At 46.8% G+C, this 288,358-nt stretch overlaps 7 protein-coding genes and 2 pseudogenes across 19 annotated transcripts in view; 7 read left to right on the top strand and 2 right to left on the bottom strand.

Moving 5' to 3' along the window:
* Positions 1–14,180: 14,180 nt before the first annotated feature.
* Positions 14,181–15,300, top strand: LOC149370568 (gamma-interferon-inducible lysosomal thiol reductase-like). Its single transcript, XM_089562260.1, has one exon. It carries the CDS (start codon positions 14,268–14,270, stop codon positions 14,988–14,990), a length of 723 nt encoding a protein of 240 aa, XP_089418386.1. The 5' UTR covers positions 14,181–14,267; the 3' UTR covers positions 14,991–15,300.
* A 1,863-nt stretch (positions 15,301–17,163) lies between these two features.
* LOC149370567 (gamma-interferon-inducible lysosomal thiol reductase-like) lies at positions 17,164–18,421 on the top strand. The gene has a single exon (XM_089562268.1). The coding sequence runs from the start codon at positions 17,605–17,607 to the stop codon at positions 18,310–18,312; it is 708 nt and encodes a 235-aa protein (XP_089418394.1). The 5' UTR covers positions 17,164–17,604; the 3' UTR covers positions 18,313–18,421.
* Positions 18,422–27,971: 9,550 nt separating this feature from the next.
* On the top strand, positions 27,972–28,999 carry LOC149370566 (gamma-interferon-inducible lysosomal thiol reductase-like). The gene has a single exon (XM_089583708.1). It carries the CDS (start codon positions 28,099–28,101, stop codon positions 28,768–28,770), a length of 672 nt encoding a protein of 223 aa, XP_089439834.1. The 5' UTR covers positions 27,972–28,098; the 3' UTR covers positions 28,771–28,999.
* Positions 29,000–38,805: 9,806 nt separating this feature from the next.
* Positions 38,806–39,756, top strand: LOC149370565 (gamma-interferon-inducible lysosomal thiol reductase-like). Its single transcript, XM_089583695.1, has one exon. It carries the CDS (start codon positions 38,879–38,881, stop codon positions 39,548–39,550), a length of 672 nt encoding a protein of 223 aa, XP_089439821.1. The 5' UTR covers positions 38,806–38,878; the 3' UTR covers positions 39,551–39,756.
* Positions 39,757–57,618: 17,862 nt separating this feature from the next.
* LOC149370564 (gamma-interferon-inducible lysosomal thiol reductase-like) lies at positions 57,619–59,686 on the top strand. The gene has a single exon (XM_089583686.1). It carries the CDS (start codon positions 57,676–57,678, stop codon positions 58,363–58,365), a length of 690 nt encoding a protein of 229 aa, XP_089439812.1. The 5' UTR covers positions 57,619–57,675; the 3' UTR covers positions 58,366–59,686.
* Positions 59,687–87,459: 27,773 nt separating this feature from the next.
* On the top strand, positions 87,460–230,271 carry LOC149370562 (solute carrier family 45 member 3-like). Of its 12 annotated transcripts, none has more exons than XM_089562195.1 (9): positions 87,460–87,564; positions 207,530–207,692; positions 209,204–209,443; positions 213,701–213,859; positions 215,585–215,828; positions 216,856–217,148; positions 225,337–225,445; positions 226,552–226,775; positions 228,579–230,271. In XM_089562195.1, exons 1-9 carry the CDS (start codon positions 87,536–87,538, stop codon positions 228,801–228,803), a joined length of 1,686 nt encoding a protein of 561 aa, XP_089418321.1. In that variant the 5' UTR covers positions 87,460–87,535; the 3' UTR covers positions 228,804–230,271. The 12 variants fall into 12 exon arrangements, with proteins under 12 accessions (XP_089418321.1, XP_089418326.1, XP_089418354.1 ...); XM_089562200.1 differs by having other exon boundaries at positions 87,543–87,564; positions 207,533–207,692; XM_089562228.1 differs by lacking the exon at positions 87,460–87,564 and adding an exon at positions 118,379–118,902 and having other exon boundaries at positions 207,533–207,692.
* LOC149370563 (U1 spliceosomal RNA) lies at positions 170,069–170,221 on the top strand (annotated as a pseudogene).
* Positions 230,272–235,655: 5,384 nt separating the features above from the next.
* Positions 235,656–260,037, bottom strand: LOC149370561 (uncharacterized). Its single transcript, XM_089562173.1, has 7 exons — positions 259,904–260,037; positions 255,278–255,399; positions 249,558–249,753; positions 245,301–245,462; positions 242,191–242,300; positions 236,185–236,407; positions 235,656–235,679 (listed from the first exon to the last, which is right to left on the bottom strand). Exons 1-7 carry the CDS (start codon positions 260,000–260,002, stop codon positions 235,656–235,658), a joined length of 936 nt encoding a protein of 311 aa, XP_089418299.1. The 5' UTR covers positions 260,003–260,037.
* A 5,814-nt stretch (positions 260,038–265,851) lies between these two features.
* The window catches only part of LOC149370559 (prestin-like), a 78,580-nt pseudogene continuing 56,073 nt past the window's right edge, over positions 265,852–288,358 (bottom strand). The window contains exons 8-19 of the transcript XR_016289930.1: positions 285,734–285,816; positions 282,526–282,679; positions 279,501–279,614; positions 278,106–278,183; positions 274,645–274,740; positions 273,779–273,885; positions 272,318–272,387; positions 271,895–272,004; positions 270,538–270,604; positions 268,009–268,182; positions 267,082–267,136; positions 265,852–266,039 (exon numbers count right to left, since the gene is read on the bottom strand). The product of XR_016289930.1 is annotated as a prestin-like (transcript). The remainder of the gene's footprint in view (positions 266,040–267,081; positions 267,137–268,008; positions 268,183–270,537; positions 270,605–271,894; positions 272,005–272,317; positions 272,388–273,778; positions 273,886–274,644; positions 274,741–278,105; positions 278,184–279,500; positions 279,615–282,525; positions 282,680–285,733; positions 285,817–288,358) is intronic.

The raw sequence follows: 288,358 nt of genomic DNA, 5'->3' as shown, positions 1-288,358 counted from the left end.
TTCAGCCGGATTGTACAGCTTCAGCCGGATTGTACAGCAAGGCGGACTATACACCTGATCCTAATAGATCATTAAACGGTTATTAACAACAATTAGACATGTACTTTTTTATTTTTGCTTTTAAAGAGCCAGGTTATTCAACGAAATTGATGGCCGTAAATCTCGAAAGTCAGCTGCGTTTCCAAGTTTTCTTAATCGGCAAAGTGTTTCGAAAGATTAACGGCAAAAATACCCACTTGAAAGCGCATTGATCTAGATTTCCCGTAATGCATTTTAATAAATTGGCGCGCTTACACATCTTAAGCATCAAATACAGGTGCAGTTGGTGTATTTGATGGTGTAGAAGAAGTTGTTGGATGTGGCAACATCATGCACCGTTAGGCCATTTTTGTACTTATGTAATGCGAAAAAGCCAACTCAAACAACTTTTAAATGCGTATTTTTGACGTTCCATATTTCAAAGCACATTTCCCATTCGGAAATTTAAAACCATCTCCCCTTCAATGTTGACAGGCGTCAATTTAGCAATAAAGCCGTGCCCCTTGAAATTAAATGTAAAAAGTTTATTAGTGGATTTAAGTTAATTTAGCTTCGAATCATTAATCCATGTGACGCGATAATCTCCGCCTTCCTGTACAATCCAGCTCAACAAACCGCACCGACATATCTCTTAGATTTTTTAACTAACCCTTGTAAATATTGAAAGAAAAACTCTATGTTGAAGGGTGAATAAACTCCATAAAACCAACATTTTCCTTTCTAAAATCATTTAGCAAAACATGCCGTTGTTCTCGAGAGCAGAGAACGCAGAGAAATGCCGAACTTATTCATTTGGGCGAATTAACTTCATTCCCCTCGAAACCCCCCATCCTTCAAAGAGTTTCTGAGACAGCAGACGACCGTCCGTGACATGTTCGCAAACAATGGCTCATCGCTGTCCTCATCCGAATTGTCCTCTAATAGGGAGATCGTGGAGTGCATGTCAGGCGACCATCATTATTTCTTTGGGTGCCGCTCATAATGAATAGTTTTAGAATGTTATTTGGAGAGATGAGAGCAAGACTACAGGCAAGTGATGCCTGAAAATAAGCCACAGACTGCACTCGTTAGTGGTTGCATACACACAAGGCATTGACCGCCACTGCACTACAGTTGCCCCTAAATTGAGGCGCCTACATTACCGCGTCGGCCTTTTTGAACTTGCGGCAGCTTACGTGCACTTTCAACACAATTCTAGCTAAGAGAAGGCAATAAGCTTGAAAGCAGCCACATAGGACACCGCCGGTGAACTGCTGGAGGCTTGTAGGAGCGCGGACAAATTTTAGTAACCTTTAGATTGCATGTCGTTTAGGGACTTACGCATGTACTTAGGAATGTCGCTTAAAAATCTGATGACGGGAAGAAAATGTTGCTACTTCTGGAAAAATGATACAGACATTGCTGAGGCCTATCTGATGCTGGAAGCGCCTCAGAACCTTTTCGACTTTTTAGTAGCGCTGTGAGGAGAGTGGATGGCAATTTTTCGAACACTCATCTATAAGCTCAGCACTTATTCCCAAAACATTGTACGAATACGATGTCGTGCCTTCTCTCTCAATTCTGGACGTGTGACCTGCGATTTCGCTCTTTTACGATTCTGCTTCCCTTTAAGCTGTGAAGTTATGTTTATATAACTCTAAATTCGATAATGAATAAACCTCATTTCGTAGCTCTGCGTAAGCACATGTCAAATGCGTTTTCCAACGCGTCTTCTTTTCTTGCACATGCCGGTAACCATTTCAAAAATAACATACCGTGGGGGCTGCGCTGATGTATGACACCCTTAGCGAGTTTAAAGCTCAGCACCGCCAGCGAGGAAAGGTGCCAAAGTGTCAGCACTGAGGCAATTATATGGAAAGACCCGCCAGCAGCAATGCAATGCTATTTTGCACAAAATACGCCTTTGTTGAATTCTGTTATATTTCACTAAAGGCTATTAGCAATACTTAGAAAGACAATTTTTTCAGGTGGAATTTCAAGCTGGGGTGGCATCCTGAACAAAACGATAAGCATACTGGAAAGTGTCAGGATGTTCGTACGGTGGTATCGCCACAGGAGGTAGAGGTTGGTAGGGAGGACCAGGACGGCTGGGAAGTTACCGAATGAGTGGTTGTTAAACAACCTTTTGGTCGAAAGATTTAACTGCATCGCAGTTAAGAAGATTCTTACAGTGATCATGCATTGGAGGGTGGTCCTGGAGGAGTTCTTGGTGCAGGAGGAGGTGGTCTACGAGAAAGTAACGGTGTGATATCTGCTTGGCATGGAGCTAGAGAACAATGTCAGTGATTCAGTAAACAGGCTGACAATTTTCTTGCGGGGGTTTGGCTTTCAAAGGAGGAGGCTGGTAAGGGGGACCAGGAGGCCTAGAAAGACAAGAGAGAGTGTGAAGTGATCATAGAAGAAAAGGCTTGATGCCATGACCTCGACTACATCCTCCAGAAGATGAGGTACCCTTACAGTGGTCTCGCCTCCTGAGGGGTCCGGGTGGAGGCCGTTGACGAAGAGAAGGTGGCCTACGAAGTTTATGTACCAATTAAAAGGTGCATTGAAGTTGTAGCTAGGGATTCGTTATGCAGAAAGTGTTCGTGACAACAACTGCTCTTATGGTGGTGGGGGCAGGTAGGCAGAAGGGGGCTGGAATGGAGGGCGGCTGGACCTGTAAATGGGGTTAGGATTCGAAACTATTTGCTACCAAACAGTTCAGCCAGCTGGACAAAACCGTGGAGGTTCAGAATTATCTTGAAACTGAGAAAATTAAAGCGCTTTAAGACAAGTCTCAGGCATCCATAACAATAATTGAGTGCTTCTGGAGTAAAGAAACTCTGCCTTATAGACAAATGTGTTCGTGCTTATTTCCATGAGATAGCCGTTCGCGGCACTACTAGAGCTTGCAAAATTTTGCAACGGTAATGTCTTCATTAATAATAATTAAAAAAATAGCTCAGCCGCAGCAGTCGATCGGTGGTTATGGGGATCGGCTGCTGTCTCGAAAGGCGCAGCTTCGAACCTGGCCGGGGCGGTCGCATTTCGATGGAGGCGAAATTCTAGCGAGCCTTGTACTATGCTATGTCAATGCACGTTAAAAAAATGAGCCGACGCTGAAGCAGCGATCGAATATCGAGTGTTAACATACCTAACATCGGTAGCCGGTTTGCATCCCTGCCGCGAGTTAGCTTCTAACTTGACTAGTAAATTCATGGTTCACGACATCGTATGCCACCACCTAACACTCTCCGACAAACTATTGAGCCGCAATGCTCAAATAGATATGTTCATATAGAGGTTCATATAGATTCGTAAAGAGGTGGAACTGGTGGTACATAGGCCGCCGGTTTGAATCCCTGCCGCGAGCTAGGCTCTAACTTTACTTGCAACTTGGAGGGTGATGTATTGCACCGGCGAATCAGCAGGTTGACACATCTGCGCTTGATCGGTCTACCTTGACACCAATGCTATAGACGCATGGTTTATTCTTGAGTGGAGCTGCTTACCGTTGATATTTTCCTGTCACAATCTGAGCAGTGCTACGTCCTCTTTCCCTTCTCTTTTATCTACTCTGCAAAGTGAGAGAGAGAGAGACTCTTTAATAAAGTACAGAGAATTTCGCCGCCGGCGTTTAAAAATCGCTGGCATGCTACTCTGGCTAGTGAGGGGAATTTGGGAGATAAAGACAGAAGAAGAGCGGTGTAGAAGTGAGATAAGACCATTAAATACCAATGGCATATATGTTCGCACAGTCACCTCTTACACTTTTGTACTGTCGTCGTTTCCCTACAAATATTCCTTCTACGGAGTGATATATGAACTTTTCGTATTGTACAGGCGAAAAAAATAACATTCATCCTAAAACGCTGAGCATGCGGCACTAGATCAAATTCCTCGTAATAAGGATGAGCGTTATGTGGAATAAGTTTTAACGTTCAAACCAATTTAGACTGCGTTCTTGTTACAGGGGCCTGTCATGGTATTTTTTATTACGAAACGGTTCAGTGCTGTCATGCGAAGAAATATCACGTGCTTTCTACATATCTGCTTTTTACTCGGCACACACGCGCGGCATCATATCTCTGTTTCCGCTAAAAACACTTTAGTGGTATCACACTGCTTACTCTGGGAGGCGTGGAGCACCAAGACGCGTACACACACGATAACAGGTCAAGCGTCACTTACTGAAGTGAAAGCCAAGCTTAAATGTAATCAGCAGCAGGCCGGTCGACTCCATTTTAGATCAAGGCCTCTCCTACTGTCTCCGATTTACTACATCTCTCCCCGAAAGCTGAAACTTGACGCCTGCAAATCTTTTTCCCACCTCACTTCAAAGAACCGTTCGCACCAAATACTACCTTTCCAATTTCTTCTCGTCCGTTTTATCACCCAACATAACAGCAGTTATATGTTCTTCGAAATGCGTGCCCACCCTACGTGTATTTCGTCCATTTTTGTTTGGCCTTGGAGGTAATCAGCTCTTGTTTATTACCTAGCCCATAGCCGTTGTTTTTCGCATCTGAAATTTGCATGCAGTGCTTTTTCATCTAGTCATATTGTCCTACTGCAACTCTTTTCAAGCTTTTCCTTTAGTAGCGAATATTCAGCTTTAGAGTGATGCCTAACTGGACGCACTGGGTCAGATTTTTTTTTTTCGGTGGTTATTGCTAGCGCTTAGCGAAAGCTAGCAATGTTCTATTGCCAATTTTTCTACCAAAAGCTGGTTGCGCCACCATCTTGGGGTATTGCACGCATAAAATTAGGAAAAATCGGCTGGGGTACAACACGGCGGTACCTAGCTTACAGCGCGGAAGCTCGATGGGCCTCTTGTTCTTCTTCGGTTTATGCTTAAATCTTAGCATGTTTCCCCGCTATATCCTTCGCCAACGCGCCCTGTCGACGTTCTTAATCATAAGAATGATCAGGTTCATTCAACCATCTACGATAGACAGCCGAAGCACTGGTTCCAGCGGGCGACTCTTCCATGGCTATCCGCGAACGTCAAGGAACGCTTCGCACTCTTTATTATCTTATCAGATGAACGGCGAGTCATGTGGCTCAGCGCAATTTCGAGGTGAGCGTAGAATCACGACCGCCACGTGTAGCAAGTCTCCTTGCCGTCGACCGCCACCAACTGTACCAGCATTTCTGGGACAAAACTGTGCAGTTGTTGTGCACCTCAAGACAGCGTCAACAACAGCAGCTGCTGGCTTCATAAGCTGCGATCGGTCGGGCGTTAGCGACAGTTCGGCAGCGGTGCACCTAGGACACCTATCAAAATATATCTGGTCTCGCTGGTGAGCGGAGCGCACGGCATACGGCCAAACGTGTGCACAGCTGATGTGCGACACCCCTTGTGTCTGTATGTCCTGCTTTGAATTCCTTCAAATTTAAAATGACAAAGGATTCGTAGAGTAACAAGAATGCCGCTTAGGAGTATTCTTGTAGTAAGCTGTAAGAAGACCTCACAGCCAATAGGTTAGCACTGCAGGAGCAATGAATTAAAGGCGCTCGGCAACCTAAAAACAGTGGAGGAGGAAATTCGAGATTTCGTCCAGCAAAACATGCACAGTAAAAGTCAGAGTGATCAACTTGTTTTCGAAAGCTTCAAGAGCTGGCACAATATCAGCGTTGTAATAACTTCTAAGTGAAAGGCGTCCTTCTGGAAGGTGAACCTATGGATGCCTTAAAGAAAATCGGGCATTTTGCAGCAGAAGAGGTTAACAATTGCACACAGTTTTAACTTTCAGGCACGATGAGTTCAACACAACTGATCGTTTTTTTTAGAGAGAAGCAATAAGAACGTCTTGCTCCCCAAGGCAAAAAAGAGTAAATTAGACACAAAAATGATTGGTTTTCATTACTCTCAGCCCGTGTTCGTTAATGAACACGTAACAAGGCTCGCCAGACAGCTTCCTGGAACCGCCCTCAAGAAAAAGAAAGAGGTTAATTGGAAATTGATCTGGACGAATGGTGGAAAAGTATTTGGGAGACGAATTCGGACATCTCCAGTTCTGCGATTTTTTTTTTCAGACGACGACCTCGTTAGCATCACTTAAACCACCTCTGTTGCTCAGAACTAGCAAAAACAAAACAGAAGAAAGTGGCTAGACACGTAGCCATGATTAATCCTGCATCATAGGTATTTTTTAAGACTGCATCTGCTTACGCGCAGCTTCAAAGCAAACACAATAAATGACTCCATCTATCTCGAACTATTCCAGTTCAGCTTGATGCCATACTTATTTCAGACATTTGGCGAAGAGGCAGTGAAAATCCACCGCAATTTGAAAACTAAATGTATGGTCTTGCCGGAAATTCGGGGCGTGGTGAAGGGTGTCGCTGTCTATGTCCAAAGGCGTTCGCTGCATGACGTGGTTCCTTAATTTCCTTGATCAGCTAAAACATTATTGGCTGACAGGTAGCTTCGATTCGGCCAACGTTTCAATGATATGCTCACCGCCGTGAGCAAATGAAAAAAAAATGTTTCTTTTGCCGAAGATATATTACACTGGTTATGCAACAGGCGATAAGATCGTGACAAAAAGGGAGGTGGATATGAACATGTTGACGGACAATATGAATTCTAGAACTGTTGGCGATATAGTGAATCCTTGCACATGTGCTAATCTTGTTTGCTGCAGCACAAACGTGGATCCGCCGCTCGCTTCATCTCGTATATTATCTGCTTATTTCAATGATCATCTCCTTATTTTTTGATGCCGCACATTCACGAAAAACAAAATCAGCAACCCTGTCTCTTCATATCGCTACGTATCTAATGATGCACTCAAGAAGTTTCGCTGTCTGATAGAGCACACCAATTGGGAATTTGTTTTCACTGAATGCCATTCAAACATCGCGCAGTCTTTTTGTCAAAAAATGAAACACTGCAACAATAAAGCATTTTTCTTGATTGCCAGGAACTCTTGCTACAAAATAAAATAAGGTACCTGCGTAGGCGCAGCACACCTAGATCAGATAAAACGCAAACATAGATTGTACACTTCCTTTTAAGCCGACTCGGTGGCTCAGTGGCTATGGTGCTCGGCTGCTGACCCGAAAGACGCGGGTTCGATCCCGGCCGCGGCGGTTGAATTTCTTTGGAGGAGAAATTCTAGAGGCCCGTGTACTGTGCGATGTCAGTGCACGTTAAAGAACCCCAGGTGGTCGAAATTTCCGGAGCCCTCCACTACGGCGTCTCTCATAGCCTTAGTCGCTTTGGGACGTTAAACCCCATAACCCAAACCAAACTTCTTTTTAAAAACGTGTGAGGTCGATAAGCTTTTCGAATTCAAAATATTGCAGCCTGCCTAATAAAGAAATTAAGCAAGAGAAGTTATACTACTAAGAAAAGTTATTCAGACGCATTTCCAACAACTTCAGGAAAATTTGGCAAAAGATCAGAAACCTTACGCACTGCAGCTGTCATAGTGGGGTTACCTATGTTTCCTTGTCACAAAGAATCCTTATTGGCGATGAAGCGGCCGACATATTGAATAACCATTTCATGCACAGCGGAACATATAGTCCTCCTTGCCAACATTGACAAGCACATGCTTTAACGAAACCTGCTATATTTAGCTTTGTTTTATGGTGGTTTAATGTCCCAGAGTGGCTTAGGCTGAGGAATACCGTAGTGAAGGGCTCCGGAAATTTCGAACACCTGGGTTTTTTTTTAACGAGCACTGACATCGCACAGTACACTGGCCCCTAGAATTTCGCCTCCATGAAAATTCGACCACCGCGACGGCCACGATTAAACCCGCGTCTTTCGGGTCAGCAGCCGAGCGCCATAACCACTGAGCCTCCGCGGCAGCTGACACCTGCTGTACTGAACTCATTAACAATGCCGCTAACTACACCCACTGAATAAGGAACTTATAGCAAATCTTATACCACTGCAGCTGCTATATATATTCAATTCCTATAAAATATATCAAAGAGCTATCTCTGCAGCTCTAGCCCATACTGTTAATAGTACGCTTCAGACTGGGGTTTTCAGATGGTCTCAAAATAGCAGGATTGTGCCCAATTGATTCGAGTGGGAACGAGCATTCACCCAATGAGTTCCGTACTACATCAGCGCTCTCCATGTAAATCAAAAGTTTTTGAAGGTATCATAAACATAAGAGTTAAAGGTTTTACATCGAAACATAACAGAATCAATGAGGCAGAGTATAGATTCCAAAAAGGCGTCAACTAAACAGGCATTGTAGAATATTAAAAATGAAATAATAAGTGTGGAACATCTGTATACAATAGGAATATTTTTGGATCCACAAACGGGCTTTGATTTGTGGACCATGATATATTTTAGTTTCGCTTTATGACTACGGTATACGAGGTGTTACATTAGACCGAATGAGAAATTATTCAACTAGTAAATCCCAATATGTTAAATAAATAACACATCTTTGGCAATTTCAAAAATTTCTTTTGTCATCCAGCAAAGATCAATTCCTGGACCAATATTGTTCAATGTGCACATTTTTTATTTCTATTTTATTTTTATTCACCATTCTGTAAGCCCTTTGGCGCTGTTAGAGGGTGGTTAAAAAAAAACAAAAAAGGCACCTTATACAGGATGAAAGTACATGGTACCGAAGAAATGCGCATTTGAACAAGGAGCACAATTTCAGTTTTCGCCGCCACTGGCCAATCTCGCAGTACAAGCGTAATGATCAAATAGGAGAAAAACATTACAGATCTCTGAGGCTTGCAAAGGTGTATGATGGTTACGTGTTCGATCAATATTGAAACATGTAAGTTTTCTTTAAAAACCACTAGTGCACTTTAATCACACGAGGATGACAAAAAAAGGCAACCTAAATGTTGGAAGTGAAACAAAACCTGCGATTGGCGTTGCAACAGGCGGTCAGTTGAGTTTCGGTATATATGTGGGTGCTTCGCTGCAATGCATTCTGCGTGCCCGCATGGTTTCGTTTTGCGCCTCGACACACAAAGGTGGATAATCACAAGAACCCCTAGTGTCTTTCTAATAAAACTTGTTGCTGGGTGAGTTCGTGCATAGTTTCTTGAAAAAGTTAGCGCAACACAAAAACAATCACGAGAAAGAAAGACAGGACTACTCGCCTCTATAAGTGCTCCTGGGACGAATTTCGCGCAATGGCACGCAACTATGACAAGGAAAAAGAGCTATGTATAGCCAATGTTAAACGCGCCTCCACGATAGCAAACGCACTGCTCGGCGCGTTCGTATTGCCAACGTACGAAGCCGCTGGGCTGTATAACCAGCCCTACGAGAACTATTACTATAGAATTTAAATATGCCCGCACGTACCAGCCACTACACATCAGTCGTGAAGGTGGCGCGGCGGTGACAGCGACACTGCTGACTGCTCATAGCAAGGACTATATTGCCAGGCCCACCGCCTCAGTCCTCAAAACCATCGCACACTGTGTGGGGTTGAAATCACTCAATGCAGGTCGCAGTTCTTTGCAAGAACTTCGCTGTCGAAATCGGTGACGAGATCCATCGTGACGTTGGTGCAAATGTAAACGAAGCGACGACGGCTGATAGAGGCCTTCAACGTCCGGCCGGCAATAGTTATCATTTCGGTTGCCGCTAGGCGGGAACGAAGCGCTCGCTGCCATCAATCACGGACTCCCCGTTTCCGTTCCTGCCACTTTACGTCGCTCTTGTGCTATTTCGTCGTGAGAGAGTCCCGAGTTGTAATCGCAGCAGCCGCTAAAAGCTTTTCGACTACGAATCAAATTTCTTAGCAATAATTCACCTTTCGCTGCCGGGCAAGCAGCAACAAAGCCGCAATATGCCGCACTATCGAATTTTACTAACAAAACAAATAGATGTCATTGTCCTCAGTGCAGCGTTGCCGCATTGGAAAGTGGCGGCGATACCACAACCTCCTAAATTTTTCACCAGAGCTCACCAGAAGCTAAAATTAAGCTAAAAAAAACAAGAATCAACCTTCGTCGAACACTCATTTTATTAATAACGTAGAACCATTTCGTTCAGCCTTTAATCACCACTTTTAGCGTCATAGATGTCTGAAAGGAACCTGCGTAGCCTATCGTCTGTGATGATAAATTTCACGCAGCACATCTCTCTGGAGGCCTACGTTGTGCGAATTCGTAAATGGCATCCAAAGTTTTCAGTGACATCTTGTCCAGTACTTCGTCTTCACACACGTGTCTTGGCTGAAGAACCGCTCTACCACCGCATTTGACACTGGGCTCGAAAGAGAGGCCAGTGCATAAAATGGCAGTTCATTGTACGGTTTTTCACCCGTGGTGTTCTCATATCTGAAAATACCGGCCCGGAATGTTTCCGAATCCTCTGGGAGTTTGCCGTCAAATACGTGCTCCTCCCTACAAAGATGCATCACAGTTCTCCTGTATTGCATTTCAATGAGGTGCAGGTTTTCTTACATCAGGTGATGAACTGGAAGTTGAAAAACAGAAAGCCGTGCAGTTTGGGACAGGTCTCGCGAAGGATGAAGTGGACTCATGCCTTGATATATTGCTTGATTTGCAGGAAGACACTTTTCCACTTCCTTTAACAAGTCATCGAGGGAATCTTGATAGTGTTGTTTCAACCAGTGCACGGCAGCTTCGATAAGGTTGGACTCTTGGTGCTTGTAACGGAGGAGTTCGCTGTGAAACTGAGCTCCGAAGTCAGTCATACCCAAAGAAAGATCATGCCCTTGCCTGTTGAGTATTCTGGACTTCAGCGTTCGGTGAAGAAGGACAAGCTCTTTAAACATCTTGTCTGGGTCAATGCCCACGGATTGAAAGAATGCATTTATCTTTTCGAACTCTTGGACGACGGGAGACAGAAATATGAAAAAAAGGAAGTTCACAACATCACAGGGCACGTCGTGGATCAATCATGCTTTGTGACTGACTTCTTTCTTGGCTAACTGAAAGTATGCCTTCACCTCGTTCCAGTTTTCAAGAAATCTCTTGATCACATGTCCTCGAACAAGCCATCGTGTGACAGATAACTTCAAAAATATCGTGTGGCAAGTCTTTACACTTTTCTCATCCACTTCTTGTTCTTTCATTTCTTCAAAAAGTTCCTTGTAAGCATGGCATCGAAGGGTACTGTTTGAAAACCATTTTGGAATTCCGGTTAGTAGGTAGCCGAGAATAGAAAGCAAGGTTTCAAATGCGCTTTGAACACAGAGGGCTAAGGAATGGCAGACACACTTATTCAGTATGCAATTAGGAGATTTTTCCATGATTCGTGACCACACACTGTTGTTTTCCCCAGCCATTACAGCTGCTCCATCATAGGTAATTCCGACACAGTCCGCAATGCACATCCCATACTCAACAAAGAACCTTCGATAATATGAAAAATTGCCTCACCAGTAGCCTGTACAACTGGATAAAGCCCCAGGAGACGGTTACAATTTTGCCGGATTTCTCGCTGAAATATCGTGCGGACATTGCGAACAGCTTCTCAACCGCGACGTCCGTGGTCTCAACCAGCATCAGAGAGAACTTTTTGCCTTTGATGTCAGCCTTTACTTCGTCTTTAAGTGAAGAATACAAGACGGAGTTAATCAAAGCTGTGCATTTTGTGCGGTGAAGACGCAGGTGCTCAAGAGTACTCCCTTTGTCATTTTATTTTATCACTTCCCCTAAATGGTCAATCGCCTAGGTAGGGCAGTGGCAGCAAGTCGCAAGAGCTAACGCCAACTCTGCACGTTTCAGATCATCTAACAGGTCCGGCTGCTTCTTTCGTAAATTCAGCGCCTTCGAACCTGATGCAGGCTTCACAACTGCTTTGTGCTGTGCACCCTGTGCATGTTTGGTTAGTGTGCCGCGGTGTGTGCATGGATTTTCGGCATAACTTGCAGAACGGAAGCTTGGTACCTTGTGATGTTACACTGGTCAGCCATGGGAATTCTTGGTTCCAGGATTCGAGGTACCTCCTGTTGGCGTCATAGAACATTTGGGGGTCTTTTCACTCTCTTGGTACTTTCTGCATCGTCCTGGTCCTCCGAAGTCGTCAATTTTCTTTGAAGGTTGCTTTGCTTGTTCATCGCGAAGCGGTTCAGCCTGGAAAAAGGAGGATATTCGGGGCAAGCGCTAAAAATAGGTCAACATAAGCAAATAAATGCCAAATCTGCCAAATCGCGATGAGGTGAGCTTGAGATGTTCCGTGCGGATGATAGGTAACAGGTTTCACGGAGGCTGAACGTCGCTGATTACAACGTGACGGACAGTGACGTAGGTGACAGCGCGAACGGATGAGAAAACCAGTTGTGGTAAGCCCCTCCCTCCAACGCCGTTTCTCCTCCTCTCTCGCTTTCAATTGTTTTCCTCACTCTTCCTTGGGTGCCTCGATGTGTGTGTGTGTGTGGGGGGGGGGGGGGTTCCTATGAAATATTCTGGGTAGTTCTGGGGTCCAAAATACTGGTCCAAAATTATGTTCTCCGGTGAGTGGCTTCTGAAAACGCAGTTGTAGTAATCCTTTCAAGAGCGAGGCAAGTGCGAGTTGTAGTCTCAAGAGCGAGGCAAGTGCTGCACGCAAAAAACAAACCAGCACAAAGGAAGTGGCAGGCGAGGGGACCTCGCCAGCCACACCGACTGAATCGCACAAGAGCGCCCCATCCTAGGAAACGATGAAATAAGTGAAAATTTCAGCAAATTCTTGGAGCTCGCGGGCAGATCGCTGAAAGTGCATTAGACTGAGGCTACCACACTCAGGCGGCAGAGTGTTACCCGCGCGCCTTTTAGGCTTGCGAAACCTGGACCTCCTGCGGACGAGCAGTGCCGGTAGGTGGTGATCTCGGCAGAGTGCGTTTCCCCAGATATCAGCAGTTTTTGTCTGGTGTAGTTCTTCACCTACTTTGATATCAGAAGGTCTAAAATTTCAGCAGATTTTTGAAATCTGGTGGCGAATTTCACCAGATGGCAACGTTGCCTCAGTGTCCCTTTAAGGTAGCTCCCAGCTATTACGCCAACATTTTTATACTTACTCGAGTGGTCATGTACGGCAACTCGGCTGTAAATTACCTGAGAGATATCCCCCAAGAGACAATTGCATTCTTTACAGCTAGCCCTTGGTAGCGAAAACTGAAATAGAGGTTAGTACTCTCCTCCCTCAGCGACTCTGATAGACCATATCTTAAGCAATTTCGGTACCTCACCATAGATTCGATACCTCATTTCGATACCGATTTCGATACCTCACCTAGCCATTAATAACTAGAGGGAAAAACAACCGCAAATCTTTACCGAAAAAGCAATTACCTGTTTTCCTCATTGCGTCACGGAACGTTTTTGAACCCATGGTGCACGATTCTTTTTCAGTCGAGGCGGGCTCTTTCCCTCCTCGGAGCATTGTTGCAATAAATATGCGCTCCACATATTGTGACGAAGACGAAGCTGGCAGTGGCCCGGGACGGAGCGCTCGCGCTAGGCCAGCGGCCATTAAATCATCTCATAGCCATGGTTCACCACGTCTCATTCTTCGGCTGGCCGCCACGTTACATTTGGTGGAGGTGCTGGGGTCCCTTCATCGCCATCCTGGTCACGGAGCTTCGGCGTCCTGGGCCTGCCGTGGACCCGGATGCTTCGTGGACCGGGACTCATTCTCTCATCGTTCTCATCGTGGCGGCCAGCACTGCACCATCTTGTATATACTGTTCAACCCTCCACTCAAGACCATCGCCATTTCGCCGTCTGTTCGTCACCGATCGGGACGATCGCTCGGAGGCCCCGGGTACTGTGACGAAGACGAAGCTGGCAGTGGCGCGGGACGGAGCGCTCGCGCTAGGCCAGCGGCCATTAAATCATCTCATAGCCATGGTTCACCACGTCTCATTCTTCGGCTGGCCGCCACGTTACATTATCATCAAACCAAATGGACAGTGTGATCACCTGATGCTTGATAAGTAATTTTTACTTATATTTCAAGTTATCTCGGACCAAAGTAATTAATTCAGTGACTTAATTCGTTGCCTATGAATTCTTAAAGGGGTTCCATCCTGGCATCCCCCTTCCCAGAAAAACGCTGGAGTTTTCGTTTTTAACGGTTGTCTCACGTGCTAACCTTCGTGATAAGGGCAGCAACTGCCGGACGGATGACAGGAAGCAGCTGATTACATCGAAGGTCTTCGCAGCCGTATCTCCCACCATTGTTACCCTGTCTGATACAGGTCTCCTTATAGAGAACAAGTGCTTCGTGGCAAAAGCAGGCATTTCACGCTCTGCGCGAGAACTACTCTTCTCAAGAGTACGAGCGTATGTCCAGCCCCACGAAGCTCATCGCGACAGCCGTAGCCAGAGAAGTGAACCCTGTGCAGAGCATGGCGCACTCCAGCTTTCTTCGAGACTGTCTTCTCGTTTCTACCCTGGTCTTCGCAGCTCAGGCGTCCCAAACGAAGTCTGTAAATATCACCCTCTACTACGAAGGACTCTGCGGCGGCTGTCATGCCTTCATTCTGGACCAGCTGCACCCCACGTACGGCAAGCTCGAGCAGTATATCAATTTGGACCTTCTGCCCTTCGGAAATGCCGACATGAAGGACGTCAACGGGACGGTTGTCTTCAATTGCCAACACGGACCGGATGAGTGCTATATCAACGAAGTGCAGACGTGTGCAGTGAAGTATGTTCATCCCACAAGGAAACTCCTGGATTTTGTCGCCTGTATGTTGAGCCACAACGATCCGAAGAAGGCTGGGGAGCCCTGCGCGCAGAAAGTGGGCACTGACTGGGGTGTCCTGAACCGCTGCAGCACTGGACCCGAAGGCACGGAGCTTCTCTACGAGATGGGCTTAAGAACGCGCGGTCACCAGCCGCCTATCGAGTATGTACCGTGGATTGAAGTCAATGGAATGCACAATAGCACAATTCAGGAAATGGCGCAGGTTGACCTCTTCGGCTTCGCTTGCGAGCTCCTGGAGCCCGAAACACCAAGGATTTGCAAGAAGCCGAGCCCCTATTATTGCTTTTCGGGACAGTGAGTCCTTCGAAAACAACGGCGTTGAAAGCATCATCGTACTGCCATTGCTATTTTATAAATATTTAATTTCGACACATGCATTCAAGTGCTTCAGGTCTCCAGGGACGATGTAAAAATAGCTGTAACTCTTTTGCGCATTTTAGTGCCGCCACTAAATACGTAGAACAGTGGTGCGTTTTCTTTTACTACATACATCAACCAGTGAGAAACACCGGAATATTTTCTCACTTTTCTTTGCATCGGCTGAAATTCGTCTTGTTCAAACCGGCACCCTACACTTTCAGAGAAATAAATAACGCTGTCATAATTGATGTTGTTTTTTTCATTTACTTATGGAATCGGGTCACTTCCGTTTGCACATATTACCTAAGAAATGCACCGCGTCGCAGCATTTCCTTAAATTCGATCCAGATTTTCACACTGTTTCAGTCGAGAACATCCAGTTCTGCACAAAAGGTTTGAGCAGAGGAACGATACTATTGTATGACGCCGTCGTAGCAACACAGTCGTTGAGAGAAAGGAATTACGTTGAATCGATGAAGAGCGTGGCACACGCAGTGTAAAACTTTGAAAGTGGTTAAATATTTCTATCATCGAGTGTTTAATTCAGCCACCTCCTAATATTGTAGGCTCTTCAAATTACATATCTTCCATCCCAAGAACAATCGCAAAAATAGCGCCAGAATGAGGGCTTGCGATTTCCCTGTACTTTTTTCTCGTAGCGTAACTGTTAAATCTAACAGGCTCTTACCGCGGTCTACCGCAACTATGACCATAAATACGATGTAGCCCAGATACGAGCATTTTAGAACACGATGCAGTTAAGAAAAGAAACCTTCAGTTCCTGCGCGAAAGAAGGTGTAGTGTGGCGTTCAGATGTTATCAAAGACGCAAATAGACAAATGCTATTTGTGTGTTAGAAAAGCAAAGAAACATGGAAGTCACATTCTGTGATTTATAGCCACTCTAAAGCTCTTCTCTACAGCTTATAAGGCATCCCGCACTCAAATTTAAATATCGATATAAGAAATCTAGTAGAGACTCTTGACAAGGCTCGTAAGAAATTTCAATCAAATCTTCCATGGTGTGCGAATGATTTCCCGTTGAGTAAATAGATCGCAGAATTTTTCTTTCGAAAACTGTATTGCATACATAGAGCAGGCCGCCGAACTGATATGAAAAATAACGTGTTGTTCGATAAGCTCCGTCCAAAGGCAGTGACTAGATTTACTGAGAAAGCAGCATGAGCGCCATCAGGCGAAACTGCAGGCGATTGTCTCTGGATGGCCGCCGAGCGACACCTCCAGCGCCCGCAGGAGCCGAGATAGAGACGCCCCCTCTCCATCCGCCAACGGAATGCGAGAGGTAAAATCTGCACCAGCGGCTGCAATAACTCCCCCAAGCGAGCGGCGAGTGTAGGGCCCCGGGATCACTAAGAGACCGCACGTTAAAAAGCAGTATGAGATCACAAACGAACAAAAAGCCATCCAAAGTAAAGCGAAGAGCAAATGCAGCAAATGGCAAGCTTACGATCATTACTGAGCCATGAAGCCTAGCCAAAGCAAAGCGAAATGGACTACAGCAAATTTCAAGCAATGAGATGCGCCAAAAGGGAAAAGCATGACGCAGAAAAGTCCTATACGGAATCATTCTAAAACCGCATTTTGCTTACGCGATTCATCGCATCAGACCATCTCAACGCCACTCATTCTTTTTTTCTGTAATAATTCTCTGCTATCATGCTTATTCGACTGAAGTGAATTTTTCTTACAAAATGCTGAATCTGCAACCGGCCCGCCATAAAAAACACTTAAGCTAGTTGCCGGTATTCCTCCCCCCCCCCCCCCTTATTACTCACACTATCCGTGTTTCGTGTACAAAACTCTGCCTTGCGTCTACTTTCTCTGCAGGATACGCTAGTTCAGTGTCTTCGTGGAGCAGTGCCGCGACTTGCCGCAGCTTGTTTGCAGTGACTGAGGCTCCACAGCATATTGTAAAAAACTTTACCGAATTTGTGGACGCAATTTTAGTTGAATTACTTGCTTCATCAATTATTGCGAGATAAATAAAGGGCTCAGCTCTGATTTCGGGAACAGGGGAGGGCTAGGCGCTTAAACCTTCTCAGACTTTTCAGACCTTTCTGGTATCATTGTATCTTTTTGTGAATACATTTTGCGGCAGAAGCCTGTCTTCTCACCATCGTTTAAGGGTTGAAGAGAATGGGAGAAATTCGTACCCTGCAATAAAGATCCTGTAGTCCCGAACTACAGAGGTCAAACAGCAAGACCTGGAGGGCACTAAAGGCCAGGTTCGTGCGATTTGATAATTCCGCAGCGCGTAGGACGCCTTATCAGGATCAGAGTCGTTCGATGGCTGTCGAAGCACGTGAGACGAAGTTATCTGAAAGCAGCGCGTGACGCCGAAACGTTCGAACGTGGGTGCGCTTTCTTTCAGATAACATTCGTTTCGCAAAACGCCGCTAGTAGATAGTGTTGTCGCTCAGGAGTGCTCAAATACTCTCCAAGCCTCATCAACTACAAGGATTGTGGAAGAACACACTCTTACGCTTTAGCTTGCACGACGCGGCAGTAAGCGTACAACGGTCAAAAACAGTTATGACACCCACCGGTTTCTTTCGAGGAAGATGTCTGGCTTTAAGCTTCTTAGTCGTTGCGACCCAACTGTGGTTCCCAGCTGCAGCGACTTCCATTAACCTCACTCTCTATTATGAAGGACTGTGCCCTGACTGCCACGAATTTATTCTCAATCAGCTATGGCCAACATACGCGAAGCTCGAAGAGTACCTCCAGCTGGATCTTCTACCATTCGGCAACGCTGATATGAAGGTCTCCAACGGCACTATTACCTTCCAATGTCAGCACGGTCCTGATGAGTGTTACATCAATGAAGTGCAGACGTGCGCCGTCAAGTATGTGCACCCTACGAGGAAGCTCCTGGACTTCGTTGCCTGTATGCTTCGGCAGGACGATCCCACCAAAGCAGGCGAGCCCTGCGCACAGAAGGTCGGTACCGACTGGCCGGTCCTCGACAGGTGCAGCACGGGACCAGAAGGAACGCAGCTTCTGTATGAGATGGGCAAGAGGACGCGGGGACACAAGCCTCCCATCGAGTACGTGCCCTACGTTGAAATCAACGGCTTCCATAATGAAACTATGCAAGACGAGGTGCAGAGGGACTTACTCCACTTCGTTTGTGAGCTACTCGAACCCGAGCCACCTCGAGTGTGCAAAAGATCTTCTGGTGGGCGCTGTTTTGCAAGTCATGTTCCCCATCGCGCTTTCAACCAAGCGTATTTTCAGTAGCACTGCTAATGTTCAAATGCAATATACTTTCAAAGTGCAAAAGACGCGTGTTTTCCATGCGGCCACAACTAAAAGTTATGCAATATTACAATAAATTGGTGTTTTGCTACTTGTGCATCTGATTCTCTGCTTTCCGAGGTGGTATGAATAGGCACAATGGAGTCTCTGAATGCAGAACAGGCCGTGAGCTGTATAATGTCAGTGTACGTCAGAACCTCAGGCAATATAGCTCACCATCTTTTCAGAGCGATATTATGTACTAAGCGCAAATTAAATGCATTCTATGTCAGATCTCGTCAAAAACAACAAGTGTTTGAAATTATTACATGCTAAAGACCGTAGTCTGCACGGGATACATTATGCACCGCTCAATTCCGACTGCAAAATATACTAGATTATTCGCACCCGCTGCTTATTCTGCAGACGCCTAACGTGGAATAAACGCATAAAATTTACGTAGACATCCAAAAAAATGAAAATTGGTTTTGAGGAAAAGAAATGATGCAGTAACTGTCTCACACACCTCGGTGGACAGCACAACCGCGCCGTAAGGGGAGGGGTAAAGGAAGCACTGGAAGAAAAATGCAAGAATGAGGTGCCGTAGTGGAGGGCTTCGGATTAATTTTGACCACCTCGGTATATTTAGCGTGCACTGACAACGCCCAGCATACGGGCGCCTTTTACGTTTCGCCTCCATCGAAACGCGGCCGCCGCGTGAGGGACTCATTACCAAAGCACAAAGCAAGCATTTCAATGTCAAATTATCGGTTTCACTTTGCAAATGTCACGACCACCAGCACTGTTTTGTTTCAGTGCATCAGTCACGATCAGTGCATCGGGGTCTCGGAGAAAAAGAAAGGTCCAACGCTTCCAAATCGACTAAAAGCTTCTCAGCGTCTTCACCCTTACTTCACTTTTCCTGCCAAGGGAACAAGTCTGCGACGCCCACTTCCCATATAGCCGAGGCTACATGCATGTGTTCTCGAAGCCAGGCGCATATATCAGCCACGTGCATTATTTCTGACGTAAGGACAGTACTTAGGCGCGTTATCAGTCCAACTTGCGATAGCAGCTCTGACGGTAAGCACGTGTTGAAGTCAGCAGCAGCATATCAAAGAAAGCGAAGTGCAAGAATCACCGTCCGAAATTGGATGGCAGTGAAAATCGCACTGTAAATGCAATTGTATGTTGGAACAGTTTGAAAATGGATATACTGTATGGCCCTCGAAGCGTGAAAAATTTCAGAAGCGTGTTAACTGGGCACTGTATTCCGGAAAACGCGGTAAACCGGAGTCCTCTCCTGCGGCGTCTCTCCGAAGCCCCAGCAGTAATTTCGAGCTCTAAACATACCCACACACCATCCAAACATAAAGAAAGCGCTAACAAGCAGCAATCCTATTGACCATTTTACAGCTGGAGTAAGCCGCATTTCACGCGACATGTTGGTTATTTAAACTTGTTTGCGCCAGTGTGCAATGCAATAAATTGTTTCTTTTTGGAATATGGCCAGCCCGGTTAACATACAGATGCTCCATCTGCTTTACCGGGTCTCTACGATGCCTTGGATAGAAGTGCTCACATTAGGCCAGTCACAATACTTTGTACAGTGACGTAATTGTTCTATATGCTTACGTGGAAAAAAAGACCTCTGTTGATGTGGCTCTCATTTCTCTGAGAAATTTATTTTTAAACAATGGATAATTTTAAACCTCCTCAGCAGCACGTCATGTATATCAACCGTCAGCGAAAGTCTTCCATGCGCGCCGTGGCATTACTTCAAACCGGTCAACATGCGCATTCGTATACAGGCCAAGAGGTGACAAGGCCCCTACCATGTAAAACGCATTTCTTCTTCTCCTTTAATTCAAGCGTCCTTCGAAGAAATAGCAGCCATTGGTGCTGTAGTCAACCGGTCTGTTGCTCATTAGAGACCTCTAGCGTAGGGCGCACCGCAACAGCTACCACCTACCGCGTTCGGTCTGCCATCATGGCACATGTGCAGATTACCATGAGAGCGCAAAATGTCGCCGCATGCTGGCCAGCTCTGTGCGCACCTGCCGCGCCGGTGCCCCGTGCGCATGCGCACTCTCGGCAAGCGGTCCTCAATTACCAGTGGTGTTACGCGCTGTGTTAAATGTCTCTGTTAAATACTAATCTTGCTCTCATTCCGAACGAAAACCATGCGTTCTTCCACAACTCACCCTAAATGATGAAGCGATAAAGTGAAACTACTGGAGGCACAGTGCTGCTAAGGATTCATCATTATCAGCCCATTCATGTTCATCGGAGCGCAGGGGCATCTCTTACTGATTGCTAGTCATTCCTGTCCTGTCTATTCATTTCTCTCTCCGTTCTATCCCGTGCCGTCTCCGGCCATCTAATTAATGCAAACTTTCTAGCCTCCTCTGTACATATGGCCCTCTGACGCTCCGTGCTGTTTTCCTTCTCTTGGAATCCACTCCGTTAGAATAATGGACCGTCGCTCTTGTTCATTTCCCCTTAATTTCCGTTACGATAATAATAACTGGCGTTTGTTCCCTAACCCAATCTTATCTCTGCATGTCTCTTTATGGCCTATCAGTCGTTATTGTTTTCATGCATATTGGCGCTCTCCCAAGTTCAATTTATGCCCTACTCAATCGGTTCTTACAGGATTACTGGCTAATTTTTTGTTTGCCTTTGTTATACTCTAGTAATCTGCCACTTTATGTTTATAAATCGGGTATCAAGAGAAAGGGAGGTTGTCGAGCTGGCAGAAAGTCGGAGGAGTGAGGACAGGAAATTTGATAGAGAAGGAAGACCACAGCCAGTGGAATATAAAGAGTAGTCGCGTGCTCATAGCCTGCTACTCTGTACAAGTAACTCTAATAATGAACTTAATCGACTGCAGGCTGTGCCAGTTGGCTTTTCATTTAGCTTTCTGCTATACCACACCACAAACACAAGATGTCGTGACCAAATGCTATGTAGCGTATGCTCCTTTCATTTGAACATTTTTCATGCTGCGTCCCGAAGACAATCTAAAGTTAGCAGTCTTAGGAGTTTATCATCAGCGCTCGCTTTGAGCCTAGTATGTTCGTTTGTGGCCACACCGGAACCGGTAGACTGTCCTTTTGGCACACAATTAGGAGGTGGCGCACAGTGCACGGTTGCTTTTGTGGCAGGCGTTGTGTGCAACGACATGATAGGATACGCAGAGGGGTGCTCAACAAAGAGCTAAAAAACAAAGCATCATCACATAGTGACAAAGACTCGAATTCCATTAGGACACTAAGACATCGATCGCTTGCACACAACAGGCAATCTAAAGCAAATTACCCACGAACACGCAGTCTTATACACAAGTATTGTATCAAGAGCTCCTCCGCACAGTCCTGTAACTGCTATGCTGCACAGAAACTGTTGACTCGACTGCACGTCCTCTCTGTAAGTGAGCTACGTTGCCCGTAAAGAGGATCACCAAAGCGCGACACCTTCGGCCACAATTTCGTCAGAGCATTAAGGCCCCACAATTATGGCTGTTTTAATATTCTCAGACATTGACACCCATTCTTCTTTACTTCCCTGCCTTTCCCTGTGCAACACAGCTCCTAAATAACTTGCTTCGTTCGTAGACGAAACACCGTGCGAAGGATGAGGGGAGCGGCACAATCACAACTATTTCTAAAAGGCAAAAAAGTTAGCCGTGTCTTTCGAAAAAAGAAAAGGTGGTAGTGTTATGCTGCTAATCAAAAGCACTTCTGACTGCGATGTGGTCAGCTCGGTGTCAATAGTTTGAGCTGACTACGAAACTCTGGCAATAAAAAGCACATTTACTATTTTTTCGATCGTATACAGGCCCTCTGGAGGAAATATGGGAAATATTCTTTTGTTTCACGACCCACATTTAGGTTGGATTATTGGCAATAACTAAAAGTTTATTCAAGGTGGCGATTAAAACATAGACTCTTGAGCCCTTCATGCCGTCGAGACCAATTTTGTAACTTATTAACAGCACATGCATGTACGAACCTTATCACGGCTCCAACGCGCACCCAGTTGAATACGTCAACGCTGCTTGACATTTTTATTACGCACTGTAAAAACACAACGCTTTGCTCCGGTAATTTTGCTTTACACTTGAGTGATCACTTGCCAGTTTGCTTAGAGCTTAGAGGGCGTCCACTCCAGTTAAAAGATCCAGAGGCTCATCTAGCCACATTTAGAGATATAAATAGTTAAACAATGGACCTTCTTTCTAGTTTCCTATCTAAAACTGATTGGAAGGAAGTATACTGTTCCAAAGATGCTGACGAGCCATACGGCCATCTCATAGAAAAAAATAAAGCATACTACAAAGATGTTTTCCGTGCGTGACTAAAATAGGAACGTAATTAGGGCGTATGCCTTGGGTTACTTTCGAATGTCTCAGGACATTTGATGAAAAATAACTCTCCTTAAGCGCCTTTTAAAGACCAGGAATTCGGAAGACCTTAAATCATTCAAGAAATAAAAAATAAAACGAAGAAACCTTTGCGTAGAAGTAAGCGCCATTGCTTCGAAAACCTGCTAAACAAGGACATATCCAAGCGATCTGACATTATCTGGAGGCGACTGATTTCTCTTTTAAACCGCAATTCAACCCATGGCAACTGTGCAGAGAAGTTGACTACCAGTGAACAAGTCCTTACCGGTCAGCAGCTCGCTGAAGCCTTTAATGATCTTTCTGCCCCAGTGGCGTGCGGTAAGCATGGCGCCCTACTGCATAAGCTATTTGAAGAACAGAACACGAGAAAGCGCAATTTTGTTTCCAGTGACTGTGCCTGAAGTCAAAGAAGTGTTCTTGTCTTTGGAACTCAGTAAGTGCGCTGATGTGGATGACTTGCGGATCCAACCAATTAAGCATGCCATTGATATCTTAGCGCCTTTGTTAGCACATGCTGTGAACTTAATCTTTTCGACAGGGCTTCTTACTTTTAAAGGACGCCATAAAAACAATACGACAAATTACAGGACAATGTCAACCTTACCAGTTTTTTGTAACGGAATTGGAAAATTGATGCACGAAAGAATTATCCGCTTTCTTGCAAAGCACCACATATTAAAAAGAATCGTTCAACAGAGACAGTGCGACTAAAAGAAGAAGAAATTATGTTGGACTCTTTTTAAAGTGACTACTACACACTAGGATTATTTGTGGACTTCTCAATGGCCTTTGATCAAATTAATAACACTACTCTTACACTACTAACGCTTTGCAGATCAATGTTAATATCCCCAACAACTATTCCAAATCGACCAGAAACTGACAACTGCGTTAATACTCCATCGAAGTATTCAAGGAAATCCTTTGTTTTGCCCGAAGGAGGTCTATATACAACAATAATAACGGTATCTCTGCAAGCTGCTGTCAGTATTTCAAAATCATTGGTCATAACAAAAAAGTCATAACACAGCGCGGATCAACCTCAAAAATTTTGGAAGGTCTACAAAGAAGTCACCAATATGACACCTGAATTCACTTGTCTCTCGGAGTTAAACACGCAGGGTGAAACACTGTGTGGTGTTGAACTTTGTGAAAGATTTAATAGACATTTTTTGACAGTTGCAATAGACCAGATGTGGGATAGATCAGATTTAGATCCAGACACTTACATTAATACTTGTACACAAGGCACGCTTTTTTTACACCCTACTGATGAAGGCGAGATCAAACGAGTTATTGATTCTTTAAAGAGCAATAGTGCTCCAGGTCCTGACGATATTAAGGTACTGCCAATCAAGTCAGTAGCCTCAACTCTAGCCTCCCCGCTTGCACATTTATACAATAGTATCCTGCGCAGTGGACTTTTTCCAGATGAGTTTAAAATCGCACGGCTAACAGTGATACATAAAGGCGGCTCAAAAGACGATCTTAACAACTACCGCCCCATATCGCTATTAAGTGTTTTTGCGAAAATATTGGAATGCCTTATACATAAACGACTTGCTGCATATGCAACTGCTTTTCATTTAATCTCTCCCAAACAGTTTGGCTTCTGCAAAAATAAGTCGACTGAAACAGCACTAATTCAGATTAAAGAGAAGATAATCGAGAATATCGAACAAAAGCTTTTTACAGTTGGCATCGTCCTCGACTTAAGGAAAGCGTTTGATTCCGTAAACCATCGCATACTAATCGAAAAACTAAATGCTTATGGAATTCGGGGACATGCCAATAACTTAATTCAAAGCTACTTAAGTAATCGAAAACAGTTCGTTAAACTGGGTGATTATGTGTCCGAATTGAGAACTATAAATAAGGGTGTACCACAAGGGTCAATCTTAGGTCCGCTTCTCTTTTTGTTCTATATTAATGATATTGAAAATATTCCTTTCACTCAAGACATACTCTTGTATGCTGATGATACAAATGCTTTCTTTCCGGATCAAAATTGAAAGAGATAGAAGAAGCAGCCAACACTTGGCTATGTAACTTATCGAACTGGCTTATTAGCAATGATTTGCAGTTAAACATCAAGAAAACAAAATATATCCTATTCAGAGCAAGAAACACACCTATTGACTACGAAATTAATCTCACCTTCCACACTGAAAGTTTGCAGCAAACAAAAACCATTAAATTCCTCGGTGTCCACTTTGAAGAGTTTCTGAGCTGGAATGAACATGTAAATCATTTGAAATTAAAAATGTCGAAATTAGTTGGAGCATTATGGAGGGTGAAGAACCTGATTCCAACTAGGTACAGATTAAATACATATTATGCAATCATCCAATCTCACTTAACTTACTGTCTTTGGATTTGGGGGAAAACAACTAGAGGTAACTTGCAAATGTTAACAATCACGCAAAAGAAAGCCATTAGGGCTCTGGAAAGCTTAAATTATAATGAGAGCACAAGGCCTTTTTTCAAGAAATATGGGATTTTTTATCTTGAACAGCTCTATTTATACAAACTTGCACTCTACATATACGCCCAAAGGAAACAAAATTCCCACAGCTTTGATAATACATATCTCATGAAAAATGACAGCTTTTGCTTCAGGAAAATAAATTACATATTACCACGTTTACGAACAAATTATGGATTACAAAGTATGAAATACCTTATTCCCAACGCTTTAAACGAGAACGCGGTGTTAGCTGAAGCTATTAATTATCCTTCTATTAATACATTGAAAAGATTTTTGCGCGAAATTTTCATTGTGTGGTTGTAGTTGGGTTCACGGTTTTTGTGAATTTCTATAATGTGTACTTTCTTTTCGAGTGACTGCTTTTGAATGGAATGGACTGTATTTGATTTATGTTTATCATACTCATTTGTTTTACATTATTGATTATAAGTGTCTCTCCTGATGGATTCTGTATTTTTCTGATGGTTTCTGCACAAGGTTTTGATAAAACAGTTTTTATTTTGTTTAAATGTTGGCACGAGTGTTGTGCACAATTTCAAATATCATGCTAAATTGTTTTCGCTCAAAGTGCTTTGTTCGTTTTTCTTCGTTAGTTTATGATTTGTTTATTAGGAGTGCATCGCTACCAACTTTGTTGTGGGGTCAGGGGACCCAGCCAGGTACAGGTATTGTACCTTTTGTCCCCGGCCCTTAGTTTTCTGTACTGAGAACTAAAATGTTAATAAACTCAAACTCAAACAATTAAGCTAGAACATTACGGATTTCGAGGTAGATTCTTGAATCGTTTGCAGAGTTACTTAAATAATCAACCACAGCAAGTACAAATAAATAGTTACATATCTAATTTCACACATCTCCGGAGTGGCGTTCTTCAAGGCACTATTCTCGGACCACTGTTATTCAACATCTACGTCAACGGCACAGTAGAAATTAATTATGGCACTTCTTTTAGCACATATGCCGACGACACAAGTTTTTTCTTTCCAGGACCTAGTTCGACTAAGTTGGAATCTAAACCCAATTGTGTACTTATATTGTTACCAAATTGGAATATGATAAACTTTTTTATTATAAATGTCTCTAAAACCAAAGCAGTTGTATTCCACTCCAAAAATAGTCAATAAACGTAAACTTCATTCTTAGCTAGCTCGACCTACCGTAGAAATGGTGTCCGGCGGAAAAAAGTCTCTGTGTTCTTTTCGAACAAAACATGTCGTAAAACGCTCACGTTAAGACGACCTGCTCCAAATCATCTCGTAGTGGTGGGATATTATTACGCCCTCGATTCCTTTTGCCCCAATAGAAAAAGCTAATGCTTTATTACAGTCTCTGTTTTTCTAGAATAAGATATTGTTACTTAGTTTGGGGCACTACTACTGCTACCAACCTAGATAAAACACACAAATTACATAAGAAAGCAGTGCGCATCATTTCAAACACGGTTTACGACGCACACACCAAGCCCATTCTTGAAAAACTTAATATCACCCCGTTAACAAATCCCTACATTTCAGTGCTTGCGTCATGCTGCCAGACCTCAATGAAAAATACCGACCCTTACCTCAAAGAACTTACAGCTATGAAATTACGGTACAATGTCTCTAAGACAAGAAACACAAGACAATGGCAGTTACCACACACACGAAAAAATTACGGTCGCCACAAGCTACGATGCACCTTACCGTGTGTATTAAACTTCTGAACATTTTGCTAATTTCCAAAAATGTACTCTCTGCTCTTTATGACCCCTCGGTGATTCTGATTTACACGTATATTGTCGCTTTTTTCTCAAGTTTCCAATGTTGTAACATTCCTTAGTATCGCCCTTACATTGTACCCAGCTTTTCAACTTTTATTTTGCCTTATTTGATTTCCATTGTAATTCTTTTCTTCATGTTAATGCACTTGTACTTAGTTTTGTTTTTGCTGCCAAGTGTTTTTTTTATTTATTTTTTCTTGTTGTTATGCAACCTGCCAGCCTCTTTTATCATATCGGCTCTGCGTCGCTCTGCGACCTGTCAACGGGGTGCAGGCCCTTTTCCAGCCTTTTTAGGCTTTTGACTTGCCCTCCTCCCCCCCTCCCCCCCCCCCTGCGCTTTAACATCACATCAGTGCAGTGGACGTTGATGCTGATATAAACTTGACTTTGACTTTAAGCTAAAACGTTCCAGTGCTCCATCAACTTGTAATGAGGCGGCACACAGATGCTTTCCTGAAAAGGTTAGTCAGTGATAAGTAGTGCGAATAACGGTGTCTTTCCTATTGCTTGGGACACAAGTACTTATGCTTCTATAACAGAGGCATGACAAACATGTTTAAACTCAATTTAAACTGCTTCCTGCAAGGTTGATTTCACGCTAAAGCCCAACGCGCTCATTACGCCTGGGCGCCGCGTCGCTTGCCATGACGCAGTAACTACAGCAGCGCTTATCAAGAAGCATCTTGATTACAACCTCTTGCGTATAACCGAATGGGATACAGCAGGGGAGATGTTATACCTAGAATACCACATGCTACGGCTGCTCCGCCACGTGTTTTTCACAATTTCTGTCTGCCCGGTCCTGCCTTATCCACTTTTCCAAGAGCCTAATCGCACGTGGCCCTTCTGAAGTATCTTGGCACCGGATGTACACAGTACAACCTCGTGATAGCGGGTGGGCGGCATTGCTGATTTCAATAGGCCGCCGGGCCTCGTGATAATTTTCTTGGCCTCTTCCCATGTGTACGCTGTCTTCATAATCGCGCTAGCTTGCCCGCGCTGCTGATAATTTACATCTCGCCACGCCAACGGTTCGGCTGCCATTTTGGGTAGAGTGTGTAAGAAGTGGGAGAGAGCAGCACGACACATTTCAGTGCACGGTACCAAGCCTACAAAACAGCTGCCTCAAACGACATGAAGGCTGTAGGATACCTTCGGGCGAGTACCCTTCTATTTAGTGCGTTCGTAATAGCGCCCCGTATATGGCTCGCAACTTCTGATTCTCCTATCAACCTCACCCTTTACTATGAAGGCCTATGTCCCGACAGCCACGACTTTTTTCTTGACCAGCTGTGGCCAACATACGGGAAGCTTGAGGAGTATCTCCATGTTGATCTTGTACCGTTCGGAAAGGCACAGATGAATGTGGTAAACGGCACCGTTACCTTCAAGTGCCAACACGGCCCTCTAGAGTGCTACGTCAATGAAGTGCAGACGTGCGCCGTCAAGTACGTTCACCCAACCAGAAAGCTCCTGGACTTCGTCGCTTGCATGTTTCGCCAGGATGATCCGCCAACAGCTGGCCAGCTCTGTGCGGAGAAGGTGGGTATCTATTGGCCAGTCCTACACAAATGCAGCACAGGACCAGAAGGGACGCAGCTTCTGTACGAGATGGGCAAGAGAACGCGCGCACTCAAGCCTCCCATGGAGTCTGTGCCCTACGTGCAAGTCAACGGAGTCCACAACGACACCACGGAGAGCATGGTGGAGCACGACCTATTTCACTTTGCCTGCAAGCTTCTGCAACCACAGCCTCCCCGAGTGTGCAGCAAAGAACCCAGGAGAGTCCAATGCTTTCCAAACTAGACCGTTCATTCTGTTCACAACTGAGATCTGCTTAGTAACACTTCGTCGTCCTTTCGATACAGGTGTCTTCTATATGAGTTGTGAAATTGTTATAATATGAAAGTAAACCCTGCGTTGCCCAATTATTTTTCATGTTCTAAGTGGCACTTCTCTTTCATTACTTTTGGGGGAGATATTTAGTTTTTAGAATGCATTTGGCGAAATAAACGTCTCTGCTCCCGCAAGTCTACTTTCCTCTGGCTAAAAGTCTCCATGTCATGCACGACGCTTTCTTCTAGTTCAATTTTATTCGTGGCTTGGCGAAGCAATGTGCACGGTCGTTCGAACGCCCGTGTCAGGAACCAAGAAGCAAGATGAAACCACGTACTTACTGAATTTTGCAAAGCTAGATAGCTTACTATTCCTCAGCTGGTCCAGAGCTTTCAGTTAAAGTACCTATTGACCCCTTTCGCTTCGTGATAGGAATGGTGGGTACCCCTTCTAGCCTGAAACACTTTGCAACACCTCGGCGTCTTTCGTTCGTGCCTTAAAGCCCTCGATATACCTGGTGTCCCCGCTAACTTGAGCCGAGGGTTAAGAAATTAAATATTTGAGACAGGCCAGTGATACCAGTTGCTTATCGGTGGCAGCCATGTTGCGCACCGCAGTCAGTTAATTAACAGAATGATTGATTTAATTATCTAAATTAATAAATATTGACTTTAGAAAATGGATTGGATTTCCAAAGTTGTAGAACGCCTTCAGAAACCCCATTCCATCATTTACGATAAGGAAACCCTCGCGTGTGTCTTTTTTACACACTCCAAAGAAAGCCCGCAAAATGCCAACAAAACCACGTGACTAACACATTCGCGCGCCAGGATCGTGCTGCTGTGAAGAGTGGTTTGAGCAAACGAAATCAGTTGCAGCCTTGACTCGACGGTCCCGTAGAAGAGGCAGGCGGACATGTAGCAGGTGGTTTCACATTTCCGTCAGCCAGTTAACTCGCGTGACATTGCAAGTTGCAGAGAGCGCGCCGCGCTTCTGCGATGCGGCATAGTCCCAATCTGACAAGACACTGAGATGGCGAGTTCGCGTTGTAACTGAGAAGCAAAACAGATACAACGTATACGTTTTTCTCGGGAGGTTCTGGCGGCAGTGTTCTCGCTTCCTAAACAGGGTTTTGAATGCTTGAAGCAGTGGTCACTCAAAGTTTGTAGAGTGCTTTTGTGATGCCAGTTACATGTGAGATGGAAGCTTTGGTGTAGTGACTTCCAGCATTTCAGACATGCCGCTTATGAATTAAGAGAACGCAGTCATGGTTCTGGCTCTAGGAGCATCTCATAGGAACAGAAGGCGCGCTGCAGACCTGACACAACAATGTGTGCTGCCAGTCAGAAGTGTGCTGTCAATCAGAACGCTGCTGGGTCAGCCCCGTGGAAATATGGTTGCGCCCAAAAGGCAAATGTGAAAAATTATACATAACATTAGAGAAGCAGAACGCCACCTCACGAAGAAGAAGAGAACGATAAAGGGTGAAATCTTCCCCCTCTTTCATTAGTATGACGGCACTTGAACCATCCTCTTTCTCAGTCCACGTGCAGGGTGACGTAACAGACACAAAGGCTAACCAGCAGTGCAGGGTAGCAAAAAAGGATGATCGGCTGGAGCTGCTGTGTCTAGCTAGCAATGACAGCATACAGGAGACCTTGCATTGTGCCTTTTTTATCGTAACAACGTAAGACCTTGCGGACCCGCTATTTATTTGAGGGAACTTGAAACCTGACCGAATACAAGCAACTTGGCGGCGGCAGTAATTTGGTCGATGTAATAAAAAAGTGCTATTCTCTTATTGAATGGCTGAAACAGGTGTCGCCACGCAAGGACAGGGCTAACTTTAAAGACGTGACGTCCGTTTTAATGTTAAAGTCGTATTATTCCGGCTCTGACGCACTACGTCAACGTACCATAGAGTGCGAGAACTGCAAGCTGGGTGGCTCAATTTATAAGGAACCGCGGTGGCTCAGTGGTTATGGCGCTCGGCTGCTAGCCCGAAAGACGCGGGTTCAATCCCGGACGCGGCGGCCGAATTGCGATTGAGGCGCAATTCTAGAGGCCCGTGTACCGTGCGATGTCAGTGCACGTTAAAGAACACCAGGTAGTCGAAATTTCCCGAGCCCTTCACTACGGCGTCCCTCATAGCCTGAGTCGCTTTGGGACGTTAAACCCCAATAAACCAACCAACCAACCTCTGTTCCCTCTTTGTCGTTTGTGCTCCGAATGTCCGTCAAAATGTGCCACACATATATAGGCACCATGCTGACACCGCTATAAAATGGCCAGATTTCCTCGTCTATGCTTGGCTGAAAACTCCAAAAATAGCTCCGAAACAGTGCAAGAGCAGTGACGGAGGTCTACCTACAGTCCTCCCTATTCTCGGCTGCTCGGCGCGAGCATTTGTTTGGTTTTTATTTGCTTTCGTTTGCATTCCTTTTCAAAGGGCAAGCACTGCGCCGCTTGCCCATAGTAGTAGTGGGTTATTGGAAGAAAAATAGAAAAAGGAAGTAAAGGATGCTGCCGGCCGTGGTAACTGCTATTATCCTAAGCACCGCAGCTGCGGCTGCCGGAAATGAAACGGACAGGGAGAGGACAGCGAGGACAATGGGCAGCGACTGCGAGAAAGGACAGGGTAGAGCTATGAGCAGTGTTTAAAAAATACAATAGCTGAACAAGCTCGAGCCGCTCGCCTGCAAGAAGTCCAGGCACTGTCCGAAACAAAACCGCTCGTGACCGTGCACTGACCATATTTACACAACATAAATATATACTGTACATATACAAAGCCGCGCGGACTTAGCGTCCTGTCCCTAAATAATCGCTTTTGTGGCACATTGCACAACCGGCGGGGGTAGGGTGTCAGGCCGCATATCGTCCGAAGAAGCCCACACGGTGTTCTCTAAAAGAAGACACACGCAAACCTTTCCCATCCTAGCCAAAGTTAAACCAATAAAACCGCCAAAGTACATTATATGGGTCCCATACCACTCCTGCCATCAGGGAAACACGGCTTCCCGCAGCCATGCCCGAGGATCGTCGACCGGGCAGTGGACAACCCGCACCTGCGAACGGCGAGGAAGCGCATGGTCGCATATCAGGATATCGTACTCCATTGCCGGAATTAAAAGTTAAAATACCCTTCCCCCAGCATAAATACCTAATCAAATCGGAGCAAGTTGCCTCATGTACCCCAATCCAACAATTTTAAAGGTAATCTAAATTTCATACAGTGCGAGTGGAATAAGGGCTTACACCCTCACGGACTCCAACCCTCAAGCTAAAATCAGTGGGAGCTGCGCTGCTCAGATCGGATCCGGGGGCACAACCCCAAAGAGTGAGCTGGGCCCTAGAGGTCACACTCAAGCATGGACTTCCCGCCACCTGAAGCCGTCGTGAGGACCCACGCAAAGTATGTCAAGATGACACCTAAACCATCCCCTAGTTTTCTTTTTGACAATACTGCTTTACCCGCACGAGAACACACAGCGTGCAATCACGCGCGCCCTACGTGGCCAGTGATTTCTCTGCGCACCAAACTAGGGTAGGTGTGCCCACCTGCTTCTTTTTCTCAAGGCAGCCCCTTAATTCTTAACGCATTCGTTTTCAACAAGATGAGGAATTTTTTTCATCTTTGTCATGAGCCGTAAACTTTACTTATTTTACGCAACACATCAATGGAAATAAAAATGAAAAATTAATTATGTCTATAGTTCTCCTCTACCCTAAAAGCCCCCTAGACACACCCCCTCCCCCAGCTCCTGGGAAAGCTCCAGTACCTGGCGATGTGCAAGCGCGTAGTCAAGCTGGCCTTCTTGATGAATGCACAGGGGCTCATTAATGTTGTATGTTCTATCAATGATGCGCACCCTGCTACAGAGGCGCCGTAAACTGTCTGGGGGATGCAAAGTGCTTTGTACACCGCGAGCATTTCGTGAGCCGGGTTTGCAAAAGCGACACAGCGCAGTAGCATATGCTGGAAGGCCTCCATTGCACCGCAATCACTGAACTTGTCGCCGAGCGAAAGCCTGTGGCTCACCTGTCTTACCCCGGGCCACACGCAGCCGACGGGCATTAGAAGGATCGTCGCGCGCTGGAGACGCGGCAGTGAGAGCGCGCCGACAACGGAGATGCGCTCTCCTCACGTGGCACGTGGGTCCAGGTGTTTGACGGAGGTGATCGTTGTTCACCACACGGACATGCTCGAGGGCCAGCGGAACGTTGCTAGTAGAAGACTGCTGTGTGGCGGTGGCGAGATTGTCGGCCTTCGCCGCCGCGGTGGCTGAGTGGTTATGGTGCTCGGCTACTGACCCGAAAGGCGCGAGCTCGATCCCGGCCGCGGCAGTCGAATTTCGATGGAGGCGAAATCATAGAGGCGCGTGTACTATGCGGTGTCAGAGCACGTTAAAGATCTCCAGGTGGTCGAAATTTCCGGAGCCCTTCACTACGGTGTCCCGCATAGCCATAGTTGCTTTGGAACGTTAAACCACCATAAACCGAACCACCTCCTCGACCTCCTCGTTACCGCCTGAGCTGCAGCAACCGGGCGCCTAGTGCACACGAATACTACACCAGTGCTCTGCGAAGAGCACAATCTCGAAATCTCGTACTAGCGGTTCTAGGCTGCGCCACGCTCCGTGTTGGCATTTCTTTTCACCGTGATAGTATCTTTGTTTCACAGTCAAATGATACCTTCAAGCCACTCGCGGTGCACACCGTGTCATTATTTTAGCGTGTGCTTTACAAGCTGACTTGATGGCGCAAGCATAATGTCGATAGATATGCAGCCGTGATAAATCGCATGCACGGACCTTGCTTCGTTGGGAAATTTATTTCGATGGAGGTGAGGCCCCGTTCAAGATCCACAAATGTCTCGATAGATGGTGCATATCGAGTCTACATTCTTTTTGGTTCTTTAAATCCAACAAATGACTTCTAAGAATTTATTCTTCAGATGCTTTGACACGACGCCAGCCATGGCGAGGAGCAGTACTGGCAACGTACCAAGCTTGCAGCTGTACAGCTGTAGAGCCGCCCGCAAATCTGGCGCAAATCCTCTACCACGTGACTAGGACCTTTAGCACAAGGTACACCGCGAACGGCTTTCGGTACGCGGCGTCGTTGCACGCAGCCGACGCGCCTAGCCGCGTCTCCGCCGCCATAACAACGCTGCGTATGCGCAGGGGCAAGGGTGGTCAGGAACAGGAAGCACGAACACAAAATGTCTAACGGCAAGCACACAAGGCTAAACAAGAAAGGACATCAATGCCATCATTGCCATCCAAGAATACGGGGCCAGAGCTACAACAAGCATAACAGGCTACGAGATTTATGACGGAGACGGTTCCGGCAAAGCCGTCACCATAGTACATAAGTCAATTACGGCAATCTGCAAGGCCAAGATAACGGATACGAACGTACACCACACTGTACTAGAAATTGTACCTAAAGAACCAGCGGATGACAGCGCTTTCATCATAAACGTGTACAGCCCCCCAAAACAAAAGAACCCCAGAATACACGAACTGTTCAAAAAAGCCAGCGATACGGCAGGCCAAAACCGACTGTTGATCCTAGGAGACTTTAATGCAGCAAACCCCAGTTGGGGGTACCAAATACTTAATGCCAAATGTAAAACCATAGCAGAAAGCCCAGAAAAATATTGCATGGAGCTAGCTAACGACCCCACAACTACGACGAGGATAAGAAACAGAATCTGCAAAGACACCGCGCCTGACCTAGCCTTCTCAAAAAATAACGGGAATATCCAATGGGAAAATACAATGGATACCTTAAGGAGCGATCACTTCATCCTTAACTTAAAAATAGCCGCAGGAGGAATGAAGAGATGCCTAGGTACTACCAAAATAACAGACTGCAAAGCCTTCAGAAACCACAGCGACGAAACAATAAAACCGATAACCAACATAGAAGAGTAGTGCACGGAGCTTACGAAGGTCAGACAAATATACACGAAGATGATCGTTCACACGGAACAACACCCAAACGTAGACAGCCACATTCTCCACCTATGGGAAGCGCGTAGAAGCCTTATCAGGAGATGGAGGCAGCAAAAACAAAACAGGAAACTCAAGCTGAAGATCGCAGAACTAACAAAGAAGGCATCAGAGCACACAGACAACATCGCCATGCAAAACTGCCAACAGTTCACGGAAACACTTAGAGGAACACTAGGCATGGGCCGAACTTGGAATATACTAAGATCTTTGATAGACCAACAAAAACCAAAACGGAAAGCGGCAAGTCCATGAAAACTCTAATCCACACCTTTCCTGGAACGGAAGACCAACTAACAAAGGCTCTGAGGGAGAATTGCTACGGCACAACCACGCACCCAAAGCAAGATCAAGAATACACCGGCGAAGACAACCCCGAGATGGATAGGCCAATCACCGCGGAAGAAGTAAGGGCAGCCATAGGGGAAGCAAAAATGAATACGGCAGCCGGAAAGGACAGAATAAACAACGCTACCATTAGAAACATGGGAGACACGGCCATTGCCGAGCTTACGAAGTACCTAAACGCTATCTGGGAAAAAGGGTCCGTACCGGCGGAATGGAAACATGAAGAGGTAATTATGAAACCCAAGCCGGGCAAAAGACCCCAAATAGAAAACCTAGGACCAATCTCCCTAACCTAGAAACATGCAGAGTTAATTATGATACCCAAGCCGGGCAAAAGACCCGAAATAGAAAACCTAAGACCAATCTCCCTAACCTGGAAACATGCAGAGTTAATTATGATACCCAAGCCGGGCAAAAGACCCCAAATAGAAAACCTAACACCAACCTCCCTAACCTGGAAACATGCAGAGTTAATTATGATACCCAAGCCGGGCAAAAGACCCCAAATAGGAAACCTAGGACCAATCTCCCTAACCTGGAAACATGCAGAGTTAATTATGATACCCAAGCCGGGCAAAAGACCCGAAATAGAAAACCTAAGACCAATCTCCCTAACCTCCTGTCTAGGGAAGATATACGAGAGAGTGATTAATGAAAGGGTCACAAACTACATGAAGGACAAGGGATATTACCCTGATGCCATGTTTGGCTTCAGTTTTGGCTTCATGTTTGGCGTCCACGCAAGACGTACTCCCAGAATTAAAGGAAGATGTCCTCACTGAAATGCCAAGAAGCGGCGAACACATGGTGCTAGCGCTCAACATAAAGGGAGCCTTCGATAACGTCGGACATGAAGCCATCATTGAAGGTTTCAAGAACATAAACTGTGGAAACAGGGCCTTCCGTTACGTCAAAGCCTTTTTGACGGAACGAACGGCCACGATAGGCATCGGAAATACAAGATCGGAGAGCTTCATGGTGCCAAACAAGGGTACCCCGCAAGGCTCAGTAATATCACCGCTACTATTCAGCATAGCGATGATAGGACTCATGAAAGTACTTGACGAAATAGAAAACATCAGCTCAGCAATGTATGCAGATGACATAACAATATGGATAACCACAGACTCCCCAGCAGCTAAAGAAGTGCGGCTACAAAGAGCGATCGACCATACTGAACAATCGCCAGGGCCAGAGGATTATCGTGCTCAGCAGAAAAATCAGAATACGTGAGAATCCAAAAAAGGCACACGAAAATACGACTCCCAAATCTCCCTGACACACGGAAACGAGGCAATACCTGAGAAAACGGAAGTCAGGGTACTTGGAATGTGGCTGCAAAACACAGGACGATGTAGCAAAACCATCGCCTCTATCAAAAATACTACAGACCAAGTCGCTAGAATCGTCCGAAGAGTCAGCAGTAAAAAGAAGGGGATGAGAGAACAGGACACCCTAAGACACACAGACAGCCTCGTCACGAGCGGGGTAACGCACAGCCTCCCCAACCACGAACTAAACAAGCAAGAGACTACAAATCGACACCATACTACGCAAAGCGTACAAAAAAGCGCTCAAACTTCCAATGTCCACACCAACTGAAAAACTAATGGCACTGGGAGTATGGAACACCTTCGACAAACTACGAGAACCGTAACGTAGTGCGCAATTAGACAGACTCGCTCAAACCAGAAGGAGAAGACACCTACTGAAGAAATTACAGCTACCTCTAGGCACACAAATAAAAACAAGGAACAAATTAATAAAGAAGACAGAAGCAACATCCGGGTAAGACTCATACCCCCACACATGGACCCCAGTATGCATCATGAAAGATGACAAGCCAGAGTCCGAGCACTCAGCAGCGAACTCAGCGACAATCCCGGCGTAGTCTACACGGACGCAGCAAAGTACCGATACCAACGCAAAACGATCGCCGTTATAACAGACGAAGGAGGGAAAGAAATAACCAGCGCAGCGATAAACAGCCCAAACACAGAAGCAGCCGAAGAAGCTGCCGTTGCGCTGACAATATCGCACGGCAACGCAACAGGACAACACCTCACTATAGTGACGGACTCCAAACAAGCATGCAGAAACTACGCAAGAGGCAGGATCGACAGCATCGCCAATCATATTCTACACACGACGAGAAGACATAAAAGCACTGAACATAGTATAGTGTGGGTTCGCGGACATGAGGGGATGAGGGGCAACGTGTCAGCAGACGAATTAGCTGGAGGGTGCGTCAACCGAGCAGACTCAACAATTTGCATCACGGGCACCTCTTACCCAGTTACCCTCACGTACTCACATATACTCGATCATTACAGGGGTCAGCGGAAACGCTACCCTGCCCCACACAAAAGGCTTCTCAAAGAGGAGGCGGTTGACTGGCGCAGACTACAAACCGGTGCCTACCCGCACCTGCACAAACTACACAAGATTTTCCCTACACAATATGCACACGAATGTCCGTGGTGTCAGGGTAAACCTACACTAGAGCATGTCACATGGACCTGCCCTAAGGCAGACTTAGAGCCAAGAATAAAAAACCCGAGTGTGATGCAGTGGGAGCACCTGCTGGCCAGCGAGGACGAGGAAGCTCAACGATTTCTCGTACGCCGAGCCACAATGGCAGCAGACAAGTGCGGCATCCTGGACCAAGGATCGACCACAGCGCCCAGAGACCCGTAAGGGTCAAGAACACTTTAAATTTATCAACAATAAAGTTTTTTCCATCCAACCAGGGGGGTCTCCCTAATGAGAGCCTGCCAAGAAAGGGAGCGCGCGTGGTGGAAACAAAACATGGGAGGGAGCGCGTGGCAATAACCTTGAAGCCTACCCATAACCGTAAAAAGAAACTAAATCCCCCCCCCCCCCCCGCCACCCCTTTTGCGTGATCACACCACTCGATAGCGTGCGTTGATATCTGTAACCGCTGCGAGTGCGCATGCGTGCAAATGCGGGGAAACTGTCTGCAGATGTCCGCGCCTATGGCAGCACAGACACGGGCACTAAAACGTATCTGCACAAAAACATTAGGGACTGACATAGAGAGCGAAAAATAGACATAGGCGACGATTTAATGACCACTTGGTTTGCGAAGGCTGGCGGCGTGACGTCACGCTCACTCATGAGCTTTTTTCCTCGAAGAGAGCCTGGCATTTGGTCGTGTTCCCAGCGTTCTATCAGCTTGTCATGCGGCATGGCAGTTACGCCAGGGCTCCGCGTTACCCACCTTGTGACAGTAATAACAGCACTGCAACCGGCTACAGTCCCTTGCATATAAGTGATTTGGTTAAGCCGTGGAATTACAAGAAGTATAGCACCACGTGCTACGGCTGTCGGCCTTAACAACATTTATCTGCCCTGTTCTACCTTATCCGCTTGTGCCAAGAATGTAATCGCACGTGGCCCTTGAAAAGTATTTTGGCACCGCATGTACAGAGTACAACCTCGTGATAGTGGGTAGGCTCCATTCTTCACTGCAGTAGCTCCCCAGCCCTCGTGATAATTATCTTCGCTTCTCACCAAGTGTGCGCTGCTTTCAGGATCGCAGCCAATCGCCTTGCCTTCTGATAATTTACATCACCCCGCCCCAACGGCTCGACCACCATTCTAGTTAGAGTGTCTAGAGAGTGGAAGAGAGTAGCAAGACACATTTCAGTGCACGGTACCAAGCCTACAGGACAGCTTCCTGAAACAACATGGGGGCTGTCGGATACCTTCGGGCGAGTACCCTTCTCTTCAGCGCGCTCGTAATAGCGCCCCAACTATGGCCTACAACTTACGCTGCTTCTGTCAACCTTACCGTCTACTATGAAGGCCTATGTCCCGACTGCCATGACATTTTTCTTGACCAGCTGTGGCCAACATACGGGAAGCTCGAAGAGCATCTCCATGTTGATCTTGTTCCGTTCGGAAAGGCTCACGTGCATGTGGTAAACGGCACCGTTACGTTCAAATGCCAGCACGGTCCTGGAGAGTGCTACGTCAATGAGGTGCAGACGTGCGCTGTCAAGTACGTTCACCCGACCAGAAAGCTCCTAGACTTCGTCGCCTGCATGTTCCGCCAGGAAGATCCGACCACAGCTGGCCAGCTATGTGCGGAGAAGGTGGGAACCTACTGGCCAGTTCTAGACAAATGCAGCCGTGGGCCTGAAGGCAAGCAGCTTCTGTACGAGATGGGCAAGAGGACGGGCGCACTCAAGCCTCCTATGGAGTCGGTGCCCTACGTGCAAGTCAACGGAGTCCACAACGACACCACGGAGAGCTTGGTGGAGCATGACATGTTTCACTTCGTCTGCAAACTTCTGCAACCACAGCCTCCCCGTGTGTGCAGCAAGAAACGCAATAGTGTCCGATGCTTCCCAAACTAGTCAGTTCATTCGACTCACAGTTGAGTTCTATTTAGGAACAATTCACCATCCTTTCGATGCAGATCCCTGCTATATATCTTGCGAAATTATAATCTCAAAGCAAAACATGCGTTTCTCAACTCTATTGTAGTTTTAAGTGGTAGGACTTCCTTATGACTTCAGAGAACAAATGTTTAACAAAATGTATCTTGCGATATAAATGCTTCTGCTCCACCACTCTTTTTCTGTGATTCATAATTGTCATGCGGTTGAACAATTCCCTCTTGTGCTTTGCTGTTATTAGTGACCAGATGAAGCAAGGTCCGTGCCACGAACCAACAGGCAAGATGAAGCCACGTACTTGCTCATTCGTGCAAAGCTAGCGATCTTATTATTCTCACGCTGATCTACAGAACTCTAGTCAGGGCACCTTTTGAAGCGTTTTGCTTCATGATGCGTTCTATCATAAGACACTTCAAAATACCTCGGTTTCTTTTGTCTCTACCTGGAAGTCCGAGATATAATTTTTAACCTAATCTACCTGCACTGAAAGTATACCAATTTTAATATTTGCCTAAGGTGTAAAGATCACAAGTACACTCTGCGGGGAAGATTTGTTAATCTTTCTCTTAAGTCCATCGTGTACTCGACTTCAATGGTGACAACCACGCACCAGCTGGTGTTCTGGGCTAGCCCGTTGTACGGAACTGCTGCTGCTGGCTTTGTTTACAGCAACGACGGTTTCCGCTGACCTCTTATACCCTTGTTAAACGGTCGGCGTTAACCGAGATTGAGATAACCAGTGTTTGCTAAACGTGGTTGCTGCTGTTTACAGGGCAGAATCAACCATGGTTGGTGCAAATCATGCTTGGCAAGCTCGTTTTCTCCTCTCAAACCAGATGTAACCGTGAAAATTGCGGTGTCTGTGCCACAAACGTGAAGCATCCATGGATCGAGTGGAAGAATTTTCTGGTCACATGATTCGAGCATGGCTCTTCCCACCGCCTATAAGAAGAGAAGCTGCAGGCATTATGTGCGTGCATGCAGAACGCAGACAGTCACTGGGCGATAGCTGCGGAGCTTAATTCTAGCCTGGAGAACATGCACAAAAATATCGCTGAGTAAAATTATTATCCCTTATGCATGTAACAACGCTATTTTTGTCTGCGAGCCTGCAGTCGGGAGGCTGCGTGGCGGCAAGCATGTTCATATTTGGCGTCCGCTATACTGTCGCTGCAGCGCTACATAGTGCGCGTTTTATGCCTAGGTTTCCTGCAGTATTGCAAAGAAGATAGTACCGAGGCCACAGTTAAAAAGAGGAATTTCTTATTTGTTTTTCATTTCACCCGGAACGTTGGCCCTGTTCACGCCTACGGCATTTATGATGGGTTTCTTGCATTAGTAGCATTCTATCAAGCGCCGCGTTTGCGTTGTAAACAGGGCGTGTATTTATGTACCCATTATATCCACTTCCTGATTTTCCGCAATGAAAACCCGCGTTTTAAATTTTAAGATACTCGTTAGAGATCCCTATTGTAGCTTTTTTTTTTCCTTGGAATATCACTCGCATGGCGCGTGCCAGCTGTGGTTGTGCTGGAATGATTTGAGTCTACTAAGAAAATATCCTCGCCAACTCAAGGATCTCCACTGAAATGGCGATGCTTATTGCTTGCTTACATCTGCAGTATGATAGATGTTTCATTTCATTCAAGAAAGTTCAACGTAACGACATCATGCGTTCTTGTTGATATAGCTGGTCATTCTGCTGAAACCTGCACAAACTTTTTGGGTCACTGTCATTGAACGACGACTTCTCGATGGAAAAAAATGGAGCGGTAAGATCCGATGTATTACGCTGCCACAAAAACCAGCCGTTAAATAGCAATTATTACGCCCAATGTTTAACTAACATAGATTAGAAATTTAGATATTGGTTTTAAAAGTAAGTTCAAAAAATAATCCAATAATTTCCCTCCCATAGCTCAAATCGCAGTCAATATTCTAGCTTCGAGTTCTTCCTTCAGCCTCCACAATCCGGCTCCACACGCAAGCGCAAATTAAGACAAGATTCAAGTATTCTGCGCACTTCCTTGGAGGAATCTTGGTAAGATGCTGAACGTAAGCTGAGAATTCCTCCCGAATGTGCTCCTATCAGCACCCATTCTCCTGGTAACTTTTCTCGTTGATGCGATATGGAACTACTTGATCTAAATAATTCGAGTTCCTTACTACCTTCTCTACCTTGCTGTCATAAGAGGTTTTTTCCGGACTGTCTAATTTGCTGAAAAAATAATTTCAAAACAAAAGAGCAGCGAAGAAGATTTGCATTTCATTAAACTTTGATTCAAGCTGTACTGTTTTACCTGTTGATATCTTCAATCTTGCATTGAAATTTATCCTTTAGGTTATCCAGGTAGGCTTATCTTTTAAGGTATCCGGAAGGCCATGTCATCAACAAAACGTAATTAACTGAACTGCTTCTCATTAGCTCTTCTATCTCTACTTCTCTCCAATCCAACCACTTAAGGCTTCTTGTAGATATGTACCGAAACACACGCCTGATACATCATGTCTTCGCATCTGAAAGTGTTGCTTTGTATTTTTTCAGTTTTGCTGTCGAGTTCTATGATTGCTGTGCAGATCTGGTGGTTGTTTGTTGGGGTTGTGCTGCCATGTGTGTCACATGAGTAGGGTGATGACAACGAAACATCGCGGGTTGACGGGGGCGGATTTTACGACGTCGCGAAAGCAATGGGCATACACTCATCAGTGTATCTATATGGCCTTCATGACATCGCAGAAACCCCCACCCCACTCCGTCAACCCACGATGTCGCATTGTTAGCACCCTACTCAAGTGACGCACACGGTGGCGCACCTGCGATGACCCATTGTACGTATATTGTGACTCTTGTGACCCATTGTGACTCATAAGGCGTGACACCATTTGCTTGAGCAGTGGATCTAGGCCGAAAGGAAGTTTAAAAAGCCCGTCTCCTACTCCCGCATAGTCAACTCTGAATAAGTTTCCGAGTTGGCAGCCAAACGCCGGTTCTCTCGTGAGCCTTTGGTTGGAGTGTCCTTTTTTCTCTCTCCTTCCGTAACGATCCTTCCGGCGTTTTCATGCCTCCATTTGCGCCCATCCCCTATAACAGGTTTATTCCTTCCTACTGCTAGTCGTAACTGAGCCTCAAGACTAGGCGCTTTCTGAATTCCCAGCCACGTGCAGGGGCATTCATTCGGCTCTTCATTGCTTGCCACACGAGTAGAACGGCAGTCCTTGCTTCGTTGTCACTTTAGTTTGGTTGATTAGTTTGGTTTATTGGGGTTTAACACCCCAAAGCGACTCAGGCTATGAGGAACGCCGTAGTGAAGGCCTCCGGAAATTTCGATCACCTTGAGTTCTTTAACGTGCACTGACGTCGCACAGTACACAGGCGTCTAGAATTTCGCCTCCAAAGAAATTCGACCGCTGCGGCCAGGATCGCACGCGCGTCTTTAAAGGGCAACTGCAGCACTTTTTTGAGAATTTCGCGATAGTCAAAGATTCAAATCAAATTCATATCAGGCTGTAGGTAAAGCATGCGAAGTGTTTTTGCACTAGCATTTAAAATAGTGTCGGAATAGAAGATTAAATTTTGCGCTTCTCCTTAATGCCCCGAAGGAGTCGAGGAAAACTCAGCGTGACGTCATGGAAGGTATGATTGCAAATTACCGCTGTCGTCAGCCACACCCCGCCCTGGCGCGTTAGACGCTGCCAAACAACTGTCGGCAGGGTTCGCCTTCGGTGGCGTTAGTTTTTTTCCTTCAGAGCAGACGTTTATGTGTTGGAAATGTACCGATACCTTCGATGACGTCATTATGCGCCCCTCACTTGGTGTTGTGCGCTGCGGAGAAGCTTGAAGGTCGTCGGGATTTTGATCAGCAATTACTTTACTATTTCAAGTGCTAGCCCAATAAGACTTCGCATGCTTGACCTGCAAGTTTCGCACATTCGACCCTATTAAGCTCGTTGATTTCTAAAACCTATGCAGCTTCCCTTTAAGGACAGCAGCCGAGTGCCACAACCACTGAGCCACTATGGCGACGATTGTGTGACGCCATTAATGAGAATCGTTCCGCGTAGGTGAACAACGGGGTCTCCGAGGTTGACAGTCTGTGTTAATCTGCATCGCGAAGCTAGTATCATTGTCGCAGATGTAAGGTGCAGCCTGCTGCTATCTCTGCTTCTCAAAACTTTTAGAGTTTCACTGTTTTTTTCAACGGGGTATGCGGCAGCTGAAATTGTCAATTCGGTCAAATATTCTGTATCGGATTTTTTTTGGTTTATGGGGTTTAACGTCCCAAAGCGACTAAGGCTATGAGAGATGGATTTTTTTTTTTTTTCATCCCCCCGCCTACTTAGTCTCGTGATGAAATAGCATGGTAAGGTGCGCTCTATTAATGTAGAAAATATGCTTTTTTATGTCCGGTCTCGGAAAGTTTTCCACAAATCGTGATTCTAACGGCCCCGGCAAATCGCGGACTCCGTGACTTCCTTACAAGGGAGTACCGCTGTCTCGGTATCAGTGTAAAGAGGAGAGACGAGAGCCTCCTATGCACGCAGAGCAACCTTCCTCGAAGCAAAAATACAAGCGAAGGAGACAATCAAAAACCGGCTAAAGTAGCACTGCGGTTGGCTGCATCAGTCCCCAGGTTCCCGAGTGATGGGCTCGTTTTTCTGGTCCAGGTTTCAGCGTGTGCTACAGGAAAGCATGACAAGATAATATCTTGAAACAGTTCTTTTCGCTTAGCGGGTTCCCGGCGCGCTTATTAGTTGCTTCGTAGCAGCGATCTGCAACGCAGTAGCGCAGCGCATCGCAGCAGCCGTGACTTTTCTTGATGCGCTGTGCCACACATCACCCAGCGCCGCGAAGAATTTCCAGACTCCCCGCACGTTCGGAAAACAATGAAGCAAGGAACAAAATAACGATCAGTCTTCGTGGCAGCCGGTTTTTCATCGGCCTGGTTAGTGCTAAAGATCCATGTGCACGATCGGTTCTTGGCGCGGTGGCGAAGCTTTTTCACGACGCATCAAATACCGCGCCGCACCGCCAGCATATATGGACGGTCCCGCATCCGAATTCCCTGCAAGTGATTGTAACGCTCCACAGGACACGTTAAATACTGTACCGTGCGGCCACCACGCGCAGATGTGTCCATGACAGAGCCATATGGCCTCCATAATTGGAAAATCCGTCAGCGTGCCTCCTGATCGAAGAATGCGCCTTAGCACAAGTAGTTGTTATGTTTGTGCCAGATGTAAGAAAAGTAGCATTGCATCGATGCTGCTATTTACTTTAGGACCGTCGCCCCTGTGTCCGCAAGCAAAAAAGGATTACAGCGCCTGAGAATGGCCAACCAGTGGCAAGATGTCGGAATAAAGAAAGCTCGCACAGGGTCGAACCTCGAAGTATACATATCCTTGGTCGCCAACAACTGTCTGTCTAGCGAATGTTTGACATCTCACTTTGCTTTCGCTACAGGTCTAGCAAAACAATCTTTAAGGTTGATTTTCTCAGCCTTCACTTTTCCTTCCGTTGTCCTCCCTCATTCCTTCGCCATTTCTTAACGAATGAATGACGGTAGAATATTACTTTCCCCGCATAAGTACAACACAATAAAAGGCATAATAAAACTGTCAGTTTATTCATATATATGGCAGCAATCGTTCTTGAAAATAATTTTCGTAAAAGCAGCGCCATTAAATATCTACGGTAAAGTTTAATTTTAATTCTTTAATACCTGGGAATTTAAAGGCAGACCTGATAGCTTTATTCAATTTTATTTAATTTTAATTGCAGCCTCTTTCTTGTAGCTACTTTTATATCATTTCGGGCATCTCTCTGCGTCCATGATGGTGCTGGGACGGGCTATGAGCAGTTTTTATGCTATCTGAACAACGCAACGAGAGGTATGCGAAAAGAGGACACAGATCCCGTCTTTGCGCCGTTCTGATAGTGTTCAACCACCTCGGCCAGCTTCCGCTTTGGCCGCAGTTCTTACCTTCGTGCCTGACTTCATTTTGTTTCATTGAGTCTTCGAATTATCCAACGTCTTCTCCGCTCTCTAGACGGGCACCGTTGCGGCGCTGGCATCGTATTACCCTATAGCGAGCACCTACAGCACCACCAGGAAAGGGGAGCTCTCCCCGCGCCAAAATAATCTGACAAGCAGCGCTATCGGGGCGTTATTGAGAGAGGCAACAGCGCACTGCAACGGGGCGTCAAGCCAGTAACGAAAGAGGATGTAAATAAAGCCTTAGCAGCAATGCAAAACAGGAAAGCTGCTTGTGAAGGCCAGTTAACAGCATACCTGTTCAATGAAGGTGGAGAGATTGCGCTAGAAAATCTAGACACCCTGTATATGCAATGCCCTGTCACCTCAAGCATACCGGAAGCTTGGAATAACGCTACCATCATCTTAATCCATAAGAAAGGAAACATGAAGGACTTGAAAAATTACATATCCATCAACTTGCTCTGAGTTGCCTACAAGGTATTTACTAAGGTTATTGCCGATACAGACCGGAAAACCAGACTTGATTCAACCAAATGATCAGCAGGCTTTAGTTAAGGCTACTCGACAATACACTATATTCACATCATGAATCAAGCGATCGAGAAGTGCGAAGAACCTAATCAACTCCTATATAAAGCCCTCATAGATTACGAGAAAGCATTTGACTCAATCGAAACCTCAGTAGTCATGCAGGCATTGAGGAATCAAGGTGCAGATGAGCCTTATGTAGAAATATTAGAAGATATCTATCAGGGCTGCGCAGCCACCATAGTCCTGCATAAAGCCAGCAATAAAATTCAATTCAAGAAGCCTATCAGGCAGGGAGACACGTTCTCGCCAGTGCTATTCACTACCAGCCTACAGGAAGTATTCAGAGGCCTGGTTTGGGAATGGCTGAGGATACCAGGTAATGAGGAGTACCTGAGTAATCTGCGATTCACTGATGAAACTGCCTTGCTAAGTTACTCAGCAAATGAACTGCAAAGCACGATCATTTAGTTAGACAAGAAGAGCAGAACGGTTGGTCTAAAGATGAATGTACACAAACCGAAAGTAAAATTCAACAATCTCTAAAAGGAAGAGAGCTTACCTTTGATAACTAGGCGCTGGAAGTGATACGGGCACATACATCTACTTAGGGAAGGCAGTGGCCGCAGATCCGGGTCACGTGAGTGAAATAATTCGAAGCATAAAAATATTTTGGAGCGCATTGGCACGTTCTGTCAAATAATAAATAACAGTTTACCCATATCCGTCAAGAAAAAAGTACATAAAAGCTCTACTAACCGGTACTTACCTGTAACGCAGAAACGTGGAGGCTAACGAAAGGGGTTCAGCTTAAATTGAAGACAACACAGCGAGCTATGGAACGACAAATGACATCTGTAGCGTTAAGGGATTACACCGCAAATATTTAAAAATGACCTTGCCTGCTTACGTGCGGAAATGCGAAAGCATCTCGTGTTCTCTTTGCCTCCTCTGTTACTTAGTAATGTGAGTAAACATTTTTAATTTATTTGTTTATTCTTATTTTATTTTTCTTGTATTTTTTTTATTTTGCTATTCAATTATGCATATTTTTATTATTTTTTACTTTATTCAGTCATTTGGTCACTTAACCGGGTTCAATCCCGGCCGCGGCGGCTAGAATTTCTTTGGAGGAGAAATTCTAGAGGCCCGTGTGCTGTGCGATGTTAGTGCACGTTAAAGAACCCCAGGTGGTCGAAATTTCCGGAGCCCTCCACTACGGCGTCTCTCATAGCCTTAGTCGCTTTGGGACGTTAAACCCCACAAAAAACAAAACAAAAACAAAACTTTCCTTTCTCTCATTATTAATCATTCCAAACCATAATTACACTGTTGCTGGATGATTGGCAGTCCATGAGGACACACTTTGTCCACAGCCCGTGGTGACACATCTTGTCCACTAGGTGGAAGCCCCTAGTCTGGGACCCCAGTGGCGGTGGCCGCCGCCCGGACGCTCCCGACTAAGGCTTGTCTAAGGCTTGTTGGGCCTGTAAGTCGTGGCAGCCGAGCAGGATCGCCTCACGTCCACCCGGGTTGGGTTGGGGATGGGGGGAATAGCCACTGGGGTCCCAAATTGGGGACCTCCACCTAGTGCTTGTAAGGATCGGTCCCTTACGGGCTCATCCAAGTATGCCTTCCTTTCCCTTCTTAATAAATGTTTTCACCACCACCACCCACATCCTGTCCGCGCCACTTATGACGCAAGAAATGCTTTCACGTTAAAATCATAGTTGTGAGGCTAGTGTTTTCACGCCGTTCTGCGTACCTTGGTTGTCGGTGCGCCGTTTGTTCATGAAAATTAATATTGGTTTTGAGGAAAGGAAATGAAGCAGTAACTGTCTCACATAACTCGGTGGACGCCGGAACCGCTTCGTAAGGGAAGGGATAAAGGATGAACTGAAGGAAGAAAGAGAGAAAGAGGTGCCGTAGTGGGGTATTCGGAATAATTTTCACCAATTGGGCATCATTAACGTGCACTAATATGGCACAGCACACGGGTGCCTTTTTAGGTTTCACCTCCATCGAAACGCGGCCGCCGCGGTCGGGTTCGAACCCGGGTACTCCAGCTCATTAGTCGAGCGCTTTATCCACTGTTTGTCCAAAGAGTTACCGCTTGTCCATCCAAATGTGCAAAAAGTTACAGGCATCATGCTGTCATGCCTATAAAATGGCTACTTATTCTCACCGAAAACTCTTTAGCCAAACCTGCCTTTATAAAAATGGTCTATAGACAGTCTATCGACTTCTTGTAAAATGGCAGTTTGGGCGAGTTGGTTAAGCATCTTGTAATAAAAACAGCGCAAGGACACAGGACGAGAACGTAGAGTAGACACACACGGCGCCGTGTGTGTCTACTCTACGTTCTCGTCCTGTGTCCTTGCGCTGTTTTTATTACAAGATATCGACTTCTTATTGACTCTATTGACTTCCTATAGATATTACTTCTGTCTATTCATAGTCTATATACTGTCTGTAGACAAAAGTCTACTAAAAGTGTATGGCCATAAATCTATAGATTGTCTATAGACTGTCCATGACATTTCTATTGTCTATAGATGGTTCTCTAGGATTTGTCTATAGACAGTCTCTAGTCTTTATAGACAGATGTCTATAGACACTCTATAGACAGTCTAAAACTTTTTTAATAAGGTGGAAGGGTGAAAGACGTGGTGAAGCCGCCACGTCTTAGCAGCAAATCGGAAAAATGTAGCTTAGCTTACCGTTCCTTGCCCATCGTTAACCTTACCTGTATGCCCCAAGACCGCGAGCTGCCCACGCAGGCGTCCCGCAGCCGATTGAGAGAAACGCTGCAAGTAAGTCATATCGTCTTGCACACATAGCGTGCATCCGCGCTCTCATCGATCCAATACAAACACGCCCAGAAACCCAACGCCACTTACATATGGCCTTGCATAACTTTACAGGAACGCCAACACAGCTAGTGCACACGCTCAGGGATCGATACCTGTGCACCACTAAGCCCCCCCCCCCCCCCCCCCCCCCCCGGCGGTGTACTCATATGCAGGCGAAGAGAACGCGGAGCTGGACACCCCGTTCCAGTTCCACGACCTCCGGGCGGCCTTAAGCAAGATGAAGCGGGGCACTGCACCCGGGCGCGACAAGGTTAAGGTCATGCTCTTGGCCAACCTCCCGACGCAGCATATGCCGCGCTCCGCAAATACATCAATAGGATTTGGGCCGGAGAGACTCCTCTCCCTCTCGATTGGAAATCGGCTCTTATGACCGTCATCCCGAAGGCCGGCAAACCTATTGATGTGGAGAACCTCAACCCCATCTCCCTCACCTCTTTTGTCGGCAAGCTGATGGAGGTGCGTGACAGACTCTCCGATTTTCTTTAAGTACAGCACATATTCTCGGACACCATGTTCGGTTTTCGCCCTCACAAGTCAGCACAGGATAAACTTCTCCAGCTCCACCACAACATCTTAGATGCTGTCGAATGTCCCCACAACGACAAGGCGATCATGGCCTTGGATCTTAAAGGCGCATTCGACAACGTCAAACACGAAGTAAGCCTGGACCACCTCAGTAACACCAACTGTGGCCACAAAACATTCCATTATATAAGACAATTTTTTACAGACCGTCAAGCCTATATACGTATGCAAGATGCGGTACACCGGCCATACACCAACGGCTCGAGGGGAACACCTCAAGGCGCGGTCCAGTCTCCCCTGCTCTTCAATTGGGCAATACTTCATCTTCCCTCCAAATTGTCTTCTTTGCCCGGGATACATCACGCTCTTCATGCGGATGACATTACAATCTGGGCCACGCAAGGAAACTTGGGCCACATGGAATCCTGCCTGCAAGCTGCGGCAACCCTAGTAGACGACTACGTGGCCTACTGCGGATTCCAGTGCGCCCCAGCTAAATCAGAAATTGTGCACGTACGTCCCTCCCCTCGGGACACAACTCCGCTTCGCATCAGTCTCCCCTCGGGACCGATCTGGGAGGCCAAGAAGAACCGCGTCCTTGCCCTCTTTATACACCACCAACGCAGGGTCGACACCATCCTAGCCAAACTTCGAATGGTGGAAGACCAGGTGGGGCGCATGGTCCGCCGGGTTTCCAACAAGCGGGGTGGATTAAGAAGCAAGGAAGCCCTGCGTCTTGCCCACGATTTCGTAACGAGTAGATTCCTCTACTCAACCTCCTACTTGCACCTGCGCAAACACAATGATGACCAACTGGAGGTAATCCACCGGAAATTCATCAAGCGGGCTCTCGAACTCCCGTTCGCCGCGTCCAACCAGAGTTTTCTGGCCTTCGACGTGGTGAACACATTCCAGGAGCTTCGAGAAGCCCACTCAGTCAACCAATACACGCGTCTTGCACAGACCACGTCCGGTCGGCGCCACTTGGACCGACTACACATCAAACACGACTACCACACTGAGGAAAGAGAGAGAGTGCCAGAACTCTGGAAACGTGCCCTCCAGGTCCGACACCTTCCCCGCAACATATCCAGAGAAGACCATAGCGGTCGTCGCCAGGCGCGCGCGGAAGCGTTGGCGCGATACTATGGTAACCAAGAACATGTGTATTACGTAGACGTTGCCGGCCCACACCACGGGGGGTGGTACACGGCCGCAGTCGTACACAACACATACACAATTAACGGGCTCACTTTCAAAGCCTACAGCGCAACACACGCGGAGGAGATTGCCATTGTGTGGCTCTCACTGATCCCAAGTTAACACACATCATCACCGACTCGCGAGGGGCCTGTCGGAACTATGAGCTGGACTGGGCTCCCCCGCTTGTCTGGCGCATTCTGCAATATAGCTGCCGATGCGAAGATCCAACTTTACGTAACCTGATTTGGGCCCCCGGTCACCCGGGACTCCAAGGAAACAAACAGGCCGATCAGGCCGCCCGCGCACTCTCTCCCCGGGCTATCTCCCTGTCCTTGGAAGCCTACTCCAAGTCAGACAATCTAGCCCTTACATACAAACACATCACCGATTACAACAAGGAACAGCACTGGCGCTACCCGGCGTCTTGTAAAGAACTGGATCGCGCTGACGAGCACGTCCTCATCAAAATTCTCGCTAACACTGTACTGTGCCCGGCAGTGCATAAACATTTCAACACATCCTTTGACGTCACGTGCCAGTTCTGTGGGGAGGTGGCTTACACCTTCCACATGGTTTGAGCGTGTCAATGAAACCTATCTATCCCCCCAACCCCACCAGAGAGGAGTGGGAGGCGGCCCTACTCGACTGTCAGGACCTAAAGACCCAAAAGGCCTTGGTTCAACGGACGCGAGGGGCGTTGCTTGACAATGGGGCCCTGGAATAGCGGCTCCACCTAGTATGCTGAGGGGAAAGGGCCAATAGGGCCCTACCCCAATCCCCTCTCTTTCAAAAATTTAATAGACGATAAATGTCTTTCACCACCACCACCATAGCGTAAGTAGATAGCGTCTTACTGCATGCGTTCTCCGAAGGCATTTATTTAAAATCGTATTGTGAATGCATCATATTGCGCTTTAGTCTTTTTTACGAAGTCTCATTACTGCCGCTTTCTTGTAGCATCTTTTTCGTTTTTTCTAACGGCCGTAGCTGTTGAATCAGTACCTATTAATGTTCTGGGTAAAGGTGGCATCCACCGTACATCAGCAGGAAATGAAAAGGAAAAACCAGCCTCAACCTATCGTGACTGCGTCGAACGCAGGTCAGTGGGTGCAGATAATGGAATTTCGCAGTGCGGCATTGCGTGTCATTGATATATAAGTAATTTTCGTGTTAAGCGAACCCCTTTTTCGGCGAAAGCATAAAAGGTGTAAACTATGCATCTTACTATATTTTTTCACATTCCAGCTCCTTTAGAACTAAGTACGCCTTGACGAACCTGTGTGCATGCGGGGTACAATGACCAGTCTCATGCTGTGAATCGAGCCAATGCTCTGTCGTAGTGTTACTGTTGATTGATGGTTTTGATAAATAAATGAGCGCATTATAATTTGCTTACAAATCCTCATGCATCTCGAGAAAGCACGATTTTAAGGCCCGTATGTTTGCTGAGCTAGTGACTTGTCGGCAACTCCAGCAACGCCTTGCCTATGGCACGCCTCTCTGTTCACTAGGCTAGTGGACCTGAATAGTTGCAGCAGGTCCTTCTGTAAAGTTAATAACAAAGGCAAAGAATGTGTGGAGCGCTTAGATACGGAATCCGTCGGGCGGTGTTCAGCGTACTGCCTTATTTCCGCAAGAAACAAGGGCACAAAACTAGATACACAAGGCGACAACAACAACAGTACAAGCAATATATTGGCGGCGCTGTGCAAAGTGTAGCTAGATCTCTTGTTCAAATTGAGCAGCGTTATCAACAACTATAGGATCAACAAGGACGACAAACATGGGCGACCAGCATTATTTGTGTGGAATATGCCTTCTCACTTCGACCTTTCCTGTTTGTTACTTTGAGCGTATCGATGGACAATCCGGAAACAAACACTTCAGAAATTAGTCACCGCTGTTTTTGTCCGCCATGTGGTCTCGTTCTTCCGCTATAGGCATTCCCACTCCGCCGCCACGTACACAGTCTGCCTGATAACGGCATTCAGCAAATATCGGAGAGACTGCATTAACTGTTAAGAGAACGACGACAAATGCCTTGGCGCCAGATAAGAGGACCCAAAATTCAGCGTTCTCTTGTTCCCACCTTTCCGACTAAATTGAGCTGTTGTTGCCATGAAGCCTTATCAGTTGGTCGCGGTACGGCGGTGTCAATTAAGTGGAATATCTTAATGCTCCGAAATAGCGCCAGAAGCCGTCATATAGTTCGCGTGGCTACTGCAGTCTTCAAACTACAGGGTTGCAATGTGGTGTGCACACAGAGAAACGTGAGGCGACTGTGGAGCTTGTCACCATTAATTCAGACTTAATAGGTTATATTAGTAGTTGCATACTCTTGAGTTAAAGGACCGCGTAGTGCTGCCGAATCCTTCGACAGCCTCTTGTGAACAGCGTCTACGTCAAAATCGTTCTTCGCAAGTGCGGCCGACAAATATAAACGTGTGGAAGGGCGTTATCCTTGAGCATTACGGGCGAAATACTACAGTGGACGTCCACTTACTTGAAAGCAGGGCATATTGTTTGCCCTCAGATAGTACGTTTGCAAATTGAACAGCCTACGCACCAACATTTCCCTCACAGCGCAGTTTAGGCATCTGCCCTAAGTGACAAAGGTGATAAGCTTCTCCTTTCCCGACAACCAATTATAGCCGACCGTATACGTATGTCGCTGCAAACTATTTCGTCGAAACGCGAAATAGCCGAAAATTTAAGCTACCCACAAAGGTCGAAACTGGCAGTCCACGCAATGAGTTAATTATTTATCCTTCTCAGCGATTAGTCGAATGCAAAATTTTCATTGATTTTTAGCCCTTTCGACCCTGCGTTTTTTTGTTTTGGTGGCAGATTTTTTTCTCTCTATGTTTTTACATCCCATAAGGCCCCATAATCACGCAGTAAAAATTTACAGCGCATGGTGCAAGTAATAATTGATTTAGAGTTATGGCGTCAAGATCCGTGATCGGGTAGAGCGGTAGAAAAAAGGAATAAAAACGCAAGGTCATGCGTTTATTTATCTTCTGGTTGCTGTTCGCCGGCGTCCGCATTGTCGTTTCCAGCCTCGATCCCAACATTCACTTTCTACGATAGCAAACATGTCCGTTTTCCAGTTCATCAAAAAGCTAATTTTAATATTTCGTCTATTTGTCGCGAGGAATATTCATGTCAGCAGTGCAACAAACTCATCAGTATACATGCATCATCAAAAAGACTGGCTGAACTTCTGCTAGATTACCTATCTTCCCTCAATGGCCACCGCTCGCAACCGTTGAGCGCTGGCGGTGTCAAAATCAAACATGTCAAAAACGTATTGCAGCGCAGCCCCTACGCGCTCTATAAAATTTGTGACGCGACTATGACCTTGGATAGCTTTTTAACAAAACATTTAAAAATCTGAGCTGGAAAGATGGAATGCTTAGTGAGATATAAGAATACAAATTTGCTATACCTCGGCTTCCTTATCGCATGCGTATACCGTGCTGCTGCTTCTTCCTCAGACCGCACAGCTCAACCTAAATGCATGAACAGGGATGCCGATAGCAACATGGACACCGGAGGAACTACACTATTAAAAATTAATAGTATTTTCATCTGTCACCAAGGTGCGAGTGGAATATTTGTGCTGTGGTGTCAGTTGACGCAACTAGAGCCGCAAGGGCTAATGTAATGTGAACAGCGTCAGCGCGTGTCTTTTGGAGCGAGTATCATCATCATTTCTCCCAGAAGTTCAGAAGTCCTCCCTGCTCGGATGCCAGCGTTCTTTGAAGTTTTCCTTTTTCCGGCGTGAGAACGAAAATTGGAGCGGACACTTAAGCTCTGCCTTAAGGCTATGACGCGATATAGCTGAGGTTAATGTCCATATATGCGATATTAGTCATTCTCTACTATCACATTAAGAGATCTCTGGGATTTTTCATACAACTCAAGGCGTAGTGGTTCAACGGTTAGGCGATGCGCCATTGGCAGGTGCTGCCCCGGTGGGACTTGTGTGACACAGGTTGCTCCTACCAAGCAACCTCTCGTGAGCGATAATTAATTTAACTGCCACCTCCTACGGTGATCAGTTTGCCCACAATCTAGTGGGCACGTTGTAATGGCCCCACAAGGACACGCGGCTTAGATCTCCCACTTAGGCTGCTTCTCAGGGGATTTTTCGATCGCAACGCCAACGACGGCGACGCCAGATTTTCGGATCAACCTGAGTCTTGGCGCTATCACGTCAACATACGAATTCTTTTGCTAACCGGTTAGTTGGCCACGGGAGATTAGGAAGAATTTCGTTCAGGTAAATAGATCGTACCCCCCCCCCCCCCACACACACACAACGTTATATCACTCAAGAACTTCCTGTTTCCAGCGGTTGTGTATCCCTGGACTGATAGTCAATGCGGGAAGACTTTCTGCGGAATGAAGACAAGAGAAAAAACTCAGCGCCTCTGCGAGGGTGGTGCCCTCTGGATGTGTAGGCGACAGGCGGCAGCGGTGCGGCGCCATCTGTTGGAGCGCCGCTGAAGCGGTTGCTAGGCAACGGCGACTCAAGGTCTTTTGGTAGCCGCACCGCCACGAGCATACGCGACGAGCCGAACTGGGCTCCAGTAGTGTTGCTTTCGCAACAAAATTGTAATCTATCTCGCCCGTCGAGAGTGCGCGTATGCATGAAATGCATTGCAGGAAAGGCGCCATAAAATCTAAGACGCCATATACATAGTAGTCACACTAGGGCATCAGCCAGGTCCTTTGGCTACTGGACGGGCTGCTGACTTCACCCGCTTGCATTCTTGGACCCGGGCAGCGTGAATGGCCTTCATGGCTGATTTCGAGGTTTGAAGTGCCGCTTCACTTAGCCGCTTCTTTTTCAGCTGAACAAAGCACCGTTGGCACTGGCATTTCCAAGCACGAAACTCGCCTTGGTGGCTCTGTGGTTATGGTGCTCGGCTGCTGACCCGAAAGACGCGCGTTCAACCCCGGCCGCGGCGGCTTAATTTCGATGGAGTCGAAATTCTAGACGCCCGTGTACTGTGGGGTGTCAATGTACGTTAAAGAGCCCCAGGCGGCCGAAATTTCCGGAGCCCTTCACTACGGCGTCCATCATACCCTGAGTCGCTTTGGGACGTTAAACCTCAATAAACCAAATTAAAGAATGGGAGATGACGAAGACGAATAATTAAATCAGTGACTCGAAGAAAAACCAGTTTCAATGCGTAGCGCGTGAGGCTGAGGAAATTGCCCTTCTATTCTATGCGGTTTCCTTAAGGAAGTCGCTGACACTTTCCACTTGATCATTGTGCATTCTTGTTTGCGTTAACTATAAAGCCTCTCCAGAACGCAGATGACTCGCGTTCTGGACGAGTCTATTATCCGTATACCGTTGTGCCGACAGCCTAACCAGGGGTTTCTTGGCACAAGAGTTTAAAGCGAGTTAAGGGATCGTGTATTCAATGTTCCCCAAACATTTTTTTTTTAATTCCAAGGTAGATTTTGCCTGTCAAGGCACGGCTTCACGCTAAGATATCTGTGCCAGGATCGGGCAATTCCTGCCTGTATGATCAGCCACTGATCATTGGTTATCGTTTTATTCTCCGGTTATTGCTTTATTCTCTGCACCTGTGCTATTTATCCCCGAACCACATTCACAGAGTTATTCTTAACAAGTATACAGGTTATATACACCTTATGAGGGGCTAAGAACACCATTTTTACGTCCTACCTTCTGGCTACATTTTTCGAATTGTGTGAGAATCTATGCATGTATGGTAACACAACCGGTCTTTCGGCGTCTCAGTGGATCGCCCCGGTCTGATCCCACCGGTCTCCGTGAAACGGTTTCAACATCTTTAACAATTTATCGCACGCTCTTGCAATAACATGGATGGGAAATCCTGCATTTGTTAGCCTTAAAATCTGCTCTTTAAAACTAGTCGTAATGTTGTGAAAGCATGACTTCATAAATGCTAAGTCCATACTAGGCAATGCAATGATATCTTTCACTTGCTTGGAATGGTTCGAACGTAGTCAAGTAGCGGCTTAACACTTCTGGGTGAATATAGCCAACGCACATGGCGCGTGCATAGCATCAAGGTAAGGTCCAGAAACCGCAGCTCTTTTTGTGGGGCATTAGCTCTGAGGTAACTTGTTCTTTAAACAAAGGGCAAATGTCCTGTGAATGTTTCTGATGAAGCTTTATAGCTTTCCTTTCTAATCCTAAGGCTACGCTTGGGTAGATATCAATGAGTAATTGCTCCCTTATTACTAACCTTCATGTTTTACCACTGATGCCGTTAGGCCTCTAAATACTGAGATTATACATTACACGTAAATTGTTTATGTTGTAATTTTTTTTTCTCCCCTAGTGGCGGCAACAGTTGCTCTATTTTATATACTTATCGATAGAAGAAGATGCGCCGAATCTTACCTCATTTTCATTGCTTGCTTAAGTAATTCTAGTGCTGGGTCACAGCTGTGTCGGATGGATTACCTGCGTATGGTCTGTTTTTGCATTGAAATGAAATTATTGTTTTCTGTGCGCGTAATCGGAATGTACGATTGATTGTAGAATATTGTGAGTATGCATAAGGTGTTCCGGTCACAGTATGCTCTTTTACAGGCATGCATCAACAGCAGCCTCTCCCTTATACAAGCGCCATAGCGCTAAAGTGGCACTGGATTTTATGACATGCAGAAAAGAAAATAGGATTAGAACAACAGATAGGGAGGAACATAGATTTTCAGCCTGTAGCGGAGAAAGATAAATGGTTTCATGCGTTTTTTCTCAAGGGAGAAGGCTCCATCTTATCCAAACAAGACAGCCTGTCAACGTATCCGCCTTCCGCATCAGCACAGATAGCAAGCGTCTATATCAGCCAAGCTGAACAAAGCTTTTCAGACCATCCGTCAGCACTCAGAACGTGCGGTCACCAAGTTCGCGTTCGTGCCCTGCAGGGTTCTCAACACAGCAGAAATGCAGTCCTTGCGCCTCTTGGTCATCGCTTCAGCCGTATTCCTCGCTTGTGCTTTCTCTCCGTCCAAGCCTCTCAATGGGTCAACAGGAGAAGAAGGAGCTCGTGTCAAAATAACGCTTTTTTACGAAGGCCTCTGCGAGGGTTGTCACAGTTTCATCCTGAAGCAGCTCCGTCCCGCTTACGACAGACTGGAAGACTACATTACCCTCGACCTCTTGCCGTTCGGCAATGCCCACATGAAAGTTGTCAACGGCACCGTCATTTTCACGTGTCAGCACGGCCCCGAAGAATGCTACGTCAACGAAGTCCAGACGTGCGCAGTTAAGTACGTCCACCCTACCAGGCTGCTACTGCATTTCATCGCCTGCATGCTTTCGAGCGAAGACCCCACCACGGCAGGCCAGCCTTGCGCGCGGAAAGTGGGCACCGACTGGCCAGTGCTGGACAAGTGCAGCCAGGGACCCGAGGGCAAGCAGCTTCTTTATGAGATGGGCAAGAGGACGCGCGGACATCAGCCGACCATCGAATACGTGCCGTGGGTTGAATTCAATGGCGTTCACAACGCGACGTTGGAAGTATTGGCCAGGAACGACCTCTTCGGCGTAGTGTGCGACCTGCTTAAGCCAGAGAAGCCCTACGTGTGCAAAATTGCTGAACGTGAGCCTGGATATTGCTTCGCAAGATATTGAATGTGTACGCAGTTGGAATTATACAGCTTTCTTTCATTTGAAGAGGACGATTATCTTTGTATACGTATATAGAGCTTGACTAGACGACGTTGCAGCTGAACAATAATATGTATATCGCCTTTAAGCCAGTGAGGTAACCGGGACGTTGAAGATCTGTATCAGGCTATTAACTTCGGTTGTTAAGCTAGACATGTGTTTTCTTTTATTTTTTATAGTAGGCGAAGTCATATCGAGCCTACCTGTAGAAGTGAGGTCTAATCGGCTAGTTAAAGATTGTTATAAACGCGGAAGACGCAATTACGCATCTTTGACGCACTTCGCCCGTCCTAACAAATTGTCACAATAAGAGTGTTTGATATTAAAGTGACGTCCTCGGAGTTATGACCATAGACAGAGGTAGACAATCACAGCAGAGAAGCGCAATCGCGGATCGCGTATACTGAGGCTTTTTATCACGCGTAACTTCAGTAACATGGCGGGAATCACCAACCTGAGTGTTTGTATTTTTTGTGCTTGTCTTCATGTACAATAAATCACTTACCTCTCGGATGGTACCGCAAATCTTGTACAGCAATGCTAACCGTTGTTTGGAATACGAATTTGCGCACTCAACTTAGCGAATGAATCACAGAGAAGCATAACTACACTATTTATCTGATTAGGCGAGGCGTCTCAGTTTATCTAGGATGGCGCATAAGAAGAGGAAGCCTTCCGTGATTAATTTGAGGAGAACATTGGCCGTGCTTTCAATTGGACGTTTTCGGCGTTGTTTAGCGACGGCGATCACATGCTGCATTTTTGTCTTTCTTTTGTAAGATTCCTTTCTTTCCAATTGTCAGCGAACTCAACTGAATATCCTTCCAAAATGGCGGCGATGTTTCCGTCAAAGCTGAAGCGAGTTTCTATCCAATAGGCGCTTATGAACCACAAAATATTCCTTAACGACCCAAGCTGCACTCGAACCCACGTCGGCGCTAATCCAGTAGCTTGCTCGACTGACACCTTAGGTCACTCGGCCTATGCAGGAGGGATGAATAGAAGGTGTGTAACAGTTATTTCCACGCATTGACACCCTTTGCTAGCGACTAGATGGGAAGACTGGATTGCGTTACAAAGGCCCCGCCATACGGTAAAGTGTACGTCGCCGTACTGACAGCACGTGGTGATGCTAACTGCAACAAGTGGTGACTCACACGGACGCAATACAAAAGGGAAGGATGTAGGTCATTATCATCGCCATTAGTTTCCCTTCGAGGATTGCACGATCATACTATTCCACGTGCTCCGCGGCACTAGTGCTACGCCTCTTAATGGGTCCTGATTATTCAAGAAAAACGTTAAAAAAAAACAGAAGGCACGTGAAACAAGAAAAGCCTTTTTGGAAGGGTTTTCTTGTTTCACGTGCCTTCTGTTTTTTTAACGTTTTTAGTGTATTTTCGTTTTTTATCAACCTGTCGGATCCCGTCCATCATGTTTCTTTGGCCCTATGCACCACGTGTCATTCATTTTAATGTTCTTCCGTCACTTTTACCGTTTTTAGCTACTTCGTGTTTTTAGTGTTTCTGTCTTTTATCGCTTTTATGACCCTTTACATCATTCTGATGTTTGCTGCAGCTGATGGATGGTGTGACGCTTTGACGGTGTGCCTATATATTACATTTTGTTTCAATAAAAGGATCAGATGTCAGTGGCGCGTTGCCTTGCCCACCTTTCTTGTGAATGTCTCGTATTTGGCGCTAACGTTTGTACGTAGAACTATGCGCCGATTAGCCCAGCAACAAGTGTTACTTCAATACCTTTACATTGCGCGTCCGACGTGCCTTCAACCACAGCCATAATTTAAGCTCCGCTACTAAATGGGCCGGGGTGCGGGGCGGGGTGGATGTTATTAACCTGCTCGAGACGTCATTATGCTCCGTCAAAAGTTTCGACAAAAATAATAACAGAGGTGACTGAAACCGTCGTTGTTTCGAATATCCCACGGCGCAAGGTAAGTTAACGTTTGTTGTTACAGAACAGCTTACAGAAAAGCGTAGCCTCTGCTCAAAAAAAGATGCCCAGGCTTAGCTTGGTTAAGCCAAGAATGCGCTGCATATTGCGCGGTCTTTTTGCGCGAGGTATTGCTTGGCGGCACTCGATTTTCTCAGCAGCTTTTCCTCCGTGATGGACGGACGGACGGACGGACGGACGGACGGACGGATGGACGGACGGACGGATGGACGGATGGATGGATGGATGGATGGATGGATGGATGGATGGATGGATGGATGGATGGATGGATGGATGGATGGATGGATGGGTGGGTGGGTGGGTGGGTGGGTGGGTGGGTGGGTGGGTGGATGGATGGATGGATGGATGGATGGATAGATGGGTGGGTGGGTGGGTGGGTGGGTGGGTGGGTGGATGGATGGATGGATGGATGGATGGATGGATGGATGGATGGATGGGTGGGTGGGTGGGTGGGTGGGTGGGTGGATGGATGGGTGGGTGGGTGGGTGGGTGGGTGGGTGGGTGGGTGGGTGGGTGGGTGGGTGGGTGGGTGGGTGGGTGGGTGGGTGGGTGGGTGGATGGGTGGATGGATGGATGGATGGATGGATGGATGGATGGATGGACGGACGGACGGACGGACGGACGGACGGACGGACGGACGGATGGGTGGGTGGACGGATGGACGGATGGGTGGATGGGTGGATGGGTGGATGGGTGGATGGATGGATGGGTGGATGGGTGGATGGGTGGATGGGTGGGTGGGTGGATGGATGGATGGATGGATGGATGGATGGATGGATGGATGGATGGATGGATGGATGGATGGATGGATGGATGGATGGATGGATGGATGGATGGATGGATGGATGGATGGATAGGAGCGCCCCCTTTCAAACGGGGCGGTGGCAACCGCCACCATGCTCAGCCGTTTTTTTTTTCCTTCTTTTTTCTCCTGTTTTTTTTTCTTGTTTTTTTTCTTCTTTTTCTTCTTTTTTTTCCCTGTTTACTGTGTTTGCAATTCCCACCAAGAATCACCATCATCTTTACCTACGGAGCGCCGCCCGCTCGCTTCCTTTTCTACACTCCGCGCAGCTCTTCCTCCTTGTGACAGGGTTGACCCCCCCTCCGTTCCGACACGACGCCAGGATGGCGCGGTCAGCCGCTTCCAGGGAAAGTCGCTGACCGGGTTCACTCCACACAGCTCTTCCCTGGAATCTTCGTGACAGGCTTATTAACACCCACCGTAGGAATCGTCGACGGCCATCTTATGCGCGATGTGTCCATGTCTCTCCGTGGCGACCTGACGCCAGGATGGCGCGGTCAGCAGCTTCCAGGGAGTCAGTGACCGGGTTCGTGCGGGCACCGGTGTACGCGCACGAATCGTCACACCAGCAATGGCAGTTTTGGTTGAGTAGATTGCTCTACTACATGTAGGACTACAGAGGCGAAATCACGAATAAGATTCCGAAAAAATTGGCAGTGGTTTAGCTCTGGTTAAACCCGGTAAATTGCGTTAGCAATGGAAACCTCGGTAATCTGCTACTGCTATTTTTCGAGTCTGCGCGCGTTCTTCTGGCGATTCTTCGGCGCGTTGCCTTCGCCTGGTAGCACTGCGGCGTTCCTGAGGAGTCAGGTGTTGAGATTCATCGGTGACCGATGACGTGGAACCACTCTACGAGGTGGAACTTTGTCGCCGAGCTGAATCGTTAGCACGATGCTTTGCAAGACGTTCTTCACGCTGTTCTGGCGTCTCTTGTGCACGTTGGCGCTTTCTCGCTTCATCCTGTCGCTGCCACTTCTCCTTAGAGGACTGCATAGCAAAGCATTTACGCAAAGGTAAGCCCGCATTTATAGACGCTTAACTGCGCGGGAGCATGGGCGCCGCCATATTTGGTCACGTGATCATTCCGCCACGCTGCCAGTGTCCACAAAACGCCATCACCCGTTCGGCTGTACCCTTGCTCATCGGTAAATTGATTTTTGAGGAAAGGAAATGTATCTGTCTTGCATGTCTCGATGGCCATCTGAACCTCGCCGCAACGGGAAGGGAGGAAGATTGGAGTGAACGAAGACACCGTATTCACTAGACGCGCCTTTGTTCACTCCACACCATCGAGCTGGCATGGCGGAGTGGTTAGCGTGCTCGTCTCGCACTTCGGAGACCCTGATTTGATTCTCCAACTCGAACAATTTCCTACTCGGTGTTATTTATGTGGTCTGATAGAAATTAGGCTAATTACAGCTGGGTTGTTTAAGCCTAAATTGACGTTTGTACACAAGCTGCGCAGCAGCGTTTCGCACTGCGCGCCAATGCCGCTAACGCCGGCTTCGAAGGCCAAAGTGGCGGACTTCCTAGTGGCGCCATCTGTCGTAGACAGAGCAAACTGCTCTCGCCGCTTCCGCGCGGCGTGCCGACGGCGCTGTCATCTGGTGGAGCGCGGCTGAAGCAACGGCGCGCCACCTGCTCACCGCAGCGGCTGTTCAAGGTCATCCGTCCCTACCGACCGGGGCTAAGCGACGGGGCGAAACCTACAGTAGTATTGCTAACGCAATAAAAGAGGCGGGCCCTGGCTACGGTGACAGTTCTGCGGCAGTTCCATCACTGACGTTAATACGTATCGCATGTGACGGTCGACCACCCTCACGCTCAACCCAGCACAAAAACCTGGCGATGACATGGCAACCCATTCTTCAGGAGCACACACCATTCGCGTTTTATTGCGAAAGCAATAATATGCTCATGAACGGCCTTTCGCGTAGCAGCGGCCGGTAGCTAGGTTTGACCTTTAGAATGACCACTTACGTCATACCAGGGTGAGAGATGGGCTACCAAGTGGAGTCGTCGCGCAGCGGCGGCCGTTAGCCACGCGTGACATTTAGGATGACCTCTGACGTAATGCCATGCCTAGTGACGTCATAGTGTGACGTCATACCAGGCTGACAAATAGATTACCAAGTCGAGTCGTCGCGCAGCGGCGGCCGGTAGCCACGCGTGACCTGTAGAAGTGGCGCACTGCGTTCGTTATTTAGACGCGGCGCGCCGCGTTCCTTCCATTAGAGGCGCTGCACTAGCTTTCGAAACCTACCAGGCTTAACCAAAGCTAAGCCCCCGCCAATTTTTGTCTGACTGCTCATTCAGTTCATTTATGTTCCGTCTTTTTAAAGGTGGCAGCACTGTCACCTGTAACCGCAGCTATGTACGACCATTTCTATATTAATTTCTGTCAGATCGGCTGCTGGCGGTGGCAAAAGGACAAGATGAACTCAAAGCGTATTTTGACCACACAGAAATACCGCGTTTTGTTACCACGAAGACACTGTAATATTTCCTTCGAAAGTAATATACGCCGAAAAAAAAAACTAAAACTGCCTTCTGAAATAAACACCGAAAAACGACCTCCGAACTTGAGAAATTAAGACAGCTCCAACCCATAGTTTACATGCGTTATGTTTACTCTACCAACTGTATGGCGTTATTGAAAATATACTTGTACTTCTTCCTTGGACCACATGAGGTCTGCCGTATTACGTAAATAAATACATAGGCAGGCTATAAAACATATCTGAGAAGTACTTGTAGGTGGACGTGTTGGTGCATATTCATGAAAGGCATGGTGGGGAAAAAATACAAACATGGACTTATTATTCTTTACGGTCTATTTTTGTATTGTACTTTACTAACAATCTCAAGTCGTATGGCATAAATATGTATATAAGTGTATTTCATTTTTGCACGTAAAAGAACCCCAGGTGGTCGAAATTTCCAGAGCCCTTCACTACGGGGTTCCTCATAGCCTGAGTTGCTTTGGGACGTTAAACCCCAATAAACCAAACCAAACCATTAACTTATTTATTGTACTTTAGGGGTCCGTACTGGGGCATTAGATGAGGGGTTTCGTATCCTTGCGCACCATCTGATTAAAACATGTTTTTTTTTTTGCGGAAGCAACACTACGCGAGATGTAACCGATTTCGCGGAGGCCCGGAGAGCCCCAACTGCGCATGCGCGAGGAGCGAGCGTGAGACAGTTACTGCGTAATTTCCTTTCCTCAAACATAATTTTCATTTTCTTCATTATGGCCCCTCTTCTTTCACGCCCACTTCCTCCCTTCCTCTACAAACGGATGACGGGCGTCTACCAAGATATGTGAGACAATTATTGTGTAATTACCTTTCCTCAAATGCAATTTTCATTTCTTTCATTACGGCCCGTCTTTCTCTTCCTTCTTTGACTCCGACTTCCTCTCTTCCTGTACGATGCCGTTGAGGTGTCCACCGATATGACAGAGAAATTACTGCGCCATTTCCTTTCCTCAAAAAGCGTTGCAAGGCATCGCGCAGAAGGGGTGGTGGTGTTCCATGGACTCCCTGTAGTAGTGTAAAACTTTGTTCCGCAAAATTGGACGGGGTTTAGGGGTTGGGGTCTTGAGCAGCAGGTGGTGTTCCTAGGTACAGGATCCCATTGGTTCTTGCTGCCTCCTCGGCCCGCTCAACCAGCGCAAGCTGATCTTGCGAGTCGGAGCTGGACAGAAGCTCCTCCCACTGCTCGACTGACGGGTTTGTAACTTTGGGCTCTATCGGGCTCGCCCGACAGCCCCATGTGGAGTGGTAGAGGATGGCTATCTCTCCGCACCACACGCATTCTGGAGTGTATTGCGTAGGCCAAATCTTACTGTATATGTAGCGACTTGGGTATGAGTTTGGACTCCCTGGCAGCGCTACAACACGCCGTCACATTTCACTCCTAAAGGCGAAGCTTAAGCGTCATTAATTAGCAGTTAATTAGTACTTATGCATTAATTAGTAATTTGTCATTGATTAGTAATTGGTACTTAATTATGTGTGAAGTCATCCAGTGGTGACGTCACCAGTGCCACAGAGGCAGTCAAAGTGGTACGGAAAACGCTTTCGCCTCTACGCACTTTAGACAGTCAAAGTGCCCCCTGAGATGCCGCCGCCGCTGCGATTTGGTTTGGTTTACTGGGGTTTAACGTTCCGAAGCAACTCAGGCTATGAGGGACGCCCTACTGAACGGCTCGGGAAATTTAGACTACATGGGGCTCTTTAACGTGCACTGACATCACACAGTACACGGGCCTCTACAATTTCGCCTTCATCGAAATTCGGCCGCCGCGGCCGGGTTCGAGCCCGCATCTTTCGAGCCAGCAGCAGAGCGCAGTAATCACTGAGCCACCGCGGCTTGCCGCGCCGTTGCTTCCGCAATTCTACTCGGGATGGCCATTGGTCAAACCACCGCCAATTTTTGCCTCTTTTTGTGCTTTGTATTAGCATGAGTTAGACATTTATTTTATAACATATTATTTTCCTCTGTTATATGCGCGGAAATGTTCGGCTCACTATGAAAGGCAGCGATAAAGAGCTAGGCCTGCTTCAGAACTATACTCTTTGTAGCAAAGGTATTTATCAAGAATGGATCTCTTGCCTTTGCGCTGCTTTATAACCTCGAAAATCTCAGAAATGAAACCTCTGGCTTTAAGGAAGAGGAGGATTTTAAACACCAAAAAATGGCTACAAATTGATGTTTTGAAAATAGTTATATCCAGCTGTATGCTTCGCTTTTTATGGTGTGCCTAAAATTTATTCGTGAAATCGATGGAGAAGGGCTCTAAAAAGAACATTTCATAAACCTCAGCACCTCAGCATTGCGGGGAAACATTCATGCAATAGAGGCCTTTCTCCGTTAGTTTTCTGCCCTAATCCTCAGCTTGAGGAGCATGTTTCTTCGCTACTATTTTGTGCATTTGGACAGATTTCATTTTGTTGCACAGCTAGGACAATAGTGCAGGTCCAGACATTCTTTTTTTCTCATGTTTGTGGACTTTAAATTTCTTGAAGAAAATTTTCTCACGCTCCAGATACGTGAACGGACCACTTCATCGCAAAAATTCAAGACCAAAGTTTTAGCTTTCCGAAAAAGAACCTTTCTAAGAATGGCCTGCACCGCAATAGCACCGCAATGACTTTGGAAGCAGCCTTCTGCCACATTTTCTTAAGTGTGCTCCCTTCAAAAGATTATAAGGAAAAATATTATTAGAAAACAATTTTCTGGAGGTATAGCAGACAAATGTTTTGAGAGTAGGCGTTAAATTCTTTATATTGTTCTCTCGTAATGCAAATATCTCTAGAAATGTGAATATCAACTAAATATCTCTGTAATAGCATGTAAATATCTGTAAAAATCAAAACATTTTTGGTAAATGCCGCGTCTCCCCTTAAGCATCCGTCTACTCTGCGGACGACGAGCTCGAAAGGGAAGCTGAGCAAGGTGCACTACCTCTAATGTCAGTAGCGACGGAGTATCTATCCTGCTTAAAGCAAATACCGATGTTGTCAAAGATGCCGCATTTCGTTCTATTAGGTATTGAGAGAAAACTAAGCATTAGGCAGAATACAACTTTTTTTTTCTCGGCATCAGTGTGTGAAGTCTACACATTAAATTTCCTGCTGAATGTAGCAAGCGACATATTTCTGATTCTCCAGCACACCTTTTTCTCACCCACCCCCACCCAAGTTCGCGCACTTGTGACCGTCGATGTCCGCAAGGCCTTCGACGGTATGTGCCATGAACACATCCTTTCTCGACTCACTTCCGTGACCTGTGGCTCCTGCATGTACTCATATCCATTGATTCCTCTCTAACCGAGTGGCTCGCTTTCGAGTAGACATCCATCTCACCCGTGGCACTCCTCAAGGTGCTGTTCTCTCTCATGACCTTTTCAATCTCGCTATGGCCCCTGTCGCCTTCCAGTTAGCTGAAATTCCTTTCCCGCACCACATATTTTACGCCAACGACATCACTCTCCGGTGTTCATCTGGCTCTCCCGGTCACGTACAGGACACCCTGCAACGTGGCCTAGATCTCATCGACTCCTTTCTCACCACCGCTGGCCTCTCTCCTGCTCCAAGATATCCGAGCTTCTCCTTCTCAACCACTCCTCAAACCAGCGCTCGCACAACAACTTCGTCTCTCTCCAACCTTCTGGCTCTTTAATTCCTGTCGTCACCCAGTGCAGAGTTCTTGGCTTCCCACTGCATGCGGCCAAGAACGTGCAAGCACTCCATTACGCTGTCACTACCTGCCACTTGGTAACTCACCTGCGGCACGGGGTCACTCGGCGCTCAGGTCTCCACGAGGATCATGTGCGCCGAGTCGTCCACGCGCTGACCCTCAACAAGGTCTTGTACTTCAAACTACGTCTCCTTCACTCAGACTCAACGCTCTGGAGACTGCCCCTGTAGCCCTCTACAGGGCAGCTTTCAACCTCCCTATCATTAGCTCTACCGCTAGGCTCTTTGCCCCAGGCATCTTCCATATTCTCTGTTCCCTTCTAACTCTCCAGCATGACTCACAGCTTGCCTGCCTTTCCCTTAGCCGTCAGGGTCAGTGGCTATTGACTCAAGCAGATATCTCGCCCTTTCCAATCTCCCCGTTTACCTCTTCTATTCCCACCCCGCCTGCCAATCTTCGTATCCTTCCCTTTCCAACCAACATGTCCACGTCCTGCACGTCGGCCGTCGTAATGGGGCCGCGAAGCACCATTTGATACACTCTTTGATACCGAGGGCGTAGCCTACACGGATGCCTCTTTCATGGCTCCTCGAGGTTCCTGCGACTACGCCCTGTACCATTCCGACCACCCCGCACCTGAAACCCACAACAGCGGGCCGTACCCACGCCCTCCGGACGCATTGTCCCTCGAGGTCCTGGCCATTGCAGAAGCCCTCTCTCCTTTTCCTAGTAGTGTCTCTGCCAATGTCAAGGGAAGATATGGATGGGGCAAAGATGGAAAGTCAAAGCAGTCGATCAGTCGAAGCAGTGCAGATCTCTTATACATGCCAGGACATTGAACATCGCCACCTAGTATGGCGAATTAAATCAGAATGAAAGTGAAGGCAAGAAGCACATCGTGCAACCGACATCACGGCGGGCGGCAGCCATCAAAGCTGGACCTTAGAGAACATCTGCAGGTAAAGCAAGAACAGGTCAGCACTTGTTTACCTACTCCCTTTCTAGAAACTCTGGCTTTCCGTGCTGCAGCTGTATAGACTCATTGGCATTTTCTCCCCCCAAAAAAAGTCCTAGGGTTTTAGTGTAGTTGAACCGAGTAGACGTGCGAAAGTATGTGTTCAGCGTGGTTGACTCATCGTTTTGCTTTGCTGGGTCGTCGGCACGTCTGGGGACGATTAGACTCACCTTAATCTCTAGTCGCGGTTCAGCCGACTTGATCTCTTCGCACCGCAGATGGAAGTCGATGAGGACGATGATGTGCAATGCACAGCGCGAGAGCGTGTTACAGTTTAGCACGAAATGTGATCGGCTGCATCGATAGCATAGTGCTTTCGTGCAGTGGCCAGCGAAGCTTATCTGCAAATCCAGACGCGGCCAAGGTCACATTCAATGTCAACCTTCACACAAACTCGGTGAGCCGGTTAGACCTCGCGAAGTAGTGCTTTCGCGCAAGAAAACAACATTAACAAGTGTCGTGGCAAAATTAAAGCTACGTTTCTGTGCGCCGCACGTCGATAAAGGCAGGGAGTTCTGAAATAATGCTCCTAAAGCGGCTATTACTGAAAAGATGGCTCCCTTTTAGCCAACGTTGTTTTCACTGTCAGCAGCTATCCGCGCTGCTGCCCAAATGACTGTACCCTCAAGAGCTTCGAATATCAGTCTACCTTCCCAAAAACTGTTTAATTAACAACCATTACCGGAGAAGGTTTCCTATTTTTCCTTGTTTCTTTCGCCGAAGTGATGACAGTGGAGACTGGGCCCTCTAATGGCACCTCCCTAAGCGACTTCTCCTTCGAGCATGAGAAAAGAGAAACGTTCCTTGACGATCTTTCAAAATCACCATTTCCTACACAAATGCCTGATTACATACTGTGGTTCCACGCCACATGGTTTCTTCGTTTCAGTCATTCTGTGAATAGCCACCTTTACTACTAAACGAATCATTATGCCGTGAGCAAAAAACAACCGGCGGAGGAAAAAGAAAATAGTAATGCAGCTTTCTTTCTACCTGACCATAACTTTACGTATGCGCTGTCCCGCCACCTCCGCTTGTTAAGCGCGTGAAGTGAATAAAGCTTTCCACTTAAGTCATTTTCTCTAGCCTGTGCCGAAAAGAAGCAGCTACACACAAAACAAACAAAACGAGAGGAGATTGGTACGTACGTTCATCGACCAGCAGCTGATGATCGGAAAGCTTTACTGATACAGTTTTGATATACAGGGTGTTTCACCAAAAACTTTAACAATATTTAAAAATAGGCTTTACCAGTTAGAAGAGCGCTTTCTTCGGTATAGCACTGTCAGCGGCGAAGTACATCACAACGCAGCTAACACGACCTGACTGGAAGGCTCGTTAACTAATACTGAATAAACTTTTTAACTATTACTATTAGGCCCTCGAGTCACAGAGAGGCGGTAGCCCACCGTAGTTAATATCTGTTTGACTTTTTAGTACTTGGAAAACGCAGTTACGCTCCGCGCTATGGCCCGACAAATGTTGACTATTTCTCCAAGTTTCTAGCACTGGAGAGGTTGCTTTGCCTGCAAGCTTCTCGAAATCACATGTATTTTGGCGCGATGTAGCAAAATTTATTGGGCCCCACCTCCAAGGGTAACAGCATTTTCGAAATTCTAAAAACTGATATCCATATTAATAGCGGTAGACTACACGCCTCTCAATAATTAAAAAATTTAACTGTAATATATAGTTAAAAAGTTAACTATTTGATATTAGCCAGCCTGCTAGTTAGCCCATCTTAGCTGTATTCTGATGTACCACAAGGCCGACAATACTTCGCCGAAAAAAGAGCTGTTCTAACTGAAAAAGATTATATTTAAAAAATGTGTAAAGTCTTTGGTGAAATACTCTGACACTCGTGTGCGTGTGTATGTGTGCGTGAGTGCGTGTGTGTGTGTGTGTGTGTGTGTGCGTGCGTGTGCGTGTGTGTGTGTGTGTGTGTGTGTTTGAAGGTTTGAAGGTTTATTAAAACGAAATACAAATGAGTTGTAAGATTCATAAAAAAGTTAGTAAAGTGGGAGGTCCCAAAGTGAAAACTGTCGGGGGACCTCCCATCAGGAATACATAAGTAAAGTGCATAAGTTTGGCAGAGGAGCTGGAATAAAAGTATACAATCAAGTTAAAACCTATTAGTGTAATTTGCGGCAATGAATAAGTTATACAATAGTTATCGGGCATAATTTAACAAAAAGGCATAAAATAGCAAAACATAAGAGCAATAGAAAGAACACAAAAAGACATCAGATAACAATGGGCATTGAATAAATGCAGATATAAAACACAGGCGGAGAAAGAAAGAAGAAAAAAAAAGAGGTTCCAGATGATTAACAATATGACCGTTTGCTGTCAGAGTGGGGAACAGAAAATAAGATGCAGGCAACCTTAAGCCTGGCATGAAGCTGAATGGGTTGATAGGAGATGTTTTTTTAGTAAAGTGTAGAAAGCGGGTTGCGAACGTGCGGATTTGATTGCTAGTGGTAATGAATTCCAGGTTTTGATGGCGGAGAAAAAAGCAGTTTGTTTTCCATAATTTGTGTTCACTTTTGGTAGAAGCATATTGTTTTGTTCAGAGAATCTAGTGTTATTGCTATTAGAAAGGAAAGATGCGGAAAAACAGAGAAGTTGATTGTTATTATTGCGAGCGCGGTAGATTAGAAGACCTAACCTAAGATTAAGGAGGCATTTCAATGGCAGAATGTTTAGGTCAGAGTAAAAAGGTGAAGCAGTGGCTGTGTATGGGCTGAAAGATAAAATTCGAAGCGCTTGATTTTGAAGATGAGAAATACATGACATATGGCATGAATAGGTATTACCCCATGATGATAGGCAATAATTAAGGTGACTGTTAATGAAAGCATAGTACAGGGATAAGAGAACATGACGTTGAAAGAAAAGTCTAGTTTTTATTAACACCCTTATTCCAAATGAAATTTCTTTACTGATAGATTTGGTGTGTAGATGAAATTTTAGATGACAGTCAAGCGTGATGCCGAGAAATGTAACGGATTCGGAGGCAGTGATAATATGATGTCCCAGATAAATGGCTGGGCTCGGGATGACATGCTTTTGATGAGAGCGGAATATCATGAAAGTGGTTTTTGTAGGATTAAGTTGTAGTAAGTTATTTTCACACCATAAAACAATATTCTGTAAGTCCATGTTTAATTTGTTTATTAGGCTTGTGAAATTGCTATCCTGAGTGAATAATGTCGTATCATCGTAATGTGCGTGCATGAGTGCGTGCGTGTGCGTGTGTGCGTGTGCGTGTGCGCGTGCGCGTGCGCGCGTGTGTGCGTGTGTGTGTGTGTGTGTGTGTGCGTGCGTGTGTGTGTGTGTGTGTGTGTGTGTGTGTGTGTGTGTGTGTGTGTGTGTGTGTGTGTGTGTGTGTGTGTGTGTGTGTGTGTGTGTGTGTGTGTGTGTGTGTGTGTGTGTGTGTGTGTGTGTGTGTGTGTGTGTGTGTGTGTGTGTGTGTGTGTGTGTGTGTGTGTGTGTGTGTGTCAACATGACGCTGTATACATATTACTTAAAAACAAATCCTTAATAAGGCTCACTTAGAGGAGACGTGGCAAAGAAAAGGAAAGATAAGATTTCTTCGGATAAGATTTCCGGGGACTGGAATGGGAACAGTTGGGGATAAGAGTTAATGGAGAATACCTGAGTAATTTGCGATTCGCTGATGACATTGCCTTGCTAAGCCACTCAGGACAAGAACTGCAAAGCATGATCAATCAGTTAGACAGGCAGAGCATAACGGTGGGGCTAAGAATTAACATGCAGAAAACCAAAGTAATGTTCAGCAGCCTAGCAAGGGAACAGCAGTTCGCCATTGGTAGCGAGGTGCTGCAAGTAGTAAGAGAATATGTCTACTTAGGGCAGGTAGTGACCGCAGATCCGGATCATGAGAGGGAAATAACTAGAAGAATAAGAATGGGGTGGAGCGCATATGACAGGTTCTCTCAGATCATGAATGGTAGCTTACCAATATCCCTGAAGAGTATACAACAGCTGTATCCTACCAGTACTCACCTATGGGGCAGAAACGTGGAGGCTAACAAAGAGGGTTCAGCTTAAGTTAAGAACAACGCAGCGAGCTATGGAAAGGAAAATGATAGGTGTAACGTTAAGAGATCGAAAGCGGGCGGAATGGGTGAGGGAACAAACGCGGGTTAATGACATCCTAGATGAAATCAAGAGGAAGAAGTGGGCTTGGGCAGGGCATGTAATGCGAAGGCAAGATAACCGCTGGTCCTTAAGGGTAACGGAGTGGATTCCAAGAGAAAGCAAACGTAGCAGGGGACGGCAGAAAGTTAGGTGGGCGGATGAGATTAAGAAGTTTGCGGGGATACAGTGGCGGCAACTGACAAAGGACAGGGTTAATTGGAGAGACATGGGAGAAGCCTTTGCCCTGCAGTGGGTGTAGTCAGGCTGATTATGATGATGATGATGAAGATTTCTTAGCGGGTAGCAGTCTTCTTAGATTTGGGATTTGTTTTTGTTTCTAGTTTGAGTCTTCGGCACCATCCTATTTGCTATACATTTAAAAACCACCAGAAATAGAGCGAGTAACGCGAATAAGTGTGTTTCCGTGTCACTCTCCTGCCTTCCATATTTCTTTGCGCTGTTTTCCTCATTCAAGATGCACGAACTAGCCAAACAGCAAGCTTTAATACAGAAAAACTCTCTCTGCTTTGCCAAGATGAGGGTTTTCTCCCCTTTAGTAGCCTTCTTTCTGAAGCCGGTGTACTGCGTGCTTACCACTGTTTAATGTAAGCGGCTAAATATGACCACAGGCACGCGCAATTACTTGAAAATAGGCGGCCACATAATTGTGAAGCCAAAATTAATCCTTTATTTACTACGTATTTGCTGATAGAATAAGGGCAACTTTAGTTTTCCGTGACCCAACGGTCTATGCTGGATTTCGTGAAGGGTACTCGCAATATATCATGTTCACACCACCAGTCAGGTGTTAGAGAAACATGCAGAATAAAACTAACCCTCCATATGAGCATTTGACTCAATGGAAAGGTCAGCAGTTATCCAGGCATTGCGTAACCACGGTTTTGGAGAGGCGTGTGCTAAGCTACTGGGAAATATCAAGACAGCACAGTGCTCCACGTGGAGAGTGAAAAACTTCCAATCAAGCAGGGGGGTAGACATGGAGAGAGGATCTCTCCACTAATGTTCACTGCGCGTGAAGTATTCAGAAGTTTGGATTGTGAAGAGTTTAGGATAAAAGATTCTTGATCACCCTTTAGAAACTGCAGAGCATGATTGAGAGCCTAGACAAGCAAAGCAGAATGGTGGGTCTATATACTGACACGAAAACAACTGAATGTTGAAGAGCCTGGGTAGGGAATAATTTACAATATGCAACGTAGCAGGGAGTTGGTAAGGAATCTAGCTAGGGCAGATAGTAATCGTTGACCCGGCACACCATAGCGAATAAACTGGGTGAATAATAATTGGCTGCAGTGCATTTGTCACAGGCGATTCATAGAAACAGAAGAAAATACACAACTGTTGTACCTTGCCAGTACTCACCTGTGAGGCGAAAAGCTTGAGGTCACCGAAAAGGCTTGAAATTAGCCTAAGCGCACCGCAGTTAAACAAAAATAATAGGTGTAATGTTAAGACACAAGAATAGAACAAGTGATAGAGAATGATATGCTACTCGAAATCAAGAATGAGAAATGGGCATGGGTAGATAGCCGATCAGCCCTTGGAGTAACGGAATGGGTTCGAAGGGAAGTCAAGCGTAGCGGGGGTGGGCAGATGAGATCAGGAAGTTTGCAGGGATAAGAGATCCGCAGCTGCCACAGGCCACGGATAATTGGTTGGATACGGGAGAGAGATTTGTTCTGGAGTGGGTGTAATTAGGCGGATGGTGACGATGATAAAATTAACGTTTTATTCAAACTTGATTTAAATATTTGTAGCATTCTTGTTACCAACAATCTAATATTATTTCAAAACGGTTTGCTGTGTTCAAAGCGAAGCGTATGAACACAATGCATAAGGAACAGGTGGGGCTGTGCTAAACTCACAGACGCGTTTCATGCTCCGGTGACTGTGTCAGGCACTTCATGACGGAGCCACATATGCGCTCACCGCGAACAGCCGATCATAAAAACTTCTCTGTTTGGCGCTTTTTGTTTTGTTCTCGCAAGAACTACCCGAAAATGTGTACCGTAATTTCAAATGCGGGGTTAACATCTTCTTCTTAGATTTATATTGCAAAACTACACGCATCAACTTGTCATCGTAGCCAAGCAAGATGTTACAGCACCTGTGACAAGTCAGCGTCCTGTTGTGGCGACCAAACGCGATCAGCAGGGCAGCTTTCCTCATCGCACTGAACTGTGACACCGGTCATTTAGGTACCTGCCAACATACAGCTCGGCCATGTATTTTCCTACTTTAACCGATAAACGCCGATGAATAAAGACCGCATGGAATCGGTCAAAACGGAAAAGCACCTCTTTCTTGGTACGTTGAGCCTAGGGGACGACTGTTTCCACCGCGAAGCTTCTCCACCCCTTCCCGTATCAAGGCTCGTAAATGCTGAGGAGGCACTGAGAGCAGAAACGCCGATACTTTAAATCCACGTCGACAAGAACATCGCCGCAAGCATTCGTATCCTCCTTCAACCGATCTCAGCACCCCTCCCCCAAAACATTGTCTTCGGCCCCTCCCGAAATAATATCTGGCTACGTGCCTGGCTCCATCAAAGAAAAGAAAAAGGAGCACCAGTGTACAGCTTCTGCGCACAGGAGACTCGGCTGACTCGGTAGACGCCATGTTTACGAATGGGTGCTCACCACATCACAGCAGGCCTCCGCACTGCTGTGTTTCCTACGGGCTTTTTCTGCTAACTTAACCACTAAATGAAAAGCCCACTGTTTCTAAAAGACACCTTCCTGAACTGACTTTTTAATTTAATTAGTACAATTATTGTTTGATAATGGTCACAACCCCGCTGAAATATTACAGGGGCTATTTGTTGTCTTCCTTGACCCTCATTGGACGAGAGAGCTCTAATCATTATAGTGCTGCAGACGGCTTGTGAGATTAAATACAAGTGCGTGTAAATTGATTCGATTCTACGAAAGATTTTCATGATTAGCAGTGAATTTTACTGGTCGATGCGCTGAAGCATTTAATTTTTATCTTCGGCGAAGAATGCTCGGATTCTACTGAGCTCAGGGGCAACGAGATTAGCCGTCTCGGCACACTGTACTAGACCACAGCTCTCACACAGCCGTCGGAACTACGGCCCAAGCTCGACGCTCTCTCGCATTCATTAGGCCTAACATAAAAAAAGCCTCTCCCATGATGGCGATGATTTTCTGTCACATTATCGGCGATGTCGCAAAGCATCAACAGCCAATTCTGCCTTTCCTTAAGAGCACTGGTGCCTTAATAATTAGTAGCCAAACGGTCAAAGCAATTGTCTGAACTCCGAAGCATTCGCAAAAAATACTGATAGCCTTTCTATACGACACATCTGCCTCGTTGAACGAGGTTACGAAGACGCTCCAGTCGGAGAAGAACCTCGCAGACGAGAAGTGGCCTCTCATTCTTGTGAAACTTGTAGCCTTGGTAAAGAAGTAGAATCGGACGTCGCCAGGAGGCCATTGAAGCGTGGACATTGAAGCATGGTAGATGAGTACTTAAAGCGGCTGCGAAACACTGCTGGAAGGGATGCCGGCTATACTTCGGGTGAATTCTTTGTCACACAGCAAAGCAACGGGTGTTATTGATTGAAGAAATTTCAAAATACAAGCAAATGAAATTCTGCCCTCAACTCGGTTTTGGCGAGGCTTCCCATTCCCCTTTCGCTCTCCTAATGACGGCAATGCGAGAGGACCAATCAAAACAGCCTATCTGAGCACGTCGCGGAAGTTTGCACATCATTGCTGCCTGTTCGCTGTAACCAATTAGTGCCAAGGCTGGCAGCGTCGTTGCCATGGTTACAACCATGTGGGCGCCTAGATGCCCCAGCGATGCTTCATCGTCACGTCGATGGTGCAGAACGGAACATTGATCAATGGCCTTCCCTGACTTATCCAAACTCGAGCGCGAGATACTTTTTAGGATAGGGCGTGCCACTACAGCCCTCGCGTACCATGCCTTGCCGCTGCGCGCTGATGACGGGAACGTGGCGCCATCTGGCGGCCGCGCCCGGTGATCCTCCTCAAGCTGCCGATGTGCACTGGTAAATGTGAAACGAATGTCTTTCTCCTTTGGGTCCTCCTTGGGACCGAAACGAACGCTTGTAGAATGCAATGGCTCGATCAGGCCTATTCCACCATGCCTTTCTCAGATACATATTTCATAGATGTGTACAAAGAGGTACAAAGTCCTTCGACGCAGAGCGATAGCCAGAGCCTCTGGTGATGTTTTTTTTTGCTTCCTTTGAAGTGTTTTTCCTTAAAGCAAATGTGTTGGTTTTGTTGATCTAATACAAAACCTAAAAACATGGCAAAACGAATAATTATTTATTAACAGTTTGCAGTATATTTACTGTTTGTCCAATGATCTAGCTCCCGCCCGGTGATGTCACATCCATTGCTGAAAACAACCACTGTGTGGTGACCCCATCAGCGACATGAATTTATTTTTTCGAGCTAATTAAAATATTAAAAACCGGAATATACGCAGTACGACCAATGCTAATAGCATCCCTATAACTCATTCTATGCAGCCAACACGCAAAACAATGCACTGAGAATGTGTTTCGTGGCCCCTTTAAGAATGTGGCTAGCACAATTTTCAGGACACTCTACAGGTGGCTCAGCGGTGTACGGAGACGCCTTAGAGGGTCGGGATACTCCACGAAGCCGGGAGGAGACATATTTTCTTGTTGTACCCGCCTTAAGTGCTGCCGCGCGCGGGAAGCAAACAAGCCGTCCGCCTTGCGCCTATTTGTCCCGCCGCGACCGGATGCGGATGTTGTCTTTTGCGGCGTTCTGGAATGGTCGGTTCCTACCACAGCTTCGCAGGTGACAATGCCCGTTCGTTGGCGCGTGTCATTCTGAAGTGAGGCGCTCAGGCAGCCGACACAAGGGAGACACGCCTCGTCTGAGAGGCTGTGCTCGCCGGCCGACTGTGCATGCGAGGCTCCCCGAGGGTTTTCATTAACGACAAGGTGAGAAGGCAGTGCGCCTCCAAGACGAGTTTTCGACGAACTTGTGTTATATCACTTACAATCACTTAGGGAATTTTTAGATAAGCTGCATGATGTTTTATTGTCTACATGAATTATATGCCAGTGTTTTATTTTTTGTATAAGTGGTGAACGCTTTATGTACCGAATTTTTGTGCCCGTTTCAGTGTTTGTGCTTTTGCTATTTTTTATACCTCATTATCCACTCCTGTTATAGCCCGTGATCTGGGCTGACAGTATAAATAAATGAAATAAAATGGAATATAATGTTTGTCTTTTATAAGTCTGCAAATATGCCCAAGCGTGGGAAAGCGAGGGGTTTTGCGAAGCTAGTGAAGGGTGAAATTACTTGCGACGTATTTGATGGACAACAATTACCTTCTTTTAGAAATCTTTGAATTGCCCGCCGCGGTGGCTCAGTGGTTATGGTGCTCGGCTGCTGACCCGAAAGATGCGGGTTCGACCCCGGCCGCGGCGGTCGAATTTCGATGGAGGCGAAATGCTAGAGACCCGTGTACTGTGTGATACCAGTGCACGTTAAAGAACCCCAGGTGGTCGAAATTTCTGGAGCCCTTCACTACGGCGTCCCTCAAAGCCGAAGTTGCTTTGAGAGGTTAAATTCCACAAACCAAATCTTTGATTTGCTGTGCTGACCTTTCCCCAAGATTTGATTGAATGAGCGTGGGGAATTTACCTAATTGGTTGTTGTCCCTATTAAGGGCGGAGACGAATGAATTAAAATAGGCTGTTTAGAAGAACCAGTAGCAGGCTTCGTCTGGTCTTTCTGCGAGGCAGATATCTTTATATAGTTTTCGTCTTTTTGTCCTTCCGTTTTGTTTTATGGGTTTTCTTTTAAGTGTAAACCAACAGTTGACTCTCTCACAGTTAACCTCCAGTAATGTGATCGAGCAAGTTCGAACCTCTAATACGTTCAGCACCCTTTTACGGCCACCTAAATTCTTTCCCTCTCAACAACATAAAAAAAACGGAAGGAAAGGATCATAACTACCATGTTTGTAAAGTGTGAGAATTTTTTTCATCGATAATCACTACTTTTTTCGCATTTCCAGGCACAATTCACCGACAGACACCTATTCCCACAAAGGAAATGGCCCCGCCGCTGTGGCTCAGTGGTTATGGTGCTCGGCTGCTGACCCGAAAGACGCGGGTTCGATCCCGGCCGCGACGGCAGGATTTCGATGGAGGCGAAATTCTAGAGGCCCGTGTATTATGCGATGTCAGTGCGCGTTAAAGAACCCGATGTGGTCTAAATTTCCGGAGCTCTTTACTACGGCGTCTCTCATACCCTAAGTCGCTTTGGGACTTTATACCACAATAAACCCAACCAAACCAAACCACAAAGGAAATGAAAACGGAAAAACATACGCCTATTTCTCCCAGGAATAAGCGCCAGAAACAATACTTCCTACTTCCAGCACATTGCTGCAGGTCAAGCTCATTGCCTTTCCTGCCATGAAATGCTCTTTCTCTCTCTCTACCCGCATCCCTCTCTCTTCCCCATTCCCTTCAGTGTAGGCTAGAAGGGAAAAGCACGTGATGCTGTCACCGAAGAGAGAGGAATCGCATCGGCTAAACGCGCGCACTCAGGCGGCGCAATTTCGGCAGAAAAAGGCAGGCACGAACTTTCCGGCTTTCATGGGTTGTCACTTGACGGAAAACAAAGCATAAGAGTGGACGAATGGAGATAGCAGATGCGCTCCTAAAACTCACTTCAACACCGCACTCATGTCAATACAGGCGACAGACTAAACAAATGTATGCAGCATCGACTGGCCCAACCAAGTAGACTACATAGGTTCTCACTGTTTAAAGATATGACAGGGCTCTTTGAACTCTGATATTCCGCGTCCGCAAGCTGAAATAATGGTTGCATTTATATGTTCGTCGTCAGGAGGTAGGTGCAAACAAGTCACAAATTATTAATGCGAAAGCGTTTGTAGGCTAAGTCAGTGGGGTCATGTGACCAAAACGTGTCAGCCGCAGTTGTGACGTTCTCAGGAGAGGTAGCATCAGACGGATGGTTGTGATCGAAAGAGGACGGTGTGAGGATGCTGCGCTTAACAAAAAAATATATGTCGACAGGATGATTAATCAATTAATTATAGCAGCAAAAGTCCAAAAAACGTCGATGTAGTGATAGGGACTGGAAAACAGCAGTGGACGTCAAAATACTAGAAAAATAGTTAAAAGTGAGAAAATAATCTTTGAAATGAATTAAAATGTATTTGATGAGTGATAATTATTCGAACAAAAAGTTTCATTGACATAGATTATTTCATGAACTATCAGCAAAAACCATTGCATGGTTGAATAGCCTGGACGGGGATATAGTAAGTGGACAGGAAAGCAACCATGGCGCCAGATTTGAAAAACCAAAATGGTTCATTGAGATAAACGAATGTGTAGTGTAATCAGAGTAAATCAATCAATCTTTAATTAAAGCATAATACAATTACGCTAATTCAGTAGCTAAATTAGTTGACAAACAAAAATAAAATGATAAAGAGAGGCAAAAAGAGGCGACGAGTTCCGACGAGGTGTCGATGCTTTCGCATTCTCCCAATGCTGGTCGCCGCAGTGATCTCTAATCTTTTTTTTCTTTTAGCCGCCATGGCACTCGTAACTTTAGTAATAAACCTATATCAATGATTGATCTGTATTTAACAAAGGCAGTACATCTGCAGGAAATATTTCTCGGCTGGTTTTTTTGTTTATTCTTACAGGCAGGTTGTAAGCTCTCTATCCCCCTCCCCACCCCCGCCTATCACACTCCCAACAAATCCCCTGGAGGCGAATCCAGACCCGAACTCTTCCTACCCCTCATATTCTATCCTACTTCCGCCATGTTTCTCTACAGTGCACTCTCTGCGGAGAACCGCACGCCACCCTGGACCACATCCTCTTCGGCTGCCCTGCCGATCCTCCCCCGCAGGGACAGCCCGCCATCGGTACATGGGAGGAATGGGAGGCCCTCCTTGCGTCGCAGGACCCGGACACGCAACTTCGCTGTGTGAACCGAGGTGCCAGTTCCATGGCCCTACGTGGCCTGGACAAATGCGCGTAATGTGAGGGCAGTGCGGTGGCCCTGAGACCTTGCACGGTCCAAACTCGCTTGCGTAATTAAAGTTTTCCATCCATCCATCCATGTAAGCTCTCGCATACAGCAAGACAGCAATCGCTGTGTAGTTTCTCGCTTAGATGGCTATTCTTGACAGGCTCAAATGAGTTTGCGCCAAGGTGCAGTAGGTGCTGAGGATTTTTTATCGACAAATATCCTGCGGGGCCCGGGTTCAAATACTGTAAGGAGGTGTGGGGTTTATAACCTAAAGAATTAACGAAGGAAAAAAGAGAAAGGAAGAAAGAAAGAAAGAAAGAAAGAAAGAAGGAAAGAAAGCAAAAGAAGGAAAGAAAGAGAAAAAGAAAGAGAAAAAGAAGGAAACAGCAAAAGAAAGGAAGAAAGAAAGAGTAAGAAAGGGGAGAGAGCAAGAGAAATAGAGAGAAAGGGGGAGAGAAAGGAAGAAAAAAGAAAGAAATGAAGAAAGAGTAAGAAAGGAAGGGGAGAGAGAGAAATGGGGAGAGAAAGGAAGGAGGGAAGAAAGAAAGAAAGGAAAAAGGAAAGAAAGAGTAAGAAAGAAGAGAGAGAAAGAGAGAGAGAAAGGGGGAGAGAAAGGAAGAAAAAAGAAAGAAATGAAGAAAGAGTAAGAAAGGAAGGGGAGAGAGAAAGGGGGAGAGAGAAATGGGGAGAGAAAGGAAGAAAGAAAGAAAGAAAGAAAGGAAAAAGGAAAGAAAGAGTAAGAAAGAAAGGAAGAAAGAGTAAGAAAGAAAGGAGAGGGAGAAAGGGGGAGAGAAAGGAAGAAAGAAAGAAATGAAGAAAGAGTAAGAACGGAAGGGGAGAGAGAAAGGGAGAGAGATAAATGGGGAGAGAAAGGAAGAAAGAAAGAAAGAAAGAAAGGACAAAGGAAAGAAAGAGTAAGAAAGAAAGGAAGAAAGAGTAAGAAAGAAAGGAGAGAGAGAAAGAGATAGAGAGGGAGAAAGGGGGAGAGAAAGGAAGAAAAAAGAAAGAAATGAAGAAAGAGTAAGAAAGGAAGGGGATAGACAAAGGGAGAGAGAGAAATTGGGAGAGAAAGGAAGGAAGGAAGAAAGAAAGAAAGGAAGAAAGAAGGAAAGGAAGAAAGAAAGAAAGAAAGGAAAAGGGAAAGAAATAGTAAGAAAGGGGGTTGAGAAAGAGAGAGAGAGAAAGGGGGAGAGAAAGGAAGAAGAAATAAATCAAGAAAGAGTAAGAAAGGAAGGGGAGAGAGAAAGGGAGAGAGAGAAATGGGGAGAGAAAGGAAGGAAGAAAGAAAGAAAGGAAAAAGGAAAGAAAGAGTAAGGAAGAAAGGAAGAAAGAGTAAGGAAGAAAGGAGAGAGAGAAAGAGATAGAGACGGAGAAAGGGGGAGAGAAAGGAAGAAAGAAAGAAAGAAAGAAATGAAGAAAGAGTAAGAAAGGAAGGGGAGAGAGAAAGGGAGAGAGAGAAATGGGGAGAGAAAGGAAAGAAAGAAAGAAAGGACAAAGGAAAGAAAGAGTAAGAAAGAAAAGAAGAAAGAGTAAGAAAGAAAGGAGAGAGAAAAAGAGATTGAGAGGGAGAAAGGGGGAAAGGAAGGAAGAAAGAAAGGAAGAAGGGAAGAAAAAAAAAGGAAAGAAAGGAAGAAAGAAGGAAGGAAAGAAAGAAGGAAACAAGGAAAGAAAGAATGAAAGAAAGAAAGAAAGAAGGAAAGAATGAAAGGAAGAAAGAAAGAAAGAAAGAAAGAAAGAAAGAAAGAAAGAAAGAGAGAAAGAAAGAAAGAAAGAAAGAAAGAAAGAAAGAAAGAAAGAAAGAAAGAACTGGGTTTGATCAAAAACTGATTCTCTTTACACAAAAGTGCTTCAGCCCCGCCGCGGTGGCTCTGGTTACGGCGCTCGGGACCCGAAAGACGCGGGTTCGATCCCGGCCGCGGCGGCTGAATTTCGATGAAGGCGAAATTCTAGAGGCCCGTGTGCTGTGCGATGTCAGTGCACGTTAAAGAACCCCAGGTGGTCGAAATTTCCGGAGACCTTCACTACGGCGTCCCTCATAGCCTGAGTTGCTTCGGGACGTTAAACTCCAATAAAACCAAACCAAACAAAAGTGCTTGAGACGGCTCACTTACACACGTGTCAAGCCCAAGTTTTGGAAGCGGCACATATCCGCAAACTTGGGCTTGACACGTTGCTAAGTGAGCAGTCTGAAGCACTTTTGTATAAAGAGACCCAGTTTTTGATCAACCTGTGACGCAAGTGATATCACGCTTTTCTGCGCAGTTTTCGTGGTTATTTCGACCACCTTTGGCGTGAGACCATCTTGGTTTCTTCTTTTTTTCTTTTGTGATGCGCAGGTACCCAACTTTTGCTGCTACGGGTCTTTTCTAATAAACCTTAGTTGCAAGTCTGCCGCTCGTCCTGCGCGGTTCTCGTCTTCGTCCTGTTTGAAGTCGCGGTTTTTCCCTACATGGAATACAGAAAAGGCGTTACCTCGGAACCCAACCGTGACAACGTCAGGAAGAATAGCGAGAACAACGATTAGGTTAGCCACTGATGCGTAAAAGTGAATTTTCCTTTTATTCGGTGATCGGCAGTGCTGTGTCGCGAAGTGCCTGTGCAGCTTCTTCGCATAAAGAATTTTCGTTAAAAGTTGGAAGTGTTGTCGCCATGGATGCCGGAAAAGGGGGGATGCGCTGGGAGCCCTTTCATATGCGCTGCATGCAGAAATGGGCAGAAGTCGATCGGCGGTCGCATGTGTCGCGTGGTCTTGTAATGTCTGAGTATCATTTACTTCTATAGGGGAGCCAAATAAAGGAGAGTCCTCTCTCCACGTTCGCCGGGAGCAGACGTTTGGTCTTGCCTCTCCATTGAGCACGGGAGGAACGGTGTCGGTTGGCGTTATAGGAACCACGCGTAAGCGTTGCTGCGACTACAACAATAATTCTGGGCTTTCAACTTGCCTCAACCAAAATTTGACATTAGGGACAGCTTTGTAATAAGGGAGTAATTACTCATTGACGTCCACCCGAGTGCAGCCATACGGCTACAAAGGAAAGCTATACAGCTTTCTCAGAAACTTCGTAGTTAAAGAAAAATTCGTCCTGGTCCGGGGTTCGAACCCAGGACCACCGCTTCACCGGAGCAGTCGCTCTACCAAATTGAGCTAACCAGGTCCTTGTTAGCTCAATTTGATAGAGCGACTGCTCTGGTGAAGCGGTGGTCCTGGGTTCGAACCCCGGACCAGGACGAATTTTTCTTTAACTACGAAGTTTCTGAGAAAGCTGTATAGCTTTCCTTTGTAGCCGTATGGCTGCACTCGGGTGGACGTCAATGAGTAATTACTCCCTTATTACAAATCTACTCCACCTTGGGGGATTCCCCTAAACATTTGGTCAACACTGTTCCCACTTCGAGTTATTGATCAATTCGCTCTCGCCCTACCATAAGCTTGCCGTCCTGGTTAGCTCAATTTGGTAGAGCGACTGCTCCGGTGAAGCGGTGGCCCTGGGTTCGAACCCCGGACCAGGACGAATTTTTCTTTAACTACGAAGTTTCTGAGAAAGCTGTATAGCTTTCCTTTGTAGCCGTATGGCTGCACTCGGGTGGACGTCAATGAGTAATTACTCCCTTATTACAAATCTACTCCACCTTGGGGGAATCCCCTAAACATTTGTTCAATAGGGACAGCTTTGCATTTAGATGAGCAGGATCTGCATCGATCTTCCGCTGCATCTCTGTTGTGCGATATTTTTTCCTTGCTTCTTTCAACCAGCGCTTGGAAATATGCTGCTATGACCAGCATAATCTGCACGTCTGCCGTTACCTCGATGATTGTCCTGTGACGTTAAAGCTCTCTTTCTCCACCTTTCCTTTCATTAAATTGCTTTCTCTCTGTCTCTCTTAAACCTCCCTTCTAGATCTAGCGTGGCTGATGTACCAAGTAGTATACTTGGTACCTCGAATTATGAAAATAACGGAATGAGCTTCACGCTGAATTGCCATAACACAACACCTATAATTTCGTAGATATCCATTTGGAGTTCTCGATAGTACCTGCTATTCGACATTGGAAAACCAGTTCCTACCGTATGCCGGCGCAAATTCAAAACTAGCTAAAAGGGCGGCCGTTCACTTTCTTTGCCTTCCTGCTTTTTTATAGTCTTGAGCGCTAAATTGAGTAACTGCACTCGGCTGGTTATCGGTGCGAAGCAACTGGCAGTGTTTGCTAAAGTCTGCGAATAGCGATGAATAATATCAAACACCAAAGGGTATCGAAGTGCGAAAGACAGTTTGCGTTATGCCGCATGTAAACCATTCGTCGCACGGCATGGAGAATGTCGCAGTAAGGTAATGCGTCCGACTGATGTTATTAGCGCCACTAACCTCTCAAAAATGCGTCCGGTGATGACCAAATATTTAAAAGGTGAAGAGTGTACTTCAAGCCAAAGCTGCAAACATACGGACATTGCCTCGGAGGTCACCTGTAAGGACGGATATCGGCCAAACTTGCCGATGCTTCAGAAAAAGGGCTACAGCACCTCCACTCACAGATCTTATCCCCTTTTCATCCTCGACTACCTCCTTACGAGGCAACCAGTCTCAGATTTAAAACATCCTTGTTTGCCCAGTAACTCGAGGCGAAATTCGGCAAGATAATGCGAGAAGTGCAAGAAGTGTGTGTCAGACTGCAAAACTGCGCGCTTTGTTTTTCTGGTATTTGATTTCCAACCCTTTAACCGTCGTGTAGCCAGTCAATGGTAGCGCGCTAATCAAACACCGTCAATCATAATTTCCTCTGAAGGAATAGCGTTTCCAGCGTGTGTCACTTTGCACCACCATTTATTAGTCGTGTTCGACGCTGGAGCGTATCGCCTTCGCGTTTACTATTGTTATTTGTTTCCATCCTTCACTGCCATTTATTTTAACTTCGTACTCAATTTTTTCGCACCATCAATTCCCTTTACAGTTCTTACATTTCCCCTTCCTTGGTACCCAGAGTTTCTGAATTTTTCACCCTCACAATTACTCCGGTTTCTTCTTGCTTACTTCCGTTTTTTATTCTGTGAATTTTGCTTCTCGCGTCCGTATACCTCTTTCCAGTACCCCTATTTTGCTTTCTCAACCCTACCTCCCTCCTAAGACTTATTTTGTTTTTAGCTTCTTGCCGTTTAGGTTTCTTTTTAGACGCTTCTCATGCTCTCGTCTCGGCGTGAATCGGCGCGGACATTCATGTTTAGTTCGAGGTTTCGCTCCTCCGCGGCTTCTTTAGCCACGCCTTCTTCACCGTCAGAACATGACATATTTGGGCTTTTTTTTGTTGATTTTTACATTTGTTCGAGCGCTATCACGATTGTGTGGGTGAGCACTGATTAAAATTGGGGCTGTGCTGTTAGATAGCCATATGTCAGGTTTGATTGCAGAGCTTATAAAAAGGATGCTTTTTAACTTTTCGAATAACGCTGGAATTCTACGCTGTTTTTTTTTTCTTTTCGCGTCGCTCTGTCCCTCTTCTTTTGGAGCAGTGTTAAAATGAGTGTTATATGTCGTCGTGTGGAAACAGATCGCTAAGCTTCAGTCAGCTGCTCCACTTGTTTCACTTGTTCGTCCCTGTCCGTTTTTGTCTGAGCTCCCGAGACAAACCGCTTGATTCGTTTTCTCTGCCTGATAAAACATACCTAGGTATCTCTCTTTCGTTTTTGGTACAAAAAGGGCACGCCACCATGGCGCGCTTTTTAGGAGGTGCCTTTTACTGTTGATATGATTCTTTTCACGCTGATCGCACCACGATAGTTGAGAGACGGCAGTGCTCAAGAGAGGCCATGCGTCAGTATGCATTAGACGATGCAAAAGAAGTCGTCGAAAGCAAAGCGGTATCAGTGCTGCCTTTCAGATCCGGGTTTTTTTAGCGTACGTGTGGGCACTTGCTAATTGCCTGCCTAATCCTCTACCCAGGCAAAATAGAACAAAAAAGCGAACCATGCAGAATCGATTCCCCAAAGACCGAAGTAAAGTGAAGAGACCAGCGCACGAGACGCAGTCTTCCAGTCAAGCAGCCTACACACGGAAATTATATAAGGCCTGCGTAACAAAGTATTCCCAAGGTCACGCGCCCGCAATCGCAGAAGGAAAGCCACACTTTGCGCGCTGTAGTTACGCTCAAGACGACGTCGCCTTCCTCCGCGATCCCGAGAAAAGAAGTGCGTGGCGTAAAATTCACTTTGCCGCGACGAGCGCGGACCGTCCGATTTCCTCGTTAGGAAAACCCGCTCCGGTCTGACCACGAAGTCCTGCGTGGTATTCTCGCTGCCTGCTTCAGAATACATCATGAGTATCGGCCTAGAGCTCAAAGCACGGCAGATGATCCTAAATGACGTCATTGCTGATTTGCGCTCGCTACTGCCCCCAGGCACATTGCGTTTCCACACTCGCCTCGGCCTGTGTAGGAAGCGAGCGACGCGGTCACGCTAACCAGCTGGGAATGCCCTAAGTTCTGTGACGGCACGCGCTTTCAATCAGCACTGATAGCGGCCCTGCGGCGCAAAAGGGCCGAGCAGGCGCCGTTTTCCGGGAGAGGAGACCTGGCACGTGACTTAACGGCGTCACGTGGTTTTGAGTACAGAGCAGGTAGGAAACAAAGCAACAAAGAAGCGAAAGAAGAGATTCTTGATGAGAGGCGGGGGCATCTGCTGTCGAAACATCAACAACACGTGAGCAGTGTGCGAATGGGCAGTACGCCTGTCCACAGACGGACAAAAGGTTGCGGGACGACGTGATGGACCCAATGCCGCCTCGCGGGCGCTCCGAGCCACGGCTCTAGTGTACATGTATCGTTACACTTGAAGTGCTCGCGTTAATTGCTCCGAGTTACATGAACTGATAATTGCAGACATCGCGGCACGGATTACGATGGCGACACCGACCGCTTGCGAGGAAAGGTGAGTGGTGGCACAGCCTCGACTGGGGTGAAAGGCTAGGTAGCTATATGCTTAGTTTCGTTTTCTCGAGCTTAACTTGGAGGCGCAAATTTGTGGCCTTGGGTGATACACGATGCACGAGGGGAGGGTGCAATATCTTGAGCGAATACTATCCTAGCCACTGCGCCGCGCATCACTTTTCGCACTATATCTTTCTTGTGAAAGCGGCCTTCTGGTTCGAACGAGATCAGAGGGATCAAATCGTTCCTCTCCTCACTAAAAATTCCAAGGAACCAAAGATTTGTGTGACTGTGTTTTTTCGGCAAGAAGGCGCAGGCCGAATACATGTATTTCTCTCGGACAACACCTTACTTTATTTTTTACAGGTAATCAACATCAGTACCTTCTTATATCTAACATGTATGGCAACTGTTGTCACTTAACTCCTAATGACCGCGAAATATTTGATAGAAATACCTCGGCATAACGTCTGTTACGTTGCAGAAACAAAGGTGTTGTCGATGTGATAAGCAGTTTTGTGAGCTAATAAATCATTACAAAGGAAGGAGGAATAAACGATCTTTTTACGATCTTTCAATACTATAAACACACCGTTGTGCCTTAAAATAGTAAACTGCCTCGTTAGGTAATAGCAGTATGCATTGAGGCACTCTGGCTGTAAGCGAAATGATTATACGTTTTTATATGCTCTGACTCTGCCTGTTCCATGGAGTTAATCGGCGGAAGCCTGTCTTTAATAGTTAATTAAGTTTACCTCACTCTTACCACGAAACGAATCAGTTACGTGCTACGAAATCTCGCTGAGTCGTGCTACGATATGCTCCGATTTTCAAACTGGTTTCTGTACTTATAACACACTCGCTGCAAAAGCTGTGTCAGCTGTCACTCAATAAGCGGTGAATTGCAAAGCCCTGTGGGTGACCCATATGCCTGCTGTAGTCGGATTTCAATTTCATAGTTCGACTTCGAAATAGAAGATAACTAATTCACAATCTTTAACATGCTGCATCCAATATAAGGGAGGCCAACCAGAGTGGAGGTCGCCTGACCTTATGCGTGCTCGACGCTCTGCCTCTAAAAAAATTATGGGCCAGATGTCCCTGTCTTAGCGCGACTACGGCGCAGAAATCTTGAGTTGCTCTGATGTTAAGCTACCACCACTCTTTTCATCCTGCTAATGAACTGCACCCGCTGAGAACGGGACGCGCGCTAACACCATGGGACGTTTACTTTTTAAGCCACCTAGTAAAATGTATTCGACGGAAGAGGGTAACTCGCAAACACGATTGTTTGTTGCCCTGATGCGATGCACGCTATACGCGACTAGAGAAAAAAAATCGTCCTTTTTAGCGTATATAGGACCTTTAAGCTCCAACTTAGGGCTATGACGCGATAGCGTACTGGGTTAAGTTCCGTATACCCAGAAGGTTTAGGTATGTGGGAGTTTAACGTCCCAAAGCGACTCAGGCTATGAGGGACGCCGTAGTGGAGGGCTCCGGAAATTTCGACCACCCTGTGGTTCTTTAAGGTGCAATGACATCGCACAGCACACGAGCCTCTCAAATTTCGCTTGCATCGAAATTCGACCGCCGCGGCCGGGATCGACCATATACCCAGAAGGACATTGTCTACCTTACATTCAGAAATCCTTAAATATCCGCATACTACTCCTGACGCAGTGGTGCAGCGGTTAAGCGATGCACCACTGCCCTGCGATGGTAGGTGCTGCCACCGGTGGAGTTTGTGCTCCCCAGGTTGTTCTTCCCGAGCGCCCAGCAGCGGTGGGCAGTTTCCTCACGATCCGATGGGGAGGTTGTGATGATGCCGCGAAATCACATGACCTGGATGGCCCACCTGCCTTCAAGGCTGCTCTCTGGGCACTGCCTGTCAGCCTCATGCTAGTGCTCTTTCGCTCATAACGCCAACGCCGGATTTTCTGGGCAACGGTGCCTTTAACGCTATGGCGTGAAAAAGAAAAATCACGACCGAGTTTTGGATAATTTCTATCCATACTGAAAAAATGTGCGCAGAAAAAAAACGAGGACAAAGCAAGACGAGACAAGGACGAGCGCTAACTCACAACTGAAGATTTATTCCGAAACAGAAGCACATATAAATAGGAAAAACAAAACGAAACAAAACATACCAATCTGACATCAAGAACATCACATGTCACCCCCTGTGTACCCCAGTGATTTTTCCAAAAACCGGAACTCCCTATCAGAGAAGCGGACAGAAGTCTGGCTGATGTACTTATCTCCGCTGATACGCTCTTCTAAGTATAATTTCTATCGCTTGAAGGAGCTGTAACCTCGAAGGAGCTGTAACCTATCTAACGGAACCTCGGTACTGTAAGATCATCCACGCAGGAACTTTGGACCCGCATACAAATAAAGCAACTTCCTGAGTTTCCCACATGCCTTAAAGGTTAGCAGCGACAGCTATGACTACACTTCAGCCCTCTCCCTCCTCGTCTATTGGGGCACATATCAATAGCGCACTTCAACGCAAGCATGTGTGCGACGAGAGCTGCATACCCAAGCGCCGTGGACATTGCTGCAATGACGTCATGCATTCTGTGTAGCAATGAGTGGAAGCACGCATTCCGGTGTGACCCACTTCTCGGCCCGGAGAGAGTGAAGGATGATAGCAGGACCTGGGTAACCTGATGATTCCATTTCGATTCTATTCACATTTTTCTTCATCGTTGGTTGAGTAGCCTACGCGTCCCTGTTTTCGCGCGGATCAGCCATTTGGTGTCAACAAAATAGGGTAAATAGCTTAGATAAAGAAGTGTATTTGTGGGAGCAGCAGCAAGCAGCGCCTTTTTAGCTCCCTATCGTATGTTACCAGCATGTACTACACAATATGGCCAAAATAATTAAGCGAAATGGTGTTTTAACAATACATTAAAAACTGTTTTGTACGCTTTCACTGTTATCTTATTTGTATTCAGCTTCAGGCTTCACCAATTACGTTCACACGCATCAATCCGCATCATAGCGCGAAACGAGATTAGGCCAGTTTCCAGAAACCATGGCCTTGCTTAGATATGAATGCTAGTCCAACCCGTATTAAGAATACGTAATTCGACCGTAACTGACCTGTTGACCCCGTGCGATTATCATGGCAATTCCTACTCAATGAACTGAACTAAAATGAAAATATGTTATTGCGTTGTGAGTACAGTGTAAGAGGCAGAGCGTGATTTGTCACCACGGGTGGTCGCCAGCACAGGTGATTGAGGAGCTGTCGCGTTGCGACTTATGTAACGTGATGACGCAAAGCTTCGAGGAGGCAACGTTTGCATGCCTGGGGTAGTCGGCCGTTCATAGCCGAACCACTGCCAACAAAAAGAGCACAAAAAAAAAGTGGTGCGTTTGTGTATTGTCTATGTACGTCGTGGTCACGGATCGCGACGCGCTACAATTTAGCTTTTAGCGAGCCTGTTTATGGCTGATGGAAGCGAAACGGCCGGAAAATGTCGTGTGTAGGCTTCGTTTCCTTAATGTGCATGGACGCATGCGGTTGGATGCCTGTCGAAATGGACACTGCGCAGTTTTTCTCTCCTTCTTTTGGCGTCTCTGAATTCCCCACCACCACTTCATTGCGTGCGACAGCAAACGTGTCCGGGCCTCGCTTGTTCTATGTTATTCCTCTCCCTTTCCCTCATTTCCCGCGCACGAGCGTTCAGCAGTCCACGCGACACGCTCACTTAGGTCCACTCCTACAAGGCCGCGAACTTCGCATCATTCTCCACCATCCTACTTGGCAAAAAAAGAAAGCAGCGATTATATAAGCCTAGAAAAGAAGCGCCAGCTCGCACTCGATAATGATTACGCACAGAGATGCAGTATGCGCGGAGTCCTTTCTCCCCCCCCCCCCCCCTCCTCGAGCCTTCTTCTACTGGTCACGCTAGGCTGTACGGACGCCCAGTGACAGCGGACACAGACATGACCTTCCCGGCAACCGGCTCTCTGTTTGTTTTTGGAAGGTTAGCACGTGGCGCAAAGTACGGGCTATGTGCACGGGCTGGTCATGTGGTCATGCTACCGTGACGTGCAACAAACAGCTTCACGGAGGCCCAGGAAACCCTTACATCGCATGGGAGCAGCAGCAGACGCAACAAAATGACAGAATTCACGAATAATACTATAGTCCTTTAATTGAAGGACTATGATAATACTGAAGTAGACGTCAACAATCTAAATCAACCTACATGCATAATATAAAGCAAGAAACCTATAAAAGATTTGTCAGTAATCGAATCAAAAGAACAGTTCAGCAACATCACAATGGTTTCTAAAGACTTGAATAGTAAAATTTAAAAAAAACATTCGTAGATCTGAACGCAAAACAATGGACGGAGTTCATTAGTAAAGCCTCTTTCAAATTCTGTTCGACTGAGATGTGGCTCGTAGTTGCGTGTGCAAAAAATACATAGTTATGAGCACCGCCTATCTTGCTGCTTGCTGCCATGTCTTGTTTTTGTTTCTTCCGTCCATTGCCCTCAGGTAACATCCGAAAATAACGTTGTTCAACTTTTTTTTTCGCTCGCTCTTACACTCATTCTCTGAAATTTTCAACGCGTGCTGCCGGGTTCTATAAAATGGCCTCTTACAGCGTCCAACCAGTGGAAGTATGGGCTTTCAACGTCTCTGCAATAGTCCAAAGGAACAGGTGTGTCCGCGCTTCTAGACAAGCTACAGAAAGGTGCATAATGACGTCCGCGCGGACGCTAGCATTGTACACTTGTTCCGAACAGATGCGCGTTAAATTTCCTGTAGAAACGAACAACTCCGTAGGTTCCTAAATCGCTCGCATTTAACAGGACACTGTTACTGACGTGAACTCTTCCTGCCAGGAAGGTGTAGCGTAACAAACTTAGCAGACCCACCATGTACTAAAGTAGTGTTCTGGGTGCATCTGTCCCTGTAGATTTTCATGAAGTGTGAGGAAAACATGACCGCCTGAAGGGCAAAGACACGGTACTACAATCTATTTTATTCCAAAACTTGCGCATTCACTTTGTCGACACGCGTGCAATGTTCTCTGCACTGCGACTCAACAACAAAAAGCCAAGTGATTCAAGCTGCGTCATCAAGCTTTTCATGTCCTCTTTCACTTGAAGAGAAGCATATAGTTTAGTAGATACGGTGTTATTGATTTTTCATTCTCGCTGGCATCTCTCAGAAATGTTTTGGTACGAAAACCCTAAAGCTCAAACGCTTGAGGAAATGCTGCCAGAAATAATCGAATGATGACTCAAGGACGTCATCTGCTTGCCGAAAAAGTCTTTTCGATATGCGATGTTCGTTGTCGCTAAGCGCATTTCAGCATTTAAAGCGCCTGCCAGCGGCCTCGGAAAATCAGTTAGCACACTAGAGCATCAAGGAAACTATCCCTGCACAAATAATGAGCCGCGCCACCGGGAATCCCCCTCGCCAGCATTGTGAGGAGAGGTGATTCCAGTAGGTTAAAAACGACTTAACAGGAACGCGCAGGATCACAAGGCTCGCTGGTGCGGGGAACTGCTAAGAAATGGAAAAAATCAGAAGTGTGCGCATTGAACGCACGTTCATTAAGGCTGGTTTTTTTTTCTGCGTTTCTTTCACGTTTCCTGCAGCCCTGCCCCAGCTTATTTTTCTCATGAAGGACCCTTTCATACCTAAGCCAGAATGTGAGATCAGTGCTGTACGTGTAAAACAGGTGGTTTGGTGTTCGGGGTTTAACGTCCCAAAGCGACTAAGGCTATGAGAGACGCCGTAGTGGAGGGCTCCGGAAATTTCGACCACCTGGGGTTCCTTAACGTGCACTGACATCGCACAGCACACGGGCCTCTAGAATTTCTCCTCCAAAGAAATTCAACCGCCGCGGCCGGGATCGAACCCGCGTCTTTCGGGTCAGCAGCCGAGCGCCATAACCAATGAGCCACCGCGGCGGCTCAACGTGTAAAACAACGCATTAAAATGCACTACCACTTTCGGGTTACTCACTGCCTTCCCTAGGACAGTTTCGCTGCTTATAACTGGCGAAAACTACACACCAATATTCTGTGAATCTCAGGCTGTCTTTTTCTCCTTATGGGTATTTAACGTCCAAAGCAACTCAGGCTATCAGGGATGCCGTAGTGAAGGGCTCCGGAAATTTCGACCACCTGGAGTTCTTCAACGTGCGCGTAAGTCATCTCGACCACCTCAAAACCCAAAGGACTCTATACTTGCAAAGCGGGGGAGGCGTTGGTCATGCACATTTGTCGGTCATTCTTTTTTAGCGCTTATAGACGCATAAATGCTTCGAACGTTCTTCAACAGTTCTTCAAATGTAATTCTCTGCGTAAACTTTCGCTTGCTGCTCAGTACACCACCTGTGCATTTTTTCCTTTTACTCCACATCAGTTAGCGCTGTTCTTCCTGTCTTGAAAAGTGATTTCAGTTCTGTCATTTGAGAATACAGCTGTAGCTTCATGAGCTACTGGTGCTGAAAGTACAAGTCAACACATCCTTGCACCCTTTTGCAGAGCAAGACCATTGCACCTTTGCACCTTTAAAGGTGCATGGGTGTTCTAAAGGTGTGAATGTGTGCATTGCACCTTTTTAAAAAAACAGCAAAAAATGAGAGTGTGAAAAAGGGTGCGCTGTGCACTGCTGCACCCTAAGGGTGCAGCACTGCAGTGTAAAATTTCGCCTTCATCGAAATTCGATCGCCGCGGCCGGGATCGGACCCGCGTCTTTCGGGTCACCAGCCGAGGGCCATAACCAATGAGCCACCGCAGCGGGGCTGAATATCAGGCTGTAGGATTACTCTCTGCCCTCTTCACAAAACGATTTCTGCGTCTGTTGACAGCTCGTAGTAACCAAAAATGCTCATTTTCGTTTTGTTTCTCAATGACCAAACCAGGTGCTCAACCCCTCCAGCCCTCTTTCGTGGAACAACCTGAGAATTTTTTTTTTACCCTACATCCCTGTTATTCGCTTCAGAGCCGTGCACAATAGCGAGCGTTTTCCTACCTTTGTTACCGAGATCCCGGGACAGCGCCCAGCAAATGCCGCTAATCCTAGCGGCGTGTAGCGCTTCTTTGGTAACAACTTTTCACTATCTTTCTTAATAAAGTCATGGATAATATCAACGTGCTTTATTTTTAATGCTCAAAGCATGCGACTCGTGGTGCCAGCTAAGGGAACTCGAAGCGCTTGGCTTAAATTCCTGCTCATAACACAGTAACGTTCCAATCGTCGGTCACATTCCTAATGCCAGAACGAATGCACCGGAACCTTTCCTTACTGTTTATTTAAGCGCTACGAGCAATGTGGCTTGTTTTTTTTTTTTGTTTTAACTGCACTGAGTTGATAATATAGCAAGTCTCGACATAAGGAAGTTGATGAAATCAGGTTTGAGCTAATAGCAGTGCAACTGACTGAGTGCCATAGCTGGTTCCTGGTAAAATAACTAAGAATCAAGTATAAACAAAACTATCAGCACGTCAGCTGCATGTACCATTCAGCCGGGCTCTACGCACCTCCTAAGTCAGATTATGTTTAGAAACAGTCAGAAAATGTGTCAGTTCAATGCCTTTAGGGGAAACCATTATATAAGAGAAACGTTTCAGGAAAAAAAATAGAAGAGACTCATAAGCTCCGCTGTGAGAGTATGAAGTGCTACTATTAATGCGCTAATGCCTATTTATACAGAGCTGGTCATTCGCTACATGAACAACTGCTGGCGTCGTGGTGCAGCGGTTAAGCGATGCGCCACTGCCCCGCGATGGTAGGTGCTGCCACCGGTGGGGCTTGTACAAACCAGGTTATTCTTCTCATGGCCTCCGAGATCACCCGTCTACTCATATTCTCAGAGCCCTCGCTCTTCCAATGCAACCTCTAGCGACAAATCGTTAATTTAATTGCCTCCTGACGCGATGGTCAGTTGGCTCAAAACTCGGTGTGCAGGTTGGGATGACGCCACAAGGTCGCGTTACTTAGGTGGCCCACCGAGTTTGCCTCTTCGGGGATTTTTCGCTTGCAACGCCGACGGAATCGGATTTTTTTCAGAAGGGGAGCCTTGACGCTTTCAAACAGAATTCCCCTGCCTTGGCCAGGAGAAATTCTCCCTCAAAGACGAAGTTCCTGTGGAAGCCGTATAGGTGTTCTTTGTAGCCGTTTGCATGGTGGTCGCTAATGAGTAATTATTCCCTTATTGGCTCTGAAAGTTAGTATTCGCAAGCGTACCCATCCTCAATGCTGAGACAACTTTACTTGTTCCGTGTTCCCGGTAGACGGCAGACCTAATAAATCATAATTGATCTCTGCGCGTGCGAACGAAATCACATCTTCAGCAGCTTTTTGTGATGGTGATGAGAATCGCTGAGTTAGAATGATTCTGGGTGCTACGCCTAAAATCGAATGCTTACTTGGAACTTGCGAAAGTTGTCTGACGAGGCGAAAGAAGAGGCCAACTTATATTCAAGTAGCTGGTATAGCACCTAAGTGCTCATCACAGCCTTCTGGATAATCCTCGCCAATAAGCATCAGATGACGCTTCCAGTGGACTCGCTATATTTTTCTGGTAGTTTATCAGTAATGTCCGTGAACGACTCGCTGAAGCAACTGTACATTCACAGTCTTTGTACATTGTACGCTCACAGTCTGCACGGCAAGGCCGAGGAATAGTTCAAGAAACTCGTTTCAGATAATTTCTTCGGGAACAGGCAGCTCTCTGTCGACTTCTCGTTTCTGAGACGACGTTCGCACGACATCCCGTTTGAATTATAGACAAAATAACGTTGTTCGTCTGTTTCAAGAGGGTTGGTTTCATTGTCCTCCTGATATACCAACACTGAAACTGACACAAAAGCTGCTAAGGTGTTTTCTCTCTCACAAACACAAACTGCTCATGTGCCACACAAGTAGACATGCTATTTTCACTCTTGGTCATTTTTAACTCATGCGTTGTAAGTGCAGTCGCCGTGGTTGCTTTCTGTGCTAATGTAGCTGAGCATGGAAGCGTCCGGGCCCACTTTGAGACCGCCATATGAAGCAGTCGCATTTTACTTCCTTAAAGAGCATGTCTGATGATGATGATGACCTCTGACTCACGCTCCTCCCTGCCATATATGAATGATGATGAAATGATTTATGAAGGTGGAGAGGACATAAAGAGAGCGAGAGGGGTCTTCACTTAGAAAAATAAAATGCCAACCTCCTCCAAATCTCTGCACTAAAGTCGAGGGTTTGTGGATAATGGGGGCAACAGAAAAGTGCAGAAAGAAATTGTGCAAGCAAATGTAATCATAGAAAGGCACTATACGAGTCATGCGGGAGAGAAAAAGGGTTTCAGGATTTCTTCACAGGGGTAATTTTGTTACTTTCCTTTCGTTTTGCTTTCTTTTCGCCGGCAAACATTGCTGCCTTCGTCACCGCGGAACAACGACCAATGACAGAAGGCCCTCTGTCATTGGTCTCTGCTTCACGATGACGAAGGATGTTACGTAGAGCGTTACGGACGACGTCAATGAGAGAGGAAGAAATAATAGGAAAGGAAAGCCAAACGAAGGTTAGATTCTACTGTCTAGCTGTGAATACCAATGCACTGCACATTGGATGCAAAACGTTCAAGTAACGGCGCTGCTGGTAAGTGCATGGCAAGGGACCCGATATGAATTTCACTGTCAACGCCATTCTTGCAATGGCCTTCATTTCAAAGTTGCAACATGCCCGCTCTTATATCTTAGCGGTGCATTCCAGCAAAATGGGCTCCACATTTCTAACTGCATTTTTCTCATGCTCCCACACTGGAGGCTAAAATGTCCATGTCATCTCTGCCTAGAAGCAATACTCACGCCACAAATGCCAATCCGCCTAGCGGGACTGCTAAACTCTAGATGGACGCGGTATCAATGACGTCACAATTCCACGTCGCAAGCGCGGGCCAGAACTGGCGCGCTCTTGAAAACATTAAGGAATATAGGCCTATACGTAAAAATATGCCATATAAACAAGGGACACGACATAATTGAGTTGTGAGATGCGCTTCCACCGATTTCTGCGTTATTATCAATTTCGCTTCAGTTTTCCTATAGTAAACGATGCTGGCGTTCCTTTGTGTTGACTGCATTCCCTATTTTATCTGCACTTCTCCCACTCCCTGTTGCAAATGGCACAACAACCCATGCGCATGCCCCACCTGAAGCTAGTGTACTGAAGGCAATGCTGATGCTCTGTCAATCGTAAGTGAACGCTCGCTCGCCTGCTCTCCTAAACCAAACGCGCCTAATTCTAAAAGCATGAACTTTCTCCTCTTACTCTGTATTCATCGCCTGTTCCTCCTTTCTCTTTCGCTCGTTATCTCACTCTTTCCTTATTTGCATGACCAGGGGGAGAATGCTTCTCGATTTCTGGAAGGCACTGAATATGCTTGAAACGACGGTCACTTCAAGCCTCGAGCGTGTGATGATAATGGATTTTTTCATGGTGGAAGGGAAGCCGCACAGAAAGAGTGCCATACATAACATAACAGTTCTGAATGGCTGTATCAAATATACTTTGTGGATGTATTTATCAACTCTCAACAAAAGCCTATGAGGTGCGTTCTGTTTACTAAATACTGATTACTATTTATATGAAGCCTTAGGCGAGCGGAATGAAGAAGGGCACGAAAATGGAAAGACAACGAGAAGATACGTGTTGATGGACTCATCGATTTTCCCGAGGTTCATTAATGCATAAACCTCGTGCGGCCGGAGTCATGGATGAATCCACCTCAAGCAGAGCGTGGAAACGTGATGTCGCAACGCACCAAGTGCCTGAAGCCGCTTGTGCCCCATCGAACGGACGGCCACGACCTCGTGGCTTCAGCAGTAGGCATTGTCAGCTGCATCATCCACAGCCCCACGCCACAGTTGCCGCCAGGTTGCAATGCCAGTGCCGTTCTATGGGCTGAACCCACATAACAAACAACCACAGAGTGCCGGACATGGTTCGCGCAAAGGTGACGCCGAGCCTGGACGCCTAGTTTTCTGAAACTGGGCGTACTGTGCTCTCTTTCGCAACACGAGCCGCACGCAATAAAAACAAAATAAAAAGAAACAAGCATTGTAATGACCCTCAAGCGCGCTAAATGATCACGCATGACAACGGAAATCCCCGAGTGGTTGCTACGGCAATGTCGCCTATCATGGGACTGTCTGGACCGCGTTACATAGTTCACGCTAGACTCGTGACGTCGTGTCAGTATTTGTTATGTCACCTAGCTAACATTGCTAGCTGGAGTAGTATCGTCACAGAACCTAGATTAAATGTGCAGTCTTGGTCAATTAAGGTCAAAGGCTTTCCGCTTCAGCCGCACAACAGAGCCAGTACGGCACTATTAAAGACCGAATGACCTTGAAATGCTAGCAGAAGGTTTTTTCTTGCCGCATAGAAGCTTCCTGCTTGGCTTGTGCTTTGAATGATCCGCTACATGAAGCATACTAGGAACATTCATTTCGCTGCAGCTGAACGCTGTGGCCTTAAGTCTTTTCACCAAGACTGTACATATGAGCCAACATCTGGCACGTGCGGCGCGCCTTCATTTTCAGAGACACTCCACCAGAAAACTTGCAGTGCTTGAAAGCACGAACTGATGGGACGCGCAGTGCTTGTGCGCGTCTAGCTCAAGCCAACAGAAGGGCATAGCAGCAGCGTTCGCGTGGGAGGAAATAAACAACGCCGAGGAGAAAAACAGACCACGAGAAAGGACCTTCAGGAACGAACAGAGATCGCATTTGGACCGAAACGTACACAGATAGAGCCACAACGAATGCACAGAAACAAAAAGTCAAGGTGAAGGTCGGGCGAGGCGTGGACATTCACTGTCCAAGCGGCGCTTCTCTACCAGGAAATCGACGCAGTGGGGCCCAGATGCGGCAGTCGCATGCACGCTTTCTCTCCCCTTCCAGGTACCCCGCGCATCAAGCCGTCATGGGAGCGCCCCTTCGACCATCAGCGGGGCCATTACAGAGCGGGACCTCGCCTCTATTCCGCGAATTTCAGGGCCGCTGAGGCTGCGCCCAGCTCGCCCTCGTGTACTCACGGGCTCATAAGATTGCCCGTACGTACCGACTCATCGCAAGAGGCACTCACTTCGGCGTGCCCCAGCCATCTAACTGCAGCCCGCATGCACCAGCGAACAACTTGCAAGCATCGTTCGTTTCTGCGTTTCGTAATCAGGACTTGACCTGTCACGAGCTTGTACAGCTCCATCTTTGCCTGTAAAGTAAAAGAACTGTTCTGAAAGAAAAATGGGGGCAGTCGAGAATCGAACCCCTGACCCTTGTGTGTTGCGAGTTAAATACGCTGCCGCTATGGGCCACGCAGGCAAGTTCGTACGGCTTGATAGATTGTATCTTGTTAGGTTAAAGCGTGGCTTTATATGTATGCCGTCTGGTCTTTCACATAACCATCGTGAAAGAGAAAAGAGTGCTCGTGTCGGCGTGTGCAATAGGGGCGCTGTCGCGCCATACGCTTACAGGCGGAATTTTAGAGTCCCTCCAATTTTTAGGGGCCTTTAGAATGATTCACTTCACTGCCCCGTGTTGTCCTACGGCCATTGTGAAGTGAATGCCAGTAACAAAATAATATTACGCGTCACCTTTCTAAACTAAGGCACCGTTTTCTGCGCGTCCCTTGCTTCAGGTGATGCATGGAAACGCATTCTTGTCTTGACTCGAACAGTGAGTGACAGTGCACACGAAACCGCCACCAGAAAAGATGGATGCGCAGGTCCTACATTTCTACTCCGTATTACGGAGAAAAGCCTCGCTGTTTTTATCCGTGCGATGACAAGATGTACTGTAAACAATTATCCGTTCTATATATGGAAGTGCACTCCAGAAGAAAATGAGACGGCCAAGCGTGCATGACTGCGACTATTAGTCGCCGAAACCTCTCTGTGGGCCGTGAATAGGCTGTTTCACGTCTTCTGACTGCATCAGGAAAAATTAAATCCGGCCCCTTCACTGAGGGCCCAAATAAAAAGGTTTGAGAAATTTCACTGTGCTCCGCAATTGTGTTGCTTGAGCAGAGAAAAAGTACAGCCTTGACTGCTGATAGTCGGACCGTGTGAAGCCGCCGCAAGGCAAGTCACGTGTATACTCAAGGCGAGCAAGGGGGCAAGAGGGGGGGGGGGGGGGGGGGGGGCGGGAGGAGAGAGACGAAGGCCCCAAAAGGAGGTTAAACCAGGCTCTCGAAAACACCACCTGTCGGAAACGGGCGTCCTGAATTGTTCATAAATGTGGTCAAGTTCTGCAAATTCTTATCACGCCCACATTCAACAGACAAAAAAAAAAGCGTGTTCCCTTTCTTCCTTGCCACCAAAACTTCTCTACGCAGCACAGTGTTTCCTTTTTCGGGCGCACGCGAATGCACCTTACATCACCGCTATGACCGTCCTACGAGGGTCAAAGTCACTCGCATCAGAGTGGACGCGTTAAAATTTCTACTGCCAGACCAGGCGATGTTTGTATTCGTCAGCGAAACAGACTTCTCGGTGGTACAGGTACCGGTACACGCTACACGGATGATCTTTCCGACGCACCGAGTCACTGCATTCGTGGCCGTGACATTTATCGTGTCTGCAGGCATCGCCAGGTCCAACGGAGTTTCTTGCCAGCAGCACTCCGCCATGCATCTCCCCCTGTCGTCACAACTCAGCCGCTTGCGCTACTAGTCGCTGGCGACGATATGAGCACCCTTCGCTGAATAGTGAGAGGTTCAGTACTGGAAATTATACGTTGCCCGAAATCCGTAATGCGCTGCCATTATCATAACATGAACATGGCCATGTGATCAAAGCTCCCAACGCACGAACTTGTTCACGAACTGTTCAGTCGTGTTCGCGGACTTTAAACACAGATATGTAAAGCCTAGCTCATAAGTGCTGCTGCTAGACCCTGTTTAGGGATTTCTTTGAATGCTATTTACCAAACCATCGGTGTTTTTATTTGGTCCAGCTGAAGCCCATCTGCTTTTTAAGCCAGAAGCCAATGTGGCAAACAATAACCCAGGTTGTGATGAATAAAAAGAAAGAGAACGGCAACATATCCGCTGAGGAAGAAACATAACCGTCATACTGCTGTTGCTGTATGCCGCTGCTGTATGCCTTTCAAGCGATTTCCCAACTTTTTGGCTGTCGAAACTGCGGCGGCTGGAGCAAGAAAGCATTCCACGTTTGAAAAGACGTCAAAGGCGGCAGCATTCTAGAGCGAGGAATTTTTACGAGCCTTCGAAGAATGAGCTGTTTTGTGCTCCCAGCAGCTCTCTCGAAATCTGAGTTGGCGAGAAGAGGAAACAGCTAGTCATCTTAGGGGGAACAGCGCAACAAAGGCGGGACACACAGAAGACAGCGCTTGTCTTCTGTGTGCCCCGCCTTTGTTGCGCTGTTCGCCCTAAGATGAATACTTATGAACTCGCCCAAATTTCAGTTTTGCTCAAACAGCTAGTCCTCACTTGTGTTCCGCAAGCATGGCTACTCGATTGAGAAAATTCCTTTTTTTCGGTGGACGTCCTGGAGGCGTTGTGTGGCACAATGCAACTGTCGAAATGAGACTGCATGCATCGCATAAATGGATGTTTCGGTTTTCCAAGCAGGGCACTGAATGAATCCTAAATGAAGACATGTATTAATGCCCCGCTGTAGGACCACCAGTGTTCCTGAATTATGACCTGGCCTCTGTGAGGCAGCATGCAGAAAATAATGCCTCGGCGCTTTCTAGTTGCCACAGATGGGCTGGTAAGGCGCTCAAGGAAGGCAGAAACAAGTGTTTTCTGACAAGGTGCGGTCGCTAAGAATACTTGGTGCAATTGTTCTTAGTAAAAATCCCTTCTGCGGCTCTACCTAGCTAAATATGTTTGTTCGGGAGGAAAAGTCGGATTTGCTGCTGAGAAAATTAGATCTAAGAACTAGACTTTTTGTGCAACCACATAATTCGAACTCCTGACGTGAAGACTTCAAAAGACTCAGTGATCACCCTTTGAAAGTAAATAGTGGTGTAACCTAGCCTCAGGGATCCGTGCGGAAACTGTCATGGCGTCCGCGCACACTGCTTGCAAGAACAGCAGGTAGTGGCGCTACCTCTCTTTCAATTTCTGCCCTTTTGAAGACTATATCAAAGTGGCATTTCAGTTTAAGTCAGCTCTTTTTGATTAAAACACGCTAATCTATTGATGCGCGCGAACTGCAATCCGTCCTCAATATCCCTTGAATGTCCCACTACGACACAGCGATATCCGTGAATAGTGGCTCGGCCTCAGTTCGGCACTGCCTCTGCGCTATGTAAGTGCAACCAATGCACTCTGAAGGTGCGCCAGTGAGGCATAAACAAACACCTGGAGGTCCGGTGCCGTCCGGTCATCCCGCAATATGACTCAGTCATTCAACAGGAGGAACGCTAGAGCGCCTCCACACTAGCAACACATGCCTACAGCGACGGCAAGCCTCACTATTAAGGTACAACGCTGTACTGGAACAGCGCTGACGCTGAGAATCGGACGTTGCTATAAGTCCAGCAAGCCGTCTTTAGCCGAAGCCCCATTGGAGACTGGTCGGGAATCCGTCGCCATGGTTATGACCGGTTTTCTTTTTCATGAAATGAACAGGAGTAGCGGCTAAGGAGAATTATTACTGCAGACTAGTACAGATCAGTAGTACAACTACTGATACAATTTTTCAACCTGCCTAAATAGGCAAAATGCCTCGGTTTTAAAACTTCAGAGGGTTTGAAGCAGCCAGAAATGGGGAAGTTTTTTTTTTAATTCTTTCTTTATTTATTCTCAGAAACAGTACACAAACTGTTGTTTGGACCCATAGCCTTTACGGCTAGTGAGGGGTCCAAATACAAAACAAGTACAATATTACTGCAGACCGTGTAAAATAAAAAAACTGCAAGATTAACACGCACAATTGAATTCATTCCTACATTTCCATGGAAATTAAATAGTGTTTTAAAGATGCCGAAAAGTTATTTTTTTCTTTAACTTCATTCGGGATTTCATTCCACACATGGGCTCCGCTGTATTCTAGGAGTCTCCGGCCGTACATATTGTAACAAGGTGGTAAATTAAATAGATTGTTGGTTGCAGCTCTTGTTTGTTTCATTGGTAATCTAAATAAACTAAGGGGCAGGGGGTTGTTATATTTTATTACATTGTTTACTATTTCAGCTATCTTCAGTTTATATGTCATTGATAGGGGTAAGATACGAAGCTGCTGAAAGAGTGGCCTGCTGGGGTATGTATTATTTGAATAAGTTATCATACGAATAGCTCGTTTTTGAAGGCGAGAAACAGGATCTAGGTATGTTTTATATGTACCACCCCATGCTTCCAGGCAATAAGATAATTGACTGTGCACAAAGGCGAAATACAGAATGCGTAGAATTGGAAGATCAAAGCAGTCCCTGGCCTTTAGTAAAACATGACAACCATAGGCTAATTTGGAGCAAATATTATTAATTTGTTCTTTCCAGTGCATATCAGACGTGAACAGGACACCAAGATACTTGTATTGAGGCACCCTCAGCAGAGTCATGTTGTCGATAGTTAGAGATATATGTTCGTAGTTCATGTTCTTCCTGCGCGAGTGAAACACGGTGTACTTTATTTTCTCAGTGTTATGGGTTAGCCTATTACTTTTAAACCACTGCGAAACTTCACTAAGCTCTTCATTAATTATACATTTAAGTGCCTCTAAATTTTCCCCTGTAGAAAGTAATGCAGTGTCATCGGCATATATTACAGCTTTCGAATATTTCAGCATTGATGGAAGGTCATTAATATACAGGGAAAAGAATAGCGGCCCAAGCACGGAGCCCTGAGGCACACCTAGATTAATGCTTTGTGGTAGTGAGGCTAAATTGTTCACGACAACATATTGTTTCCGTCCTGTAAAATAGCTTCTAATTAGATCACAAATTTGCCCTCTTAAACCGTAGGTTTCCAATTTCTGTTGTAGTATTGTGTGATCAACCGTATCGAAAGCTTTTGATATGTCTAAATATACTACTATGGCCAGCTTATTATTATGCAGTGCAGAGTTTATAAGTTGTGAAAGCGGTAAAGCGGTAGTTCTAATAAACATAACAAAAATGAGTTTAGACGGCACATGTGAGCGGATAAACACAGAGATATAGGGGATGCCTTCGGGTTAAAGGCTGGATTCCCGGGGATGTGAGCGTTCATGGGGACGCCACTGAGCGGGTTGAGGACAGGAGGTTACGAAATTTTTTGGATGGGGTGACGCGTTATTCATTAGTTGGAGGGGCATTCCTTCTACTGTAGACGTAAACTGCCAGGGATTGATCATGATGAGACTGATGAAAGTTCTTCAACGTGGATACTTTTCTTATATAGGTCCGCGCGAAGTGCGAAATGATGGCACAGCAGTAGCGTTTGATTCGATACACCCGTCTGTATCAGCGCTGTCGCATTAGCTGCTTACAATGTGTGACGAAACTGGAGCTTCATAATCGTTCTAGTTGCAGTTTCATTTACCAATCTACAACTCTATCGTCGCAATAATATTTGGCCTATCTACAGCTGTCCATGATTTCATAAGTAAGAATCAGTAAAAGATGGTAAAGACTTAACGTATAGTTAAACCGAGTAGACGTGCTAAGGCGTGTGTTTAGCCTGATTGGCTCACGGTTTTGCTTTGCTGAGTCATCGGCACGTCTGGCGACGGCATTAGACTCAGGTTAAGCTCTGAGCGAGGCTAAGCTGATCTGATCTGTTCGCGCAAAAGATGTAAGTTGATGAAGACGACGATATGCATGCACATCTCGAAAATGTGTTGCAGTTTAATACGAGGCGTGATCGCTCTTTGTTCCGTGAGCAGTGCGCACTGGTACGGCGAGTAAATGCTGCCCTGGAAGAGCCGCTTAGCCGGCTCCCCTATCTAGATGCATGTGTGTGCCTCCCAGAATTTTGATGTTTCGGAAGGTGCAGACGTGCACGGGTATGGTGGGCTCTAATTACATAGACTGGCGTTTTATGGCTTAAGCATACTCAGATTTTCCTTTTCGGCGTTAGTTTCATGCAATAAAGAAAAAAAAATTGCAGCGATAGCACAGTGCTCTCGAAGCTGTTCCGTTCGCGCCGCCGCGGTTTCGAACGATAGTTGCGACAATATTCATTCATTCATTCATTCATTCATTCATTCATTCATTCATTCATTCATTCATTCATTCATTCATTCATTCATTCATTCATTCATTCATTCATTCATTCATTCATTCATTCATTTAAGGTCAAGGCTTCAGCGATGGCCCGGTTTTGCAGCTTCGGTCGTGAAGTATAGGTTCCGTTATAGACTTCGAGTCCGCTCTTCCACCTCAGGGGAACAGTAGACATAGACAGTTATGTATCTGCGCTAAACCCAACTTCCGTGAATGTTCAGATGCCGGCACCTTGTGCATATACAAAAATGGCCAGGAATCTGTAAACGTATGGAGGGTTATCACGAAAAATGCCGTTGGGGCTTCTACACAACCTTGATGGTCGTTGTGCTCAGAAGTCTCCATTGAAATCATTGATCTCCAGCTCGTGACTCACGTGCTAGATAGACCGTACAGAGATGCACATTTTTTGGCACAGCATGATGTATCTTCGGTGCACACGGTGCACGTGGTGACAGCGCACCTTCAAAAAACCCTGGCGTGATGACGCTGGCTTGATCGCCCAAAAGCGCTGACATGAACGTCATTAAAAACTACTGCGGCAATTCAAAAAGCCACTTTGTTAAAAGTTGGCGCTCTACAACTCCCTACCACGGCGCATGTCTACCGTCGTTGACGTTGGCGGCAGATTCACCCGCTACTGAACGGCCCGCACGCACCCAATACTTGTCCAAACCTTCACTCCTTTTTAGTTGTTTTATCGCTTCAGCCAACATGCAGCGCGTAATTAAAATGCCTGGCGAAAACATTTTTTATTGTTTCCCTCAGATGCATTCAAAGTGCTGAAATATTTTTTTTCATAGTAACGAAGAATATTATAGCAGAATGTTATATTAACGAAGAATATAATATTTTATAGTGACGAAGAAGAAGCAACCTATCATGGAAAACGCACATTGAACACATTACTAATAATGCTAACCGAACACTTGGTTTTCTTCGCCGTAATTTTTCCCTCGCTCCTGTGTCCCTAAAGTTACTTCTATATAAGTCTATTTGCCGCCCAAAACTAGAGTGTGTCGGTTCTGTATGGGACCCCCACACCAAAGCACTCATACAAGCCCTCGAATCCATCCAAAATCGCCCTTCTGGCATTATACTTTCTAATTACTCACGTACAGCCAGTGTAACGTTTATGAAGAACATAATGAATCGTCCTGATCATTCGTTATGCCGTCGCGTTTCTCGTTCATGTCTTTTTCAGCAAATACATTTCACCAGTGAATACCTAAAACAGTCGCTTTTTTTCTTATCCTTACGTGCTTTTTGTACCGTATCGACCACCGTTTCAAAGTTGGCGTCCCAAGCTGCAGGACTCATCTTTATTCCGATTCATTTGTTCCAAAGACTAACACGAACTGGAACCACCTTCCCGCCTCCGTCGTGTCCATCACTGCACCCGACGCCTTCAAGTCCCCTATGTAGAATCACCTTAATTAACCTGGCTATTACATATGTATTTTTGTTAGTCATCCACTCCTCTCTGTAACACCGGTCGGCCCTGATCGTAAATAAATGAAATGGAGTGGATTATTTCTTACGATCCTGATTATTAATGCATGAACAAGGCCGAGTTTTTTAGAAGCATCCCTTTTCGATGACATACCTGTTGTACTCTTTTTCGTTGTATTTCGTCTTAGCGCTGTTTTTACCAAGATACCAATATGTCTTTAACGGCCTCCGGCAACAAACAAATGAGCTGCGGTCTTTCTCCTCGCTTTAGATATAGGGGGTGGCCTTTTAATAGCTGTTGCAAACTTCATTGAGCACTACCTGTAAAGTAGGCACCCCATTAACGTTACCGTGTTCTTGAACATATTATTTCGTTCTGGATTAGCTTCTCGTTTAGCTGCCAGGGAAACTTTTAACAGCATATTGCTTTTCGTATACGTGAAATAATTGTTTCTGGTGATTTTGTATGTGGGCAGAGCTTCACAGCAGACGTCAATTGTATCCGGCTTAGGTAGAAAGGGGTCTTCATTTTTTCGCTTCCTTTCCGAGCGGCCCCATCGGAGTGCTTCTGGCGCGAGGCAACCTGTTGCAGATTCCTGTTGCGCAACCGCGGCACGTTTCATAATCACCTAATCAAACATTATATTGATAACACCTAGCACGTTTTCTTCTTTGCCCGAGTCATGCCTTTTTTTTTGTCACACCCTGTTTATCAGCCCATTTGCCTTCCTGTGTATTTGCTCAAGTTCTGTTTTTCCCGTTACTATTATGTCTTAATTACATTCTAATTTTTTTTGATCGAATGTTTTTCCGCATGTATTTTGTACAGTCGTGATAATTTGTAATCAGCTTTTAGAACGTAACAGTGTTTGTTTCTACGCATTTTTGTTTTTTCTAGCTACTGTTGTACATATTTATTGCTCCCCCCTTACACAGTGCCTCCCTGGAGGCCTGTGAGGTATCTGTAAATAAATAAATAAAAATGTCGACTCGTCAAGAGGCGAAGATCCGCCTCCGCTTGCTGTCGTCGGCACCAGGGACCACGTGACTCACAGTGACCAGCACATGTGCTTCCTGGAATAATATTTCTGTTGCTAGTCTACAGTTGTCCACGCGGTTCTTTCCGCCTGTCTCCAAATTTGCTCTGCGCAACGTTCCGCCATCTCTGAAGAATGAGCTGACAGCAATGGTGGTGGAAAACGTTTATTTGCTCTAATCTACAATATTTTTTGTGACTTCTGATGGAGTCTTCCATCCTCTCTTCAGGGTCGGTTCCCCTAGTCCATGGCTCCGCTGAGGGTAGCTGCCCTGCGTGCACGCCCTACTAGTCCTTGTTGGACTTTCAGGATGTCGCTGAAAAGCATCCTCTCCCACTCTTCCGCACTCGAGTTTTCTATTACGGCTAGCTCGTCTATTTTTTGGCAAGCCCACGTGGTATGGTATAGGGTTGGTTTGTCTCCACACCACGGGCACTCGCTCTTTTGCTGCGTGGGGTAGATTTTACTGAGCATGTTTAGGCACGGGAATGTTCCCGTTTGTAACTGTCGCCATGCTACAGCGTCTTCTCTATTGAGTTGTTTGTCTGGGGGCGGGTATTTTCTTTGGATCCCTCTGTAGTAGTGAAGAATGTCTGTAAGCGTTAGCGGAAACCAGCAAAACTATTAAGGCGAGTCGGAACAGAAGAAAGAAATCTAGACACATTATAAGGTGTTTCAGCGCTACGATTAGGTTCCTGTGTCTGATGGCGTGAGATTCGGACCAAGTACACAATTTGGGGGGCGCTGGGAATGGAAGCGAAAAAATGAAGGCCTTTTCCTCTCTCACCCGCATACAATTAAAGACTGTAGGGAAGCTCCGTCCACATTAAGAATCGCCACACACAATTCCTTCAGGAGAGAAAAGCAGTCTGTTAAACCTTTTCTTCACACCTAAACAGAAGCTAGTCCAGAACGAAATAACTAATAAAGCGATAACTGTAATGAGTGATGCCTGATGTAGGGAGAATGGGTTGAAACTTTTTTCTCTTCATTAATGCATTTCGTTAACCCTAATTACCATACAGGATATTACTAGTTCTTTAATTCGTACCTTTATTACCTGGCACATACGCCTTAGCGCACAGTTTATGCTACCACATATAAGCTACAAGATATAAAGCCCCGCTTTAACCAAACCATACCAACGTGTGGCGTCGCGGGTTCGATTCCCATCTCATCAACTGCAAAGAGCTCCTGTTAATCGGCCATGTGATGCGGTCTCGTAACGTCGAGCAACAAGCCGATCACTCAGCGCCCAGCCATGTTATCGCCCAACTACCACCTACCTCGTGATTTTTCGCTGTCCACGCCGACGCCGCATTTTCTGCAGAATGGGGACTTGAACGCTATCGCGCCAAAAACACCATCGAGGCGAAGCAAACAACCATTTATCGGAAACGAGAACCGAATGCAGAGGTGCGACCCCACAAAGCACATTTAGCGGCCATGATGGCTGAGTGGTTAACGCGTCCCACTACCGAGTGGGGAGACACAAGTCCTATTGCCACCGTTGGGCCACTTTCAGTGGAGGAGAACAATGACAATGCGCAATGACAATGACAATGCATGTTAAAGAACCCCAGGCGGTCTAAATTATCTGGAGCTCTCCACTACAACGTCCCTAATAACCTGAGTCGCTTTGGGACGTTAAAATAAACCAAGCCAGTCCTGTAAAAATACATGTATTTAACTCAGATTATGATACTGAGATGAGCGGCCACTCAGTTGAACGCGAAATCAACGACGGGCTGCAGTGAGTGAAGTGCGCTTTCCCTCAGTGCCGGCACAGGGCACTCGGGCGCCGTATGCATGCAGCGAATTAGTTGCACTTCACAACAAAGGAAGCAAGGTGCTAACCAGCGCTGTAGCAGACGACACGAAGCCCCGCCTCCAGCACCACTTCGCTTGTATGCGCGGCCGCGACGGATGCGCTGGCGCTGCGCAGAGCGCGTCCGCGCTGAGTCGTGTCCGCACTTAGTTTACGAATCAGTACTTTATCAGGCCGCTAGCGTTAAGCGCATGTCCCCGCCTATATATCTTACACCGTGGACAAGGCCTCCCGCCTGTGAAGCTCATCCCTTGTCTATCCATGTCCTGCCGATGTTGTGCGAATATTTTACTCAACATGCAGAACCCACTCGCCTAGCAACACACTTCGAATGGTTAGTTAACTAACAGGACTTTAAAAGCTGAAAGCAAGTTTCGATAGCTAATTAAATTATCTATACGGAATAACCTCTAGATGTCATAAAGCAGGGAAACTGTAAATTCTGATGCCTGCGCTGCATCTTTTCAATCTTCCTTTTCCAAGAAAGCGCCCACATGCGAGGGGATTTGGTACTCAATAGGAAACCATAGGGATCCCCGGCGATATTAAGATTTAAGCCCTTGTACCTCCCGAATACGAGGCGGACGCTCTTCTACGGAATCGTCGCTTCCATGTCACGAGTTTGCTTTGTGGGAGCAACGGATAAGCCCAACTCCTGGTAGAGTATCTCGAGACAAATTATTTCTGTCTTTGTTCGTCAACAATGCACCGACAAACCGAAATTAAGCTTCCACGAAGTGAGGCCGACGTTTGAAAAGGAAATAGCTGTGGCCGAACAATATCGAGCCGAAGGCCGGTTCTTTAAGCAATGGGAAGGCTGACATGGTAATGCAAACGTCACGGGAGTGAAAACAAAAACACTATTAGCCCGAAGAGCTATATGTCGGTAACGATAGTTCACCTAATTAAGCCTGAGGGTCAAAGACAGACACGCTGATCGATTTTGTTCGCTGGAGAAGAAATTTTAATTCGTGATCAAAACGGGCAAGGCGAAGATTCCCACACAAGACCTGGGATTTGCTGGAGTTTGCGATAATGCAAGTTTTCCTAACGATCGCTTGACAGCATGTGAGAAGCAGCTTTCGCCGCATTTGCGCTAAGAAAAAATAATAGCGTTTAATTCTGGGCTTACAGCTGCCAGATCAAAGCAAGACGACAGCTGGGTATTTAGTATGAGCGCCGAGGAAAAACGCTTTTTGTTTCGTTACTTCGGGCAGATTTCATTCCACTAATTTTTAACCGACTGACGCTTTCTATTTTGATAGGTAACACCAAAAGCTGTCCACGTGTGCCATGAATACGAGGTGGACATATTAAGCAAAAAAATTACATTTTTTCTTTTAATATTGACTCAGAACTGCCTTTTCATTCACATGATTATTGAGACCGGTATATCATGTGTTGGCAAGAACTCACTAGTCCTCCACCTGTTCCCTCTATATACGGCCATTGCTTATCCACTAAAAGTGATAGTACTGCTTGTTTTATTCCACCACTGACAAACTATAAGCGGCAAAGCGACCTTATCATTGCAACGAAAAACTGTGGATCACTCTCTATGAAACTACACAATTCATCACTGCAGTAAATTTCAAACCAGATTGTTATCGTAGTAGCTAACATTCACTGTCATCTCTGGTTTCATAGCTGTGCAGCAGACTAAAGTTACCATAGTTGGTAACGTCAACAAAAATAATTTACATGATAACACTGCGGTAAATATATAAGCAGCCTATTAGATTTTCTTTTGTATGCAGTAATAAAAACACTAAATATTTTTGAAAACGTTTGCTGACCTGATATTGTCTGGCATTGTTTCCCTGGTATTCTTGGCATATCTACCAAAAGCCCTCATATTCGTGAGGCATCTCCTAGAGCGCACTGATTTATTTAATCTCCTTCATATTCTATCCAAGTGCTGCTTGACAATGAAATGTTTTTCAAGTTCATCATCATTATGATGCTACCTGCACCTACAGCAGGACAAAGGCCGCTAACCTACAGTTTAGTTTACCTAGTTTAGCTGCTAACTTGGATTCGCCATTTGAGGATTTGCAGAAGGACGGTTACAAAACATATCTGACGATTTCCTTTATCTGCCGTGTCTTGTGACGACCATTACTAAATGTCCTGGGAAGGCCACTACACTTACGAAAATTAGTTATGCTTCACTGAATGCTTAGTTCCCTAATTACTTATTAAACTCCATGTAAAAAAAGAAAAACTTCAAGAAAAAATTTCGAACACTGCACATTTATTGTACAAGCGCGGACAAAAGCAAACGGAGCACGCAAGTGTTTTCGAATACATTTCACGCGTCACCTAATTGAAATTTCCAGCAGCGGTGCGCGCATGCTCGTAGAGGAGGTTGGTGGGCTTTCTTGTAGACAAACAACGCTTCTTCATTACCAATGCAGAAAGCGTGATTGCATTTCGAACGCAATAGCGTGCTCCGTTTACTTTTGGCCGCGCCTGTACGTTAAAATTTACTGCAGATGTAATGCAAGACATTTAACAAGCTAATGAAAGGACCAAAAAATTGTATGGGAAAAAGCTATCACCGCTGTTGATTGCTACAGAAAGCAGCTTTTTGTCGCCCCAGAAACTATAAAATAAACTACAATCTTTAGAGACTATAACATACCGCATAATCGTTTGATACATCCTTAAGAGGTGAATTCCATCAAGTTGTCGCCCCCAAAATGCCTTCGAAGGGTACTCTCTAGTCACCTGCTCCCCGCTCATCCCAAAGAAGCTAATGATATCACACCTCAGTTAAAAGTATTCATCTCATGCTTTGGTGAGATTCTTCCGTATACAACTGCCCAGTCAAAGACTCCTTTCCTGTTCCATCATTTTTGAGCCCGGCATATTTAAACTGTAACTTAATAATCACATTTTAGATATTCATGATAAGTAGGTTATAATACGTAAATATTTATGTTCGCTGTATTACATTGCGAACATTTCAAGCAAAATAACTGCAGAATACTTCATGAAATACGCGCGAAAAATTGTTATCACTTAACCAGTTCGGTTTCCGAGCTCGGTGCTCTACTGACATGGCTCTGATTATTTCTGATAGCCACGAAATTTAAAATGCCATCGGCACACACAACTAAGACTGAGCTTTTTTAATCCATAGAACTTAAACATCTTAGTTAATTATTCACGATATTCTAATCAACGCACTGATGCCGTAGTCGGTGAGTTGCCTCGTTTGTTTTCCAGGCCCAAGTTCGACCTAAAAGCAGTTCCCTTTTTGAGACGTCTGCGTCTCTACGCGTCGTCAAGCAGGCGCAACAAATCTACACGATTTAAAATCCTCCTGATTTATTTCGAACATTCTTGGGCAAAAATTTGAAATCTTAAAAAACTGTAAGGCACTGCAATCTAAGGATTCCAAGAAAAGGCGTGCGTATCAGGGGACGGGAGAAAGTCAGATGGGCGGATGAGATTCAGAAGTTTGCGGGGATGCGGTGAGCACAACTGGCAAAGGACAGGGTTAATTGGAGAGGCATTTGGTCTGCTCTGGGTGCAGTCAAGCTCATGATGATGATGACTGTTATGAAAATATTAAAGGTAATATTCCATTCTTCCAACGTATAGGAAAATCTTTTAAATTGTTTCCATAGCTCCAATTGTTTTTAAAAAAACGCAAGACTGCCGACCTGAGAGTTATTGATATATTGATTTTTATAGTGAAATCTTACAATATATGAATACATTGCGTTCATAAACTGGTTGCCGTTCAAAAAGCCTTTGTCCAGATTTCTTGCGTACGGATGAGAAAGCTTTCGACCTGCAACTCATTTCAAAGTGGTACTTGGAGGTGAAAATTTAACTACCAGTTTTAGTGTATCGGTTTCGTCTGCGTCTGTGGAGTACTCTCGACTTTCGAAAAGTTGTCGCCTTTCGCTGAGTCGGCCAAAGCGCAGTTTATTGCGTTGGACACCACATTTAGGCAGAACGCAGATCAGCCTAGTTGCTCTTATGTGAAGCCTTCTTGGTGGACAGGCCGCCGCTCGTAGTTAGCGGAGCCTCGAAGCCGACAACTTAAGCCCCTCTTGCGGCGAGAGCCGTTATTGAGAGTCCACTCTCAGAGGCATGTTCCAATCGGGGAATTTCCCCTTCTTCAGCAAGTTTTTGGTACCAAAATGCACATGGATGGATTTTTGGCTAATTTTCAAGAAAGTTTATTAGTGAAAAAAAATTTTTTTTGGCTGAAGACATTACAAACTGCCTACAAAATTCCTGCACCTCGAACAATAAGACGGAATAGTGAAAAAATTGCTGTGAAATAACGGTGGCGAAAACTCTAATCTTGCAAATCATATTCAAGAATTATGCACAAAAACATTTCTGACCGGGAAGCCGTTTAAGAATGCAGTTTTTTTTTTCATATAATATAAGATATGAGTATAACAATGAATATAGCCGCAGACCACCCGACGACAGATGTGTTTTTTTTATTAACGTTTTTGCTATGGTCAAAAGCGTTCCACATTGGTTTCCTGTGGAAGTCTTAACTATTTTATGCGATCGGTGGAAATCCTCTAAAAGAGAGATTTTGCTATATATCAGAAGAATGAACAAGTACGATCAATATTTCCATAAGAGTGTCTTACAATTTTTCAATTTTGAAAATTTTCTCCCAGAATGTTCGACATGAGTGCGCAGGGATAACTGTCCGAGAAAGGGAATTTTCTGATTCAAGTAAGTGAATATGAGGTTGAGGCGAAGATCATTACTGCGCCCAGAGTCGTGTGGCTGACTGAAGCCCGTTGTGTTTTTCATGCCGTTCCAAGCAACCAAAAGTGCAAGAACAAAGAAGAGAAAATGAAACGTCCATTCGCGAAGGCACGACAACAAGACGAAGGGCACAAAATGGAGGGACACTTCCGTGGCTGTCGTGTATCGGTGATGTTACTGCAGGTGATTAATTTTCTTTGTTCCGACTAACTGATACCCGCACTACATGCACAGACACGTTGAAACGCTAAATATGTAGTGGCTGGATTGTTCGTTACACATCTTGACAACGACAGCGTGGTCGGAGCACACACAAGATTGACACAAGCACAGGCGCAGCGCCTGTGTTTGTGTCAATCTTGTCCGCGTTTCTACCGCGCTGTTGTTGTCAAGGCTTTGAAACGGCATTTAAGTAGGCTGACACTTGATCCATAAATGGCATTCGGGCTCGGCCGATTTTAGCGTTGCTGCACGACGATTTTCAAAGGCACACGGAAACTTCACCACTCACTCGCTGTACTGCAATGGCGCTCCTGCCGTCGAGTTTCACCTTTGTCCGTGAATTAGTCTCGAGTGTGTACAACGACGCAACAACGACGCTGGCGATGGGTGCGCTGTCGGCAGATGCCGCCGCCGACGCACCAGTCTGTCACACCAGACCGACGACGGCACCAGCACGACCCAGCGAATTCAGCGACCAGCGAATTCAGAAGGTTTAGCGAACTGAAACAGTCATAGAGTGTAGTTTTGGCAACGGTGACTTGAAATGGAGGATTGGTTACAGCGCAATATGTGTAGACATGAGCTGAAAATACAGGTGTTAACCGATCCGCCGAGCCATGATTTACGCGGCCGCCAACTGTTGCCAGAGTCGCTTGTGGATAACCGATTATGCCGTTTCAATTAATACAAATGGTCGCGGATTATAAAACGATTTGAAGCCATGTATTCGTCACATAGGAGTAAGCATATATATAAACTGATCTTGATACCAATTCTGAATGGTCTCAGCAACTCGGCTTTCAAGTACAAGACCGGCAGTTGAGTCGAACGGCATTCGGTTCGACAGCATTTGGAACGCACCGGTAGTACTAGTACGGATCACTCAACGACAAAGCAGCAACAGCAGCCGTAACTAGCCGTAGCTTCATTCAGCCAGTAAATATTAATTATATGTTTTGATTCACGAAGCGTGCGGTAGCCTGTGTTACAGCACCTCGTCACGGACTTCGCATGCAGCTGTCACCAGAGAAGGCGGATACTGTGAGTCGCCGGAGGTATGCGTCCCAGGTCCGGGTCGCTGTTTCAACTGGATGGGTTGAGTCCGGAGTTCTGCTTTATACACACGCCGAAACAATCGCCACGGACGCAAGCACATTTGAAAAGCATATTGGGCGTCCCCAAGCCTTCTCACAGCTCTCTGCTGCCCACTGCATGTTTTAAGGGAGAAGAGGTCTCATTTGGCGAATGATAGGTTGGAAGCGTGTTCGGATGTTACCGTAGCTTGAATCTTTCATATTTTTTTTTATATGTCACAAACGCTTTGTGGCCTTGTTTTCATTTTCGGAAGTCGAAAGGGGAATCTGGTTCGATAAACCCAGACCACGCGCACACAACAACAAAAGGAATTAAATGGTTGCCGCCAGCTGTGACCAGTAAATAAAGGCCTCCCTGAACTACAATCCTCACAGACATATCTGCATGAAGGCACGGACTGCAGGAAGCGATCAACACGTGACAACGCAAATGTATCTGGAATATGTCTAAGACAATCGAAAGCGATCCTCTGACTTTTAGTCTGTTAGCAATAGGGCTTCAACTCCGCCAAAAAGCATTTGTGCTTCTGTTGTCTGAAGCCTGCTGCTGCCGTGTGACCCATGGTGACCTTCCCATCTTTGTCCTGTTGCGTGTCTGGTCCCTCCGCGGGCTGGGAGAGCAGGGTGCCAACCGCCTCGGTGTCAGGTGACGTAATGTGACGTAAGACCATGTGACGTAATCACAAATCGCCCACCGTAGCAGGTAGCAACTCAATGGGAAGTCGCAAGCGAGGGCATTGGCCCGTCGCTAAACCACTGCCCCATTGCACCAGGACTGGTTTTCAATACCATACCAAAATGAAGCACACCAATAGAAAGTCAAGATAAACCATTCAGAACTAGGGCTACCCGAGCTAGCGAGCGATAATTCGTGATTAGCCCCAAACTAAACTGCTCGTGATTTTTTTTGGCACAGTGTGCACCGGACTGTGTGCGCATAACTTCAGAGGACGTGTCCCTGGCGTTTAATGCTGCAGCAGAATAATCGCACGCTAAGCATGTAAGTTACTAAAGTGGGTTGAGGAAAGGGCATTCCCAAGTTCGTTCACTGCATGGCTAATCCCAATTGGCCGCTGTCATTCCATTGAACACGTACCTTGAAGGCACAGCCATATCATTGCCCGGAGGGTAATGACGTCTAGTTAAATTATTGGTTGTCTTCGTTTTCTTCTACAGCTTTCGAGAACTGCATGTGTTCCCGCTAGTAGTCTCTGTGAACCAAACGAACTCTACTGGTGCAAGTCCTCGTGCCCTATGGGAAGAGCCGCGTTTCTTGAGCACACCCCGTCACGACGGGGTCGCCCGTGGCATGTGCGAGCTGTCACTCCGCAACCTTGGCCCGATGCTCGTAGTGGGGCCGCCTGCCAGCCAGCCAGCCACAGCCCGCGTTTCGTCAGCACGCACCGCTGACGGCGCCAGGGCTACCACCACCAGGCCCCCAAACAAAATTCGTCCTGGCGCCGCCAGGTCTGAGGAGCGAGGTCAGTGAAGGCGTAAAAGCCCGGCGCTCAAAGCCCCAGTATTCGTGGAGGCAACAAGAGCGAAGGAAGACGACGGGGAAGGCACGGATTCTTGTCAACTGCCGCCCGCTGAAAAGCAACGGCGCCCGTCCGCTGCCGCTGCCCCCGGGAGCGAGGGATGCGCCGCGATCTCGCCGGGCATCTCCGTCCCCTTCTCTCTCCTCGTTCTTCTTCCTCCTCCGGCGGACGGAGGAAGATATGCCCGGCAGCGGAGGGCGGCAGTGGAAGACGAGAAGCAACTGGTGAGCGGGCGGACACCTCGGCGGGAGAAAGTGGTGCGACGACCGCCCGGCGACGCGGCGCAAATAACAACAGGAAGAAGAGCAGCACAGAGCTGAAAAACGCGAGCGGGAGAGCGCGCGGAAATTACGCGCCTAATAACACACAAGTGCAGGCGCTGGAGCGCACTCCGGATGACGTGAAGAAGAGAAACAGAAGGGAGCGAAAGAAGAGCAAGGAAAAGACAGGAACGGAGAAGAGTTGCATTTTCTTTCTCTATTTCTATGCCTATCTCTTCCTCTCTCACCTGCAGAAGGGAGGAGGTTCCAGACAACGGCGAGTCTCCGGTTGCGGGGAACGCCGGCGGAGAGGCGCAGGCGAGGGGAGACGTCGCGGCACGAACGCCGTCTCGCTTGTGGCGGGAAGGAAAACCAAGAAAACGAAAGGAAAAAAATTCAGCCAGAAAAGAAGGGGAAAGAGAAAGCAGAGAGGGCGGAAGGCGCGTTGTTCGTACGCCAGCGGCGGCGGAGCAACAGGGGATCGCCTTGCCTCCGTTTTTTCGCCGGCTGCTCGCGTTGGCGACGCGACTACGCTCGCAACGACTGACTGTGCCGGCGGAGCTAGGTGTATAACTACCGCGCTTTCACGCGTGCGGTGATTTTGCTTGTGTTCCCCGTGTAATACGCTACGTTTCTGGTCGACGTCGGATGTTCTTTGGGGCGCAGCGTCGTGCCGCCGTGACTCCCTCAGGTGACAGTAGCTTCCAATTCTGGCGCAAAAGTGAAGCGAGTGCGACGGAGGTCGTGACGCCGTGTGCGACTGACATGCGATGGATACTGGCTGCATGTGAACAGAGGTGCATTTTCTCCGACGGAACTTTCCGTGCGTCTGGAAAGCGGACGGCGTGCTTGCGTTTGTGTGCCTCGCGGCAGTGGTCGTGACTTGTGTTTTGAGTTATCGGATTCAGGTTCAGGGAGAACTCCTCTCTTCAGAGCTCCACTGCACACTGGTAAGTTGCCTGCCAGTTGCTCGGCGGAGAAGCCGACTTTCTTCTTTTCTTTTTTGAAAAAGTCGCTCAAAGAGCGCCGTGAAGTTGACAGTTGCTGTAAACACCTGTCCAAGTTACTTGTTCCAAAAGAAAAAAAAACTTGCGTTGCGGAACAGTAACGGTACACGCTAGAGCATGAAGTGCACATATCGTCATTTATTACATACGAAACGAAATGAGTATTCAAACCGTATTTTTAGAATGCTTTTTGTGAAACACCTCATGCGCACGCCTTTATTAGAGCACGTACCGTTTATCAGTCTTCTATAACCTGCGCACGCGCGCACACACACACACACACACTTACCATGTTTCCAAACAAATTGCCCTGAGGGGTACTCTTGAGCGCAATCGAATATAAAGTACGTACGTAGGACGAAAAAAGGCCTTTGAGGGTTTGGCAGATGAGGGGATGTCGGTGCGGACAAGATATATTCGAACTTGCAGAGGAATGCAGGAGACGGGAGGTGTGAGGTCTTAGAAGGGCTCTGAACTGCTTACGGATCCGAGCACATTTCATCAGGTCGAAGTGAAAGGGCGGCTTCAGCTTGATTCAAGCCAGTCTGTATCCTTTCTCTGCATATGACTACCGGCTCTCATCTCAGCGGCTTGACTGGAGCCTAAAACATATACATCCTGCCCCTCCAACTTCAACCGTTCACATAGGCTCATCAAGTGGTCTATAAGACTTTAACAGGCTACTAGCCTGTGACCTCTCATCACCTATGGAGGCTAGTGTGGATGACTGATTGTGTGCCTTCCGACCGATAACGTTGGTTCCGTTTGGCGTGAGCGGCAGTCTGCGCGTGCTGCCCGCAGGCGCAGATATGTCACGCGCGACTTCTATCGCTATTCCTGGCACGTAATCTGGAGGTATACGGTGTGGTGGAACCCTTTAAGAAGCGTGGCTTCTTCTGCAAGATCTCACCGAAGGTGGATGGAGAACGCCCTTGTCAGATGAGCACACGGTACTTTTAATTCTGTACCAAATGCATGAATAGTAGTCACGTGAGCTGCCTGAAACGGAGCCTTCCCCTGGGGCACTGTACTAATAACGCGCTCGGGTGACACAACCCCGTATTTTTTATATTTTACCCGTATTTATTGTGTAGCCCTTTACTGTTTTTTATTGCTGTTGCTTCAGGGGCTTTTGTTTTATCGTTGAATAATTGTACCAAAAATCACCTAATTTTACCGTGAAATGAAGCCGAGACGGAAGTGCTAGAGGCTAAATGTGCTACTATAGTCGCTGTGTATCCGCTATAAAGTATCGTCATGCCTGAACCCCGTCACAAGCAACATGTTAACAGTAAAAGTTTTTCACAAGCAAATTCTGCACTGACCAACTTGATGACCCACGTTACCACGCTAATTTTCCAGGCTAAGCAAAAAAGCTCTAACTTGCTTGCGTTTCAATACTGCGAACGACGCAGGCAACGCGTTTGATTTTTTCGCAAGCGTGTTTTTTCTTCCCGCTTACCTATCGTGGTGCTGTACAAGTGAATGCTGCACAAAACTTTCAGCGGAACCAAAGGAGCTGTAGGTCTGTAACGGACATAGCGCGCAACGCTAACAACTGAGTGCTATTTCTTGCGAAGCAAAACATTTAGTCAACGCTGTCATGGCCAAAAAGCACCGGAAAGCCGGAAAGCGAGCCTTTGTTAGGTGTCAATACAGACTACCATGCTTTTTTTTTGTTCCGATGTGTGTACGGCGAGAAAAATTTTCTGCTTCCAATGCACTTTCTCTATATTTATAGCTCGCCTGAGTGGCGGGCATTGAAATAAAGAGAGAGAAAAAAAGTGTGGTATAAACGTCGGCTGAGTTACGCTCACCGCGTGTGCCACACATGCCCTTGCCAGCTGGCTTCTGAAATCAGAGACGTCACACCGCTGCCGCCGCCGCTGCCTGCGACTCGTCACCGTCAGGGATGTTGGCAGGGGGGGGGGGGGGGGGGGGGGGGGGGGTCCGTAACAATAGCGCTGCACGCTGGCAGCTCCGACGGAGGAAAAAGCAATGACAACAAAATGAAATGGCGTCTGAAGAGGCTGCTTTCTTTGAGGCTGGACTAGCTTACTCACTAATTGCCAGAATTTCGGAACTAACGCTTATAGTTCGCTTGGCTCTCAACACGTGGCGTATGGCTTTAAGCATTCAAAAATAGTGCGTTGACGTCATCCGTGACGAAAGAAAGAAAGAGAACGGCAGAGTGGCCCGAGAACGATGGCTGGGCGATGTCCCGAATTCCTGGTAATGTCAGCTGTTTGTGCCGGAGTCGTCCGCTTGTGTTCAGCCTGCTTCCCTTGATATCATGGACCACCAACTAGGCCAAGCCTTCGCTTTTTTTTTTTGTTTTCAAGTCCGTTCGATGTGGTTCACTTGACGCGTCACTTTAATGGTGTGACTTGAAGCTCGCGTAGGCTCCTGTTGAAAGCTGCGTAGACGCAAACGAACAACTCACACATGAATACGGTCGGTGGACGTCAGTTTTATTACTTCTGAGCACCTTTCAATGAATAAGCGCTCACTTCCTTATTTGGGTAGCAACCCACTCGTTGTAATCGTTCGTCACACATTCAATGCTTTGCGAAGCAGAAATCTTTCAGCTTGCGATGCCCTATGATAAAGTAATGCGAGAATTAACGCTAAGAATGCTGCGTAGACTTATGTTATAGTGGAGGGAAAACAGCTTGGGATTTCCAGTCAGCTGATTGCATCTGATTTTTCCCTCTGTTTGGTCATATTTGTGTCACTAAGTATAACACCACCTCTTCCAACAAAATAAATTGAATAATAATAATAATAATAATAATAATAATAATAATAATAATAATAATAATAATAATAATAATAATAATAATAATAATAATAACTCGTTTATTTCCATCAATGCTGGGGGAAACTGCGGATAAAAGCCGCTTGACAACCAAGCGACTTTACTGAAGCCCGCAGCCTCCCTACAATGCAAGCAGCGATAGAACAAAAAAAAAGACTTGCAGAGAGCATAACATTCAAAATTAATGCATGTACTATCAGCAACGAATGAAACGCGAACAAGAAAATTGAGGTGGCAACACAAAAGTACCGATATATTTGCTCCCGATGAGAAAATACAAGCGAGGTTGAGTAACACTTCTGAAGAAGAGACTTCGTTCTTTCGAAGTTAAAAGAACTTCAGCTAGTACTGAGGTTTCCCTGGCGAAGATATTCTTACCTTGCGTTTCGTGGCTCAGTTGTCTTGTTCGCGTTTCATTTCTTGCTGGTAGTACACTTGTTAGGCACAAGAGGTAAAGATAAAAAAAAAAGCATTTGAATGGCGCAAAAGAACGAACACAGGAAGACGCGGAGAAAGGTAAACAGAAAGGAGACAGAAAGGTCCTGTGTTTGTACCTTTGCACCATTCAAATTTATGATGAACCAACTAGCCCCACAGCAAGTACAGCCTTTGTCAAAAGTTTGGAGCCCAGGGGGTTTGCTTCTGAGCCACACTGTGTGGTTCGTAATGCATCTCCAGCGCTCCAAATTTCCTGAAGGTAGGATGATTTCTGGTCCTGCCTCCTCCCATGGATAGGGCTGCCACGATTGCTTCAGGAGTCCCACTACAAATGTTACAAGCAAACCCCCTGGGCTCTAAACTTTTGTCAAAGACTGTACTTCTTCCAGCTAGCACACTGGGTCAATACCGCCTAATGGTACGGTCTGCGAACGGTTTGAAGTGTACCATCGTGTTGGCTGGCCGCCATAACGGTCACAGCGGTCGCGTGCCGACCGGAAGCGCTCACTGGGGTCTGCGCCGCTATCTCTCTTGAGACGGCTTGGCCCGCTTGTCGCGAGTATGTTTGCCCGAGGTCGCAGGGCACTGATAAAGGAGTCGGGCTATGGCAGTTGTCAGTGTATATATGCCGCTCATTGCGTACCCCGATAGCCAAGCGGCACGTATGTGAGGGTACCTCTTATCCGGCCACTTAATACCTGTACGCACTTGGCATCTTCCTGAAAGACCGTGTTCAAAGGGTTTCCTTTCGTGAGAATTGTCCATTAGGTTTTTGAGATCACAGAGATGAGCCTATGACGACAGTTATTTACGATTACCGTTCTAACTCTGGGTTGGACATCCGTGCGTTTCTCAAGGGATATATCTCACGTTGAATTCGTTAATTACATCAACCGGTTTTCATTAAATCTGCTGGCGGGGGATCCTCCCCTTTTCAATAACCATATCTGATGAGTAAACACAGAGGAGCACATATATAGGCTTAATAACAATTTAGTTAGTCATCAGTCATCTTCTGGCTGCAGCGGAAAATTGATAATAAGCGCCGAATCTTTAGCTACTCATCAAGTCGTTTATAAGTTGAATGTTATACCATCTAATCGATTATGCTTTCGGAATAAAACCTTCACCTGGCTATTTTACAGCTCGCAAATACTACACTCGCAATTCCTCACAAAAAACAAGCACGAAGCTAAATATGAACTCTGTCTTTCCCCAGCTAATCTAACGCCGAGTGCACAGCTTCATGTCTGGCCCAATCAACGGCACTTTCCTTTGTTTTGCTACCTTTAAATCTTCATTGCAAGAGTGGACGGCACCCCTGGTTTCCTTGCCATGAGTCGTTCGCAGAGCTGCTTCGAGACATGAGACGTTCCCAGCCGTTTAAAGCAGCGAACGTGACGTCATGTGCAAGCCACAGCACCAGTGGGTCCCCCAGTGGCCCCTCTCTGCTGGCGTGCCTTTAGTAGAGCGGGTGGAAGATGATTAGGATGAGAGCGATGTTCGTGTCCTCACCCCCTTGCAAAGGAGCGATCGGCGAACTAAGCTTCGATCGAACCATGTTTTGCTTCTACACCACTATAGCTGCTACTGGACGCTGAGCAAGGATTTGTGTTTATGAAGTGTGCCCTAGTGTGGGCGATACCAGCCAACCTTGGACCAACGTTTATAGACGTTGCCTTGGACCTACCGGGCAAAGCTTCTTGCTCGTAGATGCCAATCGCCCCGAATCATACGGAACAGCCCCAGGCGCTATCCAAACTAAAATCCAGAATCTTGAGTTCAACTTTCCGTACATACTTAGGAAGGGCCAGAATAACAAACAAAAACATCATAGTGTTCTGCCCGCACCGCCGATTGGCGCAACAGGCGAACTCTTAGGCATAGATTGTAATTCGAGCCAAGATATGATGTATGATAAAGAAAAAATAGCCTCTCCCGCTCCACACGATTGTAGGATTGACTTATCGGTACACACGTTAGAAAGGGCTATAGAAAAAGAAAGAATAATAATAATGTCCTGTCCGCACCAACTTGTAGCGACAAAATATTGTGAGACCTAAAGAAGAGAGGATTCTGGTGTGGGCTAGTTGGTTCATGCTTAATAAACAGATTCACAACAGCGCTACGGAACGAGGACAGAAGGAACACGAAAAACAGCTCCCGTCCTGTGTTTTTCGTGTTCCTTCTGTCCTCGTTCCGTAGCGCTGTTGTGAATCTGTTTACTAAAGAAGAGGTCTCTCCCGCACCATTGGTGACTCGTAGAGACAGCCAGCCGAATGTTTCAAATTCGGACCAAGTGTTTAGAATTGTTCAACTCGTCCTTTCAGCAGATGCGGTGCACCTCTGTCTCAATGTCGCCTTTGTAGTGCTTACTGTCCACGTTGGCTCCGTATACCTCCACGGCACGCACAGTGCCGCCGCATGCTGATCAAATCAACGACCCGTCTGTAAAAGTCTTCGCCGAAATGCCGAACAAAAGCAGAAGCACTCGCTGAAATACCAGGAGATCACGATGTGTTAAGGCAAGGAGAGAACAGAAAGAAGCCTTCGCGAGCTTAACGCAGCAGGGGGACGGCGTAAAGCGACGGCTACGGTTTCCCCGGTGAGAGTTTCATCGTCAACCGCGACATGCTCGCTTACGCTGCCCGTCAAATGCGGGCGAGAACTATGCACTCTAAACAGGAATAAGCCTACATGGGAGTAAAACGGGGGTAATCTGTCCTCTAGCGCTCTGCCTTTTGTAAAAAGGACGGAGAACTGGGTGAGTTGGTGGGGAATCATGGTTTAGACTGCGCGTATACTATAGAAACGAGGACACAGCGGAAGAAAATATACGACGCAGGCGCAGACTAACAACTGATTTTTATTCACGGAAAGGTGCGTATATATGCTATTTTATAACCCGCGTCTTTTAACAAAACACTAACAAAACAAAAACAAAAAGTGCCGTCCGCAACAGGAACGAGGCTGAAGGCAACCGCATCAAGGGCAGTTTCACGGTGGCGCACAGAAGAAAAAAACACTCAACGCGACACCAGAGTGGTTTACAGTGTCCCCCTCTCGTGTGGAAAAAAGTACATAGGCCAGATTGGCCGGTGTATAAATGAGCGGTTGGCCGAGCATCTAAGATCGTTAGAGGGTGCGGTTTCATCTAATCTCGCCTTACACTGCAAAAAATGTAAAGGCTGCTTTGCACGTTTTAACAGGGCAGGCGTCTTGTTCAAACACAAATATCAGACATGCAGAGAATTAATAGAAGCATACCTGATAAGAAGGAAGAGGACACGTGCATCGCATCACCATCTGTCGGCCTGCTCGATCGGGAGATAGAATTTTTGCGCGAATATCTCAGTGCGAGTCGGCAATATGGAGGGTTGGCCTGATAGTTTACCATCCGGCCTTTCGGTTTTTTTCTTTGGCGCTTCAGTGTGATTATGATATGACAGTGACTCCGTAGCATGTGCAAAAGAAGAGTGCGATATCAGTTTCGTTTTTGTTTTGTTAGTGTGTTAGTTTGGTTTATGGGTTTATTGGGGTTTAACGTCCCAAAGCAACTCAGGCTATGAGGGACGCCGTGTGAAGGGCTCCGGAAATTTCCACCACCTGGGGTTCTTTAACGTGCAGTGACATCGCACAGCACACGGCCCTCCAGAATTTCGCCTCCATCGAAATTCAGCCGCCGCGGCCGGGATCGAACCCGCATCTTTCGGGTTAGCAGCCGAGCGCCGTAACCCCTGCGCCACCGCGGCGGGGCGTTAGGGTGTTGTTAAGACGCGAGTTATGAAATAGCATATATAGGCACCTTTCCGTGAATGAAAATGAGTTGTTAGTCTGCGCCTGTGTGGTGTATTTTCCTCCGCTGTCCTCGTTTCTTCGCGCAGTTTAAACCATGTAAAAAGGAATGTACTAGAGGATATAGTTTACTCCCTTCTTCCTGATTTTTGTTTAGAGTTTAACCCGGACCTGAGGTGCGGCTGTACGAACTCCAATGTGCTGAAGCCGACAAATAGAACCCCCAATGCGCTAGCTCCATAGATGCTTTGAGTACGATCGCCAGCTGGAGAAATTTTTCTCCCGCTGCAATATAGGCTTTAGGAATGCGACCCCTGCGTGACAGACTTTAGCGATCGCTCCTCCCGGCCACGATAGCAGCTGGCTCATGGAATGGCTGCATGACGACAGCAGTGTTTCCGAATGTTTCACTCTGGCGAAACGCTTTCGGAGCATCATTTTGGCTCTTGCTTCATCGTCAGAACTAGTAAAACCACTGCCACGGTGTGCGCAAAGTCGCATATGTCCGGAAAACAGTGAGCACGTGATGTTCGCAAGCAGATTTAGGGATTTAGGGGAGCGCGATAAATTTTTCATTTTCAAAATTTTCAAAATCTGCATTGGCCGCCATTTGCCTCAAGAAAAAAGTTGAAAAATGCATCGGGCAAATAAGCACTCCTTCCTCAACCGCCCACCACTCGTAGAGCTCCCCTTAAATCCTCTTCTGATGAGGTTCGAATTGGTCGCTGCAGGTGAGTGCGCAGACCCTGGGCTGACTGGGCTGCACATGACGTAACGGAACAAGGAAGATGGCGCCACCGTATAATTCTCACGCCTGACCGCAAATAATGAGTAGGGAGCATTCAGAAGTGCTATTAGAACGGTGCAGTGAGTTTTTGATAACCTTCTTTTCAGAATCAGGTAAAGAAAGCACGGTAATACAATCAGTTCCCGCTGGAGATCTTCTGTTAGGGTTAGGTTTAGGGGGTTCAACACCCCAAAGCGACTCAGGATATGAGCGACATCGTACTGGAGGGCTCCGGATAATTTCGACCACCTGGGGTTCTTCAATGTGACCTGACATTGCACAGTACACAGGCCTCTATAATTTCGCTTCCATCGAAATTCGACCGCCGCGTCAGGGATCGAACTCTCGTCTTTCGGGCCACCAGCAGCCGAGCACCACAACCACTTGTACACCGCGGTGGCTTATCTTGAATTATCTATGCGGTCTTGGCAGACGCTCGCTTGAGAACATGGAGGGGGTTCTTCTGATTTTTCCGAAACAGATACACTTCCAAGTGTCTGGAGGTCAAAAAAAATCTGCTTCTTCTGTGGAAGCACCATTTCGATCCTATCTATGCTTCGGGGCTTCGTGATGCCACCGTCACTAATGGAGTTCCGGTGGGTCCATTTTCTTACTTTCTTCTACAGTTTAGGAAGCGAAGACAACGGATTGCGTCAGTGTTACTGTTCGTCCTCTTGATCTAGCTGGTCGACTGTATCGATGCTTGCAACCTTCCTTATCTCTCCATTTCTTTGTACGGGAAGAGATAACTCCGCCCTGTGAAAGCCGCATAGACCTTTATATTGCCTCTTTAGCTAAACCCGATCTCGCGCTAAGAATGCCAACGCCATAAAAATGAACATCCCGCCACTGCCTGCCTCCGTTAAAGTAATGAATAGTTGCGTTTCATGTTCTTGGTTATCGAAAAGACCAAATAACAAATAAAACAGTTTAGCAAACGTGCGTCAGAGCGCTGTACCAGCGAACACATCGATGGAGGAAAATTAAAGAGCAGCGTTTCTGAGATGTTAACGGTAACAGTTGGAGGCTGTAGGAGCTTTGATTAATCGCTTTTTTAAAAGAGCGATGGAGAGAAGAAAATGAAATGAATCTGCATTGCTGTGCGTGAGGTCTTGCCTCGTAGTCGTTTGAAACACTATCAGGAAATCCATCCCATATATCCGCGCGCGTGTTGGGACCATACAAAATCAAGCAAAAAGAAGCAACGTGAAGAATAGGAGCCAGGTGCGAGATGCGTCGATAATAATCCGCTGAAGCTTCACTTTTCACTTATCAATTGGAAAGTGCACTCGTAAAATACAAGGAAAGTCGGCGGAAGATGGAACGATAAATGAGAAATATAAATCCCTCTTTCCTGCGGCCGCAGCTTAGATATGATTTGCAGTGTTAACAGGAACCACGACGGCGTGATCCTGTGAACACTGATCATCGCGGGGGTGAGTTAGAAAATTCATTCTTTATTTCTTTATTCCTCAGTCTGGGCCTTGTCTGACCGACGTCCACGACTAGCCATATCAGGGGAAATTTACTTTGGAGCGATCACTTTTCAGCGACGGCATTCTTCATTTTTGTGCGACGTACGCAACATTTTGTGAAACGCAGCGTGCAGCGTATCAACTTGAGCTATGCAAATTATGATATGGAGACGTTAGCTAAAGACTCGCTGAGCTAAAAGCCTATGACGTGGTAACGTAAACTAGCTGACGTTATGACGTCGCGGCACGCATCCGGTGTGCTCTGAAATGCCGCCTAAACGATGTTCTCCGTCTCAGCATGTATCGAAGCTGCGATGTGGAATTTAGGGCTTCTGCAATCTCACCGCTGTGTGAATTCCCACACGCCTTGTAAACCTTTTACTCACAGATTTTATCCAAGAGTGCAACGTATCTGGATGACCCTTATAAAAATTGTCTATAGACTTTCTATGGACTTTTTATAGACTCTATAGCCTTCCTATAGACTTTCCTTTTGTCTATAGACAGTCTATAGAAAATCTATGGACTAAAGTCTATAGCGGCTTCAATTTCCTTTTGTCTATAGACGGTCTATAGACTCTCTATAGACTAAGGTCTATAGCCGCCTCAATTTCCTTTCGTCTATAGACTGTCTATAGACCCTCTATAGACTAAGGTCTATAGCTGCCTCAGTTTCCTTTCGTCTATAGACTGTCTATAGACTCTCTATAGACTAAGGTCTATAGCTGCCTCAATTTCCTTTCGTCTATAGACTGTCTGTAGACACTTTATAGACTAAAGTCTATAGCTGGCTCAATTTCCTTTTGTCTATAGACGGTCTATAGACTCTCTATAGACTGAAGTCTGTAACTACCTCCATTTCCTTTCGTCTATAGACGGTCTATAGACTCGCTATAGACTAAGGTCTATAGCCGCCTCAATTTCCTTTTGTCTATAGACTGTCTATAGACTAAAGTCTATAACTGCTTCAATTTCCTTTCGTCTATAGACGGTCTATAGACTCGCTATAGACTAAGGTCTATGGCTGCCTTAATTTTCTTTTGTCTATAGACTCTGTATAGACTAAAGTCTATAACTGCTTCAATTTCCTTTCGTCTATAGACGATCTGTAGACTAAGGTCTATAGCTGCCACAATATCATTTCGTCTATAGACGGTCTATAGACTCTCTATAGACCAAGGTCTATAGCTGCCTCAATTTCTTTTCGTCTATAGACGGTCTATGGACTCTCTATAGACTACGGTCTATAGCTGGTTAAATTTCCGTTCGTCCATAGACGGTCTATAGACTCTCTATAGACTACGGTCTATAGCTGCCTCAATTTCCTTTTTTCTATAGAGGGTCTATAGACTCTCTATAGACTACAGTCTACAACTACCTCAATTTCCTTTCGTCTATAGACTGTACACTATAGATAGTCTACTGCCTATAGACCAGTCTATAACAATCGTAATTCTAACAATCTGCGATACACTGACTTTCGACTAAGTCCAGAACAATGTCAATTTCTTTTTGCACTGCATGTTGAGGGGACCTGCATCTAGTGACCGCAACTAAGTCGGGAGTCCCCCACCTCCTTCGCTATTACGGAAATTAAAAAGTATTGCGTAAGGCCATTACAACACTCCCCTGTATTTTGTTTTCAGGAGCATTGACAAGCTCCTTTTCGTTATACCGTGACGTATATTGTCAATACAATTAGATATTTAATGCTAACAAGTAAGCCGAGGAAAGGCAGCCATTCTTGAAGTAAGTGCGCCCGCAAACTTTACTACATCGAACGAATACGCTGTCCCTTAAAGGAATCGCTCTACACAATTCCATTCCATCTTTCGATCGTTACTGTCCAACGTGCTGAAATCAGAAACATTTCATCAACGGTTCTACATTTCCCTTTAAAACGTGCTGGAAATAAAGGGGGAAATACGGGTGTGAGAATTCAAGGAAGCGCCCATCCCTTAGAAACATCTTAGATTAATCTCAAAGAGCCTGGTCCTCTGTGCGATTAACATCTGCCATTTCTACCTTTGCAGTTTGTATTCACGTGAATAAGTGCTGCGACGCAACAATCACAAAACCAGTATTTTTTCGTTCCTACCCTTGCACCTGTTGCTTCGGAGCCGATGACACGCTGATGTGGCGCATATCAGTTTTCTAAGCACGAACACACGCAAAAAAGACGTTATGCTATGCAACCTTATAATTATTATTTGAGAATTGTACCACATACTATTCGGTGGGAGATGCGGCGCGTATACCGACAAGAAGTTAGATTTTGGTTCTGTTTTCACGAAAACAATAAGATTTTTAGAGGGTAAGCGAAGAATTTAAGCTTATAAACCAATTGCCTTCTGTGGTCTTGGATATCAGATCAAGCTGCACACGGCAAGAGTGCGAGCAATAAACATACGACCGTGAAATGGGTTTCTGTTTCACGTTTTACCCATTTTACCGCGAGACGGCGGAAAACCATTCGGGCTGCAAACAACCCTGTGCGTGGCTGCATCAATGGCGTTAGCGTGTTTTTCGCGGATTACGTTTTCTTCAAAATCCAGCTTCATCGTCCGCTTACGGTAAGTCTACACGTTTATATTTTATTTATTTGGTCCCCTAAACCACTCTAAGCAGAGCTGTGTGTGCAGAACAGATTATGTGCGCAGTTACAAACCTCCTATCTTCGTTTCTAAGGCGGAAGCCATCGAGTTCTCGACTAATGCCGCTTATCTCTGTCCCGCTGTCTTTACTGACGCGCGGAAAGGCAGCCTGTGCGATGCCCTTGATGATAAGCCGCTTCTCGCGAGCTGTCTACTAGATTTTTCGTGTTTCAAGGTAGATGCGCGGCCAGAAATGTCGTTTAGCCTGTGAATGACGGCCGAAATGGAACTTTGTGTTAGTTAGCGCCGTGTGAGCTCAATTTACTTTGCACCTCCGAAAACGTACTTACATAAAGTCTCGTTCAGTGGTGGATTACATTTATTTTCTTATCTTTGTGTTATCGCCTGTCTGGACCATGGAGTGCTGTTCTTTTTGAGCTGTGCATTGCTTGCTACGTATGGACGCTCGCTCGGTGCGCGTCGTGGACGCCGACGTTTCAGCAAAGGTGTCTTGTAACGCTATAGACTGGAGCGCGAGACGTTTGTCAAAGTTGTATTCAAGCGGCGCTGGAGGAATGCTTGTAGTGTGATGGGTGAATAAAATTCGTTGCCGGCACGAATGTCCGGCGTGCTCAAACACCGCGAAGAACCCACGAGCTCCATCCCATCTCCCCTTCATTGCACACGTATGGATTCGTCCGTGTCTGTCATCAGAGCCGTTGGCCGCCGCCGCTGGCTTGCGGGCACTTCATTTTGAAAGCTGGGTAAAGGTCGGCTCGACAAGAGGTGGCTTACATTTCGTTCCGAGTGGTTCGTTCATGAATCCCGCTCACGCGTGCACAGATTTCTAGAATACCGTTTGCGCGAGAGGCAAAGTATGTGTTTCTGATTTCAGACTGCTACGTTACGAAAGCATCGATGTGACTCGCCGCTTATTTGCGCCTAAAATAAATTAAGCTCTCGTGTTACTATAGCTGCGCCTGTTGAAGGCGTTAATTGTTTCATTGAAATACTTCCTACTTTGAGCACGTTCAATGCTTTCGCTGATTTTTCTAGCAGCGTTGGGTTAGGCTGCCTCCATGCAAGAAACACACCTCTCTACTACGCTGTTGGAGCTGCACTTGAAGGAAAAACTAAGTGAATTTCAGACGGTATTTTATCGTGACAGTAATTTGCTGTCTCAACCTCGCGACTGCTTTTGAAACAGCGCAGCTGCAGCCTCTGTGTGCTGTATTAGTTTTCTGAATAATGAGCGCGGCATGGAAGCGCTGCAACCCGCTTGTTTCTAAGAGCGCGCGCAGATGTACGATCGAGTATGCTGTTCCGTCTTTGTGCTTCAAGTTATAGGCGCAAATCTGTGGTGAACTGGTTGCTTCTGCCTGCTAGTTTTGTATAGCTTGTGCCCGTTTGAGTATCGGCTTACGTATACACTCAGCCAAATCTTTAACTGGCTTAGGTGCTGCATCGCTAAATGCACCTTGTAAAAAGGTGCCTTTTGGCTACACTGCTGGCATATTCATGTTGTAATTTAACGCGTGAGATGGCATTTCATAGTTTCTTTTTGTTAATCTAATGTTTGAGTGGAGTACTTGCATGTTTAGATCAAAGTTGTCAGAAATATTCATCGTCTGCCGCTACGAAGAGCCGAAACAAGCGGAATACGCAGCAATGGTTCTGGTGGCGCATTTGCACTAATCTGGGTAAACGACTTGTCCGCCATTAAGGAGTGGCACTTTACCCAGAGGATGAGGCCATATGGACCAGATCCATTGCTGCGTATGCCGCTTGCTTCAGCTGTTCGTAGTGGCAGACGAATATTTCTGATAACGTTGATCTAAACACGCAAGTACTTCACGCAAACATTATATAAACAAAAAGGAACCACGAAATGACATTCCACTCGTCAAATTACAGCATGAATATGCCAGCAGTGTAGCCGTAAGGCACATTTTTTACAAGGTGCATTTAGCGATGCAACACCCGAGCCAGTTAAAAATTTGGCCGGGTGTACCAGGCTTAATTCACGCAGGGTATTCTGAAGCGCTTCTTCTATAGCGGTTATAAGAATAAATGCTGCAATATTCTCCTTTTTGGATCCCTCTGTAAGGTGCACTGAATCTGTATTTTATGGAGGTGGCATTCTTAACAGCTCCTTGCGAGTCAATGCAGATATGTGGCACAATTGTTCGAAGTCTTCTGTTACAAATAGTGTAAAAGGATTGCCATAAAGAGATCAGTATTGGCTGCTACAGTAATGCCATACAGAAATCAATATGAGTACTGGATTCAGAGTAGAGTGCTCCAGGGATTAGGGGTCTTTGTTACAATGTTTTATGACGACACTTATAATCTGTCGTGTATTTAATGAAATGATTGAGCCGGCGTGATAGCTCAGTGGCTATCATGTTCGTATGGCGACCTGAAAGATGCAGGTTCGATTCCGGCCTAGGCGGTCGCATTTTAATAGAGGCAAAATGCTAAAGGCCTGTGTACTCTGCATAGGTGACCGAAATTATTCCCCAGCCTTTCACTTCAGCGTCTCGTAGCCTGTCGCCTTGGGTCTTTGAACCCCATAAAACCAAACCAAAAGATCAAGATTGCCTTTCTAGAATGGCATAGCCAGGATATGCCTTGCATTGTAAAGCACATGTGTAGAGATGGAATGGGAATTTTTTTTTCACTTCCTCTTATATTATTTTTTTCCTTTGTGCTGTACAGGTGAACATGCCCGGATGATTTACTGCAGACAACAGGCCACAAGAATGCTTTTCTGAGGAAACTAGCCCGACTGTTACTTTCAACTTTTATTTTACTGTGGTGCATTCTAATGGCGCATGTATTGCATATTCCCAGCCTGGATAGCTTGGAAATAAACTAAATTTGTAAGTATATTGATTGTTTCATGTGTGAACTCTGTCTGGGGACCTTTTTCAATGATTGTGGACAGTCTATAGGCAGTCTATAGATAATGGTCTACTAATAGTTTAGTAGACAGAGGTCTATAGACTGTCTATAGACAAAGGTCTATAGCAGTGCCAGGCCACACCCCTATGAAATGTCTATAGACAGTCTATAGACATATGTCTACTGGACCAGTAGACTTTTGTCTGTAGACTGTCTATAGACAGTAATCTACAGGAAGTCTATGGCCATAAGTCTATAGTCCGTCTATAGACAAGTGTCTATAGACGGTCTATAGACAGCTCTATAGGAAATGTATGACCATAAGTCTATAGATCGTCTATAGACTGTCTATAGACCTGTGTCTATAGACTTCCTATAGACCTATAGACTTTCAGTAGACATTCGTCTATAGACGGTCTATAGACAAAAGTCTACTAAAAGTGTATGGCCATAAATCTATAGACTGTCTATAGACCAGTCTAAAGGATTTATCTATAGACAGTCTATAGACTTCATAGACTAAAGTCTATAGACAGTCTATGGACTGTCTATAGAAATTTTTATAGGGGGAAGTAAAAAAATTTCCATCCTCCTATATGATTACTTATGCGATTTCTCTGTATTCCTCATATGTCCACATTTTGACTCAAAACTGCTTCACAGTTTTAAATTATAATCATTTTCAGCCATTTATGCCTTAGGTCGCTATGCAAATGCGTTTAGAAAATTATGTTGCTGGGCGAGTTGGCTGCATAATTAGAAAAGTCTCAGCGCGACAGGGCACATTATAATAAAGAACGCCAAGTCCCTGCGAAGAGAATGCCAATGTCCTCTGCCTTTGTTTGTTTTTTCCCTGTTGCATCAAGATTCTTCTGACTGCCAGCAACATTTCGGTCTTTTTAAACGCTCGTGCTTTCTCAGCAAGCAAAACAATGTTCCGCGCTCACTTCGCACGACTGACTTTAGATTGCATCACGCTGTCTGTCGCCAAACGTTCCCGATATTAGCTGAACGCCTTCGTGGCATATCGAGTACTAAAAACCAGGACCAGACAAGTTGCGCTACTGCACGGAGACGCCGTGATGGAAAGAAGACCGGATCTCGGCTGGCGAAAATTGGCAGAACACATTAGCGATGGGTAAGACAGCGACAGTAGCCGAGACAGCCAAGACAACCACGATACGTGCTTGATATCATCATGCAGAGGCGACTACGTGAGGGCTGGGGCGCTAATCTATGGCGATGAACAACAGTTCGGAAGAATAATATTTGTCGGATGACCTTGCTCTCGCATATGCAAATGAAACCTGGTAGCGGCGATAAGTAATCACAGTTAAAAGTTTTAAATATCAAGAAGCGCGGGGCTCTCATCTGCGTTTCGTTTGAACAGACCAAAGATACTGATTACGTGCGTGAGCCTTCGCGATCAATCCTAGGTATTCCAAAATTAGCGTGACAGTGACGTCACATCTGTCGAGCTGAGAAGTGTACGCGCGTTGCCTCGCGTATACTGAACAGAAAAATCACGTATACAACTGAAGGCCATGAGCCGATGGTGGCCAGCAAAAAGCGCTCCTCGAAGAAAAACGATCGTAAACTAGCTTCGCACAATATACGTTCGAGCAGAGTCTTCTACTGAGTGGATATATGGCGCGCCTGGCGGCGCCTTTGACTTCGTTCACGCCGCACGCTTGCAATGGGATGGAGCACAGCCAGTCCGAAGAAGCGCGTATAGAACCAAAACCTTTTAGTTCTTGGCGGCAGGGCCAAAGGATTAGGCGCCGTTCGTTGTTCTGATAAGCGAAGCTGTTTGTTTATAAAAGAAACAAGCGGAAGCTCTTTGGTCCTTCGATCCCCTTCAACGAAGTGGCCCACTTTGTGATGCCAAGTTCGTTTAGGCTCGCGAAGACAGAGTTTGAATACACAAACGAGGCGCGGACAGGTTACCCGGACTCGTCTTCGGTTTGCTGCATTACACACAGCGAACGGGTATGAAGGGACGAAAAGATATAAACGAAAGAGAGACGAGCCGCAGATTATGCGTGAATACAGAAGAGCGCCTTTAAGCGGTGTCTGAGAGTTGCCGGCTTCAAGCGATGCCTCGAGTGGTTTTCTCCGCCACTGACCGATGGGGACAAGCCCCAAGGACCATCGCAGCTTTAAGGTCGGGAGCGTAGCCGGCACGCAGCACAGACGGACAGGCTTTCAATGACGTACCAGGGACCGGCGGAGAGGTTCAACCCTTTCTTCACGTCTGCATAGCATCACCCATCGGGAAGGGTGTCATGCAAGAAAAGGAAACACAATCTCTCCCGTGCTATTAACCGCGTCTTTACAGGAGGTCTTCAGAGAGATGAATTAGGATGAGTTGGGCATAAAAGATAATAGAGAATATCCCAGCAATCTCCGATTTCCTGATGGTATTGATTTGTTGAGTAAATGATGGGCCTAATTGCAAAATGTGATCAGTGACCTAAATAGGCAAAGCCGGAAGGACAGTCAGAAAATTAATGCGGAGGAAGCTGAAGTAAAGGTCGGGAGGCTTTGAAAGGAAAAACAGTTTACGATGGGCAGCGAAGAGGTGGAAGTGGTAAGGGAATACATCTTCTTAGGCTTGGTAATGGCGGCAGAGAAGAGTAATATAATTAGGAGAATAAGGAGAAAATGAATAGGGTGGAGAACATTTAACAGTTACTCTCGGGTCATGAGTGACATTTACTAATATTCCTCAAGAAAAAAGTGCATAATAGCCGTATCGTACCGGTACTCATCTGTGTGACAGAAACGTAGAGGCTAACGAGGACAGCACAGCGAGCTATGAAAAGAGGTGTTATTGGGTGAAGGAACAAATGCGACTTATTTATGTCTTAGCCGAAATCAAGAAGAATAAATGGTGATGGGCAGGGCATGTAGTGCTCAGGCAAGGTAACCGATGGTCCCTTAAAGAGCCATAGATATTTCATTTTTGTTGCATGTTTTATTCTCTGCAGCGCTGCATAAAACATTGCAATACATGGATTACCACGCGGTATTCGCCTACGCCGGCTATATAATTTAGAATTAATTTCTTGTCTCATGCTCTTCCGGTTTCTATTTTATCAACTGAGCAATGTCTGCAGCGTGTATGTAGTGTTTCGTTCTCCTGAGGCATGAAAAAAAATCTGCACCACAACCGCTGATACGTCGTTTGTTGGCATTCCAGCTCTTGAAGTAGGTTCATTAATACGTTGCAGAGAATTGAAACTACGTATCGGCGATTATATATACTGCAGTCTTTTACATGAATGACGTGACCTAAGACTTCTTGCACGTCAGAGCCATCGTTCGAGTGACGAAACCCTAACAGCGTGAAGGAGAAATTAAATCATAAATTATTTAGAGGTCGTTATTTAGCGATTTAGCGATACTAATGCCGAACGCAACGTTTGAAAGGAGAAAAGACGCAAGTAAAAATTTCGTGTCTGTGCTCCTTCAATATAACTGAGTAGATTCAAGAGCGGGCAAGCGCTTCAGGGGCCGTCAGAGGATCAGGTGAGCAGGTGAAATAGGGAAGTGTGCGGGGATAAGCTGGCCGAAGCTGGCACAGCACAGGGTTAATTGGAAAGGTATTTGAGAGGCATTTGTCCTGCGGTGGACGTAGCTAGGTTGGTGATGATAATAATAGTTTTAAATTGGAGCACCGCTGAATTACAACGCCTTAGCTCCAAAGAGCCTTTCAGTCTTTCTCACACTGGCGACATTAAACCTCATAATTATTTCGTCCACTGACGTTCGCGCCGCCGCGATGGCTCAGTGTTTATAGCGTTCGGCTGTTGACCCGAAAGATGCGGGCTCAATCCCGGTCGCGGCGGTCGAATTTCCATGGAGGCGAAATTCTAAAGGTCCGTGCACTGTGCGATGTCAGTGTACTAGAAACCCAGGTGGTTGAAATTTCCGGAGCCCTTTACTACGGCGGCCCTCATAGACTGAGTCGCTTTGGGCGTTAAACCCCATAAACCGAACCATTTACATTCGCAGTTGTTGATGTTGTCTCCCTGGCTGCTGGCCGGACATAGAGAGAAAGGAAATTTTAATGAGGAAAAGGTGGAGAGGTCGGACATGTTTTGCTAAGAGTAAATGGAACTGCACATCTGTTGGAACACTTTAACTGCATAAATGAATTTTTATTTAGGATACTGCGGTAGCCCAGCTTTTTTCTGAAGAGAGGATTGGTTTGGGAAGGTTATTTACGTCGTGAGATGTGTGCCGTTTCAGACAGATGTTAAAATCCGCGGTTATCACTTGGTTAGTGCGAAGTAGAAATGAGAGAGAGGGCATCATTCTGATCGCTCGCAAAATGGCATTTGTAAAGTCCCTAGCCCCCGCAACGTTGGTGTCGAAGCTTGCAGGCTAGGAAACAGTGCGTATTGCGTAATGCGCGAAGCTGGACTGGTCGGCGCATTATCGAGAGAAAACGGCGCGAAGCACAACACTGCGGACAAGGAGTAGCAGCGCTGACTGATAACTCGCTGTCTGAGAGTTTCGCTTCTGATAAGCCCCGTTTCCTTATATGAACCAGTTGGCATGTCTTTTTAAGAATGCAGCCCAAAATGGTTTTTTGTGCGTGTGTGCGCGCGCGCGCGTGTTTGTGTGTGTGTGTGTGTGTGTGTGCGTGTGCGTGCGTGTGCGCGCGCGCGCGCGTGTGTGTGTATGTGTGTGTGTGCGTGTGTGTGTGTGTGTGTGTGGGCGCGTGTGTGTGCGTGCGTGTGTGTGCGTGTGTGTGTGCGTGCGTGTGTGCGCGTGTGTGTGTGTGTGTGGGCGCGTGTGTGTGTTCGTGTGTGTGTGTGTGTGTGTGTGTGTGTGTGTGTGTGCGCGCGTTCTTGAGTTTGCATTATCCGCGTACGTGTGTGCGCGCGTGTGTGTTTCTTATCTGCAATAAAAAACACACACGCGCGCGCAACTTTCTATTCACATATTTAAAAGACATTGGACATCTTGATAAGCTTTAAACTCACTTGCACGTCACCTTCATGCATTCTTCATTTAGTGAACTTCGTCAGCCCATTTGACGGACTATGCACTCCATCACTCCATAGGTTACATCAATTCTCGCCATTGCATCCTTAGTACCCATTTCATGGCCGCATTTTATCTTCGTTTTTTTTACCTCTTCCACTCTGCTCTCCTTCTGTCTTTATCTCCCAAATTCCCTTCCCTACGCAGAGTAGCATGCCAGCGATTTTTAAACGCCGGCTAAATTCTCTGCTCTTCATTAAAGAGTCTCTCTCTCTCTCTCTCTTTATCTGCAATCGTGCTTAGTTCAGAGGCATTTCCCACTGTTCCTCAATTGACCTAGTCCTGAGACCGCCCTATACTAAAACTAATTTCATAATCTCGTCTCGCGATGACCGCATTCTCTGGCGCTCTTGCCTAGCATTCTTTCCCATTGAAATGCTCTCGTATACCCAGAGCGTACAAAAAGTTGTGTGTATTTCATGTCTCACCAAGTCCGCAATGCACGGAAAACACCACGGTGCAGTTTCTTTCCAGCGAATTCAGGAACAAGCTCAATTTCTTACTCATGGCCCGGTGCGTAATACGCCTGTGGGTTGAGCAGTCGCTGGAACGAGGAAGCCGGATTCTTAACGTTCCCGGTAAATGTTAGCTGCAATAATACTGAAGTCCGTTTTGTACCGATTCTTTGCAAAAGCATTTTTTCTTTGGCCTTCTATCATTGGCTGTGCGTTTTACTCGTATTTCCCAGAGCTCGCCGCTTCGTGCACAGATACGTAGATGAACCGTTCTCCACTCCTCGCGTAACCTTTAACGGTGCTTAGGATGGGGTTGTCAAGAGAAAAAGAAAACACTATTATTTGTCGAGAGATAACAAAAATATTCTAATTTTTGATTAGGGATGTGGCAATTATTATCCCTAGCTATATAGTTCAAGCCCTACTATGTGTTCTTCGGAACCATTATTCCTATTTGCCTCTCTATCTAAACTATACTGCTTCTCTTTCGTCCATCAATATTGCAATCTCCTTTTACTTCTTCCTGCTTCCCAAACAACGTCGGACTTCTGAGGTGATCTCGCTTATAGAGGCCTGAAGGGCCTCCATAGCATAAGAATTAGTAACATAATTGGGGGTCAGTGCGCCACCTATCAACATACTCCTCAAGTGTGAGGCAAGGTAGCGCGCCGAGTTCTTAGGCGATTGCAAGCGATGTTAATCAGCTCATGGGAAATCCCAGATACATTCCGCTGTTCCCATCAGCCAGACAAATGCCTCTACCAGCATCACGAACAACCGAGGCCAAAGCGGGACCGTTCCTGCGAACAGAGGTTGCCCGCCTACCACGAAGACACGACATTGCCGGGCCGAAGAACGCGTTCGAGGTGTGACGGGATAATTGGCCGATTAGCACGGGGATCGCATTCGTTGATCGGCTGCGTCGTGGCGGCGTCACTTGTTGCTGCTTTTGTTGGCCGCGTGTCGGTTCACGAACCGCCCAGCCGCTTCCAAGAGCGAGCGGGCGCGCCGCCTTTGAGCCAGCCACCTGCGCTGGGGCCGAACGCGTCGAAGGGAAGGAGTGAGGCCACCTGGTTGAGAAGTATTGGACCGGTAGCCGCATCGAAATCGTGGTGCCCAGAAACCGCTCGGCGCCTCGTTTCCAGCGGGGTGAGAGTCGCGGAAAAGTGGAGGGGGGAAGCTCGAAGACGCGGCGGCTCCGATGGATACAACCTGAACTTGGGCCAAAGCACGTGCGGCACTTGTAACCGTCAAACCGTACGTACGCTTTCAATAGCGCCAGTAAGAGATTGCTTCGCTCGAGTGCTCTTCGCGCTGTCTTGCTCCTGGCAAGATACACCCGCAGATATATCACTCTTTGGGAGTTGGCAACGTTAGAATTTTTTTTCTTTTATCTTCACTCGTTTCGATACGTGATTCTTCCTCGCACCCATTTTCTGTTCCGGTCGTTGTTGCCATTTAACACGCTACACCCTGTCCACATAGGTGGAACCACAGTTTTAGTCGCGTTCAGTGCCACGTGACGCACTGTTTATGACTGAAAAGTGCGAAACAGTCCTTCTAGACTGCAGCTGCCGCGGTGGCTCAGTGGTTATGGCGATGGGCTACTGACCCGAAAGACGCGGGTTCGATCCCGACCGCGGCAGTTGAATTTCGATGGAGGCGAAATTCAAGAGACCCGCGTACTGAGCGATGTCAGTGCACGTTAAGGAACCCCCAGGTGGTCGAAATTTTCGGAACCCTTCACTACGGCGTCCCTCATGGCCTGAATCGCATTGGGACGTAAACCCCTATAAATCACAAACCTTCTATACTGCTCCGTATTGTCAGGCAGCGGTAATGACAAATAGGCAGGTCGGAAAATAGGCGAAGGCTTCCTGTATGAGAGAGTTAATCGGCCGAACTTGTTTCCCTAAAATGTAGAAGATTACCAGCGGTGAACGGGGAGAGTGGCGCGGCGGCTCTCAGTGACGGTTCTAATCAAGTACCTTATTGGGTCATAATCACTGCTGTGCACATTCGTGCACTCCAATGCAAATCATAGACAAGGTGCACGTGATCGCAATCCTTTTGGAAGAAACTGATAACGTCACGATAAGAAATTTTGAAAAACTCTTTAGCACAGCAGAATGAGAAAATGATGACGCCTTGCGCTGATGGCGACAATAAAAGAAGGCTGGTGTACAAAATATTAACGTAAATCATCGCAGCCGTATTATGGGCTCATAGGAGCTCTGTCTGGAATTCCGTATCAAGGAATTCGAATGCCATACATGTCATAACCTTAAATTCTTTCTGATAACAGTCTCAGGCTACGCCACTTCGTAGTAGCTGAATACCTATAAGGCGTTGTTGTAAACAAAGAAAAAGCAGTTACGATGTGTCATGCCAACTTTATTATCTTCAAAGCGATTGGGAAATTTATGTTTTCGAGCCATCTCTTTTGTACGCAACGAACCGAAGAACAGGATGACAAATGAAGAGACTTTGGAATAATATCTGTTCACAAGGCGGACGTCATAATTTCCCCAAAAGCATTGACTCCAGCAGCTAAGCAGTACTGAGCGTATGTTCTCATTAAAAATTAGCTATTTTCTCTGGTATTCCAGCCTGCTGCATCTGAGGTTATTATCCGCAGAACGCTCAGGCGGTTTTCCTGTGGGTAGCGATGGTTCATCTTAGGTTCACGAATGCGCATGGAGAAGTTTAGCAGCACATTTTAAGGCACCAGCCCGTAGACGTGAGTTTACGCCGCGTGTTTTAAAGGGGCTCTGAAAGCGGGCAAGGCACCGTGTGCCGGTACGCTGCCGAGTATCCATGAAGGGTGAACTTCTTTTAATGCACGGATGCATTATGCGTATCCATCCTCCCTTTTCGCCTCCGTGTGTCCGTGTGGATGGCAGTCACGTGACTTCTCGACCTTTGTGCGCCTGTCCGCACTCCTCTCATAAGGTAAATAGATTATATCTGGACTGAAAAAAAAAGGAAACAAGAAAATTAGTCCCAGCCCGCAATATAAAGTATAAAAACAGTTTTGGTTATGAGCGGGATTCGAGCAGTTCGTTGCGGGCTTTTATTCTTTGGCGCAAACGTCGCCACTCTTTAAATCAGTCGACCGTGTGCTCAAGGCTGCCGGCTTTGTTAGTAAATGGAGATTAATGCGCGCCTATCAAGATTTGCCCACAATCAAAAATAATGCGACGTTTAAGCTTCCGGCCTGACACGAAAAATTCAGCGAGAAGCTAATGCCTGTGCGCAGTTTAGCCAAGAAAGCTATCACGGCTGTCTCTTGTCACAGTTCGGGTTTTCGCTCCTGGTCAGGAGTATCGGAAACTGCAGTTAGTTTCAGTTTCGACTGCTTCAATCCACATGATGAGTGGAGAACTTAAGTTTAAAAGCGAATGATCCCTGCATATCCAGCATTCATGTTTTATTTTCATTGCTGATGTCGGAGCTATGACGAGCAAGAGCCAGCCCCGATATTGTTAGATTGAGAGAGTGCAAGCCCCGACAATGCTAGATTAGGACAGTGCGTTACTGATAATGTTAGATTATGACACTGCTATGGCAGTGCAAGCCCAGAAGTGTTAGGTTAGTTCTATGGTCATTTCCAGCTAACTTATGGGAGTAGTCCCTTCGAGTTTCGAACGCTCTCTCTTATCGATCCAGCACAACTTTAATCCTCAATGTATTTTCGAGTATTTGCCATTAATATGTCTTCACTGCTTCTTTTTACTCTTTTCCATGGACCCACAACCTTCTTGCTGAATCTTCTTGCGGAAGATGCATCTTCCTTGAGGCTGCGGAACTAGCGAAATTTTCTATGCCACCGGGGCACGAAGTGGTCTGTGTGCGCCGGAGATGGTTCGAATCCTGCTAAGGAATGTTGTTTTTTTCTGCTGGAATTTTTTCTGGGAGTGACGGATCGTTGTCGTCAGTTCGGCCGAACAACTCGAACAGCTTCTTACTAGGCAAATATGCCGTTATTGCTGAATCAGAAGAGACAGAGTATGTTCTCCGTGCACAGACCGTGGACCAACTGTCTTCGCTCTTCATGGACGGATGAGGGACACTGCTGTAATTGTAGTAGATGTGCTGAATGCTGAAGTTTCGGTGTTGCCTCATAAATGGCAGAGCATCCCTGCTGCGTTGGATGCGCATCACGTGAAAAGTGATAATCCCTCACATCCACGATTTTAAGCCAACTATGGTTGCACGCCCCCATCCCGAATTTTTCGCGTCCATGTCTGCATGTGTGTAGGTTTGAAAAAGAAGTTCACATGCTGACTTGATAAGGAGGTGCGAAGCGACATTTCACCAATGTAATATGTATCCTTGCTGCGCATGTGCTCACGTTCTGTGCTTGGAATTCAGATCATAAGCCCTACGCAGGCTTATCTGACGTTGTTAAGTCCAGACGTAGTACGGGCCATACTACATGGATTTTTTTCTGACTCGGCAATTCCCGCTTATTCGCGCGTACCGTGAAGCTCTTCATTAAGCGCATCAAAGCAGCATTCGACTCCTGACGGGAGACTTCCTGTTGAATTCATGCCGTCAATTCATTCCTTCTTTCTCATCACGAAACGCAAGTGAGTCGTTCGTTTTATTTCGCCCGCACTTCATCTTCTACATCAACACGTCGTTACGGACAAAAATGAATGACGAACAACGCGAACTGCCTTTGCGCAACTGTCTGGCGCGCTGCCTTTGTATTTTAATGCGAGCGATTTAATTCTTGATCAGAGCTATGCTGCGTCCTCATTGACGCTATTCACTGACGCGCTGGCGCGCGCCACTCTATGGCGTCACAACAGCTCGCACCAAGACCGCGCTTAATGGGGCCACTTTCGTGCGCTCACGACTGGAGCTTCATTAAAGGTGACGAGCGGTGGCGGCGTGCCAGCTAGACGGAGCGAAAAGAACGGCGCCGCGACAGAGCTTTGCCAGCTGCAGGTGTAGCGAAGCGGTGAGAATAGTTATTGCTTTTTCTGTGTGTGTGTGTTTAAACGCTTAACGAACATTACGTGCTGAGGAGGGAGAAAAGCTTGGAATATAGGGACAAGAAAGCAGAAAGGATAGGGAACCCCAAGAATGCACTAGCGGCAACAAGAGCAGCAAAATAAATTATGATTGTAAAGAAACTTGAACTTGCCAATTTTGAGCCGTCTAACATTGGCATAAAAAAAAAAAACACCGTGGTGAACAGGGAAGAAAGTTGCTAAACCGAAACAAAGGTTTGCTGCAGTACAGTGGTGAAACTCAAATACATGGATCAAAAACGATGGATTCAATAACAAGGTTTTCTGTGATTTCTTCGTGTGCAATTGCCTAAAAGAGCAATAAGAAGTGGTGTCCTTATTTCCAAACAACCAATTAATGTTCACTTTTCTTTGTTATAATTGCGGTGGGCTTTTACTTTCTTGCTTTTTACACTCAAAGAGCCCGTCGTCTGCCACTGTTTTCTCGAAGGAAGTAAGCGCCGCTACGCAGATGTATTGGGCGAGTCACAGCCGATTGGCGGACACCACGAAAAAAAAAAAACTGCCTGTTTTTTTATTGTGCCCATACCCAGTGAGATCCAGTCCCACATTAGATCCTAGAGCCGTTGTTTTGAGCTGATTTGTACTGCAAATGTAGCTGGTTCCAAGTACTGATTTAGAACGCAGTGGTCTTAGTGCCTTTCTTACAGGTGCGATAGCGGAAAGTAAACACAGCCATGGTTGTTACTTCACCTCCTGAAAGAGAGCGAGTAGCCAGGACTCGCTTTGAATGTCCAGCCTTTGCTGAGAGAAGTTAACCAGCGAGTCTTAATGGCGGTCGTTACTGAACACTTAATACTTACGATAAGACGAGCGGAGAAGTCCGTGCTTCGCATAGAATCTCAGCAGCGAGCAGACCGTCTTTTCCATGGCGAATGTCAGCACGGGTTACATTAAAGGATAGCCGCTGTTTTTTGGCTCATTCACCGACAACGTCATTTTCCCGCGGACCGCACCATCCAGTGTTCGCTGAACAGAACCAGGTTTCCCTCGATTCGGTCTCGTCTGAGGGGTCCCATGAAAGCACCCGCGGCTTCTTTGATGGAAAAGTAGGCACTGAGTGAAGGGGTGCCGGGCGAGGACTGCAGAGGAGTGCGGTCTGTGAGTTAATTGCACGTTCGGTGCGGTCCCGTCTATGTAATCTGCTTCTGATCTGCCCTACCGATCGCCCCAGCCACGCCACGTTTGGCAACGCCGGTCACGTGGGTGATAATTTATGCCTTGCACGTTTGATTCCCCTCTTCACAACTTATCCAGCGGAGAGCCGCCGTCATTAGAAACCCATTTCTCAGGCAGTTCGCGAAACCGCGCTCTGCCTCCTCTGCTGCGCTCACCCACATGCTCTTTTATGTAGTTTTTTTTTTCTGTTCGTATTTTTTATTCATCCTTCATTCGCCGCCGATTGGAACACCGCACACGTTCTGTCTGGCCGGTATTGTAGCGTCTTTTGTTAGACGAGTAAGTACGGTTTCCTTCCGGGCCCCGTAGAAGCGTGAGGTGAAATTACGTCATAAAACTGTTCGGGACGTAATTCTTGGCGCTTCGCGTTGTTTCGTCGAATGCGGTGAAAAGTAGGCGCTGTTTGATTATCGACTGGCCGCTGCAGACACGAGGAAAATCAGCAGACTCCTCAATCTTCCGCTCAACAACATTCATCAGACACGTTGCCTTCCCTATGTGCCGTCGGCTGTCAAGGCCGCCTTCTCACAGTGTTACGAGTACTGGTATGCTTCACTTTTGATGTTTGTAGGAAGGCATTGTGAGCCGGTAGGAACATAGATTTTCACCTTGGAAATTATGCCCAGCAATTCTGGACAAAAGCGTTTTTGAGGGGGAAGCCGTTTTTGAAGGCAATTTTTTAATATTATGCAAGATTTCACTCTAACAATCAATATCTCCGCAGATCACCCGACGCCGGTTTTGTATTAAGGCGAAAGCCTTTAATGCCTCATGCTGTCGTTAGCAATCCGTGTCGACAGCCGTGTCGACAGATGTGTCCGCGTTTTGACGGGTGTCCACCGAGATATGTGAGTCAGTTACGGCGTAATTTCCTTTCCTCAAGTACAATTTTCAGTTTATTTATTTATTTATTTTTACAATACTGCAGGCCCTCATTTGGGTCCAGGCAGGGAGGGCAGAAAAACACATTCACACAACAGTGTAGCACGTAAACAATATAAATAGCTCACAAAGTGCGTTGTCAAAATCAACAGCCGATATCGCTTGTAGAGGCAGGGCGTTCCATTCGTCAATAGTTTTCGGGAAAAAATAAAATTTAAAAGCGTTAGTATGCGCGAAGTATGGTGCTAAAGTGTGATTATGATGACGTCGAGTTCTACGCGTTTCAGAAAACTGCACATTCTTCAACAGTTTCTTCATTACAGCCCCTCTTCCTCTTTCTTCTTTCACTGCCACTTCCTCCCTTCCTGTACGGTGCGGTTAAGGTGTCCACCGAGATGGCTGAGAATTACAGCGCCATTTCCTTTCCTCAAAAAGCGTTGCGTTCAAAGGGCAAGGCATCGCGCCGAACGGGTGGTGGCGTTCCGTGGACTCCCTGGCAGCGCTACAACACGTTGTCGCATTCCATCCCTAAAGGAGAAGCTTAAGCGTCATTAATTAGCAGTCAATTAGAGCTGAGTGATTAATCAGTAATTAGTCATTAATTAGTAATTTGTCATTACTTCGTCATCAATTATGTGTGACGTCATCCAGTGGTGACGTCACCAATGTCACATAGGCAAAGTGGTGCGGAAAACGCTTTCGCCTCTACGCACTTTAGACCCTCAAAGTGCCCCATGAATTTTGTTTTTCTTTTTCTATTCACGTTTTTGTCAAAAACACTTCCCCATTGGTTTTCTATGGCAGTCTTAATTGTTCGATACGTTCAATGGAGAAACTGTAAAAAAAACATTATGCTAAATATCGGAATAATGCACCATTACCTTCTATATTCTGATAACAATGTCTTACAATTTTCCAGTTTTCAAAATATTTGCTCGAGAAAGGTAAACATGAGCTTTTTTTTCCTCTTCCTATTCCGGTGCCTGGTGGTTCTGGACAAGATGACCAACACAAGCTCCGCCTTTTTCCCTTGCAGGAGAATTTTCGCTTTTTGTTTGTTTTTTCCGTGTCTCGTCAAAATGACGGCGCTCCCAGTGGGCGTCAAAGTGAATGGTGGTGGTGAAAAACATTTATGGGCAATTAAATTTTTACAGAAAGGTGATTGGGGTAGGACCCTATTGGCCCTTTCCCCTCACAGTACTAGGTGGAGCCCCTATTCCGGGGCCCCATTGGCAAGCAACGCCGCCCGCGTCCGGTGAACTAAGGCCTTTTGGCTCTTTAGGTCCTGACAGCTGAGCAGGGCCGCCTCCCAGTCCTCTCTGGTGGGGTTGGGGGATATATGTGTTTGATTGACACGCCCAAACCATGTGGAAGGTGTCAGCCACCTCCCCACAGAACTGGCACGCGCCATCAAAGGACGTATTGAAAAGTGAATGGCACGCGGCTGACACTCGGGCTCGTTTCCTGGAGCATTAATTCCTGCAGTTCGTTGCGGGTTTTCATTCACGAGTGTCAAACGGCCGTCACATCGCTTCTCTCATCACATACGGTCGCATACGTAAAACTACACTTCCACCGTACACGATGACGTCTATTAGGCGCTTGCAGAATGTCAGCCACAGTTGTGCCTATTTTTCAGAAGAGAAAGTTTTAGGAGTCAGCGCTGTATTGAACGCATTCCGACGAGATCTTTCTAATCCTAAAAATATGGTTGTGTCGCTTGTCAACTCCGAAAACTAGTTGTACTGACAAAAAGTCGGTACAAAAAGAAGCGGTCTGTTTTATATTTTCTTCAGGTATGATAGAGATTTGTCGCCTATTTTTAAATCGTCCAACTTACACCACTTGCCTCAGGTCGTGATATAAAACATCTAAGTCCTCACACCGCGGCTTGAGTAATTTAGCAACTATTTCAAATGATCTCAGCCATCATAAAGCCAAAGCTATCGTGGTCTAAATATTTAAGCTTTTAAACCTTTCAGGCGTGAATTTGGCCCTGTTGGTTATCCATGAAAACAGCTAGCGCGGAAAGACGATACACCAGGAGCGCTTGTGGTGTGGTAGCGCTCGTGGTAGCTCTCGTTGTAACGCTCGTGGAGTATCCTGTTTCTGTCGTTCCGTTTCCCGCGCCAGATGTTTTAAACCTTTACAACAAGTTCAAGTAATTATTTTTTTTTTCGTGTACAACAAAAGTTTGGACCTCTCTTTCTGTCCTCACTTGCGCTTTAATTTCGAAGGGATTTTTAGATGCTGTGATTCCAACTGACGCGTTTATGTTTTATGTGCTTTCTTCGTACTTTCAAGGTATTTTATACGTTCGGTCATTGTCTGTAATCATAGAAATGTATGCGCGATGAAAACGAAATCCAGCATTGATGTCATTCTCGCACCGTCTCACTTCTTCCCAGCTTAGCTTTGTTATTACTCGTACACATAGCGCTCTTACGAAGCTTTGTACTAAGTGCTAAGCATTTAATTTAAACCGCCAGCATAAACAAGTGGGCCCACTTTTCTTAAGCAACGTGAAGGAGATCGCTATTCTACGCCACTCATTCGCCTGAATTTTTTTGAGCGAAAGCTCTACTCCACGATCAAAGCTGCGAAGCCCGATTCATCGTTGAAGTCTTGACCTTCACTTTCAATAAATAAATGCTGTTGCGACTGTTATTTCAACCCCAGGCGGCGCGAACAGATCAGCTGCGCTGGTCACTGCACGAGAGCACTATGCTATCGTCGCTTTTTTTTTATTGCGAAAGCAATACTAGTTGCACTTTCAGCCCGTCGCGTGGCGAGGCCGGTAGCTACCATATTAGCATATTGGATTGGATTGGATTGGATTGTATAACGGATGCATCACCACAAGTCTAACCACAAGCACCACCACCAGCTACACTACCAGCTGAACCATGGCTTGGTTTGGTTTGGTTTATGGGGTTTAACGTCCCAAAGCGACTAAGGCTATGAGAGACGCCGTAGTGGAGGGCTCCGGAAATTTCGACCACCTGGGGTTCTTTAACGTGCACTGACATCGCACAGCACACGGGCCTCTAGAATTTCTCCTCCAAAGAAATTCTAGCCGCCGCGGCCGGGATCGAACCCGCGTCTTTCGGGTCAGCAGCCGAGCACCATAGCCACTGAGCCACCGCGGCGGCAGCTGAACCATGGCGTAGCTACGGATATTATTGCGAAAGCAATAGTAGTTGCACTTTCAGCCCGTCGCGTAGCGAGGCCGGTAGCTACCATATTAGCATATTTTATTGGATTGGATTTGATTGAATTGGAATGGATTGGATTGAATTGAATTGGGTTGGATTGGAATTGATTGGATTGTATAACCGATGCATCACCACAAGTCTAACCACAAGCACCACCACCAGCTACACCACCAGCTGTACCGTGGCGTAGCTATGGATATTGCTTTCGCAATTACCGGGCTTAACCAAGCTAAGCCAAAGCCATTTTTTAACATGCTATTTATTATAATGATGCGGTGTTTTATGTACATGAGCTATCCACAAACATTAAGAAGACTACAAGGGTAGTCGTGCAGGCTAGTTGGTGAACCATGATTCTTTAAAACAGCGCAAGAGACAGGGACACAGATAGAAAAGACACACACAGCGCTGACTTACAAATAAATTTATTCATGGAAAATACATGTATACATGTTTTTTTTTTCAATTTTTTTGGCGCATTCTACCAGTTTGCCGCCTTCGCGCATCTTGCCTTATGTATATATACATGTATTTTCCATGAATAAATTTAGTTGTAAGTCAACGCTGTGTGTGTCTTTTCTATCTGTGTCCCTGTCTTTTGCGCTGTTTTAAAGAATTAAGAAGACGGCGGCATATCAACGCACACGTAAGCAACGAAGCACGAGAAAAGGGTCAATTCGGAGCATATAGCTGATACATGATAACACGACACATTTAAGCAACAAATAACTAAAAAAAGCCTATCACGCCTCGTGTTAAACTGCAACACACTTTCACGCTGTGCATTGCAGATCGTCATCTTCATCAAATTCCATCTGTAGCGCCAATAGATCTGATCAGCTTAACCTCGATCAGAGGGTAACCTGAGTCTGATATCGTCGCCACACGCGCCGACGACCCAGAAAAGCAAGGCCACGAGTCACTCAGGCTTAACACATGCTTTCGCATGTCTACACGGTTTAGCTGTTCTCACTGCCCACCATGTTTTTATACAGCTCAGAAGAACTATTACGCAAACGACTTGAGGTTGGACCAGTCGGAGTGAAATAACAGGGACGGAAAACATCCTGTGCTGTACAGATGAAGGAAGAGGTGAAGGAAAAGAACATAATGCCTTTTGGCCATCATAAATGAGGCCACAAAAAAATGCCTTCGTCGTTGAAAAGCGTAGTGCGCGCTGCGCTTACGTACAGTCTTTGTCAAAGGTAACCAGGCTGCATGGTTTGCTTCTAGCTTGCATAGTGGAGCCCGTGTGACTTTCCTAAACATCAAAGGTTGTTGGAAGGTAAGAAGATCCCCAGTCCTTACCTTTAACAACCATTTCAGCTTCAGGGAAGCTGTACGGGTTCCACTGTACGAGCTAGAAGCAAACCATGCAGCCTGGTTACTTTTGACAAAGACTGTACGCGTTTGTTGCTGTAATAAAGCCGAAACGTCTGCAAAATAATTTTTGCTTGGCTTATTTTAGCTGTATACATTCTTGGTTCTTTAAACTTGCTGGTATTACGAACTGCCCCGGCGGCAACCACCGTCACTGCTGCGAACGGGATGCCCTTGCGGTGACACAGATGCTCATAAGTTTGAGCGCGTAGTGTCAGGCTCGGTATGCATCCGCAGAAAAGTAAAACTGAAGATAGAAGCACAATCCTGCGCGATTTTCGTGAAGCGCCTGTAATTCATCGCAGGGGAACAGACTGCGTCAGCGCTCCTCCTCTAAACCTGAAAAAAAAACAACAGGATATCAGATTTTTTGACGGCCGAGAATGCGAAGAATCTTGTTGCCTGGTTGTAAAGTTTTTTTTAAGCATGAAATGCTTTTAGCCCCCGTTGTCGGCAGTGTGGTGACGTCACGCCGAGACCGAGAGCCACTCATCCGGGCTCTGAAACGAGAACATCCGGGCACCGTACGAGACTTAACGAGATTTAACGAGACTTTCTAAGCCCTCCTACGCGACCGGCATGCAAGCGCCGGTTGGTCTCCAAAAGAGTCACAAAAAATAACTGCTGCCAGTGCCTTCTCAATGTTTATCAAGATATCAGTCGGGCTGTGAGTTTGATAATAATGCACGGAATTATAATTTCCGATTTCAAATAACGCGTGCAAAAAGCACATACATGCCACATCCGGGCACCGTACGAGATTTAACGAGACTCTCTAAGCACTCCTACAGGACCGGCTACAAGCGCCGGTAGCTTCGCGCCGAACGGGTGGTGGCGTTCCTCTCTTCCTGTACGGTGCGGTTCGGGTGTCCACCGCGATGACAGAGAATTACTGCTCCATTTCCTTTCCTCAAAAAACGTTGCGTTCAAAGGGCAAGGCATCGCGCCGAACGGGTGGTGGCGTTCCTCCCTTCCTGTACGGTGCGGTTCGGGTGTCCACCGCGATGACAGAGAATTACTGCTCCATTTCCTCTCCTCAAAAAACGTTGCGTTCAAAGGGCAAGGCATCGCGCCGAACGGGTGGTGGCGTTCCTCCCTTCCTGTACGGTGCGGTTCGGGTGTCCACCGCGATGACAGAGAATTACTGCTCCATTTCCTCTCCTCAAAAAAACGTTGCGTTCAAAGGGCAAGGCATCGCGCCGAACGGGTGGTGGCGTTCCTCCCTTCCTGTACGGTGCGGTTCGGGTTTCCACCGCGATGACAGAGAATTACTGCTCCATTTCCTTTCCTCAAAAAACGTTGCGTTCAAAGGGCAAGGCATCGCGCCGAACGGGTGGTGGCGTTCCTCCCTTCCTGTACGGTGCGGTTCGGGTTTCCACCGCGATGACAGAGAATTACTGCTCCATTTCCTTTCCTCAAAAAACGTTGCGTTCAAAGGGCAAGGCATCGCGCCGAACGGGTGGTGGCGTTCCTCCCTTCCTGTACGGTGCGGTTCGGGTTTCCACCGCGATGACAGAGAATTACTGCTCCATTTCCTCTCCTCAAAAAAACGTTGCGTTCAAAGGGCAAGGCATCGCGCCGAACGGGTGGTGGCGTTCCTCCCTTCCTGTACGGTGCGGTTCGGGTTTCCACCGCGATGACAGAGAATTACTGCTCCATTTCCTTTCCTCAAAAAACGTTGCGTTCAAAGGGCAAGGCATCGCGCCGAACGGGTGGTGGCGTTCCTCCCTTCCTGTACGGTGCGGTTCGGGTGTCCACCGCGATGACAGAGAATTACTGCTCCATTTCCTCTCCTCAAAAAAACGTTGCGTTCAAAGGGCAAGGCATCGCGCCGAACGGGTGGTGGCGTTCCTCCCTTCCTGTACGGTGCGGTTCGGGTTTCCACCGCGATGACAGAGAATTACTGCTCCATTTCCTTTCCTCAAAAAACGTTGCGTTCAAAGGGCAAGGCATCGCGCCGAACGGGTGGTGGCGTTCCTCCCTTCCTGTACGGTGCGGTTCGGGTGTCCACCGCGATGACAGAGAATTACTGCTCCATTTCCTCTCCTCAAAAAACGTTGCGTTCAAAGGGCAAGGCATCGCGCCGAACGGGTGGTGGCGTTCCTCCCTTCCTGTACGGTGCGGTTCGGGTGTCCACCGCGATGACAGAGAATTACTGCTCCATTTCCTCTCCTCAAAAAAACGTTGCGTTCAAAGGGCAAGGCATCGCGCCGAACGGGTGGTGGCGTTCCTCCCTTCCTGTACGGTGCGGTTCGGGTTTCCACCGCGATGACAGAGAATTACTGCTCCATTTCCTCTCCTCAAAAAACGTTGCGTTCAAAGGGCAAGGCATCGCGCCGAACGGGTGGTGGCGTTCCTACCTTCCTGTAAGGTGCGGCTCGGGTGTCCACCGCGATGACAGAGAATTACTGCTGCATTTCCTCTCCTCAAAAAACGTTGCGTTCAAAGATGCCGAACGGGTGGTGGCGTTCCTCCCTTCCTGTACGGCGCGGTTCGGGTGTCCACCGCGATGACAGAGAATTACTGCTCCATTTCCTCTCCTGAAAAAAAAAAAATTGCGTTCAAAGGACGAGGCATCACGCCGAACGGGTGGTGGCGTTCCGCGGACTGCCTGGCAGCGCTACAACACGCTGTCGCGTTCCACTCCTAAAGGCGAAGCTTAAGTGTCATTAATTAGCAGTTTATTAGTATTTAGTCATTAATCAGTCATTACACACTAATCAGTAATTTGTCAGTACTTCGTCATGAATTATGTGTGACGTAATCCAGTGGTAACATCACCAGTGTCACATACGCAAAGTGGTGCTGAAAACGCTTTCGCCTCTACGCACTTCGGACAGTTTCGAACGCGCTGCATATACATTCTTGTCAGGCCTGCGTCGCGTCGTGTCCGCGTGCGCTTCGCATTATGCCCGTAAACATTTCATGCTTACTCTACTCTCGGTTACGGGAGAGGCAGAGATTTTTTTTTTTTTTTTACGCTGTGGGCATAGTCCCCTGGTTTACATTGCTCTTGCTGCAATAAATTATTTCTGTTGATAAAGCACGGGTTGGTGTCTGTCTTCTTTTCTGTCCCGTTTGTTGCGCTTTTAATTTCATGTCACGTGTCTAGAAATCCACCCTCCATTTGTTAAACTTCTAAAGAAGACATGGCGACGGGCCTGTGACTTCCTTTGGAAATGAAAAGGGTTAGGTCACCTTATTTTCGGTCATTTCCTTTCTTATGGAATGAAAAGTATTCTTGTAAAAGTCGTGACTGCAGCCGTACGTTTAACACTGCAGGGGAAGATGACCGCTAGAAACGTGGCGAAGGAACAGGTTGTGACCGCGCGGCCCATCTCATTGAAAAATTAGCTCGTTTGGTGCCTATAGATGCCGGCCACAGTTTTACCTGTATATACTCATGAACCAGTTAGTCCGCCAAAATTGTTTGCTTGAGTGCATATCCTCCAAACCTGTTGAATAGTGTTCAAACTTGATAACTTGACTTATAACCATGATATATATGTCCATGATATAAGTCGGGTATCCTGAAAGGACTGAGTGTTCACATTCGTGCCCTGGTGCGGATTAAGTTTTTCAGTGGCCACGCGAATCTACCAAAAGTTAGTGCAGTGTTCTGACTGAAGTTCGAGGGGCATCTGCTTTCCTTTTAATTCCCTTCGTTTATGTCTGCACTGCGCATCGCGTTTTACGCGACTTCCTTCCAAGGAGCGATACGGTTCGAATGATAGATGCCTTGATGTTTGATGGAAATTGATGTTTGGACATGTGAGGCAGTATGGGCTCAAATTAGACTTTTAAATGGTAAATTACTATCAGTTTGCTCGTTTTACAGGCCACCTGGAAATCAGCTTGAACCCATCAGCGACCTAACTGATATGATTGAAACTGTTAAAACTGACTGTTTAGTTGTTGGAGGTGACTTTAACATTCCTGAATTAGACTGGAGCTCAGGATGTCTTCCGTCTAGAGCCAATTCCGCAGTATGCAAAGAATTGTTAAATCTGTGCAATTCATTCAGCTTATCCCAATTAGTGCTGCAGCCAACCCGTGGCAACAATGTTTTGGATTTATTATTCACTAACCAACCATCGGCAGCTTGTTCTACCCTTGTAGTGCCCGGTATCAGTGATCACAGTTGTGTTTTAGCGGAAATGAACTTTCAGTATGTTAAACTTGAAGACTGGCAATCGGCGCATTTACAGTTACCGAAAGGCAAATTTCCCCGAGATAGCCTGGGCACTTGAATCCTATGTCGATGTGTACGAAACATTGTCTGATTCACTCAGCGTTGATGAGCTGTGGCGCACACTGACAGCCAAACTTTTTGATTTGCGTGAGCAGCATGTGCCGTCATGGGTGATGACGAAACGTCGCAGCAAAAGCAAGCCATGGTTCACAAAAGCGCTGCGCAGAGTCGTTGAAAAGAGGCAACAACTGTATGCGCGCTTCAAAAGAAATCCGTCGGAAGATAACATGGATCAGTTAAAAAAGATTACAAAGGATATGAATGCTTCGGTCAAAGAGGCTAAATTTACCTACTTTCAGTCTTTCGACATGCGTATCCAGGATCGCCCTAAAGAATTTTGGCAGTACATAAAAAAAAACAGAAAGGATGAATTGTCTATCCCGCCACTCGATCACAACGGAAGTATCGTTCATGATAATCTGGAGAAAGCCAAGTGCTTTAACACGTTTTTCAGCTCAGTTTTTTCTGCTGAGGACAGCAATAGCCCTGCCGATTTTCGCCTTGCCTTGAACTGTACGGAACCCATGGAGAACATTGAATTTGATCAGCGAGGAATTGTGTCGCTCTTAGAACGCTTAAAAGATAACAGTGCCACCGGTCCGGACGGCTTACCCACGATCCTGCTCTCTTCTTGCGCTTTTGCGTTGTCAAGGTACCTTCAAATTCTTTTCACAAAGTCATTACAGGAAGGCTCCTTGCCTGATGAATGGAGGCTTGCTAATGTTGTACCTATACATAAATCGGGACCTAGGAATGTTGTTTCAAATTATCGACCAGTGTCCTTGACCAGTGTATTATGCAAAGTTTTAGAGCATGTGTTTTATACTAGTATTATGAATCATCTTAGTATATATTCATTATTAAATACTAATCAACATGGCTTTCGCAGTGGTTACTCGTGTGATGAGGATTGCTGGTCACTGGCCAAAGTCAATAAAGAAAGACGTTTCGGGAGCGCTACGGCTCCCTTGTTCACTTGTTCACGATAGTGAACAAGGGAGCCGTAGCGCTCCCGAAACGTCTTTCTTTATTGACTTTGACCAGTGACCAGCAATCCTCATCACCATGATTCCTGACCAGACGGTATGCCGTCAAACCCTCGACTACATGGTTACTCGTGTGTCACCCAGCTAACCGAATTTGTACACGACCTGTCAAGTGCTTTAGATAAGGGATATTCTGTTGACTGTATTTTTCTAGATTTTAAGAAGGCCTTTGACGTTGTATCACATTCCTTATTAATACAAAAATTATATTGGTACAACATAAATGAGAACGTTATTAGGTGGATAAAGGAATATTTGAGCGTTAGGCGTCAATGTGTTGTTGTCAACGGGAAACAATCGCATGAGGTGGCTGTAACATCAGGGGTGCCTCAGGGATCCGTCTTGGGCCCATTGCTGTTCATAATTTACATGAATGACATCTTTTCAGGTATTTCTTCATGCATGCGTCTTTTTGCGGACGATTGTGTATTGTATAGAATTATTAACGATCAAAGTGACTGCGATGCATTGCAACAGGATTTGTGTAAAGTGGCCCAGTGGTGTGAGAACTGGAGAATGCATATTAACTTACAAAAATCTGTACATATGTGTTTCACTAAAAAGAAGGTTCCCCATATTTTCACTTATAACATAAATAATAGCAGACTGCTTTCAGTGTTGGAATTTAAATATCTTGGTGTATATTTAACAAGTTCAATGTCTTGGCATCGTCACGTGCATTTCGTTACTGCCAAAGCCTGTCGTGTTTTAGGTTTCCTGCGACGTAACGCTAAACTTTTCCCTTTAAAGACTAAAGAACTGCTGTATAATACAAACGTTAGAAGCATACTTGAGTATGCTTGCACAGTCTGGGATCCGAAAACCTTGCTTGACGTTCAAAAGCTAGAAAGAGTTCAGAATTTGGCCGTTCGTTTTGTTTTCAAGAACTATGGGCGATATTTTAGTGTAACGAGCGCGAAAAAATCTTTGGGTTGGGACTCACTTCAAAAACGTAGGAAAGTACTGCGTTTAAAATTATTTCATAATATATTTCATTCTAGAACTGGAATAGACAGAACCAAATATATAGCCAACCCTGATTACGTGTCTTTACGTAGAGATCATTCACTTAAAGTTAAAGAATACAGGTGCCGGACTGACCTTTTTAAAATGTCTTTTTTCCCCAAAACGGTTTCGGAATGGAACAAGCTGCCTGAGGAAGTAGTGTCCATATTATCAAATGATTCATTTTCTTCCGTGCTGTGACATTTTTTTGTGTATAATAATTCCGTGTTCTTTCTATCTCATTGTTATCTTTTTTTTTTTGTAACCACCTGCACGCGGTGGCATTTGTGTACTTTTTCTTCTACCCCCCCACTGTAATGCCAGCCAATGGCGCTGTGGGTATGATGATAAATAAATAAATAAATAAATGTTATAAACAAGTATTGTACTCAGTCTAACTCCAATTCTTATGACTTGTGGGGGAGAGGCGACCCGCTGTACGATAAACAATGCTAGAACCTGGAGAGCGCTTCGAAATGTCTGGGTATCGAATATATAAAGCCCCCGGCAAACTTGAACCGGCATTCAGGATGTCGATAATGGGCTCTGTCTCGCTCTCCCATTGATTTGTAGCCACATAAAAACTCTCATTCATTCCAGCACTCACTAGAAACAACTTGCGCGACCGCTCTAAACTGACGCCAATAGAGGACACATTATTTTTCTTAGTCTTCATAACACTTCAGCTTCCTCCTCGCCACGGCCGCGCGTGGCATATCTTAGCAGCGAATGTTTCTGAATCTCGCGCGCCCTGAACGAGAACAGCTGTCGAGTCATAACTGCGCGGACTGAGAATGTGCCCGCATGTGTGTGTGTGTACATCTGTAAATCTCTCTCTGACTCTCCCACATTTCCTAGACAGGCTTTTGTCCCTGCGGCGCGCTCCGAGGCGTCTCTCCTCCTCACCCTCTTCACCGGGTGAGGCAGGGGCTTTGTCTCAGCCGCGAACAATGACGGCACGGAACCGTTAAAGTCAAGGGCCGTGAGCCGAGACAAACCGACGTTTAGGGAACGCGACGCCGCAAGTGTTTTCTCGTTAACGAGCCTTATCTGATGCGCCATCGTCGTCGTTGAAGGAACCCCAGCGGGGGATGTCGCGCTTTTTTTTTTCCGGGTTTTCTCGGCACCCCAGGGCGCGGGATCGCATGTTCGATCCTTGGCCGCTGCACTCGAATCTAGATAGGAACGCGAAAAACGCGTTACAGACGGGATATGAAAACCTTGGTACGTCTCTGGAAGCTCTCTGTGGTTGGTTGGCCGTCCTTGAATACAGAACTTCTCATCTGTGCCAACCTACACCGCTTGCTAAGCGTGCAATACCATTCGGACAATGACTGAATGTCATTCGGTATTTAGCCATTCGGAGGCCAGAACAGAGGCTGACCCATTAATATCTGATAAAGGAGAATAAACGAAGCGGCCGAGTAGTTTGCTGATAAATGATTGCCACGGCGAACAAAGACTGTAACGGGAACAGTTAAAACTTGTTTCTATTTTTTCTCAAACCGGCCGCGTGGCCCGATAATATAGCCCCGATGGATAGATATGGTGTTCTTTTAACGCGATACCGTTAAGCAGCTGGAGCAGCAGGAAAGCTGACGTCGTAGTCGGCTTGGCTGACCGTAAGCGAAAAAACCACGAAAATATCCCCACAGAAGAAACCTTGGTGGGAAACTTATAGGTCACATGATCCTGCGATGTCATCACAAACTGCCTACCAGGTTGTGAGCAAACTGCACACCTTGGCAGGTGTAAGTTAAATTCATGATTGGTCGAGGGAGGTTGATCGGGAAGAGCAAGCTGGGACTCGAAAACCCCACCGGTGGCAACACCGGTGGCTGCCATCTCAGGGCAGTGGCGCATTCCTTATAACCGCTGCACCACTGATCCAGGAGGGTTATAAGGACTCCCAGGGATCTATGAATGGGAAGTATACAGAATTAACCTATTCCGCATTGGGAGCATTAACCCGCTAACTCTGTAGTGTCATTCTCTTAAGGCGTAGTTTAAGTGCCCCCTCCATTTTTTGTTATATATAGGCAACAAACTCCGTATGAAAACGTAAAGCTTCTGGATCGTTTTCTTCCTACCGGCTGCAATTTAAGTCCCTTTTTCATGAACATCGCTGAATGTCTCTCCTCAATCATACGCGTTGAACTGACGCGAGGATAGAAATTTTTTACATGCAGCTAGGTAGAAGCGCTCTATTGTGAAACTGGTTGACTGACTGGGCACTGTAGAAAAGACGCCCACTGCTAATAACGTTCCCTGCATTCATTTTACCGTTTTTAACGCTGTGAGACGTTGTATGTCTCTCACGCGAGATTCTTGTGAACGCACTTTACCGTCTGCACTGTGGAGCTCGCTAACAATCGGGAATCCAGGTTCAGCCTCTTTTAGATAGCTGTAACGATGATTCATGTTTTTATAAGCGTAAACCGTACACATTGGCACGTACAGCGCTTTGAAGCCATGAAACACGCGCCAACTGCAGCGTGAAGCCTTCCGACTCTCCTCGGTCGGTTGTTAGCGGAGCAACCGCTAGGGGCATTGCAGTTTTGAGACGATGTGCCTGTTGCGAAAGTACACGCGCATGGCTGTAAAATGCGAGACCGGCCTGTTTTTCACTTCGAAGGGCTTCGACGCTGTTTACCGCAGCAAACTGTGGAAAGTCAGCGGAATCCTAAAACGTGGGTATAGTTCTAAGCTGACAACTCAGCGAGATAATTTGCATGCTGCCTTTTTTTTTGTCATCTCCTTCCCAGCTTCTTGCTTCAGGCGCCGTATACTTAATCATGACAGACTTTCGATTATTTTTTTACCGAAAAAAAAAATAATTTCTGCCGTCTCAGCGCAGTCGTGCTCACGAAAGACACGATCTATAAGGGCAGCGCAGCTTTCTCTGATTACAGGGCAGAGAGCTGGTCGGAAGGACAGAATGCATAGTTTTGTGTATGTACTGCTTCCTGTATTGGCCATGATCGAAAACGGTCGGTGAAAACCTTCTAAGTGAACCCTGCAATAATGCGTCAGCAGTTGCCGTAGTCTTCAGCGCAGTAGCGTTTCTTTCCGATAGTTGAATTAGCGACGACATAACCACCGCTACGTGTCATGCCAATTACTATCTCGGGCATGTGGGCATTAATTGGCAGTGGGCGTTGAGCTGATTGGTTTATTAGGGCTCTTTAGATTCGTCTCTCTGTAATTGCGCCATAAATATGCGAGCTGTTTTGGTTCGTGAAGAGTTCCTGGCAGTGAACCGGCAGTTATACCTGGTAATTACGCACGAATAAAACTAGTTCCTTCCCCCCCTTTTTAAACAGGCTTAGTCTGCCTTCAGTTGCCTAGTGGGCAATGGCGTGTATAATTCTGTTCGTGCAATAAAAAAAAAGAAAAATGTGTGAGACCGAACGGCTGTGTTTGCAAGCGCAGTTATTCTCTCAGGAACTTGAACGTCGCCGCATAACAAAGTTGGCGCCAGATAGCACATGTGCTCACAAACCTTTTTCCGATTGTTTCAGCAGCATCGGCTTTGGTTGTAAAACGCATGCAGGCGAGCCGAATATGCGTCGAGCCTTGTGTAGCAATATTAAAACAAAAAACAATAAAAGAACTGTTATATCACTCACTCCCCCCCCCCCCCCCCCCCCCCTTCGCGGGGCTCCCCGCAGACGGAATAGTAAGCGAAGCAGTTGCGTCCTAAACGAAACGTGCGCCAGTGCCGCGAAAAAAAAAAAAAAAGTCCGCAGAAAAGATGCGAAGGTAAAGAAAGCAGGAAGTAGAAAGAAGTGAGAGGAATCAGTTTGCATACCGAAATCACTCTCTCGCACGTGTCGTAGCGACCAGGTGTTCGAGGACGCGTGCGGACATAGAAAAGCGATACCCGGCGTGTGCCGACGGACGCGTATCGTGCTCCAGCCGTCTGTATGAATCGGTAACACGGAAAAGTGTCTCCTTTGCTCGTATCGCCTCCCACACGCGCGCGCCACTTGTCCGCGTTTATTCGTTAAAAGTTTCTCCGTTCCTGGGAAAGACTAAGAGGAAGAACAGCAGAAAAAAAAAGCCCCGATTCGCCGTGCGCGCCAGCAACCTGGATAGTTCCGTGCGACTTCCAGCGAGGTCCCCGTCGTGGCAGTCGGTTAGGCCCGGTTACGCCGCTGCGTTGGGCTGTTGTCACGGCTTTGGTGGTGCGCGTACTGCGGTTACGACACCGAGAGCCCGACCGTTGGATACGCCGACTTCCCACGGCGGCCATGGAGCGCCTAGCACCACCCCACGCTGTGATTCCAGGCAAGTTCTCCGGCAACGCTCGCTCCTTACCGGATCGCGCTTTATTTTCACGAGAGGACAACGGAAAGAAGGGCTGGCGCCTATGGGCCATCGTCGGCGTATCTCCTCGTTACATGGCGCATACGAGCCGGAATATATCAAAGTAGCAGGGCAGATTAGACAGGACGAAAGATCTGTAAGACTTGTACCTGCGTTGTGTCCGTCGTCCTCGTGCTAAGGTTGAATGAAAATCCGTAGCTTAGACTGGGAGCTGTTGATTCCACCTTACAAGCTTGACCCGCTGCGAGTGCTCTGTAGCTTTGGCTGTTGATCCCGAGGTCGCGGGAGCGAATATTGGCCGCGGCGGCCGTATTTAAGTGGAGGCGAAACGCACAAACACACGCGTGCTGTGAGCCCATGTTAAGAACGCCTGGTAATCTGGTCTTAATTACCCGGAGCCCTCCACTATGGCATTAGCTCATAGCTCATGTGTGTCGCTCAGGGACGGTAAATCCTACACACCAATATCTTCCAGATTCCATCTTAACGGCCGCCGCGGTGGCTAAGCGGTTATGGTGCTCGGCTGCTAACCCGAAAGACGCGGGTTCGATCCCGGCCGCGGCGGCTAGAATTTCTTTGGAGGAGAAATTCTAGAGGCCCGTGTACTGTGCGATGTCAGTGCACGTTAAAGAACCCCAGGTGGTCGAAATTTCCGGAGCCCTCTACTACGGCGTCTCTCATAGCCTTAGTTGCTTTGGGACGTTAAACCCCATAAACCAAACCATCCATCTTAACGTGTGATTGGCGTCAATGCAGGCCGCGCTATTTCGTAGGATTCTGACTTAAACTGCGGCAATGGGCTTGTAATGACATCAAAAATAAGTGATCACCGTTGTTGCGTGAGGTATTAAGATTGCTGTGTCGCTGTCGTCTTAAGTCGCGACAGGAACTCAAGTGACCTGCAGGCACACGGGCTGGATGCGGGTCTGCTGTCTTATAACAGCGACGATGTCGCCAGCGAAGGCTGGAAAGAAGGACATAACAGCGTCTGAAGGTGCATGATGCCACCGGTGACGAGCATCCAGCAAACCCTAAACGGCGGCCATCACTGGCTACCTGTGACGCACATGGAGGCGTGCAGCCTTCGCATGACAGGCCTGTTTTTAGGGCTTAACTGATCCAAATTCCCTCTGCGATGTGTTTTCTGTTGCTCGTCGCCTGTTATCTCGGTTGACGATGAATCAGTGCGGTGGCTAGAATGTTGGCACAGCGAACGGAACAATAATTTCTGCGCGAGAGTTAGCGCACATTTAACGGAACCATGCAGAAAAACACTATTATTTGCAATTAGTCGGCCCTGAACTTGCCCATAATTTGGTGGGAGCAGTCCGTTTGCGCCGTATATGGCATCACAGATCCGATTTACTCGTCGTGCGCAACTAAACAGCTAAAATGCACGTCTAAACTTACGCTCTCCTCGATTGCATGAACGTGGAAGCAAGGAGCCACGTACACAAGGAAAGACACAAATTAAGCCAAGAACTGAAACCACACGACTTGGGTGTTTAGTATAGGCGCAGGCTCATTTCCATAATGCGTGCACAGTGCCTGTATTGAACTAGAACCTGCATGTGTAGACGATTGGCAGCTTTCATGCTGAGCTGCGATAAGTTTCTGTTTGCAACGAGAAACACGTTTTGATTTCAGCAATGGCTGAGAGTACCTCGGAAAAATCTCTACAACCCTTCTGTTAATGTCGAGTGAATTTTTGACGCGACAGCTGTCTGCTCGCACCGCCAATCGGATGTAACGTTCTCATACTGGGCGGTTTGCAGCGCTTGGCGCCAATATTATTACAGCATGAACTTAGTCGAACCAATACTCTTCTCAGTGTCTCCTCGGCTGCCACCAAAACGAAAGTCCCCGCGCGTTAAGAGAACTGAGCACAGCGCGCGGCATACAGTCATTTGCAAAACTGAAAACATCGTTCTGGTGATGTGCACCTCCCTATTACCCTGTCATGCGATGGTTTCACTCGTTCATCCGCGATGACTGGAGAACGGCAAGAATCAAACCAATTCACAAAACTGGAGACAAAGCATCTATTCAGAATTACCGTCCGATATCGTTAACATCTACAGCATGCAAGGTTTTGGAACACTTCATTCATAAACATATAGCCGATTTTCTTGAACAAAACAATTTTCTAACTAATGCACAGCATGGCTTCAGACGAGGATTTTCCACTGCCACTCAGCTAGTACAAACTATACATGATTTTTCGCAGGCAATAAATGAAGGAAAGCAGACTGACGCTATATTTATGGACTTTAAAAAAGCATTTGATAAAGTTTCGCATAACAAGCTTCTTCACAAATTAGGTAATGTACTAAAAAATGACAAATTACTCGCATGGATTACAGCCTACTTAACAAAACGTCGTCAGTTTGTAGTAGTAAATAATTCCCCTTCCCCTCCAGTTCCTGTTGATTCCGGCGTTCCCCAAGGATCTGTTCTTGGGCCACTCCTCTTCTTGATTTTTATTAATGACATTGTCGATAACATCTCAGTTTCTGTTAGATTGTATGCTGACGATTGTGTGTTATATGAAAAGATTACTACTACTGAGGACCAAGTACGGTTAAATAACGATTTCACTAAGATAATAGCATGGTGTGACCAATGGCAAATGTGCGTTAATTATGATAAAACAGTGTTCATGCGTATAACTCAGAAAAAGAAGCCTCTTTTGTTTAACTATACTGCTAAAAACAAAGTTCTCTCTCAAGTGAATACTTACAAATACCTAGGTCTGCGGATCTGCAATAACCTCTCCTGGACAGAGCACGTTGACAGCGTTACAGCTAATGCCCTACGCAAACTATTTTTCCTCCGACGTGCTCTGAAGCTCGGCCCCCCCAGTGTACGTTCACTTTCGTATAACACTATTATTCGCCCTATGTTAGAATATGCCGTCATAATCTGGGATCCTTTCACTAAATCAAACATTGCTAAATTAGACAGAGTCCGAAAGAAAGCAGCACGGTTTATTTACAATTCATATAACCGCACATCTATCACTGCACTTCTTAATCAAAGTGGTTTGCTTCCAGTTTCTCACAGAAATCGCATCTGTCGTCTAAAATTTTTATTTCATTTAATCAAAGGTCAGTATAATATTGACACATCCAATATTATATCGTTCTCCTCAGGGTACAGCACAAGACGACGCCATGATTTTACAGTAACACCATTAAACGCACGAATTAACACCTTTAAGTACTCCTTTTTCCCCAGAACGATTACAGACTGGAATAATCTAACTAATGATGCAGTAACCCAAACTTCACTAAAAAGGTTTCAAAGCCACCTTTAACTTTTTTATAATGTCGTACCGCTACATTTCTTTGTTTCGTTGGTACTTTTTGAAATTGTGTTCTTGATCTTAAATTGTTGATCAATTGTTCTTGTATTGTTTGCTTGTTCCTGAGGTCGTTTTTGTTGTTTCCAGAATTTATGTATTGTGTGCCCACCCTGCGAAGGTCTTGTAAAAGATCGCAGTATCAATAAATAAATAAAAAAAATAAGTCCCTTGTGCTCGCATTAAACTATGTTACCGACTGGGCGCGCTTCGCATATTTGTGATGCGCCTTGAACCTCAACGGCAGTGACGCATGTTGAGCTTGTACAATGCGTCGCTCGAATCTGCACGACACGACTTGGTGATTGTTTTCTTCACCGGCCTCGTGTTAACCCGGAGAGTTAGAGGATTAGTTAGAGCTGCATTTTTCAAGCATGCATTTCCGCACTTGAACATCAGCAACAGCAAGTCGACCACGTTACAACGAGCTCCGTGGGGTAAAATTCTTATTGCTTCGAGGACGAGTGTGGTCGCCATTCTCCTCCCGGAGCTGGTCACGCTGGCTGGGCCGTGAGGCAATTTAGCGAGAAAACGAGGGCTGTCGACTTTCGATTTCGCGCGTTGTCTTTTTCTCAGCGTGGAAGCAACAGATCGTAGCGAACCGCTTTCTTCGGGAAACAAGCAGAAGACAGGGAAGGAAGAGATAGTGGGAGGAAAGAAAAAAAGATAGCGCGAGAAATTAAGAGAGGAAGAAGAAGAGAAAGAAGGGAAAAGAGAACGAAAGTGAGAGAGAAGGGAAGAAAGAAAGAATGAAATAGAGAACGAAAGAAAGAAAGAACGAAAAAGAACGAAAGAAAGAACGAAAGAAAGAACGAAAGAGAGAAAGAACGAACGAAAGAGAGAAAGAACGAACGAAAGAAATAAGGAAGGAAAGAAAGAAATAAGGAAGGAAAGAAAGAAATAAGGAAGGAAAGAAAGAGGAAGAAAGAGAAAAAGAAAGAGAAAGGACGAAAGAAAGAGAGAAAGAACGAACGAAAGAAATAAGGAAGGAAAGAAAGAAATAAGGAAGGAAAGAAAGAAAGAAAGGAAGAAAGAGAAAAGAAAGAGAAAGGACGAAAGGGAAAGGACGAAAGACAGAAAGAAAGAAAGAAAGAAAGAAAGAAAGAGAGAAAGAAAGAAAGAAAGAAAGAAGGGAAGAAAGAAGGAAAGAAAGAAAGAATGAAAGAAGGAAGGAAGGAAGGAAAGAGAGAAAGGATTAAAGAAAGAAGGGCAGAAAGAAAGGAGGGGAGAAAGAAAGGAGGGGAGAAAGAAAGGAGAGAAGAAAGAAGGGCAGAAATAAAGGAGAGAAGAAAGAAAGTCGATATGAAGAAATAGTGCTCAGAAGGCCAGAAAACCTCTCATACGCCCTGAATGATCTCTTGCACAATCTTTCAGGACCCAAGGGGCTCTTCGCTGCCCTCCTGTTTTCTCTCCCTCTGTATCTGTGAGTAACGAGCCGCATAGCTGCCCTTACACGCGTGCGTCCACCCCGGGAAACGATTTCATGGGTGATACATGGGCTCCGTCTTTCTCCGTGGCGCGCTGACGGAGACAGACTTCGCCGGGCGCTTGCGACAAAGAGGCGAGCGCTATCTGGCGTGCGTTCCGGCGCAACCGCGTGACGAGCGCGCGATTATCACCCTGAATGGCGAAACCGGCGCGAGCTGGATGCAGGCGGAAAAGACAGCGAGCGCATGACTGAAGCATTTTCGTTCTGACGCACACTCCTTTTTTTTTGCCAGCGTCGAAGATATGCGCTTTTGGGTGCACGTGTATTAGTCTTCTTACTCTTTTTCTCTTCCTTTCTTTTTTTTTTTTGGGCGACTTTATTTCTTTGAATTTCATCTTGAGATACGACATTGCTGCGCTAAACAACTACATGAGTGAAGTTAAAGATCATTATAATACTTAACTGTAGAAGGCATGGCAGGTGCGTGAAAATTATTGCACTTATAATTTGTTTTTTTGAATGTTTTGTTTACGCAGCCAGTAAAGCTTTACCAATGGACTACTTTCTTGTCGCGGAGGGTCAGTATGCGTGCCGGTCATGAATGTGGGCTGTGCTTCACTCCAGGCTTAACCTATATCACTGGTGAGCACGGCGCTCCGTTAATTCTCTTTTTGTCATTGAAAAATTCCAAATTTTTTTCCATGTCATTTTCCTTTCGCTTTCAGCAGATGAACTGTGCCTATGCCGTCACGCGTAAGATTGAGGTCAGGTGAAGCTCCACAGAGACTGCAGTGTAACAAATATGTGTTTACTGGCTGCAATTCCGGGATCTGACTAAGGCATGAGTTAATCTGCCTCAAATCGGCGAAGCAGTGTTTGTTCGCTTCACCTCATTTCAACCCTCATTTTTGCCGTCGTAGCCATGTCGCCCGTTCTGAATCGGAAACTATAACTACATGTTATAGGAACTTCAGTTATAAATTATACACCGCGCGCAGGCAAATTGTACGTGGTCATCCTTGTTTACTAACACCTTGCGAATCATTAGAAACAAATAACGCACAAGAAAATATTAATGTATCCTCCTCATTAAGCTGGCACGCTCTAGATATAAACGTGCTGCCGGCGAGTTCGCGAGCTGTACGTTTCGATACTGTTGTACGTGCCAGGTGATAAATCTGCTCCATGGTAACACGATAAGAACGTATGCAAGAGAGACACGAAGGCTGACATTCTCCGGAGGTTATTTTAAAATATCAAAATAATATTCGGAACAGCAGCAAGAAATCAGTACACGTCACCTCTTTGCATCTTGGGAAGATGACAATTGTTACAGGCGTTTTTTTTTTCTTTGACTGCCGTCAACTGTTCTATAGAAACCGTCCCAGGCTTAAGAAGGACGTGGGTGTGAAAGCGAATGTTTCCTATTAAGCAATTGGATTCTTTCTAACATGCTGAAGTCGTGGCTGTTTCTTGAGCGGAGAATTCAAAGCATAAAAAAAAGAAAAGAAAATCCGAGAAACAACACTGCCATCTATATATTCTGGTTGACATCTTGTGGTTTAAAGGGAGATTGAGAACTACAGTAAAGTGCACTTCATACACTCTGGAAGGCACGCAAGAACTCCGCTTGAAAAAAAATATATATGCAGAGGTGTGTTAATCCGCGCTTGTTTTGTGGCCGAGTGTTCTAAGGCACGGTCTTCGGGAAGTAACGGCCCTGGGAGACGTAAGTTGGAATCTGTCTCGCTACAGGCTTTTTTTAGCGCTCTGCTTTTTTACGGAATATTTATCTGGGGCATTATATTTCAATATCTTTTCTTGAAATTAGCGTTTGATATATTTTGATGCGTAACTGAACTACTCGTGTCAGTTTAATTTTGCTCATATGGGCTGCCGGAAATCCGCTGTTCAAATTCAGGCGCCGCGTATCTCCTTTGGATGCTTTTTTTACGCTGCCGGAACTAACTGCTATCTAACGCGCTTGTAGCAGTGGAAATGTTTAACGAGCGTTGCCAGCATTCGCATCTCTCACGCCAGAGTCCCAGACAGACTGGTATTTCGCGATAGTACAGCGAGATTCACAGCGTGGTAACTCACTAACAACACTCAGCATTTTCCTGACAGAATTTTCCCCTCGAAACTGATCCGGCTTTCCCTGTGTTGATGGCTTCGAAGTAAAAAAACCTTCGAAAAAAAAAATGCGAGCAGGATCGGACCTCGAGGTCGCTGCGTTGGACGCCAGCTTCTCGAAATTGGTGGGAGCAGGGTTGCTAGGATAGCGAAAAGCTGACAGGACTAAAAACAAACAAAAGAAGACAATTTACAGATTTCAGCCGTTTCCTCAGCAAGAAGGGCGCATTTTTTCAAGCACATGACAAATATATTATGATAGTATTGGGGCTTTTTGGTCGGCCATGATGAGGATGTAGAAGTGCGAAGACACGAGGGTAACTCTTAGGATCCGTGTTATTGTATATCAATAGGCTCAGCGCATGCGTGGTGCTCCCGCTGGGATCTTTGTCTTCAATGAATCATTTTTCGCAAGCTTGCCCTCGTCTCGTCCACTTCTCTGCTGTCTTCTTCGTGCCTTTGCGCTTTTATATTCTTATCAAATATATCGTGGAATAAGCCTGCAGACTAAACATTAATTTACTATTTTTTGCTCACCAGAAGGAAAGCACTACTCTTTGGGCGCAGATGTACGCAACACAGACAAGAGGTCATGCTGTGACAGCATTGCGCCCGATTTATCAAAAGGGGTATTGTGCAACTTTTGTTTTTAGCGGAAATAAACTGTGCGGCTATATTTGGCAATGCTCGTGTTTATTTAGCAGCAAAAGATCAATTTCTTGCCTAGATAATTTAGCTTAAAGGTGTAATATTCACCCCACCCCCACAAGATTCAAACTTCTGACGTCAAAGTCGAAAATGGCTCCGTGATTACCGTTTGGAAGCTTATACCCTCAGCGATCCTGGAAATCCGAATGGTTCACGCTTCAGCATGCGCTGATATGCTGTCGGTCACGTTGACTCTAGCCAGAAGACTACCAGGAACAACTTTGCTTTGCCCGACCGGATGTGCCCCTTTAAACCTAGGTTAAACCTCTCGTCTTGTTTGTGTTTCTCCTGCGCCTGACAGCGCATAATCGTGCCCGTCCGTTCATGTCCTGACCTTATCTGCTACTGTGCTTATGCGATTTAGTGCTCAGCTGCGTGAGCTGCTCTTCCTCACTAGATATGTAGACGAAGCCAGTAAACATTTGGAAAGGAAGACAAGGAGCCGGTAAGTGCTGGTGTGGCCGAACACCCAGCGGCGGCGCTGGCATCGAGGCATCCTAGAACGACCAGCTGAAGAGGACGAAGTCTTCGGCAGGCATGCGCTCGCAGAAACATGACACGCGCTGCCATCATTGCACAAGGCGCCGTTTGCGATACGTTCCCGAAATTTCCGCCTCTTGTTTTGGGCTCGGCTTGTCTAAACGGGACAGCAAGGCATCCCCTTTGTAAAGAGCCGCTCGCGTCTGCAGTGTTTCCTTCCGGTGGAGCACCAGCCAAATCGTTAAGTTGCTTTTTCGGGCCGTGGTCTCTGCTCTGGCCGGAGGGGCCACAGTGTCACAGCAGGATACCGGATCTCCCTGGGTGCCTGTCGCGCACCAGATTCCGGCATACGTACCTGGTGCCGGGTCGTCGCTGATCACCGAGGGCGCGCCCCGAGAAGAGGCCTCGAGCTGACTCTCGCCACTCTCCCGAACTGGGTTAGTGGGGCATAGAATTTTTGGTAGTGGGGGGAGGGACAAATCGGCGCACCCGATCCCCTCCCCCTAATAATGAAATCCAAAGAAAGACTTAACACACAACACAATTTTTTTCAAGTCCACTTGAGAGTACCTTTCTGGGACGGTGGTGTTTCCCAGGAGGACTCTAGTTCGGGAGAGAGAGAGAGCGAAAAACTTTACTGTAAGAGGATTTCGGGGCACACCCCAGGGTCCCCGCACGACCCATGTTTATGTTCCTAAGGGCCATAACACTGGCAGCCCGGCCGGTGGCGATGGTCTGCACGGCCGGGTCCTCCGAGCGCAGCAAGGGTGTTGGGGTATTGTTCTGGGCAGCGCCCAATTATGCCTACTCACTTAAGCGGTTGCAATGGAGGGGTCGAACACGCTGAGTTGCGCAAGATGGGCTGCGCAACGTATAAACACCACCCTCCCGTCAAAAGTATACAGCCCAAGGGGTTTGATTGTGAGGCCCGCAGCATGGCTCGTTCTGCATACTCTGCAACCGTGATCTCTCGAAAGAGGAAAGGCATTGCGCCCTCAATCCTCCCAAGGTCTGGACTGCTTGATGCGCCAGGGAGCAACGCTAAACAGCTTCGAAGCAAACCCCTTGGACTGTATACTTTTGATGGGGGGTGCACAGTCTTCCAGCGCAACTTGGCGATACCAACAAATAGACCAAGAGAGACGTGTGCATCGACTCCAGCGAGGCGGCGTCGAGGCCCGCGGAGCTTCCTGCCGACAACGGCCACTGCTTCGAGCCAGGACGGAAGCCCGGCGCGCAACCCGAGATCTGTCCCAGCTGCGGCCAGGCGCAACCCGAGCGCGCATCGCGCGATCCGGCGAGTCGGCCCCGCGCGACGGCTGGGAACGGAGGGCTTCCGTTCGCACTCCCTCGCCATGCGGCGTCGACGTCGGCGAAGAGGGGTTGATGCGGCGTAGACGACCCACGCGGAGAGGCCTGTAAATCTTTCCATCTGCTACAAGACATGGGCTGGGTCGCAGCGTGGCTCCGTTCCTAGGTGGCTGCGAAGAAATTGGGCCGCTGGGAGAGAGGGACGCATGCCGGGCATCTGTTCTAGCGGATAAGGATGATGAAAAGGCGAGAGGAGCAGATTACTCTTCTTTTTGTTGTGATTCTTATTATTGTGTTCGTGTGGGTGTTGCTGCCTCTGCTGCTCTTATTCTTTTTTGGACTTGTACAGGCTTTAGAAGACAAAATTTTGCAGATGTCCGCGCATGATAAAGAACCCCAAATCGTGAAAATTATTCCGGAGCCCTCCACTATACGGCACCTCTTTCTCTCTTCCATCTTTCAACACGCCGCAATTGAGGTGTCCACCGAGAACTGAGACTCCACACACGCACACACAAACGCACACACATACGCACACACACACACACAGACACACGCACGCACACGCACACGCACGCGCGCACACACGCGCGCACACGCACACGCACACACACACACACAAAGAAATTTGGCATTAAGCTGCTAATCTCCGGGTCGCAGGGTCTAATCCCAACCGCGACGGCCCACACGGCAGCATTTCGATCGATGAGAATGCCCGTGTGCAGAGTGGTGTCAGCGCCAGTTACAAAAGCCCAGCCGGTGTAATTCAATCCGGGGCCCTCCACTACGGCGTCCCACATAGCCTACGCATGGCGTCGGGAAGTTCAACCACAAGACAAAACTAAAGCTTCCTTCTTTTTTTCCTTCTTCCTTCCCTTCTTTTCCTCGGAGTTATCGCTGGTTTCGCGCGGTTCCTTGCAGCTTACGGAGCAGTGTTAATTAGCAAGTGCTGACGTGTTGCACATCAATAATGGGACGTAAAGGCGGTTTGCAAGTGCCTAAGTTGAGAAATGCTCTGTAACGAGCGGCTTTTCATTAAACGACAAGACAAAGTGAACCTAGACCAATGTAGATTTCTGCCCAGAGAGGAGCGCAGACGATGCTTGCGTAAATGTTCGCTTGCGTCAGCAAACAGATGGGCACAGTGCTTCATTTGCGTGCGTCACCTCGTTAGTTCTGCTTTTCTGAAAAGAAGACATCGACGCTTCTCCTGTCAATGCTGACAGCGTTCCTTCACGCAGACAATACGAAAAAATCGATAACTTTGCACCGGCTTCTCCAAAGCAGGTCTTGTCTGAGAGGGCATGCTTTGACTCATCTGGGCGTCGTCCAGTACAGCTGGCGCTGAAACGCGCTCTTTCCGTTATAGATGTGATTTAAACAGAGCAGAACTAGTGGCTTGCACTGTTTTCTTTTTTAATGCAGACATGAATTCTTGGAGTACACTCCGCACATTCGGCGTACTGTTCCAGCCTTCTCCTCAGCTCGACTGTGGCTTGGGAATTTGGTTGGTGCCCTCCCCCTCCGCTCGTTACTTTTGCTTTTCACACTGTTTCCATCCGCCTTCTAGATCTTTCCCTGCCATTTCTGGGTGGGCACTCGGCTAGTGAGCCGCACAGTCACTGGACCTATGCTCTAGAGGGTTCGAACCCGGCCGCGGCGGCCGTGTTTCGGTAGAGGCGAAAAGCACAAAGCGCCCGTCTGCTGTGCGATGTCAGTGCACGTTAAAGAACCGCAGGTGGTCGAAATTATCCGGAGCCGTCCACTACGTTGACCCTCATTGCCTGAGTCGGTTTGGTACGTTAAGCGCCCCATAAGCCATAAACCAAACCTTGAAAAGCTGCATAGCTCTTTTTATCGTTTTAGAATGCACACCGTGTCTTCTTGTACGAGCACGCTTTCCAATATCCTTCCTCGCACGTGCTTTTGTCCGCGCTCGTGCGAACTTGCAGTGTCCGTGTTGCTTCTCTGTTTGTGTGGTGAAAATAAATGCCAGTTTCGTTGTAGTTCATATATATCGCTGTAAAATGAGAAGTTCGCTCACTACAAACCTCGGGTACACCGAACGCAATCTGCGCGATCGTAAGGCTCGTTATAAGTGGGCGAGACTCCATGAGCGGCGGTGGGGCGCCTTGCGCCCGTCTGCCTGGAGCTCGCGGATTGGGCATCTAATTTTTTACTCCTTTTTCACATGACCTCAGTTTTAAGGTGGCTTTCAAGGTTCGCACACGCTTTCTGCCGATTTAAATGTTTTTCTGGTAGTATTTTTGTTCCCCTCTTGATGTCACAATTTTGATTGCTGCTCCACATGAGGTTCTGTCGTTAGATTGTATAGTGCCTCTAGACCAGCACAGAGTTTACAAACATAGGGGGCCGATCCTGGATACCAGGAGCGGCTGGGGATATCGCTTGTATTGTGTATTCGTGAGCAAATGTAGCGTACCCGGCACCATGTCGGACTAGACGAAAAACGTCCATCTGCAATAGCGCTTAGGTGTTGTGAGTGGTATGTCCAGCATCACAACACGCGTTTATCGTGAGGTTTTAAAGAAATAAGTGCTTCGGAAAGCCCTTTCATTCTTCTTCGGGCTTTCTTTAAATGTGCTCCCCAGCTGTCCAAGAACTGCCACCTTCATAGATTTGCTCTAAAATGAGAAAATTATCTCGGAAAGTTTTGTAGGCACAGGCCGCGCGCATGCCTGTTACTACCACTCGGAGATAACTGTGGCGTACACATATTTTGTGTTTTAAATATACATCAGCTTTGCAATGAGCGCACTTTCACATTCTGTTCTAGGATATATTCAGCTTTTAACAAAGGAATACCTCATAGGTCCCTTATGAAATCAGAACACTACTTCAAAACCTAAGTTTACATGCATTCCTATGGGCCGTACCCGCAGCTCTTACCCTTGACCGACGGCAGCAGTGCCACTGTATTTCGCTTACGTCGCAGGTCGCTGTTTGTGTATAGAAAGCCCTGATTTGGTACTCAAACCCTATTTCCTAGCCACCGGCCGTATCATGGTTTGTTGTCCGCTTTCCGCGTTCTTTTCTTTCCTTATGACCACCAAACATCTTGCACGTCAAAGCACCGTAATGCTGTTCAAGTGTCCTTGACAGTGGCGGCAACGGAAGCAACGTGGCGACAGGTTCCGGTATACGTTGCTGAAGTGCGATGTCCAGGACGGACGTAACGTGGTTCAGAGCCGCTCGTATGCTGACCTTCGACTAGATGTTCCGGTGGAATGAGTTCGCTCACCAGTCCACTGCTATTTCCCGAATGGGGAGGAATGTCTCTGGGGTCTTGCTTTGACTGTTCTTACTGTACTCTTTCTCATCTCCCTTTACTGCCTATTTTACTGGAGCACAGGGATAGGAGGATAGTGGAGTTTAGTTGAGCGCTCTGTTCTTCGGTTTATAGTTCGAATCTTCTCGAGTCACTCTGCAGGATTGGCCTGGTATGGTGCTTTAGGAGCAGTTTGCTTTCGAAGCGGTTTGGGGAGGACCTCTTCTCCACCAAGCCCGTAGCTCAGGCGCGAATTCTTCGTTAGCTTCTCTTCAGGTTCTGAGTTTTCCTGCGTTATGAAAGCGTCTATATTTTTCCACTACGCTTGCATTGAAATCAAGTCAGGGACTGCCGCATAAAAATGCAAGAACAGGAAAAAACCAACCTCATTATAATTTCATTTCATTGCCATTCTGGAAAGACTACAAGCAGCTTTGTTTCCCTGTCAGATAGACCCCGTTGATAACGGCCAGCAACCGCATTATACGTCACATGAGCCTGGTAATTATTCGAAAATTATAGTCGCACTTTTGGTCCGAGGTCACTTGGGCAGCCTCTTCGATAAGATTAGCCAAATAGAGAATAAGCGGGCCCGAGTGCCCTCAATGTGATGGAAGTACTAACAGGTATCGAGTCTTGAGGACAGGTTATCTTGTTCTCTTCACAAGTTCTCAATTCTCTTAGGTGTAACACCATGTAATGTCCTCATAGTAAGAATACGGAGGGTTGTGGGGGTTCTGTTTGAATAAGTAAATAAATAAATAAATAAATAATTTTGTAAGCAGAACGCCGCGCATGGTTCAGTCTCTGTCCGCAGGGAAAATATAAATTGAGCTAAGGATAATTTCGGAAAATACAATGGGCTCTATAATTTCCTTTGCCCAGAAGCGATCAGGCGCCAGGCAGTGCGGGCACGCAAGGTACTTGAACGAAGCTGTTGAACTAAAGATAGACGTTGTACTGAAAGTGAAAGAATAGCGGCCGTAGCGACTGGAGGCGGCGATGTGCTCGCAGAGTGTCTTATTAAGAGGGAAGCAAATTTTAAACAAACCAGCTTCAGCGACATCATTCAACGTAGGGCGGTTTGCATAAAACCGCAGTTTAGCCCGACGGCGACTGGCGCCTATGAAGTTAGAAATCATCTAGTACGAAAGCAAACTCATCGGCTTCTTGCGGACAGGAATACAGTTTATTGGCTCGTATCCAAACTGTTCGCCACCGCACTTTCCCCCGTGCCTGCAGTAATAGTGCCATTGTTCTTTTGTGGGCATCGACTTTCTATCAAACGAGTTTGTCAAGTTGACGACGACGCGGTAACACACTGCGTTGTTATGTTGTGGACGTATCAGCGCAGCATTGATGTCTAAAGAAGAATATAAGTTTTCAAAACAAAGCCTTGTAACGCTCGTATTTACCTCCTCTGTTTTCGAGCAGTTAGTTTTGCATTGGTCGCCTGCATGAAAACATATACAGTCGAGAGCCGGCGTTGATGTCTGAAACACTGCCGGCATGTTTATTTTATGCTCATACTCTTCTTCCTATGCACTTAAATAGGCAAGTTTAGATGAATTCCCTTGCAACAAAAGTCTCCAGACATACGGGACAAGACAAGGCCACCTTGAACAGAATAATGTGTATTACCATGGAGGACGGCGGCCGGAGCCTGCAGCGATGACGCAGCGACGCGCATTTTTCCAAGGGCAGACCATCTCACTCGCATCGTGCAAGACGAGCGTTATATGCTGATTCTTGTGACATGTATGAATATCTTTTATTATGTGCATAACAGAGGGATAAACGCGCGTCTCGCTTTTCGCGAATTCACCTCGTGTACACCCCAGTTTCGGCCCATACGCAAATACCCGCAATGCCGTAGACTATACGGTGCGCATACACACCGACAAGGTCTCTCGGCGAGCGAGCGGAAAATCTGCTGAAATGTCGGCGACACTTTGGCCCAGGTGACCTTGACTCGTTAAGCAGGCGTGAGAGCCCTGTTGAGAGAAAGGCGGTGATATTCAAAGCACGCCAGCTTGGATACAGAGACGGCTGTTACATAAACTTGCTGCTCCCCGTTAGGTAAGCAGAGAACAAGCACTCGTAAACGCCACGGCGGCAGAATGCGCAGCAGTCGGCAATGCCAGAAAGCACGGGCGCACTGGTTGGGGCCCTCTTCCCAGAATTCGTACTTCACCAGAACAGAAAAAAAAAACACCGGTGCGCTCCTCATGCGTAACTAAAGCGTTCCTGTGCGCATTATGCGAGCGGAGTGCGTTCCGAGATAGCTGGGTGCGACGGGCAGAGAATGTGACGTGACGGGAGCACAGGGCCCATCGTGCCCTGCCCTGCCACCCCCTCGCTCACCCCTCAAGTGGCGATGAACGCTTACGGTTATCCCCTTCTCCATTCTCGCTGCCGAGTGTCTGGAACTTCTTCATGTCTTGAGTCCTCTCCGCTTACTCCACCCTCTTTCGGTGCTTTCACTTCGGCTGCTTGTAATTGACCACGGGAGCGGAGATCCGTCGCCTCTTCACTCGACGTCTCCCTCCGTCCGGATCCGGTCGTCGTCCGATCGCCAGCGGCAAAAAAGAGGAGAAAAAAGATACGCGGAGGAGCAGCGGCCGAGGTATGGAGGTCATCGTTTCCTCTGGTCTGCGCGTCAAGGGGACATTGGCCGCCGGGGGTATTTCGTTCCTTTCAATGCTTATTTCCTTTCTTGTTACCCTTTCCGACCTTCTCCCAGCCGATGTCGCCACACGGCTTGGAGAAGGTCGGTATGCTCGCATTTTTGCTTGTCTCACCAATGGAATGAAAACATTCGGGGCACCGCTCCGTCTGGACGACGTGTTTGACTTGGGATTAACGTATCTGTGCAGTTATCGAACGCTTTGCGCGGTGAAAAGAACGCCGTGACGCCATTTAATGATAAAAAAAACTCCCGTGTCTTTATGGGGTGGGGACAAAAACGCTAAAGAGAACTGGTCTTGTTAGTTTGCGGTAACCACTTGAAGCGTGTAACAAGGCCAGACGCGATAGGCTTCTGGCCTGTCTTAACTGTTTTCTTTCCCGTACTGCTCTGCCTGAGGGCGAATTATTGGTCGAGATGAAACTTTTTCTTTCAGTCGATGGTTGTCGGGCGCCCCGGTTTTCTCATGAGATGCATCGCCCGGATGGGCTCATGGCAGGGATTCCTGTTTTCTTGCCGTCTCCGAAAAAAAAAAAAAATAGAGGAACATATGTCAGCCCGATTCCAACCCTCCAGCGGAACTGGAAAGAACGAGCGAGGCAGAATCAGGCGACCAGGTTTTCTCATGAGGTGCATCGCCCGGATGGTGCTCATGGCAGGGATTCCTGTTTTCTTGCCGTTTCCGAAAAAAAAAAAAGAGGAACATATGTCTGCCCGATTCCAACCCTCCAGCTGAACTGGAAAGAACGAGTGAGGCAGAATCAGGCGCCCAGGTTTTCTCATGAGGTGCATCGCCCGGATGGTGCTCATGGCAGGGATTCCTGTTTTCTTGCCGTCTCCGAAAAAAAAAAAGAGGAACATATGTCTGCCCGATTCCAACCCTCCAGCTGAACTGGAAAGAACGAGCGAGGCAGAATCAGGCACGTATGTCGCCCTTACTTGGCTTCAGTCTACCAGACACCGAGGTGTGTTCATTGTTTAAACCGGTGCAAATACAATCCGTATGCGGTGTGAGCGCATTCCGCCAGTAACGAGTGAAATAGTTACCGCGGGTAAAAGAAACATTTGCTGCTTTAAAAATTTCCCCGTTTAGTTGCCTATTTACCTACGCAGCAGATGACGTGAGAGTGATGCGCTCTCTGGCGTGGTCCTATCCTCCTAAGAGTAGTGATTCTCTGCTTTGTGTTTAGAATGGAGTCTTCACGAAGTATTTTAGAACTCCGCTCTGTTGGAAATATCTCATCACTCTGGGATCCTTATGCGAACTGCAACCTCCGTGACTCTTGCCGATGTTTAAAGCAGCCCCTTAATTTCATTACAAATCTAGTCCACTTTTGGGGATTCTCCTATACGTTACACCCACAGGCCATTTATTTATGAAACTGATCCAGATTCTCTAGTAGCGGCCATCCGCTGAACTTGAATAATTTTCCAGCAGAAGATTAAAAAAAAAAAAGAAAACTGTACTGAGATTCTTTGCCATGAGGCGTGAAAGTGACTGCCAGTGATTTCTTTCCTAATGAATTTCAGAAATAGTGTGGAAATATTATGATTCATATGGTAACTGCGCGGAGCGTAGTAGTGGATGCTTGGTTCCTGAAGTCGACGGTAGGTTCAGGCTAGATTTTGTGCCGGGGCGCGCGGTCTGGCGATCCTCTACTTTCTGCCTGCTTCCGTGAATGGTGTCACACACATTGCTGGCCAAGCGTCCTTCAAATAATATTTCGGCGCTAAACGCTTTCGGCGCTACAGGTATCCTACGGTTAATTTTCGACGTGTCCTAGTGTACTATTAAAAAGGTGGATTCCTGAACTGGTTAGTACATTATTAATAAACTGCAACGGAGCAGAACCAACGACAATCAAGGAGGACACAGGAAAGAACGAACAGCATCGTCCTTATCTGTGTCCTCCTCCGTTCTCGTTGTTTCTTCTCTGCTGCAGTTTATTAGCACTAGTGCACCGTGTTTCGAAAGCCGGCGCGGTCGATTATCTGCGCAAATGCTAGGTGGTATGCCGGCCCCTTAGGCCTACACCTCATTTAGCACGTCTCAAGAAGGGGCGGCGTCTCCGTTCGGCCATTTGCGAACAATACGTCGTAAAATGGAGTCGGCAATTGCGAAGAACATCTGGTTGGAGCAGCTGCAACAGCTAACCCGGCGCATCACAAAGACTGGCTGCTGGCCACACATTGTGCGAAGTCGCTTCTCAACGCGTGGCGCCAGCTTCGCCGCTAACGCTGGTCGCGATTCCAGCCGCTGTAGGGCACTGCCACGGCCAAAGCACGACATAATTCATTCATTCATTCATTCATTCATTCATTCATTCATTCATTCATTCATTCATTCATTCATTCATTCATTCATTCATTCATTCATTTTCCAGAAAAATGGGTGCCTGACAATAACAACGTAGCGCTTGAAGAGCACGCACAGCACATCGATTGCCCGTTTACCTTAGCGAACATTTGCGCCGCCTCATGCCGTCGCCTAACATATCCAACAATTCTGGACAAAAGCATTTTTGAACAAGAAAGAGTTTAAGAATGCATATTTTAACATATATTTTACGGTATCACAATAACAATCAATATATCCGCAGATATTCTTTCGCCATTCTTGTATTTTTTTTCTAATAACGTTTTTGCTGTCGTCAAAAGCGTTCCCCATTGGTTTTCTATGGCAGTCTTAACTGCTCGATGCGAGCGATGAAAAAAAAAATAAAAGAAAGATTTTCCTACACGTTCAAAGAATGGACCATTACCTACAATACTTCCAATGGCAGCACCTTACAATTTTTCATTATTCAAAATTTTTGTCCATGAATGCTGTACATGGGTCTACGGGTACGTTGTTTTCTCCAGTGAACGGCAATGTGTCTATCTCCACATGAACAAGGCAGAGGACATCCGCATTCTCTAACCTGTGTCTGCGACTTGGCACGGTATTAGGGATATTTTTTTTTTAATTCGCACAAATTTTTGTTTAAAAGATCGTGTAAAATGCGACAATGCTCCCTGTGCACATGCATTTTACACCATGGCGGACATCACTTTCGCAGTAGTTAGGTGTAATAACTATGAACTAAATTTTTTATTTTTGGAAGAGAAAAGTGTACAACAGCTGTATCTTACTGGTACTCACATATGGGGCTAAAATGTGGAGGCTAACAAAGAGGGTTCAGCTTAAGTTAAGGACAACGCAGCGAGCTATGGAATGAACAATGATAGGTGTAACGTTAAGAGATCGGAAGCGGGCGCAGTGGGTGAGAGGACAAACGCGCGTTAATGACATCCTAGTCGAAATCAAGAGGAAGAAGTGGGCTTGGGCAGGGCATGTAATGCGAAGGCAAGATAACCGCTGGTCCTTAAGGGGAACGGAGTGGATTCCAGGAGAAGGCAAACGTAGCAGGGGACGGCAGAAAATTAGGTGGGCGGATGAGATTAAGAAATTTGGGGGAATATGGTGGCCGCAACTGGCGAAGGATAGGGTTAGTTGGAGAGACAAGGGAAAGGCCTTTGCCGTGCAGTGGGCGTAGTCAGGCTGATGATGACGATGATTGAAGGCATTCAACATCGTAGCAGAAGCTAGTCGGCTGCGCCAAAGCATTTTCCTCCTGTGGGCTGCCGCGGTGAACACTGGATCTGTTTCGTGATTTATTGGCGAAGCAGAGCAGCGTTTCTTCGGCGCAGCGGCTCCGCGCTCGGAGCATCGTCTCTCTCTTTAAGCTTCCTGTATCCATTCCTGCCGTCGACGTACCCATAGTTGAAGATGGGGAACGTCGGGAATTGGCTGAACTTCCTTTACTGTCCTATTGATGGTACAATCGCTGAGAACCGCTTGTAATGTGGACACAACCGTATCTGCGCTTATGGTGTGGGTTCGCCATCTTAGTTTATTAAGGTTTATGATTTGTCTCCGCCGGCGGTGAGGGTAAAACGCCCCGGTTGGCCCAGCGCCCAACAAAAGCTGCATTGCTTTTTTTTTTTTCCTTTAGACGCGTTCACCCTGCGTCAAGTGCGGCTATACTACTTCCGACGCATCTCGCGCGTATGCTTCCGTATCGGCTCGTTTCGCGAGCATAATGTCCGCCATGTCACACAATCCACCTGCAGATGCTGCATTGTCGTATCTTCGAATTCTTTCATAATAAAATCTGCAGAAAGGAACAAACATCCTGACAGTGACTTTTCTTCATTTGTGGTATATGAGGAAAGAGAATCGCGCTTCACCTTCCAGAAATGAAGAAAAAGCACTGTAAGGTTTTTTCATCCGTCCTCACGTTTCAATGGCACGCATTGCTTTGGAGGCGTTGTTTCGAAGGTCGCAGCCAAGACTCAGCGCACTTTGCCTGAGGGGAGTTGGCATACAGTGGGCTGCGGGTCCCAGAGTATGTCTGATTGGTGCGATACATGGTGGTTTCACATACCTGGAATTTTTTCAGCTGAACAAAGCACCCCACCAGTCTTGCGCATGGGTACAGCACATAGGCAGTCTCTTGTAAGCTTTCCTTCATGGATAGTCCAGTTATCACAAGGTTTATGGGGTTTAACGCCTCAAAGCGACTCAGGTCATGAGGGACGCGACATTGTATGTCTGCGAGTAGTGAAAGAACAGTGCCACCGAGGCATGAAAACAGCGCTTCCCATAAAAATTTCTTTTAGCAGTCTATAGACTTTCTACACAGACAAATACCATGGATTATTCGATAGACAATACAAATCCTATAGATGGTCTATAGACAGATTTCTTTCCATACAATGGCTTTTGTCTTTAGGCAGTCTATAGACTATGAATAGACGAGATGAAATATCTACAGGAAGGCAATAGTCTCTACGAAGTTTATGGACAGTCAATAAACCATTTTGATCAGCGCTTAAAGGGAGCGAACTTGCCCTTAGGCCTACCTCAGTGTGGAATGCCAACGAAGGAGCGTTCTACAAACTGTGTCACCTTTATTGCTTCGAGCGAAGGAAAATGGAGCGTCTCGCCCATTCGATTCCTGCAGCGTTTGGAAACAGAACTCGTTCACTTCGAGTGCGTGCTCTGTTGTGTACCTCGTGCGAAATGCGTCCGATTGTCAATGCGCTGAATAGGGTGTTTCCCTCTGACAGCCATGACGATTTGTTTTGACGTGCACCGGCGCAAGGACAGCCCCATAAAAACGTCTAGGTGGCCCATAAAATGTTCGATTTCGTATGTGTTCAAAATAGTTGCATCTTTTGAATTTTTTTTCTTCCGAAGCAGCAAGCCTTTGCGTTGTGCGATGCATTCCGCCCGGTCTCGGTTTGGCTTCATAGGCCACGATGTGGACGTTGTTTATTTTTATATAGAGTCATGCGTCCGTAATACAACCCACGTTACAGAGGGCATTTACTTAAAGTTTTAGTCAATTTTTAAGAGTCTTTTCGAGTTAGAAGAGCGTTTTTTTTTTGCGCGTAGCATTGTCAGCGGTGTGGTAAATCAGAATATAGCTAAGAAGGGCTAACTACCGGACTGGTTAACTAAGATTGAATAGTTCTATTACTTTTTAACTATGACTTTTACGTTCCGTATTAATGAGCGGTGTGCAGCGCACCATAAGTAATATCCATATCAGTTTTTAGAATTTCGAAAACACAATTACCCTCTGCGCTGCGGCCAAACAAATTTTGGCTACATCGCGCCAAAATACATGTGCTTTCGAGAACCTTGCAGGCAAACGACATTCTCCAGTGCACGTAAATCGTGGAAATAGCCAAGGCTTTTATAAGCCTTTCTTGGTTTGCAACGGAAGCCAATGCAGTGTTCTAAGAAAGCTGCTTTGCACAGCGTTACTTACGAATTAACTGCCACCGGTACGTATGAATGACAATAGCTTAGCTCTACTTTTCATATCAAGTGTTGTTGTGGGTCTTTGGGCAGCTAGCCAACGCTACGGTGATGATCTAAACGTCAATGCAGAGCGACAGGATAGTCAACATCGGTGTTGATTATCTCACCACATGTGACCACGCCCTGGCGGCAAATCTGACGTGCTGCCTTAAACTTAATAACAAGCACCTCCGCTCCTTAACCAGTGGCACGCATCACACCAAAGAAAAAAAATTATAAAGAGTGTAGACAGTGCGAACAAATTTTTCTCAGCGACAGCTACAGTGAAGACTGTCCATCCTTGGTTCTCTTACGATTGTAGCTTGTGTTGATATCGCTGAATGGCGAAACGCTGGACGTTTATGCGGGACGATTGTCGCTTGTGTTGATATATCTTTGAATGGCGGAACGCTGAACGTTTATGCGTGAGATTTGTGTCCCCACGTGCTCCCCTCAAATGTCAGCCCTTCGCTGCGTTCGGCCTTCACTGTTCCGACACCAACCTGTGCTGGAATTTCTTTGCGCTGTGGTGGCTTCCTGCAAGAGCATGTGCCATACGCCAACGCAGGAATGCGAGAGCTCTGTTCCTCAGTGAAGTTGATGGCTAATCTGCCGACGCCCGGCTTCGGTAGCTGCTGCAGCGCCCAATTACGGACGTCATCAATCACTGCGCTGCCACAGGGCATGCCCACTGCTGGAGGCACCACCTGCTTTGGAAACGTCATCACTCTTGCATGGCCCTGTCAAGATGCGAAATTGATCGACACATTGTTGCAGTAGCGGAACATTGCCGCCAGTCTCACGTTTCCGGCGTTGTCACTCTCTGCATATGGAGGTACCGAGCTCTAACCCCTTTAGTAACCGCAACCCTTTGACCCGCGCTGAACTGCCTATCCAACTTCCGGTTCTGCTGGGTGCGCGTGCGTACTCAACACAGCTATGCATTGGAAACCATGCGTGATCAAACGAAACCTTCAGTGAAATTCGTAAGACAATGTCCACTTCAGGCACAAGGTGGTCCATGTCTATAGGACCCCAAACGAGGGCGGCGATCACCGTAAACAACCATACTGAAGCCTTTCCAGTCCAAATTAGTTTTGTGCCGCTTTTTGCGTATGGCAAGGCAACTGGTTAACTCTGGGTGCATTTTGCCGTCTTCGCTGTGGTCCTGTTCGCGTCTTACGCACTGGGTGTTGCACTGTGGTGAATGCGGCTGTAAGAATGGCTGATGGACAACGTAGACGGACGTCAGAATCGCGCAAATGAAGAGCAAAAAATGTTCACATGCTCAGCACTTGTCCCTGGTGCAGCGCTACCACAGCACTGCTTAGCGTTAGGAAGGGAAAGCTGTTGTGTTGGAGTTTACGGCAAATAGGGGAGGGAAAGTGAACGCTACGTTAGACCACAATTACCTATGGATGCATTTCATAGCAAAATTGAGTACTTCAGGCTGCACCGGTGAGCAACAAGCAAGGGAATTTTAAATTAGTGAATGTACGGTTGGAACCGGCAGACTATGACGCTGCACTTAATTCATGACGCGTTCTCATTTTTTGGCAGTATACAACACCGCTCCCGCGATTACGAAACTGAGCATGGCGTTGTGAACTTTGAAGCGGAGATAGACCACAGATTAGCCAAGGATTTCAAAACATCTTCTATCTTCTTGTTGGTTCTCCCGTTCTCACATTCCCGTTCTCTACACATTCTTTGTATTTCCTGATTGGTTTCGCAAAATTCAAAGTCGATGACACTGTGTTCCCAGAATCCTGTTTTCTACCGTAGTTACTTCGTACAGTAAGGAGGTAGTGTACGTGCAACGTCCACATAGGTATTTGTGGAAGCTCCTCTCTATTGGTGTCACCTCCGGCTAACGCCATCAGCAGAGATCGTAGCCAGACGAAGGTACAGTACAAAAAACTTCTGCGGTGGAAGCCATAGCAAGTGGCGATAAGCCGATTGAACATACGCGCTCTATGTTCCGCAAAATGGCGGCCACAGTGACGTCTGTGCATGCTTCCTATACCTACTGACCGTGACCAGGACCAGATTACAGCACGTGGAGCACTGGAGTTGAGTCGGAACAGACGCCTAGCGTCTGGGCTTGCCTTAATTGGGCTTGCCTTAATTGCCTTAAGTGCAGTCTTTGCTTGCCTTAATTAAGCCCTCCATAATCGAGATCAAAAATTATCTCCTCATGCCGTACAATGCGACCGACTTTTTGACTCTTAAGAAGGAAAACATAAACGACCGCAAAAATAAAAAATAAATGATTTAGGCGCGTCAGTCAAATGCCGCAAAGACTAATCAATGGATGCCTGATTTCTCTGGAGAACCAGAGTGCCGAAACATGACTGCGCGCAGTTGGAGACCGCAAGCTCGTCAAAATTCGCTAGACTCGTTTCTCCACCCGCACTTTGTCACGAAATGAAAGAGGGCCTTTCATTTATGTATTTTACATTTTCTAATAGGTCCCGACGCCGTCATAATAAGCGAGGTCGGTGTCGCCTCCCCTCTGGGAAGAAGTTAATTACGTAATGGCGCACGCCGTCGGCGTCAGAACATTTTGCTACGACCGGGTCGCGCCACTTCCACGTCAGGGCATCGTTAATGAAGGCGACGGACGGAGGAGCGGGAACACCTCTTAAAAAAGGGGGCACGTTCCACGAACGCAGTTGCTCGCGGCGTGTTACTAAACTCTCACGTCTCGTTATACCTGCTGAGACGTAAATTTCGAGGTGAAGTGCAAAAACTGTCCTGGATAAAGCTCCCTCGTATACGCTGTAGCGATATCATGATGCTTCATGTCCTTTTTATGACCTGGAAAAAGTAAGCATGGGCGTACTGAATTGTACATTGATTGCGTACGTAAATAGCTCCTCACTGCAGGGGCAAACAGTGCTTCTCGCTTGGATACCTGGTCGAGAAAATGGTTTTTTTTTTTGTGAAAATCGCACATATCCTTATATTTTGCTTTAATGGGCTACTGAAGCGGTTTTAGAATTCTATGAGTTTTAGATTGCCGAATGTGCGAAATGTGCTGGTAAAGCCTGCGAAATCGTTCTGCTCTAGCATTTGAAATGGTGGCGTAATCGCCGAATAAAGTCGTCGTCGGCGTTCAGGCTTCTCTGAAGTGCACAGCGACGGGCAGAGGCCCCGATAATGACGTCACGTATGACGGCACTGTGTTTCCAGCGAAGAAACGGTTATTCCATGGAAGAAAACCGACGCCATTGAAGTGAAGCTCACAATGCATTGTTTGGCGCCATCTGACGACGCACAGCAGCATGCAGGCGTAAGCAGCGGACACTGAAATTTCGGCAACAATGACGTCACTGCCGAGTTTCTTCGCACTACTCCGAAGTAGTGAGGAGAAGCCTAAACATCGTTGCGGTTTTAATCGACGATTATGTCAGCATTTTAAATGCTAGTGCAAAAATACTTTGCATGGTTCATCTAGAAGCTCGGTAGATTCGAACTCTTGAATAACCTCGAATTCTTCGCTTCACTTGCTGAATAATGTAGGCTGTGCGTAAGCTGTTGTTCTGGAGCCCTGGAGACGGAGGTTCTACACCTCCGCTGATTCCCGTTATGTGGCGAACACCATTCCTCGCCTTCTTACAATCCAAGTACCCTTCGCGGGTTCACTCGCCCTCTGACGGAACAGAGCGTGCGCAGGACGTGAACGACGAAGGCCGGAAGACACGGCACAAGCTGGTTGCCTTCCTGCCTTCCTCCGCATCCTGCTTGCTCAGCCAGAGCACGCGAAAATGCTGCACATTAGATTGAGCTGTCAGCGTTCTGTCACATTGATATGTCAAATTCTGTGCCGGTGGCTTCGTTGATGAATTGCAGAGCAACCCACAAGGTTATTGCTGTTTTCTAGGGGCCTGTGAAGCCTTCGCGTGTACTATCGGGGACAAAAGTGGTATACTCCAAGCGGCGGGAGCGAGAGCAACGGAATAATGTGTTGCAATGTCATCTACAGGCGGTATTTGGGATCGAGACATACAGTGCGTCACCTTTATTATCAGCAGGCATATGGCTCGGTTCGTTTCAATGTTTCGCGCTTTAGCACCCAAAATGCCACAGTTTTTCGTTGCTCCGGCTCCCGCCTCTTGGAGCATACCTCTTTTGTCCCCGATACTACGTTTACATACGGTCTGCTCTCATTGTCACTCCATCTGTCTTTTCCAGCTGGCATAGTCCTGGTCAGACTGCCTGCCTTTTCACATGTTCGTCTCACTCTCTCTCTCACTCTCACTTCTGGAACTGAAACAGCGGCAGTCGTTTCGCAGTTACTTGTGCATATTTTTTTTTCTCAGAAAGCCCCGCTAGAAAAACCGCGGTTGGTTCTGGTTCTAGTGCGCCATCACTGTTTATTCAGAGCCCGGATTAATTTTCACGTGCGAAAAGAAATGTTTATTCGCCAAGAGGCCGACAACAAGGCCGTTTAGTAAAAAAAAATATGGCTTGGCAGGCTGCTATAAAGCCGTAACGTGTATCCAGTGTACAGGCGTGCGGAATCAAAGAGCAGCTGTCACGCAGTGTCACGTGACATCTCGGCGGCTGCGGCTTGCGTGGCTGCGCTGATTTACGGTCGGCTCTTTCTCCGGATGTTTCGAAACAAATTCTTGCTATGAGAAAGCTGCTAACGGGTGTTTAGAATGACTGCGGTCGTAACGAGGGGCAGTAAACATTTTCTGAAAACCCAAGGTTGGAAAATTTGAATTTCACACTGCGGTTCCAGCACACTTCTTTTTTTTTTTTACTAATCCTATTTTTCCTTCGCAGCTAATGCGCTTGCAGCACATATTTTCTGTTGGTTTGCTCTGCTGACAACTGGGGCTTATGCTACGCGGCACTTATAAGCTTGCCTATGTTTTTTTAAAACAAAACTTTTGTAGGCGCTGGAGCTTAATCCATTTAGCACATAAAATCCTCTCTCGTTAGTAGAGTGCACTATGGTATTAATGAAGGCTCGGTTCATACTGATCCGGCGCGCTTGACGTTTCTCAGTTGAAAATACGCTGGCCGGTCACTATGAATTCATAGTTTCATTGAGTCTTTGGGACACTCTATATGCCTTGTCTACATACGTTGGGCTCGGGGTATCTTTGCAAGGCCTTTTATATGAAAACGATGTGGTTAGCAGCGTCTGAGCACATTTTATTTCTTCGGGATGGGTTGCATTTCGAGCTTCCCGTCGTATTATCAACTCCGAGCTGTTACCTCCAGTGTTGTAACGCATTGAGGTGATCATCTTTCCCTGCGCAACTGTACTGTCCTTTATGTTCTGCTCTTTTCGTGAGGCTTTTCAAGGATTGAAATCACAGGCGTGATGGGAGTCTGCTCTGCACAGCTCACAACCGGAGCGACAGCTTTGCACCATGGGTTGGGCCTTGAAGGTCGCCGCGGCCCAACAGTGCCCGATCATCTAGAGCGGCCCGAGGGCCCGTCGCAGTCCTTCTCATCCCCCTCTCCCTTCACGCAGCCTCACCTTATCCAATGAAGTGGCTCAAATAAAGTTGTTAACAACCAACAAAGCTTCTGTTCGAGCGGCAGATATTTCTGCTCTGGGATTCGTTCGCGTTTATTTGCGACTACGTGGGCATGGCCTCTTCACGATTTATAGTCGTAACCAGGACTCGTGAAGCAGGTTCTTATTCACGCCTTAATTTCGCATTCACCTGGTTATGCTTTGAAATTCAGCCGTCCTAGTGCTCGTAGTGTACTTACCTGAGCCGGCAGATGAATATCATTTTTGTGTGTAATCTCGTTTGTCATACCTATCCTAATTAACAACACATTCATTATGACCGTGGGCTACATTATGACGCAGTTAAGTAACGCTGCATTTTTTGTTACCGAGAATGCTCTTCAAATTTTTCTTAACTTTTTTTTTCTTTGACTGGTGCGTTTTCGAAATTACTTCGCAAGCTAGTCTCTAGAGGAATCGCTAGCCTCTTTCAGAAATGCGGCTTACTGAAAAGAGAAACAGAGCCAGTAATTACACGAGCACTGATTTCAGTTTTTATTTATTTCGCCTATCTCAAACGCCCTCGTAAGTAAGTCGTCACGGATGAGCAAGTTGAGAAACGCATTCAGAGGCAACTATTACGAAAAGGCACTTTCGTAACCACACCGGCCTGAACGCGAGCCTTCCGCCTCATCTTATATGCGTCTGGACTTTTCTTTTTTGCGTATTCGTCGTACCCGGCACCGGCCATCCAGTCCGCGACGTGGTCGTGCAGTCTCGTCTACTTTTCACCGATGCCGATCACGCCTCGGGCAGCGACGGAGGCGATCTGTACGGCACCGGCCAGCCGCCGTGCGTGCTGTGTTTGCCCACGCCCTTCCTGGTCCGTCGATGGCGGCAGCTGCTCTAACAAGGCTGGAACGCGACCGGGAGCTCAGATTAATGGATCGCGAAGGCGGCATGCTTGGCTGTCCTCCTGTGTTTGCTCCTTGATCTGTCGCTACCTGGTTTAGTGCTTTCCGGGGGTTTTTCTTTTTGCTCCCCTCAATCCCCCCTCGACCGGTTCTGGTGCCAAGTTCAAGAGTTGCCGCGTGGCAGGCAGGGAAATTCATTCTCCGGCACCGCCCCTCCCGTCTTACGCAGTCTCGACGCCACGTGTATGCGCTGAGCCTCGATTAACGGAGAGAACCCACGTGGCTGTCCTTTCCCTGCTTTCCAAGGTGAGAGGAAAAAACAAAACGAAAAACAAAATTCATGCGCTGTTACAGCTAAACGGTTGGCACCAGCGTCTCTCAAGTGTGGAATGCGAGTAATTTGGGGCCATGCCGCGCGAGGTGCCGTCGAGTAGAAGATATAGTTGCAGCGGCTTTTGTCAGGGCCGACGGTGAGACGATCTCTGTTCCTGTCCACCTTATCGTTCCGAATTGCCGGCATTTGCCCTTTCTTTTAGAATTTTCGACAGAACACTGAGTGCGACTACAAATTTAATGAATAGCACGCTGTTGTCGAATGCCGCTCGACACGTGCGTAGCGTGTTTGATTCCTTTTGTAAGCAATGCTCGATTCTGCTTGAAGCACTTCGAATATGCCTTGTTTCGTGTTTCTTCACTAATTTACGCAGCACGTCTCTTTTTTTCGTTGGAAGGAGTGCCAATGCACGAAAGATGGGACTATACCATCTGATATGCCAGGGCTCGTTTTTATAGTTAAATGCTACTTCCATTGATTGAACAGTGGTCGATTTGAATGACACTCGAATGATATGGGGCAATAAATACAGAGGTAAAAAAAAAGCACTAGAAGCCGGCAGAGGCGCACCCTGAGGGTCCAGCCCAGGAAGTCTGCTTCAGTGAGGGCGGCTACGGCTGGCTTTAGAGCGGAGTATTGGAAACCTTCAGACCTAATTAGCTGATTTTGAGTATGCAGTAATCGTATTTTTCTCCATAATTTGATTCGGCACTAATCTGGTTCGTCATGGCTTAAAATTTTACAGTGCGGTATGACGGTTATATATCGAACTTATTCTTTGTCTTCTAATAAAACCTCCGTTTACACTTCCGCAGTCAATCGGAAAGTATAGATTTGCTGACTTGTGTCCTCAGAGTGTTCTTCCGAAACAAGTGACGCTTGTGAACGCAGATGGACGGTCTTCTGAGTTTACGATACACTTCCATTCGAATGAGGTAATAAAAATTCGAAAGTGGCACAGATTCTTTATCCTTTTTTGGAGGAAAGTTTGTGTTAGGGTGATATTTCAGATGACGTCACTTAGTTTCCATTACATTTCGGCTTGGACAGGGCATGCAATGTGAAGGCAAGATAACCACTGGTCCTTATTAAAGGTAACGGAGTGGATTCCATGAGAAGGCAAGCGTAGCAGGTGGTGCAGAAAGTCAGGTGGGCGGATGAGGTTAATAAGTTTGCGGGGATACGGTAGCCGCAGCTGGCAAACGACAGGGTTAATTGGAGAGACAATTTCCCTTGCAGTGGGCGTGGTCATGCTGATGATGATGACGTCATTTCGGTCGTAAGGGAAAACCCGGTGAGCCGTTAGCCCTCCAGGCTCAGATATTCATCTTGGCACCGATGAGAATGGAATGGAGCATTGGCAGGATTCTGAGCTTGCTGTGAGTTCGTGCCACGTGTATTGATAAGTCAGACACGTCCTTCGTAGTCCCGTCAGGGGGTATTTTGCGGAGGGCAGGAGTGTTTGATACCGATATCGCTGTCGCGTGTTCGTCGTGGCGGAGGGCGCTGATTGTAGGGGGCATGTTTTGAACTCTGAGCGAAGAGTTGCAGAGTTGCGAAGCGCCGATACCCGGACCCTCCTGGCAGGAAGCCTTCCGCGGGCAAGCCCCATCCAGCCTTCAGTCGACTCCGCCGTCCGTGGCGAAATATATACAGCGCAGTATACAAACCTCCACCTACGCGGCAACGTGCAGCTCAACCGGCAGGGAAAAAGTGAATGCTTAGCCCGCGGTCGCGACAGGAAACAGCCGCGGCGTTCTTACGGGCGTCGTCTCCCTTCTCGGAGTGGTAAACAAGGGACCGGCGCGCTCGAGCGGGTAGCGCTGTGGGGAACGACCGCTCGCTGGCTCAGGGCCGGGCAAGAAGGATAGGCTTGCCGGTGTGAGAGAAGGCGCCCTGCATAAAAAGCAACCTGGCTGCGCTCCGAGCGCGCGCAGATGGTGGCGCGAGCGCTCTTTTTCGGGGCCCGCGCGCGGCTGCTTTTGAGTGCGACACGACCGCGACCGCGGCGCGGATTCAAAACGGGACCTCTTCTTGTTCGAGCGCCGTGACATGTTTCCCACTCGTTTGTGCCGTTTTTACCTCCCCGTCCGTTTCTTCGACTTTTCTCTCTCTTTCTTTGGATTGTGGCTTGCTTAAGGCGCGTTTCAAGCTGGTCTTGTGTAACTTTCGCGGCGTGCTGTGAGCGGGCGGGAATTCGCCGGGTTTGTCGGCTCGGTATGCAGACCCGGGGCTCTGGCTTCCTCTGTCCCCATCGCCGTTTTCCTCGCGTCCGACAGCTGCGCTAAGCTGCCGCTATCTTCGCCTGTTTCTTTTGCTTGTCGGAACCTCCTCGATGAGAGCGACTAATTCGACCACGGAAGGTGAGCATCGGTTGTGGCGACGGCACGCAGTCGCCGCCATACCTAACGTACGTGATTTGCGTTTTCTGTTCTGTTGACCTGTCGAGTACTGATGCCTCTTTTCGTGCGCTCTCTTCGTGATTCCTATACCGGCCTTCGCTCTGTCCCTTTAGCGCTCTAGCACGCCAAGCTGCCATGCTGCACGTTTTTTTGAGTCTTACTTCCTCCAGGTGGCTTGTTAAACTTTCTTCTTTAGTCTCACTGCCACGTACATGGAGTTAGCTTGTGGGGTGAATTCCTCCATTAAGTCCTCGGAAGGCACATTAAAGAGCAACTGCGTAAGTTTTAGAAATCGATGAGCTTAAAGCGGTCGAGTGAAACTCCAAGTAAAACATGCGAAGTCCTTTTGGGCTAGCATTTCAAATGATGACGTAATCGCTATTTACAATAGGGATGGCATTCCGCAGCCCCCAGCGCATAGTAGGGGCGCATGATGACATCACCGAAGATGCCTGTACATTTCCGACGCATAAACGGTTGCTTTGAAGGAATAAAACCGACGCCACTTAAGACAAACCCCGCCGAGAGTTATTCGGCAGGATGAAACGAGGCGCGGCAGGATCTGGTTGACGGCAGCAGTAATTTGAAATTTTACCTTCTGTGACGTCACACCGGACTTGCCCGCACTTCTTGCGTGCTTTGTGCATAAGCCTAAAATTCAATCATCACTATTTTAAATGCTGGCACAAAACGCTTGGCATGCTTTACCTACAGCCTGTATACATTTAAATCCTTCAATGCCGCGGAATTCTCAAAAAGTGGTGCAGTTGCCCTTTAATGGTCAGCGTGTAGTTATGGAGGAACATTGTTGTCCTGAAAGAACTACGATATATGTGACGCTGCCGTCAGGAATCGTTGTTGAATACGCTATGGAAAAAAAAAACACTCCCTGCCGTTCCCACACTTCCCTGAGTGACAAAATGGCAAAAATGACTGTGTCGCCAATAAACTTGCGGGAGTAGTGGCTCTGCTCATGATACGAGTATGCCTAGCAACACAGTTTAATCATGCCACTACTCTGGATTATGTCATCACTTTGAACCAAGAAGGATTCATATCGGTGTTGCCATGCTGGGCGGGGATAACACGGAATTAGAAGGTTATGTGGTCCAGTTGGGCTTGTTGCCAAGAGCTCGTTTTGGGTACAGAAACGCCCATGCACTAGCATACACAAATAAAAACGCGTGTCCCATGCAGTGCACACAGCGCAGACGCCTGTCCTGTGCGTCTTCCTGACGGGTCTAGTGTTTTTTTTTTCCTTCGCTGTTGCATCAAAAGTAGGCTGTTTCCATGCGAATATCGGCATTGTTAGTATGGGGTGTCGCGAGCTCTCGCCAGCATCAACCTCAACGACGTGACTGAGGATGAGTGGCTTTATTGATGGCCGCACCAGACCGACAGCTGGTAACGCAGTAAACCTTCAAAACAGTCTTTCGTGATTAAAGCTTTTAATCACTTTAATATTATTGATTTTTACCGGAGTCATCCAAAAGCTTCTCTAGTCGCACTTTTCACGAAGGCGACGTGGTCCTGCCAACACTTTCAAAACCCACATTGAGTTTCAATTGACCACTTATTGAGTCCTTGCAGAGTCTGTAAAATTCTGATAAAAACCCAGGCTTTATTGAGCTCACTCGTTAAGATGTCAAAACCTGCTCCACTGGTATGAGTTAACAGGCAGCCAGTTGCTTTCGCGTCAAATAAGCCTCATTACAGTTCGAGTCTACAGGAAGTGAGTTGCCTACAAGTCAGCTGAATCTTACTTAATTTAGTTCGGTAATTATTTACCTGGAGCTCAGTTTTTCATATAATGCTCAACCAAAAGCTGATAAGTTCTGTTTGAAGTGGAAAGTTTCAGCAATATTTATGAAATGTTCACTTGAAGCATTGAAACATTGCTGCAAAGGAAAAAAAGAAAACTAAGGGACATCTAGAAATCTACGTCAAACATGTAGTTAAGCATTGATTTATACTCCTATCTCGTTGTTCGTGTACTAAGTATTCACTTCAACTAATATAACCTTGTCGGTAAACCTCTTGGTTTGTACCACCCATAGCGCTCAACTTTTTATATCCGGTTATTAAAAACTCACCATTAATACTAGATGGAACATCTTTCATAGCGAGTATATAATCTTGAGCATAGAGGTTTCGGGCAAGTGACTGTATGGTTGTAGCAATTTTATTCTGTTGTAATGCTGCCTCCACGGGATCATTACTTGTTGCTTTTAGACTGCGGGCAAAAGTTATTTTCTGTAATATTTTGTGATTCCGGTTACAAAATGTTTCTGCAAAAGTTTCGCATACATAGTTGGTTCCGTGGAAGCTTAAAAGCCTATTGTTGGAGTGCAAGATATTTCAGAAAGGTCAGCATATATGGCGGACAAGGTGTTTTATTACTTTTCACTAAGCAAACAATTTTCCGGTGTTCTGGCAACATTTTCATACCAAGATATAGGTTGTTACTGCTCAACACAGTGAGTGAAGAGACTAAATGCACACTCAATTTTTACTCGACAAAACGTTTCGAGTGAGCTCAAATGCACCTCTGTATTTTGTTTCAATTTGAACGCGGTGGCCAATTGGTTTCTGTAACTCAATAGAAAACCGCAACAACGAGTCAATTTATTATCAGAGAGTTCAATTAGCACATGGAATTAAACGTCAATTCAAACTCATTAAGTTGTTTTGTAAGGGAACGCCGCGGCACGGTTCTGACAGCATTTGAGGCTTTATGCACCGACTTTTGTCTTTGCGCCTCCACTTACTGCTACGTACACAGGCGTGAAAAAAGGAAAATAGCCACAAACGGGGGCTGGAGGAGGGGGGGGGGGGGCGATGTGTGTGTAGGGCAGGTGGCACGCGGAGAGGGGCTGTTCTCCTCCCATGCGCTTTGTGCAGCTCGTTTGAGCGCCATGTGTGCTTAAACGAGCGGGTGATATTTGCGACAGAGAAAGCTCTCCTACGGAGGCCACTATAGAAGCACGCAGGCGCCTAACTTTATCACTAATTAACGCTGGAAGAAAACGTCGCGAAGCTGGACAACTTGAAGTAAATGATGGGAAACGAGAACGCGAAATAGGATTTTCTTTAACCCTGCAATAAGTAGCACTCAAAACGGCTGAACGTTACGAGCTTCTAGTAGTTCGTTATTAGTGCTCTCTAAATGTCAAGAATATCTATAAATTCCATTTTTATAAAATATATAATCATTGCATAAAGAAGTAAACACATTATTTCACCTTGTGAACGTCTGAGAACGATGAAACTGGTACGCATGCTCAGAAGCAAACAATAAATTAACCATTCAAAATCATTCGACGACGCGTCTGCGCAGTGCTAAGTCCGTTGTAAGTTCAGCTTGTTTCTCGCATGTGGTCAGGGTTCGCACTGACTGCAGGCTTCAGACACACAGACAGCGGCATTCTCGCCGAATGAGGGCTATACTGCTGACGCAGTAGAAATCATAAGCAGAACAAAATCGGCAGCAATACGTTATGTCAGAAGCATGACCCCATAACTTGAAAGTAACCGAGATATGCTCGAAGGTCAGCTGTTTTTTTGTTTTTACAACGATTGGGTATCACTGAATCCGCAATGGAAGTCAGACTTCCCAGGGTCTTTTCTTGGAGGTTATTCCTGCGCTTACAGGGATTATTCGGTCTTAAACGACAGCTGCGTGCACTATTTGACCTTGACCTAAGTAGAGATGGACACTCCTTGTAACGATAACGATAATAGTTGCAACTTTTTTTATGCTTTTTATTTCCCCTGACTGAATAGAACGGAGCATTAGAATTTATGCGTAAGAAAGAGGCAGCCTTTTAATGAAGCCGTGAAGTAGAAAGTTGGGACAAACTTTCACGAAAATTCCGCTGCTTAAATAAAGCTCAACGCGGAAGCTGAAATTGTCACTTTAGTGACCATTCGCAGTGTTGTCTTATGAGAGAAGGCTCAACTAGTTCTGCCCGCTCGCCCGTGCTCTAACTGTAACCTTAAGACACAGCGTGTTTCAGTGCTTCCTGCCTGAGTTCATTATCATGTTCTCAGAAAATTTGTACATGGTACCCGTAAAACTCATTGTATTGGCCTTTAAATAAAGAAAAGAAATTAATTAAAATTTGAGATGAAGTTCAACCAGCAAGTTTTAGCGAGTTCACTACCAATTGAAAAACAAACGAGCAGGATACACAGGAACCAATTTTTTTTTCTGCAAAAGAGAGAGAGTGTCTCCATCCATGAACAGGCTGTACTTCCTGAGCTTTCTGCTTTTGAATGGAATTTTGGTGTTTTTGAGGTGCCTACTGTGTGAAATAGACCGCAAGCTCACATAAAAGGCGAAATGTTTTTTGCCGTAAATGAAATTAGTATGCAGTCGTATTTGCTGTTTATGATATGCCTCATTTGTAAAATATCAGGCAGGGCCACATGAAACGTGAAATGTTCTTTCAATAATTTGTGTGATTGTTTATAACCGCTGCGGGCAAAATTATTATAAATAATTCGCTCAAGGCCTTCCTCACATGCATTTTCACGAATGGGAATCCGCCTTCTGCCGCATTTTCTCTGACAGACGTATCTCACTAAATTCAAGAATGTCCATCGTAAGGTAATTGAAAATATCACTAATCCATTTTCCGCGCACACTAAAAACAGTTTAAAACACTAGTCAAATAACGACCCTGTGGCCTGGTTCTAAGTTCATCACCGTCAGTCCTGCTGCATCTACTCAACTGCAGGAGCGTCTCCTATTGGTTTACAATTAGCCGTGTCCGAGCCAGCTGCTGTGGCCTTATTCCCACACTTCATATTTCATTGGCCAGTCTGATGTGGTGCATCCCTCTTCTGCGTTAACTTTCTTTTGGACTCCACCCTGGTACCCTCAGGGACCGTCGCTTATCTGCTGTTCGCATTTCCCTCCTTGCCCACGTCAATTACAGCTTCTTGATCACACCTAGTGTATCATTAACTCGGGTTTCTTCGCCACAATTTTCGCTGTCTTTCTCCGTTGTAATGTTAGCGCCATCACATTCCTGTCCATATCTCGCCGTGTAGTCTTGAATTTAAATTGTTACCTGAAAGTTATTTTACGTGTAATAATTCTTGCGCATTTGTACAAGATTCAACTTCAGTCTTATGCTTCAAAACAAGTCAAGTGGTTTGAAAGACCGTACTAAGATGCGTGATATTGAGCTGTCATTCAGACCGCGCTGCTTCGTGTCGCTGTAGCCATTGATATCGCTTGAACATGTGCTGATGGGCGCCTGCAAATGATGTAGTTGGCTCCATTTATTATTTTCAGCTTGAGGAACAAAGCTGTCGATATCAACCTTTCATGAGACGGTCAATTTCCGGTGCAATCTGGACTAACTGATAACGAAGCCAAGCTGGATTGCTTACTCCTCAAGTCGCGTCGCAAAAGTGATTTCCTTTCACTGATGTCATACAAGCCCGCTATCGCCGCGCCCAGCCAGATCAATGAGGTTCGCAATATAGCAGGGCCTTCATTCAGCCGCTACTTGTTTCCTACTCGCGAGTTGCTTTAACTCTGCCGTGGATGTGGCAATAATAGTCACGGTGCGCTGGCGCATAAGCAACGTCAATCAGCCTTCGGCGCTTGTGGAAGTTCGCCCATCTCAGCCGCCCAAAAATCCTTATTTTGATAGATTAGCCGCGCATGTACAAAACCTGGGCTTACAGTTGCAGGCAAAGAAACGAAGCCAGCACAAGAAAGAATAGGCAAAGCTAACACCCATACCTGCCGACCATAAAAAAACTAGAAGCGATACTTAAACTCCGCCATAATAGTATATATGACGCAATAGAGTAAATGGTGCAATGCCCTTGTATGGGGAGCTGGTCAATCTCTACATTAACAGAGTCCTGGGAGTATTTGTACCACTCTCGCCGCAGTGGTGCGCAGGTTCTGGCGCCACAAGATTCCGTCACCTAGGTGGCCAAGTCGGGTTGCTTCTCCAGGGATTTTTCGCCCACAACGCCGGCGGCGCCGGATTTTACGCAGAACGAGAGCGTTAGAGTTTTCCCGTTAAAAGGACTCATGCGCACCCTTTAACCACCTTCACCCACCATCTCCACATTGGCATCCGAAAGCGTTCCTCTCTACTCCTCCACCCAGCGAACAAAAAAAAATCAAAAGAAAATATATAAACCATAGAAGCCCTTGTCATCAGCTGACACCGCCACGCCAAGCATCGATATATGTCTTAAATAAATGCTTGGCACACGTAAGCGCAGCTTTGACACCTGTTCTCGCATCGTACGGTTCTGCGTCCTTGGTAGGGAGTTACGTTACATCCTTCTGTATGAGATGAGATGAAATGAGATACAACAGTTATGGCGTTTGTAAGAACCTCGCGATTTTTGACGCAATGAATGCGACGAGTTTCCGCGGATGCCTCGTTCAACTGTGTACGTTACTTCTCTCGTTTCCGGAAGCAATCGCTAATGCACGTCAAATATGCACATGTCTGTGTGCGTTCCTGTTTAGACCGAGGTGTAATTATCACCAGGTTAGAATGAGCGAGAGCCGGCTGGAACCAGTACCCGACGCCTCTTTCTGCACCAGTTCGCGGCAAGAGTTAGAAAGCCCCACAACAAACACTGGCGTCATCGGCGATACGAATACCTGTCGTAAAAACGAGGTCAAACAACCGTTCTTTGTGCATCCGCTTTTGCGGTAAGCTTAGGTGTTTGAGGATCATATCTCATGACAGCGCGCGGAGACCTTATCTGTCGAATGGCCAGTCGCGGAGATATAGGGTGTGCGTTTTTCTTTTTATTTTCCCAGTGTTTGTTTCATCCTCGCCAGGGGTGTGTAACACTTCAAGTCCCTTTTCCTGTTGTGGTGAGAGGACTCGGCTAATACGGCGCCATTGTCCGATGGGTCGGCGCTCATTGTGCCATCCCGGTAATTTCCCGCGCACTCGAACCTTGGCTCGGCGCTACGCAACGTGTTACGTACCGGCCGTCTATAAACGTATGCTGCGCGGTTGTCTCCCGGCGTACTGTCGTCAGTGACACAACTCAATCTTCTGAGGTTCCTGCGCCATCCTGCAGAATTCTCCGCCGGGAACAAGACGCGTTCTTTGTTATTCTAAGGCGTTTAACGCAGGATATTCTAATGGCCGACCCCGGCTATGACCTTGATTTAAACCGTGACTGCGACTCTGATCGTCCTTCAAGAGACTGCTGCCTTACCTTTATTGGCTTTTGTCGTATGGCGCCGAAATCTCCACCCGAAGATACTCAGGCGATATGCACAGACGGGTGAGCGAATCGTACGTGCACGTGTGTCATTGTTGGCGTGCTCTGATCGGTTGCTGAGCTCAGGCCACTGCTGTTATTGTACGTTCATGAGGTGCATTTGGTTCGAGGCCAAGGGCAATGCTTAATTCGTTCCCCTGTGCCGACCAAAAAAAAAAAGCATACCAGAACGGGTACGCTTCTCTCTGGGTTTAGCGATGTCCTGTGTTCACCAAATGCAGGCTTTAATTTCATTTGATTCGATTAAGTGGACGATTTTAATGCTCGTGGTCGAAAGAAAAAACGGAATTGCCCTCTGTTGAAACACTAATGTGGTAGTACCGTATTTTCCGATATACAGTCCGTACCCAATTCGCAGCGATCAGTTTTGGCGGGAAGTTGAGAGAGCTAGTTGACGGCATATATGGTCCTGCATGGTCAGTATATATATATATATATAGACCACTCAAGGCACAAGAAAAACTACAGAAAAAGTGAAAAACACACCGCTACCGTGTGTGCCTTTCACTGTTTCTGTACCTTGTGTTGTCTTGCGCTGCATATTGACCATAGAAGTTTGGCCCGTGGCGATATTGCGCGATACTGAAAAAAAATGCAGCAGAGTTAGCACCTGTAAGCAGTCCGCAAAGCCCAAAATTTTGAATTTTTAAACCTGTATATAGGGTGTGAATTGTGTTTCAGCATTTATGTCACTTATGCCCTCGACCTTTAGGACATCGGATCAGTTCGCCGAATGAGTCAACGCACGTGATGGTGTTTGTGACGCGCCACTACCAAAGAACCATTAAGCTACGGGATAGCGATTGTGTTCAGACGACCGTCAGACGACACAAGAAAAAAAAAGCTGCAGAGATTAATGGAAACAAAACCAGTACATAGCACAGCCGACTTGACTCAGCTGCATTTCCGCTCTGTGGCTTTGTTTCCTGCAGCCACGATATCCGTGTCGGCCGCTGTCTCAGCGGCGTCTTATTGGCGCTGCGCGTTTTCACTCTGCTGAGGGCACAGCACAGGGCCACAGCAGAGGTACACCTTCGTGCGATTCGTCGCCTTACAGGAAGATTGACAGTTTTGGTGGGCTCACACTCTGAACGAAGTGTTGCAGTTAGCGCATGTCCTGTGTCAGTCTTTCTTGTGTACGTCTTATTGCAGCGCTATTACCATTTCTGTCTCAAAGAGGTACATAAGTTTAAAGGCTGTCGAACCTCGGCGTGGCGACCAACGCGCTCGCAGGCTGCGGGGATTTCGTGAGTTGCTCCTTTTTTGATTTTCTATAAAGTCTTCTCCTGCGAGATACTTCCGGTGCGCGGTATTCCCGTTTTGCGTTTGCGGAAAGCTTTCGCCATACTATTCGGAGCTCTTTTGGCTAGTGTGATTGCACAGGTTCTTATTGGCTGAGCTGCCTTGGCGTGAGCTTCTCTCCTGCTCCCAAGTCTTCGCAGGCTAGAATGGCATTGTTTAACGTTGTATTTTTGGGCGCGCCGTCCACGTGATTACTCTGCGCGGGAGCGATGGATGTTACATATCGTGCGACGCAAAAGTGCATGTTCGGTTTCGGGCAGTGATATCGGCGCTAGCTTCGCGGTACAGTGCACACTATTGCAGATGGAGCGTTTTTGCCTGGTGTCAATCCCCTTGTCCTTGAAGCATAGACAGTGATTTCTCATAGGTCTAAATTTTACTTAGAACCCAAGCCTCCGCGGCGGCATTTTCATATTTTATACATTATAGGCGAAATGCGAAAATTTTCTTGTGCAGTGCGACGTCATTGCACATTAAAGAATCCCAGGCGGTCGAAATTCCCAGAGACCTCCACTAAGGCGTCCCTCACAGCCTGAGTCGCTTTGGGACGTTAAACGCCCGTAAACCCATTAATTTGCAACGCACTTTAATACCAACATCTGCCCCGCCGCGGTGGCTCAGTGGTTAAGGCGCTCAGCTACAGGCCCGAAAGACGCGGGTTCGATCTCGGCCGCGGCGGCCGAATTTCGATGGAAGCGAAATTATAGAGGCCCGTGTACTGTGCGATTTCAGTGCACGTTAAAGAGCCCCAGGTGGTCGAAATTTCCGGAGCCCTTCACTACGGTGTCCCTCATAGCCTGAGTTACTTTGGGATGTTAAACTCCAATAAACCAATAATACCAACATCTGGACACCGTCCTATGACAGACATTTGTGGGACAACAGCGTCATTTTGGGAACGCATTCCCAGGTGCGCGGTGGCGAGGTGACCACATCTCGCAGTCCACTAGGCTTCAGCAGCGCTTACGAGAGTGCACATTTCCGCACCTGTCAAGCGACGCACTCTGCAGGCCGTACGCGTTGGCCCTAACCTTGCTCAATTGAGTTATTCCGGGCACGTTTAGCACTCGTGCATTTTGAAAGCTAGAGCGACAACTAAACGCGCACCTTCCCCGAGGCTGAAAGAAGCGAAGTTAGCACGCGCCTCGTGTGCATGCATTCAGAGCCCGGGCAAAGCTTGGCGTGCCTAGCTCCCCATAATATGGGATCGTACGCAAAAGGAGAACATAACTTTCAAAAAAGTGCTGAGGCCCACGTAACACGTGTTAGACTTGCGCGTTGTGGTTTTTATCTTCGAATAAAGCATCTAGATTTATGCGCAGGAAGCTGTTCATCATTTACTTTACGTGGAACTGTCCCATATCCACGCAAGCGAAAAGATTTTTCTGCGTTGGTGAGCAATCTTAGCGCTCCGCTTAGGATCGGCAAACAGGACAAATATAAATGCAAAACTCCATACATTTTTATCGTTCTACAGCTGTAGACATTGCGCGGAGTATTCCTTGCCCGACGTTTAAATCAAGCAGTGATAGAATTTCAATGCTTTTCACAACAACCGGTTGCTACGCCTTAGCTCGGCGCAGTGCTGGCTGTATTCTCAGGTTGCGTTGCTCCTTGAATGTAGACTGTGGTCTTTATGTTACTGGTGGCTATTGTAGTTTCTTGATGTAGTGAAGAGTTATGATTTGTGACATCGGAGAGGGCATTGGTTTTGCTGTACCAGCAAACAAGAACAGAATGACGTGGGGTTCAAGGCAAAACAGAAGTGAGCTGCGCGGAGCCATTTCTTACAGGGGTGGCCAGGCTTCTGAAGCGCTCATCAAGGCAGTGAATTCTACTTTTACTCCTCGTTATTACGTTTTGTCTGACAAAAGCTGAAATAGAATATAAATTTCTTCTTAGACACTCGGCACAGACAAGTTCCTAAAAGAGCTGCCCAGAGTTGAAAGTATGTTTCGTTTCGAAATTAGGCGAGCGCTAGTTGATATGGACAACTCCAAGGCACTTGCCCCCTCCGTCGCAAATATCTGCCCACGTTAGGCGCTGCATATATTCTTCTTCACAAATTCCCGACAATTCTTTTTCTGGCAGCGATGGCAGTCCAGAAGATATTCGTCATTACGCACGGTCTCTGTTATTTTGTTCTGCGTTTTTTTGTATTTTTAAGTATCTTTGGTAGACAAAACATGGACAACGAAGGTTACAAATGAATCATTCTACCAAGCGAGACCAGACTAAAGGTGTTTGAATTCCGCCAACAAGGCCTCGCTTTCTGATGAGAAAAAAATCACTATAATTTGTTTACTAGGCAGTTGATATACAGGGATTATGTCTAGCATTTTACCGTATACACAAATGCAAGTGACGAGGTAATGTGTGTCCCATCTAAATGTAACCAAGTCCTTAAAAGGTAGTATCCTCAGTACTGTTCAGAGTTCTGTGATCTATAGTCTGCAGTATTTTTGTTTCGTGTTTCAAAGTTAATTATTTATAAAGCCTACCAAACTAACTTTTTTAAATATTTGCTGCGGGAAAAGAGGTAGCAACTCTGAAGTTGTGGAACAATTTGGAAAACAGCCATGTGAAATTATTCGCGATAAGGCACCATTTACGGAGCGTCTTTATTGGCCTTTGAAGATACCGCGCAAGATTCAAAATATCTTGATAGCAGTGCTTCTTGATCGCCCCAGACGCGATCTCAGGAAGAAACATACGCTCCTCATATACCACTCCCAATGTATACAAAAAGCCCTGACGAAAACAGGCTTCCCAAGATAAACAGATTCTTTGTCTCTGACAACGTGTCTTGGGGATCTCAGCTAGCACCGCTGTAAAGTGGTAGATTTTTAATATCATGCGATTTCTTCAAGATTCAAAATATCTTGATAACAGTATCGCCCCAGACGCGATCTCAGAAAGAAACATACGCTCCTCATATACCACGCCATGTAAACAAAACGCCCTGACGGAAACAGCGTTCCCAAGATAAACGGATTTTTTGTCTCTGACAACGTGCCTTGGGAATCTCAACTAGCACCGCTGTAAAGTATCATGCGATTTTCAATATCATGCGATTTCTTTTATGGTCAGTACAAAGAGATATGTAAACCGCACCTTGCTGCAAATAATTCAGGCTGTCGTTTTTCAAACGATTCACAACTTTCCTATTGACACATGTTCCTGAAACAAAAATTTAAAAGTTCCCTAGACTTGACAAAATTTGCAAAACGAAAAAAAAAAAATACTGCACACTAGGCCTCACGAGTCTCAGCAGCACTGTGTTGGTTTCACTCGTGTAGGACTCTGTCTTCTTTAAACACTTGGTTACATTTAGCTGTGACACCCGGTGTGCGCTCAAATTATAGGTACTCCAGTTTGCACAGGGAATTGTTCTCTTTCTTTATATTACTATTTTGACAGTGCGCCCGCTAGAATAAAGTAACATCTACAAATATAACTACGCACTGGACTCTCCAAGGTAGTCTCAAAACGAAGGTAGCATTGCGTGAGCATTAAAGTTATTACGGCAACTAAAATGCCAATACAAGTGGAATTTTCGCAGCCTTAAAACCATATGACGAGAAGCAGTGCGACAATATAAGCAACAGAAGGAAAGACTGAGAATACAAGAGGAAAGTCATTTTAGTTTCTTAAAAACAAAAAATCTTTAACTCGTGCTTCACAAGCAAAAAGTGACTCCACATCCAATAAAATATCAAGCGGTTCGAGAAATAGGTAAAAAAGCTGAGTAAATTGATATTTGAGTGTTGTATCTCATATGAGGTTATATTCGCGTTATATTTATAATAGGTCATGGTTTTTCCCTTTACCATGCTTTCTGCTTGCACATGTGTAGCTTGCGCACATCTGTAGTCCGTATTTTGTGCAACAGCTGCAATTTAAAATGAATCGGAAAAATAATTCATCAAGGCAACTTTTTTTTTAACAAACATATGAAAGCCATTGCCATTGTACGTGATACCCGCCCAGAGAAGCACATCTGGGCTAGCGGGAAAAAAATCTGCGGGAGCACAGAGGCACTCAACTGTGCCAAACGAGCCGAGCGTACATCGGACCCTGCCTAATGAAGTGGACCAGTTCGTCTGTTAGCAAGTAGTGATCCACTCGTGCAACGCAGCTCTAGCCACTGGAGTTAACGGCTATCCCCGTCAGAGTATATTCATTTCACTGGCTCCAAAAAAAAAGAGCGTTCAAACTATATATGTCAGCTCTAAGGGCTACAGAGGGTTGCGGATTGATCTGAAGTATAGTCCCGAAGCGTGGGGAAGGATTCCAGTGTTAAGTCTATGGTTTCCTCACTTGACACTGTCCTCTTTTGACAGATGCGCTGCTGCAAATGGGGCAATGCCTCTAACACAACTTTCGAAATTTACCCACCTGTTTGTGTACTTTGCTGGAGTGCATACTTGCATAAATTTCGACCAGTTAGGAACCGCCTGTACACACTAATCGCATCACTGCGTGCATTGAGGCTTTTACTGGAACACCCTATTTTATGCCTAATGCTTAGGTCCCCTTGCTTGTTGGACAAAACACTATTTTATCCTATATTTGCGCACCGCGAGCAGATATGGCGACATTTTGGTTAAACCCATTTTTATCCTAGAAACCGTTAAAGAATATCTACCTTGTGGGCGCAAAAAGTTGTAGAAGCGGCAAGGAAACTGCAATTTCATGAATAATGGATATAGCGCTAAGTGGCGGCTGCAGAGAATTGTTTACAATTTTCACCATGTTTTAGTTCTCGTTATGCGTGGCGTGACTTCACCTCAGGGTAACGTAGAGAAGTTGGGTTTGGGTTTAGGGGGGTTTAACGTCCCAAAGCGACTCAGGCTATGCGGGACGCTTAGTGAAGGGCTCCAGAAATTTAGACCACCCGGGGTTCTTCAACGTGCGCTGACATCGCACAGTACTCGGGCCTCTAGAATTTTGCCTCCATCGAAATTCGACCGCAGCGGCCGGGATCGAACCCGCGTCTTTCGGGTCAGCAGCCGAGCACCATAACCTCTGAGCCACCACGGCGGCTTGGTAACGTAGAAAAGTGCTGGTTAAAAGCGAGTCCTCAGAACATAGAGGACCTGAAGTCTTAATATGAAAACCTAATTAATACGTAGCAGTGTCAAGTCCATGCCAGAGGGCGAAGCGTTCTTTGTGAAACAAAATGCCGTGTCCCTCCTACCGAATATTTTTGGTCATCACACTAAGCAGAGAAGTTGGCATAGGGGCACATTAATCCTGGGCAACATGCGTGCAAGTCGTTTGTTCCAATTTTGGAGCACTTTTTTCGTTAATTTCCGACTGCCGTCGAACGTGAATATTCCGCGTTTCTTAACTGTAAACAACAGTTATGAACATAAAGCGGTTATATCGCTACCTGTCGTGGCGTTTTTTTTTCTTTGGTGGGCTTTCACATCCGCGTTGTGGATTTTTGCTCCCCCTTAATTGTAGCGCTGTTAGGCAAGCATTCCCTAAGTAGTTCGCGTAAAGTGGGGCCTGAAAGAATATTCCTGGCCCGTCATCCCAAGCTAAATTATTGCGCCTTCCGCTTTGCGAATCCTTGGTCTCCTCCGTGGGCAGTCACTCTTGCATGTTGCCGTAATACTATACTCTGCAATGTTTGCCTTCATTCTTTGTATACTGCTGCTGGCATGAGGCCTTATCGCTTCGTTTGCCACGCGACCCGATTTATCGTATGCCGCCTATATTCGATAAGATTGTTCTGGAGGGATCGCTATCGCCACGACTACTTGCTACGTTATTCAACGCTGTTCGCAACGATGTAGAGGTGCGTGCTGTCTGTAAAATGCCCTGTTACCTCTGAAGACAGCGTGGTCGAGAGCGGCGCTTATTTCGATGTCCATGACTGGCAGATGTGCGTATTACTATCCCCGCCGACGAGCGGTTATCTGTTCTTTCCGGGTCAAAGTTCTAGAAATAAACAGTCTGTTAGACTGTGACCGTATTATGGCTGCGTAAAAATACACCATGTGCATACTAGAGGCTGATACCACACTCGTTTAGGGGAGGACGACAAAAAAGTGGTCTGTTCTTTCTGGGCCAAGGTTACAGAGATAAACAGTCGGGTTGACTGCGACCGTATTATAAATCCCTTCGCCGCACCATAAAAGAGGTCTACCTCGAGCTCCGCCTCGACAAACGCCTTTACCCTCCCCCTCATCCATCACTCACGGTGCCGGAGGCTCGCCTTCTTCGGCACATTCAAATGAATGCAGTCATCACCCCGTCTCGCCTCTTTCTCTATTGCTATCGATCGGACCCTTCCTGTCCCAACTGCCCCTGTATCTATGCAGACCTGGCCCATTGCCTCTTCTATTGCCCGGCTGCTCAGCAGTCGGGTTTTTACCCCCACCTTCTGTATCCATCACCACCTGGCTCGACTGGCTTGGCGCTGAAGGGGAGGAAGAACAGCGACTTCTGGTCGCCCAGGCGGTCGACATGCTCGGCCTGTAAATTTTGGCCGAATAAAGGTCTTCTACTACTACTACTACTACTACTACTACTACTACTACTACTGCTAAATGCGTGGAAATATACTGAGTGTATACTACAGTCTGATACTTCACTCGTTTATGGGAGGGAGAAAAATGGTTGTCCATGTCCTCAAACATGCGGAAATATCCTCACTCTAGACCACTGCCAAATTGTGGAGATCTGAGGTAGTGCGACAGTGTGGTCCTGGCTTATTCTATCACTTGTTCAGGCCAGATAACACTTCAGCAGAGTTGTTAATCGCAGTGTCCAGAGTGTGCTTCATAAAATGAGAAGCACGGTCTTCAAGGAGGCGCGCCTAGGCAAAAAATCACAAGTATCACCTGCTGCCACTCCTATTGCAGTGCTGGAAGAACAGTGGCAGAGCACTAAACCCTGCGCTCTGAATGAAGTTGTCTCTCTCTCTTTTTCTCTTTCCCGTGCAGCAGCGCCAGCAGCGAGCCGACGGCGGCGATGAGCTCCCGGTCATGGCGGCAGCTACCCTGGACCGTGGGCATCAACCTGGTCGCCTTCGGGGCCCACCTGTGCGCCTGCGGCTGCTTCGTCTACCTGCCACCCATGCTGCGGAAAGCCGGCTTCTCCGAAAAGGTGGGCGGCGACCAGCCTCAAATGCCGCTAGCATAGAGATGCCACGATGTGGAATTTTATGCACAGGTTAGAAAAGTTTATCTGACAGTAACTTAGGAAAGCTGACGAGTGAACAGAACGGAAATAAGGCAAGGCACGAACAGTGCACATGACATCTCTGAACAAGAAAAAGATCACAAGTCGACATGAACCACTGTTTACAGATAACTAAAATGTGAAAGGGAATGCCACCTGATAAGACGACGAGCTTTCACTCTGCCGCTGATAGCACGAGTTGCGGCACACTCGCCTGCCCTTCTTAGTGTTGTTCGAGTAATGCGTAAGAGCCCTGTTTAAATGCAAAATTGAAACGGAAAACATCCACAACTGGCAGTTTGCTATCCTGCATGTGTGAATGTAAAGCTCGTACAATGCAACAATAACGAGACCAAAAATAAATTCAAGGAGTGTGCGACACGCTAGGCACAGAAAGCAAATTAACTGCAATACTCATACTTCTATCGATATCACAGACTCGAAAAGCCACTTCAGAGAGCGGCAGAACCTTTTTCTCCCCTTTGCCATTTCATGCCACTCGTGCCGCCGCGGTGGCTCAGTGGTTAAGGTGCTCGGCTGCTGACGCGTAAGACGCGGGTTGATCCCGGTCGCGGCGGTACCAATTCGATGGAGGCGAAATGTTAGAGGCCCGTGTCCTGTGCGATGACAATCCACGATAAATAATCCCATGTGGCCGAAATTATCCGGAGCCCTCCACTACATGGTCCCTCGTAGCCTGAGTCACTTTTGGACGTTTAACTCCATAAACCAAACTAATCAAACTCTCGGTGCAACACTTTCCCTGAGGGACCGCGTTCGGTAACAACTTCGCTCCCGATTCATAACTCTGCCGCCCTTGAAAGGGTCGTCACGTTTGATGAATGGAGACTGACATACTGCTTGCTAGCTACCTGACACTGACGTTAAAAGCTATCGCTGCTAATGTTAGGTGAAACAATGAGATTTGCTGCAAAAGCCAGCCTCCGGTTGTATATAATGGGCGGCCCCCTTGTGTAACCTCTGAGCTTTAGGAGACAACGGGACCACTTTTCGAATACTTTAGTGGTCTCAGCCGATATGTCCTAAGGACTTTTGTAAGGCGCAGTAGCGATTCATGTACCAGTGGAATGTGCTTTTCTGATCTGGTCACTGCCGCAAAAGTGCATGGTTAAATGATAAAGTTAATGTTCTCACGATTAATGGCGCTGCTTGTAGTCAAGATCTGCAGTGTGGAAGCCGGACAAGGAATTCAAGAGGGAGCCTTTGAATTTTTTGCATGCATGCTTTACTGGCTGCTCGGTGTCTACTTTCTTCTGGACACACATGCTGCATGAAACTTCTGTTGCAGGATGTACAATATAAAGGAAGTTGCGACTCGCAGATAGCATGCCGCGTTTACCCCCTATAGTTTTTATGGAGGCTCATAAGCGGCGGCTCATATGCTTTCGATGCGATGACCGCGCCTCTCTTTGCAGTCCCGTGGCGTGATCCTAGGCCTGGGCCCTTTCCTGTGCATCCTGGGCGTGCCCGTGGTGGGCGCATGGAGTGACCGGTGCCGCTCCCGGCTCGGGCGGCGACGGCCCTTCCTACTAGGGCTGGGGGCGCTTCTGGCGCTGGCGCTGTGTGCCATCGCATACGGTGACGTCATCTTCGGGCCGGCTGCCCACGGGCCCGTGCTGGCTGCGGCTACCGTAGTCCTTGACTTTGCCACGCAGGTGAGAATCATCTCGCTCCTTGCCGTGTACGTCGAGACTATGGGCAACATGAGCAACACGAACATGAACGAGGCGGCATGAACATTTTCATCGTGGTCCAAAAATACCTTCTTTGCTGAGCTTATTTCTGTCTACAACTTCAAAATTCTATCGTTCAATGCAAATTCTCGGTTGCTGCTTTCAGAAATGATAGCTGCTAATCATGATGCATGATCAACGATCACAGGCGCGTGCGGGCCCTTGGAATTGGCGCAGGGTTGTGGGAATCCTGGCTTTCCGCCGTCGCCTTTGCGCGGCTCTGCCGGCCTCCCGCGTTGTTTCTCCTCTTTCCCTTGCTCCCGCCTCAGGCGGTGGAGAGGCGGCTGGGTGACTAATCACTGTCATTTAGCCACAGCTCCGCCCCGGCTCCCCAAGGGTCTTTGCCATTGGCGCCTTTTTGGCGGGAATTCTGGACCCGTTTTGGGCGGCCGCGCACCGCGCGACCGTCCGAGCGGGGCCCAGAGAGAGAGAGATCCCTCCGAGACAGCGTAAGGTGCGTACGTTACTGTTTGTCCGTGCCGGCCTTTGCCGTTCGGACCAGTGCTTACTCGAGCTCGCCCGCACGTGTCCTCTGACCTGCAGCGGCCCGAGCCTGTCCATCGGGGTCCAGCGACCTCCGACAGGCGTACCTTGCGTTGATTGCCCACTCTCTCTCGCAACCGACCCAACGGTCGACACGAGAGAGAGATCACAGCACTGCCGCGGGGACATTCTCCTGCAGCGTCGTGCTAGCGGCGCGCATTACTCTGGTCGCTTCGTGCGCGCAGCGGAGCCTTGCTCCTCGCGCGCCCCCGGGACGGGGTGACTATTGAGTGTTGGTGTATCTGCTGAAGGACGACGTGAATAAACGTCTCCTTTGTGAACTTGGAGGCCTATTTCTTTGCGGCGAATCGCTCTCCTCCCAGCGGAGGTTGAGTGCACCGCATCGGTGTCCCAGTGTGTGTGTGGTGACGGCTGATCGGGGCCCTTGGCTCGCGCGAAGCTCGAACCCGCGGTGGGTGGTGGCCTGTGTCCACGTAGAAACCCACAGGGTTTACAGCTACACAAGCGCTTTGGCATTCCCTACTCCGATTTGACTTTCGCGATATTGTGGGCAGTGGTCTCAATATGAAAGCGATGTTAGACTCTCAGCAGTCATGTCCATAATAGCTCCGCCCGTGGCTCTTGGTGTGGTGGCAAACACGATTGCATTTGACAATACTTCCCCATAAGACCACTATCCTGTAAAAACTTCAGGGGTAGCTGGAAAAGTGGATGCATCCTAGTTCTTAGCCCCAGACGTGCCACAACACAAATGACTTTGTCTAGCGGCGCATCCCACCTTCTAATAATGCGGTGCGAGACTTTCTGCTCGTCCTGAAAGCACGGGCAGTTGGGACCACTAGCAGGAACTGCAGCACAAGCCCCTCCACATCACAGTTCGAGCATAAACTTTGAGGCCATGCCTATCGACGTACAGTCACCCTGACGTATTGGCAGAGTCGGCGCTCTGCTCATCCAAGGAAACTGATTCAACCACGCATAATTCTTTCTGTATTACTATCTAGACGTGATCACGACAGAGATAATGAGGAATCGTGTACCGCGACGTGCCTCCCAAACTCTGGTCGCTTACGAAATGGCATTCCCATAGCCAGCTAAATATAAGCTAGCTTCTACGCTGAAGTAAGCATTTAATAGAGCGCCGGAGTGCATAACACGATTACACACGGTTTCAAGTACTTATACTGTTCACTGGACCACCGCCACTGTATCTCAGTGGTTATGACGCTCGGCTCCTGACCCAAAAGACGCGGGTTCGATCCTGGCCGCGGCAATCGAATTTTTATGCGGGTGAAATTCTAGAGGCACGTGTAATGTGTGATGTTAGTGCACGTTAAGGAGCCCCAGGTGGTTGAAATTTCCGGAGCCCTTCACTACGGCGTCACTCATAGCTCGAATCGCTTTGACACGTTAAACCCCTATAAACCACAAACCGTGTTAATTGAACAACGCTTACAGGCCTGCAATGAATCGCATCCAACTGAATGGAGCAGACAGTTCAGGGAGGCCATTGGCTGCTGCCTGCAGCTGCTTATCATCGCGACCATTCTCTTTATACAGCAGCAGCTTGGCGCGCTTTAGCGCAGGTGATCAGGTGACTAATTAGTCATTCAGTCACATTACTAGGATTTGGCGTGGTTGAACAATGTCTTGCCATTCGGGGTTACTTAGTGATATGGAAGGTTTTGTAGACATCGGAGCCGTTATTTCAGTTGCCAGAAGCAAGGACATGATCGATAGCTGTATAATGATATCTGCAGCCAAGAATAAGCGGACATTAGCGATACTGCCACCGTTGGATTAGCACTGACGGAAACTTTCACATTTTATGATATCAGTTGCTGCACATGACATTTGCACATTAGCAGAACGCACCGGGTTTGCTGTTTGTTTTCTTCATGTCCGCGCGAACGCAATGAAACTGGAGCATTTGAAGATTTTAGCTTTATTCTTTTGCCATGCATTTGTTTTTACCGTCATCATGAAAGTGACGAACTCCATAGTGGGTGCTTAGTGGAATCCCCAAATGACAACACAACAAAAGTATAGTGCTTATTTGTACCGCTTTTTGATTATTAGCCGGTGTAGTACGTATGTTTTTGTCATGTGCGTATATAGCATACAAAATATGTGTTCTTTTTCACTCGTGAGTGAAGTGTGCGTGGCATGCCTGATCGAAAGTGCGGTGTACTACCTGATGATATTTTACCGTTTATTTATTGTTGGAGACGCTCCCACCTTCTCTTTTTGCTCTCCCATGCCGCACGCAGGACAGCCTTCACTCCGGGTACGTATGAAAGGAAACATAAGAATCTTTATTGCAGTCTCTTCTTGTGTTATTTAGACGTGTAGTCTGCTCTACGGCGCATTTCAGAGGCATGCACGTATCGCAAGACTTTTTTTTTGCTACTTTGTTCACATTGGCGCTGACATCAATCGTAAGATGAGAGAGTGGCAAACATGTACAGCTCATCGGAAGTTGAACTGAAATTTTATTCGAGCTTTTTAGCAGTGTGTTTATGTGTTTAAAGCTTAATATAGCGTACGACCAAAGAATGCAGAATCGTGTCCAAATCTGAACCGGGCGAAAGCAAGAAACTGTGCCGTTTGCCGTGAAGTCGAAAGGACATGGTGTCATGAAAACCATTCTACGCGTTTCACTGACTGTCTGACTTAAGTGCGTCCATTAGGTCCAGCTGTGGGCGCGTATATAGAAGGCAGTCTCATCGCTCTTTCAGCGAGCGTGTTTGGTAGCTTGTCTGTAGGAAATGACTCAGGAAGGCATTTTGCCGAACAGAGCAAGAGATACGCTTGCCATCGACGAACATTCCTAATGCACGTTAGCTTCTACACAAGCCTGAATATCAAGCTGGAATCCGATACAATATAGGCTTGTATTGCACCTGTATAAGAATGTGGCGTTTCACTCATCATCATTAGCCAAGTTTTGTCCACCGCTGAACAGATATATCTCGCTCTGACTCCCGATTGCTGCTGTCTTGCGCCGGCTTAAGTCATTTGATTTCATACTTTGGCCTTGGTTCTGACTTCGTTGGTTCCTTTCAGGTAACAAACTTAGCGCAACAGTAATCAATAAAGACTCACGGAATAAAGTGCTAATTTCATTCGTCCATGCTTCAGTAGATTAAGCGTCGTAAGTATAGCATTGCTTCACTCTTTCGAATAAAGTTCGCACATCAACGCCTGTCCCGGTCATGCGTTTTTCCTTCTCTCTCCGTCCAAGCGGGATTTATTTTGCACATTCTTTAGCACACTACACACCCAGTTCCTTCGTAACCAGAAAACGGTCATTGCGGATACCATGGGCGAGGGCGTACCGAAAGAGACGACGGGTCCTGGCGCAACTATAAACAAAATCGTTATTTAACAAAGACGGCATTTTGTATGAAAATAAGTAGAAATAATTCCTTCGAACTGCACTTACGCTGGCGTCAAAACAAGCAATTTCAGCAGGCACCTAGAAACTGCAGCGGGAGGCCGGCGACTAGCATCATCTAATAAAAACTAAGCCATAGTAGCGCGTGCGCTGGTATCAATGTTGTTTTTATTTTTCTCGTGTATTTCCAACCGAGTCGCACGTCTTTAGGGCAGCTGTCAATGTTATGGAGCGACTTGCTTCACCTGGTTTTGTGCACGCTCGTTGCTGTCTCCCAGGCGCTGCTGAACCCGTCCCAGTCGCTGCTGTACGACCTCGTGGCTGACGTGGACTACGGATTCTCCGTCTACTCGTTCACGCTATCGCTGGGAGGCCTCTTCGGTTACCTGCTCAGCGCGCTCGACTGGACCGGCACGGCCCTTGGCTACGCCGGACAGGTGAGCTGGCGAACACTGGGATCTGTGCTCAAACGTGCATCCCGACAAAAGGGGACCGAGCCCGTTGGGAAAGCACAGCATATCCACGCCATAGCGCTTTAGCTTTCCGCCGACTCTGGTGACCGACTCTGTGACCGTGGTGGCCGACCACGCGAGGTCGGCCTGGTATTAACGAGCACTAAAGTGAAGTGAAAACAGACGCAACCGAAGGCGCAGGCTTACTGGACTACGAGTACAGCGTGCCTGGTGCCGACACGAGTGAATGACAGAGCCGGTCGTTAAGCCTCCATGAGCACACCCGGCTTCCCCATTCACGGTTATGAGAGGAGCGGTGCGCTTGACACGCGGTGGTGGCGTTCGGTACCGTGCCGTTGTGTGGGGTATTGTCACGCAGCGTCTATGTTGAGCAGCACGTCAGGCGGCGTCGCCATTGCGCAAAAATGGTTTTCGCTTCCAGCGTGGGGGCAGCTTGGAACTGGAGGTAGAGGGAAATATAACGGAACGCAATTCTCACATAGGTGAATATGCTCGTGGTACATCCTAGCATTTCTGGTTTTGCCATCTGCGTGACGATTAGGAGTGCGAAGTTGTCGTCCTCTAATACATAATAGAGAATGATGAACGGAAAGGCAGGGAGGTCAACTAGGCAACGCACAGTATGCTACCCTATTAAGACTAACCATTATGAGAACGAGCTAAACAGTTTTTAGGCGGTGAGGGTGAGTTGAAAGAGTTTGATTTTATTTTTTCGTTCTTCCGCTAGGTTTAAAAAGTAGGTGGCCTTTCCTCCTGCCACATAGCTTTCACAGCGGAGTAACTGTGCCTCGACCTGGGCTCTCCGGCAGACAGCCCTTAAATGGGACCCTGCGATCAGTGGAATTCCATTGACTATGGACATGCGGAACTGCTAGATTTCGAAGCTCAGTTTCTCAACTGGTATGGCGAAAGAGCTGTCTGGGCAATGAGAATTACGATCTGATGGGCCCTGACAGTAAGGGACACGTGGGCTAGAAAAAGGGCCCTCTCGACGGAGTGCTACCGGTCGCATATAATCGACAGGCTTTGGAGTGGGTGTTCTAGAAGGGAGTGAGGTAAAGCTGTCGTCATCACTCCGCGGTCGGCCCTTGAGAGATCATAAATACTATGAGGCATTAATTTTGTCATTCGCTGCAGCCGCGCCATCCCACACACGTCTAACGTTCCCGGACAAAAACTTCCAAAATTTGAAAGCTGTAAGATACGGCATAAAAATATTAAAGGTAATGGGATATTCTTACGATATGTAGCAAAATCTTACTTTTATAGCGTTTCCATCGCTCGCATCGAGCAATTAGGACCGTCATAGAAAACTAACGCGGAACGCTTTTGACGATCGCAAAAACGTTATTAGCAAGCAAACGCAAACCTGACGACGGCATATCTGCGCATATACTAATTATTATTTTGAAATATTACTATATATGCAAAATTTGCGCTCATAAGCTCCTTCCCGTTTCAAAATGCTTTTATCCTAAATTTTCTGAATGTATCTGCCGACGTTACTCTACTGTCCTCTGCTGCATTTACCTTCGCTTGGAATTCACGGCGCTGCCCTTAAGGGACCTTCGGTTTTTATGCTTATAAATCTGTTCAATGTGGGGTGCACAAGAGGTTCGTGGCTCATTTCCAGCCCTTACATAATCACGTGGGCGCACCGGTGCTGACAGCACGCTTTCTACCACACAGGAGCGTGCCGTGTTCCTGCTGATGCTGCTGGCGCTGGGCACTTGCATGACAGTCACGCTGGTCCTCGCCAAGGAGAAGCCCCTGTCTCCGCCTAAAAGCAATGGCAGCGTGGCCAACGGGGACTCTGTGCGCCCGCCGCCTCCGTGCGCACTCGTGGTGCTCGACAAGGGACTCACAGGAGTCAGCGTCGGGAGCAGTCCGACAGTTGTTTGCAACGGCATCGGTCCGGTTGCGTGTGATCCGGGTAAGTAGTGCCGCCAAAGAAGCGCCGCTAAGAGAGTCAAAAGAGAAGGGCTATAGGGAGAATCCTATACAGATCCTGTACAGATTCGCCGCACTGCACTTATGGCCCATAGGTGACACCATTGCTTGAGTTCGGCTGCCCCATGAGTTCCCTTTTTCTCAGGTATTTCCGCTTATAGTAACTCCTATGCACAAGTCAAATTCAGCCTGTGCTGTAAGCATGCCGCGTTCGAAAGCTCCTATCTATGCCTCGTCGTAGCTTTTTTATTTGCGGCAGTAAATCGCAGCCGCTGGCTTATCACTGAGAAGAAAGTAGCTCAACAGGATGAACGAGTTCGCTCTGTCAAAAAAAAGCAAAACAAAAAGTTGTCTTGTTTTTTTTTCGTCGTCATAACTTCAATCAAGGCTACTCATCTTCTTTTCTGCACGGACGAGCGGCAGTTATTCGCTGTCCGAGCTATATGGCCGCAACGCAGAGCAACAATACGCAGCCACCGTGAATGCAGTGTTGTAATTGTGGTTCATGTGGTCACATGCGCGTCAACGGCACAGCAACTGCGACTGCTGTTGTGCCCTACTCTATTTCCATGCCAGTGCCTTCTCACCAGCAAGATGCTGAAAATTTAGCTTCTTTTTTTATAAGGTAGAGCTATAAGGTAGAGCATTCCCGTGAACCGGCTTGAGGTTCATTTTTAGGTCCTCAGGACTGATATGTTTCCCTGCCATGCTGAAGCGTATAAATATGTTCAGGAAAATAATTTTAACGCTTGTTTTAGCAATATGAGAGTGCGGAAATGCTTGATTTAATATTCTGGCCTTGACAGAGTATTATAACTGCCTGTGCATGAAGATACGCTGTAGTTCGCAAACACAAATGTGGTCACCGCTAGGAGCTTCCTGAGGTGAATGCGAAGGAAAAAACGCACCTCTTGTGATATACAAAGATCGACGGAACTGACGGTACACTCTTGTTCCTACATACGTCATTCTTCTATGGTTACAAACTATTTCTCTTCGGTGCCCCGCAGGCACGCCGTCGCACAATCACGGCCCGCCCCTCGGTGGCAGTGTCTTCATCAGTTGGCACCAGAACAACACCAAGGCCAAGGCCAATCCGGCCAAGGTGCTGCGCACTCTGTCCTCCGCACTGCTGGTGATCGTATGTGACGCCTTCTGCCGGGTGTTCGTCGTACTTCCGGCGCGTGCTGCTTCCTGCCTGGCCAGGGTTCCGAGCAGCCTGCGGCGGCTGTTCCTCTTCCAGCTCCTCGCCTGGATGGCACTGATGGCGCACTACGTCTACTTCACAGACTTCACGGGTGAGGTAATCCAATTGCACTTCATCACAACCTTATCTCTCTCCTTTCGTTCCCTGCTCAGCCTAGCCGAAAGACACGGGTAGGGATTCACAATTCGCTAAAGAATTCTCCATTTCCCACTAACGAGAGGAGGCCCTTGAGTCAGTTCCACTCCTCGAGTCGAGTGCAACCCATTTACGTGTTCATCCGATAAAAGCGTTTTTTTCTCCTGCTTTTTATTGCCACACTCACTTCTCGTTCACTTCACTTCTAGATGCGCCCCGGCCGTGGGATCAAAATGCATCGCTGGTCATAAAATTCAGCCATTCGCTGGAGGAAAGTGATGTCACCATACAAAGGCATTACTGCTGGCTACAGAGAGTGGCATCACTAGCCCGGAAAATACGTCGCTTCCGGCAATTATAGCAGCTGCTAATGCTGTCACATTGCCAACACATAATGGAAAGAAGTGTCCCTATGAATTTTTTTAACCGCATTTGCTTTTTCAGTTGAAACATGTGAACCAGGCTAACCAAAATTTTAGTGGCCTTAACGCACTGACAAGGACTAAATTTGGAAACTGACAAGTGGCCTTTGTGCATGTTTGTTTTAGTGCTCATATCTGTTTACTTTTGCAGGCTTTTAACTCTCAAATTTCCTTTGAGTCGCTCTCTAAAATGCATTGCTGTGTCATACATGTTGTCTTTCATTGTTCAGTCCGTTACAAACACATTCAGACTAGCTGTTTTTGTTATGTCTAAGTAGATTTACCGAATTAAATTTTCTTTGCAAAAAGGATGATTGCATAAATAGTTTTTACCGTGCAGTTACCAGAATACAAGGAAGGGAAATATAAATGCAAGCACATGCGAACAGAGCGCGAACTGTCTATTGCTACTTAGTTTAGGCATCAAAGAGATATTCAGTCCTCGTTTACATGGTCTTCTTTTCTGGATGCCGCACATCACAGTGTGTGCCCAGTGACCGCGAGTTTATGGTCATTTTTGTCAGACATAACCAGCCTTACTACTTGCTGCAAAGCCATTTGTTAAGTTATTGTTACCGTTATAGTACATAAAGGCTGCCATATTGTTGTGTCTTCTTATTGCTTTTGTGTGTGTGCGCCCCCGCACCCTCCTCCTAACGACCACTCGCATCCTCCTCCTAACGACCACTTGCCCCTCGTCGCACGCTGTCGCCAGATGCCCCCCATGGTGCGCCCCCGCATCCTCCTCCTGTTTTGGGAAGCCACTCCCTCCCGTGGACGCTTCTCCGCTCAAGTGTTGTGTCCCCTTATTGCTTTTGTGTGTGTGCGCCCCCGCACCCTCCTCCTAACGACCACTCGCATCCTCCTCCTAACGACCACTTGCCCCTCGTCGCACGCTGTCGCCAGATGCCCCCCCATGGTGCGCCCCCGCATCCTCCTCCTGTTTTGGGAAGCCACTCCCTCCCGTGGACGCTTCTCCGCTCCCTCCTTTCTTCGGGCGGCCAGTTCGGCTCCTGCCTCGGTCGACGCTGGTCGCACCCTCATCGGCTTTAAATAAACGAAGTCTTAAAGTACCGTGTGCGTCTTTCGCTGCATTCAACACAGCGACCGGACACGACAGTGGCGAAAGCACTACGACCCAAGGCCATCCGAGGTCTACAGCCGGGCTCGCTTCCAACGACGAGATCAACTGGGAGGAGAAACTGTGAGCGCCTACGTAGCCGCGCTCAAGAAGCTCGCTGCCGACTGCAATTTTGGAACGCTGTCGACAACAGCTACCGGGCAGGAGGGAGACGCAGCTTCTTCTGCTAACACCACCATGCTTCCCTTGGACGTGATGTTACGCGACAGATTTGTGTGCGGACTGAGTGACGAGTCACTGCAGCAGCGCCTGTTCGCTGAGAAGGACCTCACATTCAGCAAAGCTTACGACATCGCCGTTCGAGCGGAGAGCGCCGGTCACCAGCAGAGAGGGATTCGCCGGAGCACCGAGCCGGTACACCAGACAAGCAACCAGGTGCGCAAGCCTTCTGTTGTTGTAAAATCGGTCAAAAAGGCACAACGCTGCTGGCGGTGTGACGACCAACACAACCCCCAGGGATGTCGATTCCAGTCAGCCACGTGTAATTTTTGCCACAAGCGAGGGCATATCGAAAGAGCATGCATTACGAAACGGAGACTTGCCAAGATAAAGTCACCTTCCCAGCCTAATCACAGCGTCAACGCCTCAGAGAATACGCCGCTATCTGATCTCCATGGAACAACATCAGCAACAACATCTGTGTTGTACGACCTGAACACCATGAATCTCGGCACGCGACCGAAGATTTTTACAGAAGTAAGCGTACATCACCAGCTGATTAAGTTCGAGGTGGACTCCGGCGCAGCCTGTACTCTGATCAGTGAGGACACGTTCCGAACTTCATGGCCATCTGACGCACCCGCCCTGCAACAAGACGACACGCACCTGCGAACGTGGTCAGGACAGAATCTGCCACTATTGGGCTCTGCCAACGTGCAGGTTAACTACAACGGCCAGACCCATACGCTACCTCTGCTTGTTGTGAAGGGCACAGGATCAAGCCTTCTAGGGAGAAACTGGTTTTCTCCACTAGGCGTGATGATATGCGGCATACACCAGACGCCGAGCCAGAACATGGTTGAGCAACTGCAAGAGAAATACGAAAGAGTATTCTCGGAAGAGATTCCAGGAAACGAAGGGCCCCCGGTCACACTGGAGTTGTTGGACAACGCGCAACCCAAATTTCTGAAGGCCAGGCCGGTGCCGTTTGCTCTCCGAGATTCAGTTGAAAAAGAGTTGGACAAACTGGAGCAGCAAGGTGTCATCGAGCCGACGCAGCATTCAGAATGGGCCACACCACTTGTCGTAGTTCGCAAGAAGAACGGAACCATACGCCTCTGCGGAGACTACCGGAGCACCGTCAATCTTGCGACTAAAGCGTCCTCTTACCCGCTACCGACACCTGAAGAAGTATTCAGTGTACTACGTGGCGCAAGAGTCTTCAGCACATTGGACCTCACCCAGGCGTATCAGCAGCTGAAGGTGAGCGAGTCAACTGCTGAATTATTGGCAATTAACACACTGAAAGGCTTGTACAAAGTCAAGCGACTGCCTTTTGGCGTAGCTGCAGCCCCGGCCATATTTCAAAAATTCATGGAGACAGTGCTTCAGGGCATCCCAGGAGTTTGTGTCTACCTTGACGATGTCATCATCAGTGGCACTTCCACTGAAGAGCATGCAGTGCGCCTAGAGCTCGTTCTCGAAAGGCTAGCAAATGCTAATTTGTGCATAAGCAAATCGAAGTGCTGTTTTGCGGTGCCAGAGGTGCAATTTCTGGGACACCGAATTAATGCGGAAGGCATTCACCCTACCGAGGACAAAGTGCGAGCGATCACAGAAGCACGAGCTCCAACAAACAAGCAGGAGCTACAGGCTTTTCTCGGACTCTTGACGTTCTACGACCGGTTCTTGGAACAAAGAGCTACCGTGGCCAACGACTTATACCAACTCCTTCGGAAAGATGTGACATGGACATGGTCGCCACGCCATCAGCAGTCATTCGATGCCCTGAAAGACCTGATTCGAAGATGTACAGTCCTCCGCCACTACGACGAAAGGAAGCCTCTGCTTTTGGCTTGCGACGCATCACCGTACGGAGTCGGCGCGGTTCTATCGCAAACTGACGAGCAAGGAAGGGAAGCTCCCATCGCCTTCGCCTCACGTACGTTGTCGCAAGCAGAACGCAACTACGCGCAACTTGACAAAGAAGGGCTAGCCATCGTCTACGCGGCGACACATTTTCACCAGTACATTGCCGGCCGAAAGGTGACCTTTATAACCGATCACCGACCGCTATTGGGCATTCTGGGACCACGAAGGCCTATGCCACCAACTTTGTCTCCGCGAATGACACGTTGGTGCATCAAACTCTCAGCGTACGACTACGCTCTGGTCTACCGCAATGGGAGTAAACATCAAAACGCCGATGCGCTAAGCCGTCTGCCACTAGACGCAACTGTTGACGAACCATTTCCACCAGGAGACGTTCTGATGTTCGAAGCACTGCCAGAACCTCCGCTTACAGCAGGCACAGTTGCAGCATCTACGCAGAAGTGCGCAGCTCTCCGGCTAGTTTACACAGCTGTTCAACAAGGCAACGTGCATAAACTCAAAGGGGACAACTTCGACGCTTACCGCAGGCGAGCTACAGAGTTGAGCACCCATCGCGGCTGCATCATATTTGGGTCCCGAGTTGTGATGCCGAGAGAACTACGCGCACAAGCTATGTCTCTCATCCACGCCGGACATCGGGGCATCGTTGCAATGAAAAAGTGTGCCAGAAGCTACATGTGGTGGCCTGGCATTGACAACGACATCGAAACAGTGGTGCGAGAATGCAAGCCTTGCCAGAGCAGCCGGAGCGCCCCGCCGAAAGCTCCTGTCCCAGAATGGGAAAAGCCAGACACACCATGGCACACACTGCACATTGATTTTGCAGGACCAATTGAGGGCTGCACTTTCCTTGTGGTCGTAGATGCCTACACAAAGTGGCTTGAGATAAGGCAAATGGGACAGACGACTTCGGCAGCAGTCATTGACAACCTCCGATCACTATTTGCAACGTTCGGCCTGCCGCGCAAGGTAGTGTCGGACAACGGAACACCGTTTGTGTCTGCGGAGATCCTCAAGTTTTATCGCGACAACGGGATCTCATCAGTTACATCGGCCCCCTACCACCCAGCGACAAACGGACAAGCCGAGCGCTACGTAGCCGAGCTAAAACGCGCCCTTGAAAGAGATCAGACAGGCTCGCTGCAGCGCCGCCTTGCGCGCTTTCTCTTCAAGCAGCACACGACGGTTCAGAGCACAACAGGCGAGACCCCCTCGAAAATGATGTTCGAGCGTGAAATGCGAACCCAGCTCACAGCCATCCTCCCCGAGCCAAAGGCAGAGACGTTCCGGGAAGAAAAAGCAATTCCGCGCTGCGGCACGCTTAATGAGGGGCAGCGCGTCCTCGCCCGACAGTTTCTGAAAAAGCCACGCTGGGAGGAAGCTACAATTGTCAGACGCATAGGCCTGCGCTCTTGGCTCGTCAACATACATGGCACAGTAGCACGCCGACATCTCAACCAGCTGCGTAGATTTACGACGCCGTCTGAGAGCTGTCCGCCAGCGGAGAGAACACGTGCACCATCTTCCCACATAGCCTGGCACCTCTTCCCTGAAGAAGAGACTTCGCCCAGGACAGACCTAGGAGACAAAGCGAACAACAGCCAGCCTACAAGTGTTTCTCCCCCGAGCGCACAAAGCCAGCACGCCTCCACGCGTGAGCGCCGACCCCCTGCACGATACCAGGCAACTTTCTAAGGGGGAAGGAAGTGTTGTGTCCCCTTATTGCTTTTGTGTGTGTGCGCCCCCGCACCCTCCTCCTAACGACCACTCGCATCCTCCTCCTAACGACCACTTGCCCCTCGTCGCACGCTGTCGCCAGATGCCCCCCCATTCTGCGCCCCCGCATCCTCCTCCTGTTTTGGGAAGCCACTCCCTCCCGTGGACGCTTCTCCGCTCCCTCCTTTCTTCGGGCGGCCAGTTCGGCTCCTGCCTCGGTCGACGCTGGTCGCACCCTCATCGGCTTTAAATAAACGAAGTCTTAAAGTACCGTGTGCGTCTTTCGCTGCATTCAACACAGCGACCGGACACGACACATATGTTTCTTAATGGAGCATAACATAAGCAACAGGGGCTATCATGCACGTAACTCGTGATTAAAAATGTCTATCTTTTTTGGTTAAAATGTGGAAGACAGTATAAAGCAGAAATGTTTTTTTAATTTGTGCAAATTAGGGAAACCTAAGGAAGGACAACATTTACAGGTCCATCCTCTCCAAAAACTACTTTCTACTGGAAAAGGGTTCTCTTGAGAAATAAACGAAGAATGATTTTTTTTTTTCAAGTGTGGAAATTTTCAGATCGAAAAGAGTTCACTGCATTGTGGCAAATTACATGCAATCTTGAAACACAGGTTTTTATCTCGCAAGTCCGATTTTTAAGGCGAAAACCTTTAATGCCTCATCGTTGTCGACACAAGGTTGTCAGCAAAGGTGTCACACTTTTCTAGTGAGACAAGAAAAAAAATCTTTGTGCACGATGGGATTCGAACCATCATCTTTCCGTTCCGCAGCCGAGCGTGCTAATGGCTGTGCTACTTTCTGCCAAAGCATATGTAGTTCTCCCTGTGTAGGACGCTGGAGAGTGTTTGCAGAAAGGCGTCGAATCAGACAGATGCATCCCAAACGCCATCCAGTGTCTCCAGCATCATAAGATTCACAAACAATTGTGTCCTTGATTAACATCTCAACCACACATCGGTGACACAAGCAGCAACACCGCGCTAAACGCTTTCGCCTTACCGCACTTTAAGTCAACTGCCCCCTAAATTTTCTCCTGTGGCACATGTGGGCCTGGTAAGCAGGTGGCTTAGAATTATCTAAAAAAAGTACTTGATGCTTACATTGCAAATCACATCTAAACTTTGACTGCTTTCATCAAGCAAATTTTATTGTTTACCATATTATTCCATTTTGTTTCTTTCTTGATTACAGTGCTGTAATTAATAAAATCATGGTATGGCATTTTTTGAATTATAATGTAATGCATGTGCATTGCAGATGTTAAAACGTAATGTACAAAGCAGCATATCTTTAGGCCTATGTGTTATAGCTATTGCAAAATTGTTTTTGATGTCCCCTAGCAAATGAATTTAGCACCAGAGATAAGCTTAAGCAGTCTATGTAAACGATACTAAATGTTTGTTCTGAAAGTACTTTGCAGAATTGGAACAAATGAGAGACTGTAAAGCGGATGCGAATCTCTACCATTTTCTTGCTTTTCTATTATTCGCACTACAAAAATCGTCTGTGTAACGCATTGTGATTACTAAATCTTTCCTTCAAGGTTATACCGTATTTACTCACATAATAGGCTCACTCGCATAATAGGCGCACCCCGAACTTGGCACTGTGATCAGTACTGTATTTCCACGATTGCAAGCCGACGGCTCCCCACCCCCACAATCTTTATTTTAACAAAGTTCTTGCTTAACTTACTACTAGTCCTCACTAGTGCTGCTGCCGTCGCAGATGCTGCTGACCCACAGCACGCACGACGACATCGCGTGGAACAGCCGCACACAGTTTTCGGGGATGCTCACTTTAAACGTCTGTTTGGAAAGCATCGTCAGCCGGAAACCTTCCCGACTTAGGACCCCGAAAACCGCGGCGATACGAGTCGCATACGAAAATTTAGGCACGGCGCAGTCGCAACTGCCGCACTTCTCGTCCAAATCGAATTTCCGGCCTGCCGCATGCTTGCCATGTTCGAGATTTAACTCCCAGCCGTGTAGCTATTAAGGCGCTTGTCCGTCGTGCTAAAGTAGCAACGCTCGCCGACAGCGCGAGAAAGCCACAACTACGATGAACTAACACGACAGAAACCGGCCCTTTGACAGCCATAAAAAGACTGGAGCTGGTGATGCTGATGTCGATATGGATAGCGAAAGCTCGCGGCGGACGAAAAAGTTGATGATGATGATAAGCTTGACCTTGGGCGCTATCCGTGGGCGGCACCTAGAAGCTCCTGTGCGCGTGTGAGGCCCCCGCGACCAAGCGCGCGTTGCTTGCAGCCGGAGCCAATCGCGGAGGCCACGGCGCGTGCATTTTGAAGGCCATTCCCGCGTGGATCGTGGAAAGTTTGGGTGCGGCCCTTACACGGATATTTTTTTACAATTATTTCCTTCGGGAAAACAGGATGCGGCCCCTACACTGGTGCGTTTATGCGGTATGTTGAATTTTGCGAGTCGGAAAATTTCCGGAAATTTTACCCCGCGTAATAGGCGCACCCCTAACTTTGAGCCGGATTTTCTGGAAAAAAAGTGCGCCTATTATGCGAGTAAATACGTATACTTTTAAACAGCAAGCGAAGTAAACTGCTCAACTATTTCCTCACAAATAGTAGTCACGGAGCACTTTCTCCAAGCATTTCGTTTTCAGTACGATTTCAACCAGTGCTTCTCATGCATAAATACGAGAGAAACATTGGGCTATTTTAATGCATCTATGAATTTCACGTACCATGATGTCGAGAATGTTTGTTACGTCAACAAGTAGTAATCACGCACTTTTACAATATGGATTTTTCCTGTGGCCAGGTGGTTTACCACGGAAGACCTGAAGAGTCTGCCAGTAATGATGACCGCTCGCGTTACGACCGTGGAGTTCGAGCTGGCTCCTGGGGGCTACTAGTCAACTGCATTGCTTGTGAGTATTTTGATTAAATAAGAGGTCCTTCACCATTTCCATATTTAAGGGTACAATAAGCGGCTTCATGAGTTGGCTTAACAAGGGATTTGAAATTGCTTAATAATACACAAATGCACTTGCTATATCAGAAGCTAGAAAACAGCAACTTGAAAAATTTTGGGCGCTCAATAGTGCTTTTGGCTAGTTTGACTTAGCGAGGAGGTTTAAGCACATGAAATTTCGGTGTGCGCTTTCAATGAAGACTCCATTCATTTCACGGTCCGTTCTTCTCTCTCCGACAGTGCGAGTTGTAAGCCACTAACATGCACTCATTTTGTACATGTAAAAAACCTCACCATGCACCGGTTAAAACTGCTAGTGCTGGCTTTTTAAACCATGTTCTAATGCAGCAGATAGGTTAACACATTCGTGGTTACTTGGACAGAAGTGGAGAGTTGAGAACATTATTCAGAACTGCGTTTTCGTTCGTGCTCTCAGTATAAAAATATCCGCCAACTTGGCATCATAAATGCTTGCCTGCAGTGGCCGCTGTAAGATTGCAGACATGAAATTGCATCCATTACTCAGCAAGGAGATATGCAAGAGGGGAAAATGTGCATGGAGTAGAGGATGTTTGTTGCTCGAATACACAAGGATATTTAAAAGAAAAAGCAGATTTTGTTCACAACGGTACTTGCAAACAGTGGCGCTTGTCATACCATGGCAAGCAAGGTGTCATCGCTATAAGCACTTCGCCATTTCTCCTTGTCAGTATGATCATTTGTGGTTGGACTTGCTCACCCGCAATGCAATTTCAGAGAACAAGAGCATTTACCGTGGTTCTTGAAATTGAAAGCCTTCTTAGCTTCAATTTGTTCCAGCATAGAAGTCTCATGAGGTGGAACTGAACGCTGCAAAAATAGTCACTTCGCTTTTCTGTAACGTTTAGACAATATTTCTGCGGATGTCATCACACTCTGGCGGACCGGGCTCGCAACGCTACAAAAACTTGGTTGGCACTGCATGCTGAGCGCTCATAATCATGCTGCAACAATAGCTTGCCATGGCAGTTTGTCATTGCGTTTTTAATTGATTTTGAGTTGTTCATCAATTCTCTTTCGCAGCGTCGGCGTACTCTCTATGCGTCCAGTGGCGAGTCACGAGTCGCTTTGGCCAGCGATTCGGCCTGCTGCTGGGCATGGGCACCTTCGCCGTCGCCATGCCCGGACTGCTGGTGTTCACCGATGTGGCCAGCATGCTGTCGCTCTCGGCCATGACGGGCATCGCGGCAGCTGCCCTCGACTCCATTCCATACGCCCTCGCCTGCCTCTACTGCGAGAACAGCCAGGTAAGCTAACAAGCATTCGGAATTAGGCTTACATTTTAAGTAAAGACCAAGTTCAACCTTTTTCTTGCTTACTGTACCCTGCAGAAGCGAGTTATGAGCCATTTGAAAGTTCAAAGATATGATTCCTTTGGACGAATTTCGCTCCATGAAGCTCATGTCGGCTAATCTCGCTATTCTCTTGGAACAGTCACCAATGTGAACTGTAACACCATTCTTCTTAATTATGGTTTAAAGGAACGAACGCCTAAGCATGACGCTTAATTAGAACATTTGGGCAAGACCACATGCAATCTGCGCAGCCTAGAGGGTATAAGTGCTGTCACCCAAAAACCATCAGTATTCGTTATTCGCACCTACGTAAGAAATCTCATTATGAGATCCTCGGGTTATGCTATGCGAATTCAACGGCTGATGTGCTGATCAGCATGAATCTTGAAATCCAGCTCCGGCTGATGGACAAGGGAGAGTGGACAGCACAAGCCGTTTGGGCATTGGACTGAGGGCCACTCCCATGTGAAGATAACAACCATATATTTTTTAATGAAGTTTTTCTCTCACTCACTTACTTGGAACGCACTCTGATAGGCAGGATTACGTGCTGTGCGTACCTTGTATCCAACATTCTCTGCAGCTAGGCTTCAAGACTCTTATGTTTCCCTATGGCTTTTTTGCCTTAGTATCCCGATCGTTACCCTCCCTCATATGCTTGAGGAAGTCGATCAAGTAAGGTCATGTTGTGCCTTAGCACGAGTCTTGCCGTTGACGGCAGCGGCTCGATACTTGGCTCAAGGGGACCGTGTCCCGCAAGGCAGACTTCATAGAAAGAAATGTGTGGTGGGAACAGGAGGGCTTTAAATTACCTGTTGGAGGCCGACATGATGCTATACATAAAAGCCAAACATATTTTGTACTTTAATCTTTATTTGGAATCGCAGGAAGGTCTCGTAGAATATTTGAGACTGTTCTTTATGCCGGTTTGTACTAACAGCTCTTAGTGTCTCCCATTCAACTCATCTCTCGTGCGCCTCACAAAAAAGCGTATTCAACTTTCAAGTGCTTAGGTGCCATGGAATCTGTACATGAGTCTACGAATCATTAAAGGAAAGGCAGAGGAAGAAAAATGTTCCTTTAATAAAAATAATGATTTTAGCGCCATGTAAAAACTGGTAATGTAGAGGCTTAGAACAGCTGCTCGCAGATCATTCTTAAAACAGCACAAACAAGACAGGGACACAGGAAGAGAGGTACACATGAGCGTTGACTTACAGCAAATTTTATTGCGCAGGGGTAGTGGTAGAGCGGTGCTGCAACTCCAATGCCCAATTGGAATAACACAGCCATCACACGGTTTTTCAGAATTAATTCAAGGCCATTTGCTCAGTCCTCCTCAGGCAAGCTTATTTGCCATCAGTTGGCCGTAGCGGACGTTTCTCACTCATGGTTGAAGTCCAGCAGGGTCTTTGCTGGCAAGCTGGTAATTGAAGCAGGCACCTTGTGAGCCAGACCTTGCCCATTGCTATCACGAATCAGCGATACCTTTTTATCGAAGAATGGTCCAACTTTCTTCACTGAAAAGGTCTTGCTGAAAATTATGCACGAATCGCTCCAGAGTGTTTGTGGATCATGTTTCATTGCTTTCTTTTCAAATGCACCTGCGTATCACCATCTCTCTTTCTCAAGCATACATCTTATACCAAACATGTACACCTTAGTGACACTGGGTAGAAGCAATCATTGCAAGCTTTTCTAGCAGAGCACACAATCGAATTTAACTTCACCCTTCTCTTTTCTGTTCATTCGCAGGAGTACTTCAAGGGGTCACGGTACATTCCGGGCGTGGGTCAGTGCCTGGCGCTGCTGGCCACAGCCGAGTACTTGTCCCAAGTGCTCCTGACGCTCTTCATGGGTTACATCTTCTCGACCACACACACTGTCGCCTCGTACGTTGTCGTGGCTGTCGTGTGTGCCCTGGTGTCTTGCTACGCGGCCACTTTCGTCGTGTGCCCATCGCCTAAGGATGCGTCGTGACACCACTAGCAGCATGTCGTTGCAGCACAACATAATTCCATCCGTTACGCAGCAGACGGCTCTGCGACGTTGGGAGTGTCTCAAGAAAAGAAAAAAAAACTGACCCCTCCGTTTCAGATTTTGTGGTGAGCGGCATCACACTGTGCATGGCTCGACGGACTACTCTGAAAGTGAAAGACTTGTTTTTCTTGTGCGAGGCTTGCCACCATCATCGCCACTCCATTCTCTGAACCGTCCAGCCTTCAGATCTCCGGCCACTCAAAATCGCAGCCGAGAAAGGACACAATGAGTGCCACGCTCCTTGATGATGATGGTCATGATAAACCTCATTGTCACACCTCTTTAGATAAAAGGAAAAAGAATATGCAAGGAGGATTTGTAGAATAGTACTGTCGCAGATGAAATTTGTATGCAAGAAAAGAAGCGTTATAGCAGTTCTATTAGTGTTTTTGTTAAGAGGAAGGTGCCATTTTCAGAATACATCTGGGAATATCGTCAAGATGACTGATTTAATCTGTTCCCACCATTAGCTATGCCTCGAGCTAAGAATTGCAGTTTATAAATGAATATGTGCACGTCGCAAAGCATTGCTGCTCTGTGAACGTAAATGTTCAAATTTATGCTTTTGAGGCAGCATCAGTTCTAGTTCATGCCCTGTGTGTGATTTTGTAGCATAGTCAGGTGGAAAAAAGAAATCTGGGGCTTTCAATGCACTCATAAAAAAACTGCTTTCACTCAATCCTCAGACCTCCAACACACTAATTGCTACGTTAGGCTAAAATTGATAGCTCCTGCTCTTGTCCCATGGATCGCGCAGTTGCACTTATCAAGCGGTGTTTCGCTTGCAATAAATGCCAGATTTATGCAACCATGGTCCGAAGCAGGTAAAGATGCATGTGCCTAGCATACAATGGTGTGTACCCCAAAGTCGCGGTGAAGTCTTCCTTTATAACCCCAGGCAGCTGTTATGTGGAACTCCTGAAAAGTACAGGCTGCTATTAAGCCCTTATTATTTGAAGCATTTAGGTGCAAGATGCTGTCCACTCTTTTAACATATATGATCTGATAGGAACTTGTAGCAAGTGAATACTGATATATAACATTTTATTTAGAACTACGAATGCAGCACTCAAAGGTGGAGTGCACTTCTGCAAGCTGATGTCTCCAGAATAGTATGTGCTTGAAGTGCTCTACAGGCTTCCAGCAAAAAAGATGTCTGTGATATGTGCGACAAGCTCCCACCAACCCTGCTGCCCTCTTCTGCATCATGTTCTTACATTTTGTTTACTCGTTACCTTTGCAGAAGACTGAACTTTGGCGGGTTGCTCAATGTTGATTTTATTTTTCCATGTTTTGCTGAGGTATTTGAAAGTATTTATGTGCATAATTTGAAATGCTCAAGTGTATTACCGGGGAAAATAAAATAAAAGAGCTCTTTTTTTAGTGGTTACAAGAAATGGCCTCGAGGAAAATCTCTAGCAACAAGCGTAGGAGGCTACTTTCCGCGCCATACGCGCCGTGTTTCGTAGTGTCCACCTGTGAAACGTCAGGGGGTGCAGGGCTGCCTTTTTGCATGGATGCACTGAGCAGGATATGCTGGGCACGATTTCAAACAGCTCTTTTCCAATTTTTCTTCACTATTCGTCTTTCATAATATAACTGGTGGCATATGTTAAATCGCAGCTCTCAACGCTCGCATCACCGACTGTAGCCTCCAGTTGTGAGTCAGGAAAATATTTAACTGCGGCTGGTGGTACAATATTAAAATATGGTTCTGGATTGTGAAGTTAAGGACTGATGCACTCAAAATACTGTGATGATTAGAAAAAATGTCTTTTTGCGTTTTATTTTATTGAAGTATGAATAAGCTTTCTTGGGAAGTTTCATTCAAATTTAAGTGTCATTGAACTGCACGCATTGTTTTTTCTGTTTCTTTCTTATAATAGCATCTCAATATCCACTAATGTGGGAAGTGGGGAACTAGCACTTTATTAAAGTTGGGGTTCTTGAAAGGGAAACATTAAAACCAAGAAAAGCAAGAGCACGGGCATATGCAGCGGACATCGTCAAGCCAATGACAAAAAAAAAGATAGGTTTCCTACAACAAGCGAACTTGTACTTGCTTTCTATACTGACCTAAAAAAGAAACAAATCTTTCGAACGCGGCACACCGCAGAAACCCGGCGGTTCGATCCGAGCCGCGGCGTCGCTTTGCGATGGAGGCGAACCGCTAGAGGCCTGTGTACTATGCGATGTCGGTTCACATTAAAGACCCCCAGGTGGTCGCAATTATCCGGAGCCCTCCACTACCATGTCCCTCATAGCCTGTGTCTCTTTGCGGCATTAAACCTCGCAAAACCAAACCAAACCAAAACTGTGCCGCCATTGTTGTAAAGTAGCGCATCAGTTTTCAGAGCTGTCGAGCTAATATGGTCCACAGCTCACTTCTTGCGCAGTGCTCCCTGTTTGAAAAACCCAAGCTGCGCGGCTAGCGCGGAGGAATCCATGAAGCTGTTTCGCGAAAATTCCAATTCATACGCGCTCTGGACGGAGATGTACAGTCTTTGCCAAAAGAAACAATACCGTCCCTACCCCTTCTCGCTCCCCTTTTTACCATCCAGATACTTTTTTACCATCCATGGAGATTACGCGCAGCTTCACATTACTCAGGCTATCTTCAAGCTCGCAAGCTCACTTTTGTCCCCATCACGGCAGCCTTGTTCTGGCAAAGGACGGTACTTCTTCGCACGTTCACGCTAGAGCACTCGGCTTCCGCTGCCAGCGAAGCTTCTCGCCGCTGCTAATTTACTGGCGGAAAATAGCGAGCAGCGTGAGAAATCGAAATGCGAGAAGGCTGCTCTCACGGCTTTGTCCTCAACAGTCCGTACTGTCGTCAGCACGCTTGTCTAGAGCGGCCAAACGCCGCACCATCGTACAAAGGAAGTGGATTTTGTGAGCAGCTACTCGGCTTTAAAAACAATGTTACACTGGAGCCAAGGCACATAACCATTTTGTCCTAAGCACTGCACTGTACCAATTATATAGAACAACTCAGATATAATGGATCACCAAGTGGTTTACAACACAAACCTGCTAATGAGGACAGTTATTATTTTTTGAGCGGGTAGATTATAAGGCCAAGGTTGCCGGCCACTCTGCAGTTATAATGGCTCACCAAATTGTTTACAACACAAACCTGCTAATGAGGACAGTTCTTATTTTAGAGCGGGTAGACGATAAGGCCAAGGTGTCCGGCCATAGTGTTTGTTCTTATCGTCAAAAAACGTCTGCAATCACATGACCGCCCCGTGCACCTGCCCTGTGTCTGACGCTAACTTCGTCGTAGCCAAATGGGGAGCGTGGCTGGCAAGGCGCCAAGCGCACTTATACACCTGTCAAGAAAACATCCTGAAGTGACCGGTCTCCAAAATAGCCGAAGCAGCACAGGTCCCTCTGAACTGACAGAAAGCTTTCAGGCAGAAACGACGCGCTTAGGCCGCCCGTTTGCGACACTAGTTCCTGCCGCGCCTAAGCGGCCCGTCTGAGACACCAGGATCCCGAGGTCCGGACCACAAAAGCCGTTCACGAAAGACACCAGAAGCCTCTGTTGCGCGCGCTTGCCAAGCAGAAGCAGCCCGGGAGAGACGCATGGTTTCACCTCAGCTACCACAGTTGTACTTACGACTTTTTATGGCAGCTAGTGGAGCGGAAGGTACGAAGCCGAAACAAGCCTCCTCCCAAGTGGTCAGGTTCCTCTAAAAATATTAGATATTCTCATCATTTGTTACTTACGGCATATTTACAACACGACTGCCGACATGCAATGTTAAAAAGCAAAGGAAAACTTTTATAGCGCAGCTCTTAGGCGCCCGTTTCTGCGTTTCGCGGCGTCGCCGTTGCAATCACCGTCGCCATTGTTCATTGTAACCAGCAGTGGACACCCTTTAAGCTGCGCCGCTCGCAAAGGAGAAAGTAAAAGCACTTGCTCTATGGCAAAAGCGCAACTTCCTCTTCTCCTTAGCAACCGGCGCGCCACTGGGGCGCGCAGCTGTGCATACCAACCGTGACGTCAAATAGTAGCAGTAGAACGAGCGCGCGCGCGTAGCCGATGGCAGCTAAAGACTTTAGTGGCAGCTACCTGACGCTCCTTCGCCAGACGTCTCGTTGCAGTCGAGTGTGTGAGACGCATGGCTCCGAAGACGCATGGCCCAGTGATTCCGCGCCAAGCGGTTCGGGGAAGCGGCAGTGGGTTGACCACAAGGCTTTCGCCAAGCACACTTTCCAATAAGTCTTCGGTATTTTTTTGAGGAAAGGAAATGCGCAGTATCTGTCTCAAACATCTCGGTGGACACCTGAACCAGAGGGAAGGCGCATAACTGCCCTCTTAGAACAGTGGACACCTTAATCGTGCTTTAGCTACCTGGCGGTAGTGACAGATGCGCGCTGCATGCTTTGGCATTGACAACACTGCGTCAGAAACGCTGCCACCTGCCAGGGTGGCAGGGTGGGTGGGGACTTTAATGTAGATATAGAGACAAGCGGGAATTTCTTACCACTTAGGAGGTGGTGACGAATTGCGGCTACGGCAGCTTATCTGTTTTTTTCAGCCAGCATCCGCTTCGGCGGACGCGATTGTTGCTGCGACGCGCGTCTTTTCTTTTCTTTTTCTCTTTCCTCTGATCTTTTAGCTCTCCTCTATCTGCACGTGGCAGCGGTGGTGGCTCGGCTGGAGCCAGTTGGCAGGCCCCTGCAATTTCCTTTTCATCCTTCTCTCAGTCGCAACAACAACAACTTACCAATTATGCGGGAGAACATCCCGTTCCTCTCGCTCGTAACGGCTCCCACAGCTGTGACAACCTCGCGACATACTTGCGCAGACCTCGTCGACTTTGAGAACCAGGCATTGGTGCAACAAGTCGAGCATATATCCATCTATTTCTCCGACCACAAAGCTTCCTTCATGACAATCAAGAACTGTTAGTGGAGTGTATCTTGAAGAAGGAATATGTGTGAAAAATAACAAGTCTGTAATTTTACATACATGTCTTGCTCGAATTCCTTGCCTGAATCTATCGAAAAGATGAAACATCTGACGAGCTGCGCTCATATTTCGCATTAGGAAGTAACGTAATCATCGGCAATTTTTTTATAACAGCGAATAGCCCGTGTTGTCACAAGCTTCCATATATGGCGTTAGCTGCTCCAGCGACCGAATGAAACTATTGCAGACAGAGCAATGCGCCAGGCGGCCAAACGGAGCGTCGTGTAGCATATGTGGTGGAATAACGCTGCACCTCAGTAGCCTTCCTTTCGAAGAAAAGGTGTCACCAAGTACAGCGCTGATCTTCCGCATTACCCCGAATGCGTAATCGTCATTTAAATTTTGTAACGTGAGCTACAACTTACACCGCGGTCTCGGTGAAATCAACTTTTCGGTAATGAACCCATTCCTAGACGCCACCAAAAACAATCGGCGAGCCACCTAATAGCACACGCAACATACCAGTGCATCAATGGCGCACAAGCGCGACTCGGCGCACCGCTGGCAATGCGTAGAAATCATTGGGCGCCGCTGATTTTCACGCATTGCCATTGATGCGCAGGGTCCCTCCTTGTATCTTTCTGCGTGATTACGACGCCTAGAGAATGGGCAGGGCTTTAACTAGAAAGGAACTAACCCTCAGAAGGGGCATCTCCCTCGCAAGCGAAGACTGACACCACCCGCTTGCGGTGTAGTTCCTTCGGCCACGTTAATCAGGCTTGTCTCAAGCTGAATACGTCGCTTTTATTTCATTAAAAAATGGCGAGAAGCGAAGTACGAAATGATAGCCATCTACTGCGCCAAGTGATTTACTAATTATCCTAAAAGGGCTGCATGTTCTTCCCGAATTTCGTCCATCCTCACCTCAAAGCAAGGCTTGAAGTTAGCATTATGCATACAGTTACAAACAATCGGAACCACCGTCCTGCATATTTCATGGCTTCCTTCTAGTGCGTTAGCACTAGAGCCTCCACTCAGCCGCTTAGGCGTTCTTTGTCCGGTCCCTCTGCGTGCTCATCGGGTAGTGGGCAACCTGCCCTAGGTGGGCCCCCTCCTGACGTGACCGTGTGAAATCATCACAGCCTGCTCACTGCCCACGGTGGGAGGTGGCAGTTCAATTAATTTTGTCGCCAGAGGTTGCTCGGGGAGAGCAAACTAGAACAAGCAAGACACAGATGGCAGCATATGCCATCGCAGGGCTGAGGTGCACCGCTTAACTGCTACCCCACTGCGCGAGGAGTGGTGTGAGGACTACCAGTGATCTGTGAATGACCAAATCCGCATATATGGGTATTAACCCATTATGCTATCGCAGCATCATACCCTTATAAGGCGGCGCTTAAGTCCGAATTCGCCGACTTATGTCTGAAGCCTGCTTGACCTTGAAAACGGAACCTCAAAGCGCACCTAATTGGCGTTTAGCCCAAGGAGGTTATACCACGCTACACCCTCGGACACTTTTTTTTTCATGTTTGTTCAATACTCCCGCCAGATGCCTTTTGTAACCTTGCAGTTAAGTATTTCTTTTTTGTCTCTTCATTTGAAAATCAGAAAAGCACGCAACCAACTGCGATATATCAGAAGCAGTATGAAAATTATTTACTTGCTCTCCAAATATAAGCGGTTTTATATCAGCGCCTAAAAGTGCATGTCTTTGGAAAACAGAAGCGATGGTTAGTGGGCGCTCAGCAGATTGTCGGCATTGCTTGTGTCAAAGGGGATCACCACAAAGGTCATCCCTCAAGCGCTGCCAATACCTTTGAAACTTCTGGTACTTCCGGTTGTGTTGGTGCCCTCCACGCAATATCTTCTTAGTAAATTATCTCCCCTGTCACCTGCGAACCATCGTGAAAGGAATGTTTCAGTTTGAACACTTCGATGCGAAGGTTATCAAAATCAGACCATCTGGAGTTTTTTGTTTTCTCCACCGGATGCACTCTGAGTAACGTTCCCTTCACTGTTTTGTTTTGTTCACATGTCTAGACTGCACATGACTAGTAACTGCTAAATCAAAGGGTCGCTGAAAAGTGTACCAGCGGGACACTGCGTCTGCAACACGCGTGGTCGCCAACCGGGCCGCGTAACACACATTTTAGAGGTGACAGTAGGAGGCCCAGGACACACGCCGGGCTTGCTGTTGAATTAAGCACATTTTTTCTATCTCACGAAGGGTACATAAAATATCGCAAACAAAAACAAACCGAGAAGGAAGTGAACGCACATAAGTGAAAGTTAAACGTGGTATCAAGCCATTAGTTCGCTACCTACAGCGCTATTCAGGAAGAATTAAAATCGAAAAAACGTATGTTGTCAGTAACACAATTTTGCCATAAATCTTACCGCCTTATACTCAAAGAAACGTTCGGGATTGGGCTTGATCACAAGCTCTGTAATCGGAATGCTCTTGAACGTGGTAGAAACGTTCGGTGTGGTCGACGGGTCGTTGGCATTCTGGAACGAACAGCTGCTCTTGTAGAACTTGAGCAACGCCACGAGCTCCCCGGTGGAAGGGGCCTCTACTTCGCCGGCCAGTTTCGTTTGATTGCTGTCCATTGCTGAGACCCTGCACGACAGGACAGAGACGACGTCCAGCTTTCCCTTTGGAACTGCTCAAGAGCAAAAAAAAATTTTTTTCGAAACAAAGGCGCAGTAACTTCAACCCTTCTCGATGGACACCTCAACGATGCTGTGAGGGAACAGACGAAGGAGGAAGTAAAACAAAAACTTGCGGCGTGGGTGAGCTCCGTAAAACAGCTTTTAGGTGTGAAATCAAGCAACGAAGAGGTGCCGTAGTGGTGAGCTCCGCGAAGAATTTCGGCCTCCAGGGGTTCTGTAACGTCCACTATCATCGCATAGCACGCAAGTGCGTTTTACGTTTCGACACCATTAAAATGCGGCCCCTGCGGTCGGTACTGAACCCGTGTGCTTGGGCTCAGCAGTGATGTTCCATGCTGTGCGCAACCGTAACATTCACCGCGGCTTTTTTTTTTTCTGCTCATGCACGGTTATTTCACGGTTATACGGCTATTGATGATTGCGCAAAGCGTGGCTTATTGAGATCTTCGATTTAATTGCTATTTTTATGTTCGATCGAAACACGACTGGAGTAAAGGAGTTTCTAATTGATGTTTCGCGGAATTAAATTTTAAAAGAGCAGAAAAAACTACGTCATGAAGCGCCGAACTTCCCGCCCTTTAGTGCACTATTGCTTTTGTCATCAAAAGTAGCTGAAAACGAATTTATATTGTGAGTAGATGTCTGAAAACTTTAAAGCCCCTAAACGTATGCGGCACGAAGCCCGTACACCCAGCCCAACTTTACTTCACTAACCCCCACCCTTCAACCCGTTGACTGTTTACTGCACCCAGTAACTCCAAAACTGCCAACGTTTCGCTCCCACACCCGCATTCTAAGTGCGGTTTCTATTGATAGATTGGCGTCTGGCGACTCTGCTTGACACACAGGTGACGCACGTGTGCGCCAACCGTACACCCTTACCCGGAGCGCTGATAAACACTCTTCGCCCCCCCCCCCCCCCCCCAATGGCTCAGTGGTTACGACGCTCAGCTGCTGACCCGAAAGACGCGAGTTCGATCCCGGCCGCGGCGGTCTTATTTTATAGAGGCGAGATGCTAGAGGCCCATATACTGTGCGATATCAGAGCAGGTTAAAGAACCTGAGGTGTTCGAAACTACCAGGAGCCCTCCACTATAGCGCGACCCGGATAGTACGAGTCGCTTTGGGACGTTAAATCCCTATAAATCATAAATCAATAAACACTCCGACTGTCCTCAGCATTCTCACAAACCCAGCTCCCTCCATCTCCCTCGCTCATGTTTGCCCTAGCTGCGCGTGTCACGTGAGACATCTGTCTTTTATGCAGCATGCATGAGGTACCGTTCGTCCCTCCTACACTGCCTACACTCCACCTCTCCCGTTTAACTCCAAACCTTCATCATCATCATCATCAGCCTGACTACACCCACTGAAGGGCAAAGGCCGCTCCCATTTCTAGCCAATTAACCCTGTCCTTCGCCAGCTGCGGCCACCGTATTGCCGCAAATTTCTTAATCTCATCCGCCCACCTAATTCTCTACCCTTCCCAGCTACGTTTGCCTTCTCTTGGAATCCACTCCGTTACACTTAAGGACCAGCGGTTATCTTGCCTTCACATTACATGCCATGCCCAAGCCCATTTCTTCCTGCTGATTCGACTAGGATGTCATTAACCCGCGTTTGTCCCCTGACCCACTCTGCCCGCTTTCTGTCTCTTAACGTTACGCCAATCATTTTCTTTCCATAGCTCGCTGCGTTGTTCTTAAGCTGAACCCTTTTCGTTAGCCTCCACGTTTTTGCCCCGTAGGTGAGTACTGGTGAGATGCAGCTGTTGTATACTTTTCTCTTGAGAGATATTGCTAAGCTGCCATTCATGATCTGAGAGAACCTTGCATACGCGCTCCACCCCATTCTTATTCTTCTAGTTATTTCCCTCTCATGAACCTTACAGCCCATGAATTGTCACATGCTGCACTGGGTTAAGCCAACACTCAAAGCAAAAATATCTAGTAAAGCTTACCATAGTCAGCTTACCAATGTCACTAAAGTGACATAAAAGAAAGCGACATCGTACATCTCTACCGAGATTTCTTAAACACTGCGAGTGACATCAGCATTTTGCACTAGCCATGCTATTGCTGAAGTTTTTATTGGCCCAAACGTAAACGTCTGGTGACAGTTTTTGAAGAGCTTGTATATTCTATGCAGGTATCTACACTGTTAGCAAAAAACGCCCAAAAGGGAGTAAATGGCTTGTCCTCTAACGCACACCCAAAAGGAGTTTTTTGTACTCCATATGTGTGGTGTTTTTTATTTAATCCCTTATATAAGGGAGTTATTTTGGAGTGAAAAGGGAGTAAATTTTTTACTACCCACAGAGATGGAGCCCAAAAAAGATAAGGGGGCACTTTGACTGTCTAAAGTGCGTAGAGGCGAAAGCGTGTTCCGCACCACTTTGACTGCTTCTGTGGCACTGGTGGCGTCACATGTAATTGAGTGCTAATTACTAAGTGACGACAAATCACTAATTAATGTTTAATTACTGATTTGTGCCTCAATACTAATTAACTGCTAATTAATGACGCTTAAGCTTCGCCTTTAGGAGTGGAACGCGACAGCGTGTTGTAGCGCTGCCAGGGAGTCCACGGAACGCCACCACCCGTTCGGCGCGATGCCTTGCCCTTTGAACGCTTTTTTGAGGAAAGGAAAGGGCGCAGTAATTCTGTCATCTCGGTGGACACCTGAACCGCACCGTAGAGGAAGGGAGGAAGTGGGAGTGGAAGAAGAAAGACAAAGATGGCCCGTAATGAAGAAAATGAAAATTGTATTTGAGGAAAGAAAATTACGCAGTAACTGTCTCACATATCTCGGTGGACACCCGTCCAAATTCAGGGGGGCACTTTTTTGACCTAAAGTGTGGTCACTGATATGTGGTTAAGATGTTAAGCTTCGCCTCTAAGAGTGGAACGCGACAGCGTCTTGCAACACTTCCATGAGTCCTTAGAACGTCATCGCTCATTCGGTTCTATGCCTCTCTCGTCGGCAAATTGGTTTTTGAGGAAAGGAAATGTATGTGTCTCTCATATTTCGGTGGACACCTAAACCTCGCCGGAAGAGAAGGGAGGAGGATGGGAGTGAGCGAAGACACCGTATTCACTAGACGCACCTTTGTTCTTCCGAAGCCATCGAGCTGGCATGGCGGAGTGGATAGCATGCTCGTCTCACACTCCGAAGACCGGGGTTCGATTCCCGAGCTCGACCAATTTCTTACTCGGTTTTATTTATTTATATGGCCTGATTTGAAAAGTTAATTCGGCCAATTGAGTAATTAACTAAGCTCAGTCCCACTTACTTGGAGCATCACTATACGATCCCTTCAATTGGTTGCCTGGTTACTAGCCGAAGTACAATTGGCGCTGTTTGAAATTCGCGCACTGTGACGTCACAACCGTTTCGACCAACTGAAAAGCGTGACATTTCTGTCGACAACTCCTGCTTACAACGATGAGACATTAAAGGCTTTCGCCTTAAAATGGCGTCATGTTTATTTATCCTCATTTAGGCTCATTCTTACAGCAGTGACAGCTTCGGAAACAGGCAGTAGCTCCGCGGGCCGCCGGCAACGCAACTTGGGAAACTGCGCTGCCCTAATGTGGCCCCGCGTCACGCATTCTTTTAGTCGTCTGCAAGCCCAGCGGCGGCGTACGCGGCAGGAGTCGTCTGCTTGTCGTCTCCTTTTGCTGTACGAGCTCGTTTCGTTGGCCATGTTCGTAGATAAAGGGATGCAACATTATAATCAGTAGTTCAAAACTGAAAATGAGACGCTGGGTAGTTTTCACTGTCCACGCTATATTTGACACAAAACCAGAGCAGAAAAGATGAAAATACACCTGATGGTAGTTTGTAATGGCAGTGTTTGCTTTGATATTCACTTCATTAAGGCTTGGATTTTAAACATGGCTGAGTAAAAATGTGGCCTCATGGGCTTAGTCAAGAGCTCAGCGTTGACACTATGTTCTATCACAGTTCCATGTTCATGCAACACATAATCTGCTGCAACACTGCGAGAACCACACTGAAAAAAGCCTGTGAGAATTAGGCCTAAGCGGGGGCTGCAACGGGGTGGCGACACAAACAAAGGAAAGTCAGGTATCGTTAGAGCACTGGAGGCTTCACAGGAGCAATTCAATTATGTAACGTACTGTAGCGGAAAACGGCGACAAGTCGATATCTTGTACCGCAGCAGGCGCCCGCGAAGGAGCAGAAGTCAGCAGAGATCCAGCGACGATGGTAACCAAGCGGTCTTCACTCACCGCCATTATCCGACAACAGACCAGAAGCAGACGAGACGCTAGGTGGCGGGGCGGATTGCACAAAAAACTGTTTTTTTACTGCATTTCGGCACTGGTGGAGTATTTGGCCCAATTAACTCCCTTTCTAGACTGGAGTAAATGCTAGTAAAACCTCATTTTAACTCCATTATTCCTTCTGGGGAGTAAAATGGAGGACAGTCCACCTTTTTACTTCCCACTCATGGAGTAAATGTTTTCACAAATAGAGTAAAAAGGGTGACCGCCCCCATTTTTATTCCCTTTTGGGTATATTTTTGTTTACAGTGTACTTATTGGGAATATTCATAATCATAATAAAATACATTTTTGCAATGCACAAAGGCATTCACCGGTTATTTATATGACAAAATGTCGAGATCAGAGCTATTCTGACCTCTGCATCCTAATTTAGGAACAATGTGAGACGCACCTTCAATAAGCAGGATAATCTTTTTGTCCTCAATATGAAGAGTTTACTAGGAGACAGTTTTGAAACTGCGCGATGAGGGCTTCATTGCAAATGCACAGCTTGTGCACTTTTCCCAAGCAGACCCGATCACATGTATAATGCTGAATGGTCACCAGATGAGGCTGTCGAAAAATTAGGCAGCCGCGATGCATACCAGGGCTCGATACCATAGAACACTCGCACGGTAAGCGACTTCTTTTTTATTCCGCGTATGTCAGCCCCGCATTTCAGCCAAGAAATATGACAAAATTCGCCTTCCAGCTGCGCAGATTAAGCCATTCCAATGTTTTTTCATTTGCCTTAATTTCGTTTTGTGATCTCGTTCAGGTTCTGAAGCGCTGCTTGGTGCTCAACGAGTCTTCCCACTTCGTCACACATACTTTTCAAGTTCAGTTACGAAATATAACCACTTTTGTTTACGCACCCCCCTGTGAGTGTCCTACCAACCCATGGAAGGCGGCCACTTCCAGTGCTCGGCTGGTGCTCGGCAGACCTTGGCTGCTAACCCGAAAGACGCGGGTTCGATCCCGGCCGCGAGGTCGCATTTCGATGAAGGCGAAATTCTAGAGGCCCATGTGATGCGCGATGTCAGTGCACGTTAAAGGACCCCAGATGGTCGAAAGTGTTCGGAGCCCTCGACTACGGCGTCCCTCATAGCCTGAGTCGCTTTGTGACGTTGAACCCATAAACTGAACTAAACTTACGAAGAAATGTTTTTATTCTTGGGGTGGACATTCGCCTCCTAGACCGGCGGCGCCACACATGCTTTCTATATATCGACACAAGCTACTTGCAAATTGGGGTCGCAAACACGATCGTGAGAAGACAACTTTAACATCTACTCCTGGCGGTATGTTAACAGTAGTCAGTTTGCTGTTGTTTCTACGGACGTTGTGTAAGTAGGCTTGCACGCTCAGTTCGGTATTTTTCTACGCTCCTTGTTATCACTGTGTAAAACTCATTGTTTTATACTCGCTGATCGGTACTTACTGAGCGCCTGGTTGCCAGGTTCCGTTCCATACTACGTAGCCTCCCACACGTATGTAAACGTAGCTGCTCCCAAAAGAGTAATTAGAGTCTATGTTGTAGTTGGTAGGCGTCTGAAAAATGGCACGGGGTGAAGGTTATCCGACGGTAAGGATTGATTAGGCATGGCAGTTTATTTTCCTTAATATGTACTTTCGGTCATTAAATACTCGTTCCTTGTGAATGACTGAAGCAGAGTAAGTAGTGTGAGACTTTCGAAAGTTGCGTCAGAAATCAGTAGATCACTTGGTTCGCTATTATATTATTACCGGGGTTACCTCAGCAGCAGGCGCGACAGACCACAGACAGTAGACACACCAAACCAAGTCACCCCCAGCACTAACTGCCAGGTCCTCGTCGTCGTCCACTGTCGAGCGTCCAAACAACTTTGTCTTCGCCTCGCGACTATGCACCATAACACTACCCCCTCCTCCGCGGGGCGGAAGGAAGCACAGTCCCTGGGCGTCCTAAGGTGTGTCCGTATGTGTGTGTGATCGGTGTCATCGTGTGATATGTCGTCTGTGGCTGTTTGTGTGTCGAGTAATAATTGTGCTGTAATTGCTAACAATTACAGGGTTGTGAGTATACCTCTTTGAGTTTCTTTAGTTTTTTGTATCATTTTCTGTGAGGGAACCGCATATGATCCTATTTTCTTGTAGGACATGGAATAGTGATTTCATTTCTTTATTTTCTCTCGCGGTGCTGCGTGTCGGTTTTATTTCATTTCATTTAGGCGTAGTGCCTTCAATCGTTTACCTTCAAATTTTTTCTTTTTTATTTTTTGTGATTTTTTGCTCATTGGTACCGTCACATCTTCTTCTAGTGCGCACCGTTCTTAATTTTGAAAAATGTCACGTTCCCGAGCTTTGGGACGCATTTGTGTTCGGCTTGGTACCAAAGGAGCAGTCGGCTCGACATCACCTCTGTGCGACCTTGATATTTCTGTTTGTGTAAGGTAGCTTGATGCACCTCATCGCAGAAAAATGGGGCAGGAGTTTTTCTAATTTTGTGTTTCATTTTCATTTGCTATCTTTGATTGGTCGAGTTACATTACATTTTTCAATAGTGCCTCTGCCTGTTTACCTTTTTTCTTGCTCCTTTTCGTCCTGGAAAATTATTTTTCATACTCTTATTTTTAATCGGGCCTCGGCTTATCACTATCGCTCACCATCCCTTTAATGCGCACTGTTGTTAACGTTTCGAAAATTCGTTTTGTTCCTTCTGCTAAGGCAACTTTCTTTCTCCATCCGTTTGCTAATGTCACGGTGGTTTGGGAGCGCGTGCCCTGAACGGTGTCATGCCTTTTTTTTTTACTTTAGTTGGTTGTGGGAATAGATGCGCGTTCGTGAGGCGCCTTTTGATGCCACAGTTTTGTGCCTGCCCGGGGGGGGGGGGGGGGGGGGGGGCCTTTCTGGCGACACGAGGTGGACATCGTTGTGTCTGCCCCTCCGGCAGGTGCGTGCTGTGGCCTGTTTTGTGTGAATGGGAGCGTGTCTGGTTGATTTTATTTTGTGTGTTTTTCTTTTCTCTCTCTTTTTTCTCTTTACTTTGTTCTTCTTTCTCTTTCTTAATTAATTTTTATTTCTTTACCTCATTTTTACTATTTATTACTACTTTCCTTTTTTATCATTCTTTATATGTATATATAAAGGTCCCTTGCTTTTCCTTTTTTAATCACATTTTGTTGTAAATATAATTTTTCCTTTTCTAGTTACAGCAGGGAAGGGTTTTCATTCGCATTTTTCCCGATATTCTACTCCACTGCTTCTGTTATTGCTTTATTTTCGTGTCAGGACTGTCTTATTCCCCTGCCCTTCCCTGTTCCTTATCCCATCCATAGGTCTAATCGTATCGTGCTTTATTTTTTCACTTCTTTCTCTGTGTATTCTTTGTCCTTATTTTTCCGTCTTTTACATCTTCTATTTGTAAATATACTCTTTTCTTGCTAGACATCAATGGGAAGGGTGGTCATTCAAATTTTCCTGCTACTTTCTACCGTTGTGCTTCTGTTTTTGCTCTCTTTTTCATTTCAGATCGCCTGCATCCTCCTGCCCTTCCCAGTTCGTTCTCTCAACCAACAGATTAGTCACATCATGCACATTTTTCATTTTTCTTCCTGCGTTTTGCTTTTTTCTTTTATTTTTTGGGCACCGTCATACCTTAATAAAATAAAATGGGAATACAATTGATTTCATTCACCAATAAAGTAGCTCACGCGGGGATATGTCATCCCTCTGTGCTCGTTGCGCCCTTAGGACACCCATTCAGCTACCGTGCCCACATTTTATTTTTTTTTATTGGCTTTTTCCACGAAATTACTTTTTTGGGCAAATGGGCCCTGTTCGTTTATTTTCGATTGGTTTAAGCCTGACTGATGCTTCAGAGCAGGTGCAGGCTATTTCTCATTCCGCTTTATTTTTGCCGTTATTTTCGATTTTAGCATGGAATGAGACTTCGATTGGGGCGTCCTAAGGTGGTGGGCTTGAATGGCAGGGCTTAAGACGGACAACGTGCACGAGCTGTGCGGAGGGGGCCGCGGGAGAAGTGTGGTGGTGCAGCGGCGTGATTTCGTAGGTCACATTGCTCAGTTGCCTCAAGACGCGGTAAGGACCCACGAAACGAGGCAGCAGCTTCTCACACAGGCACACACGACGCGCAGGGAGCCAGACGAGTACGAGGAGTAGGGAGGGTAGCGGGCGTCACGGTGATGAAGGTCATATTGTCGTTTTTGAGCGAGTTGCGAAGCGTCGAGGCGATCTCGAAGCGATTTGGCGGGCGGCTGCAGCTTGCGCGGCGCTCCTACAAACTTACCCGAGCCGCCGAGTTGAGCTCGGATAAGTATCCGGCCTTTCTGTCCACACTTTCTGTTAACGCCACGCATGACCGAAGTAATGCTTACGCATTACAAGTAAATGCTTCAAAAGCGCTTCACGCCAGCACGAGGAATTTTTTGCACCTAAGATATCCCTACCGTTAGGGAAGCCGGAATGCACCCTTCCCAACTGCACGACTTTTGATAGACGGGCCCTGCTCGTAGCCGCCAGTTGTCCAAGTGGTGAGAAAAGTTAGCTTACTTGAAGTACGGACGCTACGTCGTCCATGGTGTAATGCACCTCCATGATGGCATACGGGGAGTACTTAGGTTCATGGTGTGTGAAGAACACCACCCACTCATCTATTTCGGCGTCGCCTCGCACAGTTTTCTCAGGAATCAGAAGTTCGCCATCCATGAACATCTGCGAGGTAGCAGTGAGAATGTTAGGAGTACAGGCTTATTTAAATTAAGCAAAGGTGTAAACTGAGCCTGCTACAAGCGTAAAATCCACTGTACCTACATGAACTGTGGTGCAATGCGAGCAAATAGCAAGCGAACAATGACCAACGAAGTTTGTTACTGCATTGACGAGGTTACTTTTTTCATCGTCATTTTCTATAATTTTGTTTCGTGCTCGTAATAAAGGTGCTCTTGCACCTGGGCATCGACCAATGCCCGAAAAGTTTCGGCACCCCACATAAAAAAGCTAAGTAACTTCCATTTTTCGACCCGAATGAAAACTTGGCCACTGTTTCCGCAGCGCTTAAAACATAAAACTAACCCTCACCGTTGCGACTTTTTCAGAAATTATACTGGAGCAAAACTCGTTGCATTACTAAATTGAAAGACCAAACTCGTATTATTCAGAATATACGATTCTTATTCTCGCATCACTGCAGTGATACCCTAACTGCTCAGTTTAGTTATAAGAAGAGTCAGTTCTTATCCCGCCATCAAAGTATCAATTCATGTTTCTGAGCGTTATAAAGGCCTTACTGTGGTGGCAGCTACCGCTGACTAGTGTTGTGCTCGGACGTGTTTGTACGTTTATTTTTCTTTAGATTGCACAAGTCACAAAAATATGCCAGCGTAGCCTGCTTAACACTTTTTGTGGCCATGATTTACGTGGAGATTCCCTATGAGTAAATTGACCCCCCAAGGCACCTTGCCGAAGGCTTTTCAGCGTATTTCTGAACAAATGACAAATACATAAAATTGGCAGTGTCTTAGCTCAGCTATGCCAGGATATACGTAGCGAAAGCTACCTGGGCGTCTCTCTTGGCAAGACCTTCTCCTTGCTCAGGCGTCTCTGCCGCTCATTCACGCGCGACGCCGGCGGGCGTAGTCGGGCCAGCGCAGCTCCTCGCGCGGCGGCGGCGGCGAACTCTGACGTCGTGTGCCGCGCACCTGCTGCTCCTCTCTGGTTTCGCGCATGCGCACTATCGGCCTTGCTCTATCGGCTATCGGCGCATACGCACTAACCGAGTCGCTTGCTCCGCTGCCTGAGTGGTTCGCAGGCATATTCAGACATTTCCATCGTTCCGGCAGGACCGCCGCGAACACCTTCGCAATTTGCGGTACATGCGACGAACCCTTCCGTCACCCTCCCATTTCCTTTGCCGTGCCGACGCAACTCTAATTCGACAGGCACAGACTAACTCCCTTCCCTACGAACTGTATTTCCACTATATCCTTCATAAACCGGGCAAACCCGCCTGTCTCGTGTGCGGAGAGCATCCCTCAAGCATTCATACATATTGGTTATGCCCCCGCGCCACTAACTCTCCCACCATACCTTCCTCACGTACCTTGCCTCCCTCCTTTCACCTCACGTGGGCACGATAGACCGCTCCACCAACCTCACTGCAGCCCACCCTCTGGCCGCTCCTCGCCGCCCATATCCGATACATTTAAAGGACAAGTGGCCCTACTCCGCCACCGCCGATAAATAACGCCCACCAAACGGGCAGCTAAGAAGGCTCGGACTTGAGCTGAAAAATAAAAGTTATCTCTCTCTCTCTCCAGCGTTCTGCTGTAAGATTTATACCCCACCGGCGCTGTTACATAGACGTTACGCACGCTAACGAGATAAAAGAGCCGCTGAGTGTCATTGCGTGTGTTCTCCTGTACCTACTATACAGAAAGCAGGAGATTCCACGCTAGGTGCTGGAACGTTTCCAGGGCATGAGAACGCAGTTCTTCTCAGGGACCCTCCCTATTTTGTTTTAAACGATAATTTCTGGGGAATATAAAGCCATATGTACACGATTGTCGACTTCGAGATTCACGACGGCTCTGTGCCGTCGGTGTACCGCGAAGCGCCTCTCGCGTATGCCTTGAGAACTATTTAGCAGGCGCGTAGAGAGCCGTAGGAGGTTTTTCCGGTTCCTAATCTGCTAGAGCACGCCAGCATCGCTTTGCGGCTAGGATATAACCTCGCTTCCGTTCCGCGCACGCAACGTGCGATGCGATCGGGCCGTTCGAGAGAACTGGCGGCACGTAGATGATGGGACCCCCCACTATCGGCGTCTTGTTCACGACAGACAGGTCTCAGCGGGCGATTTGTCAAAGCCAAAATTGCGCGCTGCGACTGTTCTTAAAATACCAGTAATGAATCACATCTGCTCTGCCGACATCATCTTAAACGTGGATTACAGGGGATTTAAGGAGGAAGTGGCACGCACTCTGGCCATAACCGAGATGGGTCAGAAGCCGCTTGTATCCCGATGGGTCGCCCCTCGGCCTTGAGGCTCCTGTGTTCAAGTTACCAGGTGTGCTGGGTGTACGGACCATGAGGCCAGAAAGCGCTGCTACCCTTTGCTTTGACGCACACCAAGCTCGTGAAAAGGGGCATCGTGCAAACCTGCCTTTGAAATGCGATTAGAAAGTCACGCTCGCACTTCACCCAGCACAGTTTCTTGAGGCAGAATGACCGGTTAACGTCAGGCAGATATCCCGCCTATCAGCTTTGTGGCGTGGCAGAGGGCATCAGCAAAAAGGAGAAGAATGATGGCAGCAATAAGGTTGCCTAGGAAAAACTCGAAAATAAAAGGGTAGTAGCCATGCCGTATACGCATGCGTTGTCTCACAATCTAAAAAATATTGCTCGAAGTGTGAACATAAATGCTCCTTGACAACCCATAAACTGGGCAGCCTTTTCAGGCTGACAAACCCATCGAGAAATCTAAATGGAGGTTGGCAGACAAGACATACCAACAGGGTTGTTGAGTGCGCGGAGGGTACTGTGTACCAAATTACCTTTGTCATGCAGTCGCTTCTACGGTGGCCAGAGCGGACGATGTTTAAATATACCGCCATCAGTCACTCTATCGCAAAAAGATATTCAGTATCTGCGCCCTAAGCACTTGGCAGCATGACTTTTGTTCGCGTTTAAAGCCATTTTTGGCCTCCTTTTTGTTTTTCCCCTTACAAGTTCTTACATATTTCGACCACACTTTCGAATATTAGTCGTAAAAAGCGCAAGTTTGTCGCCATCGTTCATCCTATTGTTTTCTGCGCACTTTATGTCAAAATGCAAAACATGTGATCTAAGTAGCAGTGTCAGAGTACACAGTTGACTCATGCTAAAAGGAAGGTTTTCCTGTGCCTATCTTTTCTAATTTCATCAATTTAGAAACCACTGGCATAACCGCCTTTGCCAAAAGTAACCAGGCGTGAAGGTTCCCTTCTCAGCCGTTTAGAGCACCCTTAAAGACCAGAAGGTCCTGCAAGGTATGGTCAGGGTTCTCCTGACAAGGGTTTTTGAGGAGCTGCGCAGAAGCAGAAACATGACTTGTGCGACATGAGCCACGGATGGTACCTTGCCTGCTTGGCTTTTCTGCTGGTTTATTTTTGTGTTTTTTTGTGTATTATTGGTTTCGCATGATTAGGTGGGCGTAATAATGCACTCCGTAAAAAATAAACTGAGTTAAAAGTCGGCACTTGTCTATGACTGTGTCTTGTGGTGTATTCTTTGCGTTCTCTGTTCCGAAGTTAGCGCACTCCTATGTCATTATGAACGATCAACTAGCCTCCTTCAACGCATTGCTGGACTTTCTAGCATGAAGCCTTAACTGTTCTCACCATAGCTTTGAGAGCTGACGTGCGTTGTAGGAACGGTGCCGGTGCGCTGCGGTAGTAGCCGAGCTGTTGGAAGCGTCCCACTCGCTACGAAACCCGTTGGGAGCTATAGATTACTTCCAATTGCAATGTTATTTTCCGTAGTTTTCAAGCTTTGTAGAGAGACGGACAAAACTTGGCTGGCAAGGCGACATGGAGATGTAGGTTTTAAATGCATTGTTGCCACAAAAACCTGCACGCGTGGTACACACGTTAATATATGATATTGCTGCCGGCCTAGGCTTGAGGCACCTCTGAAGTTACAATACAGCGTGCCTTAAAAAATCTCAAGATACCCATTTTCGTATTTACATCAACTACACTGCAGTTAATACCCAGAATATTATGCTTAATCTACGTGCGTATAAGGCCGTTAAAAATGAAACATCCTACGTACTTTCAGGTTGTCGTTTTCCCTGATGAATTGCAGAACATGGAATCCGTATAAATCCTTAATTTCTCGTCGAAGCAGCTCGGTGCCTTTACTATTACGAAAATTTTTAACGACCACGACGTTTCTTCTATGCAGCAGTAACTGCAAAAAGTACTGTTGGTGCGCGTCATGCTGGCCAAACCCAAGCGGGAAGAAGTTTCTGAAAAAAAAGTGCAGTAATGAAGTGCACGGGAAAAAAAAAAACGCTAAACGCCTACGTCCGGATACCTACTGTTATGCTTTAGAATACTGAAACATTTGTTGTAATTTTTATCAGAAGTAATCTTCGGTGGCTTATGTCACAACACAGCATACTTCATAGAAGTAGGTTTGAAAGGGTGCTCACAAAATCCTCAACAAGCGCTCCACAGTATCTTCGGTGGTCCCTGCATATTCACCGTCATCTCATGCTCCTGGAGTTATTTATAACTAAGTCCTTAACGACCAAAAGCGCGTATCTGTAGCCTCTAACAAACGACTTTAATCAGTCGATACTAATCGCAGATGCAACTCCTTAGCTCCACATCTGCTCGTATGATTAAATTTTTTTTATCTTTGGACTAGCACAAAATTTTACTTGTCAACACGAAATACGGTACAAATGGACTGTACGGAATATTGCCATGCACACACCGGTTACATGTAAGAAATGGGCGATAACAGGTTCTTCAAGTCTTTTCTTCAAGCCTATACCCACGCGCGCTAGCGGTACATACCCGTGTGTTCTTTAAAAAGAAAACATTTAATATTCTGAACCGGTCGTTTTTTTCTTTCTGTTCAGTCCTTGACCTGGTTTTTCACAATTAAAAATCATCTTGCATATAATGTGAAGAAGAATTGCAGCACAGCACAGCACAAAAAATAACACAGAGATGTGTCGTTTTTTTATGTATGTGAGTTCACTGCATTTCCGAGTCAGAGATGACCAACTAGCCCGAAACCTTACCTTAGCGCATAATGTTCACTTAATTCAGTTGTGCTGGCCACAACCAGCCAGCAGAAATGCATCCGTATAAAGGAATCCAACAGTCACCGAAATCAAGGAAAGCATGGGGGAAGGTTCCTAATACTCCTGTCACACGTGCGAAGGCCCTCCAACCGATAGTCTACAGACTCAAAGGCCTTTGAGCGCTGCTACATGGGCAGCTTCAATGGCCTTAGACTCCATATTCTATCAAGTCAACGGAGCAGCGCGGAAGTCTATCGAGATTTCGAGGGCATGCAGGAAGGAAAGAACTGTTTCGAGGGCCTTCGAGTGTTGCCCAAGGTTGCTAGCGCTACTTCGAGCGGTCCCAAAGCGCACTTTTGTGCGCGATACATTCATGGTACAGAAGCTTGTACAAACATTATTCTTCTAAACTTTAATGCCAGCAGTAAAGCCGTAGTATTGTATCAGTATGCTTTAAATGGCATTAATTTTACACTCTACATCGCAGAGCAAGAAAAAAACGCCAGTGGTATCAGTGTTGCCACATCACTACAAAACTTCGGCAGCAAACCCTACAAAAGTCAGCGTCTTTTGAGAAACCGGAACTGGTCTTTAATAATAACTAAAAGCCTAAGGATCCAAAAAAGTGTATTTCTACATTTAACTTAGATTTATATTATAAAAATATTTTTGTTATCTGCGCAAAATTAAAAGTAGCGACAGTCATCATTATAATCATCAGCCTGACTACGCCCACTGCAGGCAAAAGGCCTCTCCCATGTCTCTCCAATTAACCCTGTCCTTTGCCAATAGCGGCTACCGTATCTCCGCAAACTTCTTAATCTTATACACCCACCTAACTTTCTGCCACCCCCTGCTACGATTGCCTCCTCTTGGAATCCACTCCGTTACCCTTGAGGACCAGCGGTTATCTTGCCTTCGCATTACATGCCCTGCCCAAGCCCACTTCTTCCTCTTGATTTCGACTACGATGTCATCAACCCACGTTTGTTTCCTCACCCACTCCGCCCGCTTCCGATCTCTTAACATTACACCTATCATCTTTCTTTCTATAGTTCGCCGCGTTGTTCTCAACTTAAGCTGAACCCTCTTTATTTGCCTCCACGTTTCTGCCCCATAGGTGAGTGGCGCCCCAAAGCTTAGTGTAAGAGAAGATAACTATTTGGTGGCCATTTAGATTTCCCGTATAGCAGCGACACAACTCCTTCGAGTTCAATGTCGATTAAGAGTCTGTAAGGCTCTTTACTTGATGACTAGTACTAGTTGAGGGAACCGAAACTTGGAAGTTAACGAAATAGCTGTAGATCAAGCTGCTAAATACGCTTCTTAAGCAATGCGGAGAAATATGACAGTTGTTGCGTAAGCGATAGAAATAGACAAGCGTGGATTAGAGGGTAAACCCAAGTAAATGAAATACTAATTAGTAAACGGAACGAACTTCAGTGCGGCATTCATTGCAGAGGGCGCTTTCTCAGACCGACGATGCTGCCAATGGAGAACGAGCATGTATGGGTTAAACAAAATCTGTAAATTTGTTTGCAAACATTTGCTGAAACTTTCTTGTTGTGGACACGCCTGGTGATCATGAGGATTGGCGTTTTCCCTTGGATGCTGATGATTAGATGATGCATGATTGGATGCGCCCGCCGCCTTCCAGAGATTTATGGACACTATACTCCACGGTTTGAAATGGGAAATATGCATGTGCTACCTCGACGACGTTGTAATTTTCGGAAGGACGTTCAGTGAGTACAACGACCGTTTAGCTCTCGTCCTGGACTGTTTGCGCCAAGCTGGCCTTGTGCTTAACTCTAAAAAGTTCCACTTTGGTGCGCGTCAAGCGTTAGTGCTTGGACACCTCGTTGATAAAGACGGCGTCAGAGCTGATCCAGCCAAGACTGCAGCTGTCGAGTCGTTCAAGCCACCACAGTCTGTCAAAGAGCTGCGGAGCTTCTTGGGCTTATGCTCTTACTTTCGCCGCTTTATTCATCGCTTTGCGGACGTAGCTTACCCCATGACTGGTCTACTTTAGAAAGATGTGGCTTTCGAGTGGACACCTGAGTGCGACTCCGCCTTTAGCCAACTAAAATTCCTTCTGACATCCCACCCTGTACTTCGCCACTTCGATCCCTCCGCTCCCACAGAGATTCATACTGACGCCAGCGGTGTTGGCCTCGGCGCTGTTCTCGTCCAGCGATGCGACAACAAAGATCACGTTGTTGCGTATGCGAGTCGCTCCCTCAGCAAGCCGGAGCGCAATTATACAGTCACCGAGCAAGAATGCTTGGCTGTCGTCTTCGCCACGCAGCGTTTCCGTTCCTATCTGTACTGACGACCGTTCACCGTCGTCACCGATCATCATGCCCTCTGCTGGCTCGTTAACCTTCGTGACCCGTGCGGGCGCCTTGCACGGTGGGCTCTCCGGCCACAAGAGTTCGATTACACAGTCGTCTACAAGAGTGGTCACCGTCACGCTGACGCGGACTATCTTTCGAGGCTGCCCCTTCCTGAGTCTGAGTCTACCATCGCTACTTTGGACCACTGCGTCGCGTCAGTGTCACCTGCTTTTCCTGATGTCGCAACGTTCAACGCGGAACAGCAGAAAGATTTAACCCTACGGTCTCTCCTTGCCGCAGCTGAAGATCCTTCCAATGTCAGCCACTTTTGTGTGCGGGATGGTCTTCTGTGGAAGAAAAACTATTCTTCTACGGGCCACCGCTTCCTGCTGGTAGTCCCGAAGAGCCTGTACAACTCTGTTTTGCACGCCATGCACGGTGACCCTACATCTGGACATCTTGGTTCAGCACGGACGCTGCACCGTACTCAGGCACGCTTCTATTGGCCGAAAATGCGGGCCACGACTGAGCGGTACGTCGCCAGCTGCACTCAGTGTCAACGATACAAGCGACCTACTAGCCTTGCATCTGGTCAGCTTCACCCTGTGACACCGTCTGCAGCACAGTTTGAGCAAGTGGGCATAGATCTCCTTGGCCTGTTTCCGAACTCCTATCATGGGAACCGCTGGATAGTGGTTTGTGTCGATTACCTTACTCGTTATTGTGAAACGGCAGCCCTACCCGCAGCTACAGCGTATCATGTGTCCTCTTTTCTGCTACGATTCATAGTTCTACGTCATGGACCTCCAAAGGTTATCATCAGTGACTGTGGTCGGCAGTTCACCGCTGACGTCGTGGAGCAACTTCTCCGTTCCTGCGCATCGCATTTTCGCCATTCCTCGCCTTACCATCCCCAGACGAATGGACTCACTGAGCGCACGAACCGCACGATCACCAACATGCTGTAAATGTATGTTGATTCAAGGCACAAGAATTGGGACAGCGTCCTGCCGTTCATCACGTACGCGTTCAATACCGCGCGCCATGAGACTACTGGCTACAGCCCCTTCTTTTTACTTTATGCTCGGCCCCCACGCTACACCCTGGACACCATACTACCATTTTCTGACGAGCTTCCTGAAGATCCCTCCATAGCTGAGACACTCTGTCTCGCCGAAGAAGCCCGACGCCTTGCTCGTCTTCGTGTTCTCGCCTCCCAAGATCGGTCCAAAGCGCGCTACGATGCCCGCCGCCGTCACGTCACTTACAGGCCTGGTGATTTGGTCTTGCTGTGGCGGCCTATCAGAAAGCGAGGATTGTCTCAGAAGCTGCCGTGCCCCTACGATGGACCCTATGTAATTATTGAGCAATTTAGCGAGCTCAATTACCGCGTAGCTCGTCTCACGGCAAGCGGACGTCGTTCAGCGCGAACTGAAGTCGCTCACGTTGCCATGCTGAAGCCCTACCATTCGCGCGGCGCTTCTTAACTCGCCCAGCGGGCTTCGGCTGTGAAGGGGGAATTGTGACGCCCATGACAAGGCCTATTATACCTATTCCTATTCTACATGGTCGGCGTTGCTGCCTAAGCCGAAGATGAGGAGAACAAGGTTGGTGGTGTCTCGTGCTCGGCAAGCGGACCCAGCTGCTTTCAGTCCTCCGTCCCGGTCCTAATAAACCCTGGACGTAACAATATTTATCACTCATTTGTCAGCCTCCAAGTTCGTTACAAGGTTTACTGCTGCCAGAATACAGTGGCTGCAGATTTTCGTTTTCAAGGGTACCGCCAAGCTTCTCTTCGTTATTAATGGTTAACGAACGAGAAAAAAAAAGGCGAAGACGGCAGAAAGGAAGACATCACAAGCGCTGTTCGTTACTTGTGAGTCCTAAATGCTGTCCATAACTTTGTTCTTCTTCGGATCTCTCACGATTCCATGATCTAGCATCTTGGTGATAAATGTGGCGCGCTTTTAAACTCGTCCTCAGCCCAAACACAGCCTTGATTTATGTATCCGAGCGGCATCATGCGTGTGTTGCTTGAGTACACATCCATCTCGGGCATTCTGAGCGTGACGAAGTGAGCCAACGTGGACGAGGACAAAGATCGGAACAATCGGCGGGATGGGAGTATGCGCTATCCTATGAGGTGTACAACTACAACTACAACAATGGGCGCTGGAACTGACGCTGTCAGTTGTTTCAATGTTTGTCCCCGTCTGTTCGCGCTGACTCTTTCTGGCATCTACCTGCAATAAAGCCATACCCAAAATTCAATCTTCGAGCACGTCCACATCGCAGCACCTATTTTTAACCCACGCGGCTGCCTACCTGGTAAATTCCACTTTCAGTTAGCCGCAGTGTTTTGCAAGGAGAGGCTATCGCTACGAGGAGCAGATACTCACTCATCTCCGTCTTGGAGGCCGCTATGACCCGGGTACTTGAACACTGCTGTGAAGATGCATCCGTTCTGCATGTATCCAGGGGTAATGGAAAAGAACTGCTTCTTGCTAGCATCGAAGCCACCCTACGGGCAAGACACGAAGAACGGACATCACTAACCGTGCGTCATCTCTGAGGCCGCGCTTAGGGCGGCGAGGATATAGCCTTTCATCGGAGTGAAATACAGTCGTGGAAGGCAAGGTGAAAATCATGTCGATAGCGACCTCATTGCGTGAGGTGAAACTGGACAGGAGCGGTGAATCTTTGAGGTAATGTAAGTGAAAGAGAATGGCTTTAACTTCATCATGCGTGGGCCTTCGCCTTTTAGCGTCCAACTTAGCCTTATCTGCGTACATGCTGTGCCGGCGTTTATCATTCACAACGTAGATTTAAAGAAGCCTTGATGTCCCTTGCTTGCTTACAGAAGTTCAAGTGACTCAGTCTTCGCGAAAAAAAATAGGGCAAGAGACACCAGGGATAAACCGAGAGATGGTGGTCGTACCCTTCCGTACAAAGTGTACCGCCTGCACGTTTGCATTCAGTCGTCGCAGTGATTCTGCTCGTAGTTTCAGTGTTTTCATCTAGCGTTCAGTCAGGCACATACGAAACCACGGGGTCTCGTGCTAGACACATATCACCGTATGTATGCGAATGTATTTCGGCCACGATTGTAGGCAAGTTCCTTGAAGGAACACTTAATTGAATTTAACTTATTACTGTATGTTGATGTTGCCAGCATTGACCACTATGTGACGTTTCATCTTATCGCCAATATGTACATTTATAAAACGAAAAAATACAGAAGACATCTGTGACACAAGCCAACCATCCAGTGAATATACGATATGGGCGACATCTCGCATTTCACTGTTTATAACTGTCTGGCTTTTTGCGTGCTCTTTTATATTTTGATCAGTAAACACGAAATGTCTGGACTGCGTGGTTCTCCAACATATTTCAGCAGGTCATGAAGATATTAAATGCAACTTCGATTAATCAGGTTGGGGAATACTGAAGGTGTTTAGCATCTTCACTACTGTTTGCCATCCGCGTTGCATTTGAGATCTCGTCAAGCGCCTAGCGGTGGCCATTAGGCTTCATATGAGGAATATATAAGACAGAATTTTTGGAAACTTCAGGGTGATACAAGAAAGGAGGCTAGCTGTAGGGACGCTCACCCTGTGCCATATTTCCGTATCACCTGTAGAGCTAATAAGTTGCATAACGGGTCCGAGCATATCAAGGGCATTTAATAGATTACATGATAATGACTGTTACACTACCCAAAAGTCATGGGACTGGTGAAAATTGGTTGTGACCTCACTACGCGATGATGTCATTTCTTATGTACGAAGTACATGAGAGCGCGGGTCTCTGGCTACAACTGTCGACATTGTAAAAGCTCCAAGACTAAGTTATCGCTCCTTACACGGGAAAAGTGACAGCGACAACTGCCTTGCAGCCCTTTTCATGCCGCCATAATTTCACCGACAAAACCTAACTTAAAAAGCCTGCCTAGGCTACGTGATTACATGAAATAGGCTTTTCAAACCATCCATATTTCGGTCTTTGGACATACATGTCTTTTTGGCTCAAACTCACCTCGGCAAAGAGTCTCTAAGCGGAATACGGAAGTTTTTGCTTACGACATGCTAAGCCACTGACGGTCGCTTACTACGTCACGTACCCTGAGGAAAGTCGAAAATAAAATTATAAAGTGAAAAAAATATTACATCAAAGATTCTCTCCCAGTCGAGGAAACTGGGATCATTCGAAGATTGGTGCGAGCAATCTGGCTTAAATCCATCGGCCCGAGTTCTGTCGCCTGTCATGACTGAGCTTAGAGATAGACATTGAACTCGGACCGTTTATTATTTCCAAACGACCTCAGGCCGACGTGTACAGCCAGTGCATCCCGACTTCGTCAATATTCCACCGTAGCTTGCCAATGCATCGCCCGGCAAAAGTCGCCACAATGAGCACTGTGCCAGTAACCGGATGAAGAAGATTGAGAAAGTTCGCAGGCCTTTCCGTAGCGACTACTATGACCATTATCACAGCAGCGCGCATTAATATGAAGGCTTAAAAATAACGAATCCACGCGTCGCATCTATCGCGTCCGCCGGTAAAAGTAATGTGCTGAGTCTGGAAAAGGCGCCCGTAGCAATCCGCAATTCCCATCGCATGCTTTCGTATTCATTGCACAAAGGCCTGAAAGGTCAGCTACCATATCTAGTCAAAGTGTTTCCGAAATTTAAGAGTACGCTTCTGCTCTGCCAGCACTGAGTCTTTTTAAAAGCGCTGAACGAAACTGTTTACCGAACTGAACAGTACATTCATAGCCAGAAGTAACCAGACTGGATGATTTGCTCCGAAGAACTGTAGTGGAGCACTTACTTCACCCCTGATGCTTTAAATCTCGCTCAGCGGTTATGGTGCTCGGCTGCTGACCCGAAAGACGCGGGTTCGATCCCGGCCGCGGCGGCTGAATTTCTTTGGAGGAGAAATTCTAGAGGCCCGTGTACTGTGCGATGTCAGTGCACGTTAAAGAACCCCAGGTGGTCGAAATTTCCGGAGCCCTCCACTACGGCGTCTCTCATAGCCTTAGTCGCTTTGGGACGTTAAACCCCATAAACCAAACTAAACCTAAACCATCGGTGAGGAATAAGAACAACCCTTCTCACCGTTTAACATGTTTTTATCTTGAGGGAAGCCTGAAGGGTTTTACTATGCAAATGCGAAGAAAATTAAGCGGTCTGGTTACTTTTGGCAAAGGCGGTACACACTAAGTGTAAATTTGATTGACGACGATTATTGAACTTGTGCACCGAGCTCAGTTGACCTCAAGTGCCTTTGGGGCGCTCTTAACGTCACACCTACCCCTTTCCGATGCCGTCATACGGATGTAACCGGCATTCAGTCCGGAGCACGTGCTTGGGCTGGGTGCGCTGGCCGGCATTCCTCTAACTCGGTACGCGTCCGACCTTGGGCTGCCACTGAGCCCAGCACGATTAGACAGTGAGGTTGGCTGCCAACCAGCAAGCAGCATTTTGTCATTTCTTGCCAGTAGGCCAATGCCTGTTGGGTTGCCATATGGTTTGGAAAATAAATTTTGGGCCAGTATTATATACGGGTCCAATATCCATTTCGGATCCACTTGGTCCTCCGGCTTCCCTCACTTGTTCAGTGACAAAGCCGCTGCTTTCCAGCGACACGACAATTGGCTCATCGGCGACTGGACCTCACCGTTCGCTGCATATCTCAGCCAATGGTGAGGCGGTGCTTGGTGCGAGTGGCGAAGGCTATGCACTACTTGGTGATTTCTGCTATCGCCCGTTTACTGATTGCGATTGATGCTGTTGTCACGCCAGATGAAATGCGAAATAGATTCTTATGGATCACGGCCCTGTTAACGTTCTTTTCCTATTTTATTGTTCAAAATTTTGCGCACGAGCACTTCCTTTTGTTTTTCACTAGCGAAATTTTTGTTTACTACACCATTTCCCTCTAGGCCGAGAGCAGTACGGCCTGTACTTATAGGGTTTTGCGTCGGCTTCCATAGCGGTCGCGGCGCGAGCAACTGGGGAAAAAGGGAAGGAAGCTTGTCGATTGGAACCAACTGGACCATGAGCACTGCCGCATGCGGTCTCAGTCGTGCGAAAAGAAAGGACGAGGAAGGAGAAAGAGTTGACGCAAGTCGTAGCCACCGGCCCCACCGACGCAACGATGTTGACTGCATGCAAGCCACCGTACACTAGAACCCCATCCAAGAGCCGAAGTGTTCGGAAGGATCTATCCTGCTGCGTTCAAGATACACTGATGTCGAGGTTACTGTTTAGACGAACCAGTATCATTTTCTCCTTCGGCTCTTTCGTCTATGAACACCGTTGCGTACTTTGGCGAGCCGATCACAGCCCCTCACTGTGACGGGATGTATATGCCTTAGGATGGTGAAAGGGAGACTGTGCGAGAGGCAGCGGAGCTGGACGTCGCCGGGAGGAACGGGTATTAGAAGTTTAAAAAATCGTCCACATATTGTCCGCGAATTTTTCGAGGACCTTTATGCGGCATGAACGCTATATAGCTTTTACTCTACGTAATGCAGGCTTTTACAGCTACCTTGGAAACAATTATGTGGGCACAATATGTGCTAGCTAACGCACGAGAACAGTTAGATCACAGAACCGTGCTGCGCATTATTTTCACCGCTAATATACATAAAAACTTCCATATTTGTTATTCACAATCTATACGTGTTTAAACGAGTGGTTGGTTTGTTTTGTTGTTTTTTTATGGCGTTTCTCACCCTAAAGTACTCAGGCTATGAGGGACGTCGCAGTAGAGGACTCCGGATAATTTCGACCACCTGGGGTTTTCTAACGTGCACTGACATCACACAGTACACAGGCCGCTAGCATTTCTCCTCTATTAAATGAGACTGGCGCACCCGGGAATGAACCCGCGTCTTTTGGGTGAGCAGCCGAGTACCATAACCACTGAGCCACCACGGCGGCAAACAAGAAGTCTGTTTGGGTACCAGTACCGCATACTGATAGACGATAAAGAAGTAGAACAGAGATTGTACATACCGTATAGTATACGTGAAACCCGTCTCTGTATCTCTGTGGAGCGAGGACCTTAACCTGAGCGACGCTGAGCCGATCCAATGGCAGCAAGGGAAAGGCCATTTCTTGGAACTTTGCGGAAAATATATGCACGGAAGCCGCACAGCCCCGTTATTAGGATATTTACAGATACCGGGAAGCGTGTGTTCTTTCGACGTACCCCGGTTCTTTGAATCAGCGCACCCGCTGGCAAAGGCACTCTTGAGTTTGGTAAGAACAATCGCCTGACAGCGTGATGCATGGAGGCGCCGCAGGCTTTTTGAAAGGTCCGTCCTTCACCGTAAGCGGGGCAGCTGCACACGGACTCCGAGTGATGCCATATAGTGGAGGGCTTCGTAATAATTTCTTCTATATATGTATACTTGCGGCTCAATGACGTGCTCTGATATCGCGCAAAACGCGGCCATTTCTGCATTCCGATGGAACAAAAATTCGAAAATTTCTGTGTGTTTTGCAATGCCATTGAACTTCTATGCGGCATTCGATCCCATAACCTTGCGTTTAACAGTTGAACACCAAAGCTAAAGAGTGTTAAACTCCCCATGTGAAGTGAAAGGTTACGCCGTAACCTTTCACTCGCTTCTCCCCCTATTAAACAGCTTGCTTTTCAAACCTTTGTGCGACCCAAGCTTGAGTATGCTAACGCTATTTTTGATCCGCACCACAATAATCTTACTAACGCCCTCGAATTGGTTCAGAACCGCGCAACACGATTCATTCTATCTAATTCTATCTAAATGTAATTCTAGCTAACCATCTCGGCACTAAAAGCTCGAATCAACTTGCCCCCCCCCCCCCCCCCCCCCTAGCCTCGCGCCGTAAGATAGCACGTCTTAACCTTTTTCATAAATTTTTCCTTTATTTGCCTCTTGATACCCCCTACATAAAAAGAGCCCACCGCATCGCCCGGTTCACCCACAGTAACGCAGTGTATCCCCTACAAGCCCATACTGTGACATTTCAGCAGTCATTTTTTCAGCGTACTGCACGAGACTGGAATGACCTGCCCACCGAAGTTGCCATTATCATCAACCCACTAGAATTCAAGCGGAGCATCGCCAACCTTTCATCTTAACATTTTTTACCATTGTTTGCCAGATACCGTCCACTCCCTCATGTAATGTCTCAACCGAGACCTTTGAGGAAATAAATAAATAAATAATATGGTGGGTGGGCGTCAAACAGAAGCCGGACATTAGAGCTCGACCCACCTCCCTGGCTTGGTGGGTGCTTCAACCCACCTTTGGTCGACCCTCCTCCCTCGCTTGCTTCCATTGCCTCGTATACATGGAGCCCGACGTTGCGGGTCGGGTCGGGGTGCGCCAGATGTCGGGCTGACGAGCCCGACCCTACCGCGTTTACATGAACCGGTTTTCTGTCGGGCAGAGACCGTCGCTACCTCTAGCGTCGAGCACGCAAACTACACGCATGCTTGAGGAGGAAAGACGCCCAGACGAAAAGTTCTCTTTCCCGCTGCTGCTCTTTCCGGCCGGTTGGTTCGCCCGTTCACGTGCGCGCTGTCTTCGAGGCCGGCAGCGGCTCGCTTTGATTTCTAATGGGTGTCTCCACTTCCGGAAAAAAAAATCTCCGAGCACGGCCGGTCTCGACGCGCGCGCTTTCTCGCTCTCTTCTTACGGCCTGAGCAGGCGCCGAGAGAACAAAACTTGGTGAACACCACTATCCAAAGCCGGGGTTTCTAGTGATTCCGGCGTTTTTTTTTTTTTGAAAAGGCGGTCAAGTATCTCCCACGATCGAAATACTCGAAGTCTTGTAACTAATCGTTGAACCACATCTAGAAGATTCACCCGTCCTATGCTGCCCGGAATGGACAGAAGCCACACCAAATGCTTAACACACCTCATTTCTGCGAAGTTTCTCCGAATTCTTCTCGTCAACTACACAAAGAAATTGACAAACCAAAATGACAAGCCGTCTGGTTTCATCCACAAGCCAACGCCAAAGCATTTAAGGCTGTAACTGACATTCCTTGAACTGCGAGCCCCACAACAATGTTGTATAGGCCAGTACAAGCAGCGCCTGTTATTGTTTTCAGTCCTTCTAAGCATGTGAAACGATATCGGAGTTCCAAAGAGCAAAGGATCTTTCTGATCTGGTGTGTTTCACGCAGTGAGAACAGATGGCACAGATACTTCCAATGTTTTCAAACGGCAAGTGCTATTATTTTATTCATACATTTCCAAATATCAACAGAGACTGTGCCAGCCCGGAAGATGAAAATAAATGTTTCCTAACCGTGGCTTCGCCCTGTAATATCTTGCCTCACTTTTATTCCTGCTAGACGCAAATGATACAGCCCTATTCGCTAATACTATGCGCCATCATTGCATGCCGACTTCAATGTTTTGAGATCCATCTACTAGTTCCCTGCTTTGCGTGCCGATAGCAGTGGCTGCATAAGATATGGTCGTCAAGTTCTTCTTCAGTACTCGGAGCAGCCGTTCAGCAATATGTGCAAAGTAACCGAACCAGCCCCCAGAGAGTTGCGGCGATAGATAGCAACTGCCCCTCATGCACAGGCCGTTAAGAAAGAGCGCGCGCGCCGAGTGCTCCGAGTTAACTCCGAGTTCCTGCACAGCGACAGCCAGACCGGAGAGGAGGCAGGAGAGGAGGCGCTAAGCCGATGCGGCAGCGTATACATGCTCCTTCCAGCCGGGTCGGGCAGAGCCAACCCACCCCCTGCAGTCGGGCTGGCCCAGCTCGACTCGACGGTCCCTTTGCTCGACCCCCTAGCGTATACATGAGCCCGACAACCGGTTTTCGGCCCGACAGCCTGCTTAACCCGACTTTTGTCGGGCTCATGTAAACGCCCAGTATGTCGTACCATGCCAGCTAGACAACAGATTATCTTATGCTCATCCGCAAATCGCTGTATGGATATGAGCTTGCAGGTTGCAGGGTGTGGCTGAGAGTCATTGCACGGGACAGAATGGGAAGTTTGCAGGAGAAAAGGGGGCAGCGGCAGGCGAAGGACAGAGTTATTTGAAAGTTAATGGGCAGAGGCATCCGCCCTGCTGTGAACGTTGCTGCTGTTGATTCTGATGAAGAAGTATGAGTTTGAGTAGAAAAGCTGCATAGTTTCTTGCAACTGTTTTAGAAAGATAGCTCTACTAGATGTAAAAGTCGATCTCCGTGTCGGTGCGAACCTTGACTTTGACTGACCCTGATACGCCTCTCAACAACAGGTTTAAGTTTTTCACTTTCTGCCAGCGTCGTTCATAGTTCAGGCGGCTGTATAGCTCGCGCAGCAGCCGGCCCACAAAAGGCCAATTATTTCGTTTTGTAAGCTGCAATAAGCGCCTGCACTGGCTACAAAACAAACACTTTGTGTTCGAAACCGACAAGCAGCTAAACTCTCAAATTATGTACGGCATCCCGGAACAAGCAGACACGCAGCTAACGCCAGCCGCGGTAGTTGCACTGGTGTTGGAAGTAATCCGCCCGCCCGTTCCTCCTCCGGATGTCTTGGATCGGGTGAGAGAGATATAGGAAAGGCGAGTGCGTTAGGTAGAGTGGTAGTTAGGTTGGCTGGGGAAAACAAGGGGGACGTAAAAAGGAAAGAGGGACGAAGATTATGGGGTTGGCAGCAAAGACATCAGGTAAGGACATGCGTGCTGCAAAGCCACAATCCAGTAAGTGATTGCGCAGAGTGGCCGCCCTCGCGCACTTATTTTTGGACAGAGCCCAGACGTTTGCGCGCGAGAGGTGCGAACTTGGATTGCTTTTAGTATTTTCTATATAGTGTATACAGCTCTTCCCCTTCCTTTCTTGTTATCGCTCCCCTCTATGCTCCCCTCGCTATCCTCCCCTTTCACCTCCGCCTGCTGCAACTCGGGAGCCTAAGATAGTAGATAGCAATTGCCGCGGCCGGCAACATACTTTTCCTTCACTTTTATCTTTAAAGTAAAGCACTACAACCACCATCACAAGCACGACACTCTCATGTATCGAAACTGCATTCAACGTCTTGAGAGCGACCAATCGGATAAGAGACGATACTGGACATAATACATAAAACAGCCGTAGATATATGAGACACCGGGATTTTCTTTGGGCAGTGTAACACAACCTGAGGAAAAATTTTTTTCGACATTGGGGAACTCGATTCTCATATGCGCTGAAAGCATGTTACAATATTTTTAAAAAGCGAAAATGCCTGTGCTGATTTGCAGTAAGCCTAGAATTCTGCAGGGTCTCTGAACAAGTTCCCCGATGCGATCGACCTCCTCGCTGCTGCAGAGACTGGAACAGTACATACTAGCACTTTTTGAAGGTTATCACATTGGTTCCCGTTGAAAGGGGCCAACAAACTTTTCCTTGCGTAACGGTCACCTAATCAGGAACAAAAATTACGATGTACGATAGAAGAAACCTTCGGCTAGCTGTGCTCATGTATTCGCAGTAGCCTTCTTGCGAAAATGAACCTTTAGAGTAGTTTAATCCGAGTAGATTAGAAGTTATCGCCTTGAAACGCGTTATACTATACATGTGTTGCAGTGCTTCTTGCAAGTCAGCTCAGACCACAGTCGCCGTTAACCCTTTAAAGAGCAGGCGACCAATTACAGCGCGACACCTCTATACACCCCTTTTCTGGAGGACATTCTCGGCTGCCTACAGAGGGCAGCAGTTGGCAGCCAGATGAAACTTAGGAAAAACAACTGATCCTCTGTGGGAACAAGTACCTTGTTCTGTATGCTTTTGTAGCCTTAAGCGTTAGACACAGTGTATTGCCTGTTAACGTCTGCTCTCACTGCAAGGAGTGATGTTTGGCGGAAGAGGGTGAGCCATTGCATGCTTGGACAATAAAAAGATGGTATGGTGTTAAATATTTCTCACAGTCTTCACTTCCAAGCGAGCGAAGAACAGAAACGCCGCTGGAGGGTGAGCCGGGGGACACGCGCTAGGACTTTCTGGACCCCACCTTGGGTTAGGGCGCACGCATTAAATACCGTTTCTAACTACTGCCCAAGAGTTCAGTCGTTGCGTGCTTGATTGTGGCTTATAAACAATGGTATGCAGTATTTATCGTGTACTGACATTTCACAGCCCAAAGCCGTTTTGCATTTCGCCTCCATCGAAGTGAGACAGCAGTGAGCAGGTGACAACAAAATGATTGAGGCTTGTCAACTCGAAAAACACAAGTCCCGTTGGTTATTTCCAGAAATCTCCAAAGGCATAAGTAATGTTATTGATGTATTCGAGCATGCATTCTTTGTGGCCATTAAATTGTGCCTCCGCCGATGTCTGATTGCTAGCTATCGCGGCCAATCCTTCAAATAGTCGCAAAAGGTCCTGTTCACCGCATAACAAAACTCTATAATCGACATCCGTCTGCAATTGAAACAAAAATTTATTTGGGCCACTTTTTGTCATGGTAACAGTATAACGGGGAACGTTGAGAGCTAAAGTCATGGACACAAGAATACGTACCACGCTTTGGCGTCTAAACTGTTCTGTCGCGTTGTGTAACGAAAATATAAATGTTTGCTTTCTTTATGCCAACTGCAAAAATAAGTTTGACTTTCATATGCAAGAAGCATCCTATGAGCTTTGATCGGTAGCGCGGCAGAACACTTTTATTGCCGAAGTGTGGTCTATATTTTTCTGTCAGCGACTGTATTAACAATTCCGCAGCGTGATCGTAGGTCAAGTTGTAGGGTCCAAACAAGCGCACCACCAATATTTCACTAATATTTTTGAAAAACTGTTTATTCACACCGTGGTTTATTCCTCTTAAAGAACATGACAAACCAGGTCACCAATACGCTCATACAGAGCCCTGGAATACTGCGCACTTACGGCTTCTGTACAAACTCACAGCAAACATGCCTTCTACGCTTGACATAAGACCAACGATTCCAAATACAAAAAAAAAAACAACCTTGCAGGCACCTCTAGAAGGTACCACGTCTTCGCGACTGTCGAAGAGTTCAGTTCAGCGAGTGTCGGCAGCGCTGCATCGACGTCTTCGTCTCTCCCTGGTACTGGGCGGCCTGAACGGCGTCGAATACTGACGGGAAGAATGAACTGGAGCCTACAACGTCGACGGCTTCCGCTCTGCGAAGGAGTTCGAAGACGGAATCTGCGCAAAGAAGAAAGGAGTCAACAGTGTCGTTGTACGTGGTGCAAATGGTGGCCAGCCTCTCTTTCCCTGGTGCACTATTCGAGATGCCGCATGTACACTCGTAAGGCCAAGGAAGAAAACATCGCCCATTTTGAACGAAATTTCATTCCCAGGCATCCAGTTGGAATGATGCAAAAAAGTCTGACTCTAAAAGAGACTGAACAATAAAAATTTCGATCCCTGACATGGCTTGGAAAAAAGAATCCTCATTGCTGTTATGCGAGAAGGTTGAGTTATTTTCGTCGGGCTACGGTGGTTGTTTAAAACCCACCGCAAGAGACCAGCTGGTAATAATGGGTTCAAGTATCCTCCGGCTACCACACGGGCGTGCTCATGGAAAAGGCTCCACAAACCCCGCTGTGCCCTTACGGGCACACCGAGATTCGGAATCATCAGCCTACAAACGTTATTCGTGGTTCATGTCGATATCTCAAAAGGAGTTCCGAGACCTCAGCATGAGTTCGTTCGACGACAGTTCAACAGATGCGAGTGTTCACTGTTAAAGCTAGCTTCTAGATGTTATCATTGGTTAAATGAACGAAAAAGCGGCCAGAATTGCGATTCCCGCACAGTGCAGGATTTGGTCCTTCAAGGATGAACGAGATGAAAAATAACCCTTAAAGGGTTACTTTTCAAAATATCTCACCCCTGAAAAGACGAGTACTAGGTTGATGGAAAGTGTGTAACCATTGCAGAACCGGCGCCTACTGGGCGCACTGGGAATAGAAGCAAGCACCTTCGAACTGCTAGGCGTATGCTCTAACTACGAGACCACCGCTTCAACAGTTCTTTTGAGCAATATTTCAACATGTACACCAATTTCCCTCGGTGTTAAAACTTGTAACCACCGCACGGTGTACACTGTCTGGTGCCATCTTTCGGTTCGAACCTGCGGCCTAATCACCGAACAGGAAATTGGCTAAAGAAGCTTTCCGTCGAAACGTATACAGTGGGAACCAGCAAATCGGAGTCCCAATATGGCTTCTCATTGTGTACTTACTGGAACACGCTGCGACGAACAGCTTGACATCAATCGAGTCGTATTCTGTCTTCAGCTGCGGCAAAAAAGAGAACAAAAAATTACGGACGACTCTCACCTTATTTGATCTCAACCAAGGCAGGCGCCAGAGGCTCCATACCTCCTAGCCGGCCTCTGGCGCTAAATTTTACCACGCCCCACGCTGAAACTTCTTCAACATCTGTCACTGTGGTCAGCAGTGGTGTTAATTAGCAATCTGAAAAACAGGCTGTACGTGGATAGGCATACACACCAACGCAGGCAAAGGAGTCGATAATCGTCGCCACACCACAAATGAAGCTGAGAAGCACTCTCACACGCACCTAACGCGCCAACGTCTAGCCGTGGCAAGCCGTTTCTCAAGTCAGTACTTCTCAGTGAATGCCATAGAAGCACATGTTGGCCATGGTATGTACTATGTTGAACACGCTTAGTGGGAACACGGGAGCAAGCGGCCTCGTGTGCTATCAGCGCATTCTAATGTTGCCGCGAGGAACCAATAGTAGGCGAGGCCACACGCTCTCGTTAAGCGTGATTTAGGCGTCACTCAATGAACTCATTTTTGAAACTTTATCTGCAATCATTATTCTGTTGGATTTGTGTTTGCACATGCTTAAGCCTAAGCACGCATATATCGCTAATAGAATACATATAACCCATTAATTCACCGCAGTGCGCTTCTTCTAACTCGAAGAAATGCCTATCACAAGCAGCAACAACAAAATTGCTTTCGTACGTTAAAGCTGCACTGCCACAAAGAAAAAGAATCTCAAGCAACAATGTGGCCTTCACTGCGTGAACATTCAATACTCTCAACTAAATCTATGCTTCCGTTTGCACTGAGCTCTCAAGGATGGAGAACAGCGTCAACGAACTACACTTTAACGTTCCCCCTTGCTTTCTCCTCACCTGCTTAATAAGAGCGGTGCTGGTTCCGTCCATGAAAGACACACGCGAGAAGTCCAGGATAATGTGAGTTGGTAAGTAGAGCGTCTCAGTGATGGAGGACTCAAGCGCGTACCCATCAGACGTTGAGCAGCATTTGATAGAAGTCTCGCATTGTTCACTTATTTTCGGCGTGTCCTGAAACAGGAAATAACACGAATCAGCGAGCCTCGGCGCCATAAGCAAAGGTAAACGCATCAGCGATACGTCACCCCATGTGAGTGGATAGTCTCACTGGACAGTCAAGCATTTTCAAGTTGTACAGAACCCATTTAAAACAGCTGTTTTGTCTCTAGGCTCTTCAAATCACAATTAGTGTGCCAACGCTCCTGAACTGGATGTCATAATTTGAAGCGAGTGTTTCTTGACGTAACAGTACAAGTGCCGCACTGTAAAGTTATGCGCTCTATGAGCTAAGAAATTACTGCATCCACTTTTACCCATTATACAACTTACGCTGAAGATTCTTCATCCTCACATTAAAAATAGGCTCATCATGTGGATAGCAACAGCAGCAAACAACACGAGCAAACACTGATCACGGAGGACAGGCGCAACAAGCGCTCGGAACCTAATACTATTTTCCAAAGAGCAATACTGCAATAATGAAAAAATAAACAGGTCTATCTATATTAAAGTAAACATTGTTCGAAGAATTAATTTAGGTAGAGATAAAGTTTCCAGTTAACAAAAGGTAAAGTTACTTTTATCTCAATTTAGAAGGACGTTTTCATCTAGCCTGCTGACTGCTTACTTCGAGCTGGTATTCATGTCTTTTTGGAACCTGCCTCTAAGCTTAGTCTCTTCTTTATTGCCAACTTTATATTCCGGTGACAACGCCCGCTTGCCCTGCTTTGAAAGTTTAATGTAATGCATTGCACCTCATTTTTAAGGCGCACATACAGGGCGATTTGGTTTACCTTTACAGATTTTTATTTCAAAAACTGTGAGAGCCTATCGGTGAGATCTGTTCGGCTGGACTGTACAGCAAGGCGAACGTTATGTACCTTATATGAATCAATAATTAGACGATTAATTTATAACCATTATCAGCAGCAACAGCCTGCTTATGCCGACTCCCATATCTCGGCAGTTAACCCTCTCCAGTGTCAGCTGCGGCCACGATATCCGTGCAAACTTCTTAATCTCATCCGCCAACCTAACTTTCTGCCGCCCCCTGCCACGCTTCCCTTTTTTTGGAATCAATTCTGTTACTCTTAAAGATCAACGGTTACCTTGCTATCGCCTTACATGCCCTGCCCAAGCCCATTTCTTCCTCGTGATTTCGACTAGGATGTCATTAACCCACGCTTTTTCACTAACCCAATCTGCCTTCTTCCTGTCTCTTAACGTTACACCTATTATTTTTCTTTCTATATCGCGCTGCTTTGTCCTCAATTTCAGTTGTACCCTTTTCGTTAGCCTCCCCACTTATGCCCCATAGGTGAGTGCCGCTATAATACAGCTGTTGTATACTTTTCTCTTGAGGGGTATTGGTAAACTTCCATGCATGATCTCGAAGAATCGGCCAAATGGGCTCCACTTGAATTCTTATTCTCGTTACTTCATTCTCGTGATCCGGTCTGCGGTCACTAGGTGCCCTCCCCCCCCCCCCCCCTAAATTATCTTAACTCACAGTTTATTTTTATTTTAGTTGCCAAGAATATATTGCTAAATTGATGCCCTTCAGTATCCAACGAGATCCCTGTTTTTAAATTTTCTTAACCGGCAATGTGGTCAGAAATATCGAACGTCGAAAACGCGCATTTCAAATTTTGTTCATTTGGCTTCCCTGCATTATCACATTTATTAATTAATTAATTTATTTATTCAAGGTACCTACAGCGCCCTGAGAGGCATTATTGTAGAGTGGGGGGGGGGGGGGGTAAGTACATTAGCAGTAAAATTCACTACAGCAAAGTAGAACAAAATAGCAAAAAGTTAGAGAAAAATGTTAAGAACTTCCAACAGAGACAACAGCATTCTGGTCACACACTGGATTTACAATGGGGTTGCTGTACGTGCTGTTGTCGCCGCAGTAAAGTTAACTTCTTCTGCATTATCAAATGCACCAACTGTGCCTGAATTTCATACATAATAAAACCGAGAGACGCCATTTGATTATCACAGTGCGGGAAAGTCGACTCAATGAGACTTCAAATGTGTATTTTTGATGTTGAATAATTCGAAACACTTCGTCGATTAAGAAAAATTATAAGCACAGCTCACCTTGCCTGTTGACTATTATTAATTTAGCAATATAACTTTGCCCCTTAACTTAAAAAATAAAACAGTTAACTTTTAAATGAATTATTTGTCTAATCATTGATCCATATGAGGTACATAATATCCGCCTTGCTGTGCGATTCAGGTCAACAGTCCGCACCGACGTATTTGTGATAGTTTTAAAATAAAAATTTGTAAAGGTTAAAAAAATCACCCTGTATACTGAGAGCTCTGCAAAAACTAAAGATCAACTGAAAGCATACGCACCTTGATTGCGTTTTTGAACCCGTGCGCAGACACCTTTTCAGCTTTTCTGCGGGCTTTCGCTATGTTCCTACCATCATGAGTAAAATAAAAAAAAATGGACAAATGAGAAAACTGCATAGTCGTTGTACGGATGCACCCTGCACGTTTCTAGCAAAAGTCGCCTGTATTCCTTTCAAGAGTTTTATGGTGGTTGCTGTAAAGGTGATGGGAAGTTCATAATTAACTAATACATAATGAGAATTCGTGTCATTGAACTTGACCATAGTGTTTATGAGCTGTACACCATATCCGGTTCTTTCATCTCGATTGTGACTGCTTTGTGGTCAAGGATATGTTTGCATATGGCCGTAATCCGTTTCACTCTCAACTGCCTCCTGAATTTCACATCGACGCACGTACTCCTTGATGTAGGCAACTGCTGCCGATTGGTTGCAAGAGTGACGTCCCATAAAGCTATGTCGACGACTAACCTCTTGCATTTCACGACGTCTCCAGCATGCAGAGACGACTGGCGAAGTGCGATCTAAACCGGCGGAGGACTTAATCTATTTCAGAATGTTTTCCTGATAGGTATTTAGAGACATATTGTTACGAGAATGCGAGGACAGGCTGCGTGAACGGAGCGTTCACGTGATCGCAGGTAAAACTACGCACTACCGCCACCGTTTACGTGGAACCGCGGAAACGAACCCAAGAAAGGTAGTGCCACAAAAGAGCGGGAATTTTACTCTTTAAAGGATAAGCGTGGAACATCAGAGCGGAACTCAATTGCGACGACTAGCGTATACTGATAAGAGTGAACTTTAGCCTGCCGCGTCAAAGGAAAGTACCGGAGCACTGCCGGGCGCAGGGTGTTCTCAAACACGCCCTCAACCGCGAACGTCGATCGGATTTCACATGCACTGCTGGCAGCGCAGAAAGCGCTACCGCGATCAAGGTGCCGCTGTGAGAATTCTGAGATTTTTGCTCCTGTTTGATTCCCTGGAACATTAATGTGAGTCCTACGGTACTGAATTGGTGACAATTTTACTGTACGAATTCTATCTTTGCTCTACAGGCCCGATTTGAATAGCTGAAACTTTCGGTTATCGCCAATGGTTCAAATTTTATTAATTAATCGTGAAGAATAAATTACCATGTTTTAAACCGTCGCACTCCATTCAGAGAACCACCGACAACGCTGCCTGAGTTTCACTTTAACTACAAATTCTAGTTTTTATGAAACTGTTGATTCGTGAGAGGCACATCCTATCTGATACACCTGTTTCAGCTCGTTTTGATACATAAAAAATAACTACGTACATAGAATCACCGCGAGAACACACCAAGCGGTTGCTCGGTTGCCATGAATGCTCACCTCACTGTGAATCCAACCTTCTCACTGAGCTGGCTCTTGAAGTAATCGGCGTTGGCGAAGTGAATTGGTCCACCAAAGTGAAATATCTTCATCATGGGAATCTCGCTGATCTGCTCACAGAAGTAAAAAAAGTTGTAGTCAAAACCCTTTCGACAAAAAGTGCCATTTAATGTCAGTGATGAAAAGGCTGTTTATATCACCAGTCTGATGCCGAAAGTAAATATGAAATGCCCTGATTTATTGTATGCGCATAACATATGTGCAGAAAACTGGCGGCTTACATGCTCTAGAAACCAATCATCCTTTTTAGGAGTCACACTGTTTGCCTTCTGATCCACCTTTTTATTTTATTGCACTGAAATTATAGTATGTACATTTTTTGGTATGTAAGAGCTGCGGATATTTTAAGCACTAAACTCTCACCATTTTATACTTCTTTACGGGAACGAAGAATTCCGTGTCAGCTACATGGCCGAGCAGGTACGTTTTTGGCCTGCATAAATGCAAAGAACACGCACTTATTAAGCAGTTCACCGCCTCATCCCTAAACGACAGTCATTGTCAAGACGCCGTGAAGCAACCATCTACTGGCACTGTTTATGAAGTTCTTCGGGTATGCCTTTTTTGATGTTACGAACAGTAACGGGAAGTCCAATTAGCAATTGTGCGGTGAATTTTGTCCTTGGCAAAAAAAGGTGCGCTGCGCGATAAATGCATTAAAATCGCGTCTTCCATCATATGATGAGCAATAGTACCACCTCGAGCGAAATGTGCCGACACCTCTGCTTCCCGCCGTGTTAATAGTTGTATTCTATACAACAATCAATTCATGCCACTGGCGGAATCGCTGCATTTTGCTGCAGTAACATGATAAATGAAAAAGATCGTGCCACATGCATTTTACCTGGCCGTAGTGGTCCTGCTTTTACTTGTGTACATGTGATTGTGCAAAGAACTGTGCACCGGCTATGTAAGCTGTTTGTGCAGTACGTAGGAAGCCTCTGATGAACGTTTTTGGGCATGTGACGACCGACATGTCAAGGAATCTACAAAGCATCTCACGTGGAAGGTGCAAGAGCACGCCCCAGAGGGCTCGCTCTTCGAGCAGGCAGCGTGCTTGTCTGGGCACAATTTTTCACAGGAACAGTGCCTGTAGAAGCTGTATAAAACAGGCTAGGCGCAGAGACAGAGCCTTGTTTAACACGGGTCTTTGAGCATGAAACATAAGAACAACGGACATTCTATGCCTGTCACCTGTCGTCTCCATTAGAATGCTGCAGCAATGAGCTTAGGAATCTTCCTGCACAGGGCACAGTTGCTTTAAAGGGCCAAGGACCACCCTCTGGTCGAAAATATTTTCTACCTATTTGGTAGCGAGGGATTGTCCCCGGAAGGCGCGGCCGCAAAAATGTTTTGAGAAGACTCATTAATAGCGTAGTTACAGCCATCGCAATCAAGCTATTTCATCATGCTCCTCTCCTTCCATTCTCTCCTCCAGATTTTTCACTCTCGCGCCTCGTCCGGTAGGCTTCGCAAGGGAAAAGCACCCTTCCTACTCCCTTGTTAGCGGGAGGCGTGATGTCTGGTGGAATGTGTCACATGTCTACGTCATGGCCCCGCCTTGAAAAGAATTCTTTTCTTGCTTTTTGCTACCCGGTCTATTTGATAGGTGGGGGGGGGGGGGGGGGAGAGAAAGACGGGGTTGAGGACGTTTGCTTCTCGAAGGAAAGAGGGAACGGGCTTTGATTTGAATTTTTACAGATTTTCTGGGCGCGCATGGCTCTAGTATTTTGCAGAGGTTATCTTCTATGCCTCATTTATGCAGTGCGCTTGTTTTTCTAAAATGATCAGATCCCTGGTCAGTGGCCCTTTAGCGATACTCACCGCTGAATTTTGTAGATGAGTGTGAGCAGAGAAAACCCAACGCCACAAGCCAAGCCGGTGATGATGTCGAACACAACGGTGGCGCTGAAGGACACAATCCACACTTGCTGTAGGGAGGGAAGAGGTGGGTTTCAGAAGCTCTGGCTGCCACTACCTTATACACGCGCCGTTGCATACCAATGGATTTCCTCAAGTGCCTCTTTGCTCGTTATTTATCTCCCGACCGGCTAATGACGTTGTTCCCAACGTCCATATATAAGACACGTGGCTCATAAAATAATGGCAGCCACCACGGTGGCTCAGTAGTTATGGTGCTCGGCTGCTGACCCGAAAGACGCGGGTTCGATCCCGGCTGCAGCTGTTGCATTTCAATCGAGACGAAATGATAGAAGCCCATATGCTGTTCGATGTCAGTGCACGTTAAAGAACCCCAGGTGGTCGAAATTATCCGGAACCCTTCACTACGACGTCCCTCAAAGCCTGAACCCCTTTCGAACGTTAAGCCCCACAAACCAAACAATAAAATCATGGCACACAAAAAGACACATTTAGATAAAAATCAAACAGAACAGCTCGCTTCGTCGCAGTTAAAATGTCCTATTATCAGCCTGTTGTCTAGCGAGTTTTTATTATTACGTAATTGGGAACAACCAAGCCCCAATTATTATTATTAAAATAAGAAGTTAATTTTCTAAGTAATCGAACGATGTATGTCAGTTTATAGGACGAGTTGATGAAGCAATTAGGCTCTAAGTAACCAGAAAAATAAAGTTTGCTCTATTCTGACACCTTGCTCAAGACGACCTCTCTTATCTGGAAAAGAATATTGCCATTGAAAAAAAGGGATGAAAATATGCATATCTTACACCATCGATCTTGGAAATGTCCCAGTATCGCTTGAAGTTGCGGACTTGCATTACAATGCTCTTTAACGACGTCACGATGATTGCTGCCAGGACGCACTGAAATCAGAAAAAGAAAGCTCTAAGGGCTGAAAAAGATTTGATGTTACTGTAGTAGAATAACAAAAAACAATAAAATGCGGTGTCTTTCACTGGCGAAAGCCACTGACACCATGAAATGTTTTGCAAGAGTAGCATCTCAGATTTTAGGAGAGATCATAGATTTTGCTGGCCGCAACCATTGAACTGTCCTTGGTCAGTTGTGCATAATTTTAGGCCGGCATATGTGCGGTTTGGTTCTTTGGCGTGAGCGACGCGTTCAGATGCCTTTTCGCATTTGCCTGCCACCACATGAAGAAGCTGTTGCCGATCAGCCGAGTGCTTCTGAGCTCTAGCGTGGCGCCGGCGCCCGAACATTGGTACGTCTAAAATCACGCCATATAATCTGGTTGCAGCTCTACTGCTGTCAAGCATGTGGACGTGCAGGATGATAGCATCAGATATACAGGGCTGTCGGTGTCGATGATAATAATTAGTGCCCTCCCCTTTGCATCAGTGTGCTTTCGCGGTGTCACCACCAGCGTCCATTGAATATTCTACATGTTTCTGGCACGACGACCTACCCTATATCCAATAGCGCGATCTATGTACTGTCATTCCTTCTGGCCACCGACTGTCTAACCTGCGCGCTTAGGAGAAATAGCGGGGCTAGCAAGCTACTGTGTTCCCGCAGCCATGCGTTCGAATTCACATGAGGCGCTATGAGAACCCGTTTTTTCTTTTTTTTACAGCGAAAGCTGTTAAAACTTTGGCTTAGCCCAAAGCCCTGCATATAACGTGGAATATACATCGTCAGCCGTAAGGCCGCAGTTACTTAGTCGATTAATTTAATTTCACTTAAATATTATGGGATTTGATTTAAGTTCCACCACTTGTTAACCATGGTAGTGACAAAATAGAGAAACTAGAATCCCCCCCCTCCACTTTTAAGGAGATGAGGAACCGGGGGGAAGTGCGAAAGGGTATAGAGAGAGGGTGAGAGGCGACGAGTGGCCTAGTGGCTTGGGAGGTTTGGCGAGAACGGTGGAATGCGCAACCGGAAGATGGCTGCCAAGGGAAGAACTCAGAGGGTGCTAAATGTGGAGGCGGAGGTTGTGACGAGGGTGGAGGAATGAGCAGCCTGATGATGTTTTCGCGGATGAATGTAGGGCTCTATGTCTAAGCCAAAGCTGCAATAGCTTTCGCTGGTTCAAACCCTAAGGCGATAGTAATAGCTCTGCAAATTTTCTTGCACATAACTGCTTTCGTACGGAAATTTGAGTTCGTTTCGGCATCAACTTTACCGCGACAATGCTCTACTGAATTTGCATTATGGAGAGAAGGAGATGTTTAATAAAACTTAGTGCTTTCGATTTGAAATAGAACACCTATACGCACACCTATGACGAAAGCGCTCTCTCGAATGGAAAAAAGCATCAATGTGTGAATGGCTTTGATCCACACGATCTTTGCGGCAAAACTTGAAAAAAATTGGAAAGAGCCACGAAAACTTGGTGGGCAACATTACAAACACAACTAAAGCCCATCCAAGTTAAGAGCAGCACATCATGCCAGATAGGTGCGAGAGTGAATGCAAAGGGAAAGCGCATGCACACAACTCACATCAGTCAAGCAGCCAATCTACGAGGGGCGTTCAATAAAGATTTCCCCTGACTCACTTCCAGTGGACGGAGCGCAACGAAACTTTGCAGATTTATTAGTCCTTCTTTACATAGGTGCCACCCAAGGACACATTTTTCCCGTCTTTTTATGCAACTGTAAACACCTCGCTTGTAGAAGTCGACTGGTTGCTCCAAAAGCCACGTTGTGACTTCAGAAATCCGAGTCTCATCATCTGGAAAATGCTTGCCCTTCAAATATGACTTCACTGTTGGAAATAGGTGGAAGTACGATGGTGCGAGGTCGGGTGAATAAGGCGGATGCTGTAGAACTTGAAAGCCGCAGCAGCGTGCTTCCATCTGGGCAACATGTGAGTTCTGAACTGGGGCGTTGTCTTGCAGAAGGCGGACACCTTTGGTGAGCATGCCACGTCTCTTGCTTTTGATGGCCTCCCGCAATTTCCGCAGCAGTGAGGCATAGTATGCCCCAGTAATCTGGCACCCTTTGCTAGGAAATCCATCAAGACTACTCCGTGCTGGTCCCAAAAGACTGTGAGCATGACCTTGCCCGCCGAGGGCTGGGCGCGTGCCTTCATTGGAGGCGACGAGTCCAAGTACTTCCATTGCATCGACTAGACATCTGTCTCCGGATCGTAGTGATGGGCCCAGCTTTCATCCTGTGTAATCAGTCTGTTGAAAAAATCCTCCTGGTTTCCATAGCACGTGGTCAAAAGAGCCTGGGAGCATTCGACTCATTCCTGATTTTGGAAAGGCGTGAGCAGCCGGGGAACCCAGTGAGCCGATAATTTACGCAGATGAAGTTGGTCCTAAATTATTTTTTCACGGAACCTACACTAATCTTGACATTTTCGGCTAGGTATCCAATGGTTACGGGGCCATTTTCTAAAATGGCGGCCTCCACTTGCTGCATGGTGTGTTCATCGATAGCGGAGTGGGGTCATGCTGTAATCGGAGCCGTTTCCACCGAAATCCGGCCACATTTGAATTGACGATGGCAGTTCTTCACTACATCTTATGATGGGGAATCCTGCCCATAAACCTCTTTTATCTCATCGAACGTCTCCCTTGGAGTACAGCCTTTTAAGTACAAGAACTTGATGACTGCTCTGTGTTCCACTGCATACATTTCGCACCTAACACCACTTCAGCACCTTTAAAAGAAAGACTGTTATTACTTGAGAGTTGCACATTGGCACGTGACCTATAGTGACTTGAGTCATTACATATGCGCAGTTTCAGCATCCTGCAATAAATAGAAGTGAGTCAGAGGAAATCTTTATTGAACACCCCTCGTATTTTGTCATCTCAGAAACGACGAGAATACCGGAAGAAAAACTTCTGGTGAGCTGGACTGTCTTCTTGGCCCTACATCCAGCGTAACTGTTGAATTTACATCACGGCCTTGTCCTTTTTGAATCCACGTTCTAATTTTTAACCGTACGAATAAATCTGCAGAAGAACATGTACTATATATAAGGCAAGTTCGTGGAGGTCGAGCTCAAATGTACTTTTTGCTATATACTCCCCCGTAGTTCTTTTAACAAGCGCACAGGTTCAAAGCATGCATGCCTAGCGATAGGACAATATACGTACTCTTGGACAAAAAATTAGCACAGCATTAAGACTTTCACAACTGAGAAAAACAAGACAACGCACTTGCGAACGTCTTCATGTCGTGCAAATTTTTTACCCAAGAGAACGAAGCCCTACCTAGAACAGCAAGAAGTTTTACTCGAATATACGTACGATAGGGAGTTCTTCCAAGTAATGTCCCAAGAAAAGGATCATGAAGACCATTATTATGATGTTCACAACACTGACGATCTGAAATCGAAGACATGCATGTTAGAAAAACAACAGCTTTGCCATGTAAGCCTCATATGCCACCCACTAAGTACAAAGCAGCAAACATAGCAGACCTAAATTACGATATGTAAACCCGCGAAAGGATTATAAAGCTGGTAATTAAGTGCATCTTTCGAACACAGTGGGTAGAATGAAGTCACAGATAAAAAATGGCTGAGGCTTAACTTGGTTAACCCTGGTCAGATGCGAAGCATATTGATGGCTAGGCTTGGTAATACATGGCTTTCCTTGGTTGAATACTTGGTCATTTTAATACAACCACTAGAAGCCTTCGTCGTGGGGGAAGACAACGGCATGGCTACAGCGGAACGCCGACTAACCCCGAGACGCGCGTTGGGTGGGCGCCTGGATTGCCACGGAAGCCGCGTCCGCCTGCCCGGTGGAGCGAGCGTTTCACCTACACCGAGTGTGAACGCGCGTTCGAAATGCCCGGGAATGCCGCTCGAGGACATTCCGGTGTCTGTGCGATGGCATCGTTCTCCCTCTCCCAGCGCGTGACGGCGATCTGTCGTGACGTCATGTGTCACGTGGTATGTCACGTGGTGTGACGTCACTGTACCACGTGGTCTGCACGGCGTGCAGCCACAGCGACGGCGCGAGGTGACCCCCATCTTCCTCTGTCGTGACGTCATGTGTCACGTGGTGTGACGTCACTGCACCACGTGGTGTGCACGGCGTGTAACCACGGCGAAGGGCTGTAGTGTACCTCCGTCTTCCTCTGTCGTGACGTCATGTGTCACGTGGTATGTCACGTGGTGTGACGTCACTGTACCACGTGGTGTGCACAGCGTGTAACCACGGCGAAGGGCTGTAGTGTACCTCCGTCTTCCTCTGTCGTGACGTCATGTGTCACGTGGTATGTCACGTGGTGTGACGTCACTGTACCACGTGGTGTGCACGGCGCGTAACCACGGCGAAGGGCTGTAGTGTACCTCCGTCTTCCTCTGTCGTGACGTCATGTGTCACGTGGTATGTCACGTGGTGTGACGTCACTGTACCACGTGGTGTGCACGGCGCGTAACCACGGCGAAGGGCTGTAGTGTACCTCTAGTAATATGCTTCGCATAAAAAATGCACGGCGCAGGTTTATGAATCTCATGGTTCCGTCTGCTCGCTTTCGTTTCCATAATAACTAAAAAGCTATCTTTTCTATAAATGCATGCCACACATTATTAATTTCTTCTTACAAATATTCCCTTACGTCCTACCTTATAGCTCTACATACCATCAGTAGTCGTCATCTATGCCAGGATCCGGCATTGGCAAGAATCTCACCTGAGTCTTGCCACCGGCGCCCTCCTGGACGGCGCTGCGAGGCACTGAAGCGGCGAGGGGAAAACAGGAGAAGAACGAGGAGAAGACGTGGCTCGCTCCGAGGGCAAGGAACTCCTACCATTAGGTGGGCAGGGAAATACAGTGAAACTCTGGTACGTCTTGTTACAAGGCATTGCCGGCATAATTCATTTGAGCGGTAGAAGCACTTTTAGCGTACAAGTCCAGCTTGTCACGACAGCTCAAAGTAGTAGACTAATAAAAAATTTTAAAACTGCAAAGCTGCATTCCGCTCCACGCGTATCGCTGGACAACTCTCGGCGCAGTGTGACGCAGTTCTCTTGAGTGATGTGCCATTTATGTACCGTTGAACAAGTACCAGCTTTCACTAGTGAACTTCTCTGGTATAACGCAAACGACATACAGGGTCTGTTCTGAAAGTAGTAGGACTGGCTTTTTCTTGGGCGAACGGGCGGACGAGAGGCGGTCTGCGCGTGCAGGATCGTTGAAGGGGGATATTGGGAATGCTGGGGAAAATCGGCAGTCGGCTCTCGGCCGTTGAAGAGAGGAGGTCCCTTGTACTGTGAACCCGTGTCGAAACGTCTCGTCACGCAGAATCATGGAGCATTTACTGGATCAGCGATGCGCGATCAAATTTTGTGTAAATTTTAGTAAAACGGGCAAATAGACTCACGAAAAGACTAAGGAGGCCTACGGTGACACTGCCATGGGTAGATCAGGTGTTTTTTGAGTCGCACAAGCTGTTCCGAGAAGGTAAGGAAAGAGTGGAAGACGATGACCGCTCCGGGCGCCTTTCGACCAGCAGGAACAACGAAAATGTGTAGCGAGTGAAACATTTACTTTACAGTGATCGTATAATGAGTGTCAGAATGATTGCTGATGACTTGAACATTCCTCAAACCCAAGTTTTTGAGATCGTGACAGAGAACTTAACCATGAGGAAAGTGTGAGCGAAGTTGGTGCCGGGAGTTCTGTTAGAGGAGCAAAAGGCCAACCGGAAAGCGATCTGCCAGGATCTTCTTCGTCATGCGAATGAGGACCCCGATTTTTTGCCCAGCACAAGGCGGCATAGCGTCCCCAGCCCCCCCTGCAGCCCCGACTTGGCCCCGCCAGACTCTTTTCTATTCCCGAGAATAAAATCGGCGCTCAAGGGGACACATCACGGATCGGTAGAGGCGGTTCGACAGGCCGTGACGAGGGAGCTAAACACCATTCCGGTCCAGGCATTCCTGGAGGCGTATGAAAACTGGAAAACTCATTGGCAGCAGCGTGTAGGTGCGGAAGGGTGCCACCTTGAAAAATTCTAATCGTTTGTTCGATTCTCATGAATAAATTTTATTTAAAGAAATGAGTCCTACTACTTTCAGAACAGACCCTGTACATGCACCCACAGCAGACATTAGTTTCAACGTATAGGAGGACGTGTGCGCGAGAAGCCGAATTAAGAACAGACAGCGCTTATTCGAATAGGCGACAAAATACAGAGCAGTAGCAAATTTGCCACCGCTCAAGATAGCATAAGCTGGCCGCTGTGGGAAATTTTAGAGCATGTATGTGCAGCGTGCGGATTGCACGTACAGTTGGTGTAACAGGGCCAATGCGGGAGTAACATATAGATCGATATGTTTGCTGTTCCCATTCGTGTCCTTAAGAAGGACTGCGAGCTGCAAAGCTTTGGCTCATTATCTTTCTGTAGAATATTGTACACCGTACTGTGCGCAAGCCAGTGTCTATGTGCTTTGACCTCTACTCTGGGTTCTGAGACACATGCTGTGAGCTTCACCTGTGCCTGTAGAGGCCGTTTGTGCATTTGTGGGGCACACCCAAGTTTCTGAGACGGGTAGATCTACTTTCAAGGTACGCAACATCCAGAACTGCATGTAAGTTCTCATGCTTCTCAGAGAAGAATTTCCCTAGCGTAAAACTCGGCCCGCAGAGCTCACGAATGCTGGTTAAAAGTTTTTCTTCAAAATTTCTGCCAGTTGAACTGAAAAATTAGCATGATGAGTGTATGAAAACATTTTACGCTTGGCATCCATTTCTGCGCAAGCTACCACAATTAAATTTATTTGAACACTCAGCTGACAATAGAGCTAAGCTACTCTGGTGGTTTTACCAAAAACAAACCTAAAAATGCACGAAGCTAACAGAGCCTTTAAAAGTCAGCGCCGCGTGTAGTGCTCATGAAGCCTCAAGAAAATGGCTTCATTTCGTGCGTGACTCGCAAGGCTGAAGTGTGCAAACACGGACGCACGGGGCCCCTCCACTAAGGTTTTCGCGATGAGCTACCACTCCTTTCCTGTAAGAATTACGGAACTTCTTTCGTTCTTGAAACAGATATTGTGCAGCTGCGTGCAGTAAACAGCTAAAGGCTATGTATGCACGCCGTAAACGCATAGTTGTTCCTTAGCCTAAGCGTGGTCTTAGCAAGCACGGACGCTCATTTGTTGTATCCAACAAAGTATCGCGATTTCCGTGTTTTTTAGTCGAACACAACCACAATTGTGAGCTCAGTAACATGCAACAAATACTGCCCATGTCTATAAGCGCGCACCGCATCCATGGCCACGTGTAGTCTACACTGCTTCTGCCGCCGCGGTGGCTCAGTGGCTATGGTGCTCGGCTGCTGGCCCGAAAGACGTGGGTTCGATCCCGGCCGCGGCGGCTGAATTTATTTGGAGGAGAAATTCGAGGCCCGTGTACTGTGCGATGTCAGTGCACGTTAAAGAACCCCAGGTGGTAGAAATTTCCGGAGCCCTCCACTACGGCGTCTCTCATAGCCTTAGTCGCTTTGGGACGTTAAACCCCATAAACCAACCAACCAACCTACACTGCTTCTAAGAGATCGTATACGGAAGGATAGGTTATCCAGTTCATCCAATTCAGCTTGGACGAACGGATGGACACAAACGCCTGCACATGAGAAAGTGAAAATATATAGCTGTAGCGCTTCTTAAGCTAAAACTAATCAGGCAGACACTCGCTCATACTAGAAGTACATGCATACCTGATTGGCGTCCACAGCATAACCGTGCTTCTGGCCAAAGATCCGCCCCAAAGAGAGAGTGATGGCAAAGCTCACTACCGCCATCACAAAAGAGTCCGGGAGAATGCGAGCTATGAGTGAGGCGTTGAAGCTGGGAAGCGAGGGCTCCGGCAGTCTACACAGTAGATGCAGGAACGACAAGGAAGGAGCAATTAGAGCAATACCAGCTCACTGGAGTATGCTCAGAACGCGAATGCACAATCGTAAGCGCTTGAATGTAGGCCCGCAGAGGAAAACTCACACATTTGTTACCGACATTATTACTAAACACAGATATGAAGGTTGGCTGGCCTTTCTGCCTGAGTGGTATAATATAGCCATAAGCTGCTAACCCTGGCAATGCTACGCTGCTCTTTCCTTGCTCATTTCTAAAAGCATGCCATGTAAGCGGCAATGTTTCAAAAACAAGTTTAATAATTGTTTAAGTTTTGTAATAATTTTTCTAATGAAGCAGATAGAGACAGACATAGAAAGCAATGCTAAGCGAAAAGAGCAAAGCAGCAGCACTAGATGCGTCCCCTGCTAGTCGGCTCCAGAAGGGTTAAGCGTGCAGTAAAGAAAGACTTAACGGAGCGCTTTTTGCTTAACAATTTGTTTTCTGTGCAACAGAACAGCGTGACTCTTTGGTGCAAAAGTTACAATCCTATAACGCGCATACGCACGCCGTATGGTCACGCGCAGTACGGTATGCTGCCGGCTTGCCCCGCGGTGCAGCCACTTGAGCATCTGAGCATCTTCAGCACCTGAGTAGCCTTCGAATAACCCACAAGCCATTTTGGGCCACTCATTTAAGCCACCAGCGGCGTAGTTGGCGCTGGATTAAAGGCTGAGCTCCATGTACGCGCAAACTCACGCGAACGCGAAGGCGACGGCGGCATCCAAGCGACGAGCGGGGGCTGTCGCGCGAAGCATTTACTCGTGTCTCTTGCCTCGTCACTCAGATCTACGCCAACGGAAAATTTAGCCCGTCGTCCGGAAGTCCCCCCAGCGATTATCCAATCAGACCCCCACTGGAGTCTCCGGTTTGTGACACCGGGTCATCGCTGCCGTAGAGAAAATATTTACTTTGCTGTAGCTGTGTGGCAGACCCACGATATTTAATTAATTAGAACAATCTGCTTGTGGGTTAGGAAGGGCAAACAACATTTAGAGTGGGCTACGAGCGGATGCACTGCAGGGAGAGATGCGTGTCGAGCCGCGGGTATATCGCGGGTACGGGCGCTCGGTCGACCATACCGCTCTACTCCAGCTGTGTATACGTGCAAAATCACTCGTTGCGCATATTCTCATTTGCATATTATAGTTTGCACACTTACAAGAAGGCTGCGATGACAGCTTACGGGAGTATTTTTAATAAGCCGGAGAGCGCGGGAATCGAACGATCCTTTATAGATCTTAATCTCTGCCAGCACGCCGGTTTAACTGTTGCACCACCGCAGTAGAGAAAAAGTCTCTTTTGCCCCGGCTATGAGGCACACCCGCAAAATTTTGAGAGCGAGAACTGACCATGCTACGGGCGTGTTTACTATTTAGTAAACATTCTCGCAGCCAGTTCTCAGTTCTCTCTCAAAATTTTGCGGGTGTGCCTCATAGCCAGGGCAAAAGAAACGTTTTCTCTACAGCGGGAGTAAAGCAAAGTTCGAATGCCCAAGCACCAAAACTGCTGTACACGTCGTTAGTGCACGTGGCCTGCCGCCTTCGTTTGCTTGCGGGGTGGCCCACTAAGCTACGGAGCGAACTACGACGGTCACGCCGTGCGTGAAAAAGAGAGCGAACTATGGCGGTCGTCGCCGCGCCGCCTCGTCGTGTTGCTCTCTTTTTTACGCACATGGAGCTCACTCTTATAGCCTTGAGCTTAGCTACAAGATTCTAGAAAAAAAAAACAGACGACTCTCCACACAATCGCTCCATCTCACATTGCGGTCTTGTGCAGTGTGTAAAGACCATTCGTAAACCACCTCGATTGTCCTTCCATATAAAAGTAGACTTCCAGTGCTATGGATACGGCACAGCACCTGAAAACACCAGGCTGTTAATTTTTTTAAGTGCAAAACTGCACTACACTGACTAGGCTTGTTCGAGGCCAATCAGTCAGTGAGACATTAGAGCGTTTTGTACACTGGCTGCAAAACAATGTGTTGTGAGGCAAACTGATACCCATCTAAACAGGAGATAAGGAGATTAAACTACTTTTGTGATTTTCGCATGTCACCAAATTAGGCACAGCTATGTAACTTTTTGCGATTATTCCAGAACTGTTTAGTTGGTCATTCCGGGGGACGTTAAATAAATAGGATGGAAGTGCTGAAGCTTTGGGTGTCTGCATGTTTGAAAAAGATTAAAAGGAATAAAGCTATTAGTTTTTGTAGACACCTAGTAATTTAAAAATAAAAATAAAAATTTACTATGCATATTTGCACCACCAGTGTCTTTATAAAAATCAATTTCAAAACCTATTACAGGAAGATATAGAAAAATTAAAAGCTCTCTTATAACTTTCAATATTTTCGGAGTTATACGCAAAAATCATACTGCCATTGATTACATAACGCCGCAGGGATCAGTTACAACAACTGCTGAAAAAAATGAAAGCTGTGAAAATCAATCTTACATTTCATTACTGCATTCTCCTCGTTTGTTGCCTAGTATGCTTTTGTTTTCTGCCAGAAGGGCATTGCAAAAGCGGGAACTCTGATCTTCCCACCTCTCATCTTTATGATGATACTAAGATAGATCATTCTCTGTCTTCAGGAAATAGCGGAAATCGCAATGTGTCGGGACCACCAGCAGCGTGATTTGCGCTGAATTCCCGGCAACCAAACATATATATAAATCATATTTAAAACATACCCTATATTTAGCTACAACTTCCCGTCACGATACAGATGAAGACAGGACATGTAGGGATAAGACTGAATTGAGAAATTGAAAATTTTGATCAAAATCGGCTATTTTATGGACCTCGTCTCGCCTTAAAAGGCCTTTATTCAAAACCTGTACGAAAAGTCAACGCGAGCATATCTGGGGACGCTGCACATTTCGTAAGGCAGTGTAAATCTAACGAGGTCGACAGTGTCTCGCAAAACCTAGTCACCTTGCTTCAATTTCTTCGGGTGGTAGCAACAACTTAGTACTTGGCAATAAGAAAATTTATTTACCATAAGCTTACTTTTCAGGGACGGTTCCAACCACTGCAATACCGTAGTTGTCGTTGAGACTGAAGTAGTGCGACGCAACGGTGAAGAGTACTACCTAAAAGAGGGAAAGGCAAAAGAATCACAACTTCACAAGGCTAACCGCGTGGAACTACCTACATAGCAAAACAGGAGACGGCGCACAGGTCTCTGTTCTGTCTCATATCCTTTATTATGTGTGTGTATCTTTCCACGCTGTAAGGTTCATCAGGTACAGTCTTTGTCAAAAGTCTTAAGGCCACAGCATTCAGCTGCAGCGAAATGAATGTTTCTAGAATGCTCCGTGTAGCGGATCATTCAAAACAGAAGTCAAGCAGGAAGCTTCTCTACCGCAAGAACAAAATCTTATGCTGGCATTTCAAGGTCATTCGGTTTTCAATAGTGCAGTAATGGCTCTGTTATGCAGCTGAAGGGAAAAGCCTTTGGCCTTGAGACTTTTGAGCAAGGCTGTGCGTCACTAAACAAATCAGCGAGCCAAAAAGTATTAATGCAGCATAGCTTACTGCTTACTGGTCTTGAAAGCACTGCCAGCGCTCGATAAAGCGCTGTACGTCTAGGTGCTTCCTGGTGCGATGTCTAATTTTAGCAGCAGAGGTACGTGACACAAAAAAGAATATTTTATTTTTTGGAAAACAGCGACTGAGCCAAAAATTACAGCTTAGTTTTTTTTTAAGTCGCGCATAGCATCTAATTGCTCATTCATGAACAACTGTGCACGTAAAAATAAATTTGTTTTCGCTACGTGCGCCACGAGGAATGCGAAAAGATGGGACCAGATCATAAAGACAAAGTGCTGGTGGTAGGCGTGAAGCCAAAATTGCGGAAGGCACTTAAGACTACTTACGGGCTTCGAATGTGAAAGCACTGTTTTATTGCTATTTTTATTTTCATACGTTTTTAAAATTTCTTCGCCTTTCTAATGGAACACCTACTCATTAGCGTACAGTCGTAAGGCACCGAATATGCTATCTTCACCTCAGTTCGCCAAGGAGCAACGCGGTTTTTTGACCCATAGGTTGCGTGCTCATCTCGAAATCTCTAAGTCCTGGTTTAAATTCCTCGCACCTTCGGAAGAAATTATTTTTTGATACCACGGTGACGTCACCTAGGATTTTCAGCACCACTGCTGCTGGTCAACGCCGATTCCTGGTTTGATGTCCGATTCGCTATATAATTCTTTCGCATTAAAAAAACACGTTTCGTTATTGCAAATGGGTGAGATCGACTACAATACACATGCAAACAATATTCATTCAAAACAGATGACAAAAAAAACATGATAAACGCAAGATATTATCAAAGACAAAGCATTAGGTGAATCATTGCATAGATCAGAGATGTTTACTGAAGATATTCCTTTTTTATAATACGCATAAATCACCTTCATAAACTTCTTCATCTCAATAGATATATAAAATCAAGATTACATCACAATTGTTCACTCAAAAAAGTTATTACCACTTCAAAAATTACGCTTTTCTAATTGAGCAATGGGGCCTGACTAACTGCGTCTGACGGCATTTCACAAGAAAATCTAGCTTTCTTTCATTTTAAGCTCGAAAACAAACATCGCAATCCAGCCGTAATTACGAGGTCTGTTAGAAAAGTATCCGACCTTTGACCGAAGAAAAAAAACTGGCATAACTGCAGCGTTGTAAACCTAATCATCTTCCAAGTAGTCCCCTTGGGACTCCACACACTTCTCCTAGCGGTGCTGCCATTGTTGGAAGTATTTCGAAAAGGCCCCTTCCGGAATGGAGTTTAGCTCAGCTGTCATTGCAGCCATAATGTCCTCTCTTGTCTGAAATCGCGCTCCTTTCAATGGCCTCTTGATTTTGGGAAACAGCCAGAAGTCGCAGGGGGCCATATCAGGAGAGTAAAGAGACTGTTGAACTACAGGAGTCTGGTTTTTCGCCAAAAAAGGTCTGAATCAAGTGCGAGGAATGTGCAGGAGCATTGTCGTGATGGATGCGCCAATTTCCTGTTGACCTCAACTCTGGTCTCTTGCTCCGCACAGCACCACGTAGGCGACGGAGGACATCCCTGTAATACTCTTTGGTCATTTTTTTACCCTGTGGGGTGCGTACTCGTGGTGTGCAACACAGAGGGAGTCAAAGAAAGCAGTCAGCATCACTTTGACATAGCTGCGCACTTGGCGGGCCTTCTTTGGTCTTGGTGACTTAGAATGCTTCCACTGTGACGACTGGGATTTGGTTTCCGGATTGTACCCCTACACCCAATACTCGTCACCAATGATTATGGTGTTGATGAAGTCGGGATCACTGTTTGTGGAATCCAGCATGTCCTGTGATACTTCAACTCGAAGCTGCTTTTGCTCCACCGTGAGCAGCTTCGGCACGAATTTCGCCGCAACTCTCTCTATGGCCAAATCTTCGGTGATAATGGAATGCGCAGGAAAATTGCTGATGTCCACCTCTTCCGCAATTTCTCTGATAGTCACACGACGGTTCCTCATCACCACAGCGTTCACTTCGGCAGTGACCTGGCCATTACGACATGTTGATGGCCGACCGGAGCGTGGCTCTCCCTCCACCGATGTGCGGCCGTCTTTAAACCAATTGTACCACTGCTTAATCTGT

The sequence above is a fragment of the Amblyomma mixtum genome, chromosome 1 (assembly GCF_055824585.1).
Source record: "Amblyomma mixtum isolate Tamu chromosome 1, ASM5582458v1, whole genome shotgun sequence".
NCBI lineage: Eukaryota > Metazoa > Arthropoda > Arachnida > Ixodida > Ixodidae > Amblyomma > Amblyomma mixtum.
Note: the sequence above shows the minus strand (reverse complement) of the source record. Positions and strands in the feature narration are given on the sequence as shown.

Bases quoted from the DNA above. Each gene is read 5' to 3' on its own strand.
- LOC149370568 (XM_089562260.1), top strand. From the start codon at position 14,268: ATGTCCAGCCCCACGAAGCTCATCGCGACAGCCGTAGCCAGAGAAGTG.
- LOC149370564 (XM_089583686.1), top strand. From the start codon at position 57,676: ATGCAGTCCTTGCGCCTCTTGGTCATCGCTTCAGCCGTATTCCTCGCT.
- LOC149370561 (XM_089562173.1), bottom strand. From the start codon at position 260,002: ATGGCCTTTCCCTTGCTGCCATTGGATCGGCTCAGCGTCGCTCAGGTT. The intron at 242,301-245,300 runs GTAAGCTAACTT...GCCATTTTTCAG, and splicing joins ACGTAGCGTCCGTACTTCAA to ACGCCTACCAACTACAACAT. The intron at 235,680-236,184 runs GTAAGATTTATG...GATGGTTCGCAG, and splicing joins GTTTCTTTGAGTATAAGGCG to GTGACAGGGGAGATAATTTA.
- LOC149370565 (XM_089583695.1), top strand. From the start codon at position 38,879: ATGGGGGCTGTCGGATACCTTCGGGCGAGTACCCTTCTCTTCAGCGCG.
- LOC149370567 (XM_089562268.1), top strand. From the start codon at position 17,605: ATGACACCCACCGGTTTCTTTCGAGGAAGATGTCTGGCTTTAAGCTTC.
- LOC149370566 (XM_089583708.1), top strand. From the start codon at position 28,099: ATGAAGGCTGTAGGATACCTTCGGGCGAGTACCCTTCTATTTAGTGCG.
- LOC149370562 (XM_089562181.1), top strand. From the start codon at position 199,129: ATGGCCGACCCCGGCTATGACCTTGATTTAAACCGTGACTGCGACTCT. The intron at 209,444-213,700 runs GTGAGAATCATC...GCTGTCTCCCAG, and splicing joins TCCTTGACTTTGCCACGCAG to GCGCTGCTGAACCCGTCCCA. The intron at 215,829-216,855 runs GTAAGTAGTGCC...GGTGCCCCGCAG, and splicing joins TCCGGTTGCGTGTGATCCGG to GCACGCCGTCGCACAATCAC.